The sequence below is a fragment of the Dermacentor albipictus genome, chromosome 2 (genome assembly GCF_038994185.2).
Source record: "Dermacentor albipictus isolate Rhodes 1998 colony chromosome 2, USDA_Dalb.pri_finalv2, whole genome shotgun sequence".
NCBI lineage: Eukaryota > Metazoa > Arthropoda > Arachnida > Ixodida > Ixodidae > Dermacentor > Dermacentor albipictus.
In genome coordinates this window covers 195,047,976-195,290,164 of record NC_091822.1, presented here as the reverse complement: position 1 = coordinate 195,290,164, position 242,189 = coordinate 195,047,976, and the positions used below count along the sequence as shown (strand labels likewise).

Sequence of the window (242,189 nt, the reverse complement as noted above, 5' to 3'; positions counted from 1 at the left end):
ACTAGCAGTTGTTCACTTTCATCTAAAAAAATATGCACCACCAGCGACGACATGCCAAGTGGCAAAAAATAAGAAAAGAAACTATGTGTGCGACAGCATTGTAAAAATTGTGACGTCTCGACAGCTGTGGACGTGTCATGGGCGACCTTGCACAGTTTCAGTTATGAAGGTGACGTTTCTATACCTCGTCCCTCTTTAAAACTTGCGATTTCGTGCACACTCGAGATTTCTGTTAGATATCTCCAAAGTGTGGGGGAAGTCCGTCTGTAAAGAAATTCTTCGCCGATGGCGGGATCGAACCTCTGCCTCCTGTTGCTGTTGCTTTTGACGTCCCTTCGGAGAAATTACTCACATTTCTGCTCAAAGTAGGAAACCGAGACGTATACGGGAGTGGGGAAAGAAATTGTAAAGAAGAAAGAAAGAAAAATGCACGACCGTTCTCTCTTTCTCTCTCTCTTTTCTTTTTAATGACTTCTGGAGATAAATGATGAGGTGAACGACCCAACGCGCGCTGCAGGGTTGTGGCACATACAGTCAGCACCACAACGTTCAAAGCTAACAGCCGAAAAGTCACAGCAGCACAGCTGCTTTGAAAGGCTAAAACGCGCGTTTTAGCGATATGCGAGACAAAATGGTGCGGGGAATAAAAAAAAAGAAAAAACGCGGCGTTTACTCGCCGTTTAAGGGGCTCGAACGGCAAACAAAGGCTTCCTCGTCGGAGAGCGTTTCACGCGCCCAATCTGTCCCGTGTTCGGCCCGGCACACGGGCGGTGGACCGTCTGTGACCGCAGGCGCCAAATGCTGCGCGTCTCCTCGCGGCCCGAGACAGGCGGCTTCCCGTCTTCCCGTCCAGCCCGGCGCCTTTGAGCCCGTTCGCTACTTATGGCCGTGAAAGGGTGCGCTTTGCGGCTTCTGTTGCCGCCGAAGGTCGCGAGCTCGCCGGCACAAAGTGCCTTCCCCCTCCGCCGCCCATTCAAATTCAGACGGGTTCGCACGGCGGAACGACTTCGCTTTGTGGCACCGCTCTGGCGCTCGCTTACCCAGCGGCACCTCAAGGAAGCTGGCGCGCAGAACAACATGACTGGCGCATACGTTGGTGTTGCCTCCGTTGTCGGGTCGTAAGACAGCTCCGCTACATAGAGTGTTTCGTAATATTAAATGAACGACTCATCTAGCTTTCCCATCCGCTTTGGAAAGGACGGCGACTGTTTGACTGTCGTCCACGTATGCACTATAGCCTACCTTTCCCTAATATGTTCGCACACCTCATGCGTGATGCGTGGGACGACCTTTTACCTTGTTACAAAAGAAGTGAAAGTTAATTCAAATCAATCCATTCATTCACTAATTAAAGAGAAGAAAAAAGCATCGCACAGGTTGACGCCTTGTGCTTCGGACGCCGTTATCACCGTAGTTGCGCAGTTGTTCCCATGCATAAGCTGTTTCCTCCCAATGTATGTTGTATATTAGCCATAGAGTAAACAAGAAACAAGTGCTGACGTGATTGAACGCATTAACCTGTCCGTGAAGGTGACCCACGACATCGGCGGGGCGACGCTCGCACAAGCGAGCTTTTGCACGCGCAGTACTGCAAGTGTAAGCGTTGTCTCAAGACGACGATGCCGGCGCTGTGTGAATAGGCTGATAAGTCAGGGCTCGTGAGCTCCGCATGGCTCCTCACGAGACGGATACTTCTTTTGCGGCTCTCTTGACAAGATCGCCGTCAATGGGTTCACTTGGAATCCCGATAACAGCGCATGCTGTGATCTTTAAGCATGCCCATACAACGGCATTTGATTAGAGGAAAAGCTGAGTCGAATTTTCAATGACTCCAAGGACAGCTCTACGTTGCTTGCTTTCTGCCTTACGCCGTGGACCCTACGAACAACTAGTTCTGTAAATCTGAGAGCTCCTTCATCGCTTCGTCGAGCAAGGACACGACGCCATATTCCAATGGCTCCCTAGCCACTGTGGCGTAACGGGCAACCAACATGCCAATAAAGCTGCTCGACCTGCTCGTGAAGACGGCGAGCAGGAAACAAGCCCCCTGTCAAGAACGGATGCAGCAGCGAAACTACGAGCGCCTGCAATTGACGCCATGCAATCGTTGTGGAACACACCTAGTTTCCAGCACACATGTCTGCATCGTCTTCAACTTCGTCCTCCACCTGCACTGTCCTGACCCGAGACAACGGTTCTTTACTGACTGTGTCGCTTTTACAAAATAATTTGCTTTCCGCATCAAAATGGAAGATAGTGCTGCGTGTGACCACTGCGGCAACGAGGAAACTATCGAACACGTTATTCGCCATATACTCTTCCTCCATTGCAGGGTAGCAAACGAGAATCTTTTCGTGTTAGCCTCTCTAACATTTCCACCCCGCTTATCTCTCTCTCTGAGTCGAGTTGGTGATTTGGTATTGTGTAATCAAGCATCTAAGTGTGAAACGAAGAGCACATTATTTTTTACGAACCCGTGTGGTGAAGTCGATATCTCAGGTGCATTTCAAGCACCCGAAGCATTGTACCAGGCTTGCAGTGTTGGGAAGTCTCCTTGCATGCTTGGAAACTAGCCATTGCCTTAAAGGAAGACCGTTGTGTGCCTTGTACGAGAGCTCTTCGTTTATTCTGATATGCGTCTAGAGAAAGTTGTTTCAAAATGATTTATGAGGCTTGTTTTATATAATACGCTAAATCCGCATTACATTAATTTTTAGTATGTGCTTCGGTTGTACAATTACTTATACGCATCCCGTTTGAATTTCCTTGGCCCAGTCAAGCCTGAAAACCTGCGAGCCACGTGGCCGGTCTGCTTCCAGCCACAAATGAGACGGTTCAGCCGGTCGTAGCAGGCTCCGCTTTCCGTATTTTCATCCGACCAGAAGCAAGCTCCCCCGCAACGTAGACGCCGGTATGTGTCGCCTGTCGGCGGGACACTCTTTCGTGTATACAGGCGTCATGCCTGTAACACATCGTCATTCCTGCGAAGTTTTAGTTTCTCGACCGGCCAACATAGCACGCACATATTAGCGTCAGGCGCGCTTACCCCGGTATTGCAGTGTTCAGATGCCGTTGCGGCAGCGGCATGATGTGAACACCTGACCTGCTGTCGTGCACCTAAAGTGTTTGTTCCCTTGCCTATGCACTCCCCCCTATACCCTTTCAACGTTTTTTACGCAGTACGGAACTGGAAGCTTATCTTGTTCATCCGTGTCCTCCTTTTTGAACTCTGTTTCTAGCATAAACCGCAGCGCGACAGTGGCAACTCAATTATGCAGAAATCTACAAAGTGGAGGAATATTCAAAACGGAACAAACTCGCATTCACTCGAGTGTAGCGAAAAGCTACAAAGGAAATCCATACGGGTTTTTCAGAAAGAAAGATTAGCATTTGAAGAAAAATTCATACCAGACCAAAGACGAGTTTCTCTTCAACTGCAAAGCTTTCTACCGAAAAAATTTGCAGACTTTTATTTTTGTAGCTTCTGGCTACACTCGGGTAAATTACATTTTTTAACAGCGAAGCTGTTAGCCTCTGCCTACCCTTACTTTGCCCTTCAAAACAATGTGTTAAGATATTAAATCCTTATCTAACATCTACGTACAAAGCTTTGGAATGACGCAATTTCGCTGCATAAGAGAACAAGTTCAGCTCGCACAAAGCCGGAGCTGCTATACGGTGTGCTCTACGAAACAGACCTCGCGCGTGTACGTTGAATTTGTAAAAGCATCGTGCATGACGTACAGAATCGTAATCAATCCGAGCTCACTCGCTTCGAGCTATCGAATGGTTCTGAGTATCAACAATGAGAGAGCTTACATAGGAACCTAACGGTCTCGACTATATTGTCACCAGTGTTTCCCGGGCGTAACTCATAAGCGAGTTCACGTCATTGCTTAAATGTATTTGTTGTGCAAAGAAGGTGTCTTGCGTGCCTCTGTGTGGCCTTTACAATCGCATTTACATGAAGATAATCCGGCCAAGTAATGTCGAATTAAAGCACTATAAATGTAAAATGCTTCTCAATGTTAGCTATATAGGCCAGCTTCCCTACAAGGGAAATTCACGAATGCACGACAGGATTTACAAGCGTTGGCAGTGCAGTGTTTTGAAAGGCAAATGTTGCTCATTGCAAAAAATAATAATAAATAAACCTGAATATCAGAGAAAGACAAAGCGACAAAAAGAAATGTGCAAGTAAGGCAATGAAAACTGGTGAACGAAGTTGTATCCCAACATTATGTCGGCATATACATGTAATGGAGACAAAGATACTGACGCAAGTCGCAATGAATGCAAAAATTATTACGCCCGGCTAACACTCGTCAAAGTCATTGTGTTCCGCAGAATTTGGTGTTAACGTTACCCAAAAAGTTGTGGAGCCTGGCCAGCGTCAATGTGTCGGTTTCGAACGTTCTTCTTACCGAGTACGCGGCTTTCCTCCAGGTCGGCGGTTCGGGTCTGGCCGGGGGTGACGCGCAGGGTCGGAACGCCAGGTGCGGAGCCTGCAGCTCGAGGCACGAGTGCATCTCCACCAGAGGCTGACCCAGCCCGCAAGCAGGGCTACTTTCGCATCAGCAGCAAAGCACACCACGCGTCACTCGCCCACGACGGGGTTGCACACCACGGCGACGACACTGGGGAATCCTCTCACCATTCAGCTGTGCGGTGGGAATGCCAGAGAAGGTCACACTGTTCAGCAACGTTCGTGCTAAGCTGTAGGGCGCGAAATGTAAAACCACTTTTCAGCCGCTTGGGCTCGCGACGCAATGGACGATATACGTGATGTACTGGCACTGAGGAAACACTCCGTGTAGCACTCTAACGAGGATCTGCTGTCGCACAGACTGCATTGAAACCGCACTCGAACAAGTGTCCTCCTGCCTGGAGGATTGCGATTTTTTCAAACTTCGCGGCAGCTTACTCGGTGACTCGTCGAAATGTCCAATGGGCTGTTTTTCACTTATACAGAAAGCGAGACCCCATCGTTCACGGGACCAGCACTGATAGCCGCGGAGACGTGAAGAGCAATTGCCAACTCACTGGCTTCAGCCACGTGGTTGATTCGGCTCAGGGCGGTCGACGCTCTGCGCGACCCGGGCAGCGCGCGTCGGGCATGGGGAAAGCGGGCTCTTCTCCTCCCAAGTCGTCACGTGCTCCTCGCGTCCCCAAGAAGCGCCCGCGCGGGCCGTCCCGTTCGTCCCCGTGCTCCGAGCTTGAGTGCGTGGCTGCGCGGCACCCACCACTCCGCTTAGTGGCGAGAAAAACTCCTCCTCTCTCTTGCGCCCCCTTTCTTCCTATCGCGCGCGCGCAGGTGCCCCGCTCTACCCTTCCCCCCTTGGCCTCGAAAGAAAGAGAGCGCGAATCCAAGCTGCGGCTCCAAGAGGTTTCTCGGGGAGCCGCCCGTAAGCGAGAGAAGGCACCCAAGTGAACACCACCCTGCGCCAGGAGTCGTGCGAAAGCAACGCTGCGACGCCGGTGACTGTATAGAGAAAACCGCGCACGTTGCCGCGACAGGTTCGGCGTAGTTGACCTCGAAATAACACATCTTGTGAACATAGCCTATGTGACAAGCGCTGCGTTCATCGATTAGAACCGATTTGTGAGCGTTGTTCATTGAAAGGTTGACGTAAGCCGAAACTTAGCCGCGCTTTATCGATGCGTGTCAACAGCGCCAAACGCATGCGCTGTTGATTGACCACCGACCTCATGATGCCGGCAGACCGTTTCTGCTTTCCACTGTACACGGATTCAAGGCAACTTTGAATGCACTGGCGAGGCAAGCTGTGGTGCTGGTGGTTCGTACATGGGATGAGTGTGGAGAAGTATTCTGGCGAAGTAGCTTTTTTGGAGTGTGATTTCCCCGTGAAGAAAGAAGTGGGAAAGAAACCCCCTCGAATCCGCAGATCGAAACGTTACGTTTCCTTCTTTTTTTGTTGCAGGACGTGATTTGCTTCGGCAAGCACTGGCGCGGTGTCAGGTTCACGTTCACATGCCATCTGGCCAAACGCGTGCACCTTGCGTCTTGCCGGCGTGAATTACGAAGTCATAGAATAAGGCTTATCAAACCTAACTGTCAGAAGCCACTGTGTCTCTTGTCACTGCCTGTTTACATTGCAAACCAACCCCCACATCTCCATCACAAAGGATAAGCCGGTTGCGATCGCTGACTACCGTTAACGAAATTCCTTGCGGAAGCAGTGAGCTACTGAAATTCCGTGTATCAGCGCTTAAGGTCATTGCTTTTCTGTGAGAACTCCATGGAGCCACCAGTCAATTTGTGTCATCCCGCGTTGATACAAATCGAGGGAAACTCAACTGCCTGGTATCTTGGAAATGAAACTCGTCCGTCCATCAGCATGCGGACTCGCCGAACCTGCTTTGGTAGAATTCGGCTTATAACTCCAACCTATTCCATGCCGCGCCTTCCCTCTCAGTTTACTTTACCTGTGTTTGTCTGTGTTGGAAGTGAAATGGGCGTCGTACGGGTTAGAGAGCGATGTGCACTCAAAAGAGCATGCCGCAACATCCATGAAAGGGAGAGCTGACACCGCTGCACGACAGAGAAACCGGGGGCGCCCGGTGTTCCCATTCATCCGACCTCTCTCTCTCTCGTTGATCTCGAAACAAGCGTCGCGTATACATGCTCGGCTTAGCAAGGAGGAGGCATGCGAGCCCCTCGCGCAACCCTTGGGCGCCAAGTGCACCTCGCGGTTCTTGACCTCGAGCCGCGGGAAAGCGGGGTCGGCGAGAGTTCCACGCGCCGCCGCCGGCGTTTGCATGGGAATGCCATATGCCGACCTGGCGGAGGAGCGCGCGCGCGCGCTATTATGCAACCGCGATCGTCGCTGGGTCAGGACCTAAGGTCACCTTGGAGCCCCGTGAGAGCGGGCCCCGTAGCAGAAGGGTTGAAGCTCTCCTTCTCATTGTACGCCTTATCACAATGAAAGGAAAGGGTTCCGATGGGGGGCTAGCCATTTCTCGCCTCACTGGATTTTCCTAACCCCTCGGGGATGCGTGATTGCGGGGACGCTAAGAATCGAGAGGCACGCCCGGGATTCTCGGCACCGAAGGTCCGGAACCATTGGGAATGGCAGCCACTTGCTTTGTCTCACGAAAGAGTATCTCCCACTGTGATCCACACAGTGATCCAGTTGTTTGGCTCCTTCAAAAGCGTAGTATTCTGGTAGGGTCGCATGCCGATAAATCGCAATCCTAGGAAGTAAAAAGGTAGCAAGGCGAACTCTAAACGCAACCGCATTAGCACTGTGGAAACCTATTTCGTTTGCAGTTACCTAGCCCAGCCCCCTGCAGGCTATGCAATCCGCAATGGGCATGCACAACATTGCAAGGTATACGTGGATGACAAAGCGCACGAAGCCGGCAGGTGGATTGAGTAGTAGACGTGGGCTGGGCATATATTAAAATATTTCCCCCATTTAATCAACAACCTTTAATCAGTTAACCGGCTCCTTCTTACCGTTACACTTAACAGGAAATCGGCGCGGGAACTCCACAGCAGCAGTCCTACAGAACGAGGCAGCAAATGTCGTTCCTTCTCGAGAGGCACCCATTGAATACGGTCAAACGAGTAGCAAAAATCCAAAATTTAAGGTTCCGATATTCTTGCAAAGGACAGGTATCATTTCTCTGTTAAATATGAATAGCAAAGTGAATGTGCGTACGCTAGGCCACAAAATTTTATGTAACACGAAATCTGAAAAAAATCTGAATATCTGCGCAGCTTCACAACGCAGCCTACTATTCGCAGTTACAGCCTCTACGAGTATATATGTGAGTAACATTTTGATGTTCGGTTTTACTGACTACGACTGCTCGGAAATTGAACGTTTTATGAGATCCTGTGGTCCTCAAATTTTTGTGGTTGACTGTAAAATAGTCTACATAAAACAGAGCTTTGCAGGGCAGCTAAGTTTGATCCAGAACTGGCTCCTTCAAACTCGAAGCATATGTGTGCATGTGCTCATCGCATGCCCACTCATGCATTGTCATCTGCTAAGCAGTGGCTTTCCCCCACTTTTTTTTACTCCTACCTGAAAGCGTTCGCAAAATCATGCATTAGTGGTATACGTGCTTACAAGGCTGGTCTACCTGTAAAAAAGAAGTCCCAGTGTAATTTTTTTCTTTTTTTTTGCGTTGTAGACGTCTCGTCCAGTTAGGTCAAAGAAATGGTTGTTGTGCAGGAAAAGGTGCCCGTAATTTTGATGAATCTAGTGGACAAAAGGAGGCGGCTGTTCCTTGGACAATAAGCAACATAATAATATTGTTACGTTGCAGACGTACACGTACTGGCAAACGTACACGTGACGCCTGTGGCAGAAAGGATGTTCCATATCAGCCGCCAAGGCTTGTGAGTGGTGGCGCTGGCTAACACTCCCAGGGTTACTTGTAGTAGATTAATGTAAATACCACAGAAAGTGGCTGGGAAACGGCGCCGCGGAAGCCCATTTGGTAAGAGCGTCGCATGCGTAATGCGAAGACGTGCGTTCTGCCCCACCTGCGGCCATTTGTTTCTTCATCGACTTTCATTTCCATTAATTTAACATTTCTATAATCCAATTGATAAGTACAAGTAATTTTCCCTATGCTGTCCTTGGTGCCCTTGTTTGTTGGCTTCTTATAATATAACTAACAAAAATCGGGCCCCTGGTTTCCTGTCTTCTGTCTCTCTTATAGTACGCCATGAGTATACCGTTGCTCGACTTAAGCGAAACTCTGGCGCATGTCCGGTGAGTTATCACTTGCATGCGGTTCAAGTTTCTTCCACTAAGTTATTACAGCACGAGTTAATCAACGCGAAGGAGATGAAAGCGGAAAGAAAAGAAAAAAAAATCCGGCCCGGTAAGAGCGCTTAGGATTCAAATTCAATTTCTCTGACAGGAGCAGTCGGGACAAAAAATTGCGAGAACAGCTTGAAAGACTAGACAGAGATCCAGCGTATCCCTGCTGGGACTATTGTAACCGATACTGTTGCTAGTTAACTTCAGTGAAGACGTGCGGGGCTGTGCCTCAAACACGTACCTGAGGTGTACTGTATGACCTACTCGCGAACGTTGATACCAGAACCTTTTCTCATCCCGTGCACTATTCCTTCAGTTGTGCAGCCTTCCATTTCCTGCAAACCCATAACCTCCACCCTCTCTGCAGGCCACCGCTCAGGGGTCAACCACTCGAGCTATATATAGTGCTGCCGGCAGCCATTTCCTTCCTTTATTTTACTTATTACTTGTTTAAGTAAAGAAGCAGTTACTACTACTACTACTACTACTACTACTACTACTACTACTACTACTACTACTACTACTATTACTACAGCCCAGTGCTAAATAACCCTATATATAGGTTCGTGTATGTACACAACACCGCACTTCACGAAGTCACTCATGGCCCATGCAGGTGTTGCTCGAATACTTTCAAACATGGCGTATATTTACTGTTGTTTTGCGACAGGAGCAGTGTTGCGCGAAATCGGTGTTTGCGGGTCTCTCTGCGAAAGCAGCCTTCTTGTGCCTGGAAGACGACATCTGCTGCCTACAGCGGGTCGCCCGCGATGACTCTGGAAGGCGGCGTCGCGCCACTTCGGCGACAGCCTACATGTCAAATGAGCCGTTATGAGCTCGAGCAGCCGCGAAAGCGCAGCGCGTCTGGCTGACCGGCAGTCTGGTGGAGCGTGAATGACCCAGACGCCTTCGTTGTCGGGGAACGTCTGGGAAATGCCGCACTGCTTGGGACCGTTTCGAGACGAACGACAACGACCGGACACATTCGGGCAGGAGTGAAACCGAAGCGACGTGCCTCTGGTACAATGCATGTGCCACTCGGGCGTCGATTATAGAATTGTACTTCTGGCTGCATACAAATTGTGCTGACTGAGTTTGTTCCTCTTTATTGCGTTTCCTTTGTTCTTCTTTACTCTGCTGAGTTGACGTGCTTTTTTTTCCGCATTGCTAGCATATTAAATGACAGAAATGTTTCGTACACCACTTAACGAACGTTTTATTTTTCACTTTTAGCAGTGTTATATTTTAATCGCACATTGCAGCTATAGCACAATTCCGCCTCTTTTACCTCATTTCTTGGAGACTAGAAGAGGAAGATGATATAGTTACACGGCAGATCTGTACGTGCAACTAGTTAATTAACAAATTAACTTCTCATTTAGCTCTGCTAGGGCAATTGTTGGCAGCTGTGAAATTGAAGTCTGATATAGCTGAAGTCAGATCTATTAGCAGCATTCATCCCAAGATGTGCGACGAAGCGCATTGACCTTAAAACATTTGCGTGTACTTACCGTGCGCGCGTGTGTTTTTCCTTGAAAAACATCAACGAATGCTGGTGACGTCTGAAGTGCGGGGGAAAAGCTCGGTTGTTCCTACCCTCTTCCTCTTTACTTCGCTTTAACACATACAGCTTTAGGAACAGACAATGACGAAGAGGTGGGGTTCACGCAAGCGTATTCCTTTGTCTTCCCTTCTGCTATCTTCCCTTTCTAATAGTCATCGTTGCCACTATTCTCCTCACCTCTCAATTCGATGCTGAATTGTGAAAATTGTGTTCTGCTTTGAGCCCTGCTATATTGAGCAGGGCTCAATATTGAGCAGGGCTCAATTGAGCCCCAGCTATATACTCATGGCGTTGGCGCTGCGTTACTGCAGAAAATTTATGACGCCATCACGTATATTGAGTAACAAATGTTCCTCTTGTACCTTCCTGTATTATCGAAAGCATGGGTTCTTTACGAACTGCTGTTTCAGTAGAATTACAAGAACCCTAAAAAAAAAGGTAAGGACTAGGACAGCGTTGAACACCATGCGCTCTGGTATCAACGTATCCGTGTTATCAAAAAAAAAATATTCGACGAATGCTACAGAAACACGAAAGCAAGTTCGATGATTCAACAAGACAAAATGTAGGAAACAGACTAGCGCACAATATTTTTGCAGCCTGCACGTTTTAGGTTTCAATGGGGAAGGGGTAGGCAAAAAAATGCTTGCTCCGCTTATCTCTTTTCCCAAAGGTTGGCTGTTGAAGTGGATATGATGTACAACTGTGCCTCCCATTGCGCAGATCAATTATTTTAGCTACCTTCCTTGCATCATAGCCGAAATATAGCGTTCTTTTTCATTAAAATCTGGAAATAAGAATCACCACTCCTTCCAGTTCATGAACATGGTCGAGCAGCGAAGCTGTGTTAGTTGCACCGAGTCTTACACCATGCAAGTCAAACTTCGCAAGTAGTCTATATCGTAAATCTTTTCTTCCACGTACCATTCTTTCGCCTCATTTTCGATTTTGCGGTAGGCAGCTCCTTCCTGAGGAGTACGCACCACTCGTGGTCTTCCCATAGTTGTAGCTGGGATGGAATGTGCGGAACGACTAATCCAAAGCTCTGTATGTTGGGTGCAAGGCCCACCACTGAAGATGCGGGCGCTGCAATCGTTTTGACGATTGGTTGGATTGGTTTGCCGGTGGACGTGGCTGCCGGCACTTCCTGCTGGCGCAAGAAATGTCGGCCCCTAGTCACGCACTCAGTATCGCGTTTTAATCGCTGGACACTGTCCGTTCATCGCAAACCGCCAGCATAGCATTTGTTTCTTTCGCGGCAGGGTGGACTCAATCGTCGATAAATTCGATGCCGACCTGGCTCAATCGCCGAAAATGCACCGTGTGACAGCCGTATATGATTCGCGTATAAAATAGCCTTCTCACAGGGGCAAGGGGTCACTCGAACCCTTTTCCACCTGTTGAGAATTTCTTTTCCTCTGCCGCTAGGTCACGTGACCCATTTTCAGCGAAGTCCGACAACGACGGCACAGGGTCCGCATAAACAGCTTCGCTGTAATAAGACACATGCGGTAGGCGTTGGTTCAGCTCCCACCTACGGCAAGTTGACTTTTCGTCTGCTTAATTAATTTCCCATCTCCTTACAATTTCCACGTTTCAATGAAACGGAACGGTTAACTTACGCTATATGATTTTTCTGGCTTCACTGTACATTGTACATTGGCGTCATGGGTCGTAAAAATGCGAGGACACCTAAGCATTTCTTTTGTCTTGTGAATGCGTAAGCATTAATGTACAGTACAGTTGAACGACGCCAAGCGGTCCTTCGATTTATGAATTCGCGGGCAAGCGACCGCGTTGAGACGCTTGGCCAATACCTCCGCGCCGGTTTAGCCCCGTGGGTATAAGACACTAGGCTTCTGAGCGTGGGGGCGTAGGTTCGAAACTCCCTACCACCGACGTCTTTCCGTTCGAATTTATTGCGCTTTCTTTTGCACATTGATTTCTTTATAGCGATTACCGAGGCGAAGTTAGAACGCAGGCGAGAGCTTGCGCGGACAAGGAACGCGCGGATAGCACAGGCCTCCGGAGCGAGGGAGACGTGGCATCACGGCGATGCCCTGACGCAACGCCTGGCGCGTCGGTCCAGCCGCAGGCTGCACCCTTTCTCCAGCTATGATCCGTCGAGGCACGCACGTGAGGTGGCTTCTTAGCCAATGAGGATTTAGGTGCCGTTTCACTGCTACAGGCGCTGGCTTTTTTATGCGAAGCATATTACGAGGGCTCAACCCAGCTCCTCAGGCGCGGCGGTGACCATGAAATCACGTGACACCGTGACGTCACGACAGAGGAGAAGTGGCTTTGGCTCAACTCTTGCAAGACGGGCTGGGTGGGAATCGAACCAGGGTCTCCGGAGTGTGGGACGGAGACGCTACCACTGAGCCACGAGTACGATGCTTCAAAGCGGTACAAAAGCGCCTCTAGTGAATGCGGTGTTGCCTTAGAAACGAGCTGTTTCTAAGGCTCAGGCGTGCGACGCTTGCTCAGGCGCACATTTCGTTGCCGCGCCGAACGCTGCGTTGCTCGACGCTCACCGCGTCCAATGCGGGGCGCGTAGTCGCTGGCGGGTCGACGGGAACGCTGTCGCGTTCCACTCTTGAAGGCGAAGCAGGGTAACGCATGAGTTGTTTCTTCGTCTAGCCGAACCAAATATAGCCAAGGAACAGCAGTTCACCAGGCTAAACAGTGGTTCAACAACTAAAATAAAGGCTAGTATGCTTCGCATCCTGGGCTTAACCTTAGCTAAGCCACAGCCATTTTTTCACTCAGTGGGTGGGATACTCCCGAGGACCCGTCAATATACTATAGTGACCAATATGAGCGGGAACGCGTGGCAAATAGCCTCGAAGCCGAGTTAGAGCGATACGCGAATGGCGCTGTCGAAAACAGAGGAGAGAGGGGGACGCTCTTCGGGTAACTGTTGGCACTCCGGCTGCGCCTGCGTTTGTCAAAAACGGCTGCTTACGGCATTTCACTAGCCGCCGATAGCCGATAAGACGGTTACGTGCATATTAACTTACAGCGAATAATTTTTTTTTGTCCCGCTTTCATCTTTTTCCTTTTTTTTTTTGAAAGCGCAGCTCTTATAGGTCCCCGTACCTTGCGCTTAACTTCACCGTATCTTGAAGAGAGAGAGAGATAGCAAAAAGAAAGTGAAAGCAGCAGAAAAGTCTCTGGTTGCGGGAAGAGAAAAGGGGAATAGAAATAAAGAAGTGAAAGAGAGAGGGTGTGACATGTCTTGAAGGTTCCTCCCAATAGAGCAGACAAGAATGCCTTCACTATAGTGTCGTGCTAAACTGCACACCCTCACCGAAGGTCACCCTTTACGGTTTCGTTGCTAAACTCTCAGACGCAGGTTTTCGGCATGAGTCAGTCAGCTACAGCGCCGGATTAGGAGTACTGGCGTGCATTCAGTACGCCGCACAATTGCATCACATGTCGGTTAAGCTGACCCTGTACGTCGCTCATGTCCTGTCCGAATTCCCGAAGCTTTCTGATATCCCCCCACCTCCCGCTTGGGCTGCCATGTTGTATAACGTCAGTATTAAATTAAATATGAGCATGCAGGCACATTTGACGCAGGTATTAAAACAGTTACTTATGGAATACATTGTCCATAATCAATCGTTCGTAGTCTCGTTATCCCGATTGACCAGTGTCTGTCCGCAAGAACAGAATGTGGGTCGTGGTCGCGGTCCCAGGACAGCACCTGACATGAAGTGGAATTTGGTTCTCGTTTGCTTGCTTTGCGAGTGTCCCCCGTCGAGCGTCAGCATTGAAACACGGCTCGTCCAAAGTAACCTCTTTTCAATGCTCGTGAAGCGGTGTACAGGTTCATCAATTTCGCGTCCCGCTACCCTGGCCGCGCTACGCTGCAAAGGTTATGCCACCGAGTTTAAATGACAAAATCAATGAAACCTCGTAATCGGTCCGCGAGAGAGGTTCTCTCGCCGATCTCGACCCGCAGCCATCAACGAGCGTCGATGCGGCTCTTTGCACGGCGCCCAGCTGGCGCTCAGGAGGTTCGGCTTTGGCGCTCGTTCCGGGTCCGCCTCCTCGCTTTAAAAGCACTGCCCTCTCGTCTAACCGAAATCAATTTGAGCGGCTTGGGTAAAATACCCGCAACTGATTGCTTAATCGAAAGGTGACCGGAACACCTCCCCATCCGCTCCTCATAGAGTGGCCGGCCGGATTTCGTGATCGCCGCGACAGAGTCGAAGTCGCGGCCGCGGCGCGCCGGCAGGCCATGCGAGTGCGTTTTACTAAAGCTCCAAGGTGGTGCATAAGCGCATACTTTGGAGATCGCTCGACTAGAATGATTTGCAGAGCTCTTCGTAAGGACCCTAATATTAGTAAACGTAAGCCGACAGACACAGCCTGCGAAACGTGTGACAACCCGCCGTGGTTGCTCAGTGGCTATGGTGTTGGGCTGCTGAGCACGAGGTCGCGGGATCGAATCCCGGCCACGGCGGCCGCATTTCGATGGGGGCGAAATGCGAAAACACCCGTGTACTTTGATTTAGGTGCACGTTAAAGAACCCCAGGTGGTCAAAATTTCCGGAGTCCTCCACTACGGCGTGCCTCATAATCAGAAAGTGGTTTTGGCACGTAAAACCCCATAATTTTTTTAACGTGTGACCTCTTATGCGAGGGCTAGTAAACTAGTGAAGCAATGCGAGCTTGTTGACATGCCATCTTGGCATACAGGACGAGGACGCGAGAAGAGCACTTAATACGCGCCGTGTCTGTGTGTTCACATGCTCTTTTCGTGTGCTTGTCTTGTATATAATATATTCCAAGAAGGCATGGCAAGAACGTACATTTGGATCCCGCTCTTTCCTGATAAGTTACGCTGCTAGTGCGGGCTATGACCTATAACGGTGAGCAAGCAAACATATTCGTACTGAGTTGCCGTTTCTCAAAATAGTGAAGGCTGACCTCACTTGCTCAGTAGCTTAACACCAGTTCACGCACGAGCATGCCGAGACGGCGGTGATGGCGGTGGTGGTGATTGTATAGCTGAATGCGGGATTTATCTAACGAGCTGAGCCGAAAATCTTCAACGTCAGCTACTGAGGCCGTTCGCCAGGTGTCCATCAAACTAATATCTAGGAGGAAGGGAAGCTACATATGCAGAACCCTCCTGGCCACCCTATGCGCATTTCAGGAAGCAAACAATACGCTTGGAAGCTCGCGTGGGGAAGACCTCTTTCCTATAGAATTACCAGCAGCGTTTTCCTTTCGCCGTCTAGCTACGGGCGCTGCCAACCTCCTATTTCCCCTTTCCAGTATTTCAAAGATTCTTACAGTCCTGTATTCTTTCGCCTTTTGTGAACATCTTGTGCTTCGACACGGAGGACGAAACCCAGCAATGGAAGGTATTTACGAACACAACTTATGAAATGTGTTCGCAACCGCATGAACGGAGTAGAATACGACTTGCACCATGCTTACGCCCAACTCGAGGCATTAAGGTGACCTTATCTATGGATAGCAGGTGTCCTGAGGACTTGGAGCCGTGATATCATGCTAATCGGCTGAAGCACACCAACCTGTAAGAAAGCCCATGCGCTTGGAGCCGCCGCTACGTTAGGTAAGTGGTGTCCCGCTCCTGCTGCTAAACATGGGCTGGCAAACCCATGCACGCACGAAAGAACGTATACGGAAACCGCTTGCATAATGAAATACAGCAGCTGATGTTTTTTGGCCAAGAGGTGTCTTCACAGTCAATGCCAAAGTGTTCACTGCTATGTCCTCGAAGTTCACTGGAAGCACCAACACCAGATACAAATCAGATAACATTTTAGGTTTGCAGCATCATAGTTTTGCGCAGTGACGTGCCGTCTTAGAAGAGGAGCCGCAGAAGTGTAACTTGCACAATCCCTCTAGAGACGTTAGAAATAATAATAAAAAAAATTGATAAAGCAAATCAAAGGAGTGTATCGGAACAGAAGTAGAAGGAGAGCAGATCATTTGCCCCGTCAATGTCAGCGATTGTCACGTTTCAATTGAGCAAGGTGTCTCGTAATTAGCAGCAGGCGGAGAAAAGGTCGGCGACCGTGTTCAAGTGATAGCTGGACGAAACCCGGCGAAAGAGGGCCGCCCGTGAGCTAAACACTGGCTTTGGATAGCAAGCGCTTGAGGGGAGGAAAAGAAAAGAACTAACGTTGTTCTTAAAAACAAAAAGAAAAAAGGCTGCAGGGGGTACGAGTTGCTCAACGTATCATTCCAATTTATTTGCGATAAACTGTGCAGATTGTATGAGCAATGAAGCTGCGTATATGGGTGTTTCATTATTCAGCAAAATTCTCAAGAACTGCTAAATGAACGTGGTTTTTCTTTGAGCGATTTTAGCCAATGAACCGGATAACAGGGGTTCTGCACCGGAAGTAGGAGGCTTCAAGGAACTGCACCCACCAGGAGAATTGCTCATAAGACGGTACGAGGAACAACATCAGGACAAGTGGAATGTGTCCCGTTTCTGTCTATCTTGGCTGTCATGTGCACTGATGATATCATGAGAAGCCAACAAAGACACCAAGGACAACATAGGGGAAATTACTTGTACTTACTAATTGAATTAAAGAAAATGATAAATTAATGGCAATTAAAGTGGATGAAAAAACAACTTGCCGCAGGTGGGGAACGATCCCATGTCTTCGCATTACGCATGCGATACGCGTGCGTAATGTGCACGCGTGCATTCGGTTCTACCGGGCAGCTCGAAGCCTTGCTGGACGCGTCCACTGGAAGCGCGAAGCCTGGACTCCGTGGGGCCAGTGTGGCTCAGCGACCGGCGTGCACCTCAATTTCCTCGTCGCCGGCGAGGCAAAACAGTCCGGTGGCTGGGCTTCGGACGCTGCTCCGGCCAAGGAGGTGGGAATTTTTAATACCTGCGCGAGCGGGGGATACTCTAGTACACGCTGCTGCTGCCACCGCCGGGTCATTAAGCCATTTGGGTCGCGTAAGACGGATGACTTCCCAGGGAATTACACCGAAGGGGAAGGTCTTCCCTCGTGGTTTTTGCCTCCCGGATTCCCAGCTCCCGTCGGGCCTTTTCTTTTTCTAGCTCTCTTTCCCTAGTTCTCGCCGCGTTCGAGCCAAGGACCATCGCTATCCCGCATGGGGAAGTACACTCACAAGTTTCTTTGCGAACTGCTTCTTTATTCTTCTTTCTTGTCTCTATACCGAGAACGTCGCTGCTTTAGTGCGAACCGTGCACGAACGAAATTGACTAACTTGCTCGAGGTACTCACCCGGCGGCTCCTCCAGGTGGAAGCAAAAAGACAGATCAGACTACTCCGGGCGCCGTGTTCGGCATATTCTCGGAAGACGTCGGCGGCCGTTCGACGCTAAAAAAAAAAAAGAGAGAGAGAGAGAGCGACCTGCGCGCTGCCGTTTTGCGAGCAATCATGCACACGCCGATGCGCTGAGCTGTGTTCGTGTGACTGTAGCATTCGCGACATGCAGGAATGGTCATGCGTCCAGACCAACATAGAAATGGTATTGGGCCTACATAAAAAAGAAATGAAAGAAAATAATGCCCTGCCTGCATCACTAAAGTATCGCAGGCGTCCAGACCAATACATCTTCACTGTCCCAAGCGAGTTTGGTAATTAAGGAACCACTGTAGCCATGCACACGGCCACACCAAGTAAGGTCTTATTAAGCGCCATCCAAGTCATATATGCCATATGAAGTTTTACGTTCGAAAACTAGAATATGAAAATGTGAGATGCAGTAGTATGGGGCTCCTGGTTAATTTTGACCATTAGGCGCTATGTAACCTGCACTCAAAGCCTGGCACAAAAGGGGTTTTGCTTTCCAACCCCATCGGAATGCTAGATCAAGAGTACAAGCTGTTTGTACAGGTTTCTTCCCCAACCTCTCTGATCTTTATGGTGAAAATAGAGTAACAATTATTAGAGCTGGGGATCGAACCTAATACCTACTCTCGGCCGCACAATGGCATATCTCCATTAGATACCACACGACGGAAACAACGACTGCGCGAAGGAGCGCACGTCGTTTATCCGCGAGATCGAAACTTTCGTGGAGAGGAATGACCGGGGTTTCTTTCCTCTGCTGGTGAAATGTGCTCCTGTCATCACGACATGGTCATAACATTTTTCGCCACACCGTCGACGCAAACACAGCAGTCTTAACTCAATAAACGTCACCACTATGAAGTTCAAAACTTCTCATTTGACAATCGTACCGCGCTTTGTTATCGATGAGCCGACACAAATATGTTCCATTTTCTGGAACGCGAAGGCGGCGCTGGGGCGTTTACTGCCAGCCTTGAGACGCAGCCCACACGCTATGAACAGCTGATGTCACAAACTACAGAGACCATGAACGTGCTGCGGCACTTTCATTCTGCGCCCGAATGAACGTATTTATCGAGCTGCTCGTTTAGGCCGAGCAGCTATGATCGCCACTTATCAATACCATTTTCTGAGGGCAGGCTCTGCAAGGGTGCTCCACCTACTTGCACGCCAATGCACCACATCTGAATGAAATAAACCACACTTTAGACGCGTCCGATTATATTCTCTGGATCATACCTTAAGATGAAGCTTTAATTAGCTCGAGGGCTCCTATCCAAATACACGTAAAAGGATAATTTGTTTTTCTCGGCAACCGCAGCACCAAATTTCACGAGGCTTGTAGCATTTAGAAGAGAAACTTAGAATCTAGTGACTATTAGTTTCAAATTTTATGCGAAGCATATTACGAGGGCTCAACCCAGCTCCTCAGGCGCGGCGGTGACCATGAAATCACGTGACCCCGTGACGTCACGACAGAGGAGAAGTGGCTTTGACTCAACTCTTGCAAGACGGGCTGGGTGGGAATCGAACCAGGGTCTCCGGAGTGTGGGACGGAGACGCTACCACTGAGCCACGAGTACAACGCTTCAAAGCGGTACAAAAGCGCCTCTAGTGAATGCGGTGTTGCCTTAGAAACGCGCTGTTTCTAAGGCGTGCGTCTCTTGCTCAGGCGCACATTTCGTTGCCGCGCCGAACGCTGCTTTGCTCGACGCTCACCGCGTCCAATGCGGGACGCGTAGTCGCTGCCCTGTAGCCCATTGTCTTACACCCCTTGGCGGGTCGACGGGAACGCTGTCGCGTTCCACTCTTGAAGGCGAAGAAGTAATGCATGAGTTGTTTCTTCGTCTAGCCGAACCAAATATAGCCAAGCAACAGCAGTTCACCAGGCTAAACAGTGGTTCAACAACTAAAATAAAGGCTAGTATGCTTCGCATCCTGGGCTTAACCTTACCTAAGCCACAGCCATTTTTTTTGATTTACAGTCAATTTTTTGTAAAAAATTGGCAAAAATCGAAAGTTTTCCATTTCACAATTTATTTATTTATTAGTAAAAATACAGATAATTGCATGTGCGTAGTATACATAAGGAGGTCCCAAAGTCAAAGACTGTATCGGGACCTCCTGCTAAAGACACTTATGATGTTATACAAAGTTTAAAGCAACAGTAGTACAGATGAGAACTAAGAGTAATATCAAAACATGTTTATAGCATATGAGTAATAAGAACACTTGTTAACAGCAGGACAATATAAAAAAACGGAATACAAAAAAAAACGAGGAGAGTTTCAGTAAGTATTTATTATGAATGAAAACAAAACTATCATGTTTACAACTCTCTAACTAAGAAAGGAAAAATGATATCACAATTTTGTGAATTGCATCTGATAGTACATCTATAGCGGAAAAAATTCATATGTCACACATGAATGTAAAAAAATTCAGTAATATGGAAATACAGCTTCTGCGTAACCCTTGTACACAACGTAACAGATTTACGTAAGATATGAATTGACATATCGTATTTGATCTAATGGATACCGTTTACAGAACCGCAATATCTCTTTTTGATGCAGAGCTACTAATTTGTAAACTTCGTGCTTCTATATTTTTCGGACTTTCAAATTTTGGAAAATCCTTTTCACAAAATTCAGACCCTAAGTCGAAATTCCGCTTCCAACAGGCACTATAATTTACCTTTCTCTCTCTCAAATACAAATTTCATTAAAATCAGTTCATGGGTTATCTCAGAAAAGCGTTTTTGCGTTTTACATGTATTTGAATAGGCCGCGTCGGAGTTCGGCCCGAGCTAAAGCTTCCTCTTAAGCCTTCGATTTCCGTCAAGACTTCCCCGAAGAGACGCGACCCTTTTGTGTACGCATGATGACCCAGCTAACTTTAGCCAGAGTTTAAAAATATGCGAATGCCACGTAGCTGGACAGAACTATGGGCAATGTTGTGTGCCGTCGCTTGGAGTTACTCAAATTATTTTTGATTCCGCCTAATTAGATAACTAGTCTTAATTAATTATTCAAGATCTCAAATATTATAATTAGAGGAAAAGTGTCAATGAAAAAATTGTAGAGCAACAGAGAAAGACTGCCGATACAACTTTCTGTTGCTCAATACGTGCTTCATAAAAGTGTTTTTTGGAGCTTGAAAAAATCCTGCGAATACACGCAAAGTGCCTCTAGTGGCCAGTCTCGCGGCAATTTTGCGTGTACTTGCGGGCTTCCTTCACGCTCGGAAAAACACTTTTATGTAGCACGTACTGAGCAACAGGAAGTTGTATCGGGAGTTTTTCATGTCGCACTACAATTTTCTCATTTACATTTTCATCTAACTATAACATTTGAGAAGTTAATTACTTAGACTAGGTATCTGATTCGCCGGAATCAAAAATAATTTTAGTGTCTCCAAGCGACGGCAAACATTACCTTGGTTCTGTCCAGCTACGTGACATTCACATATTTTAGAACTCTGGCTAAAGTAGGTATGTCACGTACGTACGCGCAGCATTCAACGCAACGTGCAACATGCACCCCACTAACCACAAGGAAAGAAGACAATTAAGCTCAAGTGGATGCTCTACGGCGAAGACACAGGCAAGATCCGGACGCAAGATACACCGATGCAGCCAAATACCCGCAAAGAAACGCTTACGCCCTGAGCGTCATAGACTCTCAGGGCAGAAAGCTAGCGTCTGCCGCAGTCCGTGCGCAAAACCCCTAGACTGCAGAAGAGACGGCGATCGCACTAGCAACTACCACGTTCATGGACGCAGCTGTCATCTTCTCCGATTGTGAAGCAGCTGTCAGGAACTGCGCTAAGGGTCGCGTGTCGCCAGAAGCACTGAAGATATTGAAACACCGCAGTACTCCGATCCGCTACACCTGCGTGACATGGGTTCCTGGGCACGAGGGTCTGGAGGGGAACGAAGCGGCACACGCCACGGCCCAAGGCCACACCTGCCGGGCCAACCCTTCCTACTCTCGAGACGCCCGGTTTGCGTCAGCGGAGGCAGAGACCGTACCCATCACCTACTCAGGGATCCTTTAACATCACAGGCTGGAATGCAGGGTGTACTCACCACCTCACCCAAAGCTCAACAAATAAGAAAACACTACACTCAGCAGACTGCAAGTAATACTTACATTCACGGAATCCTCATGCGCAGACTCTACCCAACGCTACAAGGACACCACTGCCCAATGTGCGGCATACCGGACATCTTAGCGCACCTGATCCTCGAATGTCCATGGCATCTAGACAAAGACGCATTGCCTTCACCGAGAGACTGTTGTAACGCCAGACAAGAAAGCGATGACCTCATAGAAACGTGGGAGGCCAAGCTCGTCTCCGAGGACCTGGAACAACGACGTCTTGTCGCCAGGGCCAAGGAGGCAGCGAAGGCCAGAGGGTTCCTGGAATGAGGAGACCTCCCACCGAGAGTAGAACCGGGGCTTACCCCGGGATACTGTTTTGAAAATAAAAGTTTATTCCTCCTCCTCCTGGCCAAAGTGAGCTGGGGCGTCGCGTTTACCAATGTACACGCGTTCCGCATAAGGATGGCCGACACCGCAGCCTGTGACAAGTGCAGCGACGTGGAAAGAATACGTTATGATCCGTACCAGTGCCCACAGTTCAGTGTGCAGAGACAATCGCTCTCCGTCGTGCTCACCCACTTGTACGGCCGGCCTCTGATGAAAGAAATTTCTGCGGCGATGGCGGGGCTTACCATCGCATCAGAACACCGTGCGCACGCTACTGTTTTTCTTGCAACTCACCAGCCAGTGTGAGCGCCTTTAAAGACAATCACATTTTCGTGGAAATGGCACAAACCAAGACTGAAAGTATAATAGCAGAAGATGGTAAAGTTGCACCTGGCCCACCGTCTACTGCTGTTTGTCGTTTTTTGTTTAGTACCATTTCTACGTAGATGAACCTGTACCAACTAGGCCAACAAGTCGTTGTTGTTCTTGTTGTTCCCTACTGACCTGGCGCAACTTACCCTGGGGGATCGGCCATGAACAGGACAGTGCATGAACTCCTACTTTAATGATGATGATGATGATGCTGATGCTGCTGCTGATGATGATGGTGGTGGTGGTGGTGGTGGTGGTGGTGGTGGTGGTGGTGGTGGTGGTGGTGGTGATGATGATGATGACGATGGTCCTCTGTACAAATAAATGGCACATACCCACCGTGGGGCATCGGCCAAGAATTGGGCGGTTTGGAGAAAATTAAGTTAAAATGTTTAGGAGAAAAGAAAGAAATTGTGGAATATGTATTCTGCTCGGTGTTCTAATTAACTATTGTGATTGACTGGTTTAGGAAGGCAGCAGATTGGAATCCAGGATGAAGCTTTCCATAGCAGTGCAAACATTCTGGTGGCTGTAGCCAAATCTGGAAGCTCCAAACAAAAGCAAGACGGGGCCGTTCAAAAATGAAAAAGAAAAAGAAGAAGGAAATGCTTAACATCCCTGCCTTGCCCCCTCTCTCTTCATTGCGCCCCTCAAACCGTGCTCTGTCCAATTTCTTTCCCTGCTAGCTATGAACGTTAAATGTAAGCGCCACCATACGGGCCGGGAAGGGAAGGAAAAGAAATAAAACGAGTAGCGCTAGGGAACCAACGGTGGTCATTGCGCTTACTTTAGGACACTGGAATAGGAGCGTATATGATGCCATACTTAATTTTGTAAGTAAACCAAAGAGACTACTGCGTTAATTTTATCGTTTTACTTTCCTCAATTGAACACAAAAATGCTAACTTTCAATTTAAAAATAATTATAGCCTGGAAATTGATATTAACGATTAGTATTCATTTCATAACATTTTATTAACTACAAAATTATATTTAGGTAGCCTCCCCTTTTCACCTACTACCGCTCGATTCATGGCCTATCCCCCGTAGTGGGTTGAGCCGTATCCGTATACGCACCAAACCAAACGAACGGTGGCTGCCAGCCAGTCCGATCGTGGTGACATCGCCAAACTGTGCTGCATGGATGAAGGGGAGAAAAAAAAAAGAACAAGGAGGAACATTACATCATGCAGCCAGCATTCGCAAGCCAGCGCTCCGCGGGGAAAAAAAAAAAAAGTCAGTCTCAACTTTCAAAAATTCAGCCCAACACGTGGCCTTGCGCTCGGCGGACTCGGCCCCAGTGTGCTTGGTTTCCGGTATACGCTCTAATCGATATGCACTTGATCGGGTGACTTGCCAACCGCTGTGTGAACATTTTCTCCCGATATGCTTGTGCAAATTTCGGTCGTTTATTTCAACGTATAATATTTATCGTCTTCGTTGCAACCGTGCGAGTGCGACAGCTGTACATTCATGCTGCACCAGTTTTTTATTCTTTGCTCTGCAGAGAAATCTGAACTTCTCTTGTACCGCCCCACACTTAGGGGCAGGCCTCCCAAAGGATACGACAGAAACAAGGCTCATGAGGAAATAAAGCTACACACCAAGAACGGCGAATATCCCAATAGTCAACCAGCTCAAGGTGTTGGGTCTAGTAATCGAGAACAAAGGCAGAAATCGGGAAACCATAGGGAAATTAGACGCAGAGATAACAAACACCATGAGATTAATCAAACGAATTACTAACAAGCACCAGGGTATGAAGGAAGAAAGTATCATACGGCTGATACAATCATTCGTAATCAGTCAGATCACATACATAGCAGCCTTCCACAATTGGCTTGCAGCTGAAAAGACTAAAATTAACAACCTGATAAAAAAAGGCATACAAACTAGCACTAGGGATTCCCATCAGTACGAGCACGGATCTCTTGCTAAAGTTATGACTCCACAACACACTGGACGAACTCATAGAAGCACAACAAACATCTCAGGCAGAATGACTAACCAAAACCAAAACGGGACGGCATATACTAAGGAAACTAGGAATGAATTGCCACAATCTATACGGGGAAAAGAGGACGATAACGAGAGAAAGTCGTGACAGACTCCTAGTACCAAATATACCTAAGAACGTGCATCCAGGTTACAACGACGGCAGACGCAAGAGTAGAGCAGAGAAAATGAACCGATGCTTTGGGTCAGACGACAGAGCAACCTTCGCAGACGCGGTTAAATACCCACACAGAAATAGCTACGTAGCAGTAATCGTAGATCACACCCGAAAACCCCTTACAAGCGTATCAGTTAATACCAAACATTCCGAGACAGCAGAGGAGGTAGCCATTGCACTAGCATTGGTCTCCACGAATGCTCAGTACATCATTAGCGATTCTCAAGCGGCCATTATAAATTATGCAAACGGTAGAATTTCTCCTGAGGAATGACAGATCATCAGAGCCAATGAAGCAAAATTCTCCAACGCAGAGAAGAACGGCAGGCACTTGCTTTGGTTCCCAGCGCATACAACTCCAGGCATTCCCGCAATCAATCTCAACGAGGTAGCACACCGCGAAGCTCGAGGTCTTACTCGCCGTCCTGAGCAAAGAGTGACTTCCATCGGTCAGGAGGAGGCGGAGGAGGAGATTTGGAGAGAAAAAGATAGATTAACAAGATTTAGCGATATTACCAAATTCTATCAAAATCGGAGGCGAGTATTACCACCGCCTCACACTAAACTGAACAGAGCTGAGTCCGTTACTTGGAGGCCATTACAAACAGAAACTTATACGAGTCCCGTGCAACTAAAAACTTTCTGCCCCGATATATACGAGAGCGATATGTGCAAGCTATGCAAGTCTGTTAGAGCCACCCTTCAACACATGTTGTGGGGATGTGAAATGTACCAAAATAAAATGGCAGTCTCCCCGGAAAATCTACGGGCGCGGTGGTCGGCCGTGCTGCTCAGCTCAGGACTCCAAGGCCAACTTTGGGCCGTCCAGCGAGCCAAGGAAGCCGCACGGGAGCAGCAGCTCCCAGTGCCCAACTAGGCGGCCCCAGGCCCGGGCCTCCCAATCGCCGGATTCCAAATAAAGTTATCACATCGTCGGAAGAGCGCCCGCTGAGCGCGGCGCTGGAAGCCACTATACCGTATACCGCGACACGATCACGCGTGTGGCCGACTTTTCTTGGCTTCAATTTTGTGAGGTAATGCCTCCTGCCAGTTCTTTCCCTCCCTGAAGCGCGTGTCGTTTAAGCGCGTCAGCTCGTTATCTGCTGCTGGAGAAATGCGCGATATGCCCATTGTTGCGCCGAGAACTCTCATCTCATTCTTGATTCCCCCTATACCCCAGCGTAGGGTAGCAAACGAGGTAACGTCCCTGCCTGCCTTTCCTTCCTTTTATCCGTCTCTCTCTCTCTACACGGCTCCACGTACTCGTCTTCAGTCAAGGCCAAACCTTTCGTTTTAAAATGTTAAGCGAAGCACATTTTTCTCACTGCGTTAGAGAATAAGATTTATTTTTCCTCCCTCTAGACCTGCTACCCCTTGCACTTTCGGAACCCTACGTTCCCTGTCTAATCTTTTTTTCCCTCGTTTCAAATTTCGCAGCGAAAATTCGTGGCGGCTGCAGAGCCACTGTACAGCAGCATCGGGGCGCCGCGAAGACGTTCCTTGCGGCTGACGGCGATCGGCGCACAATCGGCCGCGAACGATCAATCCTGGAGAACGACAGGCCGCAGGTCGCGCCTTCAACGCTGACCGACTAATGGTGCCCGGAACCGCTGGGCCGAACGCAGGTTCGCGCAGGCTGGCAGGCGCCCACGTCCGGGATTCGCTTTTGTTGCGGCCACCGTGGCCGAATGCGCGGCTAACTGTAAGCGAGCAGCGTATTTAGCTTCACCGGAAAGAAACGCTTAGCACATTTTTCGACTGGTGGCGCGTCCCTGCGCTTAGCTACGGGCTCCAGAGGCTGTTTCGGCGCCTTGTGTTCTAATTCTTTATCTCTCTATTTGTTCCTCACAACAATGTAGAACTTGTATGGCATGGATGAGCATGCTGGACTTGGCGGAACAGGATGTCATTGAATAGTACTGCCAAGGGACATTCTGTCACATTGGAAAAGGCGGCTGCTTGGGCGTCTTGGTGAAACATTGTTGAAACAAAGGAAAAGAAAACCTTTTCTCAGTGCGCAATTCGCATGAACGACGGAGAGAGGGAGAGAGAAACGCGTTTATTGATTGTGTGGGTGGATATATATATATATATATATATATATATATATATATATATATATATATATATATATATATATATATATATATATATATATATATATATATGTGTGTGTGTGTGTGTGTGTGTGTGTGTGTGTGTGTGTGTGTGTGTGTGTGTGTGTGTGTGTGTGTGTGTGTGTGTGTGTGTGTGTGTGTGTGTGTGTTTGTGTGTGTGTGTGTGTGAAGGCAAGTGTTGCTTACATAAGGTCAATTGTTTCGCTCCTTAATAGGGAAAACACCAAGCTGTGGCGTCTAGCTTGGCGGTGGGCAGGGGTCCCTCTTGTACGGATCCAGTATTTGTAGGCCAGCAAGGCAGAGTCTCGGCAGTGAAGATAGGCCAGGCCATGTCCACAGCAGATGGTGTGTTGTGGACGACTCAGACGTGTTGAAAGTTCCACAGGTACACGCAAAAAGGAGGGAAGGAGGCGACAGGACAGTCCGCTGTATCCTGTCACCTTCTTCGTTCCATCCTGCAAACTGCGCATGAAAAATATGTTATATATATATATATATATATATATATATATATATATATATATGTATGTGTGTGTGTGTGTGTGTGTGTGTGTGTGTGTGTGTGTGTATATATATATTGACACGTGTACTTATCTTTATCGGGCGACCCCGTTTGGCCGCCTAACAAATGTTATCGCGAAGCGCAGGACGCGCCTGCATGTAAAAGAAGTTTCTGGAATGTTATCGATGGTTCCGTCCACTGTCTTTCACTGCAACTTGCGTAATCTGATTGCATGTATGCGCGACGCGAATAGTGTAGAATTTTATGGAAAACACGCGGGTCCCATCGGTTAATCTGGAACATTCGACGACTGATCTATAAAAGCCGACGCGCTTGACCCGCTGATCAGATTTTCGACGATCGCCGAGCGTGTTCGCCGCTATCTTTGTGCTATAAGTGTAGCCTGTTTTGTGGGCACAGGTTCGCCCAATAAATGTTCGTTTTGTCGTTCAAATTCTACTAACATCTCTCCTCTATTGTTCCTAGAATCTACGCCATCGTTGCCGATTGCTTGTTCACAACCCTGCTTTTTCCCAACTTTTGCATTGAAGTCGCCTATGACTACAGTATATTAAGTTTGCACTTTTCTTATCCCTAATTCAACATCTTCATAAAACTTCTATTTCATCATGATCGTGACTGGAGGCTGGACTTGTACTACTTTAACTGCATACCTATTAAGTTTTATTAGGACTACTTTTACCCTCTCATTAATGCTGCAGAATTCGTCAATGTTGCTCGATATGTCCTTATGGATTAGGAATCCTGCCCCGTATTGCTTCTTGTCTGGGAGACCATAGCGGGGGACATGGCCGTTAGTAAGCAATGTACAAGCCTCACCTGTTCTTCTAATCTAAGGCCAATGATATCCTAAACAATGTCTGATAGTTCCTCAAAGAGTCCTGTTAATCTAGCCTCGCTCGACAGAGTTGGGGTGTTAAAGGTTGCCAGAGTCAGTCTCCATTGGCGGCTTGTCCGGGTCCAGAGATTCTTAGTACCCTCTGCTGCGTTACAGGTTTGACCGCCGCCTTGGTCAGTTGCTCCGCAACTGCTGGGGACTGAGGGCCATTGTTTGAGTGAAGGAGTCATGAGGGAGGTAAGTAGTAGCCGAATACTGCACCAGGGAGGCCAATTCCTGTTCTGGTGAGGAAGTATCTTTTGTTGAAGCTTAGTGGGCCTTCCTAATTTGTAATTTGGATGTACCTGGATTAGTATAGCCCCACTGGCTCTCGGTCTTTTATGCCGGTTTCAGGCGCCACTCCAGGCCTGGAGATGCAGTGTACTGGAGGTGAATTCGAGCTTACCACCTTCAGACTTAAAGAAAGAAAGAAAGAAAGAAAACCGAGGATTTGAACTTCTGGCTATGGCAACTGAGCCATAGTCAGATAACGCTAAAGGCGGCGAGGCCACCTTATGGCGGAGAAGTCCAGCCCAGAGAACCCTACATGTCTAAAAAATCACTTGAATCATCCGCGAATGACGGATCGCCATTTATCACGGTAGGTAGGTCGATATTATTTATATATTTCATTGTCTCTTGCCGCGTCGAGAGGCGCGAGCGAAGAAAAATAAAAGAACCAATAAACGGGATGAAACGATTTAGAATGGTTCTGACATTGTGGTTCTGTGCCGCGCGTAAAGCAGGCGACGTTGAACGCATACCGAATTATGCGTTCGTAAACGTACGTAGCTGATATATTACTTGATATTCAGGAGGAAGAAACGGGGCTGTACAGATCATGTAATGCGTAGAACAGGTAACCAATGGTCCATTAGACTAACATAATACGTGTCAAGGGAAAGAAAAGACAGTCGATGGAAGCAAGCTATCAGTCGGACGACGTTGAAGAAAGGTTAACCAGTCACAAGCGCTTAGTTGCAACAGCACTTTGTTGAAGAGAGGAGTGAATATATATTTAAACGAACAGAAGTATCAGAACTGAAAGAGTACGGAGAGCACACCCTCTTATCCCCTTGTCCGCATTCGTCTCTTTGTAATCTTTTCAGTCTTGCGACTTGTTGGCTTAATACATACTTACTGCCCCCTTCAATAATCTGTTGCCGGAAGTTGCGCTGCACTTTTCACGTCACGGATAACCGGCCGTACAGTGCTACGATAGTGATCGCATCGTGGGCGCAAAGTAGGCGTTCCTTCCCCTCTCTCGCCGTCGATGTGCGCGTTGCTCCGGCCGCCGAACCGAAGGAGTGACGATTCGGGACGACGGCGTCGCACGTGCCCGCATTCCCTTCACGTCACCGTTGGCGGCGCATGCTCCTCTGCGCGCACGAGTCCCGCCCCGCGGCCCCGGGGCGCCGCCCTGGGCCCGCGACGAGGCGGCGTCAACCCTTCGAGTCCGCCTCTCCGGACGCCGCTGCCTCTTCGGCTGCGCCCCCCTCCCCCCCCCCCCCCCCCTTAACCGGGCGCGTCCCGCTTCGCCGCTCGGCCGAGCGCGGGCCGGGTTCGACCGCCAGGGGAGCAGCAAGTGGCCGCGAGTGTGGACTACGAAGACGATAGAGTTCTCTGAGACGTCGCCACATTGATCTGTTCAAACAGTATACGTGTCACCCGGCTGCGACAAATCTTCAGTCACAAGCTGCACGGACGCAAGCACGGCCACCGGCAGAAGAAACTTAACATTATTCCAGATATGCACGAACAAGACAGGAAAAAAATAAAGGAACAGTGAGAGATTGAATTGCGCGTCACGTCACGCGTAAGGAGCTGTTTCAACAGTTACTCCGTAGCCATGATGCGAAAACAAGACCATCTATCTGTAGCGGCATACACCTTATTGCCACTGACGCCGATAAACCTGAGGTATCAATGAATGGCCTCATTCCGATAATTAGCGCAAGTGTATTTGTGGTAGATCGCTGGTAAAAGAGAGTTTGATGAGCGATCACAGCTGGCTCAACGAAGGAACGACGGGCAGCCCCTGTTTCGCAAAGAACGCTGCCGGTTCACATGAATTGAAGTACTATACAAAGGAGGGCCGTTAAAAAAGTAAAGAGAATCGAGAAGGCGAGAGAAAGGAATTAAAGGACAAACATACACAGTGAAAGCTAGAAAGACGAAAAGGAACAAATTCAGAGGAAGGTTGTATCGATCAGTTTCTTTACCGTTACTCCTCTCTTTTTTTATCTCCCTCTTTTTTTTTTTATGCGCACTGTGGTCCCGCATTCCCCTCGTGTGCTTACCTTGTGGCTTTCGTGCTTTTTTAGCCAGCCTTTCCCGTCTCGTCGTTTCCTCTTTTCGGTGATTTTGTGTGCGCGGTGCAGACGCCCGCACGCACACAAAACGTACGCCGTCTATCCTGAACCCCAACGTAGATGTAAGCAGGCAACGCTTCTTTTATTACGCACCAGAAACATGTCTGTGCCTGCACGGCGGCATGACGCACGAGTGAGCACAAAAATAAGACGTCGTGGCTTTACACACGCTTCCTGCAAGCTTCGGCCACTTCCACAGCGGCGACTTTGACAATTACGCTCCATTTATGACTCGAGCGGGCTCACCCAGGCGATGTTTGTTGTCGCGGCAGCGTCAACGAATCCAGTCGTGTGTAGATTCGCGATGTGTATGTAGGCTCATAAAAGTAAAAGCTGCAACGCGCCTATAGTTTGGTAAATCATTTCAAGATTCCCGTGCCCGCGAAAAAGTAGCCGACAGGGAATATGTGATGTTAACCTCAATATCTATCCAACACATACGCAGGCTGACAACCTGCATTTCACTGAAAAGCTCTCTCTCTCTCTCTCCCCCGCTAATTTGCGCTTCAAGCTAAGCATCGTCCTTTCTTTACTAGCTGCTAGCCTCTTGGCAAGCAGCTTTCTTTACGAGCCTAATGTTGGTTCCTTTGTACAACTTGTTGCAGTCAAGCAGTTGACACATTCAGGATGACGATATTTGTTTGAAAGTTTCCCTTTGTTACGGTCAGCATTTGACTTGACTCTTGAGTTTTGACAGTGACTATGTGCTCCTCGCCGATGGCGGCGAGGAGCACACTGTGACTTATTATTCCATTTCCTCATGTCTATACTTGCTCTTATTCTCACCATCACCATCTGCCTCATGAATACTGAATGTGGTGACAACTTAACCTTCACCTTAGGCTTCACTCGCTCGGTTTTCGTCGCCGAAATACTTGGTGCTCCAACATAAATCTTACGCTTGGTAAGTGCGGTATAGCTTTACTAAAATGCACCCTAAACTTGTACAAATTTTCAAAATAAAGTCGGTCAAAGTGTGAACAAAGAGGTTGCATGATGCACAAAAATAAACGTCAGCATGTTTTCTTGAAGAGACAGAAATTGCACAGATGGGTGTTACATTTACTCGGACTTGAGAGACTCAAGGATCTGCAGGGTAATAGCGAGGTGTAGTTTTGCCCGCAGAGTCGATCACCGCTTTAAGGCTTGAGATTCTGATCCCATTGGTTTTAGATGCTCACATACACGTGTATAGTCTTTCACCGCGAACATCACGAACACTGGGCAACTTTTCCAGAGTCGTCACTGCGAAATGGCCTTTTTCCTTTTTTTTTTTGAGTGGAGGAAACACGAATTTCCTGCGGAACGAAACCGAGGGTCGCTTGCAAGTCAGCCGCTTGCAGTGAGGCCAGGCAAGCGAAATGGCAGCTTTGCAATCTATAACGCGTAAATCATTCGCACGAGAGGCGCAACGCAGCTCGGGGCACCGTTAGCTCGAGGAGCAGCAAATTTCAAAAGGGAGGCGGGCGGCGGGGGAAGTTCAGTCGGCCGCCCCGCACGAGAACTTGAACCCAATGCGCAGACGTATACTTCTCCGCTTGCGACGTCGCTTGGCGGTAGGAGAAAAATAAAGAGGCCGACGGGCGCTCTCTCTTCTTTTCCTCTTCCAATTATTCGCCCCCCGTCTAAGTCATTAGCGCCCGAGGCTCAGGTGCGAGTCGTTCGGGGCGCGACCGGGCCTGACGACGACGCGTTTTTGTCTCAACACCGAAAAGCAGATTTTCAAGCGCACCAGTTCCGATAATAACAGCGTGTCCGTTCCGTCGACAAGCGGAGTCTCTATCACGGAGGCCAGTGCCGACTGCGGCAAAGATCAAGAAGTCTGTCGTCGAGCTCATGGAAACCGAGGAAGTGCTTCTGTCGCCGCCGCCTCTCAAGAAGGGTTGCGCTACGATCGCGCATACAGCCGCTTCGAAGGAGAGAGCGTCCAAGAAGAAAAAAGGAGAGAGAGAAAAAAAAAAGAAGTGCTAGCTCGTTTGTCGATAATTATGCTTGTCGGAGCGCAAAAATGATCGCGCGTTCCGGGCTATAAACGCTTGGTCGTTCTGTGCCCGGTGGCACATGCATCGAGCATGATGAGGCATTTATTACGCGATCCGGGGCGCCGTGCAGCGTCGGACTATAATACGGCATAGCTGCGAAGATGAGGTTGCACGCGAACGACTCGATAATGGTCCCTTTGCCCTCTCGCCCCGTCTTCTATACGCCTCCCCCGCATTTTCACCCAAACTGGCGCTGTTTGACGCTAAGCCGCTAAGCGATGCCGACAGGCCATGCCGACGATAGATGTCGCATTTGGCAACGTACGCTCCCCCTAGTATACAGCGACGAAGTTCACAGCGCAATGTCAGCGGTGGTAAAAAAAAAAAGGAAAGAAAAAGTAATAAAAATGTGTGAAGGGACTGTCAGGCAACGCACTTTCTGCTTAAAATCAGTCACCCGTTCGGTTATGCCCTTTCTCAAAACAGCTCCTTTTGGAAGCACGGCTGCATCTTTTGACGTAAAGCTCCACGCAGTTACTAATCTTCTAATCGCTCTTTCAAGTACGAATGAAAATGGTCAGAAGTTTGAAATTGTGCTTTGAACTAAGCGTAACCGATCTTTTGATTACTATTATTAATTTACGGCTACTTTAAAGTTCGAATGAGATAACACGTGACGCTCGAGCGAAGACCAACGCACGTCCTCCATTTCGAGTTAAAGCGCACCGCTGCAGATATGGCCGCCCTTGCCCCGCAAGCGAGTGCATATGTACAAATAAAGCATAGTGTGTGACGGCGCTATATCGCGCACGCGCGCGCACACACACACGCACGCACACACACACACGCGCGCGCACGCACGCACACACGCACACACACACACACACACACACACACACACACCAAAGGAACGCTTTGAAGAAGGCATCAGCTGACACAGAGTAGAAATCAATATAAAATGGGACATGAGCTTGCTTACTATGGGGTCGACTACGAATACAACCGCGGATTGAAGGAGGAAAAAAAAAAAACAGAAACCGCGAACGAATACTTAAAAAGTGGTACAAAAAATTATGGGGTTTTACGTGCCACAACCACGATCTGCTTATGAGGCACGTCGTATGTATAGTGGAAGACACCGGAAATTTGGACCCCCAGGGGTTCTTTAACGTGCTCCTAAATCTAACTACTCCCCCCGGGTGTTTTCGCATTGCGCCCCTATCGAAAAGTCGCCGCCGTGGCCAGGATTCGATTCCGCGACCTCATGCTTAGCAGCCCTACAAAAAAAGTGGTAAGCAAGAGAAACGTGGCCATAATGTACCACAGCATGGAACACTACGGAAGACAAGTATGAGGTTGTGCGGGGCGTGGGGAAAGGAGTTCTCGTTCTGAGACCCATGTTTGACAACTCGGTGTAGTGTTTAAAACGACACTAAAGGCAAACATTAAGTCAAGCCAAAGTGATAGATTAGTGCTCGAGAATCTCTAAGGCGTCAATAGTATTGCGAACAGAGCCTTAGCAATCGACAAATTGAGGTAAACGCAGGCACGATTAGAGCCTCCTCCTGGTCATTCAATTACTTGCCCGATGACGAAGGCTCTCATTTAAATTCTGTCCCTAGCACTTAAACACTCGTTATAAAAACATCATTGTACTGCATTATAGGACGGAAGAAAAGGCTACTTGTCCAGTTCCATTTTCTTTTTGGGAAAAAAGAACTGATTGACATTACCCTTGACGACGACGCTAGCAGTCGAAAGGTTTCATTTTCGCTCGACTCCGTGCCGCCCGTGCTTCCACATTGCAGTAGTTTCGTTATCGCTTAGTGCTGCGCTGGTTTTGCTGCCTCGCAAAACTCGCACAAACTGCAAGTAGCAGAGGATTCCACTTCCATGTGATGTCGCGGGATGCCCGAACGGTCCACGCCACTTGACCAAAAGCAGCTGCAGCGGCGAATACACCGCTCTGCCGTGGCTCGGTTTCTCCAAGGCCGGGCGTTTGCTTTTTTTACAATAAAGCCCCTCTATTATTCATCGTGCAAAACACCGTACCGCCCTCTGTCAGGCGCCGTTACTCACCGACGGGCGCAAAGTGCGGTGATGGCGTATGCAACGTCACCACGCCCGCGCTTGGGTGGCGGTACATTTGAATTGCGAAAGAAGTGTTCAGGCCCTTCAGACGCAATTTTCTAGTAAACTACATCTTTTTTTTTTTTGCATAAAATAAGCGTTGCGAGGTTTCTGGAATGGTATTTGAACAGACCACGTTGAGTCAGTATTTGCCTTAGTGCCCCTTTAGAATCCCAAGTGTAGCCGGCAATACAGGTTAACGAAAGGGCTTCTGGAAGATTAGAACGACAGAAAGCTGAGCAAAAAGAAGTGAGGCGTGCAGACAGGACACAAGAGTAGAGAAGTGGACAACACGGAAGACTAGGACTTCTGGAAGACTAGGTTTGGTGCATGCGGGAAAACTGTAAGCGAGGCAATACAGGGTGGGTCGTAGGCCGTGCACTGTTCGATGTACGCAGAGCAAAATCTGTTTCGAAAACGACTGAGGAATGCGAAGGAAGGAAATTGGCGCCCAAGAGCTCTAGGCAGTTATAGGAAATGCGTTTACTCACAACGGAGCAAAAGAACAAGGAAAATAGCCAGTAAATACGTATTACGCCTACGGCACGGACAGCGAAAGATAAAACGAAGACTCATTAAGCATTCTGAAAAATCATGCTGCATGGGCGCAATGGAGAGGAAGCCAGCTGCAGGACTATATAGTACAGCAAATAATGAAAAAAAAGGTTTCATGATAATTCCAAAGGAAGTGGCCCTACCAGGCACTACTGTTCGAAGCCGGGTCGGGGTACCTTAGGATGCGGAGTTACAGAAAATTTGCCGATGACGACCATACATGAGTTGTGCGTGGAAATAATGCCAAAACCTGTGTTAGAATGTTTCGTTAGCATGTCGTTGGACGTGGTTAACCTGTACGAAGCCTTCGACTTTACAGGTAAAAGGTAAACGAGTCTGCCACGGAGAATATTAAAAGAGGACTGGAGTATCGAAGACGCGTAGAGGTAAGGAACACAGAGGTTCAAAAGACATATACCTTCAGGGCAAAATTTTCTTCGGTGGTTTCTTAACCTGAGCAGATCTAAAAGGAAACTTAAGAGGAAATGACCATGGAAAAACCGCTTTTCTCGGCAACCACTGCACCGATTTTGATGAGGTTTGTTGCAATTTAAAAGGAAAAGTTACTATCTAGTGGCTGTATGAAGCGAAGTATCGATTTATACTTCACATATCTTTATTAATTCTTGAAAAGTGCAAAATTTCAGAAAGCACGCCGTAACAAGTTCAAAGCTCTGTAACTCAGGAATTAAAAAATAACGATATCACAATTATGTAAACTGTATGTAGTAAGACATCTAAAGCGGGTGAAAAATGTGTATTATACTGTAATGCACCACTCTCAAGTATACTACTAAGTTGGGAATTGAACTTCTGCAATACCCTCGTAAGCATTGTAACAAATTCACGTACGTTGTAAATTCATATATCAAAACGGTCTGCTCCAGATGTTCTAACACATGTACTTTATAGAACAGCGACATCTGTGTTTCGCGAAGAGCTAGGAAATCGGATTTGGCCCCGATGTAAAGCTTCCTCTTAGGACCTACGATAGGCGCAGCAGCATGGTGAAAATACCGAGCTTGGTTGCACCAGCCACCGTTCGCTTAATCTATTGCTTAAGCCACCGCTCGCTTAACAATGCATCAACCCATCAACGAGAGCAGACGGCGCTGACGCTACTGGCCGCCACACGCTCGCTTTTTCGAGATCGGAGGTCCGTATCTGGGTGCTACTACGGACATTGTCAAATTACGCCATACTGTCAAATTTTGTAATGGCGGCGCTTTGAGCCAATCACAGAGGCCGTAGCAGCCCAGTGAGCCAATTAGAGCTGAGAACATGGCGAACTGGTCAATATGGCGGAACTTGACAATGTCCAGAAATGACAACCATTTGTTTGACGGCAGCCTCCAGAATACATTGACCCCTCACTATTGTTACGTTGTAGTGACATCGAAGAACCAGACAGTGCAAAAACTGTGAGTAGGCGACAACACCCCGGATATTTCGGCTACATGTATACGCGCGTCTAGCGCCGTGTGATGCTTTGTAAAAGGGGCTGGACGGAGAAAACGGGCAGCATAAAAAAAATAAACAGAAGAACACCGCTCCGATTTTCTTGTGCATGCCGAATGGCTGCTCCTATTTCAAATGACGTTTCGTACATACTCGAAGGCTAGGTACGTGGAAATTCCCGACAGGTCTATCAGTGAACCGCAAATACAGCGAGAAAAACGGTAGTGCAAGCTGTAAAAAGCAGAGAAACACGCGAGTCCCAGGGGACTCCGTTGGAGTAACGTGTTTCTGAATATTTTTTGAACATAACACACATTGAGCTTGGCAAAGAACGACTGGTTTTTGTTTGCTACTTTGATCACTAAACGACCACCCACCCACTTTTCCTTAAAAAAACACATTGGGTCATTTCTCGCAGGCACAGATAAAGAGAAATGACGCTGCACGTGGCCGCCCCTCTCTACCCCTGAAAATCTGTATGACGGGGCTTGCCCAGCGCACCCCCCTCCCTGTCATGTATGTGCTCCCCCCCCCCCCCTTTCCCTGAAAAAAAAAATGATGGCTATGCCACTGCATGCATGCGCGGCAAGACGGGGAAAACCCCACCACGCCACTCGCACGATAGAGTCGACCGAGCAGATGCGCCGAACTACAGTGATGAGGGCACCGCAAACTTTGCATTTAAGTTATGCGCTTAATTGAGGGCGTATAGCATTTGTTGCAGTGATTATATTTCTAGGTACCGTTTACAGGGTAGCGAAGATGGCGATAATAATAGTAAAAAAGAAAGCCCATTCGTTCCTATGCGTGCACAAGAGCAGCACAAGCATCAGCAAAGCCGGCAAAGTGGAAAGGAGAGCTTCGCTTTAAAATAGAGAGCCCAACACTTTGGGGTCAAGCCAAGCTTTCGCGCCCACTTAGAGAACGACAGTGTAGCGAAAGCAAGAAGAGGACAGGGAAGAGAACAAGTTCGCACGGCGCAGCGTCAGTGCGTACATGTTCCAAATTTTAATCTTGCTTGCGCAACACTAATATTCCAAGAAAACGTACCAAGCCCGCACTACAACTCTGATTTCGCGTCCACTCCGACACCGAACGTCGCATGGATTGGTGCATCATCACACCATGGCACTCCCGGCGCGCGCGCTGACCCCAGTCCGCTGCGACGACCTATCTCCCGCAGTGCACTGTTAAGAACGGCCTGCGGAGGTGCAAGTTTTGCTCGCCAGGTGCGAGAGCGGCGTCGACTTTTCCTGGAAAGCCACCGTTACCCTCTAGCCAAACGGCGTCGCTAAGTCTACTGTGTCCGGAGAACAATACGCCACGTCCTCTACGTTAGTCGCGGGATTGCCGAGAGGAGTTAGACGAACCAGGCTTTGTGACTGAACACGCCACCGCCGACACGGTCTGCCGTGAGCAAGGTAGTTCCCGAGGGAACGTATTTAGGCCCCGTCCCATGCACCGTTCCTGACGTAAGCCCCGATTTCTGCGAAGACCGTCTGCCCTCGGTGGGGTCCGTGAAACCGGTGCGGAAGCGTGTTCCGGACCGTAAAACCGGTGCGGAAGCCCTCCCGCTCAAAGGTGGCTCTTCTACTGATCGAACGTTTCCCTCACCTAGGGATCGAGGGAGAACCGAGTGTTTATAAACCGCTGTTGTGCGGCTGCTCAGTGTACTTTCTCTCGCAGTCATGTTAGACTGATGAACTGCAACGTCCTTGTGTAGATACTGTAAATAAACCCATATTCCTCGTTCTCGATGAGAAGCAGTCCATCCCTTCAACAACGTCCTCAGCGTGGATAAGTTGGACGACGGCATGCGCCAGCTACCATCTAATTCATGCCCGGCTCCAATCTTGACAACTGGTTACGAACGGTGGGATTGACCTCCAAATCCTTACAGCACAAACTGTGGCCCGACGACGTCATCGCGGCCCGTGTTGATTTACCTTTCCTTACATCTCTGCCTCCTCGTCACAGCCTAACCACCACCACCGACTACAGCACCTAAACCCACCGGAACGAAAGCTGAGCAATTCTCGGATCTCGATCACGACCCCACCTCGAAGGTGAGCACGCATCCGAGCGCTCCGCGTTGGAGCGCGACGCCCTGAATGAACAAGACGAATGTGTAGCAATCGCTCGACTCCAGCTTTCCGAATGTAAACTACAACGCGAGAGCGCTCTACAGCGCTCGAAAGCGAAAGTGTCGCAAGGCTCAGATCCCTTTCCCCGCGAAGACCATCCCGGCCCGACGGCCGTGGTGACTAGCGGACCCACCCGGGCCCAGTCTCAAGTATGGACACTACGACCGGTCTAGCATGACTATATATTGTGACGAAGTGTAAGCAATAACGGCAGTGCGCTCGCTTACCGTGCTTATGTAGCCGTCTGCCTGAGCAAATGACTGCACTACCTATTTTCTGCTCTACTATCCACTTCCTGCCCAATGATGCGTAAATGGCTATCTCGAATGAATGCCACAAAACACCTTACAACTTAAAGAAGTGGGAGGGCACGGTTAGGATCAGAAAACGCATGAAAATTGCTTGCAACTATCGAATCCTTTTCATGGCCATAGATCATCCATAAGTACACGATGTTGTTCGCTTTTCCATATATTTTTCGCAGTGCAGTAAGATGCACAGGATGGTTATACGGCATAAGTTAATGCGGAAGTGGAAGTACGACTTGCGAGACAGCAGTCCATTGACATATATCGCGAAGGGTACAAAATGCGCCGCTGCGGCGAGTATCAAAACCAATCGTCAAATCATAAACATGCACTGTAGAAGGATTGAAAAGCGGGTGAGTTGGAACCTATTCATTCTTGGGCAGCGCTGTTAGGATTGGGGGCTCAATCCCATCGCTCGTAACCCGTTGTCAAGATTGGAGTCCGGCATGAATTAGAAGGTAGCTGGCCCATGCCGTCGTCCAACTTATCCACGCTGAGGACGTTGATGAAGGGACGGACTGCTTCTCGTCGAGAACGAGGAATATGGGTTTATTTACAGCATCTACATCAGTCTAGCATGACTGCGAGAAAAGGTACATCAGTCTAACATGACTGCTTGAGAAAGTACTGAGCATCCGCACAACTGCGGTTTATAAACACTCGGTCCTCCCTTGATCCCAAGGTGACGGAAACGTTCGTCCAGTCATCGTAAACAAGTCGCCTCTCTGCGGGACGGCTTACACACACACACACACAACTTTGCGTGAGGTTCACGGTCCGGAGCCGACGTCAGACGGACTTCGTAGAACTCGGGACTTACGTCAGGAAAGGTGCCTTTTTTTCCCGAGCTGACCGCCGCAGCGCGCCGCCGGGTGCCTATTGTCTTGCCTCTTGAACGGCGCGTGGGAAGGAGCCTCGAACTACGTTCCTGCGAGCACTCCCCCGCTGGCGGCAGACCAGGGCGGCGGTGGCGGGCTCAGTAACAATAGTTGGTCCGCCGATCGCATTTCGTCACAACGGCGACGAGGCTAAAGCGTAACGGTGGCGTTCCAAGAAAAAGTTGCCGCCGCTGTCGCAACTGGCTGGCAAAAGAACTTCAGCTGGCCGTTCTTAACAGCGCACACACAAATACGCTTGCATCGTTAAGCATGTTGATAGGTGTATACTGTAATTCAGAAGCGGTGTACAAGATACCTTGCGACTGTGGCAACGTCTACATCGGAAAGACTGGCCGGTGTGTAAATATCGGGCTACGTGAACACGCCGATTCCTTAGAGGAGTGTCGTCGCATCTTGCCAGCCATTGTCGTGATTGCGGCTGAGTGCCTTTTGAGGATACCTCAATTATTATGAAACATCACGACCAGCGCACACGTGAGGCAGCCGAGGCATACAGCATATTCAAAAACAGAAACATTTGTACAAGGCAGCCGTCAGTTTCCCTGGCAAAGTAAAAGATCTCGTTCACTGATCGGTCGTGGGTGTATGACTTTTTCTTGTAATCCACATGACATTTATGATTACTGGGTATATAATCTTTCTCTTCAAATAAAAACTTTTAGTTGTTAGACCAGCGCTTGTCGTGTATTTTTCGTGTTTATTTTGTGTGTGCGCTGCCCAAGAATGGAGAAACATGCAGTTCGTCTTCTTATGGTGGCGTCTGCCAATAACGCGCCTCGGGGATTTTTACCGCTGGCACGGGCCTATGCGAAGGCCGGTCAGCAATATCGAAAACGGGCTGACTCAACGTCTGCCAACGCCGCCGAGCAGTGAAGGACACGCAAAGTTTTTGTTTGTTTTTTTCTGCTTTAATTAAACAGGTAAGAAAATGACAGAAAACGATCGGGCTCGATGTGACGAGAGGAACGCGGGAGGCTAACTACGCGGCGACTTGCGTACCTCGGAGAGCAACATTACGTCGTGTGCGTCTGGCCAAGAGGCTTCACTTAAAGGGCTGCGACGGCAAGGCACACCACACCATCGGCAGCAGCGGCACCGGGCGCCGTCCGGCGCAGGATCTTCCGGTTGTCACTCCTGGAGCTTGGTGCCTGTAAAAAGGGGCGCAGAGAAGGCGCCAATACTGTTGCACGGCTCACGCTGGCTTCGAAGATGACAAAAAATTGGCTTCCCAAAAGGAACGCGAAACGCTGTAAAACTTGAAAACAAGTTTTCTTTTATTTTAAGAGTATGTAAATAATAATAGGACTGTGACTTTCAATTCTGCATTCAGCCACACGCTCGTGCCACAATGCCCTTTGAATAAAGCGACTTGCGTTCTTTCGACTTCGCTACAGGGGAGCATACTCGCCTTTAATTGGGCCGCGGAAGCTTCGGTGATAAGTAGCATACTTGTTATAATTATCGCAGAGCGAAGAAGGCCCCGAACTTGAGAAATGGGATTGCTTCAGCTTGGTAAATGCTGCCGCTTGTCACACGGACCGTATGAGAAAGATATATCCACCTATCGAAACGATGGGCACTCTTTCTGGGGCACTTTATCCCTGTTTATTAACTTCTTTAGCACACGGAACGTAGACGGTGGGTCGGAGGATGGGCTGAAGGTTTTCTTCAACTGCGCTCTGTCTGCGCAGGTTACGAAAGAAGCATGTTGGCAAGTGCATATTGAAGCGTTGGAGCACGCCACACTGCCCTACTTCGTGAACGTGTCGACGAAATTACGCGATTGGAATCCAATGTGGGGTTATTTGCTTACTGTACAAATGTGCGGGCGACCGCCACGCTAATGTATTTTGATATAGTGTTTAGAAGCACGAGTCTCACATGCATTCAGTGAAAGCGCATTTGTGCAAGACTAATGTGGCATCATTTAAGAAATGCGCATGCCATTGGACTTGCTTATTCAACGACACATACCATTCCTTAAGGGGCCACTCCGTAAACAATAGGGTTCCACCTTTCCACCTCCATTTTGTTTTGTTTGATACGGTTACCGGTATGATGTCTAATAAATGATCTAACTCAAAAATGTCAGAAAAAAACAAAAGAAAAAAAGCCACACTGCGGTGACTGCATGATCCACAGCTAGATGAAATGGCTGTCAGAACAGCTATGAACCTCTTTATTATTACTATTTTCATTTTTGAAACCTAAAAACCAGCATGTGGCTTCGAGTGGGCCCGTCACTCAACTGTACAGCTAATCAATTATCTCAACTGCACAACTTATTTCCTAATCTCTATATAAGAGAGTGAAGCTGCGGCGAAGTAGGGAAGCTGAGTAGCTTACTCTCTGATTAACATAATATGCTTTAGTTAGCGGAGGTGCCTTAATTATCGACAGAGGTCGCGTGCTTCCTAGAGGTGAGTTGCTACGAAACCTGTCACGTGTCAGCTTCTTTCTCAGTTTTCACCTGAGAAAGAAGGTGCACGTTTCACGATTCCCGTAGCAGCCGCAGTTCTTCTGTCTTCCGGTTTACTGAAGGACTGCCGTGTGTGGTTACAAAAGTGCGGTAACTTGCTGCTCTGCAGGCAATCTTGACGCGAGTTACGAAGGACGCACGTTTGTTCAATGAACACTTCCCAACGACTGCTCGTGCGCATTAAATGAGAGCCTTCTAAGCAGTATAAAGACGATTTTAAGAACGCACTGCAGTGATATGCGGCAATATGGCTTCACAAAATATTCATATACCCTTATCGACGCTCATAACGGCCGATCTAATGTCGGAAAATATAATTCCACTAGAGAAAGTACCGAGCCAACGAAAGCCACGCAGCGGGAAACGTTATCACGACGCCCCGTAACACGATCCCCGGTAGTTTCCGATGCCGGCAGTTCAACGGACAGTAAAGTTAAAACTAACAAAAAGAAAGAATAAAAGCAAGTCACCGCCGGTCAACTATTGGCCCGTTCTGTGTCGAACGACGGCCACCACCACGCACAGCGTCGCAAGTGTCGCACACGCAGCGCAAGAATGGGACTCCCCTTTGCAGGACAGGCCCCGTAGCGGCGAGGTACCACACCTGTGGCCCGCATCGAGGGGTCATCATCCGCCCCACCGGCCCATTCAGCTCTCCGGCGACACTGTAGGCGTGCAGGGGTTATCGCGGGCAGCGCCCCCCGAACTCCTCAAAGGGTGGCGGGGAGAAGGCGAGGGCCCCTTCGGGTCGCCGCCGCGGCAGCATCGGCAGGCAGCGGAAGCGCCACCTCGGGGCAGATGTGCGAGCCCCCCTTTGGGCCCCGCGCTCGGCGGCAGCGGCGTGGGAACCGGGGGTCAAGGGCCGTTGCTCGGGGCATCGCCGTTTCCCCCGCCGCCTGAGCAATCCGTGCGCGCGCGGTAGCAGCCGCGCGCGCACACCGCGACGATCCGCCCCGTGCGCCGCCGCCCCCAGACGCTGGGAAACGGTGCCCCACCGCGCCACGACACGGGGTCCAAGCCGGTGCGTGCTCTGCGCGCGGTCCGTTCACCTTCCTCGTCACTCCGCGCCAAGCGCGCTCGGAGGCGCCACGGCGGTCGTGGAAAAACGGACCCGCGGAAGCGCCTCTCCGGCTGCCTCGCGCAAGATCCCGTGACGGCGTTCAATCACACGAAACTTGGCTAAGGAGGCGACCCCGGCGGCGCGAGATGAAAATTAAATGCGGGGAATCCCTGAGAACCTCATCGCCCCTCTTTATCACGGGTATGAAGGCGGGCGCGGACGGACGCGGGAAACGGCGGGAAGATGGCGGGGGACGCGCGAGAGATTCGGGCAGCCGGGCACTACATGTGTGCATGAGCGCGACCTAGCGTGCGGGACTCGGTGTGCTCTGGCTATGTTGGCCGCTCCCTATATTCACACGCGCAATTTTCGTGGCCTATGCAGGCCTTCGACCTCCCAACGAGATAGCGCGATAAAATTGTCGGGACTGGCGTGATTGAAAAGCAACCCGGCTTAGTTTTTGTTCCTCGTACGAGAGGACTCCGGCGAGCACGACGCACAATGCCACATCTGTGTTCCCTGGTCTGCCCAGTCCGTCCGTCAGCATGCTTACCTTTAAAGCCCATTCCGGTAGACTGGTCTCCGCCTGCAACGAGTAAAAGAGATACGGTTAACGCCAGAACCTAAAATTGGCGGCGGGCGCCCATTGTACCACACGTAAAGACAGCCGAACACAGACCCAAAATGCGCCAGCGTACACTCACCAGACTGGTCGCAATCTTCCAGATCACCTGCCGGCTCGTCCACCTGCACCGAACAGAGCCGGTCAGCGCCAATTCATTCATTCATTCATTCATTCATTCATTCATTCATTCACTCGCCGCGGTGGCACAGCAACTACGACGTTTTGCTGCTGAGTCAGAGGTCGAGAGTGCGACTTCCGGCCGCGGCGGCTGGCAACATGGTCGTTTCAACATGGGCGGAACGCAAAAAAAAAGCTTGTTTTTTTTTTAGATTTAGGTGCACGTTAAAGGTATAATAGTGAAAATTAATTAATCACACCATGACGTCCCTGATAACAATTGTGAAGCTTTGGGACGTTAAACCCCATAATATGATTTTGATTTCATTCATCGGTTCGTTCGTTCGTTCGTTCGTTCATACTACGACCTTGGCACGAGGCACCACTACTACGCAACCAGCGAGTTGCGCGCCCGAACACTTCAAGGACAGAATGTCAAGGGTGTTATGTGTACACCGCACAGCAAAGCGGACAGCTGCAAAAGGGGGCCGTAGAAACCAGTGTGAGTGGCAGGCTATACCTAAGCATCTGGGAATTCCGCTGATTACGCACTTTGTACGAAATTAAAACCCTCCAAGGAATTTACTTGAAATACGCGATTCAACTTTGGCCGGCTGGTAGACTGCGTTAAGTGCCAGTGCGAACGGGTCCTTAATACACACTGCCCCGATTACCGGGGGAACAGCACGCACCACGAGCAGCAGCAGTGCTCCTGGCAGCACTCCGAGCTCGGCGAGCGTGGAGGAGTTCCCGCTGAGCGGCAGCGGGGGCTGGCCGTCTCCTTGGTCCAGGCTCAGGTGCTGGTCGAACGGGGCAACCGAGAACAGTTCCATCACCTGCACGCCGCCGCCCAACGAGAAGAATGACGGGTCGGAGAAAACTACTTTTTCTTTTCTTTTCTTTTTTTTTTAATAACGACGCCTTATCTTATTCGAACTGTATTCTGTCATCAGAGAAACGTGGTGACGGGACACAGTTTGAAAGTTATGATGAGGAGTGCAACATTAACCCCTGCCTGCACAAAAAAAAAAAGGTATTATTAGAGACAAGGTACGAGGTGACCCTCGTCACACTGCTATATACGAGTACAAGACGGAACCCGTTAACATGACGCTTATACTCCCTTCTAACCAACTCTGTCGTGAAGCGAAAGCTAAGGGTCGCGCCAGCGAACAAAGAAAAAGAAACATCGATTGTCCACATCTGATGCCCATCTGCGCGACTCCGACTGAATGGAAACGTTACAGAAGGTTTCGCAGCGCTCCTCCCTTCTCTGGAGCATGACGCCAGGTCTCGTTACCGAGTGGCAGACACGAGCCCAACGTAGCCTTCGCTGCACGTATTTGAAGACGAATGGGCCTTATGATCCATGACCATCGCCTTGAGAGGGCACCCGGTCGCTCGCACGTTGGCTCTGGCGTCAAGCCATTCGTATCTTTTTAAGCATGAAATGTTTAGCTCCCGTTGTCGGCGACCTTCACGTGAACCAAAAGTCAGAGCCGTTACCGGGCACTCAAACGAGAACATCCGGACGAGAATAAAAACGAGATCCCCAACCCTTTGTACAGGACCGCATTGCATATGCTAGTTACTCCCAAACAAGTTAAAAAAAAAAATTGCTTCCGAGTTCTTCCTAATGTTTATTCACAATATCACGCAAGCTGTAACTTCTAGTACACTAAAGTTTTATTTGTAATTTTCAACAGCGACGTTCAAAAGGCAGTATAAAGGACACCTAACGCTTCAATTTTGGGAAATGGGATTTGCTACGGAGAGAGAGAGAAACAACTTTATTGAAATGGTGACGTGCAGGTGGATCCCCTCTTCCAGAACCCCACTGGCTATTGCGGCTCGCCGGGCCTGGTCGAGGGTCGCCAATTGGTTTCCCAAGTCCCGTTCGGAGTCGCGCCTCCTACGGCCAATTGCTGGTTGTGTCGTTAAGTAGCGGCGAGATGGCGTCTGCCGAACGCTGCGTGCACTGGTACGTTATGTGTTCCAAGTGTCGGGGTCTGTCGCCGTGTTCGTCGGGTTGCTGCGGATCTACTACGCTCGCCTAGCTGCTGTGTGGCGTGGCGCCGGACGCGTGTGATGCGCTGCTTTGTCTTCGTGGAGGAAGGAAAGAGCATTACGTCACGCAGCCAGCCCTTTGCTCAGTGGCGGCCCAACACGTGACCTTTTGCGTGGAGATCACAGAACAAAAATCGAGATTTACTGAGATGTTTGGTCGCACCGGCTTCAGCCGGTATGCTTCTTCTCGCTGGGCAGCGTCCACATGTGCACAGTATGGCGTGGTGCGGTGTGGTGTGGTGGGGTGTGCCGTGGCGAACATGCACTACACCCATTTTAAGATTGTGGCTGGTATCATCTACCCCCAATCTGCTTTTCCGGTCGTCATTTCATGCTAACATCCACTCTCAATTACGGGAGAGCCAGTTTTTTTTTTTTTTTTCGTACGTGTTCCTCGCTTCGTGCCCACAGCAAATAAAAGGCGACGCCTACAATGCTGGGCTAGCTACCTCTCTATCTGAAGAGAGACCGTTTCGTCCGCGCTTTAGCAACTATATGTGCCTGCTACGCAGGACAACTTCAGGTCTCAAGTTCTCGGCGCCCAAATGTTTTCAGTGTTCAAATACAGTGCACACGCTTCGAGCTCGTGTACATTGTGTTATTTGTTGAGCATTAAGCTGTAAAACTGATAAGCAAAACTACGATTGGTCGCGGAGCGAAGCTTGGAAGGCAGCACACTGGCCCGGCCCACCGATTCCCATCCTCAGCGCCTAAACCCAACGGGCTGTTTCAATCTCCAGCATCCCCCGGTGTCCGCGGCCACGGCGAGGCCGTAACCCGCGAAGCCTCACCTTGAGCTTGAGGTCGAGCAGGGTCTGCGTGGCGCGCATGTGCAGCGATCGGTCTCCCCTGCGCGCCCTCCGCTGGCGGCGCTCGTCGAGCCGCGGCCGCTTGGCGCTCGCCTCGGCCTCCTGGCTCGAGACGCGGCGGACCAGCACGGTGCCCTGCTGCGACTGGCGGCGCTCCAGGTCGGCGGACTCCCGGCACGAGTCGCACAGCGCTGCGACACACACACACCCACGCCCAGGTCACATTCACCACGCGACGGTCGCAAAAGCGCACGTGGCCGGCCTGGCCGGACAATTTATTGACGAAGGCTTTGGATTATTTGACTAATGCTTTGAGATCTTTGACTGATTTTCTTTTTGATCGCGATTAATCGGATGAGGCGACGAGCGAGCGTCGGCGCTGATGCTCCCACTGTGCTTCAACAGTTAAGAAGAGAGTGACAGCTTCAACGGTCCAGAGATTCGGGTTTCTCGGGACAGAAGCTACGCACGCACGCTTCATTCCGACGCCGCCGCGAGCGCCCTCTTCAATGCACCCAACATGTGCATGTTAGTAAGCAAGTGAACTGCCCGCTACTATAAAACGTTAACAAGCTTCCTTGCCTCCACAGCGGGACATTCGATATTTTCCGAATAAGTTTGACATGTCCATTCATTGCAGCGGACATGTCAAAACTCTATGTCAACAAATATAAGGCTTTGAAAGAATGTCTTCATAGGACAGGTTGATTTAGTGATTCTTTTTAGCGACCCTATAAGATGAAGGTGAACTTCTGGATCGCAGCATACAAGGCAGAAAATGGGCAAAAAGTACGTAGCAAGGAGGCAAAAAGTTTGCTTCGTAGTACTTTTAAGGTGGATTACGGCATTATATACTCAATTGCTCATACATCGTCAAGACTGCCGCGCATCGCATATAGAAGAAACAGGCAACTTCCAATTACATATCAAGCAGCACCATAATAATGTAGCTAAGGGGACAACGCCGCCGTTAACGCACGCGCTGGGTGAACGTCACCTTAACACGGGTCACAACATTGATTTGGATTCTGCGACTGCCATCGACACGCAGAAAACAGTATCACCCCGCCTACTTTTGGAATCGTTATTAAACCTGTCGACGCCTCTTACACTTAATCAGACGCGTGGAAATCTACCAGAGATATACACCAGATCGTTGCGCCATCTGCTACGTGTACAAGGCACGGCACAACTTGTCTCGATTTAATGTGGACAAGAGATCCGTAATGGACTCGAAACGTCATGTTTTGTTCAAACTTAGGAGAGTGTTTGTTTGCTGTCAAGAAAAAAAAAATGTACGCCATCGCCAGACGTTGTTCCGTCGAACCCTGGACTATAAACTTGCTCATTACCAAAACTAAAAGCAACGTTTTTTAGGTAACGTTGACTAAAACTGCGCCAACCGGGATGCGCGCAGTTCGCGACCAGCTGTACGTCCACCACCCGCGAAATGAAAAAGTTTGTACAAAGGGCCGGTAGTGTTACCAATGCGTCTAATTTGTGAGACGGATGGTTAGCCAAGGTAGCTGACTTATTTCGCCACGCAAGCGTTGCCAACGACAACGGGGAAAGAAAAGTCCACAGAGAAAAAAAAGTAAATAAAAGGAAGTCAGTTCTTGCGCAAGTTATGACGTAATGGTGCGCACGGGTTATGAAGATCAATGGTGTCGAAGGGGAGATGCTGTACGAGGTGAAGCACAGCAAATCTTTTCAACGCTTCCTCAATGAGAAACAGAGTGCCCTGTAGGGTGAACGATTGTCTGAGGTCACATTCAGCAGGTGTTTACATATGGCGCGCGTACTGTCGTTGTCGTGCACCGAAGTCGTCCGCAAGCGAAGCGGTACAACACATCGCTGAGGGAACGCTGCTGTTGGTCACGAGACGTTCAAAATACCCAAGGGACATGTAAGTTGGCGATTCTTCCAAATAAAACAAGAGCGACGTCGTTGTTTAATCTTGTGAGCCACTTATGAAAAAGCGCTGGTCAGAGGTAGTGTTGTGCATTTACAAAAATGGCTTGCGCTACTAGTTATAGTATTGCAGAATATCTGCCTGGCTTGGTTTGAAGGTGCTGATGTGTTCGCCGCTGGCCTATTCTGCACGGCCATGTGTTCATCACTTAACAGCCCACTCAAACAAAACAAAGAACGTATCCATCTGGAAAGCGTAGGTAGCACAAGATGGTTCTGAAATATGTTTTTTAAAGTTCGAAGGCAACATTTTTAGCATCGCGCCACGCACCATCTAAGAGTTCCAGAATGCATCGGTATGCGAGTGCGGTCTCGTACTCAACAGCAGAATGCCGCAGCCGCCGAGACCCCGAAGCGCGTTTCACGGCGCCAACAGCACGCGCTGCGGGAAAGAGCTGGAGAGGAGCGCGCGAACAGTGGGTGTCACTAGCTTCGATAAATGGCACCTCGGCCAGACAATCACATTTAACGCTCAGCACGTGATTGGAGGTGAAGCTAGTTAGGCATCTCGGGAGTCGGGTCACACTCAGTCCACTCGGTCGTCAAAATTACAGCGTACGTACAAGCCAGTAAGTTTACATTTGACCACGTTTTCTTTCCTTTGAAGCGCTGAAATGGGTGTTCCAGTTCTGTTTACAACTCTGTACAGCGCGCACAGAGCCACAAGCTTAAGTGTTTTGTAATGAACCGTGTGCTTGGGCGACCGATCGGCACCGATACGAAAGCTAATGCAGTCGCTCTCTGCGCGAACACTCGCGCTCGCGCGTGACTGAATGCGTGCAGCCTGCTCGGTATACACACTGCGACAAATGCAAGGGAAGAGTTACGTTGAGTACGCTAGCGTCCACTGCACACAACTAGGCGGCTGAAGGTCGCAGGCGCGCACAAATCCACGACCCTGTGTGCGCGCCAGGGTCGGGGGCGCATTTAAAAGTGGGCGAAGACACCAATGAAAGTGCACGCACGGCATCCGCTGACGCGGCGCGACAATGACGGATGCGCCGCCCTGAATCATGCCGCGGAAACGACCTGTGACGGCGGCCGGCGGCGCAAACGCGAAGAAAAAGGGGGCGCAAATGGACGGCCGACGACGACGACGCGAACCACCGCCGGCGAGAGGAAAAAAAAATACCGTCGGCTGGCTGCTGCTGCTGCAGAGGCAGCAAGCGATAAAAACGGCGAAAGCCGTCGACACCCCAGCAGGTCGCGCCGATTTTCTTTTTCCCTCAGCGCGACCCATCTTCCCCTCATTCACGAGCGACGCGGCAGAGTGCGAAACAAGCGCCTCCGCCGCCGCCAGCGACCGTTCGTCTACGCACCATTAACGCGAGCTTAGGCCCAAGGTGGCGCTGCTCTCCCCGAGCGTGTCGTCTTCGCGTTACGTATTCGGCCGCGAAGCACTATGCGCACCCGCGTTCCCTCGACCGAGCCTCCGGTAAGAAGAAGCCCGCTACGCCGCTCCGTTTTACTTGCTGTACTTCCTTGGCGCTCCGAAACTGAGCCCACAAGGCTATGCTCGAGCCACGGGAGAGCAAGTCTTCGACTTGGGGCAACACGTGCAAGACTGACTGCGAAACAACACCCGCAGAGGAGTATTGCAGCGCGCGACGTGCGCACCTGAAGCCAACGTTCGCCACTTTTTAATAGGCCACAACACGTAATTTCTGAGCCACGGTCGTGCGCACTCTGGGTACTGCATTTCAGCGTAGATTCGTTGAGGAACGAGGAGTGGATTAGAGGGGCTTGACTTTCTTTTATTACAAAAAAAAATAATTATAATAATGAGGCCAGCCAGGCAGATTAAGAGCGGAACCTACATCTTCGGTTTTGTGATGTGGATTCGGCAAGACGTGGTTCATCTCCCACCAGCGGCACGTTGTCTTTTCAACCATTTTCATTTCCTTCCTTCTTACTATTTCTACAATTCTATTAAACACAACAACAAACAATTTCCCGTATGCTTTACCTGGCTTCGCTGTCTGTATTCTCCATAAAGTTGCAACTAAATATTTCCAAGCTTCATCGATCGTCGGTACCCAACACGTCGTCTCAAAGGTAACCACCTCCGTAAGTAAAGGCTGTGTTAAAGATTAACACTAAGTCAATTTAAACTCGCAAACTCCGTCTTAAAAGCTGTGCTTTCATAAATTGAGCAGAAAGAGGCTGATTAATACAGGCGAAAATCAAGGCCACATAATCAATTTTGATATTTCGCGCCGAAGTTCAGCACCGGTGCGTCAGTGTAACGCCCAGTATGTTCCATTTTCTTGCATTTGGGCCTCTTTGACGCATGAAAAGTTCTCTAAACAAGCTTTAGCAGGATAAATGGCATTCCAAACGAATCAAAGGGTCAGCCCGTCGGTTCCTTTGGAATGCCATCCTGCTTCACAAGGTAAACAATCAACCGGATCAGACTAAGAAAATAATTCAGTGGCGATTTAGCCGTAATTGCGAGAAATGCGCGATCACACACACACAATCACACACACACACACACACACACACACACACACACACACACACACACACACACACACACACACACACACACACACACACACACACACACACACACACACACACACACACACACACCTTATACTAACGCATTGAAAAAACAAGACTTCTAGGCAAGCCGGTCTAACTCCAACGCGGCGTCGCCAACCGCTTTCATTTTATCAATTATTTTATCAATTACACGGTGTCTACCAAGTTGACATTTTCAAGTTCACTGACTTTTCCAGTTTTCCCTGAGTCCCTTTGCAAAAATTGCCTGAGTGACACAGAACATTGTTTTACGTCAAGACGAGCTGACACCATGTCACCCGATGCCGTCACTCTCTAGTAAGCATTAAAAAAAGAGAGACAATCCAGTTTGAATAGTAAGAAGTAATGTTTATTTTATTCGAAATAGAAAACTGAAGGGAGGGGTTAGTTGAATGCACAGCGAATAAAATATCTTCGAAAAAAAGTTGGTAAAGCCCATTGTAAATCGAGTCGGACATTTTCAAACACGAATAAGATATGTATACAGAAGCAAAATTTTCGAAAATCAGCTATTTCTATCAAGTGATAGCAAGCTCATTGGCATTAGGCCCGAAATTTGTCACAACCTCAACTGTCCTGATATAATGTCAATCCACGCACAATGCCTCAGTGTTGAGTTTCACTGCTTCAAAGAGTTTATTTTGGTTTAGATGAGGGTCACCTGCATCTCGGCATCAGCCAACACTTTCCTTTTTGAGCTCAAGCTCCTTCAAAGAAGAGGCGGCACAGTTCCTTTCCCGATCATTCCTCAGTGCGTCGGTCCTTTCTGTTCTCGATCTCGTTCCGCCGCGAGTTCGCCCCACGGACTATTTGAAACATCTTCTAGGTTAGTTGAAAAGTCAACGTCCGATTTTCTCGGACTCCCTAAGCGCCGCTAAAGCTTCTGGAAAATCGGGCAGTCCGAAAAAAATGAATGCATGTCTTTTACTGCCTTTAAGGGCTCAAATCGCCACAGGCACGTCCGAAAAGGCTCCGAAGGCCTGCCAGTACACGTATTAGGTATATTGGTCCTCTTACCGAGACAGGAGACGGCGGATGCGCGCTTGTATAAAAGAAGTACCGTGTCCCGTGACAACTGCGCCTTCCCACGCTTAAGCTTCACTGCAATACTTCACCTATGCTTTACCGCGTAACATTGCTGCGCTGAGGCGAAGCTGCCTTTCGGAAACCAGAATTATGCAACGTGCCGTGCTTTCCACGCTTCGAAGCCAATCGCGAGGATTAGTCAATTAGTTACGATTCCTCTCTTTTACTCGCGCCAGCATTAGGGCGACTTTCCTTCCCTTTCAATAAAGTGACAACTAATTTTTCGATAGAAGCACAAATTCCCTGAGTTTTCCTCGAGTATTTCCAGACCGTTCAAAATCCCCAAGAATTCCCGGTTTTCGCGGTTTTCCCGGTTACACCCTGAATTATATGCGAGTAGTTGCCGTGCTTTTTTATATTCTAAACTCCAAGTGCGATAAGATCGCTCCGTATCACGGTGTACGAATATACTCTGTATACTTCTTACACCATGCTCCGTATTCTGTGTGTGAGAGGAAAAGCTTGCGAGAGTGGCCCGAGAAGGATGATGTCTTCATGCGCGCTATCTTCCCGCTCGGAAATGGGCGTCTTGCGCTGGAGTTTGAGGTACAGTAGCGGCGCCTGGTGGCGGCGAGCAACGTTATCTGGGTAGTATCAGCTTGGGTAGTATTGAGCCCTGGCTGTGGCGAAGCACGTTTCTAGCCCGAGTTTTGCATCGATTCGCACTTTTTTCTGCCCTGCTGCGAGTGCGAAAAGGCTCGTCACTTCTCACAAACCACGCTGACCACGCTGCGCGCTGGCCGCAGCCTATAGTTTAACGAAAACGGACTCTCCGTGTGCCGTTGGACGTAATGCTGAAAACAGAAGGAATCGCCGACGCCGATCCGGAGAGACCTAGCTCAACCTCGAAAAAGCGTCACCGTCGTTACAAGTGCGTCGTTGGCTGCCATGAACAAGAGGGCCTGAATCCTAACATCAGATTCTACCGTTTTCCTTCAAGGCCTCACGAAGCAGAGCGTCGGGCGCGCTGGATAACTGCATGCAGTTCGTCGAGCTAGGTAGGCGCAACTTCGCGTCATGCTGACTGCTTCGCCTGTCTTGAAGCTTGCTTGATTATCTGTGTTGCTAAAATTCGGTCTTTTGCACTTACAGCCCCGACGGCAAACCGTGGGAACCAAGGCCGAACGCCAGGATATGCAGTCACCACTTTGTGGGCAACGAGAAAAGCGATTCGGCCAGTCACCCTGCGTATATATGTGCCTACAGTCTTCCCCGCGGCCTACAACAGGCCTCTTCCGCCTGTCTCTACAATTTACAGACCATGTCTAGGGCATGCACAACACAGCAAGTAGCAAAAATTGGTGATCCAGTATATAATTTACAGGTCAAGCCCAATATCTCACTTCAGATAATCACTATTAAATGGCAGACCAACATAGCAGCAGGCATGGATAGTGATTCACGATTCCAGACCCGGCCACAGCGACAATTAACAATTCGACCGGTGCGAAGTGGTGAAGTGACCAGGTGTGTGCAAATAACCACAAATGGTCGGGCTGATTCGGTGAGAATTTACTATCCCACTACGAGCAGCACAGGTTAGAGAGGTAAATGTGCTCATCCTTGACCTCAAGCCAGGACGTTGAGGCAAAGCAGCAAGGTAGTATTGATTACAGCACATCGATGTTCGAGCGCTGTCATTAAATCAAGCGATCCGCGCACGAGCTCGCGCTGCAGCGCGATCCGCACGTACGTTACTGTGAGCTCATATGCATTGCATCAGTCAGTTATCGGTTGCTTAAGGGACAGATGGTCGCTACTACAGCGCAGGCACAACTACTTGTCTAGCAGCATGCAGTCAACAAAGATTGCAGGAGCCCCGCCGTTTCGCGGCATGTTGAAAGACCGCTGCCGTCGCGGCGCGTGCGATCGTGCGCTCGAGCAGTTCGTACATCGCGGCATGCTGAAAGACCGCTGGCGTCGCGGCGTGTACCGTCGTGCGCTCGAGCAGTCCCGTACACATGATGTCTGCTTATCGCTGTTGTGAATTCATTTATGGCAAACATTTCCCTTGCGGTTGAGCGCCTGAATCTAGCAGCGTGCAAACCTCACCTGAAGCTCAACTTCGTACGCGACTCGCTTCACTTGCGATTGACACGGCGCTAAAACTTCGCCGCTTATTTCTTGAACGGCGTACACGTATTCGGCGTTGCATAATTTCTTGCCTTTACGCAGTGTGACACCTGGAAAAATCTTCGGCGCCTACGACGCCTCAGTGTTGTTTCACTGCTTTACAGTTTATTTTGGTTTGGGTGAGGGACACCTGCATTTCGGAATCAGCAACACTTTTTTTTTTTGAGCTCAAAACGGCGGCAGCACGCTTCCTTCATCGTTCATTCCCCAATGCGTAGGGTCCTTTCTGTTTTTGTCCTCCTTCCACCACTCGTTCGCCCCACGGACCATTTGAAACATCTTCTTGGTCAGCTGCACAGTCCACGTCCGATTTTTCGAACTCACTAACGGCCGCAAAAACGTCCGAAAAATCGGCCAGTTGGAAAAAATAAATGCATGTCACTTACTACCTTTAAGGGCTCAATCCGCCACAGGCACAATTGAAGACGCTCTGCAGGCCTGTCGGTACACGTATTAGGCATATTGGTGCTCGTACTGTGGCAGGAAATACCGGGTGCACGCGTGTATAATTAAGGAATACATGCTGTGCCCCGTGCCAACAGCCCCTTCCCACGCTTGTTATGCTTCACTGCAATACTTTCGCGTATGCTTCACCAAGTAACATTTCTGTACAGCGGCGAAGCTGACTTTCGGGAACCGGCATTATGCAACGCACGGTGCTTTCCAACCTTCTAAGCCAATCGCGAGGACCACAAAGACGGAGTCCGTGCCATTGCTGACAGCAGCGAATTCTTTCAATAAAAAGCGCGGCACCCAACGGCAAGAAGCTGCATAGCGAACGTCGAAGCAGCTAGGCCTAGCACTGCCGCAGTGGTGGCTACGCCTGCCAGCAGATCTGCGTGCGAGAGCGCCGGTGCGAGGCGGCGAGCTAATCAAAATGGAAGCGGTAGTGGCTTTGATTAATGCCGTTTCGGACATGCGGTTACGGCGAAACATCCGAAAAATCGAACGGCGAAGAGTTCTTGCGTACTAAATTTCAGACGTTCTGATACATTGACTCTATGGGGTACGTGGTGGTGCCGCGAAGCCGTCCAAATTATCGGGAATCCGGAAAGTCGGTCGTTGACTGTTGTGGGGTCCTCCTCCCGTGCTCTTGGGACAAAGGAACGACAACACAGTAGCGCAAACAATCACAAGGGCATTTATTGCACCTTTTATAGATCAATGCCAGCTAGCCCTGTTGCTATCCACAAAACATGCCGATGGGCGCGCGACAAATCTAGAAGTCCGCCTCACCGCGACCGGATAGCGAGCGAATATGTTCGCCCCATGCTGGATCCCAACGCCTGGTCGTTCGCGTGTATAGACGAGCGCACGCCAAGTTTCGCCCGAGACGCCAGCGCTCGTTTCTCCCCTGGCGGCACGATTTCATCTCCAACGGTGGTTTCCGTCGCCGCTTCCCTTCGCGGTCGCGCCCGCGTTCAGTTCGCGCTGCGCGCGAAACGTGTCATGTTTGCGTTGGCGCCTCTTCGGATGACCGGAAATTATTATTGTGTTGTTAACTGTCACGACAGCAATGTAAACATGAAAAGGTTGATGCCACCAGTGAAATTCTGCCGATTCACAAGAAAATGGTACGAAAGAAGCAGACGACAGACATGATTATGCGCCGAGCGAAGTAAACATCTGGCAAACGAAGCGAGCTCGTTTATTGATCACTCCTGAGTGTATGACGGTTTCTATATGTAACCCACGTGAAATTAATAATTACTCGGTACATAATCCTTTTATTCATATAAAAACTTTAAGTTAAACGAGCGCTTGTCCTGTCTTCTTTCTCGTGTTTCGTTTGTGTGTGCGCTGTCTAAGAATGGAAACCACGTCTATTGTATGCGCTAGCAGTGGCCGAAATTCACGCGTGCCGAGAAATTGAATATGTGCATGATGCATTGAACATGACCGGAGTTCATTCCCGCTTCACCACCGCACCGATCGATCGGGTTACTGGACGATACACACCCGCGTCTTGGTCGCGCCGGCATTGCTGAAGCAGGAATGATTAATAATACTTTCAACTTCCGTCTCTTGAGTACTGTTAAAAAATGACCAAGCTGTCTACATTGCTGCCTCTATTCCATATTGTAGGGGACGTACTAGTTAAAGTTGTGTGCGCATGTCGTACTTGTGCTATGCAGCGATATATCTTGTTTATTTCCGCACAGTGTCGATAGAAGTCCGTTGTCGCCATCAGAGACAACACGGATTTGTAGCAAACATAATGTGAGAAACTGCAAAAATGACTTTAGCTCGTAGGTGCCGTATGTATGTGCCGCATCGTATGTGCTGACGATTTTTCCGGCGGCACATACGATGTCGTTTGCAATTACCTGCTCAGCGTCCCTTACATGGTTAAGCAGACGCTGCCGTTTCGCCGCATTGCAGCCATAAAAATAATCGTCAAGCGTACCGATCTTCTTAAAGGCAAATATAGCGTGTGCAGTTTGTTTCACACTAAGGGGAAAACTCGGAACGTATTGCGTCGCGATGCGGCAAGCAATGGAGTCGTGCGGTGGTGGATCGAAGCCTATCCTCGGGCGACTGATAGAGGGGATGTTGCGCCAGCGATACTTTCAACGAGCCCCAGACATTTTAAATGATGTTGGCGCCCAGGGATTGAGGCGGCCGCTCCAACAGAGTGACTGCGCGCTCTTCTAGCAGTTCTTGCACAGCACGAGCAGTGTGGATCGGCGTCCTATCGCGTTAGAATATATAGTCGCCTTCCAGAAACGGGCCGTCAAGAATGTATGGAATCAGTACGTCGTCTATGACTGCCATGCAGCGATGAACTTACATTCGAGGCGTATCAGTGGGCGTCGCGCAACGCTTAGCAAAGAATACCGGCTCCTTTCACGCAGTAACGATGTGATCAGCGCCCTGCACCTGACAGTAGAACGTTTCTCGACAATGCGGCCAGCGTGCGTCGCCGTAGCAGACGACGCCGTTCAAGATCCCGCCCCTCGAGCATCTGCGCGAGCTGCTGCCGCCGCTTGACTCAAGCGCTCGCCGCATCGCGATGCAATGCGCTTCGAGTTTTCCCCTAAATGTGAGAGAGACTGTACACCGCCCTTCGAAAGAAATGTCCACGCGCACACACCGCGCGCGGCGCAAAGCGTGCCCAAACACGCGCAGTGCAGGAGGCAATCAAGGCGGCGCGAACGAGAGATGGGAGAGGGGTACCACCGGCTAATAGAATTTTGCTCCGCATGCGGCGCTCTCAACGCCGGCGCAGCAGCGCCGCTCTCGGTGCCGTTCTTGTCTATGGTCACGCGAACGGTGGCGCGTTCCAAGGCGGCCACGCGAGACGGTCTTGCAGAAGCACGGATCGGCGCACGCGCGGCACGGCACGTCCGCACTGCTTGCTGTCGCGAACCAAAGAAAGCAAGCGCCTTGTCTTTCGGCGCCCAAGTAACCCCGCCTGTCGTCGGCGTTAGCAGCGCAACACTCGCGCCATCTCTCGTACTGCGCCTCAACCACTCCGACCGCCGCGGGCGCCAGACCACGCGGCGAAGCTGGATTACGGGAGACGCGCTATGCGGGAAAAACATATGAGGGGTCGCGCGAAAGTCGCGCATCCCCACACTGTGCACTGGCAACTCCTCCAGCCGACGATAAAGCATCAAAGACGATTCATTACGATTCGTGCTGTTACTCGAGCCAGCATTACCGCGACTTTCGACCCTTTCAATAAAATTTCAGTTAATTTTCCCTGATAGAGGCACAAATTCCCTGAGTTTTTTCAGACCACTCAAAATCCCCGAGAATTCGCGGTTTTCCCGGTTGGTAGACACCCTGTAATTGTGTTATGCATGAGTGACCCTGCTGAAATCCATGCTGGCAGTTAGTGAAAAAACTAACAGATTGGAGATATCTGAACACGCTGTAAATAATGTGCTCTAATAATTTACAACAGTTTGAAATTAAGGATATAAGACGATAGTTTTATACTAGTTTTCTGCTGCCCGCCTTATGGACAGCGACAATATTTGCTGTCTTCCAGTCTTTCGGAACCAGGCCAGTATCAAGATACAATTTGTACATAATGCATAGACATTGGGCAACAATAGTGTGATACTTTTTAAGCACATGGGATGATATCCTGTCTGGCCCTGTAGCCTTGGAGGCATCCAGAACCCACAGCAAACCATCCAAGCCAGCATAGTCAACTTCGATTTCAGCCATCTCTTTACTAATATTCTTAGGGGATAACACTAGTGAAGTGTGGAGTCTTTTTAGTAAACACTGACTGAAAATAGGCATTAAATGCTGCTGCTTTTTCTAAGTTGTCCGTTACATTTTTGTCCGCAGTTAATAAATTGGGAATAGCTGTATCACCTTTCTGCTGTTCTTGACGTACTTCAAAAAAAATTTTGGATCATGCTTCAGGTCTGTGTTTAGCTTGGCAAAAAAAGAATGTTTTGCTTATTTTAGTTTTAACTTGAGCTGTTTGTCTGCGCTTTAAGCCTTGTCTCATTAATGATTGTTTTGCTTTTAAGAAATTTTTTTATGGCCATTAGTTGCTTTTCTGATAAGTTTGCGTATCTTGGAGTTAAACCAAGGTTTATGCTTCTTTCTGCGTTTTAGACAACTCTGAGGTATGTGCTTCTAATTGAAGCTCGGTTACTTTGTCACGGAAAATAGGCCACAATGCATTGATGTCAGATGCCTCCGATAGGCACAAAACAGTGGATAAAACAAGGCCAGTTCATTGGAAATGGCATTGAAGTTCCATCTTTCGTATATGAAGACACTGCGTGGTGGTCATGTACGTGTAGGCATTTCAGAAACGTTCAGTTCTGCAACAATGGAACTGTGGTCGCTAATTCCAGGACATGAATTTGTACGAGCAACAACATTTTGATCTTTGCTTACCAAGTTATCCTGGATAGCGTTAAGCCTAGTTGGCTCATGTACATCTTGTAAACCATAGACGCTTATTAGTTCTGAAAAGGCAGAGTAAGCTCGAATTTTTCGCGCAGCTATGTTGTCAGTATCAGTAGCAGGTAGTATCAGTAGCAGGTTGTAGTATCAGTAGCAGGTTGAAGTCCTCTCCCAGTATCACTCATTTAAGAATATGCGACAAAACATTGGCAAGTTGAATTAGAGGTTCACCGCTGTGGTCAGGTGGCCAGTAAATTGCCCCAAGAATGATGTTGTTTCCCTGAGGAAATTGAAGGCGGCACCACGCTGATTCCCTTATCAAAAACAACTTCTTGGCTGGGAAGGCTACTTGAGAGTAAAAGAAACACTCCACCACCATATCTATTTCTATCTTTGCAGTATACTGTAAGTCCAGGTGGGAATACTTCTACATCAGATACTGTGTCATCGAGCCATGACTCAGTACCCATAACAATTTGCGCTTTCACTGTCTCAACTATAAATGCAAATTCATCATTGTTGTTTTTTGTGCTACGATAATTAACCACCAACAAAACTAGTGCAAGTGTTTTCTTGATAGTATCTTTTGCAAACCTTCATGAGCCTGACGTGTTGAATGACCTTCAACAGTATACCAGGCAAATTCCAGGCCAGTATACCAGGCAAATTCTTGCCCATCAGCTTGTCGTAGCTCAAATGCACTCGATTTTTCTTATCTTGCCGCTTCTTTTTACCATACTTCCGGAGCAGCTGGCATTTTTCTTGAACTGCCTTGCTGAAATCTTCAGATATGCTATATGACTACCTTTTGAATGTGAATGTGTTTTGCAGTACAGATTCTCTTGTTACCATCCAGAAAAGCTAGCTACAATTGGACGAGTGCTTTCTTTCTTGTATGTGCCCAGCCAGTGAGCTCTTTCAATTGATATGTTGACTAGCTTTAGCATGCCGGTACAAAGAGACCTGACTAAATTTTCAGATTCTTCCCAGGTTTGCTTTTGGTACTTGTCTGGTATTCCAAAGAATACTAATTTAGATCTCTAGCTCCTGTTTTCTAAGTCTTCTATATTATCAAAAAACTTCCTTTCTGTTTCTTCAAGTGCAGTAAGACGCTTTTTAATGATATTAGGTAGTTTTAGTAATCACACTGTCTAGCTTTTTCTGAAGTTTGTCCTGAATTTTTTAAATGTCTGACAACTTTTTCAGCACGGTTGCCTGTCAATACTGTAATTCCTTCAGTATTTCTTCAATCTTACAAATCTGTTCTTGCTCAGCCCCAGTCATAGGGCCAGGGTTTAATTCCATGTCACTGGACAAAAGCAATAATGTCTGTGAAAGAAGAAGAGAGCCCCCTAACAACAACGAATTCATCGTGACAACTGCGCACTCGAGAGCAACAATATTAGTCCAAGTTTTTACTGAGCATTTTAAAAATTTGGGTTGAAACAAAGTTACCTAGTTTTGTAGGACACTATTTTAATCCTGGTGTTAACAGCGCAAAACGTGACACGAGAAAAGAAGACGACACCACAACGCCACTTGTCTTGTGTCTCGTCTACGTTTTGCGCTGTTAACACCAGGATGGAAAACCAACAAGCCCAAGCTGCTATTCTAGCGAAATATTATTTTAATGTTTAAAGGGTGGAACCAAGTTGGAAATACAAGTGGACAAAGTTTTAAAAAGAATAATCTTTAATTTGTAAAAGCGACCCTCAAACGATTTTGACGATATTGTACAACTGTACCGAGTCGTTAGAGTAGGTCTTTTTGATAATCAATTGACGCATCTAAGTGCTCCACGTAAAGCGTGTATTTATTATAAGGTTTTAAAAATGTACATCGCTCGGCTGAATTTTAAGCTGCCCCTACCCATTTGACGTCATTTACCCCAATGACGTTAGTAGCGCGAACTATCTGATTGGCTGCCCTGGGTGTGTCATCAATAATTTTACCAACTTCATGGTGAACAAATGTTTGTAACTGTTGGAATATTAGTTAATTTATTTCTATAAAAATAAAGTTACAGAAAGAGAATGCACAAGAACAATTTCTCACTACCCTTAAGCACTTCCAGAACACAGCAAGCGTCGTCTGCTTGTGTTCCAACATGCTCCATTTTGACGAGAGCTCCGCGGTCAGAGTTGGTCTCAGTCTTTTTGCAAGCACCATGATTCGACTTTGTTGCATTGTGGGCTGCAAATGTAGCGACTGGCAATATGTCAAGCTGCGACATCGTGTCCCTCTGCAAGGCAGCAGCTGAGCAGACTGGTTGCAGCGCATTCGACTGCCACTACCCGATCGGCGCCAAGATTTGCACGTTTGCGGCTGTCACTTTACACCGGAGGATTACTACTGCAATAGCATTTCACGAGTCAGGTATTCGAGTAAACGCAAGCGTAAGGGGACAGGGCCTGGCCGTTAGACCATGCTGTTTCACGGGATGGGCAGAAGTGCAAATGTGAATGGTCTGCACGGTGCAGCCACCTGGTGGCACAGAGCTCAACCACACACAGTAGCAGTAACGAAATGTATTCTTCTTTGCTGCTGGTGTAAATTTTTCGCAGGAGTGTAATCATCAACACATTGGTGTTGTAAATTTTTAAAATGTTTTACACTTGGTTAGAGCAATATTAGCGCTTTGTTTGGCTGGTTAAGCTCTGCGCCAACAGGTGGCTGGACCGTGCAGACTGATCAGGCCATTCACGTACGTCTATGCTAAAGTTCCTTCATCAGCTTGAGTTTATGCCTCCAGCCATCTGTCAAAACGCCAAGCTCGCCTATGGGTACCGGAATACCAGACACGTACAAAGCTGGGACAGAATGCTCGAAATGAATGCTGCTTTGATAGCTTTTGCTTGAGGTCAACTGCCAAGCAGATGGCGGAGAGTTTGGAGAGGCTTTGCGCGCTCGCTCCTGGAGAACCGGAAGTCGATGACATGACGTGCCATCATGACGCAGAGCCAGTGAAGGCGGAGCTTAGCCCCGATCACTCTGCTAACGAGTTGAGGAGAAAACGCATGACTACAGAGGAAGGTAACATGCAATCGTCTGTAACTCTCTTAATATGAGACACTTCACGCAAATTGTGACACGAATGATTAACTTTAGCTGTACCCTACGTGTCTACAAAATTTGTCCAAACTGTCTCAGGGGCCCTTTAAAGACTGCCTAGAGTTAGCACTAGTGGCCTTTGAAAGATAAACAATATATGCTACAAAATGACGCTTAGAGCAGACTTAAACAAAAGACAATGCACTACTGAACACCATACAGTATAGCTAAACAAGAAATAAGAAAAATGGTAAAAGTGAAAGGTGAATCCTAACTAAAATATGCAAGAAATTGCAATAAGCACAGGTGAAAAGAAAATTACTGGTTTAGGATTTTAAGCCTCATGCCATTGTCTCATGGGTGAAACCGACACATTCTTTGAATGGCCGCACAACCAGCATGCAAGAATGGATGCTCAGAGGCTAGAGATTTGCTGAAATCGAGATGAACTCCTTTCGCTAAGTCGAATACACGCTCGAAACCGGCGCAAATGCTGTGCCACATCTTTAGCGAACTGGTAGTGACACGACAATCAACAGCTGAGCTGCTATACTATGCCTTGAACTGTGAGGGCATTTCAAGCTTCCAGCTGTGGGTGGCGTGATAGTGTTTGCGGTGTGGGGGAAAAGAGGGGAAGCGCTGGGCTCAGCACTAGTCAGGACTTGGAAATACAGTCGACAGTTGCTCTACTACAACCGCACAGTCACTGGTCACAGCTGTCTGGTGTTGAGTCATCAGGCAATGACGATACGCTCTCCCTATGTCCCTAATTTAATCCTTAATCCTTTTATTCGCATCCCCCTCTTTGTATCCATCACTCCACTTTCCTTCTTAACATTCTTTTCTATTAGGCACTGTCACACTCTTCCAACATTCACTGATCTGTTGAACGGCACGGCGGCTGCTGACACTCCTATATTAGTGTTTCTGCGTGGACTTGAGGTCATTCTCCTACCTGCCATCCTTCCTGTTTGTTGTGGTGGTGTCTTAGCTTCCCTAGCCCAGTAACCTCATCCTTGATACATTTTACCTTGCGCAAATCAACATTCTTTTAAAGCAAAGCTTTTTTTCTTTTTCTAGAAAGCTTGCCTGCGTCGGGGTTATTTCAGGACGTGTATATACATGGAAGGAGCGTGGCAGAGAGGAAAGAAGAGGTGAGAAACTCGTTTGGATCTTGGCACCAAGTCGAATGTGAACAACGCCCTATGCCCTCTGGAGCTACCTATGCATCTATTGCCACATTAGCCTCTTGACAACAGTAATTATCAGTTACCTCCTGCAAAATCACTGCAGAAATTGCAGTGCTTATCTTTCTGCTATACCCAAGTCCAGAGGTAAGCTAGATAGAATGGCAGACAGGAAGGGGGGGGGGGGGGGGAATGGAGGCAGAGATTGGGTAGACTGACAAAGTCGTGAAACGAGTGAATAAAACACAGAGCAGCCTTGCCACATTTAGCTTGCAGTTCCCATACAGGGGCAGGGGGGAGAGGGGTTAGGGAAAAGGTGACGTGAGAAGGCAAGGAAACGCTACTCCTATAGACAATAGTTCTGCAGAAACCTGCAACACGACAGCAGTTGTGGGGAAATTGGATGAACTTAAGTTCTAGGTATGGTGACATGACAACCACCGCCTCCCCCTTCGGGCAGCCAGTAGCCCTTGCCTTGCTTTCACATTTAAGCTTTCCCTTCATCCATGTTGCTCATTCAAAGCCCACCTCCGGACACTTTCTGTTGCGTGGGAAAGGGATTAGACCCCCCAAACCTCCCCCCTGGCTACGCTAATGGGCCACTGGACTAAGGGTCCCCTCTCAATCAAAGGGGAAAAAAAGTATTTATCCCTCTCTTGACGCTAAAGAAGACAAGATCTATGTAACTGCACATTAAATACGGTACAAAATGAATGAATACTGAACGTAAAGAAGAGACAGATACAACAGAGATAAAGCCAACATTTAATCATTGAATCACTTGAACCATTATGTCCACCTTGTTCTCTTTACCATCGACACTTCAATCACTTTATTCCAACATCAAAGGAGACATGCAATCAGTCACAACAGGGACGCTGCAAGGTGAGAGCAAAAAGCGATTAAGGCTTGACAAAGGCTTTCACCTTGTTTCAGAAAGCAACAGCAACAGCAGTGTTAGAAAAAAAAAATACAGATTACTTGACTGACCCTTACTCTTTATTCTTTAAGGAGAATAAAGGCAATTTCCCACTGTCGCCATGATGTTCCACAAAGTCCTAGTGTGATAAGATTGTATCCCGCCCCGTGCGCCGTGGATGTGAGGGAAAGCTCGCGAGTGAGCCCAAAAGAATGGTGGCTTCGGCGGTAGCTCTTGTCGCATGGAATGCGATTTGAAAGGTGCGTTTGCAAGCAGCCGCTTGCAATTCAATCATTTGACCATCTGCGTGCGCGGAAGTTTCCATTTATTGTCTCAGCATTCCTTTGCAGCAGCAGTGAAATTTCATATTGAAATCGCATACAAACACTTCGTTATACTGAGGGTCTAAATACATGGTGTTCTATGGACAAGGGATTATGAGAAGTTAAATACTTCATTATATCGAGAATTTTGTTATATTAAAGTTCGCTATTTCAAGGTTTAACTGTAATGTCAAACTTCCCTCAACATATATATCCCCTTACCAAATGCAGAAGAATTGCTCGCCCTTGTTTGTTCCATAATATATACCATTCAATTCCCACACTCAAGTCACACTATATCGAACCAGCCTCTTTTACTCCTGCATGCTTGGACCATATTCATAAAGTGAACATCCCATCCCACAGAAAATCTACCTATGGTAACTCGTTTCATCCAGAGACATGGCATGAATGGAATCGCCTACCAGATCCACCAGTCTGTCTTACTAACACCGATGACTTCCGTAAAACACTTACTAACATTATCTAGTATATTTTGATTTGAATATATAGTGAAGCAGCTCTGTTTTCTTCTGACCAGTGCTATGTATAAGCTATTTCCATTATGCTACCTAATCTACAAAGAGTATACTTTGCATTATGCTTTATTTTCAACCAATATATGCTTATCGTCTTGCTCTAATTTTCTCTACGTATACATGTATCATGCATTCATATTTCATCTGTATTACCCATGTTTTCCATTTTCTTTTTTCTCTTTGTATAATTATCTTTGTTATGGTGATATGGTTATTGCGTCACACTAACTTGCATTATTTTCACATTGTAGTGTGCACTGTTATCTGATTATTGCACTTTCCTTTCCTTTTGTATAGCTACCTTCATCTATTTGTCCCTCCCCTCTGTAATGCTTCATGTAAGTACTGAGGGTACTATAAATAAATAAATAAATAAATAAATAAATAAATAAATAAATAAATAAATAAATAAATAAATAAATAAGTGTTCTACCTCACAAAGCATCACTGCCAGTTTTGTTGTATGACACACATCAGTATACCAAGCACTGCAGTGCGAGTTACCTTGGTTGCATTCAACATTGTATTTCAGGTACAGAAAATACCATAATGGCTATCATTAGAACTAGCTTGATCCACTGCATCTGTGGAATAACATGTACGTGGCATGTATAGATGCAAATAAACTTGGATTGAATTGTGGCTCATATTGAGACTCAAAGTAGAGTGCATGATCCATAAGAAATGATGTTCAAGACATTTGACTACACTTTGACATCCTTTGTAATGGTGCAGTCAACTTTCTTTGTTTTGTATCTATGCTTTGGGAGCTTTTCGGTAACCGCACATATGAGCTACTAACTACTTAGTGGTTTGCGCAATGCAAACAACAATGCAGAGCCTTTTGCGGTTTTCTTCTTTCTTTGAATCCCCTTTCCACTGTGGAAAGTGGCCAACTGGACATCCTCCTAGTTAACTTTCCAGCCTTTTCTTCTTTTGTCTCTCTATGCGCTGGAGCGGCCACAATTCCCTCTCTCTTCTCTGTTCTCAGCATAGATCCCAATGCGCAATTCTGCGAGCAGAATTTGCCACGTGTCCAAGCCATGGTGTTACTTTGCGCTGCCCTGCTTAAGATAGTCAACATCACTCTATAAGAGCGAGTAAGGAACAAGCAAGAAGGGCTGGAGCCTAGCAGGGACAATTGGATGGCTCATGCACACACGCCTTCATTCCAATTTGCTGTGCATGGTAAGCAATCTTGTTTCTGAAGCAAGGTGTGTGGAGAAACTATGAAATTTAAATTTCGCTTTAAGTTGTAGCCTTCATGCAGAACAAACATAGTTACAATCTTAATCTTGCTGTTCTAACTTGTACATCAGTAGGTGATCGCACAGCATTAGTGAGGATTGATCTTTCCTAATTCCTTTGCAGAAAGCACGGAAATAAACACATATATTTATTTAGGATTGCCCTAAGCACACACATTTTGTAGGATGATTATTGGTGATGATTTAACTGTGGATGCAGCATATAAGCAGCCACGAAATTGGAACAGCACCAAATGACACGCAACACACTGTTTTTAGATCACCATGACTTTTTCAGTGACATTATTGTTGCGGATTTTACTAGCTTCAGGAACTTCCCTGAATAAACTAGCTCTAAGCAAGTAACTCTTGAATGCCCTTTTTACAATTAGAAGACTTTCAGGGTTATGGCCATAGATTGAGAAAGGAAACATTTTCATGAACACAATTAGTTTTTTTGTAATACATGGCAAAACATTAGTAAATGTTGAATGAGCCAGAATCCGTAAACTTCACAGAAAATTCAAGAGAACTGTCAGATATGCACTTCTCTGGTTGGTCATGCTTTATTATTACTCCACCCGGAGGTAGAGCATATTTTTTTTTCATTATAGTACCAGCTAATGAATTTATGGACAATTTAACACAAAGAAAATACGTAGGCCAAGAAACACAGTGAAAGGCCCCAAACTCGCACAATTGCATGGTTATCTGCACATCCGCACGCGTGCAGTTGGCCATTCTGATTGAGCGAGTTTGGGTCCCAAGATATGCGATTCTCAAGGGCAATAATATAAGCAGGCACACCAATGGTTTCAAGCAGATAAAGTGGTCTGATTAACGAATGCGTTTCATCGCTATAAAATTTATAAGAAGTGCCCCTGTCCTTATCCTAAACTACTACGAACCATTGCCTCACTGTATCGTAGAGAGGCCTGAAGTTGCCAACTGTGGTCATTACAATGGTTCTGTAGCTAATTTACAGTGTATTATTGTCTGACCCACAACTCCGTACACTTCTTGCTTGCACTGAAAAGAGAAGAGCTGTAACAAGAAATCTTTTGAGGGCTGTGAAGCATGAGGATGTCAATTATAGCTGTCTACCATTATAACAGCAAATAAAAGTGATATAGTAGATAAAAGTAACAAAAATAGCATAATGAGCCAATGTAGATCTCCAGATAATAATATACAGTAGCGAAGCACACACAGACCACGGTGTAAGCGAAAAATTAAAATTTTTTCTAGCAGAGTTGTGCAACCTGGATGTCCCAAGGCATTGGTCAACTAGGTCCACGTAGACACACTTTCGACTTCCCTGCATGATACACATGCGACAACGGGAGGTGGTCTTGTATCGCGTAGCTATGGCAAGAACCCAAAACTTCTGGGCTTCTGTGCTACCACTGCAACTTCTCAAACACCTCATTTGCTGAGTACATAGCCTGATAGACGAATAGAACCAACAGAGTTCATGTCAGTCACACAGTACAAAGTGGGAAAAGTAACAGATATTCACAGTTTTGACAGTATTCACTAATGCCGATGCAAGACAAAAGTAAATGAAAGAGTCTGGCAAGACAGCTGCAATTTCAGTGGTTACACATGTTCAATCCCATCAATTCTGTTGACTGTCACTAATGTAGGCTGCAAAATCCAAAATTCTGGAATTTTCATTCTTTGCAGCAGCAATTGAGAGCTTAGCACTAATAATTATGCCCCCTGGGCCATCTCAACGTAGAATATTCTCAACCAGCACAATCATGTAGACATAAGCAGCGCAAATGAACTCTTTCAACTCCGTTCAACTTAAAGAGATTGCACTGCTCAAGGACCTGTACTACTCAGTCTTAAACCTTTGCAGTCAGTCATGTATCAGGCCCCTCCCAACATGAAAAAAAGAAGAGAAAGAAATGGCTCCAGCCAGATGTCAAGTATGCCGGCCATGACGGGTATGCAGATGCAGGCTAGGTATCAGTAAAACCCCGCTGACATGTTCCTCGCTCATACATTTCCCGGGTATAACATAGCTAAAGCCTGGTCTCAGAAATGGGCTCATAGACATCTATGTATTACAATCTTCTTTCTGACATCATCCTTCTGACAATCCCATGTGCTTCATCACGAATTCGGTGTATAATTTTCAGAAAATATCCAGTGCACCACCTATAAATAATTTTAAAAATGTAAAAGAAAAACGTCGACCGCGCTGTACACACTAGCTGCACACTTTCAACCACCACCAACACAAGCTTTTGAGATGCCACAGCATTGGAAGCCTGGCCTTGGCAGAAATTTCAGACACCTTACAGCGTACCATTCAATATTTGGACTCCGCCTGTGGTCCAATTGGCATGTGCCAACTGGGCCACAGAACTAGGCAATAAGAGCAAGACATTGGTTTTTATAATTCGCCGGCACTTCCTTGAAACCGAAACTAGCAAAGCCTAGTCGATCCAGTAGTCGCTGACCGTGCCCGAACTGCAGGGCAAGCCAAGCCAAGCCACTACATGTTGAAAGACTGCATTTGCTCATTGTCATGCGAGTTCTGCGCATCTAATGTTTGCCCATTTACTTGCTAAATAGCGACATCGCCCTGGCAACTTCTTTGCAGTTTTAAGGGGTGCCAACTCCACCCGTGATCATTTGGCTATCGCAGCTCGGTCGTCTTCTGTTATGTTGTCAGGGAATGAAGATTCGGTGCGTGCTTTGATTGTACTTTTGTCTATCTACAGCAACAACATTACAATGGTTGAAATATGGACTGAACAAGTCACAGAGGAGCCTATGTGCATGCAACAACCCATAGACAAACTTGGCCCATATTCCTAGATGATCACTTTCAAAGATACTACTTTCAGTTTCGTAGCACCAGACACATCGACTGTGATAACATTGCGTGCTTGGCACTGTAGCAAGAGTGCCATTACTTGTAGACGCCGATGCGTTTCACGCTAGTCATGCAAAACCTTGCAAAAGTGAGCGTATCTCCGAAAGTGATAGTGATCCAAGAATACACATTTTTCAGCCACTTGTGGAATAAGTCACTCATTCTCTGCCAATTCCAGTACTTCAGATTTCTCATTAATCTGACTTCTGGCAGTACCCGTCAATTTCTCAATAGCTGTCAACGACTATAAATCCCTAAAAGGATGAGCAGTGCACAGTGTCTTTGTTTTAATATTAAACAGCACGTTTGTGCAATATTAAGAGGATGTTCACGTAATAAGTTTCCCGGGCCTTAAGTTTCTTTTTGCGGTCCCGTGGAAAACACAGAGGGGTTCTACTGTATACCGAATATACGAAAATTCAAACAGTAGATATTCAAATCCCAAACTGAACTATTTGAACATTCTCTATTCAGTTCGATTCAGAGATATTTGAGTATTCACGCACATCTAGTGGTAAGATCCTTACAAAATGTGAGAGTATGCTTAGAAGGTAAACACTTAATCTCAATTGTTTGCAGATACCCAAACCCAAGTGGCTTCTAAAGCTCTACATGCACATAAAAGAGAACTTGCCTGGTTCAGTAATCAGCTTGCCTTCTCCTGGTCCTGGTGACACAGTAATGCACAAATCAGCTGGGAAAAGGCTAACAAGCGATTCCCACTCCTGTGGCCAGATGGCAACCGCTCTGCAAGAACATGGACGATTGGGTTAGCTCCAACTACTTGCCACTGTGGCATTAAAGTAACGGCTCACACAACCGACTTCAATATCCTCATGGTTTGCCTATTTCAACTGCATTGCATGATAAAGGCTCCTCTCAAGAGAGTTCCAATTAGGTATGCAAAGCAATGAATTCCCTGATTACTAAAACTCCATCTAATTTTCTGTTACCTATGACCCCATTTCCCTTCCCTTGGTATACATTCTGTTACCCTAGCAGTCTACTGGTTATATGTTCTAGACACGACATGCACAATCCATCTCTCCCTCTTAACCTCAGAGCTGCAATATCACCCAACTATGGGTAGCCTCCAATATACACTATCACCCTTCTATATCTTACTATTATGCCTATCATTCATACTCAGTTGCCCATGGCACTTTGTTTTGCTTCCATTTAACTTTCTTTGGTGTCCTCATAACAAAGCATCATAGGTAGTACTAGTGGAACGCACTGATTATAAGCCTTTCATTGCTAGAATAAAGATAAGCTGCTGTTCATAACTTCGGAGTGTTGGCCCAGTACGCTCAAACCCATCCTGCTTCTAATGTGGATTTCCTTCTATGTGAATCCTGCGTAACTATGTAGTAGTGGCCTAGACCAACATAACTTTTCACAGTTTTTTAAATGTTTGGTTGTTACATTTTACTGACATGGCTCCATTATGATACAAGCTGCATTGTGCGCAGATATGTGAATCAAATATGCAAAAACAAATGTGATACCCGAAACACGCCTAAGAAAGCAATGCTCCTGTTATGAACTATTCAGGAGTGGCAATTCATCAGCGGTCATTTAGCGAGCAGTCATGTATACTATTGTTGCATTAATGGGCACTGGACAAATTCAAGTGCTAGCTTCACTATTGCATTGCAGCCTTTCACAACTAAGTTTGCTGTGTCCTTAGCATACCTGTCTTCATCTTGGGGCAGGTGCAAAAGAAGGCCATGTGGACAAAGCAGCTCAGTATTGGCTATGTTCGTGGGCCGCTCCTTTGCCAAGGGATACCTGCATAGTCGGAAGCACAACACATTTCATGCTAAATGCCCTTTCTTCAGCAGCATGTCTCCCTCAGGAGCTAAAATTGAGGTCTTAGCGGAGCCATGCTGAATTTCTTACAAAAAAAGTTAACAGAAATACAGCCTTGTTGCTACAATGTTTTTTTTTTTTCAGTCTTAGCATGAAAGATGCTTGTAAGAGCATTACTGCTGCAATGCATAAAAAGCACAAGTTTATGAATCTGGCCTAGTCAGTTCAAGACTAACCTTCTCAAAACAGCGTAGACGATGGGACAACAGCAAGAATTTAAACAGACAACACAAAGCAGGAGAAACGTGTGTCAATTCATGCTTTTGTTCTCTCACCTGCACTGTTTTTAGGGTGCATAATGAGCCCTGGAGAACGACATGGCAGAACTTCTTGCTTTCATTAAAGATGTTAATTGTCACACAGCTCACTTCACTATATGCCCATAAGCATGACCTATCACACTTCTTAGCTTTAGGAGTAGTAAAACAAGGACCTAGCTGTCTGGGAACCATGGCAGGTACACAACTTTGAAGGAAACACCATAGGCATTTGGGTCTCCAAAGAGCAGGCAAATGTGATTTGGCTTTTGCGTCTGCTATTCTCTATTCATATAGAGTAGATTCCAGATATACATATATTGTTACGGTGCAACGAAGTGTGGCACCATTCAAAAGACGACGATTTGATGTGTAGAGGTGGAATTGGTCTCGGCAGCCATGTTGTTTATGCATTGTTGTCTCTCTTATAAATATTGTAAATACATCTTTATACGTGACTTCTGCAACATAATTTGTTGAGAGGTGCTGGGTACCCATGACAAACAACGAAGCTCCGCAGTGGTCGCCACTTTGGACTGACGGACGAAACAGGACCTGACATGGTGCAGCCCACATTAGCACCTACAACCCTGACGGTTGTGTTGGCTAAGCCACAGAATCCAGGAATGTTCTGCGGCACCGACCACCTCGACATGGAGGACTGGATCACCACTTCTGAGTGTGTAAGCGCTCACAACAAATGGGACCCGACGATTATGTTGGCTAACTTGGCCTTGTACCTACAAGGCACGGCGAAGGTGTAGTATGACAACCACGAGGAAGAGCTTACTGACTGGGACACGTGCAAACAGAAGTTGAGGGACTTGTTCAGCCATCCTGCCAAACGTAAGAGCACCGCTAAGAAAGAACTAGCAGCCCGCGCCCAGATGTACACAGAATCAATCATCTCTTACATCCAAGACGTGCTGGCTCTGTGCCGTGAGGCCAACAGCGATATGGCTGAGTCATCTCCGGCGCGACCATGTCGGCTCGTCTGAACCTTGGGATAACCACCACCCCTTTCTTGCCTTAGGAAGTAGACAGCTTGCGCTTTGCTTTTCGTTGATGCAGGTTTGGTTTCAAACTTTTTGTTTCTTAAGAGGGTTGATTTGCCACTTACATTCGCAATACGATGAACAAAGAAAACGCGTATCAGCGGCTGTCGAAGTGATTCACTGCCAGGCCTAGCAGATGAGCTCATCTGCTAGGCCTAGTTGCCATGGCAGCAGCCAATCAGAAGGCGCCTCTCAAAATCCTGGCGCGCTGAGCCAATAGGAGGGCCGCGTGCATCGCGAGCTTCGTCAGCCCGGCCCCCGATTGCTTTACGTTTTCACTTTTTCTATGCGACCATCGTCAGCGAGGATACAGGAAACTGAAAGCCAGAACTTTGAGCTTTTGAACGGTACTGAGATGGCAGCACTCAGCGATGGGAAAGTAAAGAAACAGCTCCGTGAACTCTGGTGATTCTGCATGATTTTGGGGTCATTTCTCGCTGCCCGTACTAATAAAATAAATTTTTTTGGACACTTAGGGTGCATTTTTGGGCAAATTGTTCTGATACAGTGTGGATTAGGCATTACAGATACCGAAACAAGTAATTCCCAAAAATCGATTTTTTTTCTTCGAGATTTTCAGTTTTTAAGAAACATGTCCCCCCTTAAGACCCCCACTGGACGATTGGGTAGATGGGCACTATGGCTCCAAGAATATTAATTTGCTGTTTAGGTAGAAAATGATGCACCACAGAAGCAAACTAGCCTGTATGAATACATGTTGTGCTGCCATCAGCACACGTGTACTGCGAATCATGCGTCAACGTGCCCAGCCGTGTGTCTATTTCGATACCAACAATACGCTGTTTAAATAGCCAATAATCATACGTATCAAAGTGATTTTGACTCAGGATAAGGTATTGATAAGGTATAAGGTAAGTGATTCCTACTCAGGATAAGGTAGAAATGGACATACTGCATAAGCAAACTCGCCTGTATGGATACACGCCATGCTTGGCTGAGCGTCCATTATAACACAGTCAACTTTTGTTAATACGAACCTGATGCGACCAATGAAACTGGTTGAATTATCATCAATCGATTTTTCTTACACAGAAAGGGGCCACAGAATTTTCCAAATTATCGGGAAATCCAAAAAACCAAATTTGAATGAGAAAACAATTCATTTTGATAAATTTGGGAGTCATGCCGAATGATATGGTTTCATGCCACGTCAACAATATTTTTACGTTAGTCGTACGAATTGAGCGAAGCCAGCCACGTTTTCGCATGCACTCCGCCCCCACAGCTGATAGCATTGCCCCCGATGGGACGACGCTATCAGGAAAAGCACCAGCAGCGGGGAACGAATACTTCGTCTGCTGCTCGCTCCAACGGGTCACCGAAACTCGAGATTATGCACCCTCCAATACTAAATGCGAGGGAAGACAGCTTACAGGTGCCATGCCGTCTCCGCACGCCCACTCTTTGCACACGTGGCAGATTACCTCTAAAGCAGGGTGCACAATCGCGTATGTGCTCAGCCACGCTTACAGCCATGAGCAGTCACAGCTGAGACGTGCACCATAAATCGAGATGCGCGCCAACTTACCCACGAACTCTGGCACCCCCGCCCCCTTGTGCGTGCTTGATCGCATTACTGCGAACTTGCTCCCCTCTCCTCTTTCCCTTTGCGTGCGCAGAAGGGCTGCACTTGCGAAGTCACCATCTTTCTTGTGCCACTCTCGCACACTTTCACTCACACCTAAAGCACATAGTGTGCAGGGTGCGATAGGATTTTATCACACTTGGACTTTATATGGACATGATGCAGTTCCACTTTGGCGGCCACTTTTGTTGCGCGGCGCACGATTTGAGAGGCACATTCGCAAGCAGCCGCTTGTAATTCAATAATTTCACCATCTGCCTCTGCGAAATTTCGTTATACTGAAATTGCATACAAACATACTTTGCTAAATTCAGGTTCTAAATATGTGGTGTTCTTGAACAAGAGGTTATGAAAAGTTAAATACTTTGTTATATCAAGAATTTCGTAATATTGAAGTTTGTTATATCAAGGTTTAACTGTATACAGCTTGCGCTCGTCACAACAGACCCGCGTACAACAGGCTTTCAGATATAACAAATGGACCATATTTCAGCCTTAGTTTGTTCCACCTATGTTATTAATGCAACGAAGTTTGCTTTTAATGGCCTGCGCTATAACAGACTACTGGCTACAGCAGACAAATTAGCGGCAATTTTTTTCAAAATCTGGCATATAAAACATACTTTTGCTGTGTCGACACAGGCTGACAATTGACTTGCGAAGGTCAGCCGGCTCTATATCGCGTGCGAAAGAGAGAGAGGAGGGCAGGATGAAAACACGCCGTCCTCTCACGCGCGCGAGGCACGAAGGAGGGGGGGGGGGGTGAAAGGGAGAGGGAGCTCTACTTTGGCGGATGCTGCTTATGGTGTGGCCACCATATCTAGAAAGCAATCTGCGATGTGAACAAAGTGTGCACCCGCATAGCGACTAGCGATGTGGACAAAGCGTGCCTAGTGCCCGTAGCTTCGTATGCATTGAAGTGAGAGTTTGCGTTGAAGCGAGAGACAGCATGAAGGTCAATTCGATAGTTGCTGCCGCCGCGCTTATCTTGCTTAGTTTGCTATCGCAATTAATGCTTTGCCTTTTGGGCGAAACTGCTACCTTCTTTTTTGTTTGTTTGTTTGTTTTTTACTCTGGATGTTTGCCACTCACTCTTTGCAATATAGTCGTTAGACATCGTGACGAAAGTTTCGGAAGTGAGGCCTTTCGGATATTACGAACTTTGGATAAAACACGTTTTTTGATGGATTACCAGGGTCCATTGTAACACGAGTCGACTGTATATCGCTCTGCACTCAGAAGTTTGCTTCATATTTCGAATAAATATAAACACCGTGCCCCACATACTTTACCAAGGATACTGGGGGAAAACAACTAAATGCCTTGTATAACGCATAAATAATGGGAGAAAGCGACTCTTTAGTAACTGTTTTCAGGGTGTATAAACGAGCTAAACAGTGCACATTTTCAATACATGTCACGAAAGAGTGACTCTTTTTTCTTTTTTTTTAAATACGAAAGCATTGCTGTTTTTTCTCCTGCCGAGAAAAAAGTAATAGTGTAGTTCTTATTTAGAAACAGCTTGAAAATGAAATCGTCAGTGAGAAGTGACACATGCCTTTAGAAAAAATTTGTCAGTGTTTTATTGGTATTGAAAGGCTCTGCGCGTTCGACCAAGGTCATTTTCATGTGCATATCTATGATAAGTCGTGATTACACAGTGAAATTCAAGTTATACCTGTAAGAGGTTTGGTTAGATTTTTGGTGCTGATAAGATACTGGTATGCTATCTTAAGAGGTTATGAAAAGTTAAATACTTCGTTATATAGAGAATTGAAGTTCGTTATATCGAGGTTTAACTGTACAAGGTGGAGACAACTCAAAAGAAACCTGAAATAATGTAGCAACAGAGCTGTGGTAATGACACTTTAAGGAGGGGGGGGGGGGGGGTTGAATTCAGCATCATCGGCAAAACTTCAGAGGGGACTCGGGCCCCGCAGCCCCACCGTAGTAGGCACTTGTGGCGTCTCTGTTAGGAGATGCGCACTTGCAGGGGCGCAGCACAGCACATGGAGTGGTGAACAAGACTTAGGTGTATGCATTTCTCTTCGGTAGTACAGTTCTCTACTTTTCCACATGATTTTCAAGAGGATTTTGCAGCTGTTCAATATAGACAATGATTCGATATATCTGAGTTTGATACCGTAAAACCTAGTTGGCATGATCCCATTTTGTACGATTTCCTGGTAACAACGTTCACGACTGAGAACACAAAAAATGACCTGATACAGCTACACGTCTTTTTCACCAGTTAATATGTTCCTGGAAAACACTATCTTCCAGCACCAACGTTCAGTATATCGCAAAACTGCGATCATACAATAGGTTTTCCAGTTACTAGATCTCGTATAAACAATAAAAGGCATGAGGCACGTGCAATCGAGAACAGTAAGCGCCAGTCACGGCAGATTTTCCACACTACTTTCCCGCCCATGTCAAATGAAAAGTGGGCATGTCAAAATTTCCTGCCAAAATACTCTGTCTCGAGAGTTTGTTGACCAAGGCTGAATTAGAGGATCACAAACATAAGCTTACAAAGCTGCAACAACAGCCTGCATGTCTTGGGCGACGTGGGCCCCACCAGTTCGGCGGCTATGGCGTCTTGCACTGCAACATTTTACATTGCTTAAATGTCAAGTCCAGTTAAATCTCACCAAATTCTTTTGTGACTTCGGATCGTATGTTTTCCCGGTTCATGTGTTTTTTTTTTTCTTTGGATTTCTTTCCCCTGTATTCTGCTGTATATCCGGGATCGAATGTTTTTTGCTATAAGGACGTAAGTTTATGGGGAGTATGCTAGTGGTTGCTGCTGAATACCTGTGTTTTTAGCCTAAGCAAGCACGCAATAAATGAGGAAAATAAAGGCATATAACTTCATTTGTATCAGTAATAAAATATACAGTCAGCACTTTCCTCACCACACCTGTCTTGTCAGTTTATTTAGATATGTGTGTCAATGCCCACCATATTATCTTTGTTTCCCCAACTCTCTGTTTTTACGGTGTTGTCTGACCTGAGGAAGAGCTTCCATTGGCTGAGAAAGTGGCGTGCAACCAGACGGGCGGGGCTTTCGTTGAGATCAGGCCGGTTGCGCTCTTGCACAAGGTCGGCAAACTGCTGCCGCTCCTGGGCTGCCTGCTGCTTCTGTGCCACTTGAGCTGCACTGTCCTCCATCTGGTGGGCCTGCCACAAGATACAGCCACAATCACAGCTATGAGGCTGTTAACAATGTCACACAGCCTTTGCAGTAGCGTTTGCTGCCATATGTAAAGCTGCTATTGTCTTGTGCCTGCTCCTGCTGTAGATATCTTGACATTGCAGTTTTAACTCTAGTTTTACTTGAGCACCTTTAAATTACGCACATAGCTTTAAAGGACTACACAAACAGACAAACAAACAAACAAAGCAAGTCTGTGTTTGCATTCACAAATTGCTACATACACAATCAAGCATTGAGTACCCCAATACCAACAACTATGTGCCAATACAGACCTTAATTCATTTTTTACGTAGTAGGGTTTTAGTTTCTAACACTGCTTAGCACAAAGCTATCAAAAGCACCACGAAATGTCAAAGAAAATGCATCACCACTTTGTACAATACTAAGGCACAAAATGTGGAAATGTGCATGTCAGAAAATAGTGAGACCGAGGTAGCAAAGTTGTTCTACATTTTAAGATAATGCACTCAACATCAGGCGTACTGCCTCTTTTCCACAAGATGTATTATGAATAAGCTTGATAATAAAAAAAAATCAGTTTTGTCCGAAAGCCGAATCAACAATTGCGATAGCAAATTAGTAGACAGCTAGGAAGTAAGGATGGTAGCTTTATCAGCCGCATAAACTTGGAAACATTCGCTTGCTAAATGAATTAACAAGCATGGTGTCAGCGTGCACAAGCAAATACAAACACATCACACTCAATGAGCATGGATGCTCGCTGTCAAAATGCTGGTGTGAGCAAGTGCGGCAGCAGTAGCGAATGAAGTGACATTCATGTGGTCTATCGCTTCAATGCAAGAGCGGAGAAAACACAGCGCACACAAAGTTGTGAGCTGTCTGCAGATCCCTTTCAAGATATGGCACGCGCGACGGTGCAAAGTACACATTTGTTGGCGGAGTCGAAGCCAATGCCTGGGGCTCCCTCCAGTGCTGCCTAGCCGCTTTTCTCACATATGGCGCGCGAGATTGAGCCACGATCGTCAGTTCCCTCTGCATCCAGTCGTGAAACGCGGAGTTGCTGCCAAAGCACAATGCTGCCCCTCCCATCTGCCACGGCCTTTTGCGCGATTGAACACGGCACATTTGGACTCCACTTTCTTCGTTTACGCGCACTACATTGAGCCACAATCATTGGCTTCTCTCACGTGCTTTCACTTGCACATACAGCATACAACACATGGTGACGATATTATTGCCCTTGGACTTTAAAACAGAACATCACAGTGACAGCAAAAGTGTGCTTGGAATATCCACATAATTGCAACAAAATATCCAGACCACAGTAAAAGCTTTCGCGTAGTGCTTCATGATTGGTAATAGCTTTTCTATCATTTTACACACAAAAGAATGAAGTTAAATATTTTGTAGCCATACTCATCACTACATCACCTCTGATATTTATTAAAGGGGTCCTGAACCACTTTTCTAACTGACTATAGAATGACCTCACCATTAAAGGCCAACTGAAAGAAAATATCACTTAGGCCAAAATGCCTGTAAATGCTTAACATATACTATCAATGTAATTTTGGCAAAGCAACAGGGCTGGTAATTGTCCAATTTTCTTATTAGCAGCTTTAAAATCACACATAAGCATACAACGTGTGCACCTAGCAGTGAACAGTAGCAATGCGGATATGGCAAAAGTTTCAGAACTGCACACAGCTGCTCATCTCTCAGTTGCTGCTAGGCACCCAGGCATGTCACTAGCTCAACGTTTGCAAGTTGATGGGTGCCTCGGCATGCTTTCTCGTTGCGCACATAATTCGAGCTGTTGCAAGGGTGCCGACGCATTGCCTGGCCATCGGGTGCTCGAACACGTACTCAAACACGAGCAATGGCTGTGCAATACACAACGCTGCACAGAGGAAGGCAAACACATCTTTCCTGTCCAAACTTCCAGAGTGCAAGCGTGCACTGTGCTGCAGCAGGCAAATACAACGCAGACCAGTCAATGCGCACAAAGCATGCAAACTGCACTTGGCAAAGCTACACAGGTTACATTTCACGAGCAGGGTCTCTTCACCATGCAAGATCTGCTTGCCAAACACTTTCTCGGGAGGACTTAAGTAGTACAGTAAAACCTTGATCATACGTTCTGAAAAAAAAAAAGAAACAGCTAGAAAAAATGTACTAACTGGGAAAACGTATGATCTGAAGTAACTAAAAAAAATTGGCAGACTCAACTATTGTTGACATGTACGTAATGCGAAGCGTCATGCGAATTGTTGCGGCAAGAGACGCTGATGCGCGTCGAGCTGATGGTGCCCTGGCAGCGCGAGATGCGTTTTGTTCCTTTCCTATTGCGTGGTGTTTGTTTCCACTTTTTGTCGTGCAAACACGGCAGTGCATCATCTCCATCGGGCAGCCCGGCAGAACAACAAGCCTCAGAGACCAGAACAATGGCCTCCAAGCCCTGTGCGTTTGAGCGTGAAGCCGCATCAACATCGACATCATTTTGGCGCGGTGCCAGAAAGCGTGGCGTCTTGCAAACAAGGACTCGCATCATGCTGAAGCATGAATAAAAAAGATACTGGGTGCTCAACATCGTTCGTGCTATCGAACGTGACACGAACAAGTCGGCGCTGGCACGCGACAGGAATCTACTGCTGACTATGGTGTGTGGAATTTGGAATGCGAAGAAGTTGCTCGGCAGTGCTGCTGCAACCGCGAAGAGACATCGGCTACAAGGTTTGACTTTTCGCCATTGTTGCCTCTGTTGCTGCCAAACTGTCAACTAATGACAGTGATGAGGCCGACACGGAAAGTGACAGCACGAGCGATTCAGGCCCGACAGAGGCAGAAGCTGCACGTTGCGTCAATCTCATGAATGCAATCGTCGCGACAAGAACAGCACCCCGCAATGAAAAAAGTGCCCCGTGACTTCTGCAGCACTATCGCCCGCGTGCATGGAGAACACGCAACGCCAACAAGGAATCTGCCATGCGAGTGTTTGCCAAGAAGAGGGGGCTGGCTGAAAGGCTGGCTCGCAGCTTCAGTAAATTTGAGGCCGCTGTCATCGCTGTTAGGCCACCGCTGCATCAAACGAAAATAACACGTTTGTCCCGCAAAGTGAATAAATACCGTATGTTTTTTACCCTTTCATCGCACTCTCTCTGAGTTCTGTTTTTGACAGGTAAGTGGGCGATCTCATGCTATTTCGGTTAAGCAGTACTACCGCTTAGTGCGTACTTTTTCCGAGCTCCAGCCAACTATGGTTTAACAAGGTTTCACTGTATATCCCTGCCTTTAGCTTGGCTATCCCAATGCACTCTTCTCTGAGCAGAGACAGAACGCATTGAAGCTCTGCTCGGCGAACATAGACAACCAGATATAGAAAACAGGCTCTACTCAGAGACTACTTCATATTAAAAGTACCGTGCGGGCGTGCAATGGTGTGGGCACAGCTCATGAACCAGCTAGCACAGTATACTAACTCTATGTCTAGTACCAGTGAACTAACCCTGTTCGCCAATACATGGGAATGGTATACAAGCAAGGGAAGCAGACGACTTGGGTACTGGTTCTCTACAATCTAAATAGTATGTCACTTTTGGCAAGTTGTAATGGCGGGCTTTTTTTTCTTTCGGCATGAAAAACATCGATTTTTACGAGCATATTGTGCAGCGCACACTCGCATTTGAAGCGTAACGTTTTCCGCAGACGCTACTGTATGTATAAATTATCTGTAACGGGGCTTTTTACATGGTCCAGAAGTTGGCCTTTAAAGGACGTCATCTCATGAATCTCATGCTGCAAACATTTTCGAACCTATAAGCAGAGCTATTGCACCAATGCGCGGTTTGCTCTCTTTTTTCGTCTCTGCTATCATGCTGGAAGCTTCAAAGGGGACAAGCCAAGGGGGCGAAGCTCCATCTGTGAGTGGAGTGTCTTGGCGGCAAGAGGGCTCACTGTGGCACCTCATGGCGATAGCGGGTAGATTATGCTACGTAGCACGCTGCTGCTATCTTGGAGGCCACGCACAGCACACGCAGCTACACACAACTGTCGTGTGTTGAATGGCAGTGCAAAGATGAAATTATTTTTCTGTCTTTTTGAGATGTTTGAGAGTTGCCTCTCAGATAGGTCACAATAGCTTTGTTTTAATTCTGCCAAATCACCTATGGTGGCCGTTACAACTCTGGTGTTTTGAAGGCTTCAGTTTTAGGACCGCTTCTCCTCCTCCTGTATGTGAATGACCTACCTAACAATGTGCTATCAATTAAAATCTGTCTTTACGCCAACGACTGCGTGATCTATCACACAATTACCAGCCACGAAGATCCTGTCATTCTGCATAAATTTGTACTTGGTGTAACAAGTGGCAGATGAACATCAATTTTCGCAAAACTGTCTCTGTGTCCTTCTCGACACATACTACACAATTGTGCCTTCCTTAATGTTTCATTGGTATTCTTCTAGAAAAAGTTTCTCAATATAAGTACCTTGGCATTCTATTAGCACATGATTTATACTGGTCCAAACATATTGAAGCAACCTGTTCTAAAGCTCTAGCATGTCTAGGTTAGCTAATGTGTTCTCTGTGCTCAGCCCATAAAGAAACAAAAGTGCTCACTTATAACACTCTAGTGTGGCCCATCTTGGTTTATGGATGTGCCATTTGGAATCCAGATCTGAAATTTGACATAAAAAGCTCGGATCTGTCCAAAGAAAGTTATTAGATATATATACCGGCATTACGACAAGGACTTCTCCCCCTCTCATAGCCTTCCCTCCTTGAACCTGCCTTCCTTATAGAGTGGCGTCATGCAGAAAGCCTTAAACTGTTTGATACCACTGTTAAGTCTGAACGATGCTCATCTTTGGAATACATTAAGTTTGCTAAAGCATCTAACACATGAAATTTTCATCCTCTATATACAGTTAAACCTCGATATAACGAACTTCAATATAATGAAATTCTCAATATAACAAAGTATTTAACTTTTCACCTCTTTTCCATAGAACAGCATGTATTTAGAACCTCAACATAAGGAAGTGTGTTTGTTTGCGATTTCAATATAATGAACTTTCACTGCTGCCACAAAGAAATGCCAAGACAATAAATGGAAACTTCCGCAGAGGCAGATGGTGATATGACTGAATCACAAACAGCTGCTTGCAAACACAGCTCTCAAATCATGCACCGTGTGACAAGTGCGACCACCGAAGTGGAGCCGCACCGTGTTCCGCATAAAGTAGAAGTACAATAAGATCCTATCACGCCCCAGCACTGCATGCTTTACATGCGAGCGAAAGTGTGCGAGGGTAACACAAGAAAGATGGCTTCACGAGTGCCGCCTTCCCACACGAGCAATGGGAAAGAGGGGGAGGGGAGCAAGCTCGCGGTTTCTGGCCCGCCTTTGCAGTTAATTCATGACTACCGAACAGACCGACCACAAACAGTCCAAGTGAATAGTTCCTTCTCTTCGCCTAAAATTATTACTAGAGGCGTCCCTCAGGGACCAATACTTGGGCCACTGTTATTTTTATTGCTCATTAATGATTTGCCACAAGTATTAACGCATGCCCACTGCCTTCTCTATGCCAATGAAACAACCATTTTAGTATCTGACAAAAATTCCGTCACACTACTAAACAAACTAAACAATGATCTCGCTAATGTTCATGCATGGTGCCTGAAAAACATGTTATATATCAATCCATCGAAGACAACATTTATGGTATTTCATTGCCCTCAAACATTATTCACAGATTCCTTAGTTATATCACTTAACAATCACATAATTACAAGATCTGGGTCGACCAAATTTCTAGGCATTATCTTAGATGAGCACTTAAAATTTAACCGCCATGCCCAATCACTTGTTAAAAAAATTTATTTTAGCATTCACGGCTTTATCAAATTGCACTCCTTTATTCAGCCAAGTATTCTCTTGTCTTTGTATTACGCATATATTTACAGTCATGTTTCATATTGCCTATCATTATGGGGTAATACATACTTCACTCATCTCCACCAACTAGAAGCTTTACAAAAGCAAGCGGTACGATTGATGACATTTCAACCTTTTACGTCTCACTCTTGCTCCCATTTTTCATTCCCTAAACCTTCTCCCCTTGCGCATGTTATTCAATCATAAGCTGTCGCTAATAATGTTCTGCCTCATAAATATGGAGCTAGGTATTGAAAGTTTTACCTGTACTGACCTCACTAATAATAGCACAAGGTTTGCCACACGTCACAATTTGTTCCTTCATAAAATTCTAGCTAACTATGGGAAATTTACAGTCATGTTCACAGGCATATCATTGTGGAATTCAATCCTGTCCAATATCAAATCATGTGCATTTGAAGCCTTCAAGCGCAAAGCTAAGGCGCATTATATTAATTCATTACCAAACTCTTAGTATTTTTATTTTGCGATGTAAACATTATTAAATATATTTGTATTGTACTGTTCCTAATTTTCCTTATATATCTCTTTCATTTTTTTTCTGTCCCTGTCAATACTTTACAGTGCTGCTTGTTCCCCATGCTATCACCACCTAGTTTCATATTAAAACGCTGCATTATACACTGCGGACAAACACAGCCTTTGTGTGATGTAGCCTGCTACTGTTGCCACAATTGCACTAACCCTCATTTGTTTCCTGTTTAGGAGGTCACCCCGACTATGCAATTATACTTCACCTTTGTGTGATGTAGCCTGCTACTGTTGCCACAATTGCACTAACCCTCATTTGTTTCCTGTTTAGGAGGTCACCCCGACTATGCAATTACACTTCACCTTTTTTTTGTTTTTTTTTTCTACTACTGCTGATTGTACTGATGAAACTGTATCATTCGTCACGGACTTTCAAATTTATCAAAATGAATTGCTTTCTGATTCAAATTTGCTTTTTTCGATTGCCTGGTAATTTGGAAATTCTGCGGCCCCGTTTCGTGTAAGAAAAATCTATCAGTGACTGTACTTATTTGCATAAAAGGTGGAATTTCGACACAGTGAAATTTCTATAAAACAAAGCAAACTGCCAATTTAACCAACATCATTATATTGAGGTTTAGCTGTATAACACCTCTGTACGCCAGGAGTGACAAATTCAAATAGTATAGTTTTTTTCCCCTGATACATTGAAATGTTGAACCAGCTTCCCCCTAACATTCAAAAATTGCCACTTTATAATTTTGTTAAGGCAATCACCGGACGATACCTGTGATTCCTAGGACCATGTATTGTATACTATGTATATATGCATATATGTATGTATTGAGATTCTATCTTTTTAACATATTCGTTGCACTTGTGCTTTGCACTTTTGATTTTTGCACTCCTTTTGCTCTGTGCGTGGTGCTTTTGATTCTGTACCCCACTCCTGTGATAACCCTCTAAGGAATGCAGTACGTATTTATAAAATAAATAAATAAATAAATAACAGGCACATATATGTTACATTTGTGTAACTCAATATTACCAGTTATAGTATTACTGAGAATGCTCTTGCAATCATGAAATTAGCCAATGTAGCCGCTGGTGGGTCCAGCTGGTTGCCATGATGCTGCATGACGACATCGCAGAAGCTAGCGCAAGCAATTTTTTTGTTCTTTGACACGAGGTTGTAAGCTCCCTGCTGCATTCAGTGCAATAATATTTGGCTCACATGTTCACAGGAGCCTCTTCCACAAATTGGCAACATTTTCTTACCAGTAAGTTCAAAAATGTTTTAGGGCCCCATTAAGAGTGGTTCTGATTGCGTTCCCCTAAAGTTGGCTGCTGCCAGGGATCACAATGGAAACTGCTTTCCATGATGGAAATAAGTGGAATGCATAGCATGCTTGTAATCAATGTACCCTGCTTCCAACACTCAAATTCACTTTTCAGGATATTTGCCTTCTTCTCAAATTCATTTCCCTAAGCACAGGCTAGTTTGACATACCAAACAATGTCAAGACAACTTTCAATGGTTCTATTGAGACCCACTGTCTCTGAGTAGTACACAGACCAGACACTTCTGACAATCTTCTGCTGACTCTGGAAACTCGGGTGCCGAGGGGAAATGGCCCTTGAGCAGAGCCCACACATCCATGCCCACCAGACGCCGAATGTTCTTGTTGGGATTCAGGCCCCCTGCATAGAAAAAGTTGGAAGCTCTAAGGGCTCATGCTGGTTTCCATCAAAAGTTGGCACGAGATAAAGCTAAGCAAACTTTTAAACAGCCTTCAGAGCAGTCGAAACCGTAGCAATAAAAGCAAATCGTTGCAATTGTGGCATGATGGCATGTGTAAACCTAACTGTGACTTCAAATACAGTACTTTTTTCAATACCCCAGATGACTGAACATCAGAACTCATTGCCTGGTGATACCCACGAATTAACTCGGTCTGTTTTTGAAGGCCATAGGCAATGTATAGACAGCATTCTTTTTTTTTTCATGGTTATATACATTTATCATTTTTGCATTCTGTTGTGTTCAACTACTGTGTTAGTGCAAACAGCTGGTGAAGTATTGTACTTCCCCGTCACTTTCTATTACCCACTCCTAATGTAGACCTATGGGCTTCAGTATGTGCAAATAAATAAATAAAATAAATAAACAAATTTTAGTGTTAGCTATTTGTTGAGTCACTTTTACAACTGCCATTCTTCAATTGACATAAAACAAAAAAACTGGGGAAAGAAAACATTGTGGTGGATCCAACACACACCTTGTTGGAATCTACATGCCGCGAAGTTTTGTTTCAATGCATAAAAAGCGTTGAAACCTGTGTTAGCTTCTGTGTTATTGCGATGTCAATGTTAGGTCATACCAAAGGCACTCGCCCGAACCACATTACCTATCTTATGCTACAAGCTGTCCAAACGCAGCTCCTTCACACCTGCTCAGGTGCACATATATGTGCTCTCGCACACCACCCATGCTAAACAATGTGACACAGGCAGCGATCATCTCAAAGAGCCAGTTGGCATTGGCACCACAGAAGTTGTGGGCTCATTCGAAGTCTCCCTAAGCATTTCAGGGCATATAAATGTGTAGACGTATACGGCCGCCAGCATTTCTGAAGCTATGCCAAGCTCGCTATCAGTGCACAGTGCCAGGAATGCTGTCAGCTGCACACTTTGACGAGTTACATAAAATGTGACAAAAGTGATAGTATATTTTAACATGATTGCGGAGAAAACCACCCCTGTGTGCGTGATAACTGCGGCCAATGAAGTGCAAAAGGTGACGACACACCGCTTTTATTATGAAAGCCAACTTTTTTTTATAAATATATATATATATATCATATAGGATATATATATATCCCTATATGAAGGATAATTCAGCACGTCTAACTTTTTCTGATATATTTTTCTTTTATAAATCAGGGCCATGTTACATTCAGGTGCACTCTTTGTGCGCATAAAAGTGATTTTACAGAGCTGTGCAATTTTTTTCTACAACATATTTTAATTATGTTCATTATTCTCTAGCTGGCTTTAAATGGTAATGCTTGCTGTATTCTGTTGTACCACTTGAACAGGTTCATTCCCCATGTTAATCTTTTCACCTATCCTGCTTGGTCTTCGGACTGCAGTGTGCACTAAATTAAAAAAAAAATAATAATAATAAAAGAAAAGAAAGAACTTGCTGCCCATTTTCAAACACCTTGAAACTTTATTAGGAGCCAGCAATCACACCCGACTCAATCTTGCCGTGTCAGCAAACTTGGCGGCATTCACTTTCATGCATAGCCTTATATGTATTACATGCCTTCTGTCATCTTCGATGACCAATGACAATTAGAAATTTTTCTACCTTTACACCCATCAGATAGCTCAATATAAAGTAGCTTTGCCGCCACAAAGAAAAGCAAACAGGTTTCATCTTGCACAAATCATGTCCTTGTCACCATCATGCAACAGCTAGGATGCAGCAACGAAAGAAACTCGACATAACCAGGCAGATCTTCAAACGTTGGCCTTGGAACATGTGAAGTGCGCAGCTCACTGCTGCCAAAATGTGCACGAAACATGTGCGCCAGTGATTCAAATTCACGTCAGCCAAGACAAGCGCTGCCTGTAGGTCACGTGACTACCGTAACAAATTGCGATGCTGGTTCTCTCTGTTCACGCTCGCTTTTGTTGCTTTTATTCTTGCATGGAGAAATACAGCTCTGCAGCAATCAGAATCTCCTATCTCTCGTGTTTACAGCAATACCAAGGTGGTGGCGCTACATCAATGGAAAGTTGTGATCAGCAGTGTGATAGAACTTCCCAAAGCCCGATTTCCTTCTTTATCTTCTCAAATTCTGCCGCATATTTCTTCCAAATAGTTCACCATATAAGGAAAAGCCTTAAGATTGCGAGAAAAAAAGATGAATTAATAAATCTGAAGTTTTGAATAAGTTGGCCATTTCCCAGCAGCATTCCCCCTTAATTTTCCTCATTTTTAATGTTTTTGGGAGATATGAATTTTGGACGATATAAATTTTTTCACCATGCCAAGGATTTGTATCACCAAGATTCTACTGCAAAGTGAAGTGCGACATGCACTGGTTCTGTGGATGTAAAAAACAGCATGCACCCTCTGTAATGTGTTCTAAAGCATGGTATTAGTGGTGCCTAACAAATGGAGCCACCGTTAACATGTCATGGTTCAACAAAAACACTGCTACACGTACCATGCGGGCAGCAGATGTCCTCATTGAAGCTGAAGCTGGCAGTAGACACTGGTGGCAGTGTGGTGTCGGAGTCCTCTTCAATGGGACCTGCAAGATGGCAGCAGTTGCACTCCTTTTAGTGTCTCCTTGCAATCACAGCATTCATGCAGTTTAATTGAGCACTACAGCTACACAAATAGTGAAGCAACTGCACACCTGCTGTCAGACTTAACAGCTTTATCTAGTCTCTCCTAAAGACAGGGAGGGCTATTGTGACAATGTTTTTGAAGCATTATAGCCTTGTTCACCTTCCTCATACGAGTTTTCTAACGATTAGTATCTGTCAAGACTGAGTACTTCTGAGTAAATACTTCTGAGTACTTCTGAGTAAATACTTCTGAGTAAATATATAGCAGCACACTCTTTAAACAAGCAAGGTTGAATAATATCTCATGAGATCGTATCCCATCATATCCTGGCATTCTAGTAATGGAAAATGACATTATTACATCCCAAACATCGAGATCAGTTATCTCACTCTAACATACAGAGTTGACGTTTGATTTGATTGTTATGTCATATGTAGCCCTAGGGGAATTTCCCCAAAGTTTCTTAACAGTATTAGCAAAGCAGTTATTGAATTAGTTTACTATTTCATCATCCATTTGCCTTCGTGCTTGAATGTAGTGATAAATAATTATTGTGTATTCTCTTTCCGTTAACAATTTACCAACATTCCAAATATTTTGAACAACATTTGTTTACCATAAATTTGGAAAAATTATTGATGCAACCTGGGATCATTATGGATGCAACCTGCAACCAGATCGTTCGCCGAACTGAAGTCAATTGGGCTAACTACGTCAATTGGGAAGGGGGTGGCTCAAACTAAGGGAGCGGCACTGCTGAGATTGGTAGTGATGCACATTCTTGAAACTTTATAATAAATTACATCCTTTACACAGAGCGCTCAAATGCATCACTTATTGATCAGAAGGACCTGCCCTAATGACTTAGTATGTTTGTACAAAATCATCAAAATCGCTTCAGGGTCTCTTCAAACGTGCAAAGAAAATTTTTTTCTCTCTGAAGCCTTTTCTACCATGAAATAGTATTAATGCGATAGTATTAAGGGCTCTGTGTCACAGAAAATCCGGCAGCGGCCGTAGTGAAGTCTGTATGAGAAAAATCATCCCGAACCACACAAAACCCAATCCATGCAGGCCCTCCGCATAAAATGCGCCAGAAAATTAATAAAGTATGACTTACACAGAACCTGCAGACATGATAACATCGGAATGTAATTTGAATATATGAGAAAACATAATTCTGTTACATGGGAACACAAACACAAACCCCTTTTCTATCTGCCATTAGAGGTCTGTCTGAGTAGGAACAGCACGCCCCACTTGGTTCCTTGCAACTCCAGCCAGATGGCACTCACCTCCACGCATCTGCAACAGCACTCGCGATCGTGAGGAAACAAAAAAAAAGAAACAGAAAGCTCACCTTCGTGCATAGCGCTCACCACCAGTGTTTCTAGGAAAATGTACAGTTACATAACTGTTAAACTCCTGCTCTATCCATCTTGCAGCAACAAAACTTATTGCCAAAGTTTATTGACAAAATGTGTCCAGAAAATCTCCAAAGCAAGCGGATGTCAATAAAGAGCTAATTAGCATGTTAAGGTTTCAAATACCTCTCATGATGGCGTATCTCACACCACCAGCAGCTGCATTAACTGTGGGATAAATCATTGACCGCAGAAAGTACTGAACACAACAGCACTGCTGACCTGTGTCATTGCCGTTTGTCTCCTGGGAGGGAGATGCCACCTGTGCCATGGCCAGCTTGCGCCACCAAAGTAGCGACTGCTTGCCCACCCACATCGAGGACTCCGTGCTGCAAGGTCCATAATCCATAATCCAGCTGTATCCACTCCCAGTGTAAATTTGTACGGTGGTAGCAGGGCTGTAAGCACTTATTAAGGCCTTCGCAACCTACAGCAGTTTACTCACATTTACTCACTTTTAAGCAAGGAAGCCTTTTATGTTTCTTTACTTTGAATATATTGTAATCTTTTGTTCCAGCCAGTACTTTCTGTAAACGAGGTACTACGTCACCATAAACTTAAAATTTTCATTAGCATTAAAAACAATGTGCAGATGTGAGCACTGCCGCTCACATCGAGCAGCAGTGCTCACTCAGTATTTGCTAAAATTGTTGAAGGACTGTGAAAACAAAGATAACAGTTCCCTGTTCATGCATTTCTACATTTTGCAGCAGGTCACGACAAAGCAAGAGTGACAACCATTTCAATAGCCCCTATAGTGTTGCAGTTATTATTGAAATATGACAGCACATCACAATGCAGCTAAAAGGACTAACAGCATTTAGGCACGTCCTTATGCCCAGAAAGAAGCAGGCATGCCTACCTGCTTGGCTTAAACTTGAGCAGTCGGGAAATGTTCCGCTGGTCATCTTGTACCTTCATGTGGGCCCTGAGGTAGCGACACTGCTGCACCACACAGCTGGCACACAGTGCTTCCCTGCAAGGAGGAAGATGGTTGCCTTCATCACACTACCAGTCCAGTCACTAAGATTGTCACAGCTACGTAGGCAGGCGTCACCAAAACATTCACTTCAGGCACTTACAGGCTTAACAAGAATCTCAATAACTGGAAGTAAGATCACATTTCTGCTTACACCGAACAGCATGTATAGATTGAGATGTTTTTTTATTTATGTAATGCACAAGAACTCTGGTCTGAGCAAAGCTGTCTAGCTCTTCAGATAATGTTGCTGACTGAAACACACTGAAATCAATGCCTGGCAGTATGTCAAAAACCACAGATCATGGTGATTAATTTTGTATTGCCTGGCAAGCAACTGAAGTTAAAACTTTATACATGTCAAAGGCTAACATATCCATCTGCAAGATTGGCCCAGGAGGTAGACCAAAGCTGTCCAATATGACAGTCTGACAATTTTTCATACCTCGGAGCACAAAAGAACTCCCCATAGAGTGAGGTAAAAAAAAAAAAAATCGGTGACAATTTAGCACAACACACACACACACACACACACACACACACACACACACACGCACACACACACACACCTTTACAACCTGACCAGCTTCCCACACACACACACAGACACTTTTTTCCACTGTGACACTCCTAATGCCAACGCATTAAAAAAAATTTTATTGGATGTAAAAATTTAGACAAAAACTTATTAACAATGACGCCTTCTGTGGCATCTCTAGTATTTGGTATTGGTAGAAAGACATGATGTACTGTGAAACTAACAAAGCAGATGTCAACACAACACGAAGTACTATTGGAGGCAAATGTTATAAGTAGGGGTGTGGGAATACCGAATACTAGATTTCAAATCGAATATCCTATTAAATCAAGAAAGAAAAGTCAAATATCAAATCGAATATTGAATATCAGAAAATCTTTCACAAAATTTATTGCTTACCAATTTTGGGAAAGAAAACAGATGGTGCTGCACATGCTCGGGAGTCCCCTAGCATTGCATAACTCAAATGTAGTAAGCTATCAGTAACTTAGGTACACAAACATCAAGATATCTTGCATGATCTACTCCTATTAAAGGGAACGCCAAATTAGCATGCCAGAACTGATTACAGCTCAGTTCTAGTATAGGAAAGTCTGCAAGATATGTTTTCTTTATCAACAGAATTTCTGTTGAATAGAATCAATAGAATCAAGAATAGTATCAAATTTTTCCTCGGAAACTAATGAACCAGTGACATTCTGTTGAACTCAATACCAATGAGGTTTCCAGTTTAATAGCGGAAAAGTGTGTTGCGGCAATGTTTAAATTATTGCATATAAAGCTTTGCTTTCCAGTTTTTTCTCCAAAATACAGAAGGGACACCCCAACTTTACGGCAGGTCGGTTACCGTAAGGGCAATCAGCGCGACAGACGTAAGGACCGCGCACCGCGTGACTCAATCCCTGTTCCATGCGTAGCCGGCACCGACTGTAAGGAGCAGGCGCTGTCCACACCATTTATTATCAGGTTCTGCGTGATTTGCCACTGGTCAATGATTCTGAAATCTGGAGGGTCAAGGCTAACTTGCACCATTCGCAGTCCCTGAAAATCTATGCAGCTAAGCGGTCAGCATGGTCAGCACACAACTAACATGACACTTTTGTGCCGGCTGTTTAAATCCAAAACTAGTCTTGTGAGAGATTGCTCGAAGCTACAGAAAGAGACCGATGTGTGTCTACAAACATAATCGGGAATGAGAGGTCCCTATATGATGTGTCGCAAAGATAGCGGCTGTGAAACACTTCGTTGCCATCCTGTGCACTCGCTTTCGTTTGCGAGGCAGTTTGTCAGCTTTCCGAGTGTTGCGAGACAGCTGCGTATAGGTTGGCGTCAGTTCAGCACCAAACCATAACTTATTTAGTCAGCGAAACCCGATGAAGCAGCACAATTAGGCCTAATGGTCTAGGCAGTGTCGCTGGCCGATGTGGTAACATGTTGCAACCCGTTGCAGATGACTTGCCGCTTCGTGTAGGTGGCTCAGCAGTGATTGGTCCCGAGACGATGCACGCGGGTTAGACTGACAGCTGTTGAAGAGGCTCGAAGTTCGTTGCCACATATCCAACACAGTCTGTGTGCCTAATTAATAAAGGGAAAGTGAGACATGCACCCAAACGTAGCTAATTCGCCCCAGACCAGGACAAATTTTTCTTCAGCTGCAAAGCTTTTCTTTCGAGGAAACCATTTAGGTTTCCTTTGTAGCACTTAGCTACATTTGGGTGGATGTATCACTTTCCCTTTATTAATTATTTCTCTACACTATGCGGGTTTCCGCAGAACTGTTTCGTCAATCTGTGTGCCTATCGGTGGCTAATTAACCCGATCTTCGCACATGCTTTCACACTTTATGAAATACACACGGTATTTGTTGCCATTCCCTGTGTCCACGTCACATTATTATGTCAATCTGTCCTCTAGACCTGAGCAAACCTTGTATCGACAGAGGAGGACTCGGCCGACATGGCACTGTTCTACGAAGTGCCGTGTTTGGACGCTGTGTTTGTGATCCCCATATTGGGCCGACGTCGGCGAGCACTTGCAGTGGCGAAGTCCGCTATCGCGTCAGCCGGGGCAGCCCGTCTGCAGTGCACTCGGCTCTCCTATTTCACCAAAAACAAAGTGAAATGCTCACATGGGTGGCATCAAGCACGAGGGGCACCGTGGCGCACGTGACATGTGCCACTGCATGGATCTCTACATATTGAAAAATCAAATGTTAGATATTCAATTTGGGAATTGAATTATTCTAGCGTTCACTATTCGATTCGATTTGTGATACTGGAGTATTCGCACACCCCAAGTTATAAGATCATGCAAGTGCTGACTAAACAAGGTATCCCTGTATACAGCTCTCATAGATGGTTCCTGCAAGACACTAGACTACATTGCATCACCGCATCACTTCGCAGCTCAGCTTTCTAAATTTGAGAAAGCATTTGGTGCGTCCATTTTGTGCACATAGGGGTGGCAGTCTGAGAACGCATGCACAACAGCTTTCCAACATTAACAGGGTATCTATATTCAGTAATAAAACAAAATTTATTTCAATGCTTTTTAACACAATATACATTCAAATCGGCAATTTATTAATGTGGTGGGTGACTCGTGTCATAAAGTGCTCAAATTTTTTGGTTTATCATGACCATGCTTTGCACTGTGGATACTAAGTCAGGAAGTCGTCACAGCAGACACAATATCGATGTGCTGAACGTGGTCTTGAAACAAGAATGCCAAGCTGTCAGGTGAAAGAGCAATGTAATACAGACAAAGCTTGCTTACTCCTCAGACTTTTATCCCCAATGGTACAACGCCCAATTGAACCTTTTACTAATTTGATAATAAATAGTCAATGTGGAATGTGGCACATGAAGGGCACTTAAGCCTGCCCTGAAGAAGTGCTTGAGAAAGTAGCCAAGTGACCAAATCTTTTCAGAACTTCCTCCCCTTTCCTCACCTTAGCCGTGGGCCCCCGCCATACTTCTGATAGATAAGGTCGGCCTGTAAGAAATGTCACAGTGTCACACAAAGCAATCCAACAAACAAGCATGCCCTGCAAATGAACTCAACTTACAGCTCGACTGCTGATGCACTTCACCTTGCCCACATGCTGAGGGTCCAGCCTGTGTAAACTCAGACCAGACAAAACCTTGATGCATTCAAATAAATCCAGACCACAAAACAATCGCAGCAGACACTGGCAAGCAGATAGTTTGATAATATCACATGAAGTAAAGCATGGTGAAAGGCACAGGGAGCGACAACAACTCACTCATGGGTGGTACATGGCAGTATGAGACACAAAATTGTTTAAATGTCACAGAAATAGTATGACATGCAATGTGATGGCAGGATGGTTGTCTCTTTGCAGTTGCTACTCATGCCAGTGTGTCAGAGGTCCTGAGTAGCTAAGAGTGCTAATGGTATTATAGCCAGTCACTACAGACAGCAGAGCTTCTTACTAATGTTTCTTGCTCTATTCTAGGAACACTTGGGAGAGACTATGCATAGAAAATTATTTAGAATGCTCTGGTACACTGTTACAGCGCATAAAAATGTGTAGAATTGAGCAAATGTCCCAAAATTACTGCATGCCAGAGCTGTTGACATCCACTTACTCGACTAGTCAAAAAGTACTGCAGCACAGCCCTGCCCATGTACCAAGCTTAAACAAACTCTTATGCTAGGCTTATTTGATGCCACATTAAGACCTGTCGGCATCAGTTCAGCACCACCTACATAAAAATGTGTTGACATACGAGCAAAACAAGATGACTTCATTAAAGTGCACAAAAGAACAACAATTTACATTCATTACATAATGATTAAACCAAATATCTAGACTAATGTTATGTGTCTATTCCTCGAACCCTAGAGCCCTTCAATACTGTTCTACTGGCACTTTAGAGAACATAAAGCGTTAACAACTGTCAACATGAAATCTTAAAGTATAGTTGTATTACAGCACCAAGCCAATATAAAAGGAAGCCTTGCTATTGAATAAGCTGCTCACAGAGAGTGTGCGCACAGCACAGCCAAGTTGTCCACCGGTGGCACTGGCTCCTTGTCCTGGGCAAGCCACCTTATTAGCCAGTCGGTAGCAATCCAGTCCACAGGCTCCCCTACAGTGAAGTGATGCAAGGTATAGCTCGGCTTAGTCTGCCATCTGTTGTTACACACAGAGCTTCGTGATAACAAGAGAAAAAAACTTAGTCAGCGGCAGGCCGAAATTGCAGTGAAAGCCCATCCACACTGAAGCAAAAACACGTGCAGCGCACCGCCGACAGTGAAATGCTGTTTCAGCAGTGTGGCCACATCTACTGGCGGTGCACCGCAGCAGCAGTCATGAGACAGCATGAAAATTTCACCTCCTTTCTTCTATGCATGTAGGTGCAAGGTGTTGTGTGCTTCTTTCTTAGTCTGCTGACAGCCCGACACTGTGTTAACATTCTACAGCATTCCTTCTTAACATGAGCCATGCCAGGTGGTGATAATGACGTTCTTGCCACTGTGAGCATAATCATGCTGGTATGCTCCTTTCTGTTGTGGCGTCGCCGCGTTGAGACGACATAGGAGTGGCCTCTGTGACCTTGTATTCAGGATCTGTCTTGTTGTACCGAATCGGATACTAGCGCACTATCGCCAAAAACCCTTCCATCAGGACGTCTCAGTTTGACTCATCATTGTAAAAACAATCACAAAGCAAGCCAGCAAATAAAAAAAAAGCATGAAGGAGACCACGCGGAGCTAAAAAAGAAAAAAAGAAAGAAGAAGAAAAACAGCTGCAAACACGAGCAGACGAGAGTGAAAAATAAGCATCCAGCTGACACCAGACACAAGGGCAAATCAAGCGGGTCCGCATGACAGCAGTTTCCCGCACGTCACTGAAGTCATCATCAACATCATCAGCCTATTTTATGTCCACTGCGGGATGAAGGCCTCTCCCTGCAATCTCCAACTACCCCTACTCTGCACCAACCGATTCCAACTAGCACCTGCAGCATAATCATGCTGCAGCTGGTAGTTGTGAATTTCTTATTTTCATCACTCCACCTAGTCTTCTGCCATCCTCCACAGTGCTTCCCTTCTCTTGGCACCCAATCCGTAACCCTAATGGTCCACCGGTTGTCTAACCTACACATTACATGACCTGCCCAGCTCCATTTTTTTCTCTTAATGTCAATTAGAATATCCGCTATCCTCGTTTGCGCACTGATTCACACCGCTCTCTTCCATTCTCTTAACGCTATGCCTAACATTGTTTGTCATCGCTCTTTGCGCAGTCCTTAACTTGTTCTCGAGCTTCTTTGTCAGTCTCCTCTCCAAGTTTCTGCCCCATATGTTATCATGGGTAGAATTCACAGATCGTACACCTTTCTTTTTAAATATAATGGTAAGCTTCCAGTCTTTGGTGAGCTTGACATCGATCTGACAATGTCTGCCATGTGTGCGCCAGCCCATTTTTATTCTTCTGTAAATGTCTTTTTCATGATCAGGGTCCCCTGTGAGTAATTAGCCCTAAGTAAACGTACTCCCTCACAGAACTAGCCACTCTCATTGGTCTCCTTTGTCTGTGGTGTGCAGCAAGCCACAAAATATCGCTCCAGGGCCGATCCGTCCAGCTGCAAGAAAAAGTTGCTGCCAGTGCACCGCATGCATTTTTCCTCTAATGTGGTGGGGGCTTGTGTCCCTCAAATGGAACATGTATGCATTTGCAAGCAAACCACCCGTTTACAGTATTCCTCTCCTTTCTTTTCCTTTGTATCCATGTCCCCGCTTTCACTTTCCTCAGACACTTCCTCATTACAAAACCACTTGGCCTACTGGGAAAGCTACTTGTGCATCAGGTGTGAGTGATAGGTTTGTGAACGGATGAATTAGTTTATTCAACCATTTCTGGTACATCTGAACAGTGATGCACACCGACACATAAAGGGGGCGGGCAGAGGGGTGTTGGCAAGGAGACACTTTGGGCACAAGTTAAATAAAATCCTTCTGATAATCCCCTCTTCAAACGAACCGTTGGTGCAGTGAGCTGTCTTCTTCGTCCCCACACTTGGAGATTCTGCATGTTTCTGCGTGCGGTGCCCAACCAGGACAAGCTCACTGTTGCTGAACAGCTAGCACTCCTTCTCTTCGTTTGGCACTTGCAATGGAACTACTATTTCTTGAATAGTAGTTTCATAGCAGAGGCATAAATGGCAGGTATGTCACACTTTCTTTGGAAAAGCCTCTCCCAGATTCTTGACTTGTCGCTGGCTACAGTTAACAATGTGTGACAGCTAAAGTTAAGATCACTGTCTTCCCCCGTGACATGGCCACCTTCACGAAGTCACCAGTGTTGAATCCAATATACATTACAATATGACAAAGACAAGCCATCTGTAATGCTAAGGCAAGGCTAGCTTTAACTGTAACATGACCTCTTGCACCTAATTCCACTTATTTTTTGCATCATAGGAGAACCTGTTAGGCAGCCAAGTTCACATTGGACACAAAAAAGTGCATTTGAACGACAAGATCACTATCCGCTATCCTCGAACAGAAATGCATTACGTAACTTAGCTTTGCATTAAAAATACATGTGTACTATTTACAAATCATAACAGTGTTTCTATTGCACTTTACTGCGTATCAAAGCCACCAGACCTGTCGTCCAGGTCGGTAGCCGCCTCATCCACATCGTGGTTACACAACAATTCGTCGTCACAGCCACTTCTGGCCGTCTGCCGTTATCACAAGCATAACGTTAAGTGCTGCTTTTCAGCACCTGTTGTTTTGATAAGCACGTCGTATGCACCTCTTTCCTCGGCCGTCTTGATCATGGGCATGTCAAAGTTTACTGGTGTCTGATCAGTGTTTTCGTTTTGTGAGCAGATAAACTCTCTGTCCCACAACAGGTGTGTAACTCAACTTAGGGCCCATCGCACACAGCGAAACCAAAGACAGGCCAAAAAGCGAGCAAGAGACACATGAATTCTACACTATGCCTGACTGTGCCGTCTATGTCGGCCAAGCACCGGCCAACCCTTCACTTTGACTCTCCCGCGTGCAGCGCCCAGCCGCGCATTGCACGCATGCCATGTAACAACAGTAAAGCTTCTGTTGCAGAGAGCAGTTGCCTGTTTTTTGCTCTCTTGAGTCTGCAAGAAACCTTTGCACCAGTGCCGGCGAAGCATGCTGTAAGAACAGGCTGAGTGTTACCGCAATTGCTCTTTCTGTCGGGTCCCGAACGACCATGATAATGTGCAGCCTGTTCTTACCACATGCTTGCCGTCAGTGTTCTCTTGTCTTGTCAGGTTTTGCAGGCGTTTCTTACGTGGCATTAGAGTCGAACCCACTTATAACGATACCAGTTTTAACAATGTAGAAATAAGTATAGAAATGAGAGAAGCTGCTGCCCCGTCAATTTTTGTATGTTTTCCAATGTGAAATAACCTGTTTACTACAATGCCCCGATGTCGCATTATCGGTTATGATGATGAAGTCTGGCTGCTGGGTGTCCAAGCCAAAAGGTAGTGAAATGCGAAATCCTTGAAAAGAAAAAAAAAAATGAGAAATTTGAGCCGCTGCACAATGGCCCGCTGCTACGACTGCCGCGCGCTCATTTTGTAGCCTTCTCCGCGTGCCTCTCTCCCGTCGCCCTTCCACCCCTCCAAACACAAATAGGCTGCGCCATAGCTCTAGGCTGTGCCACCCTCCGAAACACGAATGAACCGCACCAACTGCATTGCTCGCATGTTGCTCACTGGCTCCTCATTCAGCGCAGTTCTGCAAACAGCTTAATCGCTCACGTTCGTCTTTGCTGGTTGCGTCAAAATCATTCCTGGCCACATGGTTTGCCAGCCTTGTTTGACTTGCCGCAGAAACGGAAAATGGCTGATCTGCCGGCTGATCATAGGCAGTGCACGACGTTGCCAGTGAAAAGAAAGTGCATGGCTAAGACACAGAAACTAAGTGCTTCTAACAGATGAGGCAATATTGCCATTGGGTACCGATGGTGACGATGGCAGCAATGACATGGTAAGGCAGGCTGCCTCAACGTTGTCCTCACAGGAGGCCCGGCAAATGATTCAGTCCCTCCGGAGATTAATTTTCGCAAGGAACCTTCTGCTGCACTACGTGGAGCACCTGGATGCCTTGGAGAAGGATGTCGACAAGCTTCGCGTAAAGCATGCAAGGCTGACGGACATAGAGTTTTCTCGTGCGAGCCAATGAGAAGTGCGTGGCGAGATGCTTTTGGCGATCTCGCTTCAGCGTTTTTTCTAGATTTCTCAGGCTGACAAGCTGCCATGGCAATCTTCTCGCATTTTTAAAAGGCCCCTTTTGGGGCACACCAAAGCGATGCCTCGGCGGTACTCGCATATTGCTTGCCACCTGTGACCCCTCTCTGCAGGTGTTATAGCAGTGCCATTCTTTAATGCCAACAGCCGCGGCTTGTTATATGCGATCAGAGCGCCCAGGAAGCAGTTAAACGAGTGAACACAATCACCAGACGGATGGAGGAAAGTGGTGTGGAGGGGCACTGGCCTCCCCACCATTATAGTTTTCTCACATCAGCTCTGCCATTCCTGTATTTTGATTTTTTTTCATGCAACCCAGTTGTAGCAATTATCGGTTATAACAATGGCATTTTTGTGGCAATTGAATGCTGTTATAAGTGGGTTCAACTATATTAAGTATTTACAACACAGAGATAGGCATCAAGATAAGTGCTCTTGTAAGAAAGCAAATGATTCTAGTCTCCCGAAAAAACTACAGTACCACCGTTCGAACGTGGGACTGCACAGGAGCAATGTTGGGGCTGTGATTACTATGCGAGGGAGGACAAAAATCCGAATTTTCAAGAGCAAAGTTGGGGGTACACTTATTATGCAAGTGCATTCATTATGCAAGTATATACGGTACATATAGCGGCGTTACCAATTAGTGCAACTACTCTTTTTGGCTCGATAGTGAAAATTGGATCATGAAAGAGAAAGCAAGGGATGCACATGAGGAGACATTTATTAAGCTTGCATGCACTAATCAGTATATGTACTGCCCATACCACTCAAAAGTGAGGCAGTAAAACCACCTCTCTCTTTTCTACAGCGGATCTTAAAAGATAAACCCAAATTTCTCAGCATAATGGCTATTTTTCTACTTACTTGCGGTCATATTTCAATTAACAATTGCAAGAAGTGCTACACGCAAAAATATATCAGTTCAAACCAAGAAAAATGAAATCATAGAAGACTGAACAGTAGCCTTTAAAGGCACCTTGAAACAGTTTTCTAACTAATCATAGAATGGCCGAACTATTAAAGGGTGTCGTCTCAGGAAACTCATCCTGCAAACATTTTTCGAACCCTTCAACTCTAAGTGAAGCGATTGCTCCAATACCCAGATTTCTCTCTCTTTTTGCCTCCACTAGCGTGCTGGAGGCTGCACAGAGGAGTAACCAAGAGGGCAAAGCCCTGGCCAAAAGCTGTGTTGCGAAGATGAAAGGTCTTGTTGCGCACAGACGACGCACAGAGGACATAGTTATGCACAGTGCAAGAATGAAGTGACTTTCCTGCCTTTTTGAGATTGCACAAATAATATATATATATTAAAGAAAAAAAAGGTTACGGACGAAGACGAAGTGGGACACAAACGACATATGTGGGTGTCCATATATGTCGTTTGTGTCTCACTTCGTCCTCGTCTGCTTAGTGCTGAAACCTTTGTTTTTAAGTCATGGACTAACTAGCTCAGCAACAAGTTTTGCTAAATATACTTTTCATTCATCTAACTCAAAACTAGCAATTATGTATTATTGAGTATGTTCTCGCAATCACAAAATCAGCCAAAAGCGCTGGTAGGCCAGCTGCTTTTGATGACACTGCGTGACGGCATTGCGGAAGCGAGAGAAACCAATTTTTTTGCTGTGTTTTACAGCAGATGGTAAATTCCTTGCTGCATGCAGTGCAGTGATATTTGGTTCACATGTTCACAGCAGCCTCTACGACAGATTGATAAAGCTTTCTTACTATGGCAAAGAAGCATTTCAGGGCCCCTTTATTATAGACTTTGGGGGCACTAGGTCTTGCCCTAGAGCACAAAAAAAAGAGGCAAAAGAGTTGGGCAATGGTGACGAGTGCTCCAACGAATTGATGCCCAGTCTTAAGCTCTGTCTCTGCATGCCATACCTAGAGCGTGTAACTAGTAAGCTATTCAAGAGCACATTCTCCAACAATGCTGAATGCTGATGGCGCGTGAGAAAAAGAGGCAAAAGCACCTTCAATGACGGGCAGCTGCTCATATAGGGAGCGCACCTCTTTCTGTTGAGCTCGGCCAGCAGACACCTTGTCCGCCTGCGAGACAAATTGTGGGTGATGATTAGGGAGAGAAAGGAGAGAGAGAAAATAGCTTCATAATCATCATCAGCCTATTTATGTCCATTGCAGGACAAAGGCCTCGCCCAGAATCTCCAATTACACCTGTCTTGCACCAGCTGATTTCATCAAATACCTGCAAATTTCCTAAATACATCATAACACCTAGCTATCCGCCGTCCTCCACTGCACATCCCTTCCCTTTGCACCCACTCTGCAACTAATAAAGCAACGGTTATCTGTTCCATGCACAACATGACCTGCCCAAGTCCATTTATTTCTTTTAATCTCAACTAGAATATCACAAATCCTCATTTCTCTCTAATCCATTTTGCTGTGCCTTTCTGTCTCTTGATGTTATGCCTATGTGTACCATCTTTCATTCCATCGCTCACAGTGCAGTCCTGGCTTTCTCAATCTTCTTGAGATGCTTAAGAAACCATGGGCCTCTTAACAAAGAAGTTCGTGGGTTCTCTCTTAAGTTTATTCTGCCCTGCATGAAGCAGCTAGAAGTGTTTTGCACAGTGAAAATGTTACACAATCATGGTTTAACTTTATGAGACCATTGCGCAAAAGCAAAGCTTTATAGCTGCTTTGCCAGATCCACATGCATATAAGCACTTTCATTACTCAAAAATACTTTTCTGATGAATGAAGTTGCTAATTTCAGTTTTCCCGTGAGCAAATGGCAACAGCGCCCTCTCCTGTTAAATGTGACTGTCATTCCCGCAAAGTTTTTGCTATGTCACACCAGCCAAATCCAGCTGAATATGAGAGACACAAAAGAACAGCAAGGTTAAATTATGTGACTAGCAAAGAGTCCCTCACCAAACCTCGCTGGAAATTTTGATTATACAGAAAAAGTTGTAAAGCGCCATCAGGGTACATTCTTTACAAAAGGATCTTCAGTAAGGGTTCAGTAGTAGTCACAATGGAAGCAAATTAAAGTTGAGAGGGGATGGTGCGAGGAGGTGCGAGGAGGAGGAGGTTAAAAAAAATTAAATTATGGGGTTTTACGAGCCAAAACCACTTTCTGATTATGAGGCACGCTGTAGTGGGGGACTCCGGAAATTTCGACCACCTGGGGTTCTTTAACGTGCACCTAAATCTAAGTACACGGGTGTTTTCACATTTCGGAGGAGGAGGTGAGGAGGTGCGAGGAGGAGCCCATGAAAGAGGCTCTCTCTCTCATGGCCTCAGCCAGCACCCATAAGAGACACTCATCTCCTGCCATATCCCATATTGAAGATGAGAGCCCAACTCCATTTTTGCAGAGACCCCAGCCCTTGCAACTGCAGTCTTCTTTTCTTGCTATGCAAAAATCTCCAGAGGCAGCATTGCTCGCTCTGTGTTTTGTTTGGTGGTGAAATTTTATCTTCTTCTTTTCTTTTGGCAGGGATGACCTTGAGGCCTATTATAGGATGGGGCAAAGAATGGCACATCTCACATCTTTTATTTATTTATTGCTTAATGCCAGCCTGTGAGCCAGGCTTTAAGGGGACACTAAAGGCAAATACTAAGTCAACGTAGACAGTTTGAATACCATTCCAGAAAACTTGCAACGCGTGTTTCTTGCCAAGAAGAGACTTATTTTACGAGAAAATTGCATCTGAATGGTCCGAACATCTTTTTCAAAATTAAAATCTCCCGCCACCCAATCGGGGGACCGGTGACATTGCATATGCCATCACCGCCCTTTGCTGCCATCGGTGAATAAAACAGGGCCCGACAGACGGCGGCACCGAGCCACGATAGAGCAGCGGATTTGCGATTGCAGCTTCTTTTTGGTCAAGTGGTGCAGACCGTTCGGGCATCCCGTGACATCGCATGGAAGTTGAATTCTCTGCTACTTGCAGTTTCTCCGAGTTTCGCGAGCCAGCAAAACCAGTGCAACATTACGCGATAACTACTGAAACGAGAAAGCGTGGGACACACAGAGTGGAGCGAAAACGAAACCTTTTGACCGCTCGCGTCGTTGTTGCGGGAAATTTTAATGAGTTCTTTTTTCTAAAAGTGAAACAGAAGTGGACAAGTAGCATTTTATTTTGTTTTATAATACAATACAAGGATGTTTTGTGGAACGAGTGGTTGAGTACTAGTGACAGAATTTAACTGAGGAGTGCTTTCGTCATCGGGCAAGTACTTGAATGTCCCAGGTAAGTCAAGTATTAAGGCTCTGTTCGCGATAGCATTGACGCCTTAGAGATTCTCGAGCACTAATCTATCATTTTGGCTTGACTTAATATGTGCCTTTAGTGTCCCTTTAAGCAGAGAGAGAGAGAGAATAAACTTTTATTGAGCCCTTAGTAAAGGTTGGTGCGCACTGGCACCAGGTGGGGTGAAACCTTCTTCTCAGGTCCCATATGCGTCCAGCAGTTCCTGGCCCCTAGCCGCCAGCACGAGCTGGGTCGGTAGGTTGGGGCTGGACAACAAGGTCTCCCATCGCTCAGGGGGGGGGGGGGGGTTAAGCTTAGTGCACTCTGCGAGGATGTGTGCTAGAGTGCCTTTTGATCGTCTGCAAAACGGGCATGAAATGTCATGCTCTGTTGGGAACATCTTGTGCAAGAGCATGGGATGCGCTAGCGACCCCGCTTGCGTGCGTCGCATGTTCGTTTGCTGCCTTCAGCTGAGTTGCAGATGCAGACGGGGAAGTCTACATCTGCCGCTTCTGTACATTTGTACAAAGACATCACCTTTAAGCAGGAGTGCATTAGGAATACACTGTGTAATCAATTCAAAACAAAAGAAAAAAAATACCGAAATATATAACTGGGCACATTCTTGTTACACAACATAGAACAATAACATGAGACAAGGTACAATGTGAAATGGCATCATATCAGACAGTCTAAATTGACCTGAACCTGAACGTAGGAGAAAAGCATGCAGCAGGATGGACCATTTTCTTATTTTTGCATGCCATTTACACTTCCAGTGTTGATTCCCCCAGCTTAGGCAGCTTCACCACACTGCCTGAGACACCGCATAGAGGTTTGGATGTTGGCCGTGGTACTCACCCGCATAGCTTCCATTTCAGCCACCCACTGCTCAAATATGGCATTGTCAGTGTCCAAGGCATCTTGCACAAGCTTAGGCAGCATAAAAGCCCAAAAGGAGTCCTGGTCGGCTGGGTATGCTGCACAATGTACACAGGGTAGAAAGAGTTTCTGCTCATTTTGCTATTGTTAAGACATACACAGACATTTGCAGGTAAGGTCACACACTGATTTTACAAGATGATTTTAAAAAACTGATGAACATAAATACATTCTTTTTACATCACAGATGGCAGCACCAACCATGCCACAAACGGTAACTTTCATCACACTGTAGAAGTTAGATACCTATAACACATCAGCAAAGCATTCGTTACTTCTCTACTTGGATGAAGTAGGTCAGTATTATTTCACTGTATCAAAAAAAAAAAAGGCAAAACTACCAAATGACATGTTGACTTGTGTTTTGTAGCACATGAATACAGTCAACTGACTTTCCGGATGCCCAATTTTTCAGGCATGTCCGATAATTCGGACATCTTCGCAGCACCATCACGTACCCTGTAGAGTTAATCTACAAGAACGTCTGACATTTTAGACGCAAGAAATTTTCGTCGCCCTATTTTCCTGACTTTTTGCCGTGGCCGCAGTTTCGAAACGGCATTAACCCATTCGCTTCCGCAGCCGCCAATTCATTGGTCACTCAAAGAACGGCTGTCTCTGGCTATTTTTCATACATGGCAGCACATTAAAGGCTATTTTCTAGCTGCTTTGGGTTTAGCACACTAGATGGACATATTTGTCTCCACTTTCAGCAGAAGTTGTTCGTAAAACAATGGAAAGATTCCTGCTCGTCAGACGCTACTCTGTTGCTGTAGCTGTTGAAACCAGAGTGTACCAGGGTAGAAAAAAAGCTTACAGGCTTCCGAGTGGGCTCATTATTTTCAGAATACTACCGAAAACTGTAAAGCAGAACCATTTGATGCTGTGTTTTGTTTCCGAGGGCCAAGTTCAAAAGCCCAAGAGTCGTTCTGATTGAAAAGACAAATGCAAAAGTGTGCTCCGCATTCTTGCTCATTTTAATATTTTGTTGTGCTCACTTTCTAGCTTTCTACCGCATCTGATGTGGAAGCCTTTCAGGAACAAAATAAATTGGACATTTTGTAAATTCAATGTCTGCAGCAGATTTTAGAGCAATTTAGTTTGCTCAGCTGCTATAGTTGTGGACAAGAGCATGGTGACAGCTGCAGTATAAATGTAAAAGATCAGACTAAACAAATCCATGCAATATGCTCTGTGGCAACGCTGCTGCCTGGTGCTAAAGGAACTGACATAAGGTGCAGCAGTGCTTGCTGCTGCACCTTATGCTGCTTGTTGATGCACAACAGCGAATAAGCACCATCAGCAACCTAAGCTTGGTTGCTTAAAGGAGTGGCATAGCATCACAGTTCACACCAGCAGCCTGTTAGCAGTGGTCCTTGATACCAGCTTTGAATGAACATCTGGGCTAAAGCCACAACAGCATCCAGCAGAGAGTTGCACGTTGGCTGATGCTTAATTCTGGCCTTTCTGCCTTTGGTGCTGTCTGACAATATTCACTATGAAGTGAAGTGAACTAGCCTGCCAACAAGCCAAGAACACCAAGCTGTTGCTGTATTACCTATCGCACACACCGTTTAGATGTGTTCACTACGTGCCACCATGTACTATAAGTAAAGACTTAATGACAGGCACTTGTTCCTATATCTCTCTCTTCTTTGCAACACCATGTGGTAGCTTTGCTCATGGAACACATTTTGTAAAATTGGCACGGTATTACTACACCAGTGTGTTGCAAGCATGCCCTGCCTTTCTTTATACAAAAGGTTTTGTATCAGCTTCATATAAAAGTTCTCTACCAAATACAGGCCAACCATTGAAACTTCTAAGGGATCTTGACAACCTCACATAAACATGAGCAATCACCACTTTTTGGCTTTGATCAGCCCACCACATCATGAGTATTTTACCACTTTTCCAATGGTTTCTAGCATGCAGAGGAAAAAGAACAGCGCTTTCCTTTTTCTTTCACGACAAAGATAGGAGTAGACATTATACCATCATCACTTTTTCTGTTGAATTATACAATTAAACCTAGATATAACAAAGTATTTACTTTTCGTAACTTCCACGTCTATAGAACACCACACATATTCAACCTCTACATAATGAAGCGTCTCTATCCACAATTTATATATCATGAAATTTCACTGCTGCCACAAAGGAAGGCTGAGACAATAAAGTAAACCTACTGCAGGTTCCAGTGGCCAAATGGTTGACTCACATGAGGCTGTTTGCGAACACACCTTTCAAATAGCGCGCTGCATGACAAAAAGAGGCTGCTGCAGCAGAGCAGTGTTTTCTCCGGCAGCGGCAGTGTGCCGCGAGATCTCAGAGGCCATAAGATGGCGAGTGCGGTGTTGATCAGAAGCACAAAGGGGCACGTGTTATGGCGCATCACATCAAGCATTCTATGCAGCACAGTTCCGTATTCTGCATGTGCCTTGCGACACCACTTGATTTGGTGTTTATTTGTGACTTGTTGGCAAGTGACAAGTATGAGTAGCGGTAGTGGTGGTAGGGCAGTAGCATTAAACACAAGGCCCTATCGCTTGAGGACAAGACTAGTATCTTGCAAGTGATCTCGATCGACAGGGAAAAGGATGTTACTGTTTGTTTCAGGATACCACAGAACTCTCTTTCCATTGTTGGTGGTGGTGGTGAACAAACTTTATTGAAAAGGGGAAGGGTAAAGGGGGACATGGCTGAGGGATTGGGCTCAAGTAAGGCTCTGGGCCTGCTTGGCCTTCTCCGCCCAGTCCACCAGTTCAAGCTGTCAGTCGACGTCCCCGGAACAGGGCCAGGCTGTCCAGTCAGCCTTGCTGCTGACGGGGGTATGAGAAAACAGGGGCGAGGTGCATTCCCACATTATGTGTGTGAGTGTTCCTGTTTCTGAACAGAGCCTACATTGGTCGCTTTCCTTGCCCTCTATGATTTTGTTAATGTACTTTGGGTGTGGGTATGTGTTTGTCTGAAGTCACCGAAGCGCGACCGCTTGCATTTTATCGAGTTGCTTGGCCGGTGGTGGGAGCACGCGATGCCTCAAGCGATACCTATGGGCTATTTCATGATAAGTCTCGCAATGTTCCTCGTGTCTCTCCTCCTCATTCAAGCTGTCCACATCCGCGGACGAGGCTCGGCGTGCGAGATCTAGAGCCAAACTGTGAGCCGACGCGTTACCGGGCACAGCCGCGTGAGCGGGGGTCCACACGAGGGTTTTCAAGCCGCTTAGGGGGCGTCGTGTGAGGACATGGTGCACCTGTTTGGAAATTATACTGCGGACGAAATTGCCGATGGCCTGCTTGCTGTCGTTGATGACGGTATTCGCTTCCCCATGCATGGCCATGGCAATCGAATCGCGGTTTCCTCCGCTTCCACCACTGGGCCAGCCGTGATTGTTGTGTGTAATGTGATAAAGCATGTGCTATGGAGAAGGCGCAGGTGAGCGCTAGTCTTCTCCTTTAGCCCAGTTGTGGCTGCGCTGGCTGTTTGTGTGACTGAGCGCACACACAGCTGGCACGCCCTATTTCGGAGGAAATTTGTGGCAGGTGCAAAGTTGGCCCGAGCCAAGATAGCTGGTGGCTTCATGTGCACTGTCTTCCCGTGTGCCTAGTGTTGGAGGTCGCGTAATCTCAATTATTTTTTTTGTTTTTTATTTAATCTTACCTTTTAGGGCACAAAACACACAGGGACAGTTAAGACAGATGCAGACGAATTGTCCCTGTGTATGCTGAGTGCTAAAAGCTAAAATGAAATACGAACATGCCCAAACTTACATTCTCTTACGTTTCAGCATCATCATCAGCCTATTTTATGTCCACTGCAGGACAAAGGCCTCTCCCTGCAATCTACATTACCCCTGTCCTACACCAACTGATTTCAACTAGTGCGTGGGCATTTCCTAATTTCATCACCCCACATAGTCTTCTGCAGTCTTCGAATGCACTTCCCTTCTCTTGGCACCCATTCTGTAACTCCAATGGTCCAACGGTTATCTAGCCTACGCCTTACATGGCTTGCCCAGCTCCGTTTCTTACTCTTTATGTCATCTAGAATATCAGGTATCCTCATTTGCTCTATGAACCATACTGCTCTTTTGCTGTTGCTTAACATTATGCTTAACATTCTTCGTTCCATCACTTTTCGCGGTCCTTCACTTGTTCTCGAGCTTTTTTGTCAATCTCCAATTTTCAGCCCCATATGTTACCACCGGTAGAATGCACTGACTGCACACCTTCCTTTTCAATGATAGTCGTAAGCTTCCAGTCAGGATCTGACAATGTCTGACGTATGCACTATAACGCATTTTTATTCTTCTGTAAATATCCTTCTCATGATCAGGGCCTCCTGCGAGTAATTAACCAAGCTAAACATACTCCTTCACAAACTCTATAGGCTGAATGTTCCCTTGCCAGGCTATTTAACATTATATTTGTCTTCTGCAGATTAATCTTCAACCCCACTCTTATACTCTCTCTGTAAAGGTCCTCAATCATTTGTTGTAATTCGTCCCTAGTGTTGCTGAACAGGACGTCATCTGCAAACCAAAGGTTTCTGAGATATTCACCGTTGATCCTCGCTCCTAAGCCTTTCTAGTTTAATAACATGAAAACTTCTCCCAAGCATGCAGTGAATAGCATGGGAGAGGGTGTCTCTCCTTGCCTGACTCCTTTCTTGACAGCTAACTTTTACTTTTCTTGTGGAGGACCAAAGTAGCTGTGAAATCTATGTAGATATTTCCCAAGATATTCATGTATGCATCCTGTACTCCTTGATTACATAATGCCTTTATCACAGCTGTTGTCTCCACTGAATCAAGTGCCTTTTCCTAATCTATGAAAGCCACATTGAGAGGTTGATTGTACTCTGCAAATTTCTCAATTACCTGATTGATGACATGGATGTGATCCCTTATAGAGTATCCATTCCTGAAGCCAGCCTGTTCTCTTGGTTGACTGAAGTCAAGTGTTGCCGTTATTCTATCGGAAATTATCTTCGTGAATATTTTATATAACACTGAAAGCAAGTTTATGGGCCTATTATTTTTCAATTCTTTAACATCTCGCTTCTTGTGGATTAGTATAATGTTGACATTCTTCCAGTTCTGTGGTACAGAAGTCGTGATGCACTGCCTATAAAGGGCAGTGAGCTTTTCAAGCATGATATCTCCTCCATCTTTCATTAAATTGACTGTTATTCCATCTTCTTTTGCTGCTTTTCCCCATTTCATGTCTTTCAATGTCTTTATAACTTCATCGCTAATTATAGGAGGAGCCTCTGTAACCTGTTCATTACTACTTTGAATGAAGGTAGAGTGGCTGTTCTGGCTAGTGTACAGGTCAGTATAGAATTTTTCTGTTGCTTTCAATATATCTTCGAAATTGCTGATGATGTTACCCTGCTTATCTTTCAGTGCATACATCTTGGTTTGTCCTATGCCAAGTTTTCTTATCACTGATTTCATGTTGCGTCCATTCTTTACTGCTTCTTCAGCCTTTCTCATGTTAAAATTTTATATATCCGTTACTTTCTCCTTGTTGATCAGTTTTTAAACGCGTGTGAATTCTACCTCATCTCTTGAGCAGGACACTTTCATGCTGTGTTGTTTCTTTATTAGGTTTTCTGTTACTTGGGAGAGCTTACCTACTCATTGCCTTGGTGCCTTACCTCCCACTTCAATTGCTGCTTCTGAAGCTAGCCTAGTTATGGTTTCATTCATTACCTTGTGGGGATCGCACGCGCATCCTGATATCTCCGGAGCGGCCACGCGGTTATCACGCGATAATCACGTGCTTGCTCGCGGAGGGTAGCTGGGAGAGGGCACCTTCGCCGCTCCCGCTGCTCTTCGCGCCTGGCCGCGACGCTGCAGCCAAGGCACCCCGTTCCCTCCTTTCCCTTTCTTGGAACCGGGGAGACTCCCCTCTCCGCCGCTCGGGGAGAAGCGCTATTTCCCCGATGCATCTTTGTCTATCGGCTGACGAGCTTGCGAAAGGCCGCATCTCAATTCAGCCGCTGAGACCGCCGCACGCCGTCCCCCTGTTGCGCCCGGCCTTTGTGTGCGACTCACCGCCCCAGGGCCCGAGCATGGATCCACTTTGGGTGAGCTGAACTCTTATCAGCCTCTTTTGTGGTTCCCACATTGTGCGGTTTGTTTCACCCCAGACGTGCAGAATGCTCCGCCGCTGTGGTTGTGTTTTGTGTTGTATTTGTATGTGTTGTGGCTGTTGTTGTCTGTTGGAACATTTGTACTCTAAAGTGAATAAACACCTTAGGTCGAGACTCACCCTGTCCCCCCTGGCCTGAACCCGCCGTGGTCGCAACTCACTGCAAACCGCGGGTTAGGGGTCACAGCTCTGACTGCTAGGGCTGCTGCGAAAGTGCTGGCGAGCGACTGCCGCTCCATCGGCGCTGTGCGATCCAGAGAAGGGTCAGGTGCGCACGCGCGAGCCTGAGTAATACCCCTATAACCTCTATGTCATCTTCACCTCTCTGTTCTAAGGCTGCATATTTGTTTGCAAGCACCAGCATGAATTGGTTTGCTTTTACCCTTACTTTGTCTGGGCTGGCCTGTTTCTTCTTGACCAAGTTTACTCTTCCTCTCTTGAAATAGAGGTGAATCCTAGACTGCACTAACCTAAGATCACTGCACTTTACCATACCTAACACTTCTACATTCTGCACTTTGTTGGGTAATTCGTTAAGTTTAGGAGATGCGTTAAAGTGAGAGACAACAGTGAGCATTCACTCTCCTCGGCCTGCACTCTTCAACGTGCCAACATAGCAGCAGCAAGCGTTCGCGGCCATCAGTTAATCTGTGCATGCTTTCCTGTGCAAGCGTGACACCATGCTTGTTAATTTAATTAGTAAGCAAATGCTCACTGCAATTTGTACGGCTGACAAAACTATGAACCTTACTTTGTATAGTTCTCTAATACTTTGATACAGCTATCAATGCTAGGCCTTCTGGCCAAAGCTGTGACTTTTTTTCATTTTGTTATTGAAGTTTGTTTCTTCGGATGGCGAGATTATTCAGATATTTTTTGCAGCCCCTCCCGTGTAAAAAGAATTGGTTGGCGACTGTACTTTACATAAACGGTTGAATTTCAATATAGCGAAATTTTGATGTAACGAAGTAAAGGGCCGCTTTTACGAACTTTGTAATATCAATGTTTAACTGCGTTTTTCATACTATATTCACAATAATATTTTTATGTTTAAGCAAGTTACACATGAAAAAGTAAGCCTTACGATGTGAAAAAATGCCTTCAAGTTTGTGAGGCCATGAAAGCTAAACATAAATTGGGCAAAGCCGTTAGTAGTTGTGTCACCTACACTAAACTTGAGTCTTGACACTACACACTACACTGAAGTCTTCATGAGTTTGTCACCAGTGGCAGAGTTCTCAACCCCTGTGTGGTGCCTTGCCTTACCTTATGAGGCAGAATCACTGAATTTTTCCATTGAGAGCAACTCGTTAACAATGCTTAGCTTGAATTAACCAGAAATTGAAGTGCCATACTTACGAATGAATGAGTTTTCACTTTAATTCAGTAAAAATGGAAGATATGTATGGGTGACCTGATTTTATATGTGAGGTGGCACAAAACTGGAACTTAATCATGAACAGTGATATTACTGAGCCTCGTTCTTTAAGCGGATACAGAACAGCAAGCACTGCAACCCTTGCTGATACTCACAATTTGTGTGACCACTTTTTTGATAGACCAACATATATGCCCCCGTAGAGTCGTGGGTTCCCTTGGCCAGTCTCTTGGGCTCACTTGCGTCATCTGTAAATGCCAATGCAAGATTGTAAATTTGTATTTTTCTAAAGTCATGACCATATAATGACTCTTACTTTTTCAGAGCACATAAATGTGACTGTAAATGTTGTTCTGCAGCTGGCCCCACTACGCTGAATAGCTTACCTGAGCCAGTGCTTTGTGGACGTGTTGGGTTTTCCTCATCTGTGTTGAGCTGTAGATGGCGCCCACGCATTTTACAAACACCATCATCGTTGAAAAGGTACCATGAGCCTGAAGTTCGATCCTTGATGTGGGCCACATAGTGGCCGGAGTTGGCACTGGACCCTTGATGAATCAGCACTGCCATCAAGGTGTAGACCATGCTGCCTGCTGCATAACCAAAGAAGCACACCTTATACCCTATAGCAGTGCTACCATACATGGGCTCCAACATAGGCCATGGGCAACATCACAACAGAAGACTAGGCCAGGCTTGTTTCGGCCACACACAACTTACGTCAGCGAGTTCTATAACCTCAATATATATAAAGCTGTAATATACAGGGTGCTTTTTTAGCTGCACCAAATTTTCAGTTTGGTGCAGGTAAAAAAAAAAAAAACACCCTGTATAATGCCAGCAAATACAAAATGTGCCAATTCTCACCTAAAGCTATGACATAACTTTAAGTTAGTACATTTTATTCAAAATGATGGCATGAAGCCTAAAGCCATGAAGCCTCCGGACAGGCCGCCATTGGAATATGAACCTGGCAACGTTTAACGCTAGAACATTATCTAGTGAAGCGAGTCTAGCAGTGCTATTGGAGGAATTAGAGGGCAGTAAATGGGATATAATAGAGCTCAGTGAAGTTAGGGGGCCAAAAGAAGCATATACAGTGCTAAAAAGCGGGCACGTCCTGTGCTACCAGGGCTTAGCGGAGAGACGAGAACTAGGAGTCGGATTCCTGATTAATAAGAATATAGCTGGTGACATGGAATTCTATAGCATTAACGAGATGGTGGCAGGTCTTGTTGTGAAACTTAATGAGAGGTACAAAATGAAGGCTGCACAGGTCTACGCCCCTACTTCCAGTCATGATGACCAGGAAGTAGGGGTGTGCGAATATTCGAAATTTTGAATACGAATCGAATATTTTCCTTATTCGAATCGTATTCGATTCGAGAAATGCATATTTGTAAATTCCCGAATATACGAAGATGGCCGAATAATGGTCGAAACGGCGAATATTCGGACAGACTGTGAATAATTTAGCAATTAACGAATTATATGCTTGCTCCACATTCTCCTAAAAACATGTTTATTCACTGAGAGCTTCAGATGATCCGCTCATTATCTGTATGCTCTGTATCAAGATGGCAAGTTGGGCCAGTTGGTTGGGATTCATAGTAAGGTTCGTTACAGTGCAACACAAAACAAGGACAAAAGAAGCTACAAAACGACGACAGAGCGTTACAGCACTGTGATCTTAAGCGCTGTAACGAACCTTACTATGAATGTGTACGCTCTGTTCCAGTCTATCTGCATCAGGCCCGTGAGACATGATCAGTTTCGATTTTTCTTTTTACCAAGCTTTATTCCAGGGCTCTTTCATAACAATATATGATGTACTTTCGGGCTTTGTAAGTATGTGCAATAAAATATGCACCTAGAAAATGTTAGCTGGACAAATGTTGTCACAGTGCATAGAGAGCCCTTACTTTCTGAACATGTTGAGCAGTCAATTTTCTTCGCGATAATCTGTAACAAACGTTTACCTGACAGAGCATTACCTGACATTACATGAGTGCGTTACCTATAATGAGTGTCTCTTTACCCTGAAGCAGCCTCGTAAAATGCAATATTATTTTTAAAAGGGTAATAAAGCTATTTTTACCTCGTTTTGCAATTTTTTAATGCTACACATATATTCGATATTCGATTCGATATTCGAAGACAGTTTTTCGCCTTATTCGTATTCAATTCGTTTCAGTATTCGCACACCGCTACCAGGAAGTCAAAAGCTTCTATGAAGACGTGGAATCAGCGATGGGTAGAGTGAAAACAAAATACACTATACTGATGGGCGACTTTAATGCCAAGGTAAGCAAGAAGTAGGCTGGAGACAAGTCAGTGGGGGAATATGGCATAGGCACTAGGAATAGCAGGGGAGAGTTATTAGTAGAGTTTGCGGAACAGAATAATATGCAGATAATGAATACCTTCTTCCGCAAGCGGGATAGACGAAAGTGGACGTGGAGGAGCCCACACGGCGAGACTAGAAATGAAATAGACTTATACTCTGCGCTAACCCTGGCATCATACAAGATGTGGACGTGCTCGGAAAGGTGCACTGCAGTGACCATAAAATGGTAAGAACTCGAGGGAACGGAAGAAACTGGTACATAAGAAGCCGATCAATGAGTTAGCGGTAAGAGGGAAAATAGAGGAATTCCAGATCAAGCTACAAAACAGGTATTCGGCTTTAATTCGGGAAGAGGACCTTAGTGTTGAAGCAATTAACGACAATCTTGTGGGCATCATTAAGGAGTGTGCAACAGAAGTCGTTGGTAACTCCGTCAGGCAGGATACCAGTAAACTATCGCAGGAGACGAAAGATCTGATCAAGAAACGCCAATGTATGATGGCCTCTAACCCTACAGCTAGAATAGAACTGGCAGAACTTTAGAAGTTAATCAACAAGCGTAAGACAGCTGACATAAAGAAGTATAATATGGACAGAATTGAACATGCTCTCAGGAACGGAGGAAGCCTAAAAGCAGTGAAGAAGATACTAGGAATTGGCAAGAATCAGATGTATGCGTTAAAAGACAAAGCAGGCAATATCATTACTAATATGGGTAAGATAGTTCAAGTGGCTGAGGAGTTCTATAGAGATTTATACAGTACCAGTGGCACCCACGACGATAATGGAAGAGAAAATAGTCTAGAGGAATTCGAAATCCTACAGGTAACGCCGGAAGAAGTAAAGAAAGCCTTGGGAGATATGCAAAGGGGGAAGGTAGCTGGAAAGAATCGGGTAACAGCAGATTTGTTGAAGAATGGCGGACAGATTGTTCTAGAGAACTGGCCACCCTGTATACCTTGAGCGTATCGGAATCTTGGAAGAACACTAACATAATCCTAATCCATAAGAAAGGGGACGCCAAAGACTTGAAAAATTCTAGACCGATCAGCTTACTGTTCGTTGCCTACAAACTATTTACTAAGATAATTGCTAATAGAACCAGGAACACCTCAGACTTCTGTCAAGCAAAGGACCAGGCAGGATTCCGTCAAGGCTACTCAACAATAGACCATATTCACACTATCAATCTGGTGATAGAGAAATGTGCAAAATATAACCAACCCTTATATATAGCTTTCATTGATTACGAGAAAGCGTTTGATTCTGTCGAAACCTCAGCAGTCATGGAGGCATTACGGAACCAGGGTGTAGACGAGGCATATGTAAAAATACTGAAAGATATCTATAGCGGCTCCACAGCCACCGTAGTCCTCCATGAAGAAAGCAACAAAATCACAAAATCCCAATAAAGAAAGGCGTCAGGCAGGAAGATACGATCTCTCCAATGCTATTCACAGTGTGTTTACAGGAGGTATTCAGAGACCTGGATTGGGAAGAATTGGGGATAAAAGTTAATGGAGAATACCTTAATAACTTGCGATTCGCTGATGATATTGCCTCGTTTAGTAACTCAGGGGACAAATTGCAATGCATGCTCACGGACCTGGAGATGAAAAGCAGAAGAGTGGGTCTAAAAATTAATCTGCAGAAAACTAAAGTAATGTTTAACAGTCTCGGAAGAGAACAGCAATTTACAATAGGTAGCGAGGCACTGGAAGTGGTAAGGGAATACGTCTAGTTAGGGCAGGTAGTGACGGCAGATCCGGATCATGAGACGGAAATAATCAGAAGAATAAGAATGGGCTAGGGTGCGTTTGGCAGGCATTCTTAGATCATGAACAGTAGGTTGCCATTATCCCTCAAGAGAAAAGTGCATAATAGCTGTGTCTTACCACTACTCACCTACGGGGCAGAAACCTGGAGGCTTACGAAAAGGGTTCTACTCAAATTAAGGACGACGCAACGAGCTATGGAAAGAAGAATGATAGGTGTAACATTAAGGGATAAGAAAAGAGCAGATTGGGTGAGGGAACAAACGCGAGTTAATGACATCTTAGTTGAAATCAAGAAAAAGAAATGGGCATGGGCGGGACATGTAATGAGGAGGGAAGATAACCGATGGTCATTAAGGGTTACGGACTGGATTCCAAGGGAAGGGAAGCGTAGCAGGGGGCAGCAGAGAGTTAGGTGGGCGGATGAGATTAAGAAGTTTGCAGGGACGACATGGACACAATTAGTACATGAACGGGGTTGTTGGAGAAGTATGGGAGAGGCCTTTGCCCTGCAGTGGGCGTAACCAGGCTGATGATGATGATGATGATGATGAAGCCTAAAGTGTGAGAAAAGAGGCAGGACGCTGTACAGCACAATTAGGCTGGGTTTGCTGTTGCTATCACACAAAGGCTACACTTTTTACAACTGAAACTTGCAATGTAGTTTCTAGATGACTAAAATTTTAAATTTGCTTTTTCTTTTTTTTTTTATTTACCCGCCGTGGTTGCTCAGTGGCTATGGTGTTGAGCTGCTGAGCACGAGGTCACGGGATCGAATCCCGGCCACGACGGCCGCATTTCGATGGGGGCGAAATGTGAAAACACCCGTATGCTTAGATTTAGGTGCACGTTAAAGAACCCCCGGTGGACAAAATTTCAGGAGTTCTCCACTACGGCATGCCTCATAATCAGAAAGTGGTTTTGGCACGTAAAACCCCATAATTCAATTCAATTCAATTCAATTCCATTTCTTTTTTACATTCCTTTAAAGAGCCGCTCACCACGCCACATAGCAAGTTTTGGTTATACGCTGGAAGTTGTTACAGTGAAAGCTCGTTATTTCGAATTCCATGGGGATGCTACAAAAATTGAAATTATACAAAATTCGAACTAATGAAAGTCAGAGAAAAAAATCGCTCAGTTAAGGCGCGTATATAGTACGACACAGTGTGAGTGCATGCACGCACGCACACGCTACGTCAAGCTGGTGAGAACAATGTCTATAGTTCTAAGCATTGGCGTGACCAACGACCAGCGTGACTGGACGCACGCGCCGCGTGCCGACGCGCGCCGCAGGAACAAGAGCTGCACTTCTAAAATGCACTCTCGAAACATATTACAACCTGCTGTGATATTGGTCACCATTGTGCTTTCGTAGATGCACTGGCTGCACGGTGCTGAGTTCCACTGTACGTATAGGTGGTGTCCAAACACGTATCCCAGCTATGCTTCCCTTTGAGTAATAGCCACGAATCTCAAAGGCTATGCTTTTTGTTACTGCGAGCGCCGATAAACGTCACACCTGCCATGTTATAGACATTACCTGGTGCCGCTTCTAGGCAGAACACCTCATAGATAAATGGCATAGCCTCCAAGATGTGGCATGAGGAAAAGAAAAAAAAGAAAAGACGCGGTTTCGCCAGAAAGGCGCAGCATCGATTGCGATAGCAAATTAGCAGGCAACCGTATGAAGTAAGGATAGTATTCTTATTGGCCGCATCAACATGTAAACATTCGCTTGCTGACTAAAATACTAAGCATGGTGTCAGCACACACAGCAAACATGAACACATCACACCCGATGACTACGGACACTCATTGTCAAAACACTGGCGTGAGGAAACGCGGCAACAGCAGTGAGCGAAGTGACATTTGTGCCGTCTGTCGCTTCAACGCAAAGTGAGCGCTGAGAACGCACAGCACGCACAAAGCTACGAGCCGCCGACGCAACTTGACTCTGCCCCCAACGCAGCTCGCTCTCAAGATATGGCCACGCGACTGCATGCAGCCGCCACATGCACAGTTGCAGCCGGAGAGAACGGCCGCCCCCACTCCCTGGTGCCTCGCAATTTGGGGTGCCTCGCGCGCGAGAGAAGATGGCGTGCTTCCTCTTCACATTCGCTTCTTTCGCGCGGGCGAGATTGAGCCGCGGCCGTCGGCTCCTTCAGCTCCCCTTGCAAGCTTTCACTTACACATGTAGCATAGGGCGCGCCGACAATGACACCGACTGCAGAAATGCGCTTGGAATGTCCATATAATCGCTACCACAATTAAAAACTAAATAAAAAACGCAGCGGCGCAATCGCTTTTTTATCTTGAAGGTCTCGAGAGGTGGAGAGAACCGACCTGAAACAGATGGCCACAAATGGAAAGAGCAAAGCTGCGCGGCGACGATCGTGCTCCCGCACACTAGCATTCTCCCCATCCACAATGGCACGGAGTTCAAATTATCAGTGGTGGTGCGAATTTGAGTGTGAATTAATGGGATGCCTCACATATTGCTTTCAATACATTGTTGGACGGACCGCGGCGACTACTTCGAATTACCCAAAATTTTGAATTAACGAGATTTTACTATACACGCCCTCTAGGGGCGTTCTCCCGCAAGAATTTTTTCAAATTGGTTCATTAATAGCCAAGATAGAAATAAAGTAGGACCTCGTTCATTCCTTTTGGAAAAAAACACGAGAAAGAACATACTAACCGGGAAAACGTACGATGTGAAGTAACTAAAGAAATTTGACAGACTCAATTATTGTTGACGTCTACGTAATGCAAAGCATCCCGCGGGTTGTTGCGGCGCGAGATGCTGATGTCAAGTTGGTAGTGCTTTGACGGCCCGAGATCCGTTTTGTTGTTTTCCTATTGCATGGTGTTTTAAGAGGGCGACAGGAAACCGAAATGAATTCGAGCTGGTGGGCAACACCAGATGCTGCCGAAGTGAAGCATGATGCCCACATCGTGCCACCTGCAGCAAGAAACGGCAGCGAGTTTGGATTATCGCCTACCAAAAGCGTGCTGTACGCTACCAATGGCACTACGTGCCATGTGCTGTAAAACAGATGGGTGAAGATGTTTATCTTCACCTATTTTGCGAATGCAGCGTGCGACAACCTGGGTGGAGATTTGCTGGTACCAGGATAAGAAACTGTGTGCGCCATCGTTTTCACCTGAGATGGGCGGCGATATACTGTTCTCGATCGCGCGCACCTCGCTTCTTTTCTTGTTTAAATCGGATCTAGCGGCTGGAAATGTATACGATCGCAGTCTGCAGCAGGGAAGGGTGGCGGCGTGTTTTGGTTATTGCCTATTAAAAGCGTGCGCAGTAGGATTAGTGATGATAACTGTGAATTCCGCGTGCGACGACCCCTGAGAAGATTTACTGTTACCAAAATGAGAAACTGAGTGCACGCCGGCGTTTTCATGCGAGACAAGCGGGCAAGTATTGCGGTGAAGCTGCTGCGGCGGGCAGCTATATACTGTTCTCGATCGCGCGCACCTCACGTATTTTCTTGTTTCCGTGGGATCTAGCAGCCGGAAAACGTATCATACGATTGCAGTTTGGCGATGTACTGAACATTGGTGCCAAAAAATTGTGTTTTCCGAGTACATATGAACCAGTAAAAAATGAGTGTAACTCAGGAGACTGGCCCATTTTTTGTGTTTTCAATTGCAAACGTTGGCACCAGGAAATCATATGTAATGGGAACATATTAACGAGGTTCTACTGTATTTCAGTGCCGCGAACCCATGATTTCAGAAGGCAACCGCCACTGCCATGAGAAACACTCTCTCAAATTGCCCCATCTAGCCTACGCAAGCGAAATTCGTTTTCTGTGTTCTCCCATACAGGAGTTCGAAGATCGCGTGATGCATACATCATGGTTCCTGCCTTCATTTATTTTTTTTTTTTTCCTCACTTTCTCGCTGCACGATGAACTTCCACTGGCAGTGTCATGCACGAGCTGCTGGGGTTGTCTTGTTTTACGCAGCCCATGATTTTGTGCACTGTGCACGAGAACACCCAACTAGCAGTATAAGTCAGTGCTACACAAACACTGAGGCAGACACAAACAGATCACAGAGCATGATCTTGTGCTGGAACACAGTAGAAAATGACATCGTTTCGGTGTCTGAAAGCGCGACTGCACGACATGGGAACAAGCAGACAAAACGGAAGTAATCTCTCTTGCTGAGGTGCGAAGTCAAACAAAAACCCACAGACCTTCGGTTTGAGTGTTTTATTATTTCTCTAAATTTTAATTCGTCTATTGAAGCAACAGATTACACATATAACAGATGTTGCCTTGAATAATTCTCAAAATCACGTGCCACTGTGAGCGACGTCACAGCACTGCAATGTGCGTAGGTGACTTGTGTGATATGCGTCAACTCTCCGGCTGGGATCATGGCTCCCGCGAGGAGAAGGGCGTTCGGTTTGAAATTTCAGCTCTGTCCGTGGCATGTAGCGATGTAATACTTAGCAGACACAATCGTTAGTGCACACTGTATGCACAGCACTTGTCAGCTTAAAATGGCCAGACCTGGTGTGAGGGGCCCTTTAAGGGTGTAGCCGTTCCACGTCTATACAGCATTAAAAGACAGCAGCTCATGGCCATGAAAGAGCACTCTTGTCCTGGCAGGAAATAGGTGTGGATGGGAAATAAGATTCAACTAGTGAAGGCACTTTTTACATTCACAAAATCTGAAATGGGTCCAAGAGCATGGTAAGATAGCCAAGGATGTAATACCTGTTTCAATTAATTAGAAGTAATGAACCCCACCAGGATTATCATTATCAAAAATAACTAAGCTCATGTTACCCCATTTGACATATTGTCTGTTGAGAAGGGCACTACACTTCCACGTCTTCCTGCTAATGAACCACACAAGCATGATCTTGTGCTGAGTAAAAGCAGCCTCTAGCTATAAGCTTCATGGCACTGTGAACAAAGATAAGAAATTTTGATGTCCAGGAGGCTACACTTTGGTTCTAATGTATGTTACAGTACAGGGTTGCCAATGAGCCTTAATTGCCCAGCTTCCTTCCAATGTGGGTGACATTTTAGTGCACAGAACCTGAGTGTATGTGTATGAGAGGAATGGAACCTCTGACATTGTGTTTCCAGTCCTAAAGCATAGCTTCCGACTCGTAGCACCCTGTCAGCCCATTAGATTACTATGAATGTGAGCAGACGTGCAAGCCACACCTGCTGCGACACATGGCACTTGCTCACCTCAATGCTGTTGACAGAGCGATAGTTTAAAGGGACGTCAAAGAGAAAAATAATTTTGGCTGTATTAGTAAATTACCATTCTACAATACTAAGAGAGCTAATTTTACTGTGAGAGGAGGTTTAATAAGCCCGAAAAGATACAAAAACAAAAGATGGATGGTGCTGCGGCCTTGAAGATTTCATGCCAGTTCCCCCTGACGTTATGAATTTTGATGGCATCTGCTTGCATATAGTTAAATTTTTATTAGCGTAAAGATGGACTACATCAAATTCTGAAGAAAAAAAAAAAGGACTGAGCTTAGCAAGTTTCAAGAACATTTACTGAATCACAGAGACCCAAATAAGAAAAAGACTTTAAAATCTGTAATGTCACACTGACATACTAACCTTGAGCTTCATTTTCTTTTCTAATAACCAACCTATTACTGTGAAATTAACAAAGGAAGAGTGTTTAATGAATACTTTATCAATCAGCTAATCTAGCGCCTCTGTTTAGCAGCACATACCCGGTTTTCGCAGGTGGGAACTGAAGTCCAGAGTTTCAGTGAATTGCAGTGCAGTGTTGATCTTGCGGCAGCCAGCCTGCCGGTCGAAGCCAAAGCGCAGCAGCTGCAGATTGAGCACAGGTGGCAGGCGGCGCAATCGAATACAGCGCACTGCATTGCGCTTGCCGCCGCACACCCCACAGCTGTACTGGTTGCTACCTTCCAATTTCTCCTCCTGGAAGTGACAAAAAGCAAACAAAACGCGGCAATCATGACCAGCAATTGTTACCACTATGCAGGGAGCAAATGCAGAACACTGTGTTGCGAAACTGAAACCAAGTATGCACCGCACACATGAACCATGCAGAACGCACTTCACTTAATAATCACCCATCAGTACTGCCCGACTGCTTAGAGGTCAACATGTGACATAAATAAATTCAAATTTGGAATACAAATTTTCTGCCACACGGAATGTACTCAGAAGGGCAGTGGATTGGGCGAGTTGATGTTCCATGGTAACAATAAAATTCAAACAGCGCTAGACGACAGGACCAGAAAGAGGAGGAGACAAACACGGCGCCATGTTTGTCTGTGTTTGCCGTGTCAGCGCCGTGTTTGTCTCCTCCTCTTTCTGGTCCTCTTGTCTAGAGCTGTTTGAATTTTATTGTTACCATGGAATGTACTCATTCTCCCAGATTCCTGTGAGACGTGTGCGGTTTAATATGAAAAGCTTAATTCAAGCTAAATTTGGTGCCAAGGCCTCTTTAAGGTGCACATTACCACCACTAGAATGCTGCTGCTGCCGCCAGGACTCAGACCCATGATCATCTCAGTAGCAAGCACCGTATCTGATGAGATGCTGTTGCAGACCTTGTTAAAAGCATAAGATGGACTTGCCCTGAGGAACTGATTGAGAGCCTCTTCCAAGTGCCTAAGGCCTTTGATGTTGAGGTCCAACTCATAAAACTTGGAGGGGCATAAGGATTCTGTGCTGCATTCAAGGCACCTGTAGGGAGACAGGCACACAAGGGCATGAGAAAAAATCAAAGGCACAAGTAATGAAAAATTAAACGGGAATGAAATAAAAGCAGCTTAACAATCCCATGCTGTCAATTGTATGCAGCTGTCATAAAGCAACCAGCCAGGGGATACTTTTTTTTTTTCTTAATAAGCACTACTATACAGTGCTACTGTAACAGTACTAAGGAACAAATTTACTGGCAAGAGCACAGCCAGTGCTGTTGCAGTATATCCGGTCTTACAATCCTTTTGGGAAGGTGGTTGCGCTCATTTCCTTTGCTTGATTATGTAAGTTATGACAGTCATGATTTGCATGGCTGCCAAAGCCCCTATGGTAGCCACCACTAAAAGGCACAGAGAAACTCAGTAAGGTAGCAGTAAGAGGGTTATATGATTGTAACTCTATCGAATCATTCATCCACAAAACAGCAAAGTGTTAAGAAAAAATCAAAATATGAGCTAAGAGAATGTGGAGCGCAAATGGAGCTCGTTTGGGCAAGTTGAGAATAAAATAGAATAGTCAATTACAGATCCAGCAGGCATGGTAGAGCGCCTTGGTTATCTCCATTGTGAAGTCAGTGCAAGATTTAATTTTTTTTCCTACAAAGAAATCGTTTACCCATGTGATTCATGGGCAATCATTGTAGGAGTGTATGAAAACTAAACTGACAAGCAGTTTGCTGCAATGAAGAGGCTGCATGACCAACACACTCTGGCTGTATGCTCCCCATCAAAGTCTGGAAATATAGAAAGGCTGTACCATCAACATGCTCACACCAAGAAAATCATAATGGCACTCACTTGGTGACATAGTCATATTCTCCTGCATACTGTTCCTGTACAATGGTACGTGCAGAGGGCTGCCGCTGCGAGGACAAGTGCTTTTCCAGGAGGCACATCAGCAGCTTGCTGAATTCTTGCGCATCCTGAGAAAGGGAAAGAAAATGGGTGGAGGAAGTGGAGTGCATGCAAGAATGACTGAAGTTTTAGGGGCCAAATAGTGCACAAGAAAGGATTGCAGAATAGTACATGATTTTGTTCTTAACACTTCTTTACTACTTCATACTCTATGTCTTTTTCTTCACAATGGCAGCACATTATGTCCTTGTGTTGTCATCAGACACTGTACAATGGGCAGTGGTAACATTGTGTACATAAAGTATAGCATAGCAGAAACTTGCATTTGCCTGCCCAGACACCTTGCAGGCTGGGTTTTGAAGCTGTCCCTGTATCATGCATAACGATCGGGCCTCATAGCCATTGTGGATCAAAAGATGTGCAGAGGAGTTGGCCTCTCAACTGTCGAGGAGTTCTACGGGTGAAAATTTGCAGCATGTGGTTCTCAAGTAAAATAATGCTTCACACAATAAGTCCCTTATTCTTAAAAACTGCTGCAGTGAACTAACATCATTTGTTCAAAGGTACAATAAGGAAAATTAAGCTATGCTACTTAAGTGGTTTTCCAGTTTAGTTTAAGGACACAAGAAAGGTTAATTTAAGAGACATGGGAGGATTGCTACACTATGCACTACGAAAGGTGAAAATAGAATATGGTCAACACTGCTTTTGCAATCGCCACATCTCTTCTAAACAACTGTTTTTATACAGTGCGGAAACACCATGCACAGGCTAGTGAGCTGCTTATTCATAAAAGACTACCATACAGACTTCAATGACAGTCATACTTTCAAGCTGGAAGAAAGCTGGGGAGGTATTCTGTAGCAGTCTACCTGGTGGACTGTCCATTTCGGCCACTGCTGATTGGCTGAGGTCGCTCGTCTCCTCCTCGCTCGTACAGCTGCATCCAATCAGCAGCGGCCGAAATGGACAGTCCACTAGGTGGACCCTTACAGAATACCCTCTCTGTTCTCCAATAACTAAAACATAAAAAGACAAAATTCAGAGCAATTCATTATCATCATTACTTAACATTTCACTTTTTGGGCTGCAACCTCAAAAAAGGTTACGAACAATGATTTCTAACTAGATGTTCCCTTTACTGTTTCTCAAATGCACAGAGCAGACATTCACAGTGATGTTCCATGATTAACACACATGCCCATTAGCTCTCAATACTTGCAGCACTATGGGTATACGCATACTGCTTCGATATCTCTCCACCTGAAAGTAACTTTAGGTCTTGAAATCAGTGGAACATTTCGTCAAATACTAGTTCATTACAAAGAAATGTGAAAAGGATAAATAAGCCAGTACAGTATAACTTGCAAGAAAACGCAAAGAAAGAAATCAACTTGGTACAATACTTAAGTTTTTCCACTTGTTAATTGTACAAGCTACAGACTGCAGAGTTAAGAAAAATATTTATCTTCAGCTTTGTTTGAAACAGGATTTAAAGAGACACTACAGTGGAGCACTAACTCAGTTTAGACTGATAAGATATTCTTTCAGAACTCAATTTTCATTAATTTCATGGCAAGACATTAAACGCTAAACAACAACTGAAGGCCAAACTTCCATTTCATGAATCTTGTGCTGAAACCTCAGTGCCAGTGCGTCAGTACGATGTCATGAATTTCAAAGTATTTTTGAAGTATTTGGGCCACTGTGGGACTGTAAAAGTTCTCAAAACATGCCAAGTTCAGTTTTTGGGTATTCTGGAAAACCAATTTAGCTCGTCTTTACCCAAAATGGATTCGCTACACCAGAGCAGATGCCATGAAAATCCATGATGTCACGGAGTGCTGGTGTGGAAACTTCCAGGCAGCACCGCCACCCATCTGTTGTTTTTGCATGGCTTTGTGGTATTGGAGAGCTACACTAAACTGCTAGATAAAGGTGAACTTCTTCAGTCTCTCTAATGCTCAGCTATGGCTCATTTTCAATGCAGCTGTGCCATACGACTTCTCATCTGAAATTTTGCACAAGAGTAGGCAAAAAGAGCTGTCATCAAACAGTTTTGGTGCTATTGTTCTAGCGGCAGTTTTTCCTCACAAGCAGACAAGACTGCACATGGCACACCCACTGCAGTGAATAATCATTTTAACATAACAGACTACAGGAACTGGGTAAACATTAAAATGGTTCAGCATTTTCAGTTTTCATTTCTCAATATTTTTGCTAAATGTTAAGAATGCTCGCTTAAAGCAATTTTTGGCTTTCTAGTGTTCCTTTTTTCTATTTTACAGCAGCTTCACTGCTTTCTTAGTAATCTCAGCAATCACAATGCGCTATGATTCCTGTTTGCTTCCTTTTAATAGGGAAAAATTTTGGTTGTTGTACACAAAGCGAAGACAGGGAGTCATAGCTTAATTTTATAATCTTGTGTAGCAAAAAAGCTGTAAACATGTTCTTAACAAGAAACTATATTTTACCATATTTTTGACATGACTGAAATCAATTTCATTTGAATGAGTACAAGTGTGCTCTTAATATATTACAGGCTACAGCAAGTAACATTAGCCTGAACCACTTCAGTCTGATCACGTCTGCTTCAACCTGAACTGCTAATCACATAAGCAGTTTCTTAGCTGAATACAATATGCATATCATTTACATTGTGTACATAATGCAATTTTTAACTGCATTATTCCTAATCATAATTGTGTGCATGCTTCTATTTTCTTCTTCACTGAACTCTGATGCTAACCTCTTCCTGTCAAAACTGAATTACTGTAGATTATTTTAAAATTTCTTTTTTTCCAGTGCTCTTCTAACGAAAAGTGCTGAGCCCTAGCTGTGAACCATGCACTAAGGCAAAACATCTAACATTGTAATTTGGTCTATGAAAAAAACAAATCTTTGATTCACTTGGTCAAAGCGCCAACTGCACACCATATGTGGGTTGTGGAAGCACACGACGCCCACAGGAGTGCCACAAACATAAATTTGCCAAAAATGCTCCTGGTACAGTTGGCAGGGTTTTGTACTAAAGCCCATGCTTCTTGTTACCTGCTGTTGGGTTGTGCTCAGGCCAAGACAGGTGATGAATGGTTCAGGGTCTATGTACCTGCACAAAGTCAAACTGCCTCAGTATACTTGACAGTGGCACAGAACAGTGCCAGGAGATTAAATCCATAGCATTAAAGTAATAATGCATGCCACAACTGTAGTTGCAAAGCTATGTAAGTACAAACAAATGTGTGCAAACTCACAAGTGAAAATTTAACAAGGTTAGAGCAACTTGTTGAATACAGCATTACTGGCAGCTTAATAAAAATTTTTAAAAATAAAACGTTATTCTGTACCCTTGTGCATTTGGAAATAAAGTGCTTCTAAAAAACGTTATAACTTCTGTGTTAGGTATTTTTAGATGGTTAGCAGTCTGCAACAAGTTGGTGGTATGAGAGCAAATATCTAAAGAAAACATTTGGCACCACAGTTACAGGCATTCTGCAAGCTTCTGTGACATTCAGAGGCTATGGCAGCATTTTTGTAGTATTCGAGGTGTAACTCAATCTCTTCTCACTGCTCTGCAACCCTCTTTTTCCGTCTTTTTGTCATCACCATCATCACAGAATTTCTTACTGCTGATCATTAAATCTCTCTTCATCCCTTAAATATACTGCACAGTTCACAGGAAGCAAAAACTCCTCTGAGACCATGCCGGCAGCGATAAGATGACGAATAAGCTAGTACTGGACCAGTTTCAGGATTATAAATATCCAAAGTCTGATTGTGGGCTTGACCAGTTGTGCATGCACATAATGTTATGATGTGTTAAGATGCCAATCAAAGTGAAATACGACAAGGACACGAAAGAGCATCCTGTCCTTGTCGTATTTCACTTTGGTTCACATCTTAACACATTGTGATAAGTATGAACAATCAAGCCCACAAAAACTAGTACATGCAAATACCGAATTTATACTTGGAATCTACTGGAAATTGCAAGCTTACCAAAAATAAAAGGGGGGGGGGCATTTTATTATTTCCTGCAATCCCAGCAGAAAGTCATTTCTATGACTGCAAGAGAAGACAAGCTCTGCTATACCAGATCTGCCATTCTTGTCATCATCATAAGCTCCTTGTACAGTGAGGCCATGAGGCAACATTATTTATGTAAAGGTTTTGGTGAAGTTGGTTAGAAGTCCAGGCCAAATCTCGCTGTCAAACTTAAAAATAAAATAACCCCAGCTTTAAAAAGTTAGAGTATTTCTTTGCTTTACCTGCTGTATATACTCATGTAAGGGCCACACCGCCAACTTGTCAGCCCAAAAATTTGGAAAAAAAGAATTCTAACGGAGACGCAATCATGTTCAGTGCCCCGAAGCCGACTGTGCGCAACAGCAAATTATCACGGCTGCATATGTTCGCATGCAGCTACTAGATGGCGAGAGCTGCGCATTAACCTGCGATGCAATGGCACATCCAAGGTGTGCACAACTCGCTGGGCGTGCTGGCACCATTTTGGCCAACAGGTTCAGTCCCGTGTAAGGGCTGCACCTTATGAAAAATTGTTAAAAAAAGAAGTGCAGCCGTTACACAAGTCTATACGGTAGTTACGTCACGACCAGTGACACACGGTGTTGAACAAACCGGTGCAAAGATCATAGCAGCTATGTGATATCAGTTATAATGATGAAACTACACGTGAGAACTACACAAGCTCATGGGAGTTACGACTAGAACATGCTTCACTATATTTATGCGCATTTCCTAACGAAAAAGTCAACACATTTAATAGCTTCACAGTGCACTTTCAAAAGCATTACATGTGCCATGTAGTAACATGCACCATGTAGGAGTGACATGAGCTTCTAATAAGCCCCTGCTACAAATGGAACTAGGATGCTCACCTTCTTTTACTGAACTGAAGCTGTGCAAATAAGAGCTGCAGATGTCCAGTGACAGACGACGGCCTGTACGTCGCACAGGGACCAGTGGCACTGGGAGTGGTAAGCTCTTTTTTTTCTGCAAAGGCACCAGGGCTCTCTGAGGCAAACTAAAGCCATGTGTGTGTGTGTGTCATGGTGATGAATTTAAAAAACACAAAAGCTTCTCTTCTTTCACAAGGCAAAGACCTGAAAGTGCATAAATGTGCAGCGAAGACACGCTGCTGCTGTGCACACAACCTTACTTTTCTTGTTGAAACACAATGCAGAGTTGCCCTCATCATCAGTACATCAAACAAAGGGAGCACATGCAAAACATTTAGCACATTAAATCAAAACTGAACATCACTGACAAAGGCGTGCTGCATGCCAAATCCACTTTAAATAATTCTGGCTGAGCTGCAGGAAGTAATCATCGAAGGGTGGCTTTACAGAGTAACAGAGCGTACAAGTAATAATGCTCTACACTGACAAAACTTAGAAATGTGCTAGCCATGTAAAAGCTTCATATCATACATGCAGACTGGTGCAATAGCCGCGCTACTTTGTCTTCAAGGCTTGAAAAAGCTAGATACAGCCGTTACATGGGTGAAATTGTGAAGTATTTAATGCAAAGAATTCTTGTCAAATTTAAGATTAGTTTTTTCCTTCTGGATATCTGACCGTTTTCGTGGGCCAATCGCAAAGGCAGTGCAGTATAACACAGCGCCTCAAACTGTGATCTACGACTGCATTTGAAGCGCACAGCTGTTACCGAATACCCAGATAGCCATCAATGCGACCTTCAGGCCTAGTAAAGTGCCAACGAAACAGTGTACTATCACTTATCACTTGACATACCAGCTGACAAATTCTAAGCATAGCACACCTGGGGTTCTTCCACAAGTGTGCATTGACGTCAGCAGCGACGCACAATGGGCTTGCTCCACTCTACCTAATGAATCCACCAGTGGAACCACCAGTGAGGTCACCAGTCAAAGCATGATCGAAACCACAATCAGTGAACTGATGGGCATTATGTCAAGTGGTATACTATGCATAGTTGTACAAACTCTAACAAAAGTGAAACTGCTGTTTACTTATACAGGTAAATGCAGATAAGATAATGAAAACAAAAATTGTCATACACATGACAGCAGCATGATGCCACAAAAGCCAGTTTTTTCTTTCATGAACTTTCCTCCACTTTATGCATTTTTGCAGAACTGATTCATCAGGCAAGATTAGTAAGAAAAAAATTTGTTTACGGCTATGGCTACATTTAGACACGGTGTGAAGCAGCTAAAAAGAGAAGAAAGAAAAATGAATTCGGGAATATCTGGATATATAACAACAGCCTTGATAAGAAAATTTGGTAAACACGTTCTTATGATGCCACTCGGAATCAATACTATTCATTGACATATGTAAGACATGCAACTGTTAAATACAAAATTTTGTTTTGGGGTGACAATAGAACATGGCAATTTTTAATGGCACATGGAAGTATGACAACAGCAGAGTTGCTTTCTGCCCTAGAACAAACTGACAACATGGAAGCGTTGTCAAAGAGTAGTAAAAGTAGTGCTGACAGTTCCGCCTCCTTTTGCCCTGTTCGCAGACCGAAATTTTTCTGTCTTTAACAAATATCAGTTTAACATATAGACAAGTTGCTCAGTGTGGCACTGAAAACAACATCATATATATAGTTGCAAAGCCTCTCGCTATACTTCATGTATAATCAAAAACAATATGCTATTTGAGGTGGTAACTAAATTAATTTGCTCGTGAACCACAAAAATTTCAGACAACATGAATGAGCCCTCCATCCATGAGATATTCTCATCATAGAGACTATAATTATAGATGTCGTGATAAATTTCACGATATGTGGTATAGCAATGCTAATACTTACCATTTGAACTTGTTAGCTTGACACACTCCTGTGGATCGTCCTGAGGATCCCACTGGTACAGCGAATGTCGAAATGCAGGATTATGGTACAGCACCTGTGTCAGACATATTGCACACAGTTTCAATGTCTGCATGGCGTAAAAGCAGCGCCTCCATACAAGCTTTCCACTTAAACATATCAAGAGCACTTTTCAATTATAATCGAGAACACACTAGTTTGTAAGACATCACAAGATCCATGCAAAAGTATCACAAAAAGAATAAAATTCACAACTTGATTATGATAATCCCTAATGCGAAAATTTGAACACAGCTCTATACGTGTTTTCATTTCGCGATATGTTGCTGGTGCAGACAATCTATCACACTCTAACGGGTCACTTGATGGCATATGTTGTCTAAGGCACTTACAATTATTTGGCAACATATTCACAGCACATATCACAGAAAAGACTTGAAGAAATTGGAAAGAATAATTTTGCAGGAAACTGGTCTTTTCTCACAAATCAATAACCTAGCATACCTGTGGGCTCTTGTCTACTTGACGAGTCAGTCAGTACACACAGTTGGGCAACATGTTTGACTTCGACGCATAATTTAGGAAAATAAATCATGTGCACAAAGAATGGGATACAAACACACATATACTGTTTAAACTACTGTCAAGTCAGTTTGTTCTCGCACTTGCAAAACAGCACACCATCAGCAACAGTGTACTCATCAATAATGCATGCAGTCATAGTCAGAGTAACATGTACAAGAAGCTGGGGAAGTCTACACCTTGTCTTTTAAATACCAGTGGTCACTGCTCGTCTGTTAAGCACACAAATACAATTACACAAATACAACACCCAAACTAAATGTTTGGGTGTTGGGCATGCGCAGGAATGTGCCAGATGGCAGCATTTTACTATATCCAAGTCGGTGCCTACATGCAGTATGTTGCACCACCTTCTCTTGTTTCATAAACCATGAAATCCGGTCATCAAGAATAATTATCCCTAAAATTTTGAGGGGCCTTCAAGGCTTGTCAAAAGAGAAAGACATATGCACAGGACTTTAATGGACAGACATTTGGGTAGGTTGATACATGCTCATATAAATATTGAGCAAGAGAATCATTGCTGGCATACTATACTTTTTAAAACATTGAAATACTTGAAGATTACTTTCCAATATGCTTTCATCGATTTCAGCACATTTATGAAGAACAAATACCCCAACATACACAACAGATGCAACACAGACAGGAAGATGAGAGAGATTCCGCTTTTGTCCATCACAGTTTTCAGCCCCCTATTTTTCTCTAGAGCAGCTTTTCAATATGCTAAAATTAGTTCACACTACCATACATAACACAAACAACTGTCAACTGTAGAAAAAGCACATCAAGGCAAAATGTGACAGTTTCAACATTTCAAATCACAGACCTGGAGGAAGCTGTTCAGGTAGCAGGTTGCACCAAGGTTCTTGAGGCCGACAAAACCTCCCTACAAAATAGATCACATTTTTACAGAACAACCTTGCAAGTTGACCAAACTTCAAACGTGTCGATGGCGAGATTCGCGTTACCTCAGGTCTCCTCTCCGCATGAGGGTCCCCCACATCATGCCAGGCACTGTCCTTTAGCTCTTGCAACCAATTTCGTTCTCCAAGGCCCGACAAGCAACGGGGATTTCCCGAACAGTTTCGCCTTCAAGAAAACGAGTGATACATGCACAATTGACAACGTCAGAGAATGTGCTAGGCAACATTTACAACAAGTACGAGGAGCAGCTAGTTTTTGGTAGGCAGTGTGCCGTATTCGTAATGAATTCGCGAAAAATATTCGGTCTCCGAAGCCGCTGTCAACATCTGCAGAAACCAAAGTAAACCGGTGTCACGCCGTCGCTCGATGAGCGGGCATCGGTACCGATAGCGCCACAAGAAGGGCGCCGTACTTTAGAAGACTATTTTAAACTACTGCGTCTTATCAGAGGCAGAGCCGAGTTTTTACAAACGATAAAGCTGTAAAGCGCTGCAGGCGTCGACTGCGTCTGCACGCATGACAACTATACGAACGTGTTTCCCGCGTATTTTGCTGCATGAGACACCAAGTGCTACAGCGCGTGCTTAGACTTGCACCGTGCCTCGAGCTGACGATGAAAGCAACAACGCATCTGAAACAACGCAAGCACTCACCTGCATGCATTGGCCGAACAAGAACTACATCTAACCCGGTAGGCAGCTTCGATGTGCTCCTGTTTGACATTGGCCGGTTCCACTGTTTCGGTCCACTGCCACGCTATTTTATCCAGCTGCAGCTTCGAAGGCATGATGACATCAGTCTTTAACAAACCATGATGCCTTCATCTGCTGTCACACTGTGAAAGACAGTTAGCAATTTGTTCCGAATACGAGCCGCCGCACCGTGCAAGCAATAAGGCATCGTTTCGGATTGCTCGACACACGCAGGCTACGGTGCACCACCACAATCAAGCAGTCAGTTTAGCTTGCAAGCAGCACTCCATGAAGCGCACTTGACACATAACACCACATTAAGACCGCCGAAGCATTTTTAAAAGTTAACATAACAAACAGCGCGGCGATCGGCAACATCCAGTGCTGAGGTGAAGCGTCGTTTAAGGATCAGGAAGTGCAACAACCCGTCAGGCCTCGGATGCAGGACAGGAAGTTACGCAACCACTTCGTCGTCTGCTCTTACCCAAAGGCGCGCTTTTCGCGCGCCTTAACTCGTCTCGAGAACACTCAGTGCACAAACTAAAGATTTGTGCACCAACAATTACGCAACAAGAGTATCTCTGAGTGCTCGCTATGTTAAAAATCCGTGGCCTTAAAAACTGAAATCATCACTAAGCAAAAGAAAAATGGCCATTCATTAAAATGTGAAATTGTCTTCGTGACATAATGCCACCACTTCAATTATATAAGTTTTCCTTCTTCTTTTTCTTCTTCTATTCTGGTGCATCCGATCTGGAACATAAACCTCGCGCCTATGATGACGTGCACGTAGCACAACTGTGCACATACGCGAAGCCAATGCGGCGAAGCTTTATTCGGTATTATATCGCGCACGGTCAACACCTCCTATATACAAGTATAGGAGGTGTTGGCACGGTATGAGCAACAACGTGCGACCGCTTTGCTCTCGCGTTGTAGCTCATACTAAGCGCGATGTACAAGTACATACCTAAATAATCTCGCAATCGTCAACCATCGTCTAAATTAAAATGTCTTCTTTTTTTATTGTTATTCAGATCGCGAATGATCCCCCCACGAGCCAAGCAGCAAACACGTCAGCGTTTGTTGCAGCTGCCCACGCTTAAAATGGTGCACAGTAAACAGCTGTCACCCGAAGAGATCGCAGACATCAAGGGCGCCTTTCTGCTGTTCGATCGAAACGGTGACGGCGTCATTTCGTGCGCAGAGCTCGAGATGGTGTTGCGGGCTCTTGGAGAAAGGCCCAGCGCCGACGAGATGGCACGCATCGTGCGCCAGGTGGACCGCAATTTCAACGGGAGCATCGACTTCCAAGAGTTCTTGGCCTTCATGGTGCGCAAGATGTCGGTGCGCGTCAGTACACGCGCGGATGTCCTCAAGGCGTTTCAAGTATTCGACAGGGACTCTAATGGATACATCACAAAGGCCGAGCTGACACAAATCTTCACCAAAGTACATCCCCCCTCTTGTCACTTTATGCATAAACTAGTGGAATGTGCGTTATGCGAATATCTGCACTGCTTTTCAAGCACATATAAATTCTAATTTGTACGATCAACAGTTATTAGCAAACAACACTTTTCTACCTTAACTTGTTAGGATTACACAGCTGCTCAAGTGAGACAACTGGTTTGTCTGCAATGCAGACCAGTGTATTAAATTTTGCTTTTGGACAAACCCTAAAGTTCACAACCATAGCACAAAAAGCAATAAGGCAAGGTGGCTCACCAACTAACTGAACTGAAAGTTCGATAGACCATAGAAAATCAGCAGACAGTGATGACTCTCAAGAAGTCACATTTTCTTCATTTGGAATACCATCTTTCAACATAGCCAAAGCTTACATGGAATTTTCATACATCACAAAAACCATATTGGAGTCCCTTTTACAGATTCTATAGAGAATATACAATTGGATTGAGGTTCATAGTTTAAGTGGCACGCACATAGAAGCTATATCAGTGAGTGCCCCAATATATACCAGACTGTCCTAAAACATATTTTCTGGCATTACCTGTACCATGGAGCATGAACTTTTGTTGCACAATAACCATCAGAAGTCTGGCTCATTCCAACCAGTTAGTACAGGGAAGTCCAACATGGTACTCTAGAAATGACCGCAGAATCAGTGTGGCTTCAGAACTTGCTTATTAAGTACATGCCTTTTTGTTGAAACATCCGCTTCTTTATACTACCTTTATTTCAGTACAAACTCAAAGATAGACAATCTTGAGTACAACTTGGGTATTATTTTTTCCTCACGACAGTGCATTTCACTTTTCCACCCCCCAGAAAATATATAAATTAAGATCTACCTCTGCAATTCCACATTCACAACTGGGTGCAATATTAGTATGATTAATTCTCAGAAGTAGAGTTCTGGATAAAGCATGCTTCTTGACCAGCTAGATGGGCGTGCCAGTGATTATATGTACAATATTTTTTTTCATTTTCATTTAAATTTATGGTGATGGTGTATATGCTACTAAAAAAAAATAAACTTGAAAGTTAGAGCTTCCAAATTAGCATGGAAGTTTTTTGCGTTGCAGAAATTTTTCTTGAAAATTTACTGAGAGAAGAAATCACTGTTGTTCAGTGTTCAATAGATAGCATTTGGCACGATTTTTCCAGATTGGGCAAAGCATGACACTTGAAGAAGCTGAAAAAATCATAGCAGAAGTAGATGCTGACAAGGATGGCCGCATCAACTATGCCGAGTTTTTAAACAAGGTGATGCACAGAAACATGCCGCAATTTAGAAGTTGCTATACAATTTACATAATGTGGTTCATAGGCTTCATTCACACTGACCTTGTTAAGAGAGCAACTTCATTTGAGTGAGGTGCATAAGGTTACAAAATTATCTAGCAGATGAACACTTAAAATCTACAGGTGTGCAGCAGTGCTTGCACATTTAAAAACAGGTTGTACATCCTCCATTCCAAACAGCATATGAAATAGCCACCAGTAAATTCAACTATTTTGTGTTTCTCACCGTCTCTAAATTTTTGCTCTCGTGTACACCCAAGTACTTACAGAAGATGGCGAGAACTGTTTCCACTTTTTGGTCTTTCTATGATGCGAGCTGTCTTCATCTGGCTATACAATCAGTAGTGCAGGCTTCACCATTTAAGAATTCTATATTTTGGTTTGTTTGAAGCAGCTTTTTGTACAGTAAATCACTTGCTAAATGGCTTGCTTCAGCTAAACACAATACCCATAAGACAACCACATGATTTTGCATGTAAAATTTGCTTTTGTTGGTGCTGCTGCACTAGGCTTGTGGTAATGAATCTACCCACACAATAAAAACTTCCAGTATAATGCACATTGAACTTCTAAAATAAACAACCATGTTCATTTTGCACCACAGTTACCATAGTGATGCAAAAATTATGACGGTAGCATGTCATCCTTTGAAGTGCTGCAACATGATGAAATGTACCTTGATCTGCTTGTAGACATGTGTTAGCGGATTCAAATTATTAAGGTTCATAAGGCATTGCGTTGCATACTAATTGTTGCATAAATGGGAGGGCCAAGCATTTACACGACTCTTCCAGGTAGACCACAGGCACATTAGCAGTCAAATTTTGCACAGAGGTAGTATCTTGCAGTGGGTTCTGTTTGATACCATGTCTGGGAGCATCACTTACCTGTTTAGAAACCCAGTTGTGTGTATCGCCTGAAGCAGCGCCACCCAAACATGCAGATTCTGCTGCAATGGGATGGTGTCATGGCTTTGGAGAAGACATGTTCACTGTAGCTGGGACAGATGGCATCACCGTTCCATTGCAGTATAATTGACAGGCTTTGAGTGGTAAGTCAGACGACACACACATCGGATTCAAAAACAAGAAAGTAATGAGTGCAAAGTTGCTGAACCCAGTGAAAAGTGGTACCTCTGTGTGAAATTTGAGCATGAACAAGCCAGTGATTTAGCTGTCAGAGCTGCGCATACCTGGCACTCATATTTGTGCAAGGCTCTGTAGATTCAGATTGCTGCTCTCCATCCAGCAAATTTACTTAGAGGTTCTGAACAACACTGGTAAATGTGTGTGTGCTTTGTTTCCTCACTGCAGATAATGCCAGAGGAAAAGGAGGAAAGCAGTTCCAGTAACAAACAACAAGGCAGATGAAAACAATTTTACTGCCCTTCCCCCCACAGCTGCAGTGGAGTGAGCTGGTCACCGCTTGGGCCATTTGGCAACAGGTTCGCCGCTGTGGTTTCCAAATGTGTGGCTCTTGACCTGCTGTCTTCTTCGCTTCCTTTTTCCAGCCTGCATGCAGAAGAGACAAATCAGCATCTGCTGCTAGCACTGCGTGGTCTCAAGCTGCTCCGATGGAATCGTACACACCTTCATGTCATCAGACCCCTCGGGCTTGTAACTCCAAGGCTGTTTTTTATGCTCTTTAGCTGTTGAAAAAATAAATATGTTACACATGGGCTTAAATGTGAACCGGCACTAGTTAAACATTTCTTTAGAAATCCACAAGACTGCATAGCTTTTATTTCAAATGGTATTAAATAACCTAGTTGCAGCATAAGCTTTCTGCAGGTTATCTTTTCAAAAAAACAAACTTTAGCTGATTTGCATGTATTTTGTCAAGCGTCTGGTTATGTATTAGAACAATGGCAAATTATGAGCCAAGTCATATATGCAATGAAATCAGCAGGCTTTGTTCATTAACATTACATGACAGGCAAGGCATGTTTTGCGTGATCCACATGAGGCATTTTTATTTTCATGAGTACGCATCTCTTCAATTTTATGTGTAATAAATCAGTTGCAACAAGCACTTATGCATGCACGTTTGTCGTGTGTTGCCATGTCCTCTTTTGTCAAAACTACTATACAATGCTGCAATGCTGCAATGCTGCATTGTGGAGGGCATTGGTGCTTGAAATGGAAACTGCTTCTAAGTTCACTTTCTGCAGCGTTTGGATGGTCTGTGCTCATTTGTGCTGTTTGCACCATGCCGCACAACGACGTCTATATATTGAAGCGAGCAATGCTGACTGACAGAGACGTGACTGTCCAGGCATGTTTACTTCAGCTTACCATTACAGCAGTACCCTAGGTTACATGGTTATGCTAAGTGCATATGGGCTGAACACCAGTTATGCTCAGCTGCAAGAAAAAGCTATATGCATAGCATACATACCGTACATACTTGTGTAATGGTCGCACCGGTGTAAAAGCTGCACCCAGAACATTGTGAAAAAAATCCCCCCAAGAAGTACATTAAGAATTACTTGTGTATAAGCCGCGCTCTTGATTTTTGAGACGGTTGGCAGTGTTATCTTTTGTGCGGTGTGAGAATTCCGAAGCTTTGTTTTTTAATTGGTGAAAAACAAGGCAGCAGTGCTGAGTTTTTGGCGCCTCCAGGTAGCAAAAGTACAGCTTCAGAGTTTTCAGTGGCTGCCTGCTAGACTCTACCATCGCTGGTCTGTTGGACGTCACCATTTATTCTAGGCGGAAGGTGACATGCTATGGGAATAGTGAAGAATAGCCAGAGCCATTACAAGTGAGTACTGTAATTCAATAAAGGCAAGTACCACCAAAAATATTTACGAAACAAAAATTTGTGCCTTTTTCTCCGTGTAATGGCTGCACCCCCCAAATTTTCATCCCAACTTTCGTTAAAAAAACTGTGGCCATTAGACGAATAGATACGGTAAGTGGATACAGGCCCTAAACAATCTGTCCAAAGGCTCATCTATAAAAGAGGTCAAAAAAATTGCATTTATGATGTGAGCATCAGTTGCTAGCTTAGTTGCAATAGATGCACAAATTGCAAGCCAGTGCTTATGAATGTGTTGCACCATCTTTTCAGACAGTTTCTTGCAATACTACCTAGAAAGAAGCCCGATCCACCCTCTATGCAAGTTTGTTTAAGGCACTGCTCAAGGGATGCTGCGATGCAGGAAGTCCGACTTCTTTAAATGCGGCATGGCATAGAACCTGGTCATGAATGTACAATAAAGCTTTTTGGAATTATATCTTCATAAAAGGCCTTTGTTTCTCATAACACATGTTGCACTATGTTCACCAAGGAAACAAAGTAAAGAGAAACACATGATTCAAACTGAGGCACAGTCAATGTGGACCTCTTCGGTTCTTTCCTTCAGCTTTAGTGACCCGCTGGTACAGGCTGTGTTCGACCTAGCTGTAAGCGCTAGTGTGAGTGCTTGTGTATTACTTTAAAAAAGGGGGCGGGGTGAGGGGGGTGCAGGAGAATGGCATCTTGCACTATGTTCAATAGGGACAAAACCATTGTGATGACAGGCAAAACACTATTTACCAGACAAATTTTCAAGGTTTCCTAGCTGCTCGAAAAAGATGTCAAACCACGGCCCTCACTTCTTAGCATTTCCATGTATAAGACAACATGTCAGATGCACTTTGCCCTTTAGGTATTGGTAAGAAACTTTGCTTTTTGAACTTCTTTTTACCTTGAGGTATTTGTGCTGTGTAATCGAAGGGCTTAAAATCGGTTCCTCCTTTGCTGCTGTCTTCAACTGTGCCGTCAGATGACATGTTGTCATGAGGTGAGTTGTATGTTTGGCCATCAGGAAACAGTCCCACATCGGGCTCAGGCCTCTTCCTCTTGCCACGCTGTCCACATCGTGTCTTCTGCAAGCATGACATAATAAAACACATGGACAATGTTGGCAGAGTTAGTAAATCTGTACAAGGTTCTGAAGAATGTCCTGCAACAATACATGCTTCATCTGCAATACATACAGTAGCAGTTGCAATGAGGCACCTGTTTGGAACCAGTACAACAGTTAAGAAATTTGCACGTGACCATGTTACTGCGAGGAGGTACCTTCTGTGGCAGAGTTGCTTTGCATTTCTTGTGTGTCGATAATGATGTATGCATATAGACATTGCTACGGCAGGTCAGCTGTTCTTTTTCGTTCTTACATTTTTTTTTTCCTGAATAGAGCAAGGAATGACATCTTATGAAGATGAGGAAAGGATTGTGGTGGTTAGTAAATTGTCTAAGCCCACATTGCAGTTAAATAATGATGTATGCATATAGACATTGCCACGGCAGGTCAGCTGTTCTTTTTAGTTCTTACATTTTTTTTTTCCTGAACAGAGCAAGGAATGACATCTTATGAAGATGAGGAAAGGATTGTGGTGGTTAGTGAATTGTTCAAGCCCACATTGCAGTTAAACCTTCTTATAAGAGGTGATACTTCTCCGAAATGTGTTGATCATATCAGTGGTTTGTTACGTCTGGGAATTGTGAGAAACAACTGAAAAACAAAGATAACACAGATACAGTTGAAATAACCTACCTCTTTCATTGGAAAAAAATAGTACTATAGTGAATGAAAACTACGCCCTTCCTTTCACACTGCAGTGTTTCTGACAGCATCTCCTACAATGCACGTACAGTTCACATGCTTTTCCATGAGCCTTTTCAAAAATGATGGCACTTTGTCACAATGTGCAAGTGGCAGAACTGTCCAACATGCAAGCGCATCGCTGTGCACCCTGTGCCAGCGACAGAATCTGAAGAAGCCTGTGGCTTCTCATGAACTCGGAGGAAGGCGTAATCGCTTTGTGATGCAGTGCTATCACGGTCCATGCATCAATACTCATTGACACATGAGTGCTTGGCCAGGCAACCTCCTGCATCGAGTCATACCACTGCCAATGCATGGTCGCATGCCACATCAGATCTGCCACATGCGTTATAAAATAATTTTTTGACATGTTTGCACACAGTTGCTTGTCTGCACCTTTGTTTTGCACCAGTGTAGTAATTTGACATTTATTTATAACATATATACAGTAGTAGACAAAAAGATATACAAATTCAGCATTGAATGAATTTTAGTAATGAATTTTTCTCAGACAAGTACTATATCATGTGTACTGAAGTGGGCTGGTTGGTGCCTCTTGAAAGGAGTTGAACAGCGCAAAGGACAGGATGTATAGGCACTAGGTGGCCGTTGTAAGGTGCCAGCGGCTCGCTGATGAACAGCACTGTGAGTGGCAGCAGTAAGAGCACTGGCATGTGAAGCAGACGACGGGGCAAAGGCACACACGGCACTTCCAGTGATTTTGCACTGCAATTTTTAAAGCCTGATATAACGAAAAACACATTTTATTGTGTCTACTTATAAGAAAGGTCACTGCTTTTATGAAGCTGGTCACATTCATGGCATCAGGTATTATATAAAGTAGAAAATGAGTGCAAATTATGATGCAAATGCATCTCATAAACAGAGCTCACCGGGGCAACCTAAAAAGTGGAACTTCAGCAGTTATTTTCCAGATAGAATTTGGGGTGCATGTTGACATTGCCACATATTTAATCATGTAAATTGGCGAAGCAGCACAAGAATTACTGGCAAAAAAAAGGGGAGACATACGTCTCCCTGGTTTGTCTCTTGCGCTGCTTCGCTGATTGCACGTGTCGGTAAGTTCCCATTCTCTGTTCGTTGTAATTCTCTTTCTTTCTTTGTGATGCTTCACTGATCTTAATGTCTTAGAAACTAGCCCAATCTTCAGCCTTGGTCTATTCTACCCAACTTAGCTTGACAAGAGTTGCCGATGGTGGTGGCTGCATGCGTAAAGCCAGCATTGATAATGAAAGAACGTGCAGCTGTGTTTGTGTTTGCCGTCGGTGCACAAGCGGATAGTCATGTACCAGAAGCAACAAAAGTTTGGAAGCATGAAGAAAAAAAATATGCCCTAAAAGGAAAAGGCTAAGCCACTGAGATGAAAGCAAAATGACGACTACAAATCTGAGTGTTCGGCTTCGGTGCCAAAACGTTGGAGCTGTTGCATCTGGCATGATGAAGTCACGCAATTCATGGGGCACACGAAGCTCTTGTGTACGAACAGCTCCTTTGTTAATGTTAAAACAACTAGACAAAACAAAGCATTGTGGTAAATCTACAGTACTTAGCTTACAGACCGTTGCCTACAGAGTGCGCTTATCCCGGCATTCTGCCATTCCATCTGGTGACACTGCGACGACAGCCGACTGAATTGAATGGTCTCACCAGCTTCAATCATATTTCAATAACTGCTAATGCACCCAAAAATGCAACACATTTGTTCGGATTTAGTTTCACATGGTATTTTTGCAGCGCAAAACAAACGAAATGACAGAACACGTTCGACCAACATAGCTGGCGACAGCACCTGCTCTGCCCTCCTCAGTCGTCAGATGCCATTACATTCACGGTGCCACCACATGAAGGCAGTATCGGTCCAAACCGATTCCGCACCCAGTGCCTATAGTGTGGACAACAGAAACGGTGCTGTGTTGGTCATCTACATATCCAGTCTTTCGTGCTGTTCGATTCCCTGTAACAAAAAAGTCAGGCGATTTCGTGGCAAATGTGAGAGAAATGTGTTAGCATTATGGGAAAAAATTTTGGCAAAACTCATCTCACGATGTGCCATTGTTAATGCTATTAGAATGCAATTAATGTAGCAACACCATGAAAAGTGCTGCTGCATTGACTTTACTTAGTAAAGACACCTTTACTTACAATCTATAATCATCATCATCACCATCATCATCATCATTTTATTTTTATGTCCACTGCAGGATGAAGGCCTGTCCCTGCAATCTCTAATTACACCTGTCCAGTGCCAACTGATTCCAACCTGTACCTGCAAATTTCTTATTTTCATCACCCCACCTAGTTTTCTGCCTTCCTCGACTACGCTTCCCTTGTCTTGGCACCCATTCTGTAACCCTAATGGTGCACCACTTATTTAACTGATGCATCACATGGCCTGTCCAGCTGCATTTTTTTTCTCTTAACCTCAATTAGAATATCCACTAACCTGTTAGCTCTCTGATCCACCACACTGCTCTCTTCCCGTCTTTTAATGTTACACCTAACATTCTTCATTCCATCAGTCTTTGTGCGATCCTTAACTTGCTCTCAAGCTTCTTTGTCAATATCAAGTTTCTGCCCCATATGTTAGCACTGGTAGAATGCATTGATTGTACATCTTTCTTTTCAATGATAGTGGTAAGCTCCCAGTCATCATCTGGCGATGCCTGCCATATGCACTCCAACCCATTTCTAATCTTCTGTAAATTTTCTTCTCATGATCAGGGTCCACTGCGAGTAATTGATCGAGATAAACACACTCCTTAACAGATTCTAGAGGCTGACTGGCGATCCTGAACTTTTGTTCCCTTGCCAGGCTATTGAACATTATATTTGTTTTCTGCATATTAATCTTCAACCCCACTCTTACACTTTCTATATTAAGGTCCTCAATCATTTGTTGTAATTCGTCCCTAGTGTTGCTGAACAGGACAATGTCATCTGCAAACCAAAGGTTGCCGAGATATTCGCCGTTGATCCTCATTCCTAAGCCTTCCCAGTTTAATAAGTTGAATACTTCTTCCAAGCATGCAGTGAGTAGCACTGGAGAGATTGTGTCTCCTTGCATGACCATTTTCTTGATACGTAACTTTCAAGTTTTTTTGTGGGTAATCAAAATAGCTGTGGAATCTTTGTAGATATTTTGCATGATATTCATGTATGCCTGCTGTACTCCTTGATTACCTAATGCTTCAATGACTGCTGGTGTCTCTACTGAATCAAATGCCTTTTCATAATCTATGAAAGCCATATAGAGAGGTTGATTGTAGTCTGCAGATTTCTCAATTACCTTATTGATGACATGGATGTGATCCATTGTAGAATATCCCTTCCTGAAGCTGGCCTGTTCTCTTGATTGACTGAAATCAACTGTTGCCCTTATTCCTTCGGAAATTACCTTGGTGGATATTTTATACAATGCTGGAAGTAGGCTAATGGGTCTATTATTTTTTCAATTCTTTAACAACTCCCTTCTTGTGGATTAGTATAATGTTGGCATTCTTTCAGTTCTCTGGTAGACTTGAAGTCGCGAGGCATTGACGCATTGCCTAAAAAGGGCCGTGAGCTTTTCAAGCATGATATCTCCTCCATATTTAATTAAATTGACTGTTATTCCATCTTCTCCTGCTTCTTTTCCCCATTTCGTGTCTTTCTAACTTCATCACTAATTATAGGAGGAGCCTCTGTAACCTGTTCATTACTACTTCGAATGAAGGTAGCGTGGCTGCTCTGGCTACTGTACAGGTACATGTAGAATTCTTCCGCTGCTTTTACTATATCTTTAAAATTGCTGATGATATTACCCTGCTTATCTTTCAGTGCATACATCTTGGCTTGTCCTACGGCAAGTTTTCTTCTCACTGCTTTCATGCTGCATCCATTTTTTACTGCTTCCTCAGTCTTTCTCACGTTATAATTCCACATATCCGTTACTTTCTCCTTGTTGATCAGTTCTGTGAATTCTATCTGATCACTTGGGTAGGACACTTTCATGCTATGTTGTTTCTGTATTAGGTCCTTTGTTACTTGGGAGAGCTTACCTACTGGGTGCCTTGGTGCGTTGCCTCCCACTTCAACTGCTGCTTCTGAAGCTAGCCTATTTATGGTTTAATTCATTACCTCTATGTCATCTTCATCTCTCCGTTCTAAGGCTGTATATTTGTTTGCAAGTACCAGCCTGAATTTGTCTGCTTTTACCCTTACTGTGTACAGGTTGGCCGGTTTCTTCCTGACCTATTTCACTCTTCCTCTCTTCAAATAGAGGTGAATCCCAGACCTCACTAACCTAAGATCACTGCACTTTACCATACCTAACATTTCTACAGCTTGCACTATGCTGGGATCGGCAGAAAGCATAAAATCAATTTCATTTCTTGTTTCACTATTAGGTCCACTTTCCAGGTCCACTTTCTGTTGCTACGCAACCTGAAGGAGGTGCTCATTATTCGCAGCTTACTCCTCTCCGCGAATTCTACAAACACCTCTCCTCGAGTGTTTCTAGAACCAATGCCGTAGTTGTCAATTGCTTGTCCACCAGCCTGCTTTTTACCCACTTTTGCATTAATGTTGCCCATGACTATAGTATACTGAGTTTGCACTTTCCTCATTGCTAATTCAACATCTTCATAAAACTGCTCTATTTCTTCATCATTGTGACTGGAGGTTGGAGCATGAGCTAGTACTGTCTTTATTCTATACCTCCTATCAGCTTTATTACAACTACTGCTACGCTCTCATTAATGCTGTAGAATTTGTCAATGTTGCCCGCTATGTCCTTATGGATTAGGGATCCTACCCCGTGTTGCTTCCTATCTGGGAGACCTCTATAGCAGAGGACATGGTCATTAGTGAGAACTGTATAAGTCTCACCAGTTCTTCGAATCTCACTAAGGCCGATGATATCCCAAATAATGTCTGAAAGTTCCTCAAGGAGTCCTGCTAAGCTAGGTTCACTTGAGAGGGTTCGTGTGTTGAACATTGCCAGGTTCAGTTTCTAGTGGTGGCCTGTCTGTATCCAGAGGTACTTAACACTCTCTGCTGCATCACAGGTCTGACTGCCGCCTTGGTTGGGTGCTCCGCAGCTGCTGGGGACTGAGGGCCATGGGTTAATGGTAGGAATCATGAAGGAGGTAGTGGCCAAATACTGCATCAGAGAGGCCAATTCCTATTCTTGTGAGGGAGTGCCTTTGTTGAAGCTTAGTGGGCCTTCCTAATTTGGTTTCACCTGAACTAGTATAGCCCCACTGGCTCACAGCATTTTTTTTTTTTTATGGTGACAGGCGCCACTCCAAGCCTGAAAATGTAGTGTACTGGAGGAAGATTTGGACTTCAGACCTTCAGATTAGAGGCCTGGTGTTCTACCTCTGCTGCATGCCACCGCCTCAGTCACATAGCTACACGTTCCTAGGGGTGGGCAGCGCAACCCGGACGAAAGACAAAAGGAAGTACAGGATACGAGCGTAGACTAAGAACTGGTTTATTTTTTCAAACAAGTGACTAAAATATACAGAAAATGTAAACACATGTAAAGTGATGCTTACAAGGGTGAAAGGGTGTTAGCCTATCTTGTCATTCAAAAACTCAGTTTCTTTAACCTGCAGAGCGATAGAAGTCTGGATGACGCATGCACCTGAGTTTACATGCATGAAGTAAGCTTCCACAGTATTTCAGTTTGTTCAAACAAAGGTTTGCATAAGCAATTTCCACAATGCGCGACCAGATTCGAGCCTGTCGCATTCCTGATCGCACCTTGGTGCTTCCTAAGGCGAATGTTAAGGCAGCGTCCCGCCTGCCCAAAGTACTTTTTGCCGCACGAAAGTCGAATGACGTAGACCACTTCCACCGAGCATGGAACGGTTGTTAACCAGCTGTTAGTCTGTGCTCGTATTGTTTACTTACTTTTGTCTTTCGTCCAGGTTGCGCTGCCCACCCCTAGGAACATGTTCAATCACCAACTCGCCCAGCTTGCCGTGTCAACATAGCTACAGATGGAACACTTCCAATGCATTATCAAACCATGCTGCTGGTCATAATAACGTTCCGAAATCCCATCAACCCACACTCCGACGAACCGCATGAATGACATTTAATTTGTACAAGTGAATACTGAGTGAGAAGAAGAAAAAGGAAAGAAAAAAAAAAGTTTTTGAACTTTTCACTATAGCATCCGAGCATCAGAAATAGCTCAGTCAGATAACCCTGTAGGCAGCGAGGCCCCATTAAGACGCAGAAGACCAGCCCAGAGAAACCTACATGCCTAAACACTCACTTGAATTATCTGCGATAGACGGGATTTGCTGATCGCGATAGGTAGCACTATGTTATTGTACGGCTCCATTACACTGTCTCTAGCCCAATCAAGAGGCACGAAAGAAGAAAAAAAATTTGAAGAAAAGGAGGAAAAAAGGAAAGACTTACAAATGGTTCTAACATCATGGTTCCGAACTGCATGCAAGCAGGTGACTGAGAAGGCGGCTAGGTACACTAGACATCTCCAACAAGCTTGAACAGCACTCAAGCACTCAAACAAGAAGGAAAGGAAAATATAGCCTAACAGGTCTCCACCCTCAACCAAAGATCACGAGTCATGTAAGCACGGGGATACATCTAGCTGCTCACTGGTACATCTAGCTGCCACAGGCACCGAAGAAGCCTTTTCTCAGAACCAGTCGCTAACGAATAAGGAATGCTATGCCCGCTAGTAGCTACAGCAAACGCCCCTGTCAGCTAGAGGTGGTGCTATGAGTTAGAGACATGGTTTGTACACTTCGCACAGGGGAACACCCATGTAAGAAATGACTATCAGAACAAGTCGTGAGCACATCGAGGACAGAGCTGTCTGGTGTGACATGACGTAGGTGAGCTAGAAAGACTAAGTTGTAATTAATTTATGCTAGAAAGCAATGCAAAGCTAATGAAGCTTGACTTAACGTGACAGGTAGCATTATGTTATTTATACAGCTCTATTCCACTGTCTCTGGCCGCATCAAGAGGTGCGAGAAAAGAAAAAAAATTTAAGAAGAAGGAGGAAAAAGAAAGGGAATTACGAACAAAAGGTATGAACAAATTACGAAAGAAATACCAATACTTCTAATATCGCGGTTCTAACAGAGCAATATTGAACGCGTTCGTTGGCTGACCATCGCAAGTCAGTTGCCAGCCCATGTCGACAAGTGAAAAGCAAGCTTTATATGACCAATCTTGAAAAAAATTGCCACTAATTTCGTTCGCTGTAGCCGGTAGTCTGCTGTGGCGCAGCCCGTTAAAAGCGAACTTCGTTGCATTAATAAAGTAAGTATAGCAAACTAAGATTGAAATATGGTCCATTATATCTGAAAGTCTGTAGTACACGGGTTCGTTGTGAGGAGCATAGACTGTACAGACAAGCCCTGTTAATACACAGAAACCCAAACATACCCGTGGTGTACGCAGCGGCTCCGCCAGGGTTGTGTCTTCATATGGGGCTGCTACCATGGCTGCTGCAAGAGTTTCTTTTTCTTCCTCTTCCTGCTTTTTCTCTGTGACTTCACTAACCTCTCCAGACTGGGCCTTCTCCTCACCCTGAAATGTTCACAAGCAGAGTCGAGAGATACATCAGAGACCACAGTGCACCTGTGCTGCCACAGGCACCACCAACACCCTAAAGGATTACTGACATTACATTTGAACTTTTCATTTTTGGCATTAAATGAAGGTCTCACATTTTGAAACCCCAGCAAAAATACTGTCAAACCTCAGAACAAACTTGCTGTGATAGCATTTATGCAAACAAGTTTTAGTTTTGTTTCATAGGAGGTGTATGTATCATGGCATCTAACACACCTAACCCAAAAGGAGGCCACGTGGGAGCAGAACATTATGACATTTCGATAGTCATTCGAGCTCTCTCGCTCGTCTGTTATGCTGCTACATTGGGCCATGGAATGAGCAGCAGCATAGCAGATGACAGAGTGAGCCAGAGCAAAGTGAAGGACAGATGGCAATGCCTCCCTGAAGGTTCCATACCAACTCACCATTATGTAACATATCTTCAGTGTTCATGCAGGTGTAGAACAACATCGATTTTCATAGTAGTATCTAGACAGGTCTAGTACACCATGAATTTTCACGGTGTCTACACAAGCCCGCTTCACCGTACATCGGCGAAGACAGAGCACATAGCATTCTGAAGAAACCAGACTCAACCTAGCAAGTATTGAGAACTTTTCTTGCAATAACATGGCCCTAACATAAGAAAATACTTGAAAATCCATGTTGTCGTACTGACATACCAGGATCACGGTTTCAGTGTGAAATTCAAGAAATAGGACTTTTTCATTGATTTTGTCCAGTAATAATCAATCAGATGAATGAAGTAGAGTAGTGAAAACATACTTTATAAGTTAAAACTGATTTACTGTTGCTCTTCAGTGCTCCTTAAATAGTTGTGTCAAACTTCCCAAAGACAATTTTTGACCCAAGATCAGTAAGTGGCTGTGGCCCACACTCACCATTTGGTGCACAGGTGATTCACCGGTTGCTGTCTCCCTCTCGATAGATTCAACTTCAGGACCATCTCGTTCCACAGCAGCCTTATACTGTAATGACACAGAATAGTGAGTGGTATTGATACTTTCAAAATAATGGCTCTAAACTGCACTCTGCACCATATTGTTTTTTTACATGCATGTTTTTTTTTACATGTAAGCAGAGTTAAAACTGAAAAGAGTGTAGAAATTACAAACCTTTCTCGTACACAAACTACTGACAATAGCATAGTAGGTGACAGGAAGGATGAGTTTAGTCACACATTCCATGAAAGTAGTAAAAAAAGTGACTTGTAAATGAAGTCATCTTCATCAGCCTATTTAGTTTCATTGCAGGACAAATTCCCCTATCAGCAATATTCAGTTACCTGTGTTCTGTACTCACTGTCTCCATCATATGCCCTGCAAATTTTCTAACCTCACCACTCCACCTTACCCTCCGCTACTGACAAATGTGTTTCTTTTGCCTTGGTAGTCACTTCACGAGTTATCTGCTCCAAAAATTACATGACCTGCTCTCTAACCTTGTGGCCAGGTTCCTATCTCTGAATGTTACACATACTATCATTTTTCATTCCATAACTTCTCTGTGCAGTTCTAAGCTTTGACACACTAAGAACTGGAAAAATGCATTAATTTTATAATTTTGTTGCCAAGGGTGTCAGTAAACTGTGGTCCACGGCTTGGGAAAACTTGACAAATACGTTACAACTGATTTTTATTCAACTGCAGATTTTCTTCTTCTCTGGATCCCCATGACTGGTTAGCCTAGCAACAAGGTCAAAAGCTGGGCCATTTGGAACATAATTAAGGATGAAAAACCAGCATAAAACATAATGTGCACAAGCAAGAAGACGGCGAGATTGTCTTCTTGCTTGTACACATTGCGTGTTATGCAGCTTTTTCACATTCAATACTCAGCCTAGGTAAATGGGCTCCTTCAGTCATCCAATACTCTAACTACCCATCACAAGCTCTTGACCTTCCTTACAAGAATAGTACTGAACAATACTCAACTATTCTCTAAGCAATATGACTGATACTCAAAAGCCATTGTTTTAGGAAGGTCAATATACTATACCAAAAAAACAACAACAATAGCACTAATCTACTTCTTGTTCCATTTTCGTAAGACTATCCTAGTTTACTAAGCTCAGGGTGGGAATGAGCACAAATTTGACAGAGACTCTAAATACTGTAAAGATGCCATGGGGAGAGATTTAAAGAAAAATATTTAGTAAAGCAATGAAGGGGGCTAGTTGGTGAACGTTCATGGTTACAATGAGCTTAGTTTTACACTGACGAATTTTAGTGAAGGACAGGCCGTGGATGTACATAGCACAAATAGCACACACTACCAACTGTTTCATAGTACTATTAAAGAATGCACTTATATACGAGGAGATATGGCGCAGGGAAGGAGATATAAAAAGAAATGACAAGGTGACGACATGTGATCATAGTTCGGGCCAGGCATACATCGTTCACTTGCACCTGTTCGCCCTGGCAAGCGCGACCTCAGCTTCGATATGCACGATGGACGGAGTGCTTACGCACATCTCTTTTTCTTTAGCTATCGCAAGTGCCTCCTATATTTCTCGCTCCATTTTTGTTTTTGATGTGCCAATGACTGTGGTGCTTTCTAGTAGCGGAGAGCATTTGCATTGTTTGCAGTGTGCAGCCAAGTTGCTAAGTGCTGTCAGAAGCTGGCACGTGTACTTGTGCTCCCGTAACCTATCATTTAGACAACATCCAGTTTGCCCAATGCATACTTTCCCGCAATCTAGTGGGATTTGGTAAACCACTGAAGTAGCACATTCCACATACTTTTTCACGTGCTTAGTCTGACAGACTGTAGCACTAGGATTGCCCTCTTTGGATCCTGCGTTCACCCTCTTGCACATGCCTTTTAGTTTTTGCGGAGCAGAGAACAGTACTTGAACATCATGGCGTTGGGCTGTCTGTTTTATTTTATGTGGCAAGCCATGGATGTGAGGCAACACCACGCATTTTTTCAATTTTTCTTTTAACAGTATTAAACAGCTGTTAGTTTGCGCTACATACGTCCACGTCCTATCCTTCACTTAAAATCGTCAGTGTAAAACTAAGCGCAACATAACCATGAATGAAACTATATTTACAAGCTCTCTACAACGAGCTGCAACGAAGCCAAGATGGCAAAAAGGCAATCTTTACAATCGTCGTTCTCTTTCACAAAGTGACCAACGTCGTCTTTGTCACACTGCTCGCGGTCTCGCAACAATATGTACCAACTCGTATAACAATGTACATTACTAAGCTGACTTTGTAATCTTTGCAGCTGTCACTTAAGTTATATATCTATGCAGCATTGTAGAACATTATGACAACAATAGATTGCAGCCCCTATATCACATTGTATGCTACTCCTAAATCACACAAAAAAGCTTTCCCTGTGCCAAAACAATTTGTAACTTGATTGTCAAAAGTTCCTTTTAAATGGGGACATGAGAGTGTACATGTCACTAGCCTGAACAAGTTCAAAGCAGTTCCATTCTCCTTTCTTGTGCTTATCCTTTTGTTGTGCTAATTTACTCATCCATTAATCTGACTTAGAACTGTCAGGTGGGTTTAAAATATCACAAGCTGGGTGGATAGCTTGGATGAAGCAGTAAATAAGCAAATGTTTTAATATGAAACAGCATTATATAGTATGGACAAATACACAAGCGAGACACCCACAAAGTAAGGGGTGCTCTTTGACACAACAGTCCCTGCTTCTGTTATTCACATGTATCAATGACACTAAGGAACCTAGGTTGGCTCTTTAAAGGGATACGGACACAAAATCTGAACATCCCCGCATGCTTTCCCTTTCACCTATAGCACGTGGTGCGTGACCGCTATCTTATCACACTTGGACTTTAAAAAGAATGTCACGACGACGACAATGGTGGAAATTTGTTTAAAGTGTCTATATAATATAATTGCTATCGTGATAAAAAGTGTTTTGCAGAGCTCCAAAAGGGGTTCAGGAAACCATTCCAGTATGGCAGTGACATGCATTGCTTATACCACATATCTTCGTAGTTCCTGTAAAATAAACTTAATTTTCGGCTCCATGGTGTTTTTCTTGCTTCTCTCTTACCTTCTCTACTCAATAATATTTTATTTGGCTTTCTCAAAGAAAAAAACCTTCTGTGCACGAAACAGTTAAGCTTGGCAACTTGTCTGCTTCACTGGCATTCTCACATGATAAGACTTCTCCCGCTCAACAATTATAATTGAAATGTTATTTAACTTTAGCGTCTTTCAAAGAGCATAGCGACAGATGGGCAGCAACCTAAACGTGACATGCTTAGAAAGCATGGCCGTAAAGGCACTGTGCATGCAAGATTGAGACCTCATTTAAGCTACGTCATCCAGTGCCTATACTTGCAGCAAACAAACGACAGACACTTACTCGTTTGTATGGCAAGACAAGGCTACTACCCCTTGGTTTTGCAGACGAGACCTGCAATGAAAAACATTGAAGAGTCAGAAAAATAAGTGCAATGTTTCTTACCACTGCATGCTCATGAAGGAAATTAAGGATATATATGAAATTGCTGTTTTAGCCTATGACTTGGCCTTTCGTAATGCCTGGAAAAGCTAGATAACAGGGTTGTTTGCAGTGATGAAACATATGTGCTCTACACATGCCTGGAGAGAAAATACTATCCACAACAGCAGAATAGATGAACTATTGGACAACCAAGAGAAAGAATGCACCTTTTTTCTTGAGAATAAATAGGTTGTACATATATATAGATTCTCAGGGCCCTGCATCACTCTGATTAGAAAGCTTTAACATACATGGCCCAATGTGTGATCAGTTACAATAACAAGCACTCAAGGCACTTATTTCCTGTCCTTGTCAACTGACAGATGTCCATTCTGCATATGCTGTAATGGTTTTAATGTGCAAATAAATAAAGTGCACATGTTAAAGGGCATGTGACCACCAGGAAGAGTACTGAAAACTCGAGAATAAAAAAAGAGCAAACTGCATACCTTGGCTGCTATTGCCCCCAAACTTGGCACTGCTTTGGTCAACAGCTGTGAACTGCACTTTTCTACAGGCACAGGCTCGCCATCTTCATCTATGTAGAGAGATATAAGAAACAACTTTTCCAATTTCTACCATGCACACAAATGCTAACAGACTAAGGAAACTTCAACACTCTAAATTAACGAATATTTATGCTTTGTTCATTTATAATTTAAGTTATGGTAAATCAAAGTGGCAATATTGAAAACAGCACATTCCTAACAAATGCTTTCCCATGCTGTTGCTTACAGCTGCTCGAAATGGCTTCACAGTTTTTCATTGGTCGATCTGGAGCAGGGTTTCTTGTTCCATGGTGGTAAATACAGATTTCACTGTTTGACCTGGAGCTGGTTTGTGCTTTCCACTGGTCGTATTGAACTACTTACTCCATGCTGGATCGTTCTCATTTGCTCTGCCGCCGAGGCATGGATTAGCACAGAAATAGGGTGAGAAGCATACTTCACTTCCATCTTTTTTATTTATTTGGCTGGTGACTTCGATTGTCATAGAAACATACAAAATAGAAGTTGGCCACAGTTTCCAGAAGTGATTTGTGTGACGCATGTGCAAGAATGTCTGATAAATTCACGTCTGGACTACCCCCATGACTTTCCATTGGCAGATGTGCATTGGTGAAACCTGAGTAGTTGCTCGAGGATTTCGCCGGCCACTACAAGTCCACCAGTGCAAAACAGCATAGCACACCAGCACACTAAGTGGTCCCCGCCAACCACAGGCAGGAGGCTCACGCCCACTACCTCCCTGATTCAAACAACATAGGTGGTAACACCAAAACACAGTCATAAGAGAAGCCAGTGAAATAATGTCACAGTGGAGCTTATGCTTAATTTTAATAGGGTGATGGTTTGGACTAGTTAGGTTTCCATTTTTGACTGTGTGGTACAGCGCGAAGCGGGAGATGGGACATAGAAAAAAACGAGGACAAGAGCTTGTCCTCGTTTCTTGTGTCCCCTGTCCTGCTTTGTGTTGTACCATACAGTTCATTTTAATGACCAGAATTATTTTCAACTCCACGATTAATTCTGTCACTGGGAGTCAATTGTATTGGCTTGCAGGAGCTCATATCACAGCTTGGCTACAGCCACTGACCCAGAAGAGTGGGAAGAGCCAGACTTGCATCCTCATGTCGGGGCTGATCATGGACGCAGTGAAGCACGCTATCCAAGTCGACTTGCACAGCCACTGGCCAGGATGACTTTTCTGGCACCAGGCTCTGCAACATGAAATGAGAAGTCAATTACTATCGAGCTGCTGGCTCCATCTCAGCTTCACCCTGGGGTAGGGGTTCTACATATTTCTTTTTCTGCCAGGTACATGTTACAGATTCATGTTTACAGAATACATGCTTTGAATTACAAGCAAACCAAACAAAGAGACTATGGATGATTGGCGCAGTGAGCTTAGGATGGCATCTAAATGAAGGCCTCCTGGGCCATTTTTCTGAAATGACAGCTCGCACAAAACTTTAGCAGACCATGCAGATAGACAGGAACCTGACCCCATCCCTCTATCCTTTCTCAGTAGCTTCTGTTCCTGCCGTCCCTCCTCTGACATGTAATAGCAAGAAGGAAAGATCCTCCTTGAAAATTGCAGAGGTAAAGACAGGACAAACAAAACAAATTTGACAAACACGGAAATTTTTTTCGCTTTTCCCATCTTAACCTGTGTAGTCTTCAACAATGCAATCGTACCAACTTGCCCGGCTATCCATACTTTTGAGAAAGATTGTTCTTGGCAGAACCCTCAGTTTGGCAGAACCCCCTTGGCAGATGCCCTCAGTTTTCTGTGACATGACACAGCCCGAGGCCATTAGACCTGACTACTTATGTGAAGAGTGGCACGTCCTTTGACTCCCAGTAGTTTGCATTAAACCTATCATGTTTTGTTGTATTGGGTGGGAAAAAATAAAATGTGGACACAAAGGGCCAAGAGCTAAAAAAAAAAGCAGGCTCGCACTGTTAATAGGAAGGGTATAGCACCTGCCTGTTTTCTCATGCAAAATCCCCAGCTAGGATCAATGTGACATGAGCCCATCCCCTGATGACAGTAGTTAAGAGAACTTATAATACATATGAACAACAACCCATGGTGTCATGATGAAATCAACACTTACATATCCTAAAGCACATACTGAGGTTGAAAAGAAAAAGAAAAACAAAAACAATTATATAATTCCTCACATGTTGCACTCTATCAATTAACGCTCCAAGCCGTGATAAATGGTTAGCCCCAATTTTAAGCCAATGCTCCTTGAAATTCTATACAATCATAAATGCTGCAGCTCTGATTCACATAACATTCCAAAAGTAACATTACAAAACATGCTTACGTTATCCTTCTCTGGTGAACAATATGACCACTGATGCCGTAATTTTCCCCATAATGCTTACATATTGTCATATATATATTTTTTCTTTTTCTTACCAAATATCATTTCTAAACACGAGCAGCGAAACAGTATTCCCTGTTGCAAATATTTCTTTAGAAGTGGGTGGTGAACTGCTGACATTGATAAGCCTTAAAATGTAGTCTTCTTTCATTATAAACACATACACAAAAGAAAAGAAGGATGACGGTACTCTATCCAAAAGGATTTCTTCTTCTTTTCATGGCTTGCACCAGATTTACAAGAAGAAAAGAAGGTTCCTGGTCCTACAGTCCCGTTTGATACATAGTGCACAACATCACGGAAACTTGAATGACTTCACACCATAGTTTCTCACTATATTACTTAGAGGGAAGTCTGGCACTGCTGCACTGCGGTATGCATGGGAATACTGGTATATTGTGACTTCAGATTGGCATCCTTCTTGGAGAGCTAGGAAAACTTGAAGATGCGCCAGGCGGGAATCGTTCCGTCTGTCACAATGATTCATTCTCTACTAAAGGGGCCTGTAAAAAGCTCTTTCAGCTTTATTATTACACAAAAACATGTTTTGTTTAATTATGAGAACTTCTTATTATGTGTACAATGATATGAAACGTAGGAAGTGGTAGCAGGCTGCTAAAGTTGGACGACAGAGAGACGAGATTCGCGCTCACTTTGGAACAGCTTTTCGTCTGTTTTCATTTTTCTTCCCTTGATTATGCATTGTAGGTGAGTAAACTTCATTGGATGATGTAATATGGGTGAATGAAAACCTTTTATGAAGATGTTACTTTAAAGGGACACTGAAGGGAAAAATGATTTCTTCTGCATCAGTAAATTACCCCTCTAGGGCACCAAAAACACCACTTTTACTATGATAAGACACTTGGTAAGCCAGAAAAAGTGCAAGAACGAAAGAGTGGTGGTGATGCCTCCTTGAAGTTCCCGCACCTGGTCGCTGTGACATCGTGGATTTTGATGGCATCTTCTAGGGCCTACTTACATATATAGCGATACAGATAGACTACATTGTGTTCTAAAGGAACCAAACATTAAACATGGCAAGTTTCGAGAACCTTTACTCTGCCAATGCGACCCATATGCGAAAACATACTTTGGAGACCCCGACGTCACACCGACATACCGGTGTCGGGGTTTCTGCGCAAAATGCAAATACTGATACTCCGACCTCCATTTTTTTATCTAATAATCAAACTATTATATTGAAATGACTGCCTGCAGTGATCTCAAACAACGCTTTATTAGCCTAAACTGATTTGTCGTTTCGCTTTAGTGTCCCTTTAAGAACGTGTATATGTGTGTAGCCATATCCACGTTTTAGACGAAGCCTCTTACAACACCAGCCAACACAAGCCTCGCAGACACATATTCCACCATTCCCATGATGGCACAGCGCCCCTTAAAAAACTCCCATAGACAGTGGTGACAGATTTCCCTCTAGATGTTATTGTGAGACACTCTATACTTCACACTACCTGCCTGAAGTTACTACGTAGAAGGCCTACGGATCTCAACCTCTCAACACACAAATTACGAGTTCTTGCATAAAAGCTAACGTTAGCTCTGTTAATAACTTAGGACTTTACTATGCTTGGATAGTGTAATTAAAGCCCCATGCCTGCACGTACACATTGTCCAATGAAAAGGTCATTGACTTCTTCACTTGTCCTTTTTTTTTCCCTCCATAATAACCAGTAGTTCCTGCCGCTTTGGAAGAGTGAAATTCACAATACACATAGGCACACAGCCCGTTTAATATTTATTCATTATATTTTTCAGCACCTCTCTACATTTGCTACAATCAGTTTCTCACAATGCAAGACAAATAAATAGATGTGTACAACCCGAAAGCGCATAATTTAAGTCATACATGCATGCATGCATGCCCATTTAGCAATGCTAAAGTTATATTTGCTTAATGCTCACTGACATATCGAAACACAGTAAAGGGCCCTTCACCAGGTCTGGCCATTTTGAGCTGACAAGCAGCATGCATACAATACGTGCTTACGATCATGTCTTCTAAGTATTACATCTTTACGCGCCGTGGAAAAAGCTAAAATTTCATACCAAATGCTGTTTGCCCTTCTCCTTGCGGGAGCCGTGATCCCAGCTGGAGAGCAGACTCATATCGCACAAGTGCGCCTACATACATGGTAGTGCTGTCACGTCACTCACAGGGGCACGTGATTTTGAGAATTATTCAAAGCAACATCTGTTATTTGTGTAATCTGTTGCTTCAATAGACGAATTAAAATTTAGTGAAATAATAAAACACACAAACCAAATGTCTGCGTGTCCTTTTTTTTTTTTTTGCACCATAGCAAGAGAGATGTCCTTCCGTTTCGTCTGCTTGTTCCCACGTTGCGCAGTTGCACGCACAGACAATGAAACTATGTCATTTTTTACTGAATTCCAGCGCACGATCATGCTCTGTGATTCACTTGTGTCTGTCTCAGTATTCGTGTAGCACTGACTTATACAGTCAGGTGTTCTCGTGCACAGTGTGCAAAATTGCGCAGTGCACGAAATGAGACAAACGCAACAGCTCGCATGTGACGCCATCAGCGGAAGTGCGCCGCGCAGCGAAAAAGTAAGGTTAGAAAACATGAAGGTGGGGCCCGCGACACATGCGTCATGCCTTCCTTGAGCTCCAGTATAGGAGAACGCAGGGGAGGAATTTCACTTGCAGAGGCAGGACAGTGCAAGTTCTTGGCAGTGGAGCTCACCTGCTGAAATCGTGGGTTCGTTGTACTGAAATACTTCTATCTCAGCTATTAAGGAACCAATTTTAAAAATTCTTGCAGCAGAACACTCCATGGAGTAACAACTTCCAGCGTATAACTTAAATTAGGTATCTGGTGAGTGAGGGGCGTTTTAGGGAAGAAAGAAGAAAGTTGCTAAAACATTTTTTCAACAGGCCGTCAGAGTTCAGACATGTTCCTGGGTTCCCCGAAAGACATTTTAGGGTTCTGCGAGTGGCCAAAACAATTCCAACCCCATTCCACCTCAGGTGGACTATTACCTTGTTTAAATGAGTCAGAACCTTGTGCACTTTTGTTCTCATTTTTAAGATATTCATCTGACTCATCGCAAGAAGCATCGCGGGGCTGTGGATAAGCACATTGGTGGGAAAAAGAAGTAGGGAGGAGAGGTTCCGCAAAGCTTTGGGAAGGCAGGTGGTGTTCCCCAAGGTTAGAAACATTTGGGAAACCCAAGTTTAAAGCAAAAGGAGAGATCTACAAAGTTGTACATTGCATAATGTGTTTGAGGACATATGTCTATCGATTAGAAATATGTCCTCCTGTCTTTGATTCTGTCTGTGTGTTCTTGCACGGTAAATAATATGAAGTCTATCAATTAGTTTGGTTATCATTATGACTACTGCTCACAACTAACATGGCTTTGTAAACATGTCATCCTTGACAAAGAGCATAGTAGTTCTGTGATGCGTAAACCCTACGAGAGAGCCCCTTCTTGCATTCACAAGTATTCATGTGTGTTTCCTCAGTCAAGTTGCAATTCAAACGCATTCCAAAAGCTACTAGTGGTTCATATTCTACAATAACTTATACAATAACTGATAGACAGAATGGTGGACAATGATTTCATTCTTCTCACACAGATTTACATTGTCACATGCATGAGGTTAAGATGGTGGTGTCATCAGTTTCATACTAACTGCTGTTAAGGGTCTACAAGTAGCACTTTTGACCAATCTATGCCACTTACCCATCCTCAAGCACAAAGTCAATAGACAAAGCATGCATGAAGGACTTTTTCCAAAAGCCATGATTAGAAAAATGAAGCTCACGTCAGACCAAATCTTGAACATGATCAGACGAGTGGCCAACAGGTGGAGGGGTCTGAAGGAATCGGACACCTTGCGCCTCGTTGAGGCCTTTGTTATATCACGAATCGTCTACGCGGCGCCGTACCTGCAGCTCCTCAAGAAGGACGTCTCACTACTTGACGCAATAATCAGGAAAGCCACGAAGCAGGCCCTGGGTATTCCCATAAATTCATCCACGACAAAATTACTTCAAATGGGAGTCCACAACACAGTAGCCGAGCTCGTAGAAGCCCACCTATCCAATCAAAGGGTACGCCTTAGCCAGACCAAGGCGGGCAGAAGCGTCCTCCGCAAGCTAGGATGGCAAGAATCGCACTACACCCGCCACGACCAATTACCCGAAAAGTTGAGTGAGAAGTTGGAATACAAACCACTACCACGCAACATGAACCCCACAAGGCATGCCGGACGACGCGACGCCCGCGCAAGAGCCATCTCCAGGACCCTGGAGGAAGACGACACTGTTTTATATACAGACGCCTCTCTATCGAAACGCTCCACGAAGGCAACAGTCGTGGTCACCGGGCTAGAAAAGCTGGTCACCTGCGCATCAATCTACACTCCGTCTTCGGAGGAAGCAGAAGAAGCAGCGATAGCTCTCGCACTCCTGCAACCAAACGTCACCAAGATCGTCACGGACTCACAAGCTGCATACAAGAACTACAGATCTGGCTGGGTGTCCCTTGGGGCACTAAAAATTCTTGGTAAAGCTACGCCTCCTAAACAAGCAATCGAATTAGTTTGGGTCCCAACTCACTCCTTAGTTGAGGGCAATGAATATGCTCATCAACAGGCCCGAGCGCTAAACTCCCGGGCCAACGAGGAGGAGGCAAGGGGATGGCAACCCATCACAAATTACAGAGATATAGTCAGATATTACAGGGACGGCAGGAAGACATTCCCGCACCCCCACCACTCCTTGACCAGAGCCGAACAAACAATATACAGGCAAATCCAGGCAGGATCCTTTCCCCACCCCTGCCTCCAGAACAAAATGTACCCAGAGAGATATAAGAACACATGTCCTCACTGCAATGCATTAGGCACCCTTCGGCACGTCATAGGAGAGTGCAATTTTTCCATAGACCACCCCCCACCTATACCCATAACTAACCCCCCTGCTATCCCCACTCTTTCCGAGCGATGGGAGATCATGCTGTCCAGCTCCGCCCTGGAAGACCAGCTCCGACTGATCCACAGGGGCCAGGCGGCCCTGGAAGCGTATGGAGCCCGCGAAGAGGGAGCCACCCCATCAGACGCTTAACGCGTTTCAGTTCATAATGCACCAGTAAAGTTGTTTCTCTCTCTCTCTCTCCAATGCCCAGTAATATCTTGACATTACTGCAGAAATATGACAAGTAAAACCAAGGCATAGATGACTAGAACTGTAAGCTCGGTAAAATGGTTTGGTAACATGTTTGAAAAAACAGTGAACAATTTATTGGGTATTATAATAAAGACGCATAACCAATGCTGGCTACTGTTGTCAGTCACCACTTGGGTTGTGTGTGCCTTCCTCCTTGTCCTTACAAATGTCGCACTGCTTTCTTCAAGCATATGTTACTTACAGTGTGACATAAGCTACATTTGTCAACATTATATACAAGAAAACCACCTGAAGCTTAATGCATGAGTACTAAAGAAGTGACACACACTACATAAGACAAGTGAGAAACAACATCTTACTCTAAGCTGAAACAATAAATCATTGAAAATATGGGCACAGTACTGCTCAAAGTGGTAAACCAGTGACCACCGATGCAAATGGCCAGACATTACATCTGCAGCTCATCTGCACATATGACTATGCACTTGAGATTAAAACACAAGACAAGAAATGACGTCAGCTTCTTTCTTTTTTTCTCAACAGTTGAATGGCATTTCACAAATTGACTAGCACTTGATGGCAGTTTAGCATCAAGTATGTGCTGTAATTTTTCTGCTTTGTGCTCTGACTGGAAAGAGACTGCATTAGACACAGTCGTCTGGTCAGCAGCACCATTCACATGACCGTGGCACATCACACCACTAGCTTCTGCACTGCCTTAGTCCATCCCCCTTGAGGATGGAGATGGACTTTCGCTGCGCCATTTTGTAGCTGCCTTGGACGGTCCGGGAGGTGTATCAGCCAGTAATGAAGGGGCTGTGGCTGACGTAGAACCAGTCGGCTTGGCTGGATCTTGGTGAGGTTGTTGAGGACGCCCCTGCACATGTGGCTGTGCACATTACAGAACAGTAGTGCCAGCACTGCCTGTTTTTGCTGCCTTCCTGAATTTCGCCAGTCTGATTTTCACTGAGATGGGGGACCTTACACAGTAAGTGCTGTCACTTCAGCCACATGTTGAAAGCCTCCCAACAAAGATGCCCTAGCATTGCACAACATACAGACAACTTCAGCAAATTCAACTCCAGTTTGACGAAGTGGTTTGATTATGTTCGAGTTAAATTACACTCTTTAACAGCATGCACCTCCTTTAGAACACTTTGAATGAAACTATGTAGAATTAATGGAAGTCCGCTGGCATGAGATATTGTTTTCTTGCTGTGCAATTTCGGCACCTGAATTAGGATAAAATGCGAAAATGATATGATATGACAATATAGTAGGTGGGGATGCAACAATCAGCAATTTATAGCGGCAGCGAAAGCACCACACTTCCATGACAAAACAGCTCGAAGAATTGACTGTTGGGCTAGTTGGCCATCCATATTTGAAGTAGTAACTTAGCGCGAATAAAATTATGGAAACAAGAAAGACTGACAAGGACAAGCGCTTGTCCTTGTCCATCTTTCTTGTTTCCGTGGTTTTATTTGCGCTAAGTTACTACTTCAAACATAACAGCTAAACACAAGAACCAGGAACATGTCAGCAAGGGTTCTGCTGTAATGACAGATTACAGATATGGATGAAAGCTTATACTGCTCCAACACTGTTTTTCCTTTACATTATAAAGTCTTCAGTACACTTGGTGAAATTCCTTTTTTCTTGAGAAGAAAGAAGCTATAAACACAAAGTGCCAGAAGAAGCAGCTTTACTGCATAGATCACGGAATGGACATCGGGACGTTACCTCAGGCCAACATTAGCTCGACCATGGAGCATATAATTACGACAGTTTGGCAAAAATAAGATAGACAGTGGCATTTTAATCACACTAGTGAATGTGCTCTATCTAATCCTTGAAAGCAGCAGTCAGTAGCATACCCACCAGCACATCATAGAACTTGACAGCAAACACTTAACCATCGCAAGTGTTTTCGTTATCATCACCATCACATACATGCACAGGAAGAAAAGTTAGCAATTGTCTCTTAATGAAGGGGCACTACACCCACCCACTTGAATGAGGGAGAAGGAACAGGAAGGCAACACATATCACACAGAGCGTACGCACACTACAGAGACGAGAGTTGAGTCCCCTAGCTGACAAGAATTCAAGTCTAGTTTTGTGAGCGTTGTATCAACTTGAAGCTCAGTCGTTCACAATATAAAAGTAATCAATCCTAATCCGAGGGAAGCCAAACAGTTGCATCTCGCTAAGCGGTAAAGTGCAACAATTGCTGAAAGTCAGGCATTTTAATACACATATAGAATAAGACAACTGAGTGACAAAGGTTTCTGCTTTGGTGAACAAATTGAAGAGTATAAGGCACTGAGGTGCTGTAGACACCCAAACACTGGTGCCTGTTATTAAACTGCAAGTGGACAGGTTTGATTTGATTGATTGATTTAATCATTCATCATTAATACAGAAGGAAGTCCTGTAGTTACAATAACTGTCAGGGGAACCTCCTATTAGAAATTTAACAATATAGTAATTAATAGATTATGGCAACACAGCAGTGACACACATCAGACCAGATGGAGTTAATGAAGCAGATAATCAAATACAGCAAAGGTGCTTACAATAATTGAAGTTCAAGTCAAACACAAACAAATTAAATAGATACTACACAGTATCAGTAAATAAAAATATAGTAACTGACACGTGAAGGAAACATAGTAATGACATATATCAAAGAACAAGAGGTTAATGTAGCAGATAATTAGAAACAAATATGCTTACAATACGTGAAGGTAGTGTTAGATATACAGGGTGTGGCCCGAAAGACCCAAATTTCTAAAATGAAGTTTTGAGGTGGTAAAACCTAAGAAATTCAAAAACAACAGGATACTACAGACCTGGTTGAGAGGCACGTCTCGAGCTTTCAGGATGATAGCATGCAGCTCATTGAGGTTCTGTCGCACAAGAGGTGGGCATGGATTGCAGCAGGCTACAATGCCTTGCTGTTCCCTGGGACAAAGAGATACAGCAAAGATTGCAGATAAAGTCTGAGTTTCATCAAATTAGTCACAATGCATTGCGTGCAATAAGTGCAAAGTAGTAACAGTAAGTGACAGTAGTGGCAGAGGAGTCTCAACATTAATCTATGCTGCTCTGGCTTCTCCTCTCAGGTGACCACGATTGCACAACATGATAGGCAAAGCAGGGTACACTGCACTCCACCTTGTGAATGCAAATTGTGCTCTTTGGGCAGTTTCTCACAGTTCAGGCTTGCCAATTTTCTCTTTTTCTATGCATTATTCTTCCTGTCATCTTTCACTCTTTTTCTACTGCTGACCAGGAGTCGGGTGTCAGTGCCGTGCTAAACACTTATGGAGCTGTCAACAGTTACTCACATACAACTTTATGTGACAATGGAGGGAATGCTACATAGGCAACACGTGTTCAACATGTGTGCAACATGCATGCAACATCACAGCACTCATGAAAAGAGTGCTTGTTTAAGCTAGGGACCAGAAAACAAACATCTTATTTACTAGAGCACTACTTTATTGAAATTAGGCATAAAATGAATCGCTAAGCAATCAACTGTTGTCAAACAACAAATGTCGCTGGAGCCAATGTTTTGACAAAGGGACTTGTCCTGATCAGGGCAGCAATGGCACTGCCCTCACGAAACATTGCTGCCCTGACAAATACAAGTCCTTTTGTTGAAATGTTGGCCTCAGCGACATTCCTCGTTCTACTACTGTTAATCATTTCAAGGTTTTATCTTCCTGTGAACCTCCCTCTTGCTTTGGATCACTAAACTGAATTTTATTTTTTCACTTTTCACTTTTAGTTTTCTGCGTTTTGGCAAACACAAAACCATCTCAAGTAGGAAGCCATGCTGATTCAATATCAGCTCTGAGGAACCGACACAGAAAGCATTGCCAAAATCTGACAAGCTGGCCAACAATACATATGGAGAAGCTTACCCCTTCTGCCTCAGAAGGCTGTCCATGGGTACAGTCTCCTTGCAAAAGCATATATTCAAGAACACAACAGTGCTCTGTTCATCCATGAAAATTCCTTATTAAGCAGACACATGCACAGGTTTACCATGCATACATTGAAGACGTAAGAGACACTTATTCTGAGCACCAATGCATGCACAACGGAAAAATTACCTCCTACTCCAACCAAGCAAAGGCTGGAATGGTTTTGCAAGGAGTGCAGTTGAATTTGTGCATGGCATGTTGTCTGCAACATGATGTGTGTCACAACAAAGTGCCTCTCTATAAAGGCACAAAATAATTTTAATGTCTTCCTAAGCTGAAAATATACACAAACTAAGTTGTATAAGGTCACTTTGCAGCATTTTCTCAGATGTATGGAGGCAAATATTGGACAACTCCTTTGTTGTCACCCAGTGTGGCCAACTACAAAAGCACAACAAAAGACAGAAATATTGGTAGAATGAAAATAACATGATGATCAAACTGGCTGGCTGAACTACACATTCACTGCTGCAGAGGCTTATTGAAGTGAGTATTGTGAGAGAGTTACCTTGGAAGGATCTCTGATATCTCCAGGATCATGTGGTTGGGCAGCACATATCTGCACGCAAGAGCTCTATTAGATCACTGCACATGAAAGATGTATCACCACATAATAACTTAATACCTTACATTTTTGCTAAGCAGCTATAGTATTTCAGTTCATTTGCAGGTCGCAGGATGACTGCATGAGTATTGTTTTTTAATTATCAAAAGGTAGGCCCTTGTGGGCTGCTTCAAGCAACAAATTATAAAAATAAAAACATTATATTAAAGGGCAGTAATGCTCGAAGGATAATTCAAAGATCTGTACTTTCGGAAAGTTTGAATCAATGCAGGTCTGCTGTATTTATGCAACATGCAAATTATCCACACGAATGATAGACAAGAAATGCTCATTAAGTGTAGTTATCAATCAAACAGGCCAATAGTCAATGGCACCATGGAAAGCATAGCGGACTGATAGAAACTGTAGGGGCAATTGTTCATTGCTTTTTCCTAAGGTGAAGGCAAACAAAAGGGGAACACAGCAAGGTGACAGTGGTGATGGAACCCCAACCTCTGCATGTCTTCATGCCATGCCCTGCTAAGCGAGTTTGTTCCACTGCCATGGCGCTGGCTAACATTTACAGTGCTAAGCTTGTACACATATACACAAACACACAAGGAAGTAAATGGGAAGATGGCAGTAAAACTAAAGCTTAAGTGGTAAAGCACTGTGCGCATAATGCATGGCGTGGCTCCCACCTGCAGCAAGTTGTGTTTTCATCCACTTTCACTTCCACTTTTCCATACTATTTCTACATTTCATTTAAATAGAGCAATAAACTTCCCCTATGCTTTTTCTGGTTTTATCATCTGTTTTTCTGTATGATTGTGAACAACAAAAAAAACCTAGTTGCTTGGATTTCTTTATTCTTCTAGCTGCATGACTTAAAAAGATACTAAAAGAGAATACTAAGTTACGTTTGATTGGTAAGTTACTCTTCTCAAATATGGAAAAGGTCAAGCACACCAACTGTGGAGGCTTGGTAAAACAGAAGACACGAAAGAAAACGTCATTTGCCAGCTTGAAATCTCTGCACCAGCGACCCATGTGATCACAGATTTTGACAGCATCTCTTTAGACTAGTTGACTGCTTATTGATAAAAATGATTTAATTGTGTTTTGAAGGTACTAAACAGTCAACCTCTAAAGCAATAACACTCACACATGTATACAAATGCATCGTGACGAGTGTCAAAATTTTTCAGCTGTGGGAGGTAGGCTGCATTAAAGAACAGTGGGGCGCCGACTCACCCCGTGCTCTCATCCTCGTTACGAGCCGTTCGGTCCCTCCAACTGTACAGGTGGCACAAGGCATGCAGCTGTCGACTGTTGAACGTCTTGCGGCTCTTGCGGTACAGTTCCATGTAGCTCTGCTCGTGGTAGCTGGGTTTTTCATAACGCTGCATGTAGTGAAAAATTAGTAAGTGTGCTTTGATTAGACCCTGTGCTCATTCACCCACTGGCAACTGCTGGTTAACTGTAAGCTGTTTAATCTGCTATTGTCTTCTCAATACATGCACAAATTCCCAAGTATAGTCAGCTCCTGTTTAGTCAATGCTAGTTCTCTAGAAATATATTTAAACAGATCCAAAAGTCCCAAAGCACTCTAACCTATGTCTTACGAAAGTCAAATTAGCAAAGGCTGGGTGTACAAGGTTTTAGGGCCTGTTATAGAATTACAGGTGATCAAAATTGTCTTGTAGAACCAGACTTCCACATTCTTCACAGCAAAGGTGCAAACTTGAAAGAGTTAATATCTGTCAAGGCACACAAACAATGCTGTAGACACAATGCCTCTCAAATATCAGAAGGTCTGCAACTCTAAGACTTTAGCTGTTGGTTCATACACATGGCAAAACAACTCACATAATCGAAATGAGACATTGACGATGCTTGGCACACTCATCATTTTTGCAAAGCATGGTTTGCAAATAGTGGCATGAGCCCAACTAGTTGGCATAAGTCGTAGAAGCACACAGATATGCTATCAAAAAGTGCTGGGCAAATCCTGTATCACTTACAGCATTGCACATAAACAAATTTAACTGCTTAACATGTTACAAAGCTTTCACAGCGGCATACTCGTTCATAAACATTAAATCACCAGTTGCCATAACAGTTAAGATGAAACAATAACAGCTGCTGTGAAGTCCTCCTGCTACAGCTACAGTTGCCAGCCAATAAGTTGGATGCAATAAGGACTGCAAAAAAGTCTAAATGATCAAGAGTCTGAAATACTGGATCCACCAGAAAATAAGTGACCTTACTTAACAACTGGCCAAAAAAGGTGTGCCATATTTTCGGTATGTCACTTCTGGGAACACCTTGCATTTTGCATGACTAGAGCAAGCTGCAGCAGCATCTACGAGCGACACCATTGTCAGCACAGTGCCAAGCACCCTCAAAGTGCTTGAAACGCTGTCACCCATTGTCACGTCCATTGCTGATCACACAAAATATTGCGAAAGTTATCGTATGAGAATGCAGCTCAAGTTTGTCAATGCGTTGCTGCGCGCATATAGGCTTGCCTTTGCTCTAGATGGTCCGTGGCCATGATTTTTTACCGATACCTTCACTTTTCACGCTTTTCACATTTTGTCAGTGGTCAGAGCGACACTTGTCCGCCTTACCCATGGGTTCAGCCAGCTGTGAATAGTGGATGTAAGAGTGGCATAGAATCGAGTGGAAGGCATTTTTACAAAATTGTGGCTCGTATCTCAACCACTGTCATGCTGGCACTACAGATATACAAATGTACAGTCGATGCATGCACCGAATTTTCATCCCCTGGCAACAAAACAAAAGCCAACCACACTGTGATAGCCGACTGACGGTCTATTTCCTCGCAGCAGTCATTGTCTGGCACTTCCCTTGCCACCCTCATCAGCGCAAACATAGAGGATACAGTTAGAACCACTTGAAACTGCTTGAAGAAGTCGCCAGGACCGTGTCACTACTTAACACGTAAATTAACAACCGCTGGATGAACGTAATAGAACCTGCACAACAAATCACAAATGCAGCTTATATAACATAGTGGCTTGGCTTGGTTTGGCATGGCTTGGCTTATCCTATGGTTTGCGTACGGTCAGCAACTACTGGACCGACTAGGCTTCCCTAGTTTCGGTTTCGAGGATGCACCGGGACATGGCCAACGACTATGCCGGCGACATATCAGAACCAAAGCATTGCTATTTCTGCTTAACTCGGTGACCAAATTAGCATGCAGTTGCACAGTCAGAATCTGAATTACTGCAAGGCGCGCTGTAAGGAGTCCGATATTTTCGTCATCCTTGTACATTAGTTCTATAGGGACAGTGGACAGATGAAGCTGTCTGAATAATTAAGCATGTGCGAATTATCAGTTGGCAACTGTAGTGTACACAGATCTTGGTATGCCTAAACTGAGCTCCTGATAAATATGCACCATGAAGGCACTATACTAATGACATCAGTGGTAAGATAAAGGTGTCTTTACAATGCCAAGTAATTGCTATTTCAGATACTAGAAAAAGAAAAGGCAAGTGTCAAACATGTGTTGCTGACGCAGTACACACCTTAAGTGCCACCTGCTTGCTGCGGTCAAACACAGACCGTAGCAGGTTGTCATTTTCATTGCTGCGATCAGCTAGGTCATGTTTAAGGCGGTCCATGATATACAATAAGTAGTGAGTGTCTGACTGCGCATAATTAATCAATTCCGGTGGCAGGGGCCTGCAAATAAAGAAAGGATTCCCACAGTGACACAGCACACAAGGAAGTTTTACTGAACAACAACTGGCACTTTGAATACATAATACTGAATGAAAGCTCTTTACTTGAGCAATGAAATACAAATTGTTACACTTATCTAAAAAAAAAACAGAACAAACACAAATTATCGATCGCTGCAAGTTTTTTTATCTGCAGAAGGGTTAAAGATTAGACTGGCTGGAAGGATGTTGAAAGACTCAAACCAGCATTGACATTCACTACAGATAAAAGATGCCTTCTCCCGCTTAACGAACATGAAGTTAAAACTTGTGAGCAAAACATGTTCAAATTGTTCCAAGTGCAGTACAGGACACAAATTTCCACTAATTCCATCCCTGCGAGTCGGCCTAGTTGGAACATATTCATATTTATACTTTTTGTGCGCAAATGAACAGGGGCGAAGAATAGGGGCAACACAAGGACGAGCGCTTTTTTCAGGAACCAGCTTAATACCCGTGCTCTGCACTCACAGACCGCAATAATAGGCACAAGAACTGCTGAGTTGTTAAAGCTATAGTTCGGACAAGTAGAAAGAGGGCCGGAAGAACTAGAAATGAACTGAAGCATAACTGCGAGTCGGCCTAGTTGGAACATATTCATATTTATACTTTTTATGCGCAAACAAACAGGGAAGAAGAATAAGGGCAACACAAGGATGAGCGCTTGTGTTGCCACAAGCGCTTGTCATAACACAAGCGCTCGTCCTTGTGTTGCCCCTATTCTTCGTCCCTGTTTGTTTGCGCACAAAAGTATAATTCCATCCATTTCCTTTAGTGCGCTTGTACTTTTTAAGACATTACCTGTAATTCTTCCTGCTTCTTCGTGTGCTATGCCTAGCAGTGCTAGTTCATGTCCCTTATGTTCTTTGTTTGGCTTTATTAACTATCATTCAGGACACTAAACTTCTGCACCAGCTCCATTAACTAGTTACAAGATTCCAATGAGCCAATGAAACTGAAAGGCATAGCATGATTACCAATTCATTTATCTGCATTTCTATGTTCATGAGTGTGTACTATATGTGTGAGCAAGTACCTTTTGTTCAGTGAATTGCATCAGCACTTCAATCAAGCATACTAAACAAAATTGCCTATCTCTACAGATCACCTGCTTCAACCTTGGATTTCGGTGGAGATTTGTCTATACTCAGGCTTTGCAAGCACTATGCATTATTCTACAGTAAATGTAATGGCACTTTCGAGGCTATTAACTCCTTAGGGAGACTAAGATTATAAGTTGAACTTCAATGTAAAGAACACAGATATAACAAATTATTGGATGTAGTAGAGTAAATCCAGAATGTTTTCCCCAGATAATGTGTACCAAACAAAAGCATTTTCATAATGTATTTCATAATGTATGTGACATTATTATATTGATGTCCAACTGGGCCTGGAACAGCTGCACATAGACAATAAAATATTCTGCTACTACAGTTTAACACAATTATAACACTCTTGCGCACTATTTAATTGATTTAAAGACCATGCCTCATCAGACTGTATATTGAAGACTCTAATGAAGACACATCCAAATAAAACAACCACTTTTCAAAGTATTATGTGTTTCAACATCATGACAGCTTTGTTAAAACAAAAACAGGAGACAGGAGCCAGCAGAACTAAAAAATTTGGCAAAATGTAAGAGCTTGCAGAAGCCCTATGCCTCTGGCTGTGGCTGTGCTGGCCGCACATTCATTTGTTCTTTCGCCTCTTGGTGCATGCAGGCCGCACAAATATCATTTTGTCAGTTTTTCATAGTGTTTGACTAACTCGCCATGGCTACCCTTCCAAGAAGAAGTGACAGAGCATAGGGACATGTGCTTCAGCTACTGTCAGGAATTTAATACAAAGGTTCTAAGTATATAACTGACTTCTCCGTAAATGGTACAATGGGCCCACAATATCCTTAAGTTCATGAGTTGTGCATGATAAAATCAGTTAGTGCGCTTAAAACGCAATGCGAGGGTGCTACTTGTGAGCAATAAGGAGTGTGGGAGGGGTGGGTCTCAGAGTGATCTCGGGATCGGCTGCAAAAAGTTTAAGGCCAGTTACCTTATGCGCCAGTCAGCAAGTTGGAACCGCTTGTCAGCGTCTATCTGACAATAATGCTTGAGCAAGAAGGCCAGAGAGAAGTGGGCCAGGCCGAGCACCCTAGCTGCCTGTCCTGTATCGAACAGCCCCACCAGGTAAAGGCCAAAGTCACGCTGCAGCCAGACTACGTCCATGTCTGCACCATGAAAGACCTGCAAGCAGGCACGACGTGATCCCCCCCACCGTTGGCTCAGTTATGAAAGCTCACAACATCCAGTTTGTGCCTCGAATATAACATAACATCCAGCTACAGTGAGATGCAAGCAGGCAGCCTGAAACACAAGCACATTTTATGTGCTTGAATAAGGTCGCAGGTTCAGTACTTATAACCTGAGTAGTGACAAGTAAGATCTTGATCAATACGAAGTGTTACAGAAGTGAAACTAACTTATTTCATGTATAGAAGTGTCAAGGCTACTGATGTTGAACTTTGATTTAACAAATATGGATATAATGACTTATCAGATATAACAAACCTTGGAGGAGGGCAGGGGATGCATGCCTATCCGTTCTCTCCCCATAGTGTACACATCTCCTCTCTTCTACCCTTGTAGCTGCGCATGGCTGTCCATATGTGGGCCATGCACTGTATCTTGGAGATACATGTAATCTTTGGCAAGTGCAAAGACTGAGCTGAGATAGATGGTGCCTTAATACACATTTTGTACACGCGCATCTAGTGTTGGTGGTTGCATAATTGCAAGTTTCAAAAGCATGGCGCGAGTGTTCTTGGTCATCGAGCAATCTTTGCCTAGGCACGTGTGACACCGATAAAACTACGACCCTTACTTCGTGTAGTTGTCATTTTACTACCGCCATCAATGCTCCGCCAGTGTAGCAAAACTGCAACTTTTTTTTTTCTCGGGATGAATATCCTTTTCTTTTTAATTTGACGGTGCCATCTGATGACGGCTGTCGCACTAAGTGCTGTCAGCCACGGTGTTCACGACTTATGGCACTGCACAGTGCAATACGCTAGTCTCAGATGCCGTGAGTCACACCGATGCATTGTTCTCAGCACGATCTGCACCGTGTGCGCTGGTGCTCATAACCACCGACCTTCTTGGAACTTCTTTGCAAGTGATTACTGACAAGATACTATCCACTAGGAATGTTCTGGGAATTTGTGACATGATTTTTACAGTTAATACTTTAAAATTTTGAATTAACAAAATTTACAATTTAACAAGGTTTTTCCCTGCAAGTACAACTTTGTTATATCAATGTTCTACTGTATCAGCATGTAACAATACATGCTTATAGCAAATATTGAATATAATAAAGGATATTATTGCGTTGGATGCGACTTCATTATTACGAGGTTCAGCTGTAATAAATTTCATAACTGTTAAAAGCACTCTCCAGTTACTCGTAACACCACATGGTTGCAGTATGCATTACAGTGTTTCGTAAAATCGATGCTGCCCAAATACATGCCCCTGCAAGGGCTTGCTCCGAGTAACAGACACCAATGTCAAAGGCTATGCTTGTGCTCGTGGCATGCGCCAGAAGCGATTGCAGGAGCCGGAAACATGTCATGGCTGTCATGTTTCTGTACGCCACCTGTTACGATAGGCTGCATGGAGTTCATGATGCTGATCAGGTGGCTGATCCTGAGAAGCATTTGCCACACCTTTTCCTTCAAGCAGTGTCAGCACATGCAAATACTTGGTGAGAATGTGCCTGATTTTTGTTTTCTGTCAGACACTGCTGATTGGATTATCAATGTCAGCTCTCAGAAGTCCATGCCTCACTCAAGTATTAACACTGTCCCTGTTAGCACATAAGGAACACGGCCATCATGGTCAACCTAAACAGCCCAACAGTGCATATTTTTTACTACACCTACATTTATCTTAACAAAGATTGAATAAGTGCTTATGTAACGATACCAGACAATGTTACGCAGAATATGCAAGGCCAAGTATCATTGTTAAAATAAAAAGAGGCATGATGCACAGTTTTCTATGGGAGTGTTGCTAAGGGAATAGAAAATACATGTCATTGACAATTTGGTTTCACTGAAGGACATTCACTTATTGAAGGTTTGACAGAAGTCAGATCTAGCACTCATTTATTTAACAAGGCTACTACAAACAAGCCCACTCATATCAAATGTGTCAGTTCTTTGAAATGTCATTAATGCAATGGTTCATTATATCTAGCCTTACTGGCAAAGAACATACAGAAAGCAAAGATTATGTATGCAGTTAAACTACATTCAGTAGCCTAGTCAGTTAATTTCTGGGAAATGGTAATGAGCACAAAATAACATGTGTACCCGAGATAAACGTTAAGTCTGTGTGCTGCTTACTACTAATTACCCTTTACTCGTAGCAATGCCAGATACAATGGGTCACCTTTTTATTATTCAAACAACCGATTACGGGCAACTCACTTCAGTACTTCACAGATTATTCAAAAGTTTCACACATGCCTTCGCAAGCCTACTGTGGTGTGAAGGGGAAGGTGTGGTCACTTCATCCTGCATTGGCAGTGTGAGCAGCAGAAATATACAATTCACAAACACAAAGGCAGGCATCATCACATAGTGCTGTAGTTATCTTTCAACTCACAAATAGGCAAAAAGTGCTCACAGATCTCGTGCTATTAAGGTCACACATCATGTCACACTTGTAGTTTATACAGTCAAACCTTGACATAACAACTTTGTACTTGCAGCGAAAAACTTAATTAAGTTGAGAATTTTGTCAAGGTGGAGCGCTGCTGGCGACAGCAAACAGACAACTACATGAAGCAAGGTTCGTAGTTTTATCAGTGTCATGCACATTCAGGACAACATGAACAGATCTCACTCTATCACGAACTCGCTGTTGCAATTCGAGCGAATGCTTCGCACCGTGTCTGATAAACGTGCGATTACGAGAACACGAACAGTAGATGCGCCAAAACTCAGTGCACATCAAGGCAACAACTGACTCGGCTCGACCTTTGCACTTGTCGCAGAGATTACCTCCGAGATGTGGCATGCGGCGCGTGCATGTATGTGCGCGAGGAGGTGACGCGCTCTAGGAGGGGAGGGCAGATAGGCGTGCGTTCCTGCCCCACCCCCTTGCCCACATGCTTGATCATGCTACCACACATTCACTCACTCCTCACCCTCCTCGCACAGAAGGAATCGTCAGCTCTTATGTTTGTCCGAGCACGAGCTGCCATGCCCCCTGCAGCCACAAGTTGTTTATCAATGCAACGAATGATGCCGCAGTGCAAGAAAACTTTTCATGCGGAAGGACACTTGAAATAAATTTTGCCTTTGATGGGATTTTTATAGCTTTTTGCTAGATTTACTAGCCATACATGCTCCAAGTAGATGCTTGAAATGGCTGAAGGCTTCATTAAATTGAAACTGTGTCACAAAATTACTTTGTAAAGTTGAAAAAAAAATAATGTATACTTTTCAATAGAACTAAGATCAGGAAATTAGAATAGTTCGTTACGTCACAAACTGCATTAAATTATGGTTCATTATATCAAGGTTTGACTGCAGTATGTTCCATATTCACCACCATGGCCATGAGTTTATTCGTTTTTTAAAGCAGACGTACATTAACTCATTTTTCGTGGTGTATGGGCCCCACATTAGGAAATTTTAGGCTGCATATATTTTGTTGAGATTTTTTTTTTTTTTAAGCAAGGCAGCATGAATTGCCTGCTCTATCATTTCAATAGGTCTAGGGTCTCACACTTCGAATTTATTTGACATCTGGCCATTATGCAAACAATATATCAAGATCAAATGAATTGCATGTGCAGCCTGGAGGTACAAACATTTCAGTTCGACACATGAAGCTAACCTTGATGATCTTGGGGTTGGCAAAAACTTCGTTGAGCATTTGCAATTCATGACGCAGAGTCAATGTATCCACAATGTAGTCCTGGGAGCGACTTGAGATCTGCATCAGGCATGTGAAGCCCTGGAAGCTCCGGTATGAATGATGCTGAAAGTTTTTCATGCCAAGGAGAAAAGAAAAAAATAATAAGATAATGTCCTTCGGGTACAGATACCAAAAATGTGTTAACGCTGTCAAGAAAGCTTTATCATTACGGGCACTAACCCTCATCTCAACAAGACTTACAGAAATGTACCACAACAAACAAGTGCCAAGAAATGCAGGAAAGGGCACGTTTATTTTAACTGCCAATACCCTCGTCATATGAAGCAATCTTTTCCTTCCCTCTAGAAGACAAGGATAAAAAATATTCACAGCAGTAAAATCTGGGGACTTATTTTGCTTGACCAAAGCTGCTCCAGCACCCTACCTGCGCAAATTATCATAGAATGTACAACACCTAGTAGTAGAACCTCGTTAACAACTTTTAGAAAAAAAACATGAGAAAAATCGCACTAACCTGGTAAAAGTACGACCTAAAGTAACTAAAAAAATTTGACAGACTCAACTATTGTTGATATCTACGTAATGCAAAGCTTCACACGGATCACTACAGTATGAGACGCATTTTGTCGTTTTCGTATTGCGTGTTGTTTTAAGAGGGTGATGGGAAACAGATGTGAAATCGAGCTGGTGCTCAATACCGAGCGCTGCCGAAACGAAACGTGATTGCGCCGCCTGCAGCAAGAAGCGGTGGCACATTTGGATTATCGCCTACTAAAAGCGTGCAGTACGCTACCAATGGCACTACGCACCATGCGCTGCAAAACAAACAGATAGGTGAAGATGCTTATCGCAATAGGTTTGGTAGCGATAGCTGTGAATGCGGCTTGCGACGACTGGGGCGGAGATTTGCTGCTACTGGAATAAGAAAGTCTGCACACCGTCATTTTCAAGTGAGACGGGCGGCTATATACTGTTCATGATCGCGCGCCCCTCTTGCCTTTTCTTGTTCACATGGGATCTAGTGGCTGGAAAACATATATGATCGCAGTCTGCAGCAGGGAACAGCAGCACGGTTTGGTTATCGCCTATTTAAAGCATGCGCTACGCTTCCGAGGCAGCATGTACTGTGAAACAGATAAGCAAAGATGCTTATTGTGATAGGATTGGCGGTGATAGCTCTGATTGCCGCGTGCGTCAATCCTGGAGATTCGCTGGTACCGAAATGAGAAACTGGGTGCGCGCCGGCATTTTCATGTGAGACGGGCAAGTGATATTGACACGTGTACTTATCTTTATCGGGCAACCACGTTTCGCCGCTTAACAACTGTAATCGCAGAGCGAGGGACACGCCTGCATGTATCCGACGTTTCTGGAAAGTTATCGACGCTTCTATCCGCGTGTCTGTTGTCGCCGAACCTTGTGTTATCAGATTTCATCGCGCGACGCGAATAGTGTAGAACTTTGTGGAAGACACGCGGGTCCCAGCGATTAGTCTGGAACATTCGACGACTGATCTATAAAAGCCGACGCGCTTGACCCGCTGATCAGATTTCCGACGATCGCCGACCGTGTTCGCCGCTATCGTTGTGCTATAAGTGTAGCCTGTTTTTGTGGGCACAGGTTCGCCCAATAAAAGCTAGTTTTGTATTTCACCGTATTCTTGCTTTCTTCACCGTCACTACCCCGTGACAATATCGCAGTGAAGCTGCCGCGGCGGGCACCTACATCCTGTTTTCGATCGCGCACGCCTTGCGCATTTTCTTGCTTACATGAGATCTAGCAGCCGGAAAATGTATCATACTATTGCAGTTTGGCAACGTACTGAACATTGGTGCTGGAAAATCTTCTTTTTCGAGAACATATGAACCAGTCAAAAATGAGTGTAACTGTACCGGGTCACTCTTTGTGTTATCAATTGCAAACGTTGGCACCGGGAAAACGTACATAACAGGAATGTTTCAATGAGGTTATACTGTATTCCCTTTGTAATAATGAACAACATTTCCTTTTTTTATTCCAACTCAACATTAACAAACTCAATGAAGATGTACAGTTGACTCAAACAAATTTTTATGCCACTGCAAAACTAGCATCAAGCAAAAGTTTACCGTACTAACATATGTTTGCGAACCATGGTGAAGACACAAAGTTGTTGGTATAGATCTGCGAAAAATTGTCCTGCCCAGGAAATCGAAGTCATCAGCAGGCTGTTTGCACAAAAGCGATAAGCAATGAAAGAGCTGTACTAGTCACAGTGAAGCATGCAAGAGCTTTTGCCCATCAGACTACTGTGCTATGATCTGATAACGATCTCTAAATGAATTTTTTGGTCTGCTTTCTATATTACATCACAGTTGTTATACATTTACTTTGTATATGCGCCACCTTCATTATAGACTGTACAAAATAAAAAAAATTTTAAAAATCTTTATTCACATAAAATAGGTATTATAAACATTTATCACACTTCGATAATACTTCTGATTACAACTGCACAGCCTACTCTTTTATCCTCACTTTCATCAGACAATGCATTGCCGGAGAGGCCCGCCCAGAGGTACCCATGTGTGCAGTCGAGAGCGTTCAGTATTCTGTACTTCTTTAAAAGCACTTACGACTTAAATGCGTCAACGTATTGAGTTGGCGTGACTTATAAAGCAGGTAATCCAGTTACTGCGCTCGTGTTTGTTTCCATTCTTGTCCCATCCTCGTGCAGGCCCCCTACAAGTTAACATGCACCAACAAGCCCAGCTAAAAACCCTTCTTCAGGTGATCCAGTGCCTACTGGCCTGAGGTACGCATCGCAGTGCTTTGATACTCTAAATCAGAGTACACTACATGACGCACACAAATAATGTGTGTTCAGTACCGTAAATACTGGAAAGGTACCCTAAATAAGAATAGCGATGTGGGCGAGTTGGTTTAAGTCCGTGTTGTAAAATTTCTCCAGCGCAAAGCACTTAAGTATGGAAAGAAAGGTCAAAAGAAGGACGAAGGAAGAAGGATTGCAAGAGGACAAAGGTGTTTGTCCTCTTGCAATCCTTCTTCCTTCGTCCTTTCTTTGACCTTTCTTTCCATACTTAAGTGCTTTGCACTGAGGAAACTTTACACCAAGGCACTCTAAGTAGCTTGCACTTGCAGTATACGAAAGGAAGGTGCAAGAAGCCACCAGCAAGTATCGACACAGCCAATGCTTCTCCCTGCATCTGACATTGCATCATTCTGAATATAGCACTTATATACACACACAATGACATGCGAAGTGCAGCACGAGCATTAGAATCAAGCCCACTTATAATAATAGCAGTTTTAACAATAGGTACTATATCGGATATAAAAATGAGCAGCCGATGCATCTATTCTATGCTAACTAACTACAATGCTCACACGCTGTGTTAGCTGTTATAACAAGTAGATCTGGCTACTGAGTGTGTACACCAAAAGAGAAAAAGAATGCAAAATTCTTAAAATAATTTTTTTAAAAAGTGCGAGTCACCACATTTGCCTGCATGCCACACACTTTTGCCACACCCGCCTCTGTGACGCACACCCCACATGGCATGCCTTCATTGTATCGCCCTTTGCACTGCGAGGGCCACACACCGCTCTCCAGTTTCCCTTCCACCACTCCGACGACAGCGCAGTCAACTTGTGCATCAAAGGTGGAAAAAAGACAGGGGAGGGGTGCAGGAGGCTCGCGATGCGTAGGGCGATGCAATGAAGGCATGCCATGTGAGGTGGGCAACATAAACTGCACTGTTTTATGCGCCAAAACTATGATCTGATTACGAGGCACGCCGCAGTAGGGGGTCTCCAAATTAATTTTGGTGACCTGGGGTTCTTTAACATGCACCCTAGTGCACAGTACACAGGAATTTTTACATTTTACCCATACTGAAATGATGCCGCAGTGGCCATAATTTGATCCCACAACTTCGACTTGGCAGTGCAATGCCAAAGCCGCTATGCCACCGCGGCGGGTAGGGCGCATGGTACAAAGGCAGGTATGGAGAAGGTGTGGGGCATGCAGACGGATTTGGTAGCTGGCATTCATTTTCTCCTTGATTTTGCATCCCTTTCCTAGACACACAGTAGCCAGGTTTAATTGTAACAGCCAATAATGCAGCATGAGAAAATAAGTAAGCAGTTTATTTTATCAACAAAAGAAAAAATGCACACAGAAACACACACACACACACACAAAAATAAGCTGATGGTGTGGCAGCTGCTCATCGTTACATCTGAGTATTGTTAAAACCAACAGGGCTGTAGGTGGGCTCAACTGTACTTCATTCTCTCTCATTAAAATCTTTGGATGTTTGTCCTCTCTGCTTTTTCTTTGCAATCTGGTTATAACAATTATTGGTTATAACACTGGGATTTTCTTGGCACTTAAATACATATGCACCTCGTTAATTGGAAGTCCGTCGGACCGCAAAAAATAATCAAATTAACCGGGTTTTCGAGTATTGAAAATGGACAAAACCGAGAAATAAACGTACGAAATGTGGCTGTATCAACACTGCACCTTTACTTCACCTGAAAAACAGCCACTTGAAGTACCGTATTTACACTATTGTAAGGCGACTCGAATGTAAGTCGACCCCCCCATATCGCGTGACAGGAAAAAAAAAGGAGAGCATACTTGAGGGCGCATTCGATAACGAAGATTTATTAGTAGCTGACATGGTCACTCGACTACTCATCTTCACTAGTTCTGCCATCGTCATCGTTGCTACGGTCCCACAGCGTGTCGTCGTCCCGCGAAATTTCACATTTGCAAACGACCGCACCACGACATCTTGTGGAACAGCAGCCCACGCTGAATGCATCTAACCACACGCAGCCGTCAGGGAGGCTCTTTTGACAGGTCCGGTTGGCTTAATTTTGCGGTCTTCTGCCACCAGTCACTCATACTCACAGCGGAGCAGGTCCTTAAAAGGCAAAGCTCCGGGCGTGTTTCACGACCATGACGCACTTCACTGGCAGGGACCAATGGCGCATTTCAGCGACGTACGTCGCAAGCTTAGCCTACAGCTCCAGAAAGAGGTCAGACTTCGGCGCGTGGAAAATTCCTCACTTGCCGTCACAGGTGAAAATTTCGCTTCGCTGCAGTCGCCACTCTCGCACCAACCGTTCAGAAACATCGAACTTGCGGCCCGCTGCGTTGTGATTTGCTTCTTTGGCGTAAAGGATGGCAGCCGTCTTGAACGCTGCTGTGAACAAGTGCCGAATGATTAGTGGGCCTGGAGCATTCATGATGACTGAGGAAGCATAGAAGTAGCACGTAGCCGGCAGTCAAGAGGAGCGCGTCAAACCAATGCCTTTTGTCAAACTATAGAGATGGCTAAGCGCAACAGGCAAAGAGAAACCCACGAGTGGTGTCTGCTCTTCCATGAACTACCGATGCTCCCCACAAGCACCGCCGTACTGAGGGTGCCGCCGCAAATAGAACAGCGGCACGTCCATCAACTATCGACACCCCCTCATGAGTGTTGTGTGCACTGTAAAACTCTCACAAATGTTGAAAAACCCTTCTGAAAAGCAAACAAACATGAGGGATAGCGAAAAGCTATGGGTAGGGCCATAGAGCAAACATAAAATTCTAACTACGTTGTAGTTCCCGTTGGTCTTGCTTTTTTGGTGGTGCCATGTTTTGGTTTCGATTGTAAGTCGACCCTGCACTTCAGATTTTCAAATTTTAAAGAAGTGGTCGACTTACATTCGTGCAAATACGGTACAGTCGAACCCGACTATATCAGACCCGTTTACATCTAATTATTCTATATATCGAACAATTTCTGGGCACGGTATAGTTACAATGGGTATATACAGCAAAAATTATGTTTACATCGAACAAAAATAGCAGCGACTCCCGATATATCGAACGTCGAGCGGCGGAAAAGTGCCCCCAGAAGTTGACTTTCCCTCGCAGTTGCGGGTAAACACGACGGTGCGGCTCCATACAACCGCTCTCCCTACCGTGACCACGCTGCTTCGGACGAGCCGTCGACATGCCCTTGCAAAAAATTATCCTGGCCCGCCCGCAGCGCTTGCTCAGACAGCCAATCAGAGCCTCTTGTGCCCTCATCGTGCAAAATGACGAAAGTGCGAGTTTTCTCGGTGCTTTACTGGTCCATTGTGTGTGTGCCTTGTGGGCCTTCTCCCGCAGTGTTGCCATGATGAAGCAGCAGAATTTGCCTTTTGTCGTGAAGCTCGAAATCATAAATCGGGTCGAACGCGGTGAGACGTCGGATGTGTCCCCGCAGCGTGAATGATTCCGAGGAACACTCTCAGGATGATCTTGAAGAATAAGGGGGAAATTAGGGCTAAAGTGGCCAAACTCTCACCCCGGTGCTCATGGCGCCCGACGCGTACGCACGGCCGTGTACGAGTGGTTCATCCAAAATTGCTTCCGCGTGCTCGGTGATGACTGTAAATTCTGATGAATGCGACGCAGCCGTTGCCAGTGTTGCCGAAACTTGGAGCGAGCTGTCAGAATTTCCGGAAGCTGCTGACGAATCAATGGCGGACGAGTTTGTGAGTGCAAATGATGGTGTTGCGACTACGAGAGAGCCCAAAAACGATGACTACATTGCCGACATCGTACCGAGCACAAGAGAAAGTGGGCAAAATGAGGAAAGCAACGACGGTCCTTTGCCTATATCCTCCGAAGAGATTCGTGTGCTCGCACTAGTCCGGTGCTTCTGCACGAATGCGGAAGGTTGCGGCCTCAGCTGCTCCAGACTCCTTAGACAATGTGGAGAAGTGCGTGCGTCGCAAGCAGCGAAATTGCCCAAGCAGAAAGAAATGCAGGACTTTCATGCGAAACTAAGCTGGTTTCATCAATAAAATGATATTATAAATGGTATGTGCTTTTGTGACATCCAATTAGTCAGCAGGCTTATATCGAATTATGCTCTATATCGAATTGATAGGCGTTTTTTTGCTAGCTCGATATAGCTGGGTTCGACTGTAGTCATCGATGCATGACTGCTTGGCACGGTAGTTAGCCGCACCATAGGCTGCGTCCTCCAGTCTGCTTATAGTGCACACCAATTCACTGTTACCGCCGCTACACTCTACAAAACTGCGCACAACATTCACCGGAAACAGAAAGTTGATTTAAAGTGCCGCCTGGCTGCCACTCCGGCAACTGTACTGAATTCGGAGACTGGCAAACTAATTTTTTTGTTGCAGGTCACGGAGGCTATGGTTTAAACTGACGTATTATCCGGATATGGGCACGCTGGCTGTTCAAATTATTTGACAAAATTTGGATGCGAACTGTTGGGACCGCCAAAAACCTTCGAATTACACGGGATTTTGAATAAACCGACTTCAAATTAACGAGGTTTTACTGTATTGTTAAAAGTGGGTTCAACTGTACTCTTTCTGAAAAGTGATCACCATCACATTTGCTGCAATACCTCAACTTGCACTGTAAAATGCAGAGATCATTGGTGCTTTAAGTAAGCGTAGGTCACCAAGTCCTCTTTAATTTCTGGGAAGGCTCTTTTCTCAGAATGTCAGAAATGTTTTTTTCTTCCTGCTGCCCACAAAAAAGTGATTCTTCTTGTCGCTGCCAGCCCCTGCTGCTTTCTTCAGTCAATCCAAACTGTGGCACTACAGTGCTGCAGTGCCATTCCCGATAGCTCTGGCTGCCGAAATTGCTCTCCGCATGCTGCCCCTGTGGTACTGCCATCATGTAGAGCTCGGCAATGAAAAAAACGGAACAACGATCAGGGTGGTGACTGGCATGGTATGAGGTGTGCAAGCCTCGACAAATGTTTCGACACCATTCAGCAGGGCACATAATTTCATGGTTTCAGTCTTCTGCTTCCATTGGAGCACTGGATGTTAATGGCCTGCTGCTTTGCACCATGTTTCAAAATTAAAATCATGACTAGGCGCATAGATAGAACACAGTGCAAAGTTTTGGGACTAAAATATACAGTGCACCCTCTTTAAACGGAACTTCAAGGGACCAGGGAAATTGGTTCCGTTTATCAGAAGTGCCATTTACTAAGAGACATTGCAGAGAGCATTTCATGAATACAAAGCCAACCAACCATGAGGATGGTGTTCCGTTTAAGTGGCAGTTCCGTTTAAGTCATTTCTGTTTATTGAGATTCCACTGTATAGGAGACTGAGGTGACGCATGTCAGATTTTAGAAAGAAAAAAAAAAAAAAACTTGTTATATGCAGTTTTTACATCACATAGCTGGCCCCAAAGCAATAATGTGTTAGCCTGTGCTGAAAGTGATAGCTTGGCATGCTCATTGTGCATACTTACCTCTAAGTCCACAGCGATCTCGGTTTCCTTCGACAGTGCCGTGCACATGTCCTTTAGTTGATCGACTGTCTCCACAATCGTGCAAGGTGTCTCCTCAAGAGGTGGGGGAAGTCTCTGAAAAGTTCAGAGAGATATACATTAAAAATGCGGCCCTGTGCTGGATAACATGGACGCTTGCAAAATGGCTAGATCCATTGTATGGCGAAGAAGCCGTGGAGTGCGAATGCACATCGCGTCAGCTCCGCATTTTCTTATGATTCTCGGCGGAAAATCGCATTTTGTGGAGAAATCCATTGATCTTCAAAAGAACAGGTGCCAAGGAGTCCAAGGACGCCATTCCCTACCAGGTGGGCCCGTTTTTCGGCCGTCAATCGGTCCTTCCTCTCGCTGCGCGTGGCGGTAGATCTACACCTAACTAGAACGCCTCGACACCTCGAACGGCTCCGCCGCAGCGGTGGCTGAGAGAGCTCGGCCTACCGACGGAGATACCCAGGCCCTGCTCCCCAATGGAAGTCGTGAGCGTGGGAGGCGAAGAAATGCAACCGGAGGAGTTCGGAAAAGAATCAGGTTGGTGCGAAGTTAGAAGAGGCACAAAGAAGCGATGCAGCGGTGGTGCCGGATTGGCGGGACACGAACAGCAGGAAAGAGCCTTCGTCGGGGAAGCAAAAAATAGAAACAAATGGAAGAACGAACGCAAGGTGCGACAAATCATCAAAGCAAGTAGGCTGCCTAACCTGCCAAAAGAAGACTACAGGGTTATCGTGCGTCCACGTGGCGGACTTAAGGTATCAGACTACAAGCTGGATCGCATTTACTACTGTCTGCGCAACGCTGCCGGGGTCGGCCGAGAGACAGCGGAGGAAGACAGCATATGCATAAACAGCAAACAAAATATAGTGGTGCTCAGCACGCCTTCCGAGGACCGAGCCAGGAAATATGGGGCTATCAATAAGCTACGCCTTGGAGAACAAGAATTTGAAGCAAGTGCTTACAGAGCAGCTCCTGATAATACATCCAAGGGTCTCATCAGAGGAATATCTCAGGAGGAGAGTCTGGAGGACATAGTGACCAGTCTGGTCACGCCACGCAATCCTGGAGTCTTGCACGCCAAGAGAATGGGTAACACTGACAACGTGATCGTTTTATTTGAAGGTTTTCACGTCCCAAGATATGTGAGGTATGGAGCGATGCTTATCCAATGCTCCTTGTATAAAAAACACATCGACATATGCTATGGATGCGGAAGAACAGGGCACAGGGCTGACGTGTGCCCCAACCCTGAAGACAAGATTTGCCGGGGGTGTGGGTGCAAGAATCCACAGCAGGATCACAACTGCAACGCGGAGTGCCAACTGTGCGGCAAAGACCACCTCACGGGAGACAAGAAGTGCCAAGCAAGATACAAGATACCGTACCTGGTCAGGAGACGCCGCTGGGAGCGACGGAGGAGGGAAGAAGAGGCCGAAGAGGAAGAGTACTGCTACGACAACTACAATGAAAACAGAGGGAGCAACAATAATAATCATAAGACTGTAGCGAGCAAGCAGCCCTCAACCGACAAAGAAACAAGCAGGAAAAACTATGGAAGACACCGCTCCGGTTCCTTCCCGAGACTGCCAGGGGAAGCCGGTCGCCAACGCTCCAGGTCCAGGTCCAGGACCAGATCGTGGACGAGGTCAAGGTCGAGGTCCGGTTCGAGAACTAATCGAGGGGGAGACGGCAGCAAAGCACAGGTGAGCTGGGCAAGCGCGGTCTCCGGCACTGCTACTCAATCGCCTAAAGTTAAAGGGTCCGCCCTAGAACAGGAAATGACACAGATTAGAAACATGTTAGAACAGATTACCCGAGAGAATGCAATGCTTAAAGATGAGATCAAGCAACTTAGGGCTGAAAACGCGAAGCTTCAGCAAGAAAAGAATGGCAACGCACCCTCCGCCAGTACGACGTCGACGCGGAGTCGGGCTCCAACGCCCGTTCCCACGCAAGCGAACGGAGAAGCACCACCACACAAAAGGAGGGCGCAAGAAACGGCTGAAGAAAAGAGCGTCTTTGCAATCGGCGAGGTTATGGGAACGTTTAAAGGAATGTTCGATGGGTTACAGCAACAAATCACAAACATGTATGTAGAGATTAAACAACGATTCGATGGATTAGAGAATAGAGTAGCGGCACTAGAAAGCACACCAAAGGATATTAGGCCAGCAGGCGCAGGACCGGTTAAAAGCAAGCCGTATAGCAGGCCGAATGCGGTAGAAAATAGCAAGGCCACCGGGGAAGAACAGATAAATCAACATGGCGCCGCGTAACCAATACGCGATTTGGCAATGGAACTGCCGCGGGTATCGTCGCAAGCGAGGAAACCTGCAGCAGTTCATAACAAGTAAGGAGGCGCCAGATGTCATCGCCCTGCAGGAAACCGGGGGGATCGCAAAATTATCGGGGTATAAATCGTATAGTGCTTCCGGCGAGAAGGCAACCGTCACGACGCTCATACACAGAAACCTCTCGGCTGTCGAGCACGATACCGGTGTGCGCGGCATAGACCACGTCCTGATTGAAATAATCCCCTCCCGTAAAGAAGAGGGAAGTCTATTTATTCTGAACATATATAGTCCACCCCGGCACAAGCCCAAATTCGGCCCACTCTTCCGCAAAGTGTTGAGCGTAGCGCACAAGCAGGCACTAGTCGTGGTCGGCGATTTTAACGCGCCACACGCGGCTTGGGGATACAGCATAGAGAACATTAAGGGCCGAAGCCTGTGGGCAGACGCTCAGCACGAAGGCCTAACGCTCATAACTGACCCTCAGGCACCAACCAGAATAGGAAACAGCGTAACCAACGACACGACACCAGATCTCACATTTACGAAGAATGTAGCAATTTCTCAATGGACAAACATGCAGGAAAGCTTAGGTAGTGACCACTACATCGTCGTCACAACGGTACAAGCAGGCCCAAGGAAAAAGAGGGGGAGAGAACTGAAGCTAGTAGAATGGGACTCTTTCCGCAAAATCCGACAAGATGATGCGGAAGACACTATAATGGACATAGAGAAATGGGCAGAGAAACTGCAAGAAAACATTAAACGAGCTACCAAAACTGTTCCAGAGGAGGCAGGTATAGAGGAGATGGATAGCAGATTATTGCACATGTGGGAAGCGAAAGGTAGCATGCTGAAAAGATGGAAAAAGCAAAAACATAATCGGAAATTAAGGAAGAGAATTGTGGAATTAAACAAGGAAATCGAGATATATGCAAATAGGTTAACCCAACAGAAGTGGGAAGCCACGTGCGACTTGATGGAAAGGCAGATAGGAATGTCCAAGACCTGGAACATTCTCCGATGCCTCTTGGACCCCGGAAGTACAAAAACCATACAAAGACACAATCTACAGAAGGTTATACACAGCTACAACGGCACAGAAGAGCTCTTCCGAGAGCTCCAAAAGATGTACGTTGGAGATGCGGATAGAGAAGTACTTCCGGATTACCTAGGTAACGAGAATCCAGATCTTGATACCCCTATTACGGAGGCAGAAGTCAGATATGAACTGACCAGGCTCAACTCGAAATCTGCACCAGGACCTGATGGGATAAGTAACAAAACACTTAGAAACCTCGACGACGTATCCATCCGAGCTCTCACGGACTACATGAATAACTGCTGGGAGCAAGGCAGCATTCCAAGTCAATGGAAATCAGCCCAAATTATTTTTATACCAAAGACTGGAAAGACACCACAACTGACTAACTTAAGGCCCATATCCCTGACATCCTGCGTCGGTAAACTCATGGAACATGTGGTTCTCACACGTCTCACGAGATACATGGATGATGGAGGACTTTACCCACATACCATGATTGGATTTCGACCAAAGTTATCGACGCAGGATATTATGCTCAAACTAAATCATCAGATCATAGATGCGGGTGAGAAAAGTCTAGACACTAAGGCCATACTAGGTCTCGATCTAACTAAGGCCTTTGACACCGTCACGCACAAGGCCATACTACAAAATCTCCAAAAACTGGATGTAGGACGTAAAACATACGCGTACATCAAAGACTTCTTGACAGATCGTACCGCAAAGATTTCAATTGGAGAATCCAAATCAGACGCACTCAAGCTAGGTAATAGGAGTACCCCGCAGGGTTCAGTCCTATCTCCCTTTCTATTCAACGTGGCAATGATTGGTCTTCCTGCGAGACTCGAAAAGATAGAAGGACTCGGACACAGCCTCTACGCGGACGACATCACCCTTTGGGTGGCGGGTGGAAGCGATGGGCATGTGGAAGAGATCCTTCAAACCGCAGTAAACACGGTAGAAGACTACATCAAAGACAAGGGACTGAGATGCTCCTCGCAAAAATCAGAACTTCTGCTCTATATGCCCACATGCCGGGGTCGAAAAAGCATCAGGGAAAGGCCGGGCATTGTGGTCACAGTAGAAGGCACCACAATACCGATAGTGGAGAGCCTGAGAATACTGGGACTCCGCATATCCGAAAACGGCCATAACGGAGAAACCATTAGACTACTTGACAATAGTGTTCAACAAACAATCAGACTAATAAAGCGGATATCCAACAGGCACTATGGCATGAAAGAGCACAATCTCATCCGATTAATAGAAACATTCGTAATCAGTCGTATTGTATATGTGGTTCCTTACCTCAAGCTCTACGCTGCGGAGAAAGCCAAGATAGACTGCATTATTAGAAGGGCCTATAAGCAAGCCTTGGGACTTCCGGCAAATACGTCAAACGAGAAATTCTTGGCGCTCGGCGTGCACAATACATTAGACGAACTTATTGAGGCACAGAGAGTAGCGCAGTATGAAAGGCTTACGCAGAGTTTGACGGGGAGACACATCTTAGATGACATCGGAATAACCTACGAAGCACAGCACGGAGTGCGGAGAGACATCCCAAGGAAAATAAGGGAACATCTATCAATACCCCCACTCCCCAGAAACATGCACCCGGAGTTTCACCAAGATCGAAGAAACGCACGAGCGAGAGCTCTCCACAAAAGATTCCGTGATGCCAGGGACGTGGTCTATGTGGACGCGGCGGAGTACGCAAATGGACAGAGTATGTCGATAGTTGCTACGAGTCTAGAGGGTGACTGCAGAGTTAGTGGGACGGTGAAAACATGGAAGGCAGAGGTGGCGGAGGAAGCTGCCTTAGCACTGGCAATAGCCTCCACGGAAGCCAACACCGTAGTAAGCGACTGCAAGACAGCAGTCAAGAACTATGCAAAAGGAAGAATCTCGCCGGAAGCACTCAGAATTTTAAACAACTTTCGTGAAGATCGCGACATTCACATTATATGGGCACCCGCACACTCCTCCCTTCCCGGGAATGAAATAGCGCACAACCTGGCTCGAGAACTGACAGGCCGAGCAGGTGACACGCAACAAATACTGGGAACGGAGAGAGACCGGATGACCAGCTTTAACGAGATCACCAAACACTATAAATTGGGAAGGGCCCATTTCCCCCCGGCACACTCCTCGTTAAATAGACGGCAAGCGACGGCATGGCGCCTCTTACAAACAGATACATATCCGAACCCGGTGGCCTACCACCGCTACTACCCGGACCTTTACACGGATAGATGTAGATTCTGTGAAGAAAGGGCGGACCTACAACACATGGTATGGGCTTGTCCTCGTACACCCATACAGAATAAAATAATTAAAACCAGAGAGCAGTGGGAGACCGCGTTGCTCAGCTGTGCACCGGAAGACCAACGCAAGGCAATCCAGCAGGCCGAAGATGCCGCCAGGGCCCAAGGGCTCGAGGCCGTCATTTAGGTAGAGGCCTAGGTCTCAAATCTGCTGTGCACAAATAAAGTTTATTCCTCCTCCTCCTCCATTGTATGGCTGATGCCTAGACAACCACATGGCTATTCCTTATCTGCATTTATTGTCTTAGAAAAAATGAAAAACAAAAGAAAACAGCCCTGTTGCTGTTGGCCACTGCTCATAAACCAACAGAGCTTTTATGCACAAACACGTAGGCCTAACCGAGTAAGTTTTTTCATTTTGTGTTGTGCTCTGCCCTCTATTAGTCTTGTTTTCCATTCACCTGTGTAGTGGAACTTACTCATGTATGAAAGACCATCCAGCTTCTCCAGAAGCCTCAAGCATAGTTGAAGCATTAAAGGAACTTAAGTTGTATGCAGATACACTAAAGCCACATATATCACATCTCTCCCACAACTAAGAGCAATTGTCAATTACTAGTTGTAGCCAGGCCTAAATATATTCATTGAGTGTCTGAATGACTGACAGACTATTAAGCACAAGTAAGCAAGCATGAGAAGGGGCCATGGTAAATAAGCAAATCAAGTTAGCACTACGAACACAGAATTGTTCAGGCAAAGTACACATTACAGGGACTCAACATTATATAGCTAAGATGGATTCAATGTCTCAGGGAGCACAGTATTGTACTACATTTGTCTTTAATCAACACTTTTTATAGCTCCATGTTTTAAATGCCATGGTAGTCACAGTTTCATACATTTAACTTAACCCCTTAAAGGGCCCCTGAAACGGTTTGGTGAAATATTGTAGACGCGTAGGGTACAGTTCAAATTAATCATTCGCACCACAATTTGTGTGAAGCGTCTCATATTAAGAGAGCTATGGACGATTACAAGTTACTCTCCTCCACAGCCATGCATTTTCTCCTCAACTCGTTCGCCGAGTGATCGGGGCTAAGCTCCGCCTTCACTGGCTCTGCGTCATGATGGCACGTCGTGCTGTCTACTTCCGGTTCTCTAGGACCGAGTGTGCGAAGCCTCTCCAACCTCTCCACCAGCTGCTTGGCAGTCGACTTTAAGCGAGAGCTATCAAAGCAGCGTGCATTGCGAACACTCTGTCGCAGCGCCGAACGTGTCTGGTATTCCAGTAACCACAGGCGAGCTGGGCGTTTCGACGGATGGATGGAGGCATAACCTCAAGCTCATGAAGACTCTTTAACGTAAACGTACGTGGGCTGCCCGATCGGTCTGCATGGTCCAGCTGTTGGCGCAGAGCTTAACCAGTCAAACAAAGAGCTAATATTGCTCTAACCAAGTGTAAAACATTTTAAACATTAACAAAAACAGCATGTTAACGATTATGCTCCTGCGAAAAATGTACACCAGCAGCAAAGAATACACTTCATTACTGCTACTGTGTTTGGTTGAGCTCTGTGCCACCACGTGGCTGCACCGTGCAGACCATTCACATTTGCACTTCTGCTCCTCCCGTGAAACGACACGGTCAAGTGGCATGGCTCTGTTCCCTTGCTTGTGTTTACGCGAATACCAGACTCGCAAAACGCTACTGTGGTAGTAATCTTCTGGTGTAAAGTGGCGGCCGCAAACGCGCAAATCCTGGTGCCAATCGAATAGCGATAGTTCGATGTGCTGCAGCCACTCCGCTCATCTGCTGCCTTGCAGAGACACGATGTCACAGCTTGACATATTGCCAGTTGCTGCATTTGCAGCCCACAATGCAACAAAGGCGATTCACGGTGCTCATAAAAAGACAGACCGACACTGACCGCAGAGCTCTCATCAAGATGGAGCACGTTATAACATAAGCAGATGACATTGTGTGCCAGAAGTGCCCAAGTGTACTGAGAAATTGCTCTTGTGCATTCTCTTTTTGTTACTTTCTTTTTATTGAAAGAAATTAAGTAACATTCCAATTATTACGGACAATATTTGTTCACCATAAAGTTGGAAAAATTATAGATGACACGCCCTGGGCAGCCAATAGGATAGCTCGGCCTACTGATGTCAGGGCAATTTACGTCAAATGGGTAGGTACGGCTAAAAATTCAGCCAAGCAGTGTGCTGCGATCAACAGTGATGGACATTCTTAAAACCTTATAATAAATAATACGCTTTATGCGGAGCACTTAGATGCGCCAATTAATGGTCAGAAGGACCTACTCTAGTAAGTCAGTATGTTTGTGTAAACTCATCAAAATTGTTTCAGGGTCCCTTTATGTGTCTCGGACGAGCATAACTCTTCCTAGCCAAAGCGTCCTCAAACTACTTTGGATGAGCAGAGCTCGTCCTACCAGTATAGGTTCTCCTCTTGAGTGTTCAAGATGAGAAACACTCGTCAAAGGCTTAGATTGCGTATCGACCACCAGATGGAAGCACTTACTTGACAATTTCGGTTTCTCATGTGAAAGGAGCACGGTTTTTGTGTGAAAAAATGGTGTCCAGTGGCACTGACACTTGCATGAATCATCTTTCAATGAAGATGATTAAGTGTGGGGATGCGCGACCCTCGCACCTCCCCTGATGTTTTTCCCGCATAGCGCGTCTCCTGTAGTGCGGCTTCGCCGCACACCGGCGGTCCGAGTGGTACAGGCGCAGTGCGAGAGATGGTGCGCGCGTCGCGCCGCTGCGCGGTTACTTGGGTGCAGGAGAGACAAGGCGCCCTCTCTTGGGTCCGAGACAGTCAGCGGGACAGACGTGCTGCACGTGCAGCAACGCTCTTCCCCGGCGGGTCGCCGAACAGCGCGGACATTCCGCGCGCGCGGCGACCGATGCATCTGCGAGACCGCCTCGCGTGGCCGCCTTCGAACGCGCCACGATTCGCGTGACCGTACACGCGAACGACCAGGCGCTGGGATCCAGCATGGGGCGAACATATTCGCTCGCGAGGTGGCGGTGAGTCGGACTTCTAGATTTGTCGCGCGCCCATCGGCATGTTTTGTGGATAGCAACTCGGCTAGCAGGCATTGATGTATGAAAGGTGCAATAAATGCCCTTGTGATTGTTTGCACTACTGTGTTGTCGTTCCTTTGTCCCAAGAGTACGGTGTGAGAATCCCACATCAGACCCCACATAAGATAACAACTTTCATCTTGTATCCGGAAGTGAAGAAAGCCATGACGCAAACATTGCAACTGCTCATCAGTGGGTGCAGCTTGATGTCGACAATCCTCACACGAAGCCTCCTCGGTTTCCATTTTTGACCGTTCCAGGCAAGACTTCCAATTTGATATCGCCAGATGACTCTCCGGAGTACATACAGCAGTTTCTCAATGATGAACTGATTACACTAGTCGTCGATGAAACCAATCTCAATGCAGCTGAGAAGCTAAAATGCTCTCATCTCAGTGTCATTCCCTGCTTTGAAATTTACCACACAGTCCCGAAGCTTCCTGAGTGAAAGCGCCAAAGGTTGATTAGCCTACACAAGTGAAGAATGAGAAGGCATTTATGACTGTTTCATGTGGTTTCTATTTTTTATTAGTAGCAGGCAGCTGGTTTCCTATGTAATGTCCAGAAATAAACTGTATTGCGTTGATCTGACTTACTATGTGGTGCAAATATTTTATCAAGATAGAGAAGTTGCTTTTTGTTACAATATGATTCAATATCAGCAATAAAAGAAAACAGGCACTTTTGGTTAAGAAATTGTCAACAACAACAACAACAAAAAACACACTTAAGGGGTTAAACAACTTCTTTAACTAATATCTGTCCACTAAACTTTTGAACTGATATTTTTTTGTTGCATATGTTTAACATTACCATTATGCTCTAAAACGACATTTTTCCAAAGGGTATCTTAGAAGGGACGTACGGACTTATTACGATGTCACTGCAAAAGCGGTTAAACGACTATGGACTAGTGGCAGGATGGAGAACTGATGAAAACGCAGCCTTTCCAATACAGTAAAACCTCGTTAAACCGTATCCTCTTAAACAGTAGTTTTGTTTTAAAAGTAGTAAAGTCAAATCCCCGACTCAGAGGCCATTGAACATAATGTGTTTTGTATCCGCATAAACCGTACCAGCTTATTGCGTACGCATCGGTTAAAACGTAGCATTTCCACTTTTCGTTGCGCAAACACGGCTGTGCGCCGTCTCCATCGGGCGGCCCGGCAGAACGACAAGCCTCAGAGATCGGAACAATGGCCTCCAAGCGCCCTGCGCGTTTCTGTGTGAAGCCACATCAACATCAACATCATTTTGACGCCGTGCCAGAGAGCCAGGCCCCGAACACTCTCAAGTTCAACAAATGGGCCCAGAGGGCGAAAAAATTGACCGTGCGGCGCTGCTAAAGAAACAGGCATAGTACACCAATTAAAAAGGTTTCCCATTGAGCGCAATATCTTCTGGCAGTGGCACTGTAGTAATCGCAATTTTAACCTACAAACTTTCTTTAACAATAACCGAAGCATTTTTAAAAAACATGACAAAGAGTACAAAATTATCATTCCTAATATACATTGTACTCTTTATTACCAACTTTGTTGTTTTTTGCCAATTTAAACACAAAATAGCGCTCAGCAACATCGACCTCTCATGTGACCTCTGGCCTGGATTTAAAATTTTGCCGGTATGTTCGCGTTCATGGCAGGTACGGATTCTTTGGTTCGTACATCGGTTGGTTATTTTGTGCTAACCCCAGTTTACTGCGCTTTGATATCTCGCGTTATTCAACTTGGGGTGTAAGCCCGAAAGCTAGGTTTCAGTCGTGAGCCATGTGGAACATGTCTGCATCGAAATGGGAGCCGAATCCTGCTGTGACTGGGGAAGGCAATACCAGTGAGTGGTTTAACATCGCTGCTTCTCGTTATGTAATATATTCGTCTCGTTAACTTACAGGTGCAGGCAAGTTAACAACCTAGATGCTGCATTACATATGGGCAGTCAGGACCCTCCGTTGCTGTTTCCGAAATAAGCTTTCAGTTGCAAGGGCATCGTTATACACACATTCCCGAAAGAGAAAGCTATATCGGAACGTGCGTCACATTTTTCATCTCGTTGTAGCTGTAGCCATGGGTGACTGAGTAGCCTTATCAATATATATATATTTTTTCGAGTCTGCCGGCAACTTCTTTCGTCCACAGAACCGAATAACCCTTTGATAAATTGAAGCTAAAGTACTGAATTTAATGTATTAAACAGTCGCAGGCATGATAATTCACCCATATTTTGTACCTGTTGGTTCCAAATGTTCTTGCTGTTCAGTTTGGTTTACCTCAGGACATTCATTTTTGCCGTAGTGAAGCGGTGCATCACGTTCATGCAGAAAAAGAATGCATCATTTCTAATAGCTTCACGTCTTCCATCTATTTGCTTGTGAAACCAACAGTGTGATCTCTTTTAGTGTATAAACAAGCGCACAAATGTTCTCATCTGTGATCTTAATACTTTAGCTGTTGACATGCATTGTAGTTAGGCAGACATCAATTTTATGGAGAGTAACAATATTTATTTACCATGCTGCTTAAAGGGACACTAAAGTGAAAAATGATTTCTTTTGCATCAGTAAATTACCGTTCTACAACACCAAAAACACCACTCTTACAACGATAAGACGTTTGGTAAGCCAGAAAAAGTGCAAGAATGAAATACGGGTGGTGACGCCTACCTAAGTTCACGCACCTGGAGGCTGTGACGTCATGGATTTTGATGGCACCTGCTAGGGCCTACTAATTATATATAGCGGTACAGATTGACTACATTGTGTTCTAAACGAACCAAAGATTAAATATGGCAAGTTTCAGGAACCTTTCTTCATTCAGCCAACGTGGCCCAAATGCGAAAACATACTTTCGGATCCCTGACGTCACGCTGACGTACTGGAGCTGGGGTTTGGCGTGAAATTCAAATACTGATACTTGGACCTTCATTTTCTCATCTAATAACCATTCTATTTTTTTGAAATGACTACCTGCAGGGTCCTCAAACCATGCTTCATTAGTCTAAACTTGTTTCGCTTTAGTGTCCCTTTAAGCACCCTAGAACAAACTGTGTACATTTGCATTTGTTCTGTAGTCACAAACCATTACAATGTATATGTCACACCTTTTCGCATTTTGTACTGCAAAATTGCGTTTATTCAACTTCTGATGCAGTCAAAATTTCTGTTCCAGACATGCAGTAGTGAGGACAGCACCAGCATAAAGTAACACACTCCATGCACTAAAAAGAAGCTGCTGCATGCTACAACAAGGTCAATGTATGGACTTTGGCTGCTACTACAAGGTAAACAACACCTGGTTCAGAAATAAAAATGCTTGATATATGCTGTAATGGTTTGCTAGTCTTGAGATACATGTCATTTGTTTGTAGCAGATGATGTGAACGTTTGTTCATGTTTACAGTTCAGCATAATTGTTTTGAACGTAAAAGAATACGCTACATGAGTTTGGGAAATCTCTGCTGTATCTCATGTGTCACTGTTCTGCCCCAACAGAGTCTGTGCCAAGTACATCTTGGTCATCACGGGAGCCCCCATCTACACCAACACGAAGGGGCTGGAGCCGAATTTGCAAAGCTTTCCACCACAAACAAAGAAGCAATTCCAGAATTATTTGGATGAGATATCAAGTCTACGGACGACTGTGTCAAGAGTGAAAAGAGCCTCTGCCATGATTCCACCAGCACGGATATTGGCCGAGTCATTTAAGTACCTCAACAACAAAAATTCAGTGTCTTCAGATGTACCTGCAACCTCTGAATAAGCACAGATGACGCTGGCCAAAAGAGTTCCGTCAGCTTGCCCTTAGTGAGCTTCCTGGCCTTGCCAAATTCCATTTGTGCCAAGTATAATTTTTTTTCAATGAATGCAAGCTTTTTCATTCCACATTCTTATTAGACATAATTCCTTCCTCATCCCATTAAAGGTCAACCGATTCTTTGCTCATACTTAATACTAGTCACTGTCTAGAAACATAACCTATCTGTATCAGTATCTTCTAGTGTACATTGCCATATGCAATTCCTCTCCTGAAATAGTTGGTGCGGCATTGGCATGTGTCTTGCATTAACCTTTACACTGTGTGCTATGTAGCTTTTAACTTTTCTTAATGTTTTTGGCTTTCAGTGCTTGCAAGGTAGAGTGGCTTCTTTCTTGAATGCGAGCTTTCTCATTCCCATATTTAATTCCTAGTCTCATTCAGGATTGCTATTCTTGCTCGACAGCCTGTGTTTTTGCACAAGCTACATTAAAGTGATTGATTGCAGAATCTGGTTTCGCTGCTGTCCTACTTGGTACTCGTCACCATGTTATGTTTCTCGTATATGGGAGCCTTGTCAGTTGCATTGGGAAACAGTCTCTCGAGGCAAGCGCCTGCTTCTACAGTCCGCACAGTGACATAGACTGCGAATTTACACGCACCATGGTTGGTTCTCCCTGTGCCATCCTTTCCTGCTGCTGCCATGGGCAAATTTTGGTTGTGGCCTTCCTCACCCATGATTTGGCGTCAACGGAGACTCTCATACGTGATTTACATGGTTCTAAGTGTATGAAGTTGATATCTGCATGTGTGGAAAGGCCTGCAAAAGTGGCTAGAAAATGGTGATACCCACAAAACCGACCATGCCCATATTTAGAGAATGTGGGGCACCAAGTGTAAGTTACACATTAGTGGCATGCGAAAGAAAAAAAATTAATGTGCAGATTGGAAAGGAGGTAACGCTGAAATGCCGGGCACTCCATGCCGCTGTGTTGGCTGCGGCAGCAGATGCTTGCGTCACCCAATTGCTTCGCAATGCAAGTTGCTCGACTGTCGGTGCAAACACGTGTGCAGACTACCATATGTAACGAAGTCAAGCACTATGCCTACAGTCGGATGGTTGAATGTGCTGCAAGCGACCCGTGTGTGTGTATTTTCACTGTTATCATGTGGATCGAAGCCAATGTATAGATTGAGCGTTATGTTAGAGTATGCTGAAGTGATTTGATTGCAGTATCTTGTCTCAATGCAGTCCCACTTGGTCATGGTTGCTGTGTTACATTTCTCGAATATGGCGGCCTGGCCAGTTGCATTGGGCAACGGCCTCTCGAGGTAAGCACCGGCTCCTGCAGTCTGCACAGTGACACAGACTCCCTGTTTACATGTACTGTGATTGGTGCACCCTGTTCGTTCTTTCCTGCTGCAGCCGTGGGTAAAGTGTGCTTGTGGCCTTCGTCGGCTACGATATGGCGTGAACGGAGAATATCATACATGATTACATGGTTTGAAGTGTAAGAAGTTGATATCCACATGGGTGGAAATGCCTGCAAAAGTGGCTGCAAAATGGCGATTCCCACAAAACAGACCATGTCCATATTGAGAGCAGGTGGGGTGCCAAGTGTGAGCGACACATTAGCGGCCACCGAAAGAAAAAAAAAAAACGTGCAGGTAAGAAAGGAGGTAATATTAGAATGCCGGGTAGTTCATGTCTTTGTGTTGGCTATGGCAGCAGGTGCCTGCGTCACCCTATTGATTCGCAGTGCAAGACACGGCGACTGTCAATGCAAACACGTGGGGCACTGTCCAGTATGCTTGCGCTGCTGGTTGTCGCTCGTTACTAGACCGCCATGTGCGACGTAGGCAAGCACTGTGCCTGAAGCCGTATAGATGAATGTGCTGTAAGCAACCTGTAGTGCGTGAATGCCCACTGTTGTCATGTGGATCTTAGCCAATGTACAGTGTATTGTCTCAACCTTATGCGGTGATTGAAGGCAGAGTCTCAAATGATAATGGTAGCCTTGTTATGTTTCTTGGATGTGGTGACTTGGTCAGCTGCATGGGCAAGTCTCTCGAGGTAACCATGTGCTCCTGCAGTCCACACAGCGACAAAGACTCCCAATTTACATGCACCGTAATTGGTGCTCTCCGCGTTCAACCTTTCCTGCTGCAGCCGCGGGCAAATTATGCTTGTATGCCATCGTCGGCCGTGATGCGGCGTGAAAGGATACCAACACACACAATTACATGGTCCGAAGTCTATGAAGTTGATAGCCACAAGGGTGGAAAGGCCTGCAAAAGTGGCTGCAAAATGGTGATGCCCATATTGATAATGTGGGGCACCAAGTATGAGTTACACATTAGCGGCCCTCCGAAGAACAAAAAGAAACCGTGCAGGTTGGAAAAGAGGCAACGCTAAAATGCCAGGTAGTCCATGTCGCTGTGTTGGCCGCAGCAGCAAATGCCTTGGTCACCCGATTGCTTCGTAATGCAAGTTACGGTGACTGTCGATGCAAACAGGTGGGGCACTGGCCAATTCACTTGCGCTGCTGATTGACGCCCGTTACCGGACCGATATGTGCAACAACGAAAGTGAGCAGTTTACGAGTTCGCGTTAATGGTTTCAGCGCACCTCGACATGCAAATTTTATTTCTGCTCCTGTACGAGAAGGTGCACTGCTTTTCTTCTGCCAATAAAGTCGGACGTCCTGTTCACTCACTTGTGGCTTGTTTGTATGGGCATCAGTAAAGTCTCTTTAACCTCCTGGCAATTAAAACGCGGCAGCTGAGGCATGCCGCAAAGCCAGCGAGGCGAGCATGACGCGTATCCAACGTATGCCACCGGTAAAAGCGGCCATATTGGATATTGCACTAAAGAAATGAATTTCCGCTTCCTGTTTAAATAGTGCCATCTGTCGGGACCCCCCGCCAAGTTCCATGCGCTGCCACTTCTTATTTTCATAACACTGTGGAAGGTACAGTTTCCCTTCTCTAAAGTTGGTTCTTTATTCTATGAGAGAGCGTTGTGGCGTCGTGCAAGCGAGGACTCGGGTCATGCCGAAGCTCGGATAAAAATGGCGCCGGATGCTCAGCATAGAAGAAAAATTACACATCGTCCGTGCTATCGAACGTGACACGAAGAAGTCGGCGCTGGCACGCGACAGGGATTTCCTGTTGACTACAATGTGTGGCATTTGGAACGCGAAGAAGTTGCTTGGCAGTGCTGCTGCAACCGCCAAGAGATGTCGGTTCGACTTTTCGCCATCGTTGCCTCTGTTGTTGCCGAAGTGTCGACTAGCGACAGTGATGAGGACGACACGGAAAGCGACAGCACGGGCGATTCAGGCACGACAGTGGCAGAAGCTGCGCGTTACTTCAGCCTCATGAATGCAATCGTCGTGATGAGAACAGGGGCGCGATGACATAACTATTCCAAACGAAAGTATTCCGAACTCCGGCACCCGGCAATGAAAAAGGCACCCCAGGACTTCTGCAGCACTAATGCGCGCGTGCATGGAGAATACGTAACGCCAATGAGGAATCTGCCATGCAAGTGTTTGCCGAGAAGAGGGGGCTGGCTGAAAAGCTGGCACGCAGCTTCAGTAAGTTTGAGGCCGTTGCCGTCGTACTAAGCTGCCGCGGCATCAAACAAAAATCACACTTTTGTCAAGCGAAGTGAATAAATACTGCATGTATTTCCCCCCTTTCATCACACTCTCTCTAAGTTCCGTTTTCGACAGGTACGTAGGCGATCTCGTGCTATTTCGGTTAAACAGTACTACCGTTTGGTACGTACTTTTTCCGAGCTCTGGCCAACTACGGTATAACGAGGTTTCACTGTACATCAAATTCGTCATGAACTCAAGTGCTTGACCAAGCTTTACTTTGAATTCACGTAGCATGAGTCGCCATCTGCTTTCACTTTTTCTATGTGTGACATACCGCTGATTTCTTTATTGTGATAGAGCACTACATGCGGCAACATTACGTTTCTGTCTGCTGTGCATATAATATGATTTGAAAAATAAAAAAAGTATTAAGGAATTCGAGTGCTGGAGAGCTTCAAATGCTCTATTAGTACTGGTAGTCTTAATTAAGTAGGTGGCCCTAACATAGTGAAGCCTTAAAAATTTGTGAAAAAAAGTAAATGTGAAGGTCCGTACAAGCGGCAAGCCAGACCTCATATTTAGAGTATCAAAAGTGTAACATGTGAAAGAGGCTCTCCTTACCTCTTCAGTGGGTGCCTGCAGCTGTGCAGGCGATGGCTCAAAGTGCTCAATCTCCCACTCATAAGGGTGGCCATAACTGCAATGAACAAGAGGCATACACGGGCCTTTATACAGTTCCACGGGGACGCAAGCATGACCTTATATTACTCACAGATTATATATTGTATGAGTTAGCATTTTAGGCTGCTGGGATAAATCCTTACTCTGTATAAGAGTACAAGAGCCAAATAAAATAAAAATTATGAAATTTAAAGTCCCATCACAACACACAGGCTATGAAAGATGTCTTAGTCATTGGCTTCCAATTAACTTTGTATACCTGTGCTTTATTTAAGGCAAAAGCCTTTCTAGGTTCATGGTGAAGTTTGCGTTAGCAGACCTGACTGCAGGAGTGTCTGCCGAAGCGTCATCACGCCATATGAAGGCAGATTAAAGACAGATTAAAGAATGAAAAATGACTGATAATGACAGTTAGTGAATGATAACATTCTAATAGAGATTGGTAGAGGTTAATAATGACTAGTAATTAGTAATAACAACTACTAATGACTTCTAATAACTACTAATGAGTCCGAAATGACCAATATGTCTAACGACGGGCTTGTAATGGCCACAACTGATTAAAAATGACTGGAAATGTCTAGTAATGAGCAGTAATGAGCAAAATGACTACGAAATGACCAATATATCTAACGACAGCTTGTAATGACCCCAATGGATTAGTAATGACCAGTAATCACTAGTAATGACTGAAATAACTTGTAATGACTACAAAATGACCAATATGTCTAACGACAAATTGCAACAACTACAATTGATTAGAAATGACTTAAAAATGCTTAGTAATGACCAGTAATGATAATAATGATTGAAATGACTTGTAATGACTACTAATGACTATGACATGACCAACATGTCTAACGATGGCTTGTAATGACTACAACCGATTACAAATGACTAAAAATGCTTAATAGTGAGCACTAATGCCTAAAAGAAAGAAGAGAAAGAGAAGAGGCAAAGAGAAAGAGGTGAATAATAAGAGGAGGAAGAGTAGGCTTTCACTATTTACTTCTTACAAGAGATCTTAGGAGACCCTGTAATTTTTCTAGCGAAGCTTGTGTTGCCTCACTCGTGTCGGAGTTGGTGTTGCCGTATGAAAAAAAAATGGCTGTGGCTTAGGTAAGGTTAAGCCCAGGATGCGAAGCATACTAGCCTTTATTTTAGTTGTTGAACCACTGTTTAGCCTGGTGAACTGCTGTTGCTTGGCTATATTTGGTTCGGCTAGACGAAGAAACAACTCATGCATTACTTCTTCGCCTTCAAGAGTGGAACGCGACAGCGTTCCCGTCGACCCGCCAAGGGGTGTAAGACAATGGGCTACAGGGCAGCGACTACGCGCCCCGCATTGGACGCGGTGAGCGTCGAGCAAAGCAGCGTTCGGCGCGGCAACGAAATGTGCGCCTGAGCAAGAGACGCACGCCTTAGAAACAGCGCGTTTCTAAGGCAACACCGCATTCACTAGAGGCGCTTTTGTACCGCTTTGAAGCGTTGTACTCGTGGCTCAGTGGTAGCGTCTCCGTCCCACACTCCGGAGACCCTGGTTCGATTCCCACCCAGCCCGTCTTGCAAGAGTTGAGCCAAAGCCACTTCTCCTCTGTCGTGACGTCACGGTGTCACGTGATTTCATGGTCACCGCCGCGCCTGAGGAGCTGGGTTGAGCCCTCGTAATATGCTTCGCATAAAAATGGCTGTGGCTTAGGTAAGGTTAAGCCCAGGATGCGAAGCATACTAGCCTTTATTTTAGTTGTTGAACCACTGTTTAGCCTGGTGAACTGCTGTTGCTTGGCTATATTTGGTTCGGCTAGACGAAGAAACAACTCATGCATTACTTCTTCGCCTTCAAGAGTGGAACGCGACAGCGTTCCCGTCGACCCGCCAAGGGGTGTAAGACAATGGGCTACAGGGCAGCGACTACGCGCCCCGCATTGGACGCGGTGAGCGTCGAGCAAAGCAGCGTTCGGCGCGGCAACGAAATGTGCGCCTGAGCAAGAGACGCACGCCTTAGAAACAGCGCGTTTCTAAGGCAACACCGCATTCACTAGAGGCGCTTTTGTACCGCTTTGAAGCGTTGTACTCGTGGCTCAGTGGTAGCGTCTCCGTCCCACACTCCGGAGACCCTGGTTCGATTCCCACCCAGCCCGTCTTGCAAGAGTTGAGCCAAAGCCACTTCTCCTCTGTCGTGACGTCACGGTGTCACGTGATTTCATGGTCACCGCCGCGCCTGAGGAGCTGGGTTGAGCCCTCGTAATATGCTTCGCATAAAAACTCAAGCCACGCAAAAATGAAAATCGCTTGTCAGGCTGCGAATTTGAACCACCGACTTCCGGGTAGCCAAGCCACCAACCTAACCGATTCAGCCACTGTTGGTTCACCATACGGTGAACTTCACCATACGGTGAAGAACTAGACGCAGCGCAAGGCACGAGACAATCACAGGCGCCCCCTCCACTCCTGGAGGCAGGAAAGGGTGTGATCGCATGTTCACTCGCCTCGTGCCTGCCGTTTCCTGCCAGTTCAGGCCTGGCAGTCAGCTGGGGAGGTCGCGTTTGGTTCGTTCTGTCAAAGAGAAGGCTGCATTGAAGGAATGCCAGCAGGAGCGGGCTGAGCATCATGCGTTCGGCCGAAGAACACGTGGCGTTTCATGAACGCCACCAGGAACTCGCTAGGAAAAGGGCTCGTCGCCGGCGTGCCGACCTCACTGTGAGGGAGCGTAAAGCCGAGGCGTTACGACAATGAACAGCCACAGATCCCAAGCTTCGCGTGCACCCCTGTTCCCGGTAGGGGACGGATTATATTTAATGTACCCCTAATCTAAGTAGTACAGAGCATTTTTACATTCCATTTACGTTGAATGAGGCTGCCATGGCTGGGAGTCAAACCTGTGACCTCGTGCTCAACCGCAGATTGCAGTAGCCACTGTGCCATCATGGCGGGTAGTCTTTTCATGGCCCATAGTCCCCACATAACCCCTTCCCTATCACACTGTTATCCGGAATGAATTCTGACCAAAAATAGCCACATTATCTTTGAAAGCCCCAGTTGCCAACATGTTTTGTTTCCTTCATCAGAATAAACCTGCTCCTGCTAGCACTGCCCCACACATTGTGTGATGCCATCCAGAAGAAGCATGACAAAGCACTGAGACGAAATGAGCTACTCCATGACATTGCTAGGAAATAAAAACATCATTGACAAGCTAAGCCGGTCCCTGGTCATTTCTACAAGAAACGTGTGGACAAACCAGCTCTTCCATGGCAGGGAAAGAGTTAAGCCTGTACAAGCAGCAAGAGGCCGACAGACACCACACAACTCAGCAGATACCCATCCCTTTTTGTTATGTCAGTTATCTGTACTACTTATCCTGTGTTCGCGTTCTAGAAGGAAGGTGTTCAAGCAATGAGGCTGCACTCATGCATTGCACCCAATTTTCTGTCATAGTATAAGAAGGCTTCTAATCTCATGTGGTTACCTAGATCAAAATTGCAGCTTACCATAAAATTCGGAGCAAGCGCCCCAACCCAACATACATTTTACAAAACACCCCTTCGCTTCCCCACCCGCTGAGTATCACGTGGGTGGCTGGGCATGAGTGTGTCCCCGGGAACGAGCGCATTAATGTGCATGTCCGAGGTCTTTACCTCCGAACTCTGGACGGCCACTCACCCAACCCCATGGAAAAACCAGGAGAAGGGATCTGCACCTATCACCAGATTACCACGTATTACAGGAATGGTAGACGAGATTTACCCCTCACCATTCCTTTACTGTCAATCAGAGTTCAATCTGGGGCCAGATCCCAACCAAAGCATTTATTTCTCCCTATCTGGCACATTTATTTTACCCTGGTCACCATAATCCACAACGTAACACCTGCCGAGCACCCAGGGCAGAGCTTTTCCACTGTTTGTGGAGCTGCTCCATGCCCATGGCGGTAGAGCCTATTCCCAACCCTTCCTTTTCCTCGTGGGAGGCCACTCTTCGGGCCTCTTGCTCGGATGACCAGCTCTGGCTGGTGGATTGTGCTTGCCTAGAGATGTCAGCCAGGGGGCTCCCGGACGTCTAGGGGCCCAACCACATTTAAATCGATGCAATAAAGTGTTATCCATCTATCCATCTTATGGTATTGAGAGTGATGAACAGCACTAACGAATCTTTGGCTTAATAAAGTGCATGTTAAACAAAATTTTAAATTTATGCCCACTGCATTTTTTTCTTGCGGGTAAATTTTGTCGTCGCCATCTTGAACTTTGGTGCCATTCCGGGATCATCATCATCATCATCAGCCTGGTTACACCCACTGCAGGGCAAAGGCCTCTCCCATACTTCTCCAACTACCCCAGCCATGTGCTAATTGTGGCCATGTCGTCCCTGCAAACTTTTTAATCTCATCCGCCCACCTAACTTCTGCCGCCACCTGCTACCCTTCCCTTCTCTTGGGATCCACTCCGTAACCCTTAATAACCATCGGTTATCTTCCCTCCTCATTACATGTCCTGCCCATGCCCATTTCTTTTTCTTGATTTCAACTAAGATGTCATTAACTCGCGTTTGTTCCCTCACCCAATCTGCTCCTTTCTTTTCCCTTAACATTAGAAACGATCATTCTTCTTGCCATAGCTCGTTGCGTCGTCCTCAATTTGAGTAGAACCCTTTTCATAAGCCTCCAGGCTTCTGCTCCGTATGCGACCACTGGTAAGACGCAGTTGTTATACGCTTTTCTCTTGAGGGATAATGGCAACCTGCTGTTCATGATCTGAGAATGCCTGCCAAACGCATCCCAGCCCATTCTTATTCTTCCGATTATTTCAGTCTCATGATCCGGATCTGCAGTCACTACGTGCCCTAAGTAGACGTATTCCCTTACTACTTCCAGTAAATCGCTTCCTATCGTAAACTGCTGTTATCTTCCGAGAGTGTTAAACATTACTTTAGTTTTGTGCAGATTAATTTTTAGACCCACCCTTCTGCTTTGCCTCCTCTCCAGGTCAGTGAGCATGCATTGCAATTGGTCCCCTGAGTTACTAAGCAAGGCAATATCATCAGCGAATCGCAAGTTACTAAGGTATTCTCCATTAACTCTTATCTTCAATTCATCCCAAATCATGTCTCTGAATATGTCCTGTAAACATGATGCATTCCGGGATACCACCCCCCTAAACACTTTGCCGGTAATTTTGACTTGCTTGAGGGGGGGCTTGCTTGGAATTTTGCAGTAGGCTACATGCCTCAATAAAGCTTTTTTAACCAGTTTCAGAGGATGCATTTTCTTTCAAACTCATTCGGTATCATGACACTTGCAGATGGCAAAAGAACATGATCGCTTTCATAAAATGGCGAGCTCATGTATGGAAAGGAAAGAATGAGCACTACCTTTGATAAATAAGAGAGAGAGTTGAAATGACCATTCATTCAGTATAGTTAATAATGCTTTTTATAATTAATAATAAATTATTAAGTATCATACACAAAGGGCAAATCACAATATAAGATGCATAAAAGGTGGGTACATGGATTCGCAAAGCACATATTTCATGGTGTGTGGCATGTGTGATTACCGCATATACTCATGTAAGGCCCACAATTTTTTTATTAGAATCTTGGCTGGGTGTGGCCCTTACACGAATCAGGCTGACAATGGCCCGCTAAAGGTTCGTACTGTTTCCCCAAATGTAGCACAGTGTAAATTGCATAAGGCTGCAGTAAACAACCTCAGATGCGGCCCATTGTCCCCGACCATTGCTGACCGAAACAGAGCTTTCTTCTCTAGAGGCAAAATGGCACCGATATTAATGAAAAAACTGCCAACATAACCGAGACGATGCGCCACACAAAGAAATAATGGTGTGGTGGTGCCAGCCTGAGCGGCAGCAAGAGCACTATATTCGCTTTCCGGTGGGACGTATTGAAACTTTAACCAAAATTTTGCCCTCCAAAGTGGGGGTGAAGCTCTTACACGAAGGTGGCCCTTACATGAGTATATCATCATCACCAGACTACTTTATGTCCACTGCAGGACAAAGGCGTCTCCCTGCGATCTCCAATTAACCCTGTCCTGTGCCAACTGATTCTAACTAGCGCCTGTGAATTTCTTAATTTCATCACCCCACCTAGGTAGTCTTCTGCCGCCCTCGACTGCGCTTCCCTTCTTTTGACACCCATTCTGTAATCCTAAAGGCCCACCAGTTATCTAACCTACTCTTTACATGACCTGCCCACTCCATTTCTTTCTCTTAATGTCAATTAGAATATCAGCTATCCCCGTTTGCTCTCTGAACCATACCTCTCTCTTCCTGTCTCTTAAAGGGACACTAAAGGCAAATCCTAAGTCGACACGGACTGTTTGAATACCATTCCAGAAACCTTGCAACTCTTGTTTCTTGCCAAGAAGAGATTTAGTTTTTTTTACCTTTTTCGAAATTCAAATCTCCCGCCTACCAACCAGGAGAGTGGTGACATTGCATACGCCATCGCCGCCCTTTGCTGCCGTTGGCGAGTAAAACGGAGCCCGACAGACGGAGGCACCGAGCCACAACAGAGCGGCGGATTTGCCGTAGCAGCTTCTTTTTGGTCAAGTGGCGCAGACCGTTCGGGCATCCCGCGACACGACATGGAAGTTGAATTCTCTGCTACTTGCAGTTTGTCCAAGTTTCACAAGCGAGCAAAACCAGTGCAGCACTACACGATAACTACTGAAACACGAAAGCATGGGTGGCACGGAGTGGAGCGAAAATGAAACCTTTCAATCGCCTGCATCATTGTCGAGAGAAATTTCAATGAGTTCTTTTTTCTAAAAGTGAAACAGAACTGGACAAGTAGCATTTTATTTCATCTTGTAATACAATACAAGGATGTCTTGTGGAACGAGTGGTTGAGTACCAGTAAGGGAATTTGACTGAGGAGTGCTTTTGTCATCGGGCAAGTACTTGAATGTCCCGGGTGAGTCTATAATCATGTCTTACATTTACCTCAATTTCTTTATTATTAAGGCTCTGTTCGCGATAATGTTGACACCATAAGAGATTCTCGAGCACCAATTTATCACTTCATCTTGACTTAATATGTGCCTTCAGTGTCCCTTTAACGTTACGCCTAACATTGTTCATTCCATCACTTTTTGCGCGGTCCTTAACTTGTTTTCAAGCTTATTTGTCAGTCTCCAAGTTTCTACCCCATAGATTAGCACTGGTAGAATGCATTGATTGTACACATTTCTTTTGAATGATGATGGTAAGCTTCCAGTCAGAACCTTACAACGTCTGCCGAATGTGCTCCAACCCATTTTTATTCTTCTGTGCAGATGCGGACACAGTACACTGTTTCCACATATGCAGGCACTATTTTTCTTGGCTGTCCAATGTAAATGGTATGACCTTTGGTCCTAATGAGTACTTTTCCTCCCAAAAAAATTACTAAAAGAAATCACACTCAAAGGCAATTTTTACTTCTTTACTGAAAGTAATGGGAACTGAAATGCACCACGTGTATACTATACTGCCAAGATTAACAAGCCCTACTAGCACAAGAAAACAGGACAATTCTTTCCCAAAGCAATTCAGAAGGTGAATGTTACAATCCCACTTGAATTGAGTAAGAAGTGGTTTATTCCAATGCATTCTGAACAATAAAGACAGGTGGTATCAAGTACCCAGCTATCTTTTTCTGAACTAAATTAGCATTTTGCAAACTGTCATGACAGAACTGTGCTTCGACCTCTATTTCTAACTCAAAACATAAGAAAAGTGGACAAAGCACTTACTGCTGCTTTGTCTTCCCTGAAACTATGCAACAAGACTTTTGTTTCTTGGTCCCCAATGTTGAATAAAACATGTTGCATGTTCTTCAACTTGTCTGTCCAAACTTTGTAGCCAAAGGTAGCTGACCTTGTCTTTACAGCAGTTGCTTCTCTGAAGCATATGGTGGCAGTTAATTTTTTTCATTTTTTTCTGGATGAACTAGGCAAGCAAGGATGCCAAGTGCTTCAGTGAGCAATGTAAACCAAAACATGTGATTTTGTAAAATTTGAGTGAAAACAAAGATAACAAGAGAACTTGGTCTCATTAATTGACCAGCTTGAATTTTGAACAGTTGGCGCACAGGAAGGAGACAGGACAGACATGGCACTGTGCTGCTCAATAGTAAAGAAAACAAAGAAGCAGTAAGTGAAAAATTTTCTTTTCAAGTTGTTCCAAGCAAAAACGCAGGTCCCCGCTTCTCTGCTTACTGCATCTTGCGCAACAAAGTGAACAGCTGTTAGTGACTTACCATTCCTGTCCATCAGCTGTGCGCTCAGGCAACAGGGCAAGGGGCTTCAGAGAGTGTGGCTTGTTTCGAAGGATGGGAACAAAAGGGGTGTTGCTGTTGTCCACCTTTTCCCGAAAAGTGAGCTGCGGCCGCGTCACGTTTTTAGCCGCCAGCAGGTGGAACTTTGCTGCCCGGGAACGGTCCTGTAACAGCACATACAGCTGTCCTTGTGCAACAGAGCGCCACGAGGCAACACATTCTACAGAAAGTAAACATTCACTACGAAGAACAACACGGCATGAAACTCAGCATTCCATTAGAGATGAGGTGGCATTGCCACTACGTCATCCACTAACTCGCTCCTGTTCTTCATACAGGTTTTGACATCAGTTATAATGCGAATGCTGCTGCCCCTTCTCACGGAATCAATGAGCATCACTTTGCAACGATCTCACCCGTGCTTCGCTGATGTAATGACATGACACATCAGAACCAACAGGGATGCAATCCATCTGGTGGCATCACCAGTTGAAGAGTGGATCCTCGACGATATGCCAGTGATCCTGCTGACATTGCCAACAACCATCCAGCTGCCTATAAAGGAGGAATGGCTACCCCACCCGCTCACTGTGGGCTCGGTGGCACTGCCATGACGCGATCCACTAACCCGCTTCTGTTCTTCATGCAAGTCTGTGAACCAAACTCTCTTTAAGCTAAGAAAACCAGTAATTATTCTATCATGCAGCTACTGAGCCCGCAGTGCTGCTTGTGTATTGTTTCTGAGTGCCTTTGTGTTATCAGATACCTCTTGTTACTCTCTGGGAACATTTAAAGTAATCACGCTCCGGATTATGCCACATTACTTGCCGAAATGAAGAAGCTATCCGCTGGCCAGGCTATGATTATTGCTGATATACAAGATCTGAAAAGCAAATCTATGGCTACGACTGTATCTCTGGAGACTCTAAGCAAGTGGCTAATGCACCTGGAGGGCAATTACCAAAGTGTATTATCAATGCAAGCCGATATTCAATCCATACGGGCCGAAAGTGAAAGAGCGGCACAGCTGGTTCATAAACTGGATGTCCGTGTAGATGATGCTGAAAACCGGGCAAGGCGAAATAATTTGATATTTTATGGCCTTCCCGTTCAGATCAGTGTGATGTGTGGTGCGCGACATGGTGCGGTGATCGGGACGGTCAGGAGCAGACGACAAGGAGTGCGTGCGCCGTGGCAAATTCCGTGCTGGAAGGAGAAAAACGACAACGCCGAAAAGCGACCGGCACGTGAACGCGCGGCGCAAGAAAAACAACTAAAAGAAGAAAAGCAAACCAATTAGGAAAGACCACGGGGCATCAGGCAGCCAATCAGAGAATGCCTAATCGGCCAGAGAGAAGAAAAAGCGTGGTGCGCTGGCAGAAGCGGGAGACGCAGAGGAGATGCAGGGGAGACGCCAGGAGCGTTCCAGGAAGCGACGGCAGGAGGAGGTCAACCATTGGAGCGGGCGTTGAAGACGGGCCATCGGGTTCCGGACCCAAGCCACCAGGACTTCACTCGACCGGGGCCTCCTGCCAACCTGTTCCTGTGCGTCCCCGTCTACCCGAGTGTGCCGCCAGCTCCTCAAGGCCGGTGAGCTTCTGTGCCCGTGGGCAGCACGAGAACAGTCGGGCTACGAGCCCGAGTTCTACGTCAGCTGCCCGGCCAGAACGCCGCACCCGTCTGTCGTGTCGCCTGCTGCCCGAGGCCGGCGTTTGAGCTTCTGTGCTCGTGGGCAGGACAAGAGCAGTCGGGCTACGGGCCCGAGCTCTACACCCAGCTGCCCGGCCAGAACGCCGCCGCCGTCTACTCGTGCCACCAAGCCGCCTGCTTCACCTCTCCCGACCAGAGCTGGCCAGCTCCGGTCGCCCGGTCAACCAACTTAGACCACGACCTTTGGTGAGACCGGCGCCACTCCTTTCACCAGCTTGTCGCAGCGTCGCAGCTTCGAGACTGCTATGTATCCCTGCCGTCGTGGCAAGCCCGGACTCGCGCACTACTTAGCTGCATACTAGCCCCAAATGTGTGTCTTGATGTGTATTTGAGTGTTTATTTGAGTGTGTCTTGATGTGTATTTGAGTGTATTTGTAGTGTATTTGAGTGTCTTTTATGTTTGCTATTTTCTTCTATTTATTTTTTAGCCTTCTTTAGTTCCATTAAACGTTTGTGTGTGTGTTCGAAACGAACGGCTTTGTCCTCAATTGGGTTCTCGGAGGCTCCGCCTAAGAGAACCATCAGAACCTTTTGAGTACACGAACCTTTGTCCCCATATTAGGGTCATCCCAATCAGAGCCATCAAACTAATCGGAAATGATTATCTTACGCCACTGCTCGGATCATCAGAAGGTACTGCTTGACCCTAAGGAAATAGAACGAGTGCACCGAATCGGCTGTTACTGCCCTGATCCCAAGCATCCAGTTCAGGTTAAATTTGTATATATTAATACCAAGGAAGCTGTCCTTTCCAAGGGCTGTGATATTAAAGGCCCTGACTTTAGTGTTGCCAAAGATTTTTCGCCGGTTGTTAGGAACGCCCGCAAACACCTTGCCGCCTTCGCAAAAACTAAGTCTGCACCATTTTCCTTGCGTTTCCAAACGCTATTCATAGGTTCCAAGCTTAACATATATAATAAAGCTTCGCAGACAGTTAAAGAAGTATAGCAACCACCTCGTAAGCAAAAAATAAATTGCTGCCCAGAAACAGCAGTTGTATCACGCACGTCTATCTCAGTAATCTTCACTAACATATGAAGCTTCATTCCAAAATGCGAACATGTGTCTAATCTTGTACTAACATCGAACAGCAATGTGCTGGTACTCACAGAGACCTGGCTTAGTGATGACATTACATACTCGGAGGCACTGGCTGATTTACTGAATGTTAACGTATTTCAGAAGGATCACACGCCAACACGGGGAAAAGGCATCCTTATAGCTAGCTGTCAGCCAGCACTTATCGTGTTTTGTTGTTAGCACCATGTCAGACCTGGAAATCCTTTTCATTCGTTGTCACACCACTCCACAATCGGTACTTTTGGGTGTTTTCAGACCCTCGCGATAGCCCAGATTTTGCTTGTCAACTTAGCAACGTACTCTGTAAAATAACTTCTCAGTACCCCAAAGCTGCCCTCCTCCTCTTCGGAGACTTCAACTTTCCAGATATTGATTGGCACAATTTAGCTCCTCTTAAGTAAATCAGACAGAAGCAGGAAATTTCCTTGATGTTTCTTTTAATATTAACTTGGCTCAACTTGTATCCGAACCAATGCGCATCACACAAGACACATCTAATGTATTAGACCTAATACTAATAAGTTGACTAGACAGTTTATCATCAACTACCTTTTTTATGCTTCCGTTCATTTTTCGCATTTTCCACGGCAGAGACTTCAAAAGACGATTCATCTTTTTAACAAAGGCAACTAGGAGGCTACACATGATATGTGCGACTTCTTTATTTCATTCGCGGCATCCTTTAACAAACACACTATCCATACTAATTGGCAAAAGTTTAAAAAAAAACTAGATCATCTAGCAGACAGGTTCATCCCAAACAATGTTTCGAACGCAAATTCAGAAGCCATGGTTCACCAATTCCTTAAAGAGACTTGGAAATAAAAAGAAACGTTTGTACCATGCAGAAAATGGCAGGACAAATGCATGCATTTGGGATAAATATTACGCAGCAGAACACGCATATTTATCAGCTATTAGGAAGGAAAAACAGTCATTCTTTCAGAAATATCTACCAAAAATGCTGGTCAATAATAAAAAAAATTCTGGCAGGTGATCAATCCTTGAGAAATAAACAGTATTGCATTAGTGAACGAAAACGGAGTAATGGTCGACGACGACAAATGTGCTAACCTTTTTAACATTGCTTTTGTGTTAGTCTTCTCCTATGAACTTAACTTGTCATTTTCCCCTACAGTTAACAACTCAACTAGTCTCATGCGATCGCTAACCTTCTTTGCCAGTAGTATTTTGTCCTTAATCGACAATCTTAAACTAACATCCTCAGCCAGAGTAGGTAACATAAACCCAAAGTGTAAAAAAATACTAAAGACATCAGTGCTGTTTATTTGTGTTTGCTGTTCTCGCAGTCGCTCTCCAATGGCATCATACCACATGACTGGAAAGTGGGGAGGGTTGTTCCCATCTAAAAATCAGATAACAAGAACTCTTCACTTAACTATCGCCCCATCTCACTAACAAGCGTACCTTGCAACATCATGGAACATGTCAGAATACAGAAATTCTGACATTTTTAGACACAGTTAACTCTTTACATCCTTCACAGCATGGACTTCGCAGAGGCTTTCCCTGCAAAACCCAATTGGCAGTTTTCCTTCATGATCTTCAGACTAATCTAGACATTTACCAACAGACAGACCCAGTATTTATAGATTTTGCAAAAGCATTTGATAAGGTACCACATCAACAATTATTACTAAAACTCTCTGGCGAATGTGCGCCCCAATATCTTGTGGTGGATTGAAGCATTCCTTAGTAACCGCTCGCAGTTTGTCCTTATTAACAACAGCACATCTGATTCCCTACCGGTAACTTCTGGAGTACCACAAGGATTGCTGGCTATGGATGCTTAACCCAAATAAATGCAAAGTAGAGGTATTCTCCCGCAAATGTAACTCACTAGCTTACAAATACACGATAAATAATGTACATGTAGAAACTGCACAGTCTTAGAAATACCTTGATGTTACCCTTACTAATGACTTGTCTTGGAGCACATCATATTACTAACATCATCTCATCTCCTAACAAATCTCTATGTTTTTTTTTAAACTAAACCTAAAGCAAGCCCCCAAGCATGTTAAATTACTAGCCTATAAAACAATAATCAGACCGAAACTTGAATATGCATGTACCGTCTGGAGCCCTCATCAAGCATATCTAATCAACACGCTTGAATCAGTACAAAACTGTGCCATAAGGTTAATCTATTATTATGATGTCAGCGTGACATCATTGAAGAAAGAATCCGGTTTGGTTACCCTCGCTAATCGTCATCGCATCTCAACTCTCCCTCTGTTTCATAAGTTTTACCATACTTCACTTAATCAACCAGCATACATCATTCCCACTGCACGCATATCACACTGCACTCGGCACACGTACCAAGATGGCTGCCCCCAAACTCGTATCATCACATTTTCGGGCTCATTCTTTTTTTAGTGCCGCAACAGATTGGAACAATCTGCCCCGCCAAATTGCCACCATAACCTGTACACCTACATTTATGCAAAAACTAACAGACCATTTTTCAGAATAAAAAGTATGGGATATTCTATTTACATTCATAACTTGTGCTATCTATGTATGTACTTGAAATTATTTACTCACTTTATTCACATGTGTTGTATTTAAAAATTGTGTTCTGTGATCTTTAATTCATGTATAATAAATATATGTACACCCACCCCTTATGTAATGCCCCTTCGGGGTTTTTAAGGCAATAAAATGAAAATGAAAATGGAGGAACCTTAAAATTCCTCCACTGCCAAAGAACATGCGCCTGGAGGACCACAAGGAGTGACGAGAGGCAAGGCCGTGCCACATTGAGCGCAAATACCATGATGTAGAAGGCGTGGCCTATGTAGATGCCGTGAAATATAGAGAACACAAAGGAATGGCCGTATGTAGGTGTATACACGGACGGAGAAATCCTAGCGAGCGTAACCGTGAAAACGGACAACCCCAATGTTGTGGAGGAATCAGCAATAGCATTACCGATGGTGTCCACCAAAGCTAGAATTATCATAAGCGACTTAAAAATCGCAGTCCATAATTTTGCAAAAGGACGCATCTCACCACAGGCGCTCAAAATTCTAAATAATAACAGCCACCATCATCGCAAGACAATCCAAATTATTTGGGTGCTCACACACTCCCCTTTCACCGGTAACGAGGTGGCTCACAACGTATCTCGAGGATTTACTCGCCGAGCAAGTGAGTCAGCCCAGCCAGGAACGAAAGGAGACTGCATGGTCAGCTACAGAGAAATAAATTATTACTATCGGCTGGGAATGGCCCGGTACACAGCGGATCATCTAGAGCTAACCAAGAAACAGGCATAGCTTGGTGCCTCCTGCAAGCAAACATGTATCCTAACTTGGTGGCCTGCAGCAAATTCTATCCAGAGCAATACAATGAATAATGTAAATTATGTATGAGTAGGGCGGATCTGCCACATCTTATATGGGCATGCTCGAAGGCGGCTCCTTTCATGGGCTGCGAAATTCAAAACTGGCAGCAGTGCGAGACCCTGCTGCTCAGCTTAGACCAGCAAGACCAAGTCTGGGCCATTCAGCTAGCCGAAGTAGCCGCCGAGACCCAGGGGATCTCAGCCGCCTGCTATGCAGAGGGAGGCTGCGCCTGCCTTCGTGATGGCTGGCATCAATAAATGTTAACTCTCTCTCTCTCTCGAGCTCTCTTCCTTATGCTTCCTTTCTGTGCTGCACTGCTGTCCATTAAAAATTAGATTCTGTGGTTTTACGTGCCACAGCCACCATCTGATTATGAGGCCCGTCGTGTAGTGGGGGACTCCAGATTATATTGACCACATGGGGATCTTTAACATTCACCCAATGCACAGAGTCACGGGTGTTTTGGCATTCCGCCTCTACCAAAATGCAGCCGCCACAGCCGGGATTTCATCGTGTGACCTCGTGCTTAGCAGAGCAACACCATAGCTGCTAAGTTACCCCAGCAAGTCTGTTGTCACTCCAAGGCAATCATTACCCTCCTCAGGCTAATACCTTTTAAGACACAATACCTTTAACGGTCAGTTCTTACTGCCAACTGGTCCCAACAGAACATTCCCTACAAGTTAACCATTTCCCCAAACATGTATGAAAATATAATGAGCAAAGCAAGTTAAAATGAAAAGTATTTGAAACAGATTTTTCAGAAGACACATACCACCTGTTTTGAGTCATTTTCCATACGTGTAACCTCTCCCGAATTTTTCGTAAAGTTTATGGATGCTGGCTCGTTCTACAATATTACTCATAATGCATCAAGTTTTAGGAAAAATAGATTCCGTTCACGGCGATGCTTTAAAGTCGTTGAATGATGGAGCGACACATGATTGCAACAAAATGCAAGCAAAAAAGAAGTTGCGATGGTGCCTGTGCTGCTATACTGTATAAGAGAGGGGTACAAGCCTTGTGTTAGCTTACTGAGACAAGTTCCTGAAGCAGTCAAATTCAGCACAGCGGAGTCGCTGGCAAGGTCACTGATCTGAAACAATCTTGTCAGTACATATTTGCTTTTTCAAGTTTGGTGCTGCCTGTGCTGCATCTAAAAGTTAATTGTTAAAAAAGTATGTATGTATCCAACAAAAAGCACGTGCTCAGAGCAAACTTGCATATGTGTGCTACCTCTCCCCCCACCTTCCCTTTTTTTGTCATGTCTGCTGTATTTTTTACAAATTCTAATGTTCACAGGTTGGCAGGTATGCATCTTTATACATGCCATGCCCCTTATTTGGTTTTGCTGTGAGAGTACTGTCTGCATTACAAGATGAAACAGCACGAGTGAAATGAGAACATAAAAGAAAAACACACACCATAGGACAAGCGTTGAAGCAGAAGAATGTCGGCCTTTTATAGTCTGCCCAGAACAAGCACGCGTACACTGGTACAAGACAAGACTAAGTTATTTTTCTTATGAAAAAAAAAAAAAGGCTTTCTCTTCATCCGATATTGAAAGAGAGGGTGCACATACGCACTTATCTCACTCACCTTCCTTATGTAGACAGGTATCAGTACCAATTCTTGATGTCAATGCTGTACTGACATGCTCAATGATCAAAACATTAACTAGCCATCAACAAAATGTTCTTACTACAAGGCACTGTCTGTTCATTCACCCGGATTAAAATAGTCGTACTTCACTAGATTCTATACCCTGTGTTTGAACTACACACTATCAGGTAAGCCAGCAGCCCACTTGTGGCAAGAACATTCATTACCTTCTTGTTCCAGCTGGTGTGTATAGGCCTGTTTGCAGTCACAGACACGAGGACAACCTCATCTGCCTTTTTCTTTACTCCATCTGCCTCGTCAAGGTTGTTTCCCTGAAAATTTACAGGTTCCCTTATCATCACAAGGAGCCAAGTCAAGATTTATTTATAACATGCATAGAACACAGTATTACGCGTGTAATTTGGATGTGTACAACATGCACAAAGTAGAGTGGACGAAGAAAATTAAACAATTTTGATTGTGGATTATCTGCAGTAGGAAAGCCGCAACAGTCTCAAGGCATACATTACTACTGCTTATAATGGATTATATCCCCTTTCCCATCCACCCCCTCTGCCCCTCATTCCCCCTTAGCAAATGCCAAGTTTAGAAAGCTTTTTTTGCAAGAACAGGCCACGCAGGCACTCTTCCCTGGTCCGAATACAAGGCAAGGGAGTTGCAGATAACATCCCAAAGCATGCAAGTTGTGTGTCATAGGGACTCCACAACAGCACAGCACAAATGACAAATATACAGCATGTCCGAAGCTTGATTAGAAACAAACAGCTGCATGTGTACCAGCACAATTTTGAACATGGTTTTTAAAGCAGAACCCCGAGAGAACAAAAAGAGCTACACAAATAATACATATTTTGCATAAGTTGCCATAGTAAACAAAGCTGATATATCAATGCATTTGTGCAATGAAAGCAATAACTAGCACTGTTCAAGTGTTTGACTTGTGTGATATAGTTTTTACAACTTTAGAAATATGTGCCAATGCTCCTTTATTAATAAGTGTCTAATTTGTTCAAATGTAGCTTTTTGAGTTCACCATCTTTTGAACGATGTGGCAATGGTGCCGCAGTCCCCCTACATTCCTGATATGGCCCCTGCTGACTTTCTGTTACCCCAGATCAAATCTGGCTGGAAATGAACCATTTTGAGACTGTAGACAAAGCCAAAGCAGCCACAACACAGGCGCTAAATAATGTTCCCGCTGCCGTCTATCAGTAGGCATACCAATCTTGGCAGAAGTGCTGGAAACAATGTATTAACACCTAAGGAAACTATTTTGAAGATGTTTAAGTGTTTGTATTCGCATGTTAACATAAATTTGTTTCCTGTCAATAGTCTTATTACTTTGAAGAACTACCTTGTACTTTGTTTGCCTGTTAACTGCACAACTATCAGATATAATAACAGGTGGTGCAAAAAACTGCAGTCTCAGACCATACCACTCTCTCCAGCACAGTGTCATTGATGTCAGCTAGCAGATCAAACTTTTCCTCCAGGTCAAGGCCTTCAAACTTCCCTTTTCCAACCTGGTGACTGGCCAAAGAAGACATCCTGGAATCAAGTGCATTATGATAGTTAATGCAAAAAAAAAAAAACAGAGCTGACCAAAGTGCTCAACCTTTAAAGCCACAGCACAATACAATATCATGGTAAGAATACTGATGATTGTTAAAGGGACACTGAAGAAAAAGACTAAATCAGTTTAGACAAATAAGGTGTTCTCTAGAAACTCAGTATTCTGATCTTTTTGCAGTAGTAGGTTGAGTATTAAAGAGAAAATAAAGGTAGAACTTCTATTTTTCCGACTTCACACCGAAACCCCAGTGCCAACAAATCAGCGTGATGTCACACATTTCAAAGTACTTTTTATTTGCCATTGTTGCTCGGTGAAATTTCTTGAAATTTGCTGGTGTTTACTTTGGTTGCTTTAGAATGCAATGCAGTCCTTCCTTTTCAATTAACAATTAACTAGGCCCAAGCAGGTTCCATCAAAATCCATAACATCACTGCAAGCTAGCATGGGAATTTCTAAGGTGGCGTTGCGACCCATTTTCATGTCTGTCTCTTCTCTGGCTTATGGACACCTTTTTTTCATGGTAAAAGAAGCCAATGCTACGCTATTCTACAACTGCAATATGTGTCAGATCTGGTTTATCACTGTCATAGGACAGACATTCCCAATGTGCAATACAAAAATATTTTCTAGTTTTCTTATGACACACATCATATACAGCTACCTTTGAGCTTACCTAGCAGGTATCAGAGTTCACCACCATTCTTGTAATGTGCTAGCCGACACTGTACACTTATGTGGTCCTTGAGCTAATTCTTATATCTCACTGAATATTTATTTTCTTTATTGTTAGTAGTATTCTTGTAACCAACTCACCACTGCCATACTTCTGGTATTGATGACAATATAAAATTTAGAAGTAACAAATAACTTAAGGTTTACTGCACAACCACTTCTTGAGGAAACATTTTTCTATCACAGTACTGCTTTAATGTACTTACACAACTGTCCCACAGATTGTCCCAATGGTCATTAAAGGAGCCCTGCAACACTTTTCTAAGTAATCATAGAATGGCTTCAGTATTAAAAGGACATCGTCTCATGAATGTCATGGCACAACAATTTTTCTAATCCTTCAACTACAAGTGGTGTCATCACACCAATACGCAGCTTTTTCTCTTTTCATCTCCACTAGCGCGCTGGAAGCTACACAGAAGAGAGGCCAAAAGTTGAGTGTTGTGGCGGCAAAAGGGCTCGTTGCAGCACACCGCTGGTATCTCAGAGGCCATGTGCAGCAGACACAGCAACGCGCAGTGTGAAGATGAAATGATTTTTTTGTCTTTTTGAGATTGCAGACATATATATTTTTCATTTATTTAACTCAAAGTTAACAAATGTGTGTTACTGAGAATGTTCTCGCGATCATGAAATCAGCCAATAGCATTGGTGGGTCCAGTTGCTTTATATCATGCTGCATAGCATGAACATAGCAGAAGTGAGAGCAAGATATCTTTTGCTGCATTTGACAGGAGATTGTAAATTCCATGCTGCATGCGGTACAGTGATATTTGGTGCACATGTTCATAGCAGCCCCTGCAACAGATCGGCAACAATTTCTTACTGTGTTCAATAACTGTTTCACGGCCCCTTTAACACTATTGCCACTGAAATCATCAAGACTTGGTCTTCATCAAGGTCTTCTAAAATTGACACCTTCTTCCAGACCTGATGCAATTCTGAGTGGACTTTGCATGATAAATAACCTGCTCCAGAATGTAGCAATTGCCTTTCATTGACATAAACACACCAGTACCGTTCAACCATAAGGCAAACCATGCAACACTAGTAAACCAGCAGTGCAGAAAATGATGAAAAACTAAAACTTGTAGAATGAAGACCAAAATTGACAAACAAAGAAATGCTGACATGGCAAAGAGCACAGAAAGGACGGAGTACACATTCAGAGTCTACATTTTTTTCTGCTTATTAATCTTTGTTCCACAATCTATGTACCAATTAGACCAACTAGCTATCCTGCTTAAGTACTAAAACTTACATCTTGAGTACACTCTTCCCTTCTGCCAGCATAACTTGACGAAAACTGGCAAAACTACTAAAGTACTCAAAATCTTCTCCAGCTCCAGGCAGGTCATTAGCTGCTTTTGTCGCTTGTACAACAGAACGGAGCAGGTGCTGCAAAGGAATGCAGAAAATAATAAGCACATTGACAACATTTCCAGTGGTAGTGTAACCGAATATGTTACGTAACCACTGTTCTACCCACAAACTAGCTAGTACGTGGATGTTAAATATGAGCTTCTTTGCAATTGCTCACTTTAAAGCTTAGAAGATGAGAATTTAAATACAGTAGAATCTGCCTAAACATAACTTGAAAGGACAGAAAAATTTGTTGCATTTATATAAGGTTTCATTTAAGTGAAGGACACAAAAATTACCAAGAATTGTTTTATTCAAAAGGTGTCCAATTGTTTTGATAAAGGTGGGGTGAAAAAAGGGACTTTCTTGCACTCTGCTTCCAATATTATAGATTCTTTCGCCCACGTTTCTGTTAATGCACAAAAAAATTTCCAGTAGCTCTGTGCAGTCCTAACATTCAAAAGAGCACCGCAGACTTACAACAGCATCTCTTGCCATCAGATCCAAAACAGTAACGAGCACTGGAACAGAAATATCTATGCCTTCATCAATGGAATTGTAGCTTGCACCAGGAATTTCACAGATTATGCTGGAGTGGAACAGTAAAATCTATTCCTTCATCAATGGAACTGTAGCTTGCACCAGGAATTCCACAGATTATGCTCTCAACTGTCTCTTCAAACCAGGTAACAAAGGCATCATCTGATGTCTCTTGTTCCTGACCGTGTGAACAAAGGATTAGTGGCCGCCTGACTGCAACATCCTACCTACTCTATAGTGCTGTCTTCCTGCTGAGGCATACAAACCGCGAAGTCGTCTTATGAAAACACCACTGCAACTTCGACATTTTTAATTTGATAAGCTTTCGCACAGCTGCCCGTCGGATGGCATTTTCTTCGTTATTTATAACATCACTGTTAGAGATGTTTGGCGGACTTTTGCTGCTCCATAGGCCAATGCGGTACTTGATAATTCTGGTTAAAGTTCTAAAAATATACGGCGGTTACAAAAACATGTGTTCCGTTTGACCGAAGTTCGTCCACATTGAGCCCATGGGAGGCCAAACAACGTTGGTGCCGTTGTTCGTTTACCCGGTATTTCTGTTTAAGCGAGTTCCGTTTAACTGAAGTTCACTGTATGTTGAACTAGCCAAGCGTTATGCAATGAAGTATCTCCAGCATTCAAACAGCCACGCTCCTGATGGGTTCCCGCTCCAGTTTTATGACATCAGTTCCAAGTTCTGTTCTTAAAGCGTGCACAGTCTGCCATGACTGAAGCAAATGCTATGTATTAACATGTTTTCTTGAGATACATCTTGTACGCTTAACTAGTATTGTTTCTACTAATGAACGAAAACATCAGTGCGACAAAACTTTTCTCATGTTGACATCCTTGCATGGCGTCGAAGTGTAGCTCGACACGAAAACTATCGTTTACTTGCTTCACCATCTCTATTGTTGTGAAGTTTCCTGTTCCAACTGTTTACGAGATGTCTTGTGAAGATAACGATAGTGCTGTCCTCTCCACGCAAACCGTGGAGGCTAAATTATATCACCTGCAAACCAGAGTAGCTACTAAAGATCGGTAGACAGCATAGAATAACGCTAGAGGAAAGACGGCTGCGCTCGCCCTTAAGCTTCTAACGAAGTTGGCTATTCGCTACAGCTGTCACTTTATGTGCCGAACTGCGACCAGAAAACCGGGTTTATTTTTTAATTATTCAGAGCAGACATAGGGCATCTCGTAAACTATTTTAATTGATAGCGGGATTTTATTGCAGCAGCTAAAGCAGTACAAGCAGAACCGTCTACATTTCGTCAGACCAACAACGTGATCGCTCGGCGACATCGGTGGTCGCTCGTCCGCAAGGGTAGCCTCACCTCGGCGTACTTGTTGGAGTCATCGTACAAGTTTAAAAACTTTGTTTGGCTGGATGCGGCGGTTGTAGGTTCTTCTTCCGAATCCATTTCAATATGCGTTACAAAGGATCACGTATGAAGCTTCAAATACATCAAGCAGTTGCGCTCCAGCCCGCAGCTAGGATGGACGCCGCCATCTTGAGCAATGAGCCATAATGAGCTGAACGAGCAGCACGCAGCACGAGAAAAAATGCTAAAAAAATTGGAAGACGAAGTGCCCGTTTTTTGTATTGGCGTAATTAGATAAATAATATAATATAAGTGTTATTTTTAACTATTATAGGTTTACATTTGACATTGTTACTGGTTAAATTGATTTGTTATGAACGTCCTGCAAAATCTTCTCCAATGTGAATCCAATCCAAGGCAATCTTGTGTTGACGCAGCAACCACGGCAACCGCACACGGGCTCGGCGCGCAACCCCTGGCTGGGTCGCGCTAAAGTATCAATGCGCAAGTATGGATCGGGGAGATTTCGAACCGCATGTGAGCGAAAAGAAGCGAGTAGCGTCAGCCCCTTCCGCACCTCAAACGTTGAAATCTGCCACAGTGTATTCAAGCACGCGGATACCTTACCCAGTCGTCTTAATCTCGTTACTGGTCCTTTTAATTGCTGGACTTTACGAAGTGCACCGATTATGCGCAAATAATAACATTCTGCTGGTATCTCTCAACGCAACAACGAAAACAGAGGATTCCAAGCCTATCGTCTGGGTTTATAGCAAAGGTTCAGATCAAAGCCACTTGCGACATGTCGTTGAATCATTTCAGCGATACGGATACCGGATCGGGGGACGCGCGGACCGGTGGTCTGTTCTTTGGTCGCACGATTATCCATTTACGGAATTAGCTAGTGACATGCGCGAATTGAAGCCCGGCCAGGTTGTCAATCACTTCCCGGGCTCGGGTTACATCACCAACAAAGGCAGCCTATCCATGGATAGGTCCATCCGACAGCTGCCTCTGACGTTCAAACTTCCGGCGCAGAAGGTAGAGTTTTTGCGGAACGCCGAGGAGCGACCTTCTACCATGTGGGTGCAGAAGAATCGAGACCATCGAGGGATACACGTGGTCGATCCTGGCGAAGTCGCGGCTGCCACCGATGAAAAAGAGACGTTCGTGCAAGAGCTGATCGCCAACCCGCTGCTGATCGACGGCAAGAAATTCGACATTGGCGTCTACGTTGCCATGACATCTTTGGAGCCTCTACGTGTGTACGTGTACAGAGGTGACGTGCTGCTGCGATTCTGCGCTCGCGCTTACAACACACTTCAGTTCAACGCCTCTGATCTGGACTCGTACGTGGTTGGCGACGACTACACGCCTATCTGGGACATGCCGTCGCTTGCCCGCTACTACGTTGGCTCACAGCTCAGCATGAGGGCCAGCCTGGACGTCTACATGCGCACGCAACTGTACGAGATCATTGTCTCTGTAATTACACGGAATACATTTCGCAATAATTGTATTTATTTGATTGCTTGCTTATTGAATAAGCACTTGGTCAGTCGGTTGGTTCTGCGCGCATTTCACAAAAATTAAGGGTTTATCTAACAACCTCTAGCAGACTCTCTTCTCGGTGCATTTCAATTCATGTATATATCTGCCGCTTTTGCATTTTCGAATTTTTGTAGCCTTTTCAAGTAACACCTGTTTGCAGGAATTACAACGTACCGCACGCGAGAATCCATGCATGTTAATTTTTTCGCACGGTACACGCGCCTTCACATCTTTGTGCCGTGCAAACACGGAGAGAACAGAATAAGGCGTTTGGATCACTGTAATTAAGCTCTCGATTCGCGACATTACATTTATGTTAGGCGTTGGTAAGGGGTTAACTGGTCCGGTTTATTAATGAAACAGCAGGTAACTGCTATTTCACTGTCACCGGGAATCTCAAATACGGCACAATGTGATAGAGTACGTGCTAGGAACTTTTTGCAACGGAGTGCTCCGGTTTAATATCGGTGATCTGGGGGTTATTAAACTTGCGCTTAACGAAAATACGTGATCGCTTTATCAGAATCGTCGCTTTAACACGCTACCATCAGAATGAGGCTGCCGTGATTCGAACCCACGTTTGATCACCTATATCCTCGTTCCGTTGTCCTGTCACCTCGCCCTGCTCTTTGAGTGTGTTAAGCCGTGCATCTCGAATAACGTTGTTTGCTGAACTGCCACGCAGCGACGTCGACAGCGGCGCCCTGTGGGCCGAAGTGGAGCGGGTCGTGGCGTCCGTGTACATGCGCAAGGCCGAGGCGATGCGGCGAGCGGCAACGCGCTGGCCTCGCGCGGGCCGCTTCTTCGAGCTGGTGCGATTCGACTTCGTGCTGGACGCGGCCCTGGGCGTGCACCTGCTCGAGGCGAACATGTCGCCCAACCTGAGCTCGGCACACTTCGCGGCCAACGGGCCCTTCTACGAGCAGCTCCTCTTCAGCCTCTTCAGCCTGGTGGGACTCGGGGCGTCGCAGTCGGCCAACGCCGGCGGCTGGAGATTCCTGGACCGAGCCGCATCGGTGCTGCCGGCCGACTGCCCGGTACAGTTGCGATTCATGCAGCAATCACGTGGGCAGTGGCGTAGCCATTTATTATGCGTTGCATATTGCAATCACTCAGTTCAACCCTTGGGCGCGGCCGGGCAGCCGCCATTGACCTTTAGCGCAACCACGTGACGTGACGTCACGACAGCCGTAGGAAAAGCTGGGCCCCAACTCGCGCAATATGCAACGCATTCATGGCTTAACCAAGCTAAGCCTGGCCATTTTTTTCTGCCGGGGAGGTCCCCGGTATCCCCACCGGGGGATCTCTCTCCCCCTGGCTACGCCCCTGCACGTGAATGTTTCCAACATATTTCCCACGTCGCGCCATCATGTACATTTTACACAGTGTGACAATTATGTACGGTGTTATCCGAAAAACGTGCTGTCATCAGCTTTCTCTCACTACTCGCTAGTGGCACTCACTATGATTGGTATTAAGGTGCACTGACTAAAAGCGGAGCAGAATGTAACCGATGGTGCGGTCACCGGAGTACGACCAAAGAGCACCTGCCCTTTGCCGCCCTGTCTGAAATGTGGCGGCCGCATTTCGCTGACGTCGAAACGCAAGTGTCCAAAGTAACGAGCATATGGTTCAAATATATAATTCAAGATAATTTAACGCCTATACTTACGAAAGCAAGCGACTCGACTGTCGCGTTTCGATCTCCACATTTCGCCCAGCTTGTAGACAAAACTGTTGCTTGTTTTCCAGGATGACACACATTGTATTATAACGCACGCGCGAGGCACGCACAGATCGTGGCGTGCGGATATGCGTTTCCCTTCGTATATGTTCGTATACATCGGCGCGTGGTTCATGTGTTAAGGTTTCGCTATTCGTCTTTTTCCAGCGGGCTTAGTAAACAGCGACACGCTACCCCGCACCCATGTCACAAGGCGCGTGTTGTGTGCCACAGGTGCAGCCGGAGCATCGGTGCGAGCCGCCCGCGTCGCTGTGTGCTCCCGCGTGCCTCTCGACGGCGCACAAGCGGGCGTTCAGGGACGCCCTGTGGGAGCACCTGCACAGGAAGCAGTTCGCCAGGCTCGTGCCGCGTATCGACACCAACAGCGCGCAGGAGGCCAACATGACCGAAGCGGACCGCATCTTGGCGCAGTGGTTCGCCGCAAAGTGCGCGCATGACGCTGAATGGTGCCACTGAAAAGTGACCGCCCCGGAAACAAAGGGGCGCCCAATGCAGCTGTGACAGACAGTCTCTGTCCCCTAGTGCTCGTATGTCGCACCATGGCTTGAGTCACTGGAAATTTTTTTACAGTGACTACATAGTCATGGCAAATTACAGAGTCTACTAGGTGGCAAACCAACGCGCTCAATGCAACGTGTTAGCAGCCTTCGTTTCAGGGTATAGTGTTGCATTCAGGGTGTGCGCTCAAGAGCAGTACTGTACGTAAACAGAATTTCGTGCGTTTGGTGCAGAGGGGGAAGCGGTAGGATAACACACCCACCGTGAAAAGAGTCTCGGTACAAGCCAGAGACGATGAGAAAATAAAGTGCGACCGGCGGTGCCACCTTTAACTTCTTGCAACAATTTCGCTTGGCGTCACGGATTTTAATAGCGTCTGCTCGGTAGTATACGTATGGTTAATTGTTTATCGATAGAGATGGACAACATTGCACTCAAATCGGACAAAAGATTCAATCTAGGACATTTCGAGAAATATTTCTGCTATCCCCCATCCAAAAAAAAAAAAACCGACCCAAAGTCGTGAAAGCACTTCGATATTCGCTACGTCAAATCGCAGAGCTGGCACATGTAATATGGCGGCGCTGTGGTTTCAGCGCGAAGGTAGAAAGAGAAACGTTTGGCCTTCGTTTTCCCCGCGGGTTACCTCTTACATATATGATAAGAATTCAACCAAGACGCCGAGGTCAACACAGGGGAAATTACTTGTACTTACTAATTGAATTAAAGAAATAATAAAATAATATAATAAGCTAAGTGGGGGTTAAGTTGACGCGTGTCTCGATTTCTGGAGCGCGCTTCGGCCGTGGCTGTGCATGGCTGTAAGCGTGGCCAGAGTCCTTGGACTCTGGCGTGGCTGAGCGCATACGCAGCCGCGCACCCTTCTTTGGAGGCAATCTGCCGCATGTGCGAAAAGTGGGCGTGCCGAGACGGCGTGGCACCTTGTAAACTGTCTTACCGCGCGTTTAGTGTTGGAGGTCGCGTAATATCGAGTTAAGGTGACCCATTGGAGCCAGAGGCAACGAAGCATTCTCTCCCCACTGCCAGCGCTTTTCCCGATGGCGTCGTCCCAGTGCGGGCGACGCTACCAGTCGCGGGGGCGGAGCACACGCGAAAGCGTGGCTGGCTTCGCATAATTCGCAGCGCCCAGAAGATGTCGTCGACGTACGTGGCATGAAACCGCATCATTCGTCGCCGACTGCCGACTCCCAAACTCATCACCAAAATAAATTTTCTCGTTCAAATGAGGTGTTTTCGATTGCCCGATAATTCGGAAAGTTATGTGGCCCCTTTCCGTGTAAGAAAAATCGATCGGCGACTGTATACTTATCTGCATAAAACGCCTAATTTCAATGCAACAAAATTTTGATATGACGAAGCAAGTTGCCGATTCTACCGACTTCGTTATATCGAGGTTTAACTGTATGTGCGAAGCGTAATTTGTTTCGACATCTGTATGAAAACGCAGCTTAGAAAGAATAATGTGCTAGTCTAAGGACAGATTTTAACTCGTTATAGCGTACCTTTAAGCAGACATCGAGCACGCGCGTACTAAGGCGTCATTTCACTTGACCCCGCAGTGCACACACTCGTGTTTTCCGCATTGCCTTTCGTGCCGGCCTCTTGATCGTCAACAGATACGCGCCGTTCTCCCTTCACTGCCTATACCCGGCCGCGCAATGCACGATTCGCGGCGCGATGTTCGGACAAAAGCGGCGATTCGCATGCTCACAAATGTCCACTGCTGTAGAATAAACCGTCCTTGAGGAAGACGCGGCGCGCCCTTGCCGCCCGTGACCTCCGCACGCCCAGCGGTGATGCCGAGCCTCGCATACGTCGCGCGTTTTGTGATTTCGCGCAGATGGCTACAGCCTCCGAGAGCGATACGCTGCAGTGCTGACGCGCCGTCGCTGCGCGAATAGCGCGCATCGAGACGAAGCCGTAGCCGACGGGACCTCGGCTCTGCGCCAGCAAGTCTCGGCGGATGTGTTTAAGGTGCGCGCTGCAGCTGGCTCGCACAAAGCCGGGCACGCGACGTCGGCTTATCTATAGCTCGTTTTAGCGCTGCATTTCTGCTTGCGCGTAACGATAATGACGGCGGATTCCGTTATAAGCAGGTGGCCTTGGTTTGCGCGCGCTGTTTGCAGTAAACTTATCTTGGACACACCCTCAGAGCTCAGTTTTGTTTCGTTCGCATAACCCGGAACTCGGCGAAGTTGACGTGAACACTGAGTATGGTTCTCTTCATTATTTTTGGTTTTAAAAGGAGGCGAGCTGTGCTTGTTAACCCTGAAGCGTGATTGCTAGTTTTAAGTACCTGTAACTGAAGGGAAGGTAGCTGATTACGTTGGCCATTCTTACGTCCCTGCATGGACAGCTCGGTTTATTTACAGCAATTATACGTTTCTCTCCCTCGTGTTGAAATGAGCCCTTCGTTGTTGCTGGCGTACGTGTATAAACTGCAGATTAATACAGAACCCAAGTAACATGGTTTTACTGCATTTTCACTCCGTTGGCATGCGTATAAACGAAAGCCACACTTGCGCATAGTTGGCAGAAAACCTTTTGCGCTGGAAGTGTGAATGATTCTCGTCACTTGTTTGCGCTTATTGCACTGCAGCAGGCGTGTTGATGTCGCATATAGACCTGTTGAAGTTAAGCGTTCAAAAATATTTATCAAAAACAAAACAAATGGCAGTTACGCAAACTATATATAGACATTCTTGCAGCAGTATTATTTTTCTAGAAAAAAACGAGTGGGCAGGCGCAGCAGGACATTACAGACTTTACAAGTCGTGTTCGTGTCACGAAACTGAAGGCGGCCGTTGTCCCAGGAATAAATATTTGCTTAATTACGACGTGCTGCGCGTCGGAACTGATCCTTGGGCCGCCGTATTAATCGTTACGCAACTGGAAGCGCAAGTCACGCCGCAAAAGACCCCCTAAATTCGATAAATGTGCGCGGGAGTCAACATTCTATAGCTTGGTGAAAAAGCCAATATACCAGTTATAGAAAATCTCTTCCCCCCTCTCCCTCTCTCCGCTATGTCCAGCTGTCGCCGCTGCCGGCCGCGCCATGATTTGCGAAAAAGATCGATGTCCGATATCCAGGCACGTACCCAGGATTTTTTTTCGGGGGGGGCCCACCACCTCCATCATCATCATCATCATCATCATCATCATCATCCTGTTTTATGTCTACTGCAGGACGAAGGCCTCTCCCTGCGATCTCCATTTACCCCTGTCCTGCGCCAACCGATTGCAACTAGCGCCCGCGAATTTCCTAATTTCATCGCTCCACTTAGTGTTTTGTCGTCCTCGATTGCGTTTTCCTTCTCTTGGTACCCATTCTGTAACCCTAATGGTCCAACGGTTATCTAACCGGCGCATTACATGGCCTGCCCAGCTACATTTTGTCCCCTTGATGTCAATTAGGATATCGTCTATACCCGTTCGCTCTCTGATCCAAACCGCTCTCTTTCTCTCTCTTAACGTTATGCCTAGCAATCTTCGTTCGATCGCTATTTGCGCGGTCCTTAACTCATTCTCAAGTCTCTGCCCCATATGTCAGCACTGGCAAAATGCACTGATTGCACACCTTACTTTTCAATAATAATGGTAAGCTTTCAGTCAGGAACTGGCAATGTCTGCCGTATGCGATCCAACCTATTTTTCTTCTTCTGTGAATTTCCTTCTCATGATCAGGGTTCCCTGTGATTAATTGACCTAGGTAAACGTACTCCTTCACAGTCTCTAGTGGCCGACTGGCGATCCTGATCTCTTGTTCCTTTGCCCGGCTATTTATCATTATCTTCATCTTCTGCATAATAATATTCAACCCCACTCTTACACTCTCTCTGTTAAGGTCTCCAATCATTTGTTGTAACTCGTCTGCATTGTTGTTGAATAGAACAATGTCATCGGCAAACCGAAGGTTGCTGAGATATTTGCCGTCGATCTTTACTCTCAGCCTTCCCAGTTTAATAGCTTGAATTCTTCTAAGCACGCAGTGAATAGCTTTGGAGAAATTGTCTCCCTCTCTGACCCATTTTCCTATAGGTATCTCCATGCTTTTCGTGTGTAGAATTAAGGTAGCTGTAGAACCTCTGTATATATTCTTACGCGAAGGACGAGCCAGTAAGACGAGAAATTATTTACAGATTATATTTACAACAACGGTTGCAGCGCTGACCGGTTAGATTCACAGCGCGAGCCCAGTTCGTTCTTCCTCCTCTTTTCTTAAATGATGGCGCCCACGCAGCTCGTTCAAACAAACAAATACCACACGCATGTAGCAATATTTTTCAAGCTTTTTACGTAAGCGTTCTGTAGTCCTTGATTACGTAGTGCCTCTAGACTGCTGGTATCTCTACTGAATCAAATGCATTTTCGTAATCTATATAAGCCACATAGAGAGGCTTATTGTACTCTGCAGATTTCGCGATAGCCTGATTGATGACATGGATGTGATCCATTGTAAGGTATATCTTCCTGAAGCCAGCCTGTTCCCTTGGTTGACAAAATCCAGTGTTGCCCTTATTCTATTGGAGATTATTTTGGTAAATATCTTATATAATACTGGGAGCAAGCTAACGGTCCTATAATTTTTTGTGGATTAGTATAATGTCTGCATTCTTCCAGTTTTCTGGGACCCTTGCAGTCGATATGCACTTCGTATAAAGAGCCGCCAGTTTTCCAAGCATTATGTCTCCTCCATCTTTGATTAAATGGACTTATTCCACCTTCTCCTCCCGCTCTTCATCGTTTCATGTCTTGCAGCGCCCTTCTGACCTCATCGCTAGTTATAGGATAGTTTCTGTATCCTGTTCATTACTGTTTCTAATTGAGGTATCGTGACTCCTCTGGGTACTGTATACAGGTCAGCTTAGAATTTTTCCGCTGCTTTTACTGTATCTTCGAGATTGCTTATGATATTATCCCTCTTATCGTTTAGTGCATACATCATGGTTTGTCCTATGCCAGGTTTCTTTTTTACTGATTTCAGGCTGCGTTCATTTTTTTACGGCTTCTTCAGTCTTTCACATGTTATAGTTTCGAATATCAATTATTTTCGCCTTGTGGATCAGTTTTGACAGTTCCGCGAATTGCGTAATGCTGTGCGACCGCCAGTCCCATACAACCGCGTAGAGCGCAGGACTCTGCGATTCTAGACGTACTGCGCTTACCGAGAAAGGTTAGAAAAACACCCACATAAGTACAGCAGAGAAGTGGCTACGTGAGGCGGTTCGACCGATAACTGTACAAGCGTCATTCAAAGCAAGTAATTATTCTCCACTTCCGGCGGCGTTTTCTCTACTTCCTTTTTAAATAAAAAGATGTTGATCCATAAATATTCTCATAAACAACGGCTAACATTTTTATTATTCGCTTTTGCTTGCAGTTTGGTTGTTGCGTTGGCTCTCTCCCCTATAGTAGATTGTTTAATTTCTCAACTCCTTGTGATTTTTGTTTCCGGTTTCCAATTTTGCACAAAAAGTGCTATACAATTAGGGAAAACAGACGAGGTAACGGGCGACAGTCATCTTGCTTGTGGGTTTAAGGGTTATTGCAGGGTTTCATGATGGACGTTCTTTCACATTATTTTATTTCCCACCTTATCTAACCTTTATCACGTGTATATGGTTCCGGGCATCTGCCAGCGTCGCGGCGAGCCGTAACTCAAGGAAATAATGAAGCAAACGGAAAAGTTAAACGCAATTGGTGTTTTTTCCGGCCGCAACTCGTTCCATGAGAGTACAGACCAGCTGAGTAACAGCCGCATCCCTCTCCTGGTCCCAGGATCAGCCTAAACAAAGAAGGTTGAACTAACAAAAGCAACAGCTATGCGCGTGACGGTTGAATAGATGGTGACAACTGAGCGCATCTCGAGTTAATCGCGCGGGTGCGGAATCTATGAGAAAACTGTCCTTCACATTACAAGAGATGCCGATAACTACCGCCATATAAAAGGAGTGAAAAAGGCAGCATAAGGCTGACCGATGAACAGCTGCCAAGTCTCAACATTAATCTGGCAGCGCTTTAGGAATGTGTGAGGAGTGGTGGCGTGGGTGGGGAGGGGGGGGGGGGTATAACACTTGATTTCGGGGGGGGGGGGCCCGGGCCTCCCCGGGACCCCCCCCTGGGTACGTGCCTGCCGATATCTCACAAAGATGCGATCTATTGAAAAACGACTTCGAAGACTGGTGCCCGACATTTTGAAAACTTCAAACGGTAAAAGAGGAGGTGGCGAAAGGAGAAAGGCAGGGAGGTTAAGTAGAACAGAAAATTAGTTTGCTACACTCTTAAATATACATTCATCCTTTGGGTCGTATCTTGCCACACGACGATAATCGTCATCTGTCTTGGGGCGCTATAACGTAAAACTATTCCAAACTTTTCTATTCCAATTCTGCTATCAGCCCTCCGCGATTGGTCAAAAACTTTTTTTCGACCACCCCGCACTTCACCTGTCTGTCACGCGACGTTACGAAAACCGCAATACCTCCCCATCTGATATGATGTGTGCACACTGATTATGCATGATTTGACAGAAAAAAGAAAAACATTTATTTCTGATTTGACCCCTTCTCGCCATTAGCCCTCGGCTATTGGTAAAAAGTTTTCGGGCCGCACCCACTTCACCTGCCCGTCACGCGACGCCACAAAACCGCACGAACTCACCGCGTCAAAGTGACGTGTACGCGATAAAGATGCATTAATATGCCGAACAAAACTGAATTTTTTTCGGAATAGCCGTAGGCTGCCCCGTTCCGAAAGGAATAAAAGATGGCTGCCGCCGATCGCTGAGAGGCTGGCTACTAGCACCTGCCGGAGAGCATGGGTGTATTGTCGTATAATAATACTTCTTGCGTGATTGTGTAACGTTTTCAAGCACTTTCGGCACGTTTACTACCTCATTCTGCCAACTCTTCTTTGCTGAGGGTCAGTTTTACCGTCATTCTTAAGCTTCCGTTGCATGCCGCCGCGATTTTCGACCAGCCACCACAAGCTAAGTAAGGGAAAGCCGACCAATCGCAGACGCCGGCACCACCCTCTTCATCCGATTATCGGTTTTCAGTGCACTGGCTCTGCCCCAGTGAATTCCTCTCCACTTGAGCGTTCTCCTCGCCTCTTGTCAGCCAATTAGATACGACAAGCCGCTCAGTGTAGGCAATGTTATTCGTTTTTCGGGCAAACAAAAGTGACCTCCTATGAACGAGGAGAGCGTTTGATTGGTCTGTTTAGACAAACCTGTGGGTGACCGCCCGGTGCTTGCGTCGGTGGTTACGCAAATTTGACGTCAGGAAATTGGAATAGAAACATATTGGAATAGTTTTACGTTATAGGGCCCTTGCTTGCGTTTCCTTTCTTGAAAATGCCCTGTCATGCTGATGCCCTGTCATGGAAAATGCCCTGTCATGCTGATAACGCGCATACCGTTCGTGTCTTCGAAGTACCGGGCTCGCAGCGTTAAAGGAAGGAAATGCGGACAAGACAGATGACGATTATCGTTGTGCGGCAAGATACGACCCAAATGGTGTAATTTTGTTTAAGAGCTAGTGTGCCCTACATTTCGGGTACGGGACTGGGAGGGTGTTAGAAAGAAATGAAAGATGTAGAAATGAAAGATGGGAAGCTGCCTTGTAATGCGAGTTGTGTGCGCATACTGCTGGCGCACGCGCGACTAAGCCCCCTATGTGTTTTTTAAAATGCGCATGCGGATGAGGACTCGGCGCTGAGATGCATCCGGTAAATTTATGTAATTAGTGCTAAATGTAGCCAGCGTTGTTACGGATCCAGCAGCGGAGCACTCAAACCCTTGTTTGCGCGAGTCAACTGATGCGATAAAGCTTTCTTCCACTGACTGCTGTGGTGAAGTAACATCAGAATTTTTTATGTCTAGCCAGAGAAATATGGAAAGTCTTCAAGCCAACTAATACTTCCGAAACCATAGCGCAGCACGACCGGAGCCATAGCTGCTAGATTTGCGAGGCAGGCTGCCCCGCACGCATGGCAACGGCACACGCGCAACCGTTAAAGAAACGCACGTGCTCGCCGCGACACACTGTGAAAAATATATAAAGCTTAACCAGCTTCTTTCGTAATTTCTTCACTTGATGGCGCTAGCTTATTTACGAAAACTGTCCACTTGAAGCGGCGCGAAAACGGAAACATACGAACTATAAAACGGCCGCGCACGTGCGTGTCGTCTGGTCCAGCGGCTGGGATATGCCGCGTTTCGTCGCCAGGGCGGCGTGCAACGCACTCTTTTCGACGCGCCGCCTATCCAGCGCGGCTTCCCCCGAGGGCTCAGCGAAGTTAGAAGGACAAAAGAAGCATATACAGTGCTAAAAAGCGGGAACGTCCTGTGCTACCGGGGCTCAGCGGAGAGACGAGAACTAGGAGTCGGATTCCTGATTAATAAGAATATAGCTGGTAACATACAGGAACTCTATAGCATTAACGAGAGGGTGGCAGGTCTTGTTGTGAAACCTAATAAGAGGTACAAATTGAAGGTCCAACAGGTCTACGCGCTTACATCCAGTCATGATGACCAGGAAGTCGAAAGCTTCTATGAAGACGTGGAATGGGCGATGAGTAAAGTCAAAACAAAATACACTATACGGATGGGCGTCCTCAATGCCAGGGTAGGCAACAGGCTGGAGACAAGTCAGTGGGGGCATTTGGAATAGGTTCTAGGAATAGCAGGGGAGAGTTATTAGTAGAGTTTGCAGAACAGAATAATATGCGAATAATGAATACCTTCATCCGCAAGCGGGTTAGCCGAAAGTGGACGTGGAGGAGCCCGAACGGCGAGACTAGAAACGAAGTAGACTGTATACTCTGCGCTAACGCTGGCATCATACTAGATGTACAGCTGTTCGGTAAGGTGCGCTGCAGTGACCATAGGATGGTAAGAACTCGAATTACCCTAGACTTGAGGAGGAAACGGAAGAAACTGGTACATAAGAAGCCGATCAATGAGTTAGCAGTAAGAGGGAAAATAGAGGAATTCCGGATCAAGCTACAGAACAGGTATTCGGCTTTAACTCAGGAAGAGCACCTTAGTGTTGAAGCAATGAACGACAACCTTATGGGCATCATTAAGGAGTGTGCCATAGAAGTCGGTGGTAACTCCGTTAGACAGGACATCAGTAAGCTATCGCAGGAGACGAAAGATCTGATCAAGAAACGCCACTGTATGAAGGCCTCTAACCCTACAGCTAGAATAGAACTGGCAGAACTTTCCAAGTTAATCAGCAAGCGTAAGACAGTTAACATAATGAAGTATAATATGGATAGAATTGAACATGCTCTTAGGAACGGAGGAAGCCTAAAAGCAGTTAAGAAGAAACTAGGAATAAGCAAGAATCAGATGTATGCGTTAAGAGACAAAGCCGGCAATACCATTACTAATATGGATGAGATAGTTCAAGTGGCTGAGGAGTTCTATATAGATTTATACAGTACCAGTGACACCCACGAGGATAATAGAAGAGAGAATCGTCTAGAGGAATTTGAAATCTCACAAGTAACGCCGGAAGAAGTAAAGAAAGCCTTGGGAGCTATGCAAAGGGGGAATGCAGCTGGGGAGGATCAGGTAACAGCAGATTTGTTGAAGGATGGTGGGCAGATTGTGCTAGAAAAACTGGCCACCCTGTGTACGCAATGCCTCAAGACCTCGAGAGTACCGGAATCTTGGAAGAAGGCCAACATAATCCTGATCCAAAAGAAAGGCGACGCCAAAGACTTGAAAAATTATAGACCGATCAGCTTACTGTCCGTTGCCTACAAAATATTTACTAAGGTAATCGCAAATAGAATCAGGAACACCTTAGACTTCTGCCAACCAAAGGATCAGGCAGGATTTCGTAAAGACTACTCATCAATAGACCATATTCGCACTATCAATCTGGTGATAGCGAAATGTGCGGAATATAACCAACCCTTATATATAGCTTTCATTGATTACGAGAAAGCGTTTGATTCAGTCGAAATCTCAGCAGTCATGCAGGCATTACGGAATCAGGGTGTAGACGAGCCGTATGTAAAAATACTGAAAGTATATATAGCGGCTCCACAGCCACCATAGTCCTCCATAAAGAAAGCAACAAAATTCCAATAAAGAAGGGCGTCAGGCAGGGAGATACTATCTCTCCTATGCTATTCATAGCGTGTTTACAGGAGGTATTCAGAGACCTGGATTGGGAAGAATTGGGGATAAGAGTTAATGGAGAATATCTTAGTAACTTGCGATTCGCTGACGATATTGTCTTGCTTAGTAACTCAGGGGACCAATTGCAATGCATGCTCACTGACCTGGAGAGGCAAAGCAGAAGGGTGGGTCTAAAAATTAATTAAATTACTAAAGTAATGTTTACCAGTCTCGGTAGAGAGCAGCAGTTTACGATAGGTAGTGAGGCACTGGAAGTGGCAAGGGAATACATTTACTTAGGGCGGGTAGTGGCCGCTGAACAAGATAATGAGACTGAAATAATGAGAAGAATAAGAATGGGCTGGGGTGCGTTTAGCAGGCATTCTCAGATCATGAACAGCAGGTTGCCATTATCCCTCGAAAGAAAAGTGTATAACAGCTGTGTCTTACCCGTACTCACCTACGGGGCAGAAACGTGGAGGCTTACGAAAAGGGTTCTACTTAAATTGAGTACGACGCAACGAGCCATGGAAAGAAGAATGATGGATGTAACGTTAAGGGATAAGAAAAGAGCAGATTGGGTGAGGGAACAAGCGTGAGTTAATGACATTTAGTTGAAATCAAGAAAAAGAAATGTTCATGGGCAGGACATGTAATGAGGAGGCAAGATAACCGATGGTCATTAAGGGTTACGGACTGGATCCCAAGGTTACGGATGTGATCCCGCGCCCTGAACGATACTCTACAAGGCTATGTTAACCCTGTGGTACCAAGTGCAATTGGCATGATATGCCCCGTTTTGATTGTTAGTCTAGCTGGTCTGGTTTTCTAATTGGGGGCATGTTAGCGGAACGCGCTGCAACAAACACAAAAACAGACCAACACGAACGCGCTCATCGTCCAGTGCCACCTTGCGTACCGCCATGACGTCGAGTGCCGCAGCTTGACAACGCGTGCCGGTCAGAGATGATGTGTGCGCGACGATCCGAGCTAGGGCAAAATAATTCATTAATTTCTTTCTTTTTTTCAGCCCTAGTTCCCCTGTCGAAGCTCCTGGCAACCAATTCATTCATGGTGGACGGCTCCGATTTCTGAGTCATCGCGGAGTATCTCAGCAGCATGCAGATGCGAGAGACCGACGCTCGCTATACAAACACCCCCGAAATAGACCAGACAAACCCAAGGAGCGAAGCTAACCTGGGAGCTGCAGTCTCATCTGGCAGCAATGTGGCAGAAGGCGAGTCCGGCTTAAAAGCGGCCGGTTCTTGAAGCATGCATATACGCATATGTTTTCAATTGAAAACATATGCGTATATGCATGCTTCAAGAACCGGCCTTTAAAGAGACTGGCTCATCTACAGTTTAAAATAGCGTTTGCCACTAAACAGGCGTGGACAACTGAGCGAACTTGTTGAGTTGTCTAACTGTCTATTGTCCTGTTTCTTAAATTCTGAGGTTTTACGTGCCAAAACCACCATCCGATTACGAGATACTGCAAGTGAGGATACTGCTGTAGCAGTGTGTCGTTACCAACAAGGCCGAATTTCTACCCTTCTTTGATTACGAGGCACGCCATGTATAGCGGGGGACTCTGGATTAATTTCGACCACCTGGGATTTTTTAACGTGCACCCAATGCGCGGTACACGCGCGTCTTTTTTTTTTCATTTCTAATACGAGCTTGATATTTGTGACGTCACGCACGAACGCGTACACGCACCAATAGAGACTTTTAGCGTGTCCGGTATTCGGGCAAGCGCGGGCGGTTTTCCGGTTTAGCGGGGGCGTCAAGGTGAGCGGCCCGATCGGTGGCACCAGCTGGTGGTGCAAAGCTCAACCACACAAACACAGAGCTAATTACTGTATTCTGCTTAGCTGCTGGCGTAAATTTTCGACAGTGGCGTAATCGTGTTCACAATTACGCCGCTGCCAAAAATTTGCACGAGTGGCGAAGCAGGATATGGTGAGTTACTGCAGTTTTAGCTATGCGTTTGTCTGGTTGAGCTCTACAACACCAGGCGGCTTCACCGCTCACGTTTACGCCCCGACCATCCGGTAATCCGCCCAAACCGCTCACGTTTACCGGAATAGCGTACAAGCTAAAAGTCTCTAATGTGCGAGTTGCGTTGAGCGGTAATATTGGCACGTTTATTTAGCAAGGCCACAGAGTCAGAGAAATCAACATGAAAAATCAGCATCATTTGCGCTGCGTCTATGAAGATAGTTTTCTATTAGAGACCGTGCTTACAGCAGATGGCGTGATGGAGCCATGATCGTCGGTTCCCCTCGCGCCCGCTTCCCCCTCCCTGCCTGCCGTCCTCGCATGGCTTGGGCTGCTATAAGCACGAGGTCGCGGGATAGTATATTGGTCACGGCGGCCGCATTTCAAAGGAGATGAAATGCGAAAACGCCCGTCGTGTACTTAGATTTAGGTGCACGTTAAAGAACCCCAGGTGGTCCAAATTTCCGGAGTTCCCCCACTCCGGAAATTCATAATCAGATCGTGGTTTTGGCACGTATAGTCCCATATATATATATATATATATATATATATATATATATATATTTATATATTATCAGCGCGCCAGCGCCTCGAGGCGGGGTAGGCGTGGTTGCCATGAACGGAACAGACTCTAATACGCAACGTGACCACGTCTGCCCAACCGCAAGGCGCTGATGGCAGCTGCCATCACAAACCGCCACCACAAATCACAAGCCATCACAAACCAGTTTTCAAGAAAGGTGAATCGGGAAGTCAAATTCGTGTATCCAGCATTATGCCCCCATTGTAGTGAACAGTAGATATAGAAGCTGTTAGCACGTGGATGCACTGACAGGGCATGACTGCAAGCACGTCGCGTGAATTCTCCGTTTTCTTTTTTTTAATGACATTTCTAGGCAGCGAATTAGTCAAGCCATCCGCACTACGTTTGCTCAGAAAATGTCGAAAAAGTGTACATGTGTTCGTAAGTATACTTACGTCGTGCAAAAAATATAGGCAATTTATATGCCAGACCGTATTTCCTAACGTTTCGTTTCATCTTCCATACTTTTCGCCTTTCGTCGCTGGCACGGATGCGGCTAGGACGTCTCCGCGCCGGCATTATCGATGGATATTGACTACTCCGCGCGACGCTTGATAAGAAAAGAACTCAAAAATCTGGTGGAACGTTACAAAACACCGGCTTTGGAATTATGTCCTATCCACGAACATAACACTCAACCCGAAGCTGAACGCATAACTGTTCTTTTTTCTTTGTGTGTGTGTGAAATAGTTGCGTTAATTTTTAAGCAAGAATAGGCAGATTCCAGTTAGAATTTTTGGAACAGGTGCGTTTCAATGTACTAAAAGGTGGTTCCTCGCAAGCACAGTGTTCCAGTTTTAACCAGTCCAGGGGATGCATATTCAGTGAAGTTGTACCCCCCCCCCCCCCCCCATATTATGGGGGTGCAGAGATCATTCTTGGTCACATGTACAAGTAAGATAAGTATAAGCAGGAGAAAAATACGATCGTCGTCGTAGGCATATGCGAGCCGCATATTTGCACCACACTCAAAAAAAGGGTGCCACGTACCTTGAACGTTTTCCTGCAGCACTTCCGCTAAGCGACTCTGTTGATGCGATTTTAAGGAGGCACTAAATGGGAATATTCATTTATGTTGTATTAGCAGAGCACACCTCCGCACTAGCAAAAAGTTCGTACTTCGAGATGAGGATCTGTATACGCCAGAAAAGATACAAGCACGGAAGACGGGTTAGTGGGACGTCACACTGATGTAACCCGCATTGGCTCTCTCTGACATCGTGGATTCCGATGGCCTCTGTCTGGATCTCGTTCATTGTTCGTCGATAAGAGAAAGGTCACGCTGCACTCTAAAGGAACCAAGAACTGAACTTGGCAAGTTTTGAAAACTTCTACCTGTGCTAAAACGGCTCCAGACGTGAGAAAATACATTGAAATCCGTTGAGTCACAGTTACGTGCCAGTGTTATGGCTTCGGCGCCAAATTAAAAGAAAGAAAACTCCAAACTTCATCATCTCCGCAAGTAATTTCCCCGAGGTAAATTGAAAGGATAATTTACCGTTTAAATGATTTCATTGGCATATGTACGTTTCGGGAGAAACATCAATGAGTCCCTTCACACGCGCGTCTACTTTAATATGTATGTGCGTGTGTTTGTGTGTGTGTGTTTGTGTGTGCGTGTGTGTGTGTGTGTGTGTTTGTGTGTTTGTGAGAGAGAGAGAGAGAGAGTGCTTGAAAGGCAACACTGAACTAAGCTACAATGGTAAAGCACTTTTTAGAAATTTTTTCCGCGAACTAAATGACAATAAAAATGCGAAATAATGCTCTACCGGTCTAATTTCATGTTGCTTTCCTTTTCACAGTCACTTCTGGTTGCCGCCACTCAGCAACCACTCTTCCCTAACCTTCCTGTCCAGCAGCTACGAGGTATTACCCGTATTAATGGAATAAACGATTTATCGAGGAACGTGTTTCACTGGCCTAATGAGGGGAAAACATGAGGCCGAGAGCAGGATTTGCGTTAGAGAGAAAAAAAAAATGATGCTTTGAGTGAATCCGCACAAAATGTCTAAGAGCTCCGGAAAACGCCGGGAGAGACTCCGGAGCCGCACGATGATTGTCCAGGCCACCACGTTAGCTTCATCGCTTCTCGTATAGTTCGGCACATCTATTTCTTTTCTTCCATTTCCTCGCGACGTTTCATGATCGTCAGAGTAGTTGCGAACCTAATCACGAACCCCTTGAATAGGCCTAGCGGATGGCTTGAAGTCGGGGCAGATGTGGCACTGGCTTCTTCGCGTCTTTCCTGTAGAGCATCGCCGTTCTGATCTGGCGAGAACGTGCGCCGGGTCCGGAAAGTGCGCAGGCACATACTTCGGGTGCCCGCGAGAATGATCGATTGCCTGCGCCCCTCCCCGTCTTCCTCCCTTTCTCTTCTTATTGCTGCGGTTGCTTCACTAACACTCGAGACGCACGAAATCCGAGTGCAGGCGGGAGATTTTCTTCGCACTGCGGCGAGCACATGGAGAAAGTTAGCGCGCTGTCGCTCGTGCTCGCCGGTCTTGCGCAGCAGCGTCCGCCTTGGCGACGCGCATCTTCTTCTCGGACTGACGCACGCTCTTGAAGTTCTGACCCTCTCTAGTGCTGTACTGTACGCGGCAATGACCGTCATCGTGCAAGAGCGCACCTTCTATCAATGACGGGCAGCACGTGTGCTACGCGTTGGCGTTATTGCCTGCATGGAAGTTTGCGGAGCCAAATAAAAGGAGATGTGACGAAGGGCATGCAGCCCCCCCCCCCCCCCCCCCCCGAAACATCGGTCAGCAGCTTCACATTACGGAGAAAATTTCGTACCTTTTGTTGTCGTCATTAAGCTGCGGCTGAGTTTCTCGTGCTGTGCTTCCGCTAAGTGCACGCGGAAAGGATCATTCTGCAGTTTCTTTTCCTGTAGCGCCACAAGTCAAAATATCTACATTGATGGAAAGGATCAAGTCGTTTTTGAACAACCACGAATGTAATTTCTTGAATTTTGATTTCAAAATATCCGCTGTGAACTCTGTAATACGAAATTAAACTCTTAGTCTAGCTTTGAGAATAAAAATTCGAGTGACTTGCAAAAAAAAGAACAGAAAAAGAAAAGAAAATGAAGAAAAGAGAAAAGAAACGAACATAGCCATTGACCCTCATTCGAGCTGCACTCTTTTAATTTGCACCATTTGCACCCTTTAGTATGAAGCATGTTGCCACCCAACGATAATAATCGTTAAATATTCCGCATGTCTGTCACTCTGCGCTCGCTACATTCCTACGTCACGCTGATACGCGCGTGCCGTACGTCCACCGAAATTTCCTTCTCTACAAAACTCCTGTGCGCTCAATATTAGAATATACCGCCGCAATCCGGGATCCTCATCGCGCAACTCTAATTAGGGCTCTTGAATTAATTCAACACAACGCCCCTCGTTTCATTGTACTTACGAATGCGCATAAATTATAACAGCACGCAGTCTGTCAGTATACCCAACCTATCGCTGCGCCGTCAATTTTGCCGCCCTCAAGAAGAAGAAGAAACTTTAATAAAGAATAGTCCGGCAGTGCTTGCTGTGGTGGCCTCATGAGGTGACGGCTCGAAGTCCTTGGACTCGAGCGGCATCTTCGGCTTGCCGGACGGCCCAGAGCTGGTCTGCCAGCTCTGAACTTCTGATAGCCGCCTCCCAGCGGCGGCGACGC

The 242,189-nt window shown here is 45.3% G+C and overlaps 5 protein-coding genes across 12 annotated transcripts in view; 2 read left to right on the top strand and 3 right to left on the bottom strand.

The window, feature by feature from the left end:
• Positions 1–10,403, bottom strand: part of LOC135898548 (zinc finger protein rotund-like) — a 145,887-nt gene extending 135,484 nt beyond the window's left edge. Inside the window, exons 1-2 of one of the 3 annotated variants that reach the window (XM_070534598.1) lie at positions 10,313–10,403; positions 4,425–4,661 (exon numbers count right to left, since the gene is read on the bottom strand). In XM_070534598.1, coding sequence (XP_070390699.1) covers positions 4,425–4,529 — 105 coding nt within the window. In that variant the 5' untranslated portion in view covers positions 4,530–4,661; positions 10,313–10,403. Of the gene's footprint in view, positions 1–4,424; positions 4,662–10,312 lie in introns of those variants that run through there. The other 2 variants (XM_070534597.1, XM_065427560.1) reach the window with 2 other exon arrangements.
• Positions 10,404–40,982: 30,579 nt separating this feature from the next.
• LOC135898546 (ubiquitin carboxyl-terminal hydrolase 48-like) lies at positions 40,983–133,946 on the bottom strand. 5 transcript variants are annotated; one of them, XM_065427556.1, is made up of 28 exons: positions 133,456–133,946; positions 132,847–132,967; positions 132,705–132,764; positions 131,276–131,369; positions 129,346–129,460; positions 127,499–127,556; positions 124,391–124,515; positions 123,467–123,575; positions 122,588–122,801; positions 113,109–113,312; positions 112,878–112,970; positions 105,103–105,221; positions 101,989–102,064; positions 95,740–95,848; positions 94,801–94,858; positions 94,684–94,727; positions 91,079–91,192; positions 90,439–90,545; positions 88,665–88,751; positions 86,003–86,127; positions 77,828–77,997; positions 71,720–71,815; positions 70,659–70,771; positions 47,236–47,444; positions 45,070–45,213; positions 44,340–44,382; positions 44,189–44,221; positions 40,983–41,244 (listed from the first exon to the last, which is right to left on the bottom strand). In XM_065427556.1, exons 1-28 carry the CDS (start codon positions 133,587–133,589, stop codon positions 41,225–41,227), a joined length of 2,994 nt encoding a protein of 997 aa, XP_065283628.1. In that variant the 5' UTR covers positions 133,590–133,946; the 3' UTR covers positions 40,983–41,224. The 5 variants fall into 5 exon arrangements, with proteins under 5 accessions (XP_065283628.1, XP_065283627.1, XP_065283629.1 ...); XM_065427555.1 differs by having other exon boundaries at positions 113,109–113,315; positions 133,456–133,945; XM_065427557.1 differs by having other exon boundaries at positions 94,801–94,849; positions 113,109–113,315; positions 133,456–133,945.
• A 336-nt stretch (positions 133,947–134,282) lies between these two features.
• On the top strand, positions 134,283–137,942 carry LOC135898545 (uncharacterized). Of its 2 annotated transcripts, XM_070534595.1 has the most exons (5): positions 134,283–134,333; positions 134,532–134,946; positions 136,126–136,224; positions 137,577–137,707; positions 137,774–137,942. In XM_070534595.1, the coding sequence occupies exons 1-4, from the start codon at positions 134,314–134,316 to the stop codon at positions 137,631–137,633; spliced, it is 591 nt and encodes a 196-aa protein (XP_070390696.1). In that variant the 5' UTR covers positions 134,283–134,313; the 3' UTR covers positions 137,634–137,707; positions 137,774–137,942. The 2 variants fall into 2 exon arrangements, with proteins under 2 accessions (XP_070390696.1, XP_070390697.1); XM_070534596.1 differs by lacking the exon at positions 136,126–136,224.
• Rrp6 (exosome component Rrp6) lies at positions 137,626–222,184 on the bottom strand. Its single transcript, XM_065427550.1, has 21 exons — positions 222,000–222,184; positions 220,019–220,155; positions 217,889–218,000; positions 216,659–216,763; positions 208,648–208,829; positions 200,326–200,401; positions 183,604–183,717; positions 175,266–175,409; positions 171,412–171,602; positions 169,162–169,318; positions 166,856–167,004; positions 165,566–165,616; positions 163,915–164,026; positions 154,580–154,703; positions 153,433–153,521; positions 152,843–152,893; positions 149,365–149,451; positions 148,292–148,435; positions 139,952–140,132; positions 137,853–137,911; positions 137,626–137,774 (listed from the first exon to the last, which is right to left on the bottom strand). Exons 1-21 carry the CDS (start codon positions 222,084–222,086, stop codon positions 137,682–137,684), a joined length of 2,445 nt encoding a protein of 814 aa, XP_065283622.1. The 5' UTR covers positions 222,087–222,184; the 3' UTR covers positions 137,626–137,681.
• Positions 222,185–222,398: 214 nt separating this feature from the next.
• On the top strand, positions 222,399–227,028 carry TTLL15 (tubulin tyrosine ligase-like 15). Its single transcript, XM_065427551.1, has 3 exons — positions 222,399–223,453; positions 224,224–224,575; positions 225,496–227,028. Exons 1-3 carry the CDS (start codon positions 222,498–222,500, stop codon positions 225,736–225,738), a joined length of 1,551 nt encoding a protein of 516 aa, XP_065283623.1. The 5' UTR covers positions 222,399–222,497; the 3' UTR covers positions 225,739–227,028.
• The last annotated feature ends 15,161 nt before the right edge of the window (positions 227,029–242,189 follow it).

Coding starts and splice junctions, on each gene's coding strand:
- LOC135898546 (XM_065427555.1), bottom strand. CDS start 133,589: ATGCCTTCGAAGCTGCAGCTGGATAAAATAGCGTGGCAGTGGACCGAA. Junction 102,065..105,102: donor CTGAAATGGAAGCTATGCGG/GTGAGTACCACG, acceptor TTTGTCTCGCAG/GCGGACAAGGTGTCTGCTGG. Junction 47,445..70,658: donor CAAGCTGATTACTGAACCAG/GCAAGTTCTCTT, acceptor TGTGTGTCGCAG/CGCTGTGCGACTCGTGCCGG.
- TTLL15 (XM_065427551.1), top strand. CDS start 222,498: ATGGATCGGGGAGATTTCGAACCGCATGTGAGCGAAAAGAAGCGAGTA. Junction 223,454..224,223: donor GTCTACATGCGCACGCAACT/GTACGAGATCAT, acceptor ACTGCCACGCAG/CGACGTCGACAGCGGCGCCC. Junction 224,576..225,495: donor TGCTGCCGGCCGACTGCCCG/GTACAGTTGCGA, acceptor TGTGTGCCACAG/GTGCAGCCGGAGCATCGGTG.
- LOC135898545 (XM_070534595.1), top strand. CDS start 134,314: ATGCGGCGAAGCTTTATTCG. Junction 134,947..136,125: donor TGACACAAATCTTCACCAAA/GTACATCCCCCC, acceptor CGATTTTTCCAG/ATTGGGCAAAGCATGACACT. Junction 136,225..137,576: donor ATGCCGAGTTTTTAAACAAG/GTGATGCACAGA, acceptor TCCTCACTGCAG/ATAATGCCAGAGGAAAAGGA.
- Rrp6 (XM_065427550.1), bottom strand. CDS start 222,086: ATGGATTCGGAAGAAGAACCTACAACCGCCGCATCCAGCCAAACAAAG. Junction 164,027..165,565: donor ATATCAGAGATCCTTCCAAG/GTAACTCTCTCA, acceptor TCTTTGTCCCAG/GGAACAGCAAGGCATTGTAG. Junction 149,452..152,842: donor TTGTCTTGCCATACAAACGA/GTAAGTGTCTGT, acceptor GTGTCATTACAG/TATAAGGCTGCTGTGGAACG.